Source organism: Cervus elaphus, chromosome 13 (genome assembly GCF_910594005.1).
Source record: "Cervus elaphus chromosome 13, mCerEla1.1, whole genome shotgun sequence".
Classification (NCBI taxonomy): Eukaryota; Metazoa; Chordata; class Mammalia; order Artiodactyla; family Cervidae; genus Cervus; species Cervus elaphus.
The window spans coordinates 47148332-47436689 of NC_057827.1; the positions used below are offsets into that span (position 1 = coordinate 47148332).

At 41.5% G+C, this 288358-nt stretch overlaps 2 protein-coding genes across 2 annotated transcripts; both read right to left on the reverse strand.

Annotated features, from left to right (window-relative positions):
- Positions 1-37341: 37341 nt before the first annotated feature.
- On the reverse strand, positions 37342-66245 carry EGLN3 (egl-9 family hypoxia inducible factor 3). The gene is made up of 5 exons (XM_043922080.1): positions 65570-66245; positions 44138-44257; positions 42362-42498; positions 39926-39999; positions 37342-39025 (listed from the first exon to the last, which is right to left on the reverse strand). The coding sequence occupies exons 1-5, from the start codon at positions 65924-65926 to the stop codon at positions 38994-38996; spliced, it is 720 nt and encodes a 239-aa protein (XP_043778015.1). The 5' UTR covers positions 65927-66245; the 3' UTR covers positions 37342-38993.
- Positions 66246-79176: 12931 nt separating this feature from the next.
- LOC122706419 lies at positions 79177-229154 on the reverse strand. Its single transcript, XM_043921559.1, has 9 exons — positions 229047-229154; positions 226343-226421; positions 222278-222376; positions 221488-221591; positions 221302-221374; positions 220554-220734; positions 214651-214749; positions 133843-133900; positions 79177-79595 (listed from the first exon to the last, which is right to left on the reverse strand). Exons 1-9 carry the CDS (start codon positions 229152-229154, stop codon positions 79389-79391), a joined length of 1008 nt encoding a protein of 335 aa, XP_043777494.1. The 3' UTR covers positions 79177-79388.
- Between the last annotated feature and the right edge of the window lie 59204 nt (positions 229155-288358).

Genomic DNA, 288358 nt, shown 5'->3' on the forward strand with positions numbered 1-288358 from the left:
CGTTCAGCTTAATATTTTGTCATGAAAGAGATCTACACTTCAGTTAGGAGATCCAAGGCCTCCATGCATAACACTGTTAGAAAACTCTAAGAGTATTTGAATAAATGCAAAATTAATGAGCACAGACTGTAAGTGCTCTGAGAATTTAGAAAATAGACTAATCCATGCTGGAATGTCTAGGAAAAGTCAGTATATCATTTTTTTAGGTTGTGTCATGTGAACTCTTAGTTGCAGTATGTGGGAATTAGTTCCTTGACCATGGATTGAACCCAGGCTCTCTGCAATAGGAGAACAGAGTCTTAACTACTGGACTACCAGAGAAGTATATATTTCAAAGGCAAGAGATTAATGGGGGGAAATGACCATTCAATATAAGAGATCTAAGAATACTCACAGTCAAAGAGCACAGCCTACAAACAGGCCTCTGGTCAGACCTAATAGACTCTACTCTTACATTGGAAGGAGTAGCCCAAGAATCACCAGATACTTCAGGGCAGCTTCTAAAATGAAAGAAAGATAATGAATCAAGCCAAGAGATTCTGAAGAATAAGAAACAGTACAAGGAGTTAGGGGGGGAAAATGACCAAAATAGTACACTTAATGTCTTAACACAGATAACTTAGAAAATATTTCACATTCATTATGCTATGAAGAAGATGCTATAAAAAAATTCAGAGAAAAAGAAGGGAAATTAAGTGACAGGAGAAATTTTATAAATTCAAAGTTTGGAAGACTAAGTAGAAACAATGTCCCAGAAAACAGAACAATATTAAATGAGATGGAGAGTGAGAAAAACAAAACTAAAATGGGTATCAGAAGCTAATCATCAAAATAAAAAGAGTTAGAGAAAAAGGGGAGGAAGTGATAAAAGGAATAAGAAAATGTTCAATAAATAAAGGAGTTTCCAGACTGTAAGCACACATCAAGTTGCAACAGAATGAATGGGAAAAGACACAATGTGAAAACTTAGAAAAATGTTGGACAGGAAGCTCCAGCTTAGAACTCTATACCCAGACCAATGATCAAGTCTGAGGGCAGAATGAAAGTTTCTTCAGATAGGTGAGGTCTCAAAAAGTTGAATTCCCTTGAATTTTCCTCATGAAGCTACTAGAGTCTGTGCTCCAGCTAAACGAAGGAACAAACCAAAAAGAGGAAGATGTAACCCAGGAATCAAGGGATGCAGCTCACGGGGAGACGTGCTGGGAATGGCCAGATTAATGGTGAAAGGAGATTCACCCACCCAAGGATGACCACTGTGCTGCTGCCCTGTCCAGATGGGAGCCCAGGGAAAATGACTTTCGGGAGGTCTGCCTCCAAGGAAAAAGTGATTATTTAAATATCTTCAGACACATTGAGAAGAGATTCTTTAGAGACTCATAGAAAATTAAAATAATTATTCACTAAAGGGAAAACAAACTTATACAAGCATGAAAATGCAATCAGAGAATACAGCATGGCTTGGCTTGATTAACATTTCCATAGGCTTAATAATAACTGATCCTTGGGGTAAACAAAAGACATGATATAAATTTGTTGAAAGGATGTTTAAGGATAAGTATGGGGTATAATGGCTACAGCTAGGAAAGAGGGTACGTGGTATAAAATCATTTTTAAAGTGTGAAGCCAAAAATTTTCCAAACTTAAATCAGATAGGCAATAGCAGTATAAACATGCCATGTAGAAATATGGGAGTAAACATACAAAGAAATAGCTTTAAAGTAAAAAAATAAATAAATAATTACCTTTTGTAAGCACAAATGTAATTTTAGAGACTGTCTGACTAAAATTATATCCATAGAATGGATTAAATATAGTTCTATTAAAAAAAAAACTTTAAAGAGAAACTGAGCAAGCTAGCATCTAGCTAGAAGAAAGGAAGACAGTTCCGTCCAATCCTGTTATAAGTCAAATGCTTGCCCACAGAGCTCATCATGCAGTGGGAGAGATGTAGCCCAGCTTGTGCCTGTGAAAAAGCAGAGGTCCATTTTTTTTTCAGCTGTAAACAAGAATTTGAATTTTTAGAATGCTGGCAGTGGAGAAAAAAGGAAGAAGCAAGCAAGCAAGCAAGCAACTCTGGAGAGAAAGAAGAGCGTGAAAGAAGGAATGGCTTGGCAATGAGCCGGCTTGTGGCCAGACCCTAAGGACTTCAGCCTTACTGGAAGAATGCTGAGCTGTGGAGTAACATTAGAAAGTGGGGGTGGGAGAGTGGAGCCAGATTCCAGTCTAAGGAGCTTGTCAATCCTGGGTCTGTCAGTGAATATCTCATCTGGGGCTCCTGGATCCTGGTATCTCAGAGCCATGCACTGACCAGAAGCCTAATCATTAAGCCTCTGAAATTAGACCTTTGTGATACCTGACCAGCTTCAATCACCCTTACATTTTTCATCATGTCCTTACCCCCAACATGAGGAATTAATTACAAGGCTATCAAAATTCCAGCAGGGTGAATTATCAGCTCTCAAAAGTCTTCTGTACCCAAGTCAGGGCCCTGATAGGGAAGGCGTAGACTTGGAATAGGGCTATCCAGGTAGACAGGCTTGACAAGTTTGAACTCCCAAATTTTCCAGAATCCTTTGGCCCATGAAAGTAGCTCATTTCCTCTATTAGAGAATAACAATTGTCCTTTGTTTGAAGACAATGCAGGATCTTCAGAGGAAGCAAGAACCTTATAGGACAATGCTTGCCCTCCTCAGGATCTGCCCCCACATTCCATCTTGGACCCAGAACTAGGGTCAAGTGAGAGCATGACCCAACTGGAGAAGTCCAGGCCTGTTGAGGGAGGGGGAGGATTATACACTGAAGGAGCTTCAGGAGCTAACGAAGCCATACCAACTGGAAGGGGTAAAGTTTGCCTGGACACAGATCTTGAAGATCTTGAAAATAAAGAGGAGAAAATAAAGCTAGATAAAGGGACTTCATCAGTTTGGGGGAACTTGCCCATGACACAAGACTTAACGTTCTGATAAGGCCCAGGGGCTTTCCCTACTTCCCTGTCGGACAGTTCTTAGAAGCCTGGGCCACTTAAATGAAGAAGAGATACAAGAACTACTGTGGCAGGATGTGAAGGGAGGATTGAAAGACTCAGAGGAATGCACAAACTGGAATGGATTTATTATAATCCATATTCTAGAAAACACACAGCTATACTCCTTGGGACAGCCCAGAGGTCATGCTGGTTATCACAACAATATGAAGTGTGCTAAGGAGAGAATGTCACTGGCATCATTAAGAAACTTCCTGTGCTCTGTAAACTGTCCTCTATAGGTAGAGGGTGCTATTTCAATACTGGGCTCCTTACTAGCTATGGGGATCATAGAATCCCCAAAGAGCAGAGGCCTGGTAGCAGTACTTAACTGCCAGAAACTAGGTGGTCATGGTTATCCTCATGAGCAACAAAGTCAGAATGGTATCCAGTGGCGACTGACCTTCAGGGCTATAAGGGATACAGTGTCCACAGAGGCAAGATGTATAGCAAAAGGATTATTGTTTAATAATATTCAACAATACCGAGAACATGTGAGCAGAAGGTTGAAATCAGCTGTCCCTAGAAGGTCATGATCGTTTGCCCAATTTCCAAACTCAAGTCAGTTCCTCAATTCAGAATCCAATGATTGAAAGAGAGGAGACAGAAAAATTGAGGACAATTTGAGCATGAAAATAATGATGATAAGGGATTATAACACTAAATAAAACAGACTACAATGATATAAATAAATAAGAGAGAAGGGAAAACTCTTGCAGTAGAAAACCAACTAATAAATGTAGAAGGAATAATGAAATCAGAAACCACCATTTAACAAGTCCCTTGAACTGTGGGGTTGGAGAAGACTCTTGAGAGCCCCTTGGACTGCAAGGAGAGCCAACCAGTTCATCCTAAAGGAAATCAACTCTGAATATTCATTGGAAGGACTGATGCTGAAGCTGAAACTCCAATACTTTGGCCACATGATACAAAGAACTGACTCCTTGAAAAATACCCCGATGCTGGGAAAGCCTGAAGACAGGAGGAGAAGGGGATGGCAGAGGATGAGATGGTTGGATGGCATCACTGACTCAATGGACATGGGTTTGAGCAAACTCCGAAAGTTGGTGATGGACAGGGAAGCCTGGTGTGCTGCAGTCCAAAGAGTTGGACATGACTGAGTGACTGAACTGAACTGACTCAGGCAAGAATCACCAAAAATTGCTAAATAGTGAATGAAAGTTTTAATAAGAAATAGGAGATAAGCATAGTTCCAGTGGCATAACTGGTTAGCATGCAGTACTTAAATAGGAGATAATATTCATGTAGTCTCAAGTACCCCACAGGATAATGATTACTCACAAAATATAAAATAGTAATAATAGAAACCTGGTAGGTACCATTTCAGTCAAATCAAATTTAATATATACATAAGATGTTCAGTGGTAGTTCTGCCAAAAATGCATAACTTGAATCTGATCATTAGCAAACAAACCCAAGTTGAAGGACATTCTACAACGTAATTAGGCTTTACTCTCCAAAATTGTCAGTTGCATAAAATTCAAAGACAGATTTGGGAACTGTTGTAGATCAGAGGAAGCCAAAGAAATACGACAACTAAAAGCAATGCATGACCCTGGATATTGTTGTACTATAAAGGATGTTATTGAGACAACTGGTAAAATCTGAGTAAGGCTTATAGTTTATATAACAACATATCAATGTTTAGTTTTGGATTTTGATTATTATACTAGGGCTGTATAAGAGAATTCCTTGTTTTTAGAAAATACACATTGAAGTATTAGAAATAAAAGGAATCACGCTTCAAATTAATCTTAAACAGTTTGGAGAAAAGTGTGCATATATATGTACATACTATATACATATACATCCAGCCATCAATCTATTCATCTACAGAGAAAAAGATACAGCAAATGTGGTTAACATATATAGCAAAAACTGTTAACATATTGGAGATCTGGAAAAAAGGTATCCAGGAATTCTTTATACTATCCTTGCAACTTTTCTGTATGTTTTAAATAATATAAAAATTAACTATACAGAGAGAAAAGGAAGCTTCAATACCACAAGTACATATAGCAGTGATTCCCAGAGTCCTCCCTGCTTATGATCATCTACTCAAATAACCATATATTGGGAGGAAATAGAGGACGCAGAGGCAGCTATACACAGGGTCCAAGGTCTACTGCTAACCAGAAAACTAAAGCACCACTCTGAGCTCCTGCTAGAAGAGAGGGATTTGGGACCAGGTAATAAGTGGATTTCTGAAACAATCCTAATCATCTCCTTGTGGGTCTAATGGGTCCATGGAGCTGGCTAGTGGTCATTTCTCCATTTCTTGAATGTATAAATGGAATGGACATACTTATTTATCAAACTCTCACATGAGGACATCAGTTCCTCAAAACAGCAGAGTAAAAAGATTGTAGTAGGAAAGGTCAAATGAGAGTCCATGAAACTACCCCTAACTTTAGTCTAAATAATAAAAACCAACATTGCTTCCCAAGGGAATGACAGAAATTAGGGCTACTCTTGGACTTAAATAATGCAGTAATGATGGTCTGTCTCCCCATTAACATTCTCGTTTAACTTACCTTGATGGCCCCTTACAAAAACCTGATGAATCATGGTGGACAGCAATGAACTAGCAAAAACTTAAATGAAGTAGAAGCCTCAATTGTACTCACGGTGCCAAATGTGGTTATCTTTACCAGAGGAAATTAAATACAGGCTCTACAATACAATGTGGTCTGCAGCTCTTGATCTGACTAAGGCATTCTCTCCCATGCCCATCAGGAGGCAAGATCAGAAGCATATCAGTTGCACTGCCACGTGATGGACAACAATGTACACTCATGATTGTGTCCCAGATTATTACTTCCCTGTCACATCACAGTCCCCAAAGCAACCAATAACATCCAGACATTCTTCAGACTACCACTTTGATCTACTGTACTAATGATACCGTGTTATCAGGTATGTGTGATGTCTTTGTAAGATATGCAGGTTCCACAGAGTAGGAAATAAATCCTACAAAGATCCAGAGTCCTCCTGGCAGTTTTTGGGTCCAATTCTCTGGAGCCTTCCAGGATATTACCTCCAAAGTAAAGGGCAACTTGTACCTCCTACTACTGAAAGGGAAAAACACGATGTTTGATGGGCCCCTTTGAACTTTGTGGGGAGCATCGTTCATACTTGGGATTACTGCTGACTGATTTATCATATGATTTTGAAGGCTTTCATTTCCAAATTGTGCCTGGAGTAAGGAAGGGATTGGTAGCAGGTTTAAATCATAGCATAAGTAATCTGACACTTGGACCACACCATAAAGCCAGATTCAGAGGTCTGAGAGGTAGGAAAAGGTGTCTTGTGAAATTCCAGGCAAGCTCTGAGAATCACAGCACAGTTCATTAGGGTTCTGCACGTATAGTACATCCTTTGAGAAAGAACTCCTGGCATGCTGGAGATGGAGCGTCTTATTATGGGGTAGCAAGTGTACCATAAATGACCATCATGATCCATACAAACTCATCAACAATCCACCATATGAATAAAGTGGCACGTCTGAGATCAGGCTCAAGCAGGTGCAGAGGTCACCAATAAACTGCAAGAATGGGTAGCCCAGGTTCCCAGCACACCCATCCTTATTGCACTGATGCTTTTCCCTTGGTTCACACTTGTGACCTTATGGGGGTGTTCCCTGTGGATCAGCTGACAAAAGAGAAGGAAAGCATGAGCTTCATTTTTGGACTCAGATCCCTCAGGGATAAGAGTTTGAGTCATCTCATCAAATAACCCCCGCACCTGTCCCTGCCCAGTCAAGCAGAAATGATAGTTGAGGGCAAGAAGAATCTAGGTTGAATGGGAAAGGTTGGAGATGAAAATCAGTTGTGTCTTCAGGACCAGCTTCCCACTAACTTACCTCTTGTATGTTTTCTGTGATCAACCTGAATTCAGGGAAACTTGTGCTTCAGTTAAATGAGCTTAGTGTGAAAAGCAAAGACTCTGAATAGGACAGATTGTGGTTGATGCTGTTGGTGGCCCACTCAAATCTTCCCCCCACCCCAGATTGTAATAACATCTTACAGGAAAACCCAAATGAAATTTGTGGCCAACACAACACATATTCTCCCAGCTACTATGAGTGTTGGCTATGAAAGCTCACAGGCATCCTGCTATGAAAACTTACCCTCAGCCAAGAGAATCTATCTTGCCCAGAAGGCTACAAATCCCACCTCCATACCCATCAGCATCGCCAAAGAATAAGAGGGTACCGGATACAAAACACGGCATGATTTACTCTCTAGGCCATCCCTCTTAACATCCCCAGGGGTGGGCTACTCTTTATCAGAAACTACAAGCCTTACTTTTCCCTATCTTATCCCATACTCCCCTGCTCTTCTACAGATTTTTCTCCCCCCAAAATCACTCCTTAAATAAGATACATGCACCTGAATTCTTATCTCAGGATCTGCTTCTAGGGTAGCCAACTGAAGGTATCTGTGACACTGATAAGACTCAAATTTGAACATCTATAGACAGAGGGAATTTTTGCTACCAATTTTTCCTAAGGTTTTACCTTAGTTAAGAAGTTAATTGTTAAACAGCATTAGCTCATAGTTTCTCCCAGGGCTACTGCATGTTTTAAATGAGCTTAAAAACAAAAGAAGCCAAAGATGAGGTTGAATTCAACTAACATGCCAGGATTGTCATCAAAGTCACATTCTCTTGTATATATCTGTGAGGTGATGCTGAGCAAAGGACAGGAGAAGAGGGTGGGAGAGATAGCATGCCCCCTCCATCCCCATCCACCTGCCTCACCCTCCACACTTCTAACCTGAAGCTCCAGTGAGTGTGTCCCTCTCCTTATATTCAATAGTTTCTCATAATATGACAAAGACAGAATTTTAGATCAATTTGGCAATGGACCAAAATGGATTGGGGCTGACCAAGATGAGGAAAAGAAGACCTATGGAGAAGCCCATTACAGAGATAGAGAGTTAGATACGAGATGGTGAACACCTACATTTTTATGGTGTCAACATGAATGAAAAGGAAGGAATAGAGATGAGATTTCACCTTGCAAGTTCTCCAAGGCTCATCCTGTGGACTCAGTTAACATTGAAGAAACACTAACACCCCAAGTTCCCTGGATTATAACTACCATCCACTGGTGTAAATCTCATCTCTCCCATTCATTCCTACACCACCCAAAGGGACCTGAGGTGCTTCAGCCTAGATGTTGGCTTCCTACACACCACAGGAGTATCATGCCTCAACACCATCGACCTGAGTGCTGAGGCTCCCTGAGTGCTGACTGCTGTTCCCGAGGTTTCAGAACTCTTGAAGTGGCTGAGTGCTCTTGGATTTCCAGCTGAAATCATACCCGAGCCGCCCAGTGCTTGAGCAGCGCTGAGGAGACACACACTCTCCCCACCCGTCTGTTTGTCCTTCATGAAGACAGATCACAGAGAGCACTGACGAAGAGTTTCTTCAGAGTAGCTGATAATGCTGATTATATGCCACCGTCTCATTCACTGTTTCACATGGGAATATGCTGACTAATCAACTAGATTAGACAGCCCTCCAGGGAACCTACTTCTTCCGTGTATTCAATAGTGTCTAGAGTGGTACAATGTATATTGGTCATGCTCAAAAAATTCTGGTTGAATGATTAACCACTAAGGATGTGGCAAGAGTTCCAAGTCATTGCTTCAAGACAGGAAACTCTTTCATTCTATATGTGATAGGAGTGACTGTAAGTGAAAGTGAAATCGATAAATGTGATTATACAATCATCCGTTATTATTGGGGGCAATAGCATGCTGGCACCCAAGACCTTTGACAGAGTTAAACTAGAAATAAAAACTGAGACAGATGGTCTTGGCAACCGAGTGACCCTTGGACCTGTAAGACTATACACTGTGGTCAGATATTTATAACCTAAGACGAAGATGAAACCAGGTCCCCCTAAAATTGAGTTCCTCTGCCAAGTTTATAATAAAATTTTCTATCCAAAATGTTATCCCTCAAAACATTAGTCCCCTTCTTGTCTAACAGCTCTTAAGATTGAGAAGTATCAAAGAAAAGGGGGAACTGTAACCAACGGGACCTTATGAGGTCTTCCCAGGACAGACCTCCTCTCCCGTATCCTCTGCTTTAGCTCCTCTCTGGAGCACCCGAATAACAATATTTGATGCACATTTCTTGAGTTGCTTTACAGGTGCTGAAACTTCCCCAAAAGGGAAGCACTATAGCCCCCAGACCTTCTAGAGCCTAAGGATTGAGGTCAACCCCTGTGACACTGCCCTGTAACCTCACCATCAACCAATCAGGTAAGTGTGCATGAGCTGATCACACACCCTTTGATCCTCCTTCCTCACCTGGCCTTCAAAAAAGCTTTCCTTTTAAAAAAAGCTTTTCTGAAACCCACTGGGGAGTTCAGGGTTTTGAGCACTCGCTATCCCAGACTACTTGTGTGGCGCCTCACAGTAAAGGCTGTGCTTTCCTCACCGCAATTCAATGTCAGTGGGTTGGCTTTACCGAGTGCTAGAGCAGAGCCAAGTCTGGTTCAGAAACAAAAATAATCCATCAAGAGAGAGTAGGTCGTGGGAAATGGAAAAGGGAAAGTTGCAGAGAGGAATGTTGGCAGCATATACTCCAAGCCCTCAGATACCAGGGAAAGGTACCCCAAACCACTTTTTAAAACAAAAGAAAATTTCTGTGCACACGCACACACACACACGCACAGGCCGTAAGAGGGAAGTTAATGGAAATGTGCTATTTTTTCCAGTGGCTGGTCCAGTAGTTCTGATGGTGACAGCACATTGCTAACTAGTAACAACACTTCAGATTTCGTCACTGGGATACTGTGATTTATAACAGGAAATTTCTATTTTGTTTTCCTTTTGTTCCTGGCACAGAGCTCCTAAAACTCTTAGCATTTCCAGTGAGGAGAGCAATAAAGGCGCTGTTGTTGTGAGAAGGAGGTAGGTGACTCTCAGAAAGCACCTAAGGAGGAGGGCTGGTGGCCAGGAGAACCAACCACGTGATCAGAGGGTTGAACTTTCAGTCCTACTATTTTCCCCCGCCCCTAATTTCCTGGGAAGAGGGGGGTTAGAGACTGAGTTCAATCATCAATAGCCAGTGATTTAATCAATGGTGCCTAAGCAACGAAGGCTCCATAAAAACCCAAAGGGGGTTCAAAGAGCTTCTCGGGTGGGTGCACATATGGAGGGCTGGGAAACTCAGCAGCCCTTTCCTCACACCTCATCCTATGCATCTCTTCCATCTGACTCTTTCTGAGTTATATCTGTTTATAATAAACCAGTAATCCAGTAAGTAAACTGTTTCTCTTCCATGAACTATTCAAGCCAACTAATCAAATCCAAGGAGACTGTTGTTGCAACTTCCCACCTATAGCTGGTGGGTCAGAAGCCCAAATGAAGACCCAAATTAATGGTTGGCAACTGCCTTGAGAGATGAGAGAAGAGAGTCATATAAGACTGAGCCCTTGACCTGTGGAATTTGACACTACCCTCAAGTCAAGTGTCAGAATTAAGTTGTAACACACCCAGCTAATATCAGAGAATTGCTTGGTGGTATGTTTAAAGAATACACACACATTGGAAAACTGGTGTCATAACTGATGTCACAGAATCATTGTTGATGATGAAACCAAGCAGGATCCTGTGGAGATCCTGGGTCCAAAACCTTTCTGTGTCCCCTGTTTATTGTTTCTAGGAAATAGGCTTCATCCAGCCTCCCTGACCTTTCTTGAGTTCCAAAGGACAGGTTCAAAAGGTTGCTAATCAGGGAAGGGAGGGGATGCAGAGACAAGGGATAATGCACCTTGGGGCAGGATCCCGGTTTCTCCTCAGTCAGTTTAGTTCAGTTGCTCAGTCATGTCCAGCTCTTTGCAACCCCATGGACTGCAGCACCCCAGGACTCCCTGTCCATCACCAACTCCTGGAGTTTACTCAAACTCATGTCCATTGAGTCAGTGATGCCATCCAACCATCTCAACCTCTGTCATCCCCTTCTCCTCCTGGAATATACATAACAATGTTGGTTTCTCCTCAAGGACCATACATAACAATACCTTTGAATTTTTCTGAAGAATTAAGGCCCTCACCCAGGTGGTGGATGGCAACTTCCAGGTGAGCCCAAGATTCCTGGAACACCACCCTAATACATTACCAACCAATCAGAAGAAAGTCACACAACCTGCAGCCCTCACCCCAAATTTTTCCTATAAAACATTTCTACAAAAACCATTGGAGAGTTTGAGGTTTTCGAACATTCCTCTTTATTGGCACTGCAATAAACCTTTCTCTGCTCCAAACTCTGATGTACTGGTTTACTTTGCCCCACTGTTTGTCAGGAATACAAACTTTGTTTGATAACAGTGATCAGAATTGGGACCAGAATCAGAATTGTAAGCACTCGCTTATGCACCTGAAACAGGAGGGAAGGCAGCAGGGCACAACATTTAAAAGAATGGCATAGCCATGTGTGTGCATGCTAAGTTGATTCAGTTGTGTCTAACTCTTTGTGACCCCATGGACTGTAGCCTGCCAGATTCCTCTGTCCATGGGATTCTCCATACAAGAATACTGGAATGGGTTGCCATGCCCTCCCTCCAGGGGATGTTCCCAACCCAGGGATCAAACCCTTGTCTCCTACAGCTCCTGAATTGTAGGCAAATTCTTTATGGCTGAGATACCAGGGAAGCATGGCATAGATATCTGTTCAGTTCAGTTACTCAGTCATGTCTAACTCTTTGCAATCCCATGGACTGCAGCATGCCAGGCTTCTTTGTCCATCACCTACACCCAGAACTTACTCAAACTCATGTCCATCAAGTCAGTGATGCAACCATCTCATTCTCTGTTGTCCCCTTCTACTCCTGCCTTCAATCTTTCCCAGCATCAGGGTCTTTTCCAAGGAGTCAGTTCTTTGGCCACCATCAGGTAGCCAAACTATTGGAGTTTAAGCTTCAGCATCAGTCCTTCCAATGAACACCCAGGACTGATTTCCTTTAGGAAGGACTGGTTGGATCTCCTTGCAGTCCAAGAGACTCTCAAGAGTCTTCTCCAATACCACAGTTCAAAAGCATAAATTCTTTGGTGCTCAGCTTTCTTTATAGTTCAACTCTCACATCCATACATGGCCACTGGAAAAAACACAGCCTTGACTAGACAGACCTTTGTTGGCAAAGTAATGTCTCTGCTTTTTAATATGCTGTCTAGGTTGGTCATAGCATTTCTTCCAAGGAGTAGGTGTCTTTTAATTTCATGACTGCAGTCACCATCTGCAGTGATTTTGGAACCCCCCAAAATAAAGTCTGTCACTGTTTCCATTGTTTCCCCATCTATTTGCCATGAAGTGATCAGATCGGATGCCATGATCTTCGTTTTCTGAAAGTTGAGTTTTAAGCCAACTTTTTCACTCTCTTCTTTCACTTTTATCAAGAAGCTCTTTAGTTCTTCTTTGCTTTATGCCATAAGGGTGCTGTTATCTGCATATCTGAGGTTATTAATATTTCTCCCAGCAATCTTGATTCCAGTTTGTGCTTCAACCAGCCTGGCATTTTGCATGATGTACTCTGCATATAAGTTAAATAAACAGGTGAAAATATACATCTTTGACATTTTCCTTTTCCTATTTGGAACCAGTCTGTTGTTCCATGTCCAGTTCTAACTGTTGCTTCTTGACCTGTGTACAGATTTCTCAGGAGGCAGGTGAGGTGGTCTGGTATTCCCATCTCTTGAAGAATTTTCCACAGTTTGTTGTGATCTACACAAAGTCTTTGGCATAATCAATAAAGCAGAAGTAGATGTTTTTCTGCTATTCTCTTGCTTTTTTGATGATCCAACAGATGTTGGCAATTTGATCTCTGGTTTCTCTGCCTTTTCTAAATCCATGCCTATAGCTACAGCACATGGCAAAAAAACTGATTAGAGTCAAATAGCTCTAAGATGAATGAGTCAACTTCCACGAGACCTTGAGTCTCAATATACATTCACTGTAACACATCAGCAAGCTAAATGATACACGCACAGGGACTATGAGAGTTCCAAAGTTGACCATAAAGGTAAAAAAGTGGGCGGTGGCCCAATTCCTGTAAATCGCCTCCCTTTCCCCAAAATAGTTGTTATAATCCTCCCAACTCAATATCCTATAAAATTACCCATCCCTATAAAAACTGACAGGGGCTCCTCTTGGGACTCAGTGGTAAAAACCCACCTGCCAATGCAGGATACATGAGTTCAATCCCTGGGTTGGTTGGGAAAATCCACTGGAGAAGGAAATGGCAACCCACTCCAGTATTCTTGCCTGGAGAATTCCATGGATAGAGGAGCCTGGTGGACTACAGTCCATGAGGTCGTAAAAGAGTCAGACATGCCTTAGCACTAAACAACAACATTTAAAAACTGACAACCCCGTACCCTGGGGCCTCTCTTGCCTTCTGAGTTGGCCCACACTCTGTCTATGGAGTGTGTTTCTCTCTAAATAAATCCTACCACTTTGTCTCTCACTGAATTCTTTCTGCAATAAGACATTAAGAACCTGAGCTTCATTAAGTCCTAAGACTAGGTGTGTGATCTAGAAGATGAAGAGTTCAAGTCTCAGTCTGGACTGCACAGTTTCACAACTGCTATTAAGTGAGTACTTTATAAAAGGTATTCAGCCATGTTCTTTGTTTCCCCAAAGAAATATATAAAACCAAGAATAAAACATGCTCAGTAATTGCTACACAGGCAGTTTGTGATGAATTCCTTGAAGAAATTAAGACAAAGGATAAAATTGACATTACACTGGATTTTGTCTTGAACAGGTAAGGTTTTGGTACCATAAAGGACAGGAGAGTCAAAGCTTTTCCCCCTGAGCCAGTTATATCTGTTTTTCAGATATAATGTAGTTGCTAGATCAAGAGTACATAATAGTGAATCCATCATCACTATGGGACTGACCATTCAAAGAAACAAAATTCAGCTGATGGTGTACCAAGGATACCATTGTGATACCAAAAAAAAGTTGTACAAAAGAAAGCAAAAAAAAAAAAAAAGTGAGAATAAAAGTTTAGAGCTACTCAAGACAAAGCCTGGTAGCAAATCAACTCTTTCCACTACAGTAACACCAAACCCTGCCCTGAGCCACCTTGGAAGTCCTTCAATTAAAGGGGAAGGCATTCTAGGCAGGAGGTTCACCCAGGCAGTTAAATGAAGAGGTTGTGCTCTCCTTATTTTGCAGCCTTAGAAAACTGGGCCATCCCATCACTACTAACAATGTGGGCAGAGCAGCAAAGACAAGAACACTTTGCTTTTGAAGATAAATCCCCACAGGAATTTGCTCTGTGTGGGTAGAAACAGACAAAGACTTGCAAGAAAATGGTCACATCCTCTAGCACTTTTATCTCCTGGCTGCCTAGCAACTTTCATAGGTGAGTGCAGAGAGGGGAAATTCTCATGGAAGCCCGAGAGTAAGCAGGCACCATGTCTTATGAGCTTTAATAACACTACCTCTGTGAGGTTTAGTAACATGACCTCTGAAGAGCTGCCCCCAACCGAGAAGGTCTGGAAAGTATTCTTACCTCTTGATGTCTCTTCATGTCAAATCATATTTCTGGTTGGTTCTTGGGGCTTTCTCCTCAGGCTGCCAGGAGGAAGAGGAAAGTTGTTGTATTATTTGTATTATTTGAAGCCAAAGGAATATTGTGGTTTAAAAATAAGCAAGAGTAAGCTTAATAGCACCAGTTTCCACCACCTTCTCACTCCAGCATCTCGACAGGACAATTGAGCAGCAGGTGTTTCTGCTGGTGCCAGTCTAGGGCCAAGGAGTACAGCTGACTCCCTCCAGCTCCCAGAAACAGCTTCCTAAACTACTTTTTAAAAGATCCGATATGGACCATTTTCAATGTCTTTATTGAATTTACCATAATATTGTTTCTGTTTTATGTTTTTCATTTTTTTTGGCCACGAGGCATGTGGGATTTTAACTCCCTGACCAGGGATCAAACTCACACCCCCTGCATTGGAAGGTAAAGTCTTAACCACTGGACCACCAGGGAAGTCCTGAGAGCTTCCTAACCTTAAGCCAAAATTTGACTCTCAGGAATTCTGGGAGGGGGTGGCGGGGGTGGGGAAGTTATAAGAGAAAAAAAAGGAAAGGAGACAATTGAATAGAAAAATATTCCACTGAGCAGAAATGAGAAGTCATTAACTACCTGACTTCAGAGCAGTACTTTAAAAAAAGAAAACAAAACAAATATATATCTGGAGATATTGTGGAGAATTTCTGCTTCCCTGGTGGCTCAGACGGTAAAGAATCTGCCTGCAATGCAGGAGACCTGGGTTCAATCCCTGGGTTGGGAAGATCCCCTGGAGAAGGAAATAGCAACACACTCCAGTATTCTTGCCTGGAGAAACCCCATGGACAGAGGAGCCTCATGGACTACAGTCCAGGGGTCACAAAGAGGCAGACACGGCAGAGTGGCTAACAGACTTAAAACCAAACAGGAACCTGTGGGGATCCTGGACCCGGAAGCCTTTCCAGGTCCCCCATTCCTTGTTCGTAGGGAGCAGACTCCAGCCTACACGACCCTCCCTGAGTCTCAAAGAGGAGATTCAAACACTGCTAATCAGAGAAGGGAGAGAATGCAGGGAAAAGGGAGGAGCAGCCAAGAAACCATAGTTTAGCCTTGAGGCAGGGTCCTGGTTCCTTCTTAAGGAATGCATATGACAATATCTTTGAGCTCTTTACAGAACTAAAGCCCTCAAGAACTGGAGTGAGCATTCTTCACTCCAGAGAAGATCATCTGAGGCCAGATTAAACCAGAGAAACTCATCAAGAGACTAACTGAGCCCTAATCTTATCAGCAACCCACCCTTGAACCATTGCCATAAAAACTCTTCACCAAATCCTCCCAGGATATGGTTTAACAGACAAACTAACAAGACATCTATAGGAACACAAAAACTTTGCATTCTTTAGAAAAACAGAATTTCTCAAACAACTCTAGGGTGAAATTTGTCTAGGCATTAGATTGCTGAAATACTTTTAAGATTTACAATATGCAATAAAACTGAAAATAAGTGAAAAACAAAAACAGTTCATGCACACACACTAACAACTTGAAATTTTTAACAAATCTTCAAAAAAAAAAAAGTTAGAGGTTATTCAGAAATACTGAAAAAAATTACTAAGCAAAAATGTTTAATTGTAACTGGTACATCAAACACTAACCACTTTACACTTAAACCTCACAACAACACTAAGAGGTAGATGCCTTGATCTCCAGTTTTCAGGTGAGAAAACAGAGACACACAAAAGTCAAAAAGCTTGCCTAAGATTATATAGATAGTAAGTTGCAGAAGCAGAATTTGATCCCAGGCAGCCTGGGTCTTCCTGATTCACCAGGGCTTCCCAGGCGGTGCTAGAGGTAGAGAACCCACCTGCCAATGCAGGAGACATAAGAGACATGGGTTCAGTCCCTGAGCCAGGAAGATCCCCTGGAGAAGGACATGGCAAGCCACTCCAATATTCTTCCCTGGAGAATCCCATGGACAGAGGAGCCTGGCAGTCTACAGTCCATAGGGGTGCAAAAAGTCAAGACAGATTGAAACGACTTAGCACATAGCCTGGTTCTAAGGCATACATCCTTAACCACTACACTGTGTAATTTCATACAAAAACCCATGAGAATGGCCAATACCATAAACAGGAAAATTCATAGCCTTAATATCTTTTTATATTAAAACAAAATAGGCTAGTTAACACAAGACGGCAACATGACAGCGGACTTCAGTAAATGAGCCTGTTCCCTCCTTCTGCGCTAAAAACTGGGGCAGGGAGTAGGGGGAAGGGAGAAAAATAAAAGAAATGGTATTACCCTGGCCAAGGATTATCAGGGTCTATGTGGATGATATTAGGCAAGACAAGTAGACTCACATATATATTTTTTAATATATTTATTTTATTGATCTATTTGGCTGCACCGGGTCTTAGTCGTGACACATAGGATCTTTAGCTGTGGCATGTGGGATCTAGTTCCCTAATCAGGGATCAGGTCCAGGCCTCCTGCATTGGGAGCGTGGAATCTTAGCCACTAGACCCCCTGGGAAGTACCTCTTGTATATACATCAACACAGGCTAAAGATTGGTGTGAATCATGGATCTAACAATGCCACAAATATTAGAGCATCTGTGCATATTGAGTTAAAATTAGGTTTGTGCATATGGAGTCAAAATTGGGCTCTAAGTGATTACGTCTCTAATGACTTTGATTACAGTAGCTCGCTAAATTGCTATAAATGGGGGCCTCCAGGAAAACGCGTTTAAGAGCCCACACTGTGTTGTCAAATCTCGACTTGAGGCCACGGCTTGGGCACCAGATAGTTTTATGATCTTGATGCAGTTATTTAACCTCATTTTCCTCTTACATAAAGTGGGAAAACAATAGCCACCACAGGTTCTACCATTTCCTGGGGTTGTGGGAAGAATTAATTATAAGGCGCTTGAGATGGTGTCTGGCACAGAATGGCTTTGTTCTTTCATTTTATATGTGTTCTATGCACACAGCATAGGAAAATAAGAAAATGATTATTTGCAGACCAAAAGCTGACAAATACCCAGCTCTCAAAAGTTAAAGTAAGCAGAAGTACCTTCTCAGAAGAAATTGTAAGACTTCAGGTTCTCTGTAATAATGGGTTTTTCTGTAATAATGGGTTTCTCTGTAATAATGGGATATTTGGACAAGCCCTCTTAAAAACAAAACACGCACATGAACACTATAAAGGAATTCCCTAGAGGTCCTGAGAATTCCCTAGAGGACTTGGCACTTTTACTGCTGAGGGCCTGGGTTTCCATCCGTGGTTGGGGAACTAGGATCCCAACAGTGGCACAGCATAGCCAAACACACACACGCACACACCCAAACCAAAAACAAACACTAAAATTTCTGGGTAAGTGTTAAAAAATAAATGAAAAGCAGATATCTTTCTTAAAAGTAAGAGAAGCTAACACCATAGTTAGAAATAACCAGAACCAAAGGAACTCCAGAGATAAATAAGCAGAGAAGCCACTTCGGTCCCGAGGGCTCTGTTGCTCCCACTAGACTTGAACTTGCATGTGAATGACTTTTGGCTGCAAATGGTACACAAATCAAAGCTCAGACTCAAACCAGGTGGATGTCGAGAGGGAGCTTCTCCCCTCAACAAGCCTGAGGCCCAAAGGTGAGGACAAACTAAAGGAATCCATTCGTCTTCTATAAGATCTTGCATTCTAAATGGATTCAGACCTCAAGCCTTGAACTAAGAGTGTTGCTGAGTCTAAACTCACCCATCTCGCTGCACAAGAGGACCAAGAATCCAAGAGACAAGGTGTTGTTGAGGCAAGGAAAATTACTTTATTCTGAAAGCAACTGACCAAGAAGACGGCAGGAGAGTGCCTCAAAATAACCATCTTATCACGGTCTGGATGCCAGGTTCTTTTGTAGATCAGAGATGGTGGGGAGGTGAGGAGGCAAAGTAAAAAAGCCATTAATCTTGCGAACCTCTGCTAGAATGGCAAGCCTCAGACAGGGGATGTGTTAATTTCTTCCTTCCTGCCATCTATAGGTGGACCGGGTTCTGGAACAGAGGCACTTTTTTTTTTCAGTTTTATTTCTTTATTTTCTTTACAATATTGTATTGGTTTTGTCATACATTGACTTGAATCCACCATGGGTGTACATGTGTTCCCCATCCTGAACCCCCCTCCCACCTCCCTCCCCATCCCATCCCTCAGGGTCATCCCAGTGCACCAGCCACGAGCACCCTGTATCAAGCATCAAATCTGGCCTGGCGATTCGTTTCACATGATAATTTACATCTTTCAATGCCATTCTCCCATATCATCCCACCCTCGCCCTCTCCCACAGAGTCCAAAAGACTGTTCTATACATCTGTGTCTCTTTTGCTATCTCGCATATAGGGTTATTGTTACCATCTTTCTAAATTCCATATTTTTGCGTTAGTATACTGTATTGGTGTTTTTCTTTCTGGCTTACTTCACTCTGTATAATGGGCTCCAGTTTCATCCACCTCATTAGAACTGATTCAAATGTATTCTTTTTAATGGCTAATATTCCACTGTGTATGTGTACCACACCTTTCTTATCCATTCATCTGCTGATGGGTATCTAGGTTGCTTCCATTTCCTGGCTATTATAAACAGTGCTGCGATGAACATTGGGGTGCACGTGTCTCTTTCAGATCTGGTTTCCTTGGTGTGTATGCCCAGCAGTGGGATTGCTGGGTCATATGGCAGTTCTATTTCCAGTTTTTTAAGGAATCTCCACACTGTTCTCCATAGCGGCTGCACTAGTTAGCATTCCCACCAACAGTGTAACAGGGTTCCCTTTTTTCCACACCCTCTCCAGCATTTATTGCTTGCAGACTTTTGGATAGCAGCCATTCTGACCGGTGTGAGATGGTACCTCATTGTGGTTTTGATTTGCATTTCTCTGATAATGAGTGATGTTGAGCATCTTTTCATGTGTTTGTTAGCCATCTGTATGTCTTCTTTGCAGAAATGTCTGTTTAGTTCTTTGGCCCATTTTTTTATTGGGTCGTTTATTTTTCTGGAATTGAGCTGCAGGCGTTGCTTGTGTATTTTTGAGATTAATTCTTTGTCTGTTGCTTCGTTTGCTATTATTTTATCCCATTCTGAAGGCTGTCTTTTCACCTTGCTTATAGTTTCCTTTGTTGTGCAAAAGCTTTTAAGTTTCATTAGGTCCCATTTGTTTATTTTTGCTTTTATTTCCAATATTCTTGGAGGTGGGTCATAGAGGATCCTGCTGTGGTTTATGTCGGAGAGTGTTTTGCCTATGCTTTCCTCTAGGAGTTTTATAGTTTCTGGTCTTACATTTAGATCTTTAATCCATTTTGAGTTTATTTTTGTGCATGGTTTTAGAAAGTGTTCTAGTTTCATTCTTTTACAAGTGGTTGACCAGTTTTCCCAGCACCACTTGTTAAAGAGATTATCTTTTCTCCATTGTATATTCTTGCCTCCTTTGTCAAAGATAAGGTGTCCATAGGTGCATGGATTTATCTCTGGGCTTTCTATTTTTGGAACAGAGGCACTTTAACAGTTGGGGGGGCAGGATTCTCTGAGGCAGGCCATTCTGTATGATTATAATAACAAAAGCAATGAAAAGCAAGTCAAAGAAACAGTTCCAACATGGAGTCAGAATTGTCTTCTTCTCTGCAACTAGAGTAGGGTAGTCCTGGATTAGAACTGCTCGCCTGTGCCATGCAGAAGCAAACTCAAATGTTTCCTGCAAGACTATAGCTGTGTTCTAGTTCTCCACTTTTTTCTAGAGATAGCTCCAAGTACAGTAGTCCAGAATTAATGATGAAGATGGACACTAAAGTTGTTACCATGAAGAAGAAAAGCAGAATCAAGCATGTGTGCTCATGTGCACACTGACACATTCGGATCCACAAGGGTGGATGTCGTTTATTATATTTAGTGAAATGCAAGATATGCTCCATCTACAGGGAAAGGAGACTTTTACCAAATAAGAAAGAGAATCAAACAGAACTTCTAGAATTTAAAAATATGTTAACCAAAGTTATAAACTCAGTGGATAAGTTAATAGCAGATCGGGTACATTCATGAATAGGGATAAAAACCAAAAGAAGTCATCCAGAATGTAGCCTGAAGAGACAAACAGCAAATGCAAAAGAACTGGTAAGAAATAGGAGGTACAGAAGTGAGATCAAGGGCATTCAGTTGGGATCCCCAAGGAAGAAGAGAGTGGCAAAGAGAATACATTTGAAGAGATAACGGCTGAGGATTTTTCAAATGAATTCTGATTTAAGTTCAGTTCACTTCAGTTGCTCAGTCGTGTCCAACTCTTTGTGACCCCATGGACTGTAGCATACCAGGCTTCCCTGTCCATCACCAATTCCTGGAGCTTACTCAAACTCATTTCCATTAAGTCAGTGATGCCATCCAAACATCTCATCCTCTGTTGTCCCCTTCTCCTGCCATCAATCTTTCCCAGCATCAGGGTCTTTTCAAAAGTGTCAGTTCTTTGCAGCAGGCGGCCAAAGTATTGGAGTTTCAACTTCAACATCAGTCCTTCCAATGAATATTCAGGGTTGATTTACTTTAGGATGTACTAGTTGGATCTTCTTGCAGTCCAAGGGACTCTAAAGAGTCTTCTGCAACACCACAGTTCAAAAGCATCAACCCTTCAGCACTCAGTTTTCTTTATAGTACAACTCTCACATCCATACAGGACTACTGGAAAAAACACAGCCTTGACTAGACGGACCTTTGTTGGCAAAGTCATGTCTCTGCTTTTTAAAATGCTGTCTAGGTTGGTCACAGCTTTTCTTCCAAGGAGTAAGCGTCTTAATTTCATGACTGCAGTCACCACCTACAGTGATTTTGGAGCCCAAGAAAATAAAGTTTCTCACTGTTTCCATTGTTTCTCCATCTATTTGCCATGAAGCGATGGGACCAGATGCCATGATCTTTGTTTTCTGAATGTTGAGCTTTAAGCCAAGTTTTTCACTCTCTTCTTTCACTTTCATCAAGAGGCTCTTTATTTCTTCCTTGCTTTCTGCCATAATGGTGGTGTCATCTGCATATCTGAGGTTATTGATATTTCTCCTGGCAATCTTGATTCCAGCTTGGGCTTCATCCAGCCTAGCATCTCGCATGATGTACTCTGCATATAAGTTAAATAAACAGGGCGATAATATACAGCCTTGACGTATTCCTTTTCCTATTTGGAACCAGTCTGTTGTTTCATGTCCAGTTCTAACTGTTGCTTCTTGACCTGCATACAGATTTCTCAGGAAGCAGGTGAGGTGTCTGGTATTCCCATCACTTGAAGAATTTTCCACAGTTTGTTGTGATCCACACAGTCAAAGGCTTTGGCGTAGTCACTCAAGCAGACATAGATGCTTCAAGAGGTTCTATGAATTCCAGTCAGAATGAATAAAAATACGTCCACACTTAGAACACATCATTGTAAAACTGCTGATAGTCAACGACAAAGGAGCTACTCATCAAAGAAGTTTAAGAAAAACCAGATTTTTTTTCTTTTCTGTTTTTAATTAAATAATTTAAAATCAGTCATTCTAGTAGATGTGAAGTGGTGTCTCATTGTGGTTTTAATTCGCATTTCCTTAATGAAGTAACCCAACCTCTTGAAAAGTCAGGATTACCATTTACAAAATGGGTAGAGTGCTTATTTTACAGGTTTTCTGTGTAGAATAAATAAGACTGAATTATCTGAAGCACAGAAAAATCCAATAGAGAGCAGATGATGACACTGATGCTCCAACAGACTTTCCTAAAAGGAGTGTCAGATTAACAGTAACAAGACTGAAGACAGTAGAAAGGATCTTTTCTTTTCGTATGTTGAAGATTGCTGTTAACCCAGAATTCCATTTCCAGTGAAAATATTTCTAGAATGAAGGTGAAATAAAGGTAATTGTAGAAAACAAAAACAGAATTTATCACCCAAATAAAAGAAAATCTAATATACTCTTTAGATGGCAAATATGACCCAAACTGAAGATCAGAGATGTGAGAAGGATTTATGAATTCATCTAAATAAACACTGCAAGCATAAACTAGATCTTGCAGGTTTTAAATATAAAAAGGTCATTGCATTTTCCAGAAGGAGGGTAGTTACCAATTAACTTAACATGTTGCAATTTTTAGGATAACATCTAAAAGGAACAGAAGAAGAATGTATAATGTCTAAGCTAGTAGAGGAAAAATGGAATTCTAAAATAATTTAAGATATACATGAAAGAAAAGGGTGCAACAAAACAGGGTAAGTATGAGCACAAAATAAGATGTCAGAGTTAAGCCCAAATAAAACAATTAAATTCATATTTAATTGAACTGAAACATGTATAAAAGAATACAGAAATTCCCTGTGAGCTGATATAGGGTGATTTTCAGGATATATTCTTAAATGAAAAAGATGCAAAAATTATGTCACCTTTTGTGTGAGAAGGATAAAAGGAATATACATATTTTTGCAAAATCAATCAAAAAGAACTAAAATCTATGGCCTACAGGGGTGGCGAGGCTCGTATCCCCGGAATGGAAGGGATAGAGAAGGGAATGAGACTTAGCAGACTTTTAATAGAATTTTGCCTTGAACCATGTCTATTTTTTATACATTCAAAAATAGATTGAAACAAGAATGGGGAAAACTTTAACACTGAATTCAGACACAAACAAACCCATATGTCACGTTAATATATAATTACCCAGAAGGAAAAAAAAAAAAATTCTGAACACAGTACACTGACAATACAACCTCAAAGGAAGAGTTCAGTCTTAGGACAAAAACAAATCTTAAACGAGACAAAGTAAGTTTTCTGTTGATGAAGCAATTATGAAATATTTTTCATTTCCTGCAGGACTGAACAAGCATACTGTTGGAAAACCAAGTTCTCATTGAGGGAGCAAAGACGTACAAATAGCCAATGTAGGCAGAACAGGAAAACACCCCCATGGAATTAGAATGAAGTTGGAGGCACTGTCAGTATAAACTTGAGATTTCTTAGCTCTTTCCACAGAAGGGCCTGGAAGCAATCACATCTCTGCACCAAGGAGCACATCTAGGGGTTGGATCTTAGTTTTGAATACTATTCCCCACTACGGAGGAACAGCAGGATGGCTCAGAGAAATGCCTGCTTTCTGCAAAGTGAAAAAAGGAAGCCCAGAAGATTTTCTGGTACCAAAGAACTTAAAAGTGCTCAAAACTGATGGAATCCAGGGTCTTAAAGGAGGTCACTATGATCAAATCTGGGAGAATCTAAACTTCAAAACAATTAGGGGCAGGACTAGATTATACCTCTGAATAAACAAAATGATTCATAAATCCACTGATTCTAAAATTTCCTTTAACATTTTAGATGGGGCAAAGAGGAGTGAAAGGGAAGTTTTCCTTAGGGTAGGTGCCAACTAACAGGTGTAGGAAGAATGACAGAAATAGAAAAATATCATTATTTTACATGAGTAGAATCACCAATGAATGATAAAATATGGGCTAAGAGATAGTTGGGGGGCAGAATGTGGAGAAATCTGACAGACATCCACCTTAACCTACTTAGCATCAGTAATAATGGGACGAACTGCATTGTGCACCCCTCACACATCACACTGAGGGGAACACAGCGGGGGACACCTCTGACAAAAACGTTTACCTGGCCCTGATCATGAACATCGAGTCAGACAGATGCAAATATGCAGAGGGATGTCCTGCAAAATAAGTGAGGTAGACCCTTTAAAAAGGAGAAAAGAGAGAAGAAAAGGGAAAAGGAAAAAAAGAGAGGAAAAAACAGAAAAACAACAACAACAACAAAAAAGGCTGGGGAACTGTTCTACCTATAGAGAAAACTAAACGTGGTTCTTGACCCTTAATTGGGTCCTGGATGGGAGAAAAACATTTGAAGACTTTATTGGGACAACTGGGCATATCCAAATGCAGTGGTGGTTTAATCACTAAGTCGTGTCTGACTCTTGCAAACCAATGGAATGTAGCCTGCTAGGCTCCTTTGTCCATGGGATTCTCCAGGCAAGAATACTGGAGTGGGTTGCCATTTCCTTCTCCAGGGGATCTTCCCAAACCAGGACTGTATATTAAATGATAATATTATATAAATGTTAAATTTTTAGAGGATAATTATCTTATGGTAGGACAATGTCCATATTCTTAAGAGATAAAGGCTCAGTTCTCATCCACTTCAAAGAAGCACATATGTGTCTGTATACAACATAAATAAATACACATAAAAATTATATACATATTCATTTGTATATACACATTCAAAGAATGCAGCAAAGTGTTAATAACTGGTGAATCAAATTGATGTTTATTACTCTTGTGAATGTTCTGCAGACTTAAAGTTTTGAAAAATAAAAAATTGGGGAAATTTTAACTAAGGTTTATTCTTTGAAAAGACAAATATTGTTATACTAGGTAAAGCGAGAAAATCCAACTAGATACGGAGTGCAGAAAAGCTACATTTAAACCTAAGGATATTAAAAGATTGAAAATAAAGAAGATTAAAAAAAGAAAGCTCAGATGGCTCCATCAGACAAGACCAATTTAAAACAAGAAGCATTAGCAGAAAGAAGAGTTGTCTCAGTAATTTTTCAAAAATTCAGTTTACAAAGATGAGATTTAAAAATACTCAAAATGTTTATGTCAAATAAGAGAGCTTCAATATATAAACCAAAATTGATACAACTACAAGAATAAATAGAAAAATCTACATTCATAGTGAAAGATTTTAACCTATATCTCTGTTATCGATAGACCAAGCAGCCAAAATAGCATTCAAATGAGAGGAGGAAGAAATTGAGACATTCAAGGACCCAAAGTTTAGCAGCCACAAACACCTCCTGAAATACTAAAGGATAACTCTTGCTAAAGGAAAAAAAAAAAAAAAAAGAGTCCAAAAGAGAGAGAGTACAAAAAGAACAATGGCCATCAAGAAAGCAATTAAAAAAGAAAAAATCTCCAAAAGCTCTTTATTATAGGGCAAAATAGTAATCCTAGAAATAATACCTGAGATTAGGAAGGAGGGAGTGAAAACATGCAAACATTATTTTGTACAAGAGGAAGTGACAGATTCTGGCTACAGCATAGAATATTTAGATACACATCAAAAATTTAAGGTTAGCTAGTAGAAAAACAGTTTATTGTTTCTGAACCACTAGAGTAAAAAAACAAGAACAAAAGCAAACACGCAAGAAATTGATCAAAAACAGGAAAGGAACAAACAAGAAAACAAGAAGCATGGTAAAACATAACATGTCAATCCAACACGTGACAGTAACAGATGGCTTGTATGAGGGGAAGCAAAGTTATGAGCTATTTACAAGAGACACTCCTAAAACAACAGCAAAAAAAAAAAAAAATTGGACATAAAGCGATGGAAAAAACATCAGAAAATGCTAACTAAAAGAAAATGGGTAGGATAATATTAATCTCTGACAAAATTGTGTACAATCACTAAGAGAAAACAATGAGAAATGTTATTTTTTTAAAAAAATTACAATCCACAGAAATCCCAAGAGTCACAGTTGTCCATTATCCCCAGAATTTCAAAGTACATAAAGCAAAAAAAACCTTGTAAAATATTAGAGGAAAATCCATAACCACATTATGTTTAATACCCTTAAAGTCCACTCCTATATATTCTGCAGGTTTCTCCTGATAGATTAGCAAAGTCTTACAGTCTTTTTAGTGTGTAAGTTGGGTCTTCCCAGATGTTGGTATATCCTGTCCCTGGAACAAGCAGAGAATTGACTCTAGTTACAGGCTAATAGTGGGCCTCCCAGGAGGCGCTAGCGGTAAAGAATCCGCCTGCCAATGCAATAGACACAAGAGATGCAGGTTCAATCCCTGGGTCAGGAAGACCCCCTGAAGGAAGGCACGGCAACCCACTCCAGTATTCTGTCCATGAGATTCTCCAGGCAAGAGGAGCCTGGCAGGCTGCAGTCCATAGGTTTGCAAAAAGTCGGACAGGACTGAAGCGACTTGGCATGCACACACAGGCTAATGGTAACAAGGGCTGGTTGTGGTGGGTCTTGAGAAGAGCATCCCCTTTCAAGGCATCTGTCCCAGACAAGGTGAGCATGGAGTTTTCCAGCAAAGAAAAGCTCGTTTCTTCAGATATCAGAGGGCAAGATACTTCTACTGGCAAAGGAACAAGGGTGACTTGTGGTTTTACCAGAATATAACCAGCTGTTCCTATTCCAAGTTTCAGAATCCCATTCTTTCCCAGTCAATGCCCTAATCTGTAACATAAGATACTTGGCATCACTGTGAGTTTAGCAATCATAATTCAACCACCCACACAATTAAATTTTGTATTATCTTTCAGTGATATCAGCCCTCTGGCAACAAGAAATAATTCTTGTAAGGGCTTAATAGAAGCTCTGCGACATTCTGTAGTCAGACCATGACTTAAAAGTTGAAGGACCTGAGCATGTCATTTTCTCTCTGTAAACACTCTAGAACCCTCAGCGCAATCCACCCCACGTCACAATCCTCATCGTCATCATGACCGCCATTAACAGTCCAGCAGTTTGAGATTCCAAGGCATTTGCTTCCATTGACATTGCATCACAGTTAACCACTGGTGAGAGCTTAATTAACCACGATGCCACTGCATTACCAGCATCCCATTTCCCATGGGCAAGGAGCTGAGAACCGTACTCAAGCCCAGACAAATCCCCAAATACCATTTGTGTGTATGGTTGGAGAAGGGAGGGGGACATCCATCTACTGGGACCGCTCCCGGTATCAATTCTATCACAGTCAGACTCCAGGCAGAGACAGAAACTATACGGGAATTTGAACATTTGAAACCATATATGGATGCTTAGCACGAAGAACTATTTACAGGGAGTACACACTAAAAAAGAAAGAATACCCTAGGGCTGAGGAAGAATAGCCAAGCAAAGAACAAACTTTCCCAGGCTGAGATTCAGATCTCCTGCCAGAGGACAAGACTGCAGCCCATGGGTGGCAGAGAAGCTCGAGATGGCCGGGGCCAGAGCTGGTCCGCAGTAGGTGAGCTGAGGCTGGTGTGGTGGTCAGGTATCGCGGGCAGGGGACCAGCGATGCAACTGGCTGGAGTGCAAGGACCCCTGAGTGTCCTCCACTTAACACTGGCAACCACGGGGCGAGCAGAATTAGGAGCACCCTGCAAAGTGGCAGGGCCGTGTCCCTCCAGCACCTCTACTGACAAAGTTAGCATTGCTCCAGACGGCGAGGAGTCTGGCTCCATCATCGAGGCAGTGAAGGGCGGGATGGAACACACAGGCAGTTCATTGGTCACTGTCTTACTTGCTGTCCACCGCGCCCCCTTTCCCTTCAGCCAGTGCCACAGCTGCAGGGGCCCTTTACCTGGCCCTGAACCCTCATTCTCAATGGGGCTGAGTCCCAGTCGCGCTGCCTGGGGTCTGCTGTGGGAGCTGTCTGTCCATCTTCATTACAGGCACAGGAAACCAAGGACGCAGCCCAGGGGAAGGCCCAGACATCCGCCATGCGCATGCCTCTGAGACCTCCTCCGGCAGCGTTGACCCTAACCCTCCCTTGAGAGAGTGTCAACCACTCGAGTCCACTCTGGGTTGTGTTGTGGTTTGTTTTTGTGGCCTATTTCCCTAGTAGTTACCCCTGAAGGAGTGCCTCCGGGTGGGTCTCTCAACATCCAAATTCAACAGAAATTTCCCTGTGCCTCCTGAAGGAAGCATTTGTCCTCTGGGCACAGAAACCTCTCTGACAGGAAGAGCCCAGCTCCACAGGGACAGGAAGCACTGTGGAAGTAGGTTAGAGGGAATGGAGGTGGGCTTACAGAGGAGGAAACTGAGGCACACAGAGGGTGGATAACTTACAGAGGTTGTACAGGTAGAAACAGCCGAACTGGGGCTCCAAGCCAGGCCTGACTCCAAAGTCCATGCTGTTTACACCACACCATATTGCCCCCGGCTGTCTGCCAGGCCGCTGTGAAATACTGGGGATGAATACACCGGCAGACCCCAACCCACCAGGGCCCTCGGCTTCTGAGTCACCTTCAACTCACAGACACACAAGGCCCGTGGTTAAGCTGGGCTACTTACAGTACTCCCTGCCCATCTGTGCTGTTTTTTCACCCAAAAATCAGCCCCATTTCCCCAAGAATGTCAAAACCAAGAGGCTCACCTCTGGAGCTAGACTCTCCTCTGATCTCAGAGCCGTGTGTTTCCGAGAATGGAAACACTACAGCAAGGACCAGAAATGGGTCCTGACCTCGGGCAGTTAGATGACCACACTTCCTACCCTGTGGGTAGCAGACACTGCTGAGTCTGGCTGAAATGTGGTGACGGTGGTTTGGCAGGGGGAAGAAAGGCAGAACTGGTGACGAGTGGGGAGAAATCCGAGCTTCTCAGAGAGGATCCGCTGACCTTTCAGGACGCCTCCAAGCCCGAGTTCAGCTGTTTGTTCAGAAAAGGAGCAACATCTGTGAAGGACTCAGGGCTTACAGGTGTTTATGGGTCATTAACGCCGCTCCCTCTAGAGATGGTGGGTGTGGCTAAGGCAGCCTCCAAAGACCTGTTGATGATGCCCTCCCGGCAGTGCAAGCTAATAGGAGCCAGAGAAACACATGGCTGGGACCCACGGTAAAGGCAAGGGGATTCTTTGTGTGTGTGTGTTTTTAAGAAGCAGAATCTAATAGGAAAAGAAATGGTTGTGCTGTGGCTCTTCTCCTTGAAGATGAAACTTCATAATAATGTGACTTTCTTTTGTCCAGGTCATCCCCAAGACCAGGCTCCTTTGTGAGTTTAGAGACATGATCTGATTGGCCCAGCTCTATGTGCTAGGACAGGGTCAGCCCTTACTCATCCACTGCTTACCTCTTACCAATGAGGCAAGTGAGCTGGGAACCTGGCCCACCTCCGGGAACGTGGTAAAATGAGAAGTACCTTCAGCTGCTCACCCAGAAGGATATGCTTCCACAGGCCTCCTCCAAGCTCTTGGAGCCTGGCCTCGCCTCCTTCTCCCCTGACTTCTCCCCTCCCAGTGCTTTCCCCCCGACTGATCCTAGGTCTTCCAACCCCTGCTCTCAGAGCCCTGTGACTCTGATTCACAAGTCGGGACACACGTAAAGAGACCAGTCAACAGCCTATCACCATTTTGGTATATTTTTTAAAGAGCAGGGCTTTCACCTTTTAGTGTCAATTGGAATTACTTCACTTGTCTTCCACAGAACCCGAAAGAGCGCATATGACCGCTATGTGATCTGGAGGGGCCTGCCCTGCCCACACGCCCTTCTAAGAAGAACAGCTGGAAGCAGCCTGTAGGAACTGAAGGATTCTACCCTAGTTCCCCCAACCATCAACAACGCTAGTGAGCACCTGCCCCCAGAGCAATCAATCCAGATTGCTGATCTGGCCCCACAAGATGAGCTTTGCAAATCATATTCTCTCCTTGGGAACCGGAAAACTGAAAGCAGCTGGAAGGTTCCATAGGTGGGAAGTCATATGCAGGAAAGCTGTGTAGCTAGGGCGTCAAGGAGCTCTTTAGTAGAGAGAAAGAGCAGAAAAGTTTCCTCAATCCTGGCTGCTCTCATGGCTTCTATGCTAGTCCAGTGAGCCTGCACCATTCGTGGCCTGCTCTTGGACGCCCATGACATTTCCTCTGGAACTCAGACCCCATCAGAGCACTACCTGGAGGATAAGCATGGGGGCCCTCGATCAGCAGCAGACCTTGGAACAAAATCCCAGCCTCCAAACCAAAACTGACAGATCTATCCTCAAAAGCATGGGTGGTTCTGAAAATTCTTGACAGTTATGTGGCTGAGGCCCCACTCGTCAGAAGGGAGGTCGGCCCCATCAGACACCAGCAGGCATGGGCTGGTTACCAGCTTAAGTCAGGGGAGTTGTGGCAATTGGAGGAAGGCCATGGAGAATGGCTTCACACCCTTCCCTAAATGAAATGATGCCTTAAAAGCTCACTATAAATTATCAGGGTGGCATAGTTTTCAAATTGCTCCCATCCAGACTTGGCTCTGCAAGCCTCACTCCCTGCTCGATGGGGCCCGAGAAGAGTGGGGTGTGGCCCTTCAGAAAGACAAGGGAATCGCCCCTGGTCTGGCACGCAAACCAAGTCCATAGGTGGAGCCAAAGTAGTCTCTTCAGATTCGGGGTTGCTGTGTATCGATTTGAGTTAGCATGAGTCAGGATGTAGCCAGCAGAGAAGGAAGAAAATCTCTCTCTGAAGCTCTTGGGGGAGACTTTGTAGGTCCCTGTAAATAAAGAAATATAGTGCTGCTGGCTACCTCCTGACTCGTGCTAATTCACATTCTCTCTCTAAAGGCTCAGACGGTAGAGTCTGCTTGCAATGCAGGAGACTGGAGTTCAATCCCTGGGTCAGGAAGATTCCCCCGGAGAAGGGAATGGCAACCCCACTCCGTTATTCTTGCCTGGAGAATTCCATGGACAGAGGAGCCTGGCAAGCTACAGTCCGTGGGGTCGCAAAGAGTCAGATTCAACTTAACGACTAACACACACACAGTGTGGTAGCTGTGATAAAAGGCACAGGCACACAGCCTCCAGTAGAGGAAAAGGGCCGCTCACTCCTTCAAACAGCCCCCGAGAGCATTCAGGCTCTCTCAGTGATGTCCAAACATTTTTCCACACCTTCAGGCAACTTTCGTAAAAATAAGTACCCCCTGGGTATTTGAAAGTTGATATCTGGTTTTCATCTTAAGCTTAAATCATTGCAAAGAAAAAAATTTCCAGTAAGTATTGACATTTTAAGTTAAAACTGTTCCACTACTCTCTTCCATGTAAAAATAAAACTAGACTGTGAAATAGCATGACTGGAAGGTGAGGTGGGGGAATACTAAGAGTGGAGATGCTCTTCAGGAAGCCAGGATCTAAATGACCCACCATTATCCACACAGATGGGTGGGAGCAGACCACTCTAGGCAGAAGGAAAAAGTGCAAAGGCCCTGAGGCAGAGGCAGACTTGACTTGTTTCAAAAACAGAAAAGTCCTGGTGTAGTGAGGGATAGGCTACGACGGGGAGATGGGGCTGGACCGTGAAGAACTCTGGATGCTGTTGTGTTGATCTGTTTTACCCCACCCCCCGGCATTCCCTAGGTTATGCCCCTCTTTTGAGCCCCAGAAGCCTGACCAGACCTATGTCCCTCTATCAGTGGGCAGTTGACTGGTGACTTACAGATGTGCTTAGCCCAGGGTACATTTCAGCAGCTCTGACGAGGGAAAAGCCAGAGGTGGGGTGTTAACTACCCAGATCCCTTCTTGCAAGGTCCCATGGGCTGGCTGGGTTCCTGCAGTGAAGGTCCTAGCTCCTGTCAGGAAGCCTCTCTGTTAGGGTTACTGTTTCCTCCCCTTTCCCGCCTACAAGTCTTAGAGTCTGGAGTGGTACCCCCTGCTTTGGAAGGCTGGGTACTGCACTCTCTCTTGTGGCTTCCCTACTTGCTCCCCACCTTGGTGAAAAGTCTTTTTACTTAACTCTCCTACAATTATCCTAATTGTAAATGTCATCCATTTCCTTCCGGGACCCTGGTTGGTACTCCATGATTAAGTGGTTTTATTTTATTTGTTGTTTCTTAAATCCTCTGATAACTGTCTTTCTATCCTGCGAAGCTACATCACAGATCTTTTCTTTTTTTTTTTTTAGCTTAGTTTCTAAGCGCCTATTACAGGGTTAGAAGAAAGGCATAGTGACTGTATACACAATGCACGGTAGAGCCAAGAGATGCTTGAGAGACAACCGGTCCATGGAGAACAAACTGCAGTTGGAGGCCATGAAGTTCAAGTCTGGGACAGCATTCCCATGCACAACCCTCTCTGGGGAACGCAAACTCCATCGCCCTCCCCAGGTTCAAAACTTCCACTTCCCCTTAGTGTTAGTTGGAAAACTTTTAGCCATAACCATATTTAGTCATATCTGGGGAGGGGTCGGGTCAAAAGTCAAAAAGAAGAAAAAGAATGTATATATGCTTACGTAGCTAAGGTCACAGTTACTGCTAACATACTTGTCTGGGAAAGCCTGGGCCAGAGGGCTCAGGACAGAAAAACAAACCAAGCCAAATAAACCTTTCCCTTCGATTGGGTGGATCCTGGCTGCTTTCATTCATCTCAATCCAAGAGTCATCCTGTCAAGTCATGACGTGGTCACACTGTGGGAGCCTTAAGTGGCCACAAGGCCATTGGCGACTCAGTCCATGTTAATCACCGCAAGTCACAGCTGTCTAGTTTTCTAAAGCATGTTTCCTTCCTCAAGATCATGTTAATTTACTGACAGAAGGAAATCTACAGACAGCCCAGAAGGAGGTGTGAGAACAGGACTTGGTGCAGAGGGAAGTCTCCCTGCCATTAGAAAGTGAGCCAGGTGCCCAGCACCCCGAGTGGCAGCTCCAGGATGAGATGGGAGAAACCCTGGCACCCTACACGGTACCCTGATGTTCTGCTGTCCCCTTCTGAGGAAGTCAGAAAAGGCCGAGAAGTGCAGGGGGCCCATGAAAATAAGAAGAAAGGATTAGAAGTCGGTTAAAAATAAAACTTATCAGATGAGAATTAGGTCCTGAGAATGTTATCTCTTCCCCCAGGAGGATGGAGAAAAAAACTGCATGTTAAGGAGAACACAGGCCACATGATGAATAAGCATAAAAATAGGAGGAAATGACCCAGCAAACGTGCCAGTCCTGCGGGAGGAGGGCTTTCCAGGAGGTGCTGACCTTCCAGGAGAGGCAGCCACCCTCCGGGGACACAGAAGAAACTGGCCAAGGGGCTGACTCGGGTGGAGAGAGACTTTTTTTTCCCTCTGTACTTTTTAAAAACTGATTGCTTCCTTTCCCCAGCCCTGCCCCCGTCCCACATGCATTTGTTACCTTTTCAGAAAAATATCGGTGTTTGGAAAACACTCTAGGGCAATTCCTACTTTTCAGCATTTTTATGGCAGGTAACCCTGTCCTCAGAGAATTTTTCAAAATCCAGTTAGTAAATACTTAAACTGGGTGAGGATGAAGGAAGCTGGCAGCAAGCAGCCAGACCTTGGCTGCTAGGAACCCACCTCCTCATGCCACCCCCAACCCTTCACCCCCCACAGCACCCCCTATCCTCAACAGCTTTTCTGAGATTTGCCACCAAATTGGGCTGCTCCACAGCTCTTTTCAAAACTGGCCTACCACACACCCACTGAAGTCCCATTACAAATGATACATGAAGTCCCGACTCTTCTACCGCTATGTCCGCCAGGCATTCATCATAAGGGATGTGCCGTTTTCCCTCAAGAAATAGGCACAAAACAAAGACTGCCTGTGAAATTAATTTTTAATAACCTAGTGCAAATAATGAATTTCATTCCACAGCTGCTCTTAAAATCTGTATGCAAAACTGTGACAATAAAGCACAACAGCCATCCTATCTGAGATGTTCCTCTAACTTTAAAAAAAGAATCACAAAATGGTCTTTATAAAATTTCTGAAAAATCTCAGCACTCAGGAGCACAAGCAGCAACTACTTCAAGGAAAGCTTTTCTAAGTACAATACTAAGTTTACCAAAGGTCAAACAAACAGGATTCAAGAAAGAAATCTGGTGCTTTTTTCAACACTCACAGTCTTTCAGGGTATTTAAATAGGCAAAAGAGCTGTGTTTTAAAGAAATGAAAATGACATCCTTCTACAAGCACCTCAAAAAGATTAGATAAGAGACTATCCAAGAGCTTCGGAGAATTAAAAATGTTTCTGAATTTCCACTCAATGTCACTTAGAGGGGATGATGAGAATTCCCTACGATGACAGAGCCTAGCCTAGCTTCCTCTCTTGATTTCCACGTATCAGACAGAGAACTGTCAGTAATAGAACCACGCTGACATCTCAGCCTTAAGCCTAAACTGGAAAGTTAGGTATGTTAAAAAAAAAAAAAAAAAAGGTTTCCTTTCCTCCCCTCAGAGGGTATCAACCTAGGGCCATGAGGATAGCAGCCTGGCACTGTCCAAATGTCCCCACGCACTGCATGCACTGTGGCCTGCTGGGAGGCTTCCAAATTGTACCCGGGAAGTCCCAGTCTGTTTTCTCTTCCAGAAGATCCACACTGCTTAACTCTGCCCTGTAGGGGATGGTATGCCCCACACAACTCATACCCAGGGTTAGCCCGAGAGACCAATGTTGCCCATATTCCCAACTTCCCCCATGATCCTGGGAGGCATGCAGCGAAGATCCCATTGCAAAGACAAGGGAGAATTCATCATCTATGCCGTTGATGTTTTCTGCTCATGTGGCTTCTTCTGAATAACTGACATTCCTTTAGGATGCTGGGCATGAGAACCTTGTGGATAACCTGAGCCTCACGTGAAGCTATCAAGCAGCGGACATTTAAAGCTCCCTCTCCCCCAACTCCGCTCATTCCTGCTCTTTTGTCTGGCATCTCCTCTGCAGGGAGGAGACACCGAAGACAGCGAATCCTGAGGAGCTAGAAGCTTTGAGTGCAGTACTCCTTCACCCCATGTCATGTCACGTCATGTGTTAGGCGCTCAGTCGTGTCCTACTCTTGGCAACCCCTGGACTGCAGCCCCTGACAAACCACCCGACTGCTCTGAGACCGCTTTCTCATCTGAAGAGAGCAAGAGCCGACAGAGGCTGCAGAGAACAGACGTGTGAGCGCGCGGAGCTCAGGCCTGGAGCAGAGCCGTTGGCGTAGGAGGCGTCACCCTACCAGCTGCACTACAGCGTGACTTGGACCTCTTTGACGTTGGCCTTGCAAACGTAAGAAAGATAAGCCATAGTAGGTCCGGGATCTCAAAGGACCTAACCTATCAACACAGAGATAGTAACATATTAAAAATCACTTTTGGACAGGAATAGACTGATCTGAAAGCAGATTGGATCTTAAATATACACTAGCATGTATCATTCAAGAGTTCAACTATAACCAGCTTCATCATGAAAAGAGCTATTTCCACTGTTTCTACAATAGTTTCCAACTGTCAGGCGAGTGTATGCTCCTCGGTTCTTTGTCTTGTCACAACAAAAATTTGGAGTGACGGACATTGAAGCCCCCTCGGCGGGTCACAGCCCTTGGGTCTTGGACAGACCAGTGTTATAGCTCTTAAATAAATCAGTGTTACAGCTCTATTTTATTTAGATGATAGCAGGAAAATCCATCTTCGAGGTGTGAGGGCACGTCGACCCAAAGACGGGAAGAGAAGAGCGCCCCATGGTTCAGGAGAGAGAGGGAGAAGAGGGCTTTGGCTCCTCTTTTTATATGTTTCTCTGTCCCTGAGCCTGTCTTCTGTAAATTGGGCCAGCCAGGAGCGTTGTTTGTTTTACCTGAGGTTCTCACTCCGGTCCTCGGACCTTCCTTTGTTCTATTTTCACGGGCTTTTCCCTTCCAGGTCTTTTAGCCATCACCACTCTGGACTCCTTTTCCCTATTCTAACTACCTTACACAACCACCTCACTGCTGCTGCTGCTGCTAAATCACTTCAGTCGTGTCTGACTCTGTGCGACCCCATAGACGGCAGCCCACCAGGCTCCCCCGTCCCTGGGGTTCTCCAGGCAAGAACACTGGAGTGGGTTGCCATTTCCTTCTCCACCTCAGTAACCAGTATTCTTTTCATGCCCTTCAAAAGATTCAAGACTGAAGCTAAGTCAATTTTGTATTATTTTTATTTAAAATAACTTTACCAGGAACGTTCCTTGGGCTTGTCCTCATAGTTGATCAAATATAAAAGTACCTGTCATGTCCCAACCCCTATTTTATACAAACTGCTGACTCAGCATGGCACTTCCCATCACTGCTTCCTAAATCACAGGAAATTTCAAGACCGAGGGACTGAAAGAAAGTAGAAATGACCCAGCCTCTAAAAATCCTGAGTTATGTAAAGAAGAAAAATAAAATCATATCTGAGTAGATAATTCATGATTCAGACAGCCCAGCAGCTAATTGGTATTAACTACTCTACTGAAGATCTACTTAATGCACTTAGGTAAGACTTTTTATTTCCATGAAATTGGATCTTTGGTTCAAAATTTAATCTCCTGCCAAAGACTCTGCACTATGTAGGTGACGTAACATGTCATTGCCAGGAATATAAAGAAATTGATCCGATTATTTGCTAAATAATGTTTCTTTATCAGGGCTAAGTCCTCCTCTAAGTGGGCTGTCAAAGAGAGGAGCAAAAAGCAGTCACTATTAGTTGTATTATCCAGGACTCCAATTCAGCCATGAAAAAAAATCAGTGCACTAAAAATTGATTGGATATACAGATTATTAGGTTATAGGACCTTTGTCTGGAAGGAACAAGCAAGGCCTATGAGGTCTGATCTTTTGGCAAGTAAAAATATTAACTAAAATGAAAGATATAAGACATAGTATTGGAATGATATGATATTCTTTCAGAATATTATCATTCTCATGACATTAATAATCATGGAAGAAAATTTATCTACCATTATAGGGAACATAAAATTCCTAATAAACAACTTTGTTTCTTTCTCTCTTGCTAAAATTTTTCAAAACTGTTCTGAAGGAGGAATGTAGTCTGTCCTGTCTAAAGCTATTCTTACATTACTCCCATGGTCCCTGGACATAGAAGGGCAGAATCTTCCTCAGTCTTCAGATTCACTGTGGTCAATGACCTCTTCAAACAGGTAAACAGATAAGAAAGGACACTATGACCAAAGCTTTCTATAACCTTTAGCCTAAATTTACATGTCAACAACAAGAGAAAGGTGTGTGCACAAAAATGCTAGTGAGCCCTTCCTGCCCAAGATGGAGGAAATGAATCAAACCATTAAAACACTAAGGCAGGAGAATGAGTTTATTCAACAAGTATTTACTGAGCCCTTACTATATGCCAAGCACTATTTTATGTGCTACGAATACATTCCATTGATTAAAAAATACAAAATCCCTGTCTTCATTGTGCTTATACTCTAGAGGAAGGATACCAGACAATGAATATAATAAATAATTTACATAGTAAGTAGAAGGTAATGAGTACTACAGGGGGGAAAAAAAAAAATAGAGCAATTGTGAGAATGAAAACAAGTCTTATTTGGAAAATTTCCCAAACCGGACACACACAAAAATATGCTTCTTTCTTGGAAAGTCTATGTGCCTGTCAGTGACAAAAGAAAATATTTCTGGCCCCTTAATGTTCATGGGATTTTCAAGCAAGAAATTACAGGGGTTTTAAAAATATGAAAGTGGAATTGAAAACTATGCAGATTAACTTTCATAAAAGAGGAGCTCCATACAGAATTTGTGAGGCATTGGAATCTGTGTTTACTGCTGGAGGATGTCCCACAATTCTAGCAAATTCCATGATTCTGGCCACACTGCCAACCACAGTAGATCTGGAGAGTCAAGTGTCGAAGAGGCTACCAGGGTCAGAAAATGTGGAAGAACTCAAGTAGCTTTCCAGGATTTTTTGTTTTATTTTCCATTACCTTTTTTAGAATACAGCCTAATTTTTGTGATTTTCTTGTTTCATTAGAGAAGAGTGAGCTCACTAAAAAGGAAAACTGAAAAACAGGAATGCCTACATTTCCAACTCCATCTCCAATCTCAAATTGTTTAAAATGCACACGTTTATTGTATATCAGCAGACCCAGGTTTTTTGACACCATTAGCAGAGGTTGTTGACTCTAAACTACCAGGAAGATTTTTTTCCCCTTTGATTTAAATTCAAATTTCATTTCAACAAAGCAACCAAAATAATTAATGAATTAGGTTCTCTATCTAAGAAGTGAAAATAGAAAATAAATGGTGTCATCTTTGATCAGAAAGTTGTATTTCAGCAAGATGGGGCAGAGGCAGCAAGTTCAGGTTACAGGACCAGGAAAAGGGAGTGTCTACCCACAGGATACTTAGAAATTGATTACTATAACGGCAGCCTGTTCTAGAGGTAATAATGACATTAGGTTGTGATAATTCTCCAGAAACCCCAATATCCCAGGATTAGGAACATCTGGAAATTGTTCAGATGACACACATTTCTGTTTCCTGTGTTAAGGCTTCAGTGATGCCTCTCTGTGGCACCTGTCACCATTTTATTTCTTTGCAAACCACCTCCTTTCAAATTAGAAAGTATACATAAAGTGCAAGTAAGATTCAGTCCCTTGCCTGTGCTTTCAGGTTCTTGCTCTGATAGCCAGGATTACCAAATCTAACAATTAAACCGCTGGCCAACTAGGTTGTCTGCATGTATTTCTGGAGTTAGCAAATGAGCTCATCTGGCAAAAAGAGTGTCTGAAGGTAGGTGCAGTCTTGGTAGGGAAACACACAGTACCATACACGAGACAGGGATCTGAATGATGCAAGCAGTGGGGTTGGGGTGGGGGGGTCCTTGTCACGGAGTCACTGAAGAAGAGGCCTTCTTTGGATCTCAACTCTTAAAGCAAATTCAGAAACTGTTACTAAAAGTGAATGAGGCCAGCGGATTTCAGAGCAGGGTCAGTCCTCAGTGAGGGCAGGTTCGGTTTTCCCTGGGTTGGGAACAGAAAAGAAAACAAAGAGGTTAAGGAGCCAGATCTGATGAACTTCATGTCACAAATGTCACCCCTAAAACCTCCAGCAAATGCTTCCCATCTCATAGAACAAAGCTGAACAAAGGACCTCCTGATGGGGCTTAGAACAATGTATTTTCTTTGGTATTTGCTAGGGAGACTGTTCAAATAGGTCATGATGTTACATACATGTTACATACATGTTTACTGTAGGATTTCTTAGGTTAATTTTTCTTGATTAACATGCCCATAAACACAGTGACTCTTCAAGAAAGAGATACTGTATGTAACAATTCCCACATTTGGGGACCAGGAATTTACCTTCTCACAAACTATTCATAACATGTCTTTCAATATAATGTATTTTGGGAAAATATGCCTTATAATACTGGTTGGAGGGGACAGGAAAGACATTAAGTCATATTCAGTTTATATTACATGAGCCTGGTTTTTATACTGAGAATCACATTCCCACACCAATATAATAAATGAAGTGTGGTGGTTGCATTGTATTTCCTTTGTAATGTGCCAAAACCATGGGCAAAATTTAATGTTATATTTGAGGGGTGGGTGAATATTAATGATCAGACGTTAACCATATCCCATCTATTACAAACTGTCCCACAGTCAGTGGGCATTCACAAGGGATGTTCTTTGCATTTTTTTTTCTGATTTTTTTCAGCAGAGCTAAGGCCAGGGTTTCAGAACTAAGTCTGTCATGATGTCATTTATATATATATGTGTGTGTGTGTGTGTGTGTGTATAGAGATAGATAGATAGCTGAGACTGAATAGAGTACATTAGCATATACATAAAAAACTTAACTAAAAGTCATGGATTGACTTAAGCAAAAGTCACAGAAAATTATCAAATACATACTAGTTAAATTCCTGAATTTCTTTTTGGCTTCTGCCCTTTCTTCAGCATCAAAGTACCAAACAGTCATGGCGTATCTGTGAAAGATAAGCAGATATTAGAAAAGAGGTTTAAAAATATGACCAAAAAAAAAAAATACTAAAAATTTCACATAACAGACATTTGTAAAGCCAACATTTAAAATTTTTCCTATTATCAGAAGTCCACCCCAATTTTAATTTAAAATAAACGTCTCTGGTTTCAAGTCTATTTAAATGTAATAAAACATGTAAGGAATTCCAAGTATGCACCACCCATTATCCTGGGCGGTGGGAATTCAAACCACCCTGTGAATACAGCAGCCTCTTTCTCAAGGAGCTCAGGCTTTAGCAGGGAGGGGAAAGGCAATTGAACAAATAATATAACAGGTCCAGATGAACTACACAAGAAAGGGCTAGAAGCGAACCATTCATCGAGTCATTCAGCTAAAGCCTGAGGGACCTAAGCTGGTGGGGAGAGCACAGAGACGAGGACTTTGAAGAATAACATATTGAACGACAGGACAGTTAAAGCCTTGACTTTTTTCTTTAGTTTTGGACATTGAGGCAAAGAAGCAATGGGATATTGGTACCGTCAAGTTTTCTACTATGTCCCATTTATTGGATAGACTATACAAGAGTAATTTTATGCATGAGTTTCCAAAATGCTTTGTTTCATTATTAGTAGTAGTTACTGGAATTGCTATAGGACTTGAATTTTTCCAAAAGCTTCCCGTCAACACGTGGTGCTAAGGTTTCCCCTGTGACCCTAGTCATAGAGGAACTGGGGAAGAACGAGGAAATTCTGCACAAATGACAAGGACCGATTACTGTACCCCATTAATAAGCCACAAACAGGCTTTGGTGGGAGAAGTAGTTATCTGCTCACCTAGGGCACATCCCAATTTGACATTTCATAGGCAACTCTGTGTGGGGCTCAGATCTGTCACTTCTGGAGGGGGACACATAAACCTTAAGCACTTAACACCTGTGATTTTAATTTAATTAGTCTTGTTAAGGTTCAGTCATTATCTTTTCTACCCAACCTTGCTCCTCCTTGCCCCCAACTGTTATTCCCAATTCAGGCTGCACCCCACAGTGCTCCAATACCACGTGGTTTTCAGCTTTGGCTATAAAACAGACGCAAATTAGATAGAATCTGAAATTAAGATTATATCAAGAGTTTCTGGGCATCCCAGGTGGCATAGCGGGAAAGAATCCGCCTGGCAGTGCAGGAGATGTAAGAGATGCAGGTTCCATCCCTGGGTCGGGTGGATCTCCTGGAGAAGGATATGGCAACCTATACCAGTACTCTTGCCTGGAAAATTCCATGGACAGAGGACCCTGGAGGGCTACAGTCCATGGTGGCATCAGTTCAGTTCAGTCGCTCAGTCGTGTCTGACTCTTTGCGACCCCATGAATTGCAGCATGCCAGGCCTCCCTGTCCATCACCAACTCCCAGACTTTACTCAAACTCATGCCCATCGAGTCGGTGATGCCATCCAGCCATCGCATCCTTTGTCCTCCCCTTCTCCTCCTGCCCCCAACCCCTCCCAGCATCAGGGTCTTTTCCAAAGAGGCAACTCTTCTCATGAGGTGGCATAGTTGGACATAAATGACTAAGCAAGCACACACAAGAATTTCTATATTAATAGTAAACAATACTAAATTGTTCAGTTACTCTGAAAAATCTTCCCATGCGTGATCTAATGAAAGGAGTCTGAAAAATCCAATTGTTGGGACATGTTGGATACAGTAAACCCAATACAATTTTAAGCTAAGAAAAGGGGCAAAAGAAAAAGAAGTCAGAACAAATTCCTCTTTTTTTTTAAATTATTTTTTAATTGAAGAATAATTGCTTTACAGAATTTTGTTGTTTTCTATCAAACCTCAACACGAATCAGCCATAAGGATAAATATATCCCCTCCCTTTTGAACCTCCTTTTTTTGAACCCCTTTTTAAAATTTTATTAGAGTATCACTGATTTACAATGTTGTGTTACAAATTCCTCTTTCTATTCTCAAGGTTTTTTCTCTGCTTGCAACTGGCAGCTTTTAAACTCATCCAGAGTTGACCAGATAGGATTCCTGACATGTGGCAGCCAACAACATCAGGCTTTTTTTTAAAGGGAGGGTGGTGAGCAAGAAAGGCAAGAAGAGAAAAGAACACTCTGGGAAATTTGGAATCTGAGACTCTCACTTAATGGAAAACGACTTGTTAACAGTTGAAACCAATGTTAGACTTTATATGTTAAAGAAGCCACAGTTTCTCCCTTAATTTTTATTGACTTCAAACAGGTTTGCTCTCTGCTTAGGGGGATGGTTGGTCCCTCGTCCGTAAACAACACACATTTGAGAATTCTCTGGGAACTGGGGTTTGTCCAAGAAGCTTCTCAAGAGCAGTCGTGGCCCTGGCTGTTACCTGGTCGCATAGGAGGGCTGGACTTCATGTGGGTTCCTGCGGTCTGACCAGAAGAACAACAGTCTGTCAAAAATGGGCTCCACGTCCGCTATGAATGATTTCCCTTCTGGAAATATCCGCAGGACCCCACCATGTCGCTGAGGGCCACAAAGAAGGTAGATTACTTCGTGGCCTCAAACACAGTTCATTAACAATGATACTTCAGTCTCATCTAGAAACAAAGCTATCTTCCAACTGCCACTCCAAGCATATATTAATCCCAAATTTTAACTTCAGTGCCATTCTTTGTAGTAAATGTTATTTTAAACTTGGCTAGACATATCTCCTTATTCACCTCATACCAAACGAAGTCTTCTTACCCCCACAGTCACAAAGCCCGAGGACACAAAGTGGAGTTCTACTAGGTCAGTTATACAGACTTGCCAATATCTGACTGACCCATAACCCTCTTCCCGCCCCAGCCATTTCATGTAATTCAATCTAATATTAACAGCTCCAGAGGACAGTGACCACATATAACCTCCCATTCAATTAGAATTTACAGTTTTCTTTTGAGTTCCCCTATCTCCTACCTGATTTCATCAGCTGGAAGTTATACGCTATTTTTTTCTGAATGCTCAGACCACCTTATCTCTATCTCTCATGACATATACCACTCTCTCCCTCGAACTACATTTTTTTACATGTACATCCAATCTGTCCTACTAGAATAATCTTGTCAAGGTAGAATTCTGGTCTTACATGTTGATGGTTCCCCACAGCACGATGCCTGGCACTAGCAGGCACTCAAATATTTTTTTTTTTTTTTTAATTTTTTTATTAGTTGGAGGCTCAAATATTTTTTGAATGATTTCATCCTTTGTGATTTATCATCACCGATCTGACAACTTGACTCTCTTGCCTGTAACACTAACTTTCAAGATTTCAAAGGATAACTAAGGGATATATTTCAGTCATGTTACCAAATAGGGAACTGACACAAACCTTGTCACTAATTCACTGGTTTCCCAGGTTTACTTTTTCTGACCTCAGATAAAATATCCTTGCTTTATGACAGCTAGTATCTGGCCTAACGAATAGGAAATGGAGATGCAGAAGGTTCAAAAGCCAGATAAGCTTGAAAAGTTCTCCAGTTTCTCAGACTCCTAAATCATCCTTAACTTTTAAAAAACATACAAATTCCAGACACATGTCTGCTAGCATGGCACCAGACTTCATATCTCTATCTATATATATGTTCAAAAATACGAAAATAAGCTACAAAACCTTTGGCATTCACGATCACAGTAAACCATGGCAAGAGGCCACCAAGGAGACATTTCACCCAGAGAGAGAGGGCTGTGTGGGAAACGTCACTTGGGGATGTTTTAACATCCTACGGTTCTATTTTTATGAAATCTTCTCAGTGTTGCTCCTGGCAGGGAAAAGTATGTGTCTTATTCCACAATGAGAATCAAGAATCCTATCAGCTCTGGATTAGACTAAAAACACTGATCCCCATTTTTAAAATAATAAAGTACCTTCTCCTCATCAATCACCAAATTATAACCTATAACCTAATAATGGCCCTACTCATCCACCTCTATCAAATTAACTTTGCATCTATTATTTTCATCTCATCAACTCTAGTACTAAAACCATAGCAGAAAAAAAATGATAATATGAAAGAGAAAAGATTCATCAGTGGGAATTATGAACTCCAAACTCTCCTCTAAGTCATCCGAATTCTTTTCCTATGGTTTTAACCCCTCCCTCTACTTGCATTACTTCAAGTACCTTGGCATCCCAGTTCTTGTTCAGATAGTAGATGCAGGTGATGCAGCGGCCGTCACCGTTGGGGTTGTCCACATGTCGAACATAACCTGTTCCATTTCCTGGGTAGCAAGCCACCATCGCCTATAGAGAAAGTCAAAGGAAGCTGGTTAACAAAGCTGAGCCAAGCATCTCCCACCAGTGAACAGCTGAATAACACAGTCTCCTCAGCGGCTATGGGACACAGGTATCTGCTGGCCTCTTCAGTTTTTGTACAGTGCATAAATTTGGACTCTTCAGCATATAACATTAACAACCAAGTTATATCTTACGGCTTAGCCCAGTGGAAAGCAGTTCAACAATAATCACACAATTCTAAAACATTTTAGATAACATCTATGTTGCTATTAGAATGCCCCGCCCCTCTTAAATTTTTCTTTTTGAAAAGGCAGGTTCTGGGTTCCACCCTAGACCCACAAGATCAGAATCACTAGATTTGAAGTTTAGAGATTATGCCTTACTAGCAAATGTCCCAGAATCACCAAATCAACCACTATCTTAGACCAATAGCTAAGATACTTGCATTTACAAAGACATGGGAACCAATCACGAAGGAGAAAAAGGTTAGGCTTGCTCAATAAAATGCTCAGGACAAGAAAGAAAAGGGAAGGGTCAATGGAAACTGTGGCCCAACTTGTCAGCATAAATGACAGTCAAATCCAGCTCAGAGAAAAAAAACCCACAGAAATCTTAATGCATTTTTCAATGCTTGTCTTTTTCCTATTGACAATTATCAAATTAAATGATTCTCTTCCTTTTGTCCAAACACTACCTGTATCATTCAAGTGAAGAAATACAGAAAGAAGCCAAACTAAAAATCCTACCAAAAATTAGTATTAGGGAATTGCTACGAAGAAAGTAACAAACCTCTAAATGTTCCCTGGAAAATTTATAGGAAGGGATAGAAAAAATAAGACAAAGTGTAAAAAGCCAGTTATTTTCACAGGACATTGCCTTGTTTCTAAAATATCTTTATAGGGATGAGACACTTGCAGGGAAGATATTGGTAACACAAGATGAGAAAGGGGATTTTTTTCCTTTTTGTTTGCTGGTATATTCTTAAGTGCCTAGAACAATTCCTAAAACATGGAATGTATCTGTTTAAAGTTTACTTTGGAGGGGAGGACGCACACCACAGTGCTTGTAGGATCTTAGTTCCCCAACCAGGGGTTAAACCTGCAGCCTTGGCAGCGAGAGCTCGGAATCCTAACCACTGGACCATCAGAGAATTTCCTTTCTCTGTTTTGCTTTTGTTTTAAAATTTGATAAGTAAATGAATGATTAACAAGCAGGTCTTTCTGCTAAAGAGTAAGTTTATTTTCTACCTAGATCAGTAGGGATTTTGTCATTTTAAAAGCACATCTTCAAACATACATGTAGCAATTCAGTTCACAATTTCCTTCACAAATGGCAAGACTGTTTCATTGGTGAAATAACCAGTCAAGTAGAGCCCACGCTAATGCACTAGTGGCTCAAGAATTAGCTTCAATGCCATGAGTGCCAAGTCACTCCCAGTGGTAACATGAAGACATGAACTAGGCATGCACTGGCATGTACTCACACATACTGCATACTAGAACAAAAATAAGGCTGAATAGTAACTCAGTTTTACAATGATCTTAAGGCTTAAATTACCATCTCTCAAACTCTATATCCCCATGCAGCTAGCAATCCCCATATCCTCTTTGAATGTCAATGCAATGCCATCTTAAATCTAAAGTTAGGTTGTTAGCTTGAACATCTTTCAGAGATGGAATTCTGAGGTTACTGCAATTGAGATTTAACAAATGATACCACCAAGCAAAGGATGGCTTGGGGAAAGGTGATTGGTAGCAGATAGAAATGATGGGCCTAGCTAGGGAAGAAGAGATGAATGAAGTCGACTATAATGACTAGGGAATTACCCATCCCTGGAAGCAGCTATTAGGATTATAAGAGCCACCACTGAGCCAATAATGAACGTCACTTAAGCCACAAATAATTAGAGGCTGGATTCCCTACCAACTCAGCTTCTCCCCACTGTGAAGCTCTGAAAAGAAGAAAAAGTACTCCATCAATGCTACATCATCTTATGTTCTTAAATAGCTCTACTCTAAGGAAAAGGTCAGTGGTCTGGATGCCTGCCATCTAATTCACCCTGCAACTAATTATGTGATCCCAGGCTTGGTTTCTTTCCTTTAAAGGGCTTACATTACCTGGCCTCTGATGGTTCAAGAAGGTCTAGCACTCTATCTAGGCATCACCCCTACAAGCAGCAACAGAGTTCTTTGGGGCGTTAGGAAGTGCTTATCTGCCTCAGGACTCAGATTAAAAACTGAAGGAAAAAAAAAAATTAGATACAAACTCACAAAAGTACCTCCTTGACGAACTGCTGCATCTATAAAACACACCCAGAGTGAAGGAGCTGGCACATTCCAGGGGATTTATTTTTAGAACAAAACTCCTAATGTCAGCAAAGTATCTGATTGATTAAGGGAGAGAAACAGAATTTTTCTGGCCAGAGTGAATCTTCACCTTCTCTTCTGATTCCTGAAACCACAGCATCAACTTCAAAACAATGGAAGGAAATCATTGTGAGCCTCAGTGGCCCTGTTGAAACTACACAGGCCAGTTTATCAGTGTTTTCTGGACAAGAGCCACACGAGATGGGTCTTGGCTTGGGCACATTCCCAATATTTGTTGGGTTTTGACACAGTTCGAAACCACAGAGGCTAAGGATGCATTGAGAAGCAAGGTTCACTTCAATAACAAGTCACACATTTCTGTGCCAAATCGTGCACGGGGCAGAAACAAACCCCGGAAACTGATCAGGTCAACGGAGCTGCTATCCAAACCTCATCAAGCAGGGAAGGGCTTTAGACTGTAGAGAGGAGAACGCTCCAGAACAATAAGAACATCACCAGAGTATTTCAGGATCAAGTGACAAACGTGCTGTGCAGTTAACACTGAAACTCATCAGCAGGAAGTCTCACTTATTACTCATCAAAACTTCCGGACTAGATTAATACTTGAAATTTATAAAAGTTTAATAAGATGTTAGTGTGACCAGCACTACACATACAATTTAGTCCTATAGTTCTAGCCTTGGATGTACCGATAAATCCACATGTCTCCTTATGCATTCACCATCCCTTCCTCTGGCCCCACTGTGGACTCCTCTACCCGCTCCCTATCCCCGCTCCCTCCCCAGAAGCTTCTCTACAACTTTTAACAGAAGAAAATGAGTGGAGAGGGGTGAACCCCTCCCAGGCTTCCAGACTGGCTCCAGACCAGAGACAGGCGCTCTGGATACCTAGGCGGCCACATTCTGGCAGGAAATGTGTAAGGATGCTTTGAACACGTACACAGACATAGAACTTTAACAGCCAAACCCAAGTAACAAAATATGCTCCCCAAATGCTGCAGGGGGAAAAGAAAACAAGGTTTTTGTTAAGAGTTCTTACTAAGTCGGCTTTGTGAAAAGCCATATCTCATCAATCCCAAAGGTAAAGTTGAAAAAGGAAAGTGCAGGATTTCCATCCCAGCGCCTAAACAGAATGCTCTTAATTGAAATCGATCACAGCTCAATCACATGTATACACCACTTCAAAAACCTGGTGTTGGCAACCTCCACTGTCCATTCAGCAATGAGGATCATTTTAAATCCACAGGTGGGAAGGGGGTATGTCTGTCCCATCCCCTCTTCCACTCAGACTCACCACTTCGTTAAAAACAGTCAGCAACATAGATCTTCTACAAAAATGTACTGTACATCATGACTTCAGCATCAGTCACAAGTATAACTTGATCTTAAGGTAGAGAGTGACTTTTTATAGAAATTTTAACTTAGCACATTAAAACAGTAATCATCTCATTTTATTTGCCAAATTTATAATAAATATGAATCCATTTTGAAAAATTTGCTAAAAAAGAGCATAACTTTCAAGCTGCTAGGTTGAGTAACTTTAAACTGGTATTTTGGTCCACTGCCAAATACTAAGCCCCTCCAACTGTGAAACAGAAATACCAGCCAATTTGCTTTGAATTATGGAAGGTCCCTAAGCAGAACATACCTTTAATAAAATGCAACCTAAATACAGAATAACCTGTATTTAACCTGCTCACATCCCAGTTTTCTCATCTATAAAATGGGTTTATGAAGATTGAAGGTGATAGTCCAGGTAAAACACTCAGTGTAAGGCCCGGCACATACCAAACACCACTTTGCTGTTGTTGTTTCCAACTCTCTGCGATCCCATGGACGGCAGCACACCAGGCTTCCCTGTCCTTCACCATTTCCTAGAGTTTGCTCATGCTCATGTCCATGGAGTCAGTGATACCATCCAACCATCTCATCCTCTGTCATCACCTTTTCCTTCTGCCTTCTGTCTTTTCCAGCATCAGGGTCTTTTCCAATGAGTCGCATCAGGTGGCCAAAGTAATGGAGCTTCAGCTTCAGCATCAGTCCTTCCAATGAATATTCAGGGTTGATTTCCTTTAGGATTGACTGACTTGATCTCCTTATTGTCTAAGGGACTCTCAAGAGTCTTCTTCAGCACCACAGTTCAAAAGCATCAATTCTTTGGCACTCAGCCTTTTTTTTTTTTTACTGTCCAGCTCTCACATCCATATGTGACTACTGGAAAAACCATAGCTTTGACTACATGGACCTTTGTAGGCAAAGAAATGTCTCTGCTTTTTAATACTCTGTCTAGGTTTGTCATTGCTTTTCTTCTAAGGAGCAAGCAACTTTTAATTTCATGGCTGCAATCACCATCCATGTGATTTTGAAGACCAAGAAAATAAAGTCTGTCACTGCTTACTGTCAGCTATTTTTAAAACATGCACTGATGATAGGCATGTTTGTGTTCCCCTCAACTGAGGCTTCAAAATGTCTCTACTTAGGGGATCTGATCCTACCTAAGTGTTTTTGCAGCTTCAAAAGCAGGGGTGAGTAACTCACATAGCCTGTGGCATTTGCAAGTAACAAAATATTGGGGGGTTCCCTGGTAGCTCAGCTGGCAAAGAATCTGCCTGCAATGCAGGAGACCTGGGTTTGATCCCTGGGATGGGAAGATTCCCTGGAGGAGGGCATGGCAGCCCACTCCAGTGTTCTTGCCTAGAGAATCCCATGGACAGAGGAGCCTGGCAGGCTATTATTCATGGGGTCACAAAGAGTCAAGACACAACTGAGCAACTTTCACTTACTTAAAATATTGAAGCCAATCAGGTATGTGTCAGAACTTTGGAATGTGAGCTATGCTACCTACAACTAGGGAATTTTCTATCCGTGGCAATGAGGGGCAGATGTTAAAAATCTTCAGGTTTTAGGACAGTAGCAGGTAACTGAACCAGATTTGTATATAAACTCTCCTGAATATTTTTAACCCTAATTGTTAAATCAGAGCCACAAAAAAAAACAAAAAAACCATCAGACTGGATTTTGAGATCACTGTCTATAGCCCAGGAACTGTCTGTAACACTTCCTGAGCTACACAGGGGCGCTTTCCCTGTCTCTCTTTACCAGGCTCAGCTGTATCCTTCAGTGCCATCCACACTGCCTTCACCAAACCTCTCTCCTCTCTAGTCCTTCCCCAACATCTGCTCCGGACACAGCAAAGGGGGCCCAGGATCATTTCCTCACTATACCATAAGACACCAACCACACAGAATGTTAGATGAGTAAAGACTTGAGAAAAAATACACAAGACCATAAACCTTGTTTAGCTTGGAAAAACAGCCAAGCAGTCATAGTGGAGAATGTAATAGCTGAAGTTTACTGGCCAGAAATGGGTCCAATTTATACTACCTAAATCAGACAAATATCATATGACATCACTTATACATGGAATCTTAAAAATAAATGATACAAATGAATTTATTTACTAAACAGAACTCACAGACCCAGAAAACAAACTTATGCTTACCAAAGGGGAAGGGAGGGGGATAAATTAGCAGTTTGGGATTAAAATATATACAGTACTACACATAAAACAGATAACCAACAAGGACCTACTCCATAGCACAGGAAACTCTACTCATTATCTTGTAATAAACTATAATGGGAAAGAATCTTAAAAAGACTATATGTGTGTGTGTAGATATGTATGTATAACTGAATCATGCTGCTGCACACCCAAAACTCACATGACATTATAAATTAACTATATTTCAAGAATATTAAAAATATATATATTACCTAAGTCACTTAAATTTATACAATACTCACAAGGCATGTTTACAAAATAATTGCAACTACGCAAAGCCTTCTCCAAGAGTTTCAAGAAAATGTCATTGAACAGTTCACATTGCTGCCAGTTTTAGAAAAAAGTAAGCTCTCAATGTGTTGCTGAACAGCTCAGAAGCAGAAAAAGTGCTTTAGAGTCTTCATATTCATTCTAACTTCAGAAAAAAGTATGCAAACTGTCACTAGTTATCTTGGCATCTTGCTTGTTATCTATCTGGTTAGTTAAAAGCAAGTCTAGGTACTTGCTTCCTCCTACTGCCCAAGTAAAAGACTGATGTAAGGGAATGAAGAAATGGGGAATATGCTTCTGGTGGGTAACAACAAGAGCTGGATCCAGCTACCACGCTCCCATTCCCAAAGTTTCAGCATCTGACCATACAGTTCAGAAGATTCAGAACATCAGGCAGTCAATGTCCAAGAGGCAAGTAATTCTTCTGACAAACCCCAAGTTATTCCCTCAAATATCTTCTACTAATTCTATTTCTATACTGAGAACTTCTACCTTCCTCACATGCCCTAAATCCACACAAAAAATTCTTCTCCCTGAACCCACATACCTAGAACTCTGCTACATATAACCTTATCTCCAATTTAGAACAATAATCGTTATGCCCCATACCTAAATTTTGTTAAAATGCAGGAGCTTCAGTAATTCTGAAAATGAAAAATCAGAAGTTATAAGCCACTCTCAGTGGCTCTGGTGAAATGGGCCTGTGGTTCCTTCCTACCAGGCAAGAGCAGGCTGCCTAGAAAGGCAGGGAATTTACCATATTCACTTGAAAACCTGTCCTCAGGTAGACCTCTTTCATCAGCGTCCCTCTTCATTACGAACTTGGTCCTAACTTTGGGATCATTCAACAAACCATTAGCAACTATCAAGACTCTGAAACCTTCTAGTCATTTCTCTTAGCTCAGTGATAATAGCTCCTTGAGATTCTTACATTCAAGAGCTGGCTCCCACCCCACCCTCAGAAATATGCATATGTAATACACACACAGAAGCATGCCTAAGCTTACAGAGGAGTCACAGGCCTGTGAGGTTCTGACTGAACTAGATCAAAATTCTCTTGAGGGGATCCTGCACTTCGTGCATGAACCTGAGTGAATCACCCTGCACTTGAGGGAATCACCCTTCCCCCAGAAGCCACTGAAACTCTCAGAGGCCAGGAATTTAAGAGACTATTGTCACTCCGTTTTGAATTGTGCTTAATTCCTCTCCTTGGAGGGGATTCAAGCAGAGCCCCGCAATTAAGCCCAGTAAACAGGCCCGGGAACATCGGCACAGCAGTACAGGCTGTTTGGGTTTGGGAAGGCAGCCCTTCCCGCGGAGGCCTGGCTCCGGGCCAGCGGGGTGACGGCTGAGTGACAGGGCTACGTGCGCTGCGTGAGGGTGGCAGCCAGCCCACACCCGAGCACAGAGCCCGGCACGGGAGCGCCCTCCCCCAACCCCACCCGAGTCACCAGAGAAATGTTCTCAGTAAGGGCTTCCTTGCAGTTATGAAATCCCCGAAAGTCAGCCAGGCCCTGGGTTAAGGCCATTTAACCCCCTCCATTCCGAGACCTTTCCCCAAATCGTATCAACTGTTATTTCCTGAAGACCCATGTAGCCAAGGAGCACTGGAGGGTGGCAATTTACACACATTCTCTCATTTGATCTCCAGGTTAAGGGGAAGGTGAACTAGTGGCCATCTGTCCTGAGTCACCCTGCCCACAAGTTTTCAGTAGAAGTCGTTAACTCTGGAAGCTATCATAGGGATCTAGAAGTTATCCCATTCCTACAGAAAAGGAAATTCATGAGTAATCCTTAAGGCAGTATGGGTGTAGGAACTCCCCCATTTAACTTCCTTTGATGTGAGAAACAGACCTATCAGTAAATAAAACTTTACATGTGGCTTTCTAAGGCTTTGAGCTGAAAAGGAAAAAAAAAGAATGTTTATGACCACAGGATTGTCAGAGAATTAAGCATGGTTGGCTTTAAATTTTCATCTGGAATGAATCCTAAAACACTTGAGGGAATCCATGATAACTTAAATACAGTTGGTAAAACAAGATTTTATTGAGTAATATACAAAAATATAGAGTTACTAATCAAAACATGTCAAGAAAAATGCCTTGAAGCAACGTTCTTAAGAGAAACAGGAAACACTTTATTTGCAATTCCCAATGAATTTGAAGAGACTTGGGACAGTGCAACTATGTTGGAAAAAGTGAAGTTAAAGAACTTTCTAGGAAACCAGATCTTATATTCACATTTGAATTTCAGCACTTGGAAATATATCTGCTGAACGAAAGGAATGACACAACAAGTCAGAACCAGAATTCATGTAACTCAGGAGGCACATTTATTTACTGAACAAACATTTGTACGTGCCTGACACTGTTCTATGTGTTTCACAAATACTACCTCATTCGCTAGTCATAATAGCTCCATAAGGTGGGGACCATTATCACCTCCGTTTTACAGATGAGGAACTGAGGCACAAGGAGTTTAAGTAACTGGCTTTTCGGAACCCAGTTAGAGAATGACGTCATGCTTTACCAGTGCAGCTTATCTAATGTCTTATATCTTATATCTAATGTCTTACAGATCTTCAGTTCTTCTTGAGGTGTCTACTTACTCTCACCCTTGCCTGTCACCCTTTGCCTAATGATAGAAAATCATAAAATGCAAAAGAAAGAAAAATGAGTGTGCTCGGTGTTGAGTCTGTGAACTAAAAGCTCCAGGGCAGAGGTGGGAAAGTGGGGGCTGGGGATTGGGGTGGGGGGGCTGTATTTCAACAAAAGCAAAGAGCAAAGGAAACACTCAGTCCCGCAGCAGAACATTAGTGGTCTCTGATGGGTTATTCACACTGCAGAGCTCAATCCCGCTCTAAACTGTAGCCCCATATCTGCTTGGGATGCAGGTGGTCAACCATCAGTCTCATCCCCAGGTCCTACCCCAAGGTCTGCGGGAGGAAGTCAGCCTCTCCAAGATCTTGCTTTTTAGCTCGGGTCAATACCAGCTAAGGTCTTCAGACTATTTCAAAGTCAGAAGGTAAACGACCAATCAAGAAAAAACTTTAAAGGAAATACAAAGTGTATTTCCCTTGGGAAGACAAAGGGCAACACTTAGTAAACTCCCAGGAATCCGAGGGATGAGACAAAATTTCCTTCCTGGAGTGCAAAGCTTATTCAGGAGATTCCTGACTACCACTACACAATTAATTAGAATTCACCAAGTACAGAACTTTCTAATATCATATCATAGAACACACTGGATATAAACCCACTGTGGCTTACAACAGGGGTGAGATCCAGAGGGCCACTCAGATGGGTGGAAAACAAAAGGCTCTTCTGAGAGAAATGTATAAAGTACCCTGGTGAGCAGCAAGGGGACTAGAAATAAAGGAGTGCCTGACTCTGAGTCTAGGGGGCAGTGATGGTTAATTTAATTGTCCCCAAGTCCCTTCACATGCTGTAGTCCATAGGGTTGCAAAGAGTCAGACACGACTTAGCAACTGAACAACAACAGCAATGTCTCTTCAAGATGGGGCTCTGAAAAAAAGCCCCATTTTAAAAATGTGGAAACTGAGAGAGACAAAAAGTAACTTGCAGGACATTATAGAACTAAACATGGTCTTTCCACCACTAAACAGTGCTTCAGAAATACCAGGAAAAAGTTGTTCACTGAAAACATGTGCAATTATTTCCAGAGTGACCATGAGTGAAATTGTCTTCCTTCAATTCCAAGATAACACAACAAAGGATTCTCAGAGGATTCTCGTGACTTACCAAATATGGGCTCACACTGCATTACTGAGAACTCAAAGCTCTCCATGCAGAAAAGGCAAGTGCCAGCTACTCTCAGATTTCTAGTGAGTCAGACCTTTGATTATGATCAAGTTGGATTCCTTTCCTGGTTTCCCCTCCCTTAGAATCCCACACCTCAGCCATCTTACCCCAGAGGGTCAGACAACATAACCTTAGGTTTCTGTGTGGTGTTCAGTTAGCGCATAACAGATGCTCAATACAGAGAATCATCTGCTCTTTTCCAGTTTGTTCCCAAATTATTACGGTTCTTTCCTGTTCTCCCTCATGCCTTCAGCTTGCACTCCTTGCTGGGCTGTAGGATACAGATAGGGGAACAGTACTCTACACACACTAATATTAACGAAGATTGCTCCCCTTCATTCAACATAACAGGAGAGACTCGGTTCCAAATTCCACTCCAATCCTGGTTCTGAAAACTTAACTTTATTGAAACAAATAACAGATAAATCATGGGTGTGTTTTGTGTGTGTGTGTGTGTGTACTTAACATGCTAAAGTGCTTTTCTAAAAAATTTCCCAAATGAGCCAAAAACACTTGTACTTTTTAGTTTTCACTGTGAATAAGTGCAGATTGAATCAACTGATGGAACTGATTTTCTCATGGATGGAGAAACTACAGAAAAATAGAACAACATCCCCATTTAGCTTCCTCATATTTGTTTCACTCAGTGGTTCTCCAGCTTCAGCCTGTATGAGAAATGCCTGGAGGACAGTGAGCTTCTGGTTCACTAGGTTTGGGGAGAAGCTCAAGACTATGCATTACCAAGAGGTTTCTGGATGAGGCTGCTGCTGCTGCTCCAACAACCACACTCTGAGAAATCATGGCTATTTTGTGACAAACCAAGAGTTTCTGTGCAGTGCCTCAGCCTAAATGATAAAAAGTCAAGGGGAATTAGAATTAGTCATCTGCTCTAGTTAACTCACAAGCTGGAATCAAGATTGCTGGGAGAAATATGAACAACCTCAGATATGCTGATGATATCACTCTAATGGCAGAAAGTGAAGAGGAACTAAAAAGCCTCTTGATGAAGGTAAAAGAGAAGAGTGGAAAAGCTGGCTTAAAACTTAACATTCAAAAAACTAAGATTATGGTATCCAGTCCCATCACTTCATGGCAAATAGATGGAGGAAAAGTAGAAACAGTGTCAGATTTCATTTTCTTGGGCTCCAAAATAACCATGGACAGTGAGTAAAAGACACTTGCTCCTTGGAAGAAAAGTTATGACAAATCTAGACAGTATATTAAAAAGCAGAGACATCACTTTGCCAAGAAAGGTCTATATAGTCAAAGCTATGGTTTTTCATATGGAAGTGAGAGTTGGACCATGAAGAAGACTGAGTGCTGAAGAATTGATGCTTTTGAACTGTGGTGCTGGAGAAAACTCTTGAGAGTCCCTTGGACTGCAAGGATATCAAACCAGTCAATCCTAAAGGACATCAACCCTGAATATTCATTGGAAGGACTGATGCTGAAGCTGAAGCTCCAATACTTTGGCCACCTGATGTGAAGAGCCAACTCACTGGAAAAGACCCTGATGCTGGGAGAGGAGAAGGGAGTGACAGAGAATGATATGGTTGGATGGCTTCATTGACTCAGTGGACATGAGTGGGAGCAAACTCAGGAAGATAGTAAAGGACAGGGAAGCCAGGCGTGTTGCAGTTCATGGGGTCACAAAGAGTGGGACATGACTTAGCTGAACAACAAACAACAACTAGTTAACTCAGAGAACAGGAGGTGATGGGTAGAGCAGGAAGTAAGAGGAATTCCTACAGGGCAGCTTCTGGCACAGGCTTTACAGCATGATTCTTGAAATTAGCAGGAAACATTCCAACTGCAACTCTGTAGCATTGCTGAGGATTATTGTCATGTCAGCATTGAGGTGTGACGCTGATAGAGTTAGATCTCTTCTTCAGGAATGCAATCAGAGGCACTGAAAATACTCATCTGCTCTCTCAAATGAAATCTCAGTCTCAGTTTTCATTTAATTCCTTATCATCTGGATGTAGATATTTATTATTGTACCCGTGTTATAGATGAGGAAAGTGAGGCTCAGAGAACTGAACATAGTGAGACAAAATAGAATATAAAATGTCCATCCCAGTCTCTAGTAAGGTGCTGACTAAAATTAAGTTCGAATATAAAAATAAAAATTGACTTCCTTCCTAGGGAAGTGGAAATTGAGGTCCTGAGATGCTACTTGTAAGGGACCGAGTGAGGACCAGAAGCTGGGGTCCTAGCCTCGTGGTCCCAGGCTTCTCTGAGTCTGACCACTAAGTATGAGCTGCCAGGATCTGAGTGCAACTTGGTACTTTCTAGGGCAAAGCATAGACTTTCAGAATTGAGAAAAAAAAAACTTACATAGCCAAAGTCTCTCCTATCAGATGGTCCCTCACAGCCTGTCAATGTAATAAAATAGTTAAACCCTTTAGCATCAAATTAGGGACCAAGTTGAAAATCTTTCTTTTTGGCCTAACAAAATATTTATCTTTTCTTTTTGATACTCTGACATCCTTAAAATCGAAGTTCCTTTTAAAGATGAAATTAAGTCAACAGTAAAGGACTGTGGGGAGGCACTAAAAGTATATATCAAGCTTAATAGTCTCTGCCGTCAAAGAATTTAGAAGTAAATGAGGGGCAGGGTAAGCAGCCAAAGAAATAAGCCTACTGGGGCGGCCCAGGCTGAGCCACCCACAGCGTTCTAGGGAGCAGGAGGGAATTTCACGCAAAGGCACTAAGATGGATTTTGAGGACAAGACAATGGAGACGCCTGGTTTGCCTGGCAAATCAGTTTCTAGCACTTCAGGGATCCGGAGGGAAGGAAGGCTGTCAGTGGGAGATTACATGTAGAAAGGTCAGATGAGGTCAGAAGCGGAGAAACTTAAATAGCACACTAAGTTCACAGCGTAAACGGTGGACAATGGGGAGAAAGCACTCTTGGGTTTTTTAATTTTTTTGTTGAGCATGGAGACTGCATGATTAGTGTTGGGTTGTACATTACTTAACACTCTAGCGAAACACATTAAAATGGATCACAAGGAGGACAAGAACCAAAGGCAGATGATTTCTTTCTGCTTAAAGTAGGTATCTTTAAAAGACTTCCCTCCTCAAGGATTTCTACAATACCATGAAAGACAAAATTTAGATTTTTTTTTTTAAAAAGACAAAACTTAAGTATCTACAGTGAGCCTTCAAAAGCTAAAACAGCACCAAATAGCCAGATTTTAACCAAGACTACTACATGTTCCTGACTGAGCCTTCAATGTTTAAAAGTTGTGTTTATCTACTCCAAAACAATCAAATTAACCTGCAAGACAAAATCAATAGGAAAGTCATCAAAAAAAAAAAAAAAAGACTGACTGCCAACTTTGTGTTGGGTATTGAGATTTCTGAGTAATAGTCCCTCAGGTTTGACTAGACAGATGAGTAGGACTGAGAGGGGACATGGAGGGAACGTGGAGGGAGGGGCACGGGAAGAATGTTCTCTGTGTCTTTGAGAACACAAGCAAGCTCCCCGCAAATGTCCAGGCTGTTTCAAACAGTATAGTACATCTTTACTATTTCCAAGCAATGCTCAAAAAGGAGAGTATTATCTTGAATACTTCAAAACAATTTCAATTTGCCGGAAGAAAACCAAAAATAGATGTCACTGACACCCGGAATCAAATTTTTCAATTTGTCTTCTTCCCACTGGCAGATAATCAAGGCTACTTTCATGTTGTTTGAATCTTTGTATTTGGGGATTATTTCTATATCCTAAAGGAGATCAGTCCTGGGTGTTTATTGGAAGGATTGATGCTGAAGCTGAAACTCCAGTACTTTGGCCACCTCATGCGAAGAGTTGACCCATTGGAAAAGATCCTGATGCTGGGAGGGATTGGAGGGCAGGAGGAGAAGGGGACGACAGAGGATGAGATGGCTGGATGGCATCACCAGCTCGATGGGCATGAGTTTGAGTAAACTCCGGGAGTTGGTGATGGACAGAGAGGCCTGGTGTGCTGATTCATGGGGTTGCAAAGAGTCGGACACGACTGAGTGACTGAACTGAACTGAACTGAACTGAATAGCATTTGAGTTTCATTTTGGAAACAAAAATATGAGATAGGTATATTTACTCCAGAGTTTGAGAAACTGTGATCATTGCATCCTCTAAAGAATGAAAATTGATTTGACTAAAAATAAAACTATCATATGACCCAGCAATCCCCATCCTGAGTATATGTCCAAAGAAAATGGAAACACTAATTTAAAAAGATACATTAACCTCAATGTGTATAGCAGCATTATTTACAATAGCCAAAATATGGAAGCAACCCAAGTGTCTACGAAAGATGAATGGATAAAGAAGATGTGGTATATATACAATGGAATACCACTCAGCAATAAAAAAGAATGAAATTCTGCCATTTGCAGCAACATGAATGGACTTGGAGGGCATTATGCTAAGTGAGATAAATCAGATGGAAAAAGACAAATACTGTATGATATCATTTGTATGTGGAATCTGAAAAGTACAACAAATGAAGAGATATAACAAAAAAGTAGATTACAAGACCAAACTGCTTGTGAGACCAAGTGGTTACTAGTGAGGAAGAGGGCAGAGACAGATAGGGGTGAGAGAGTGGGAGGTACAAGCTCTTGGTTGTAAGACAGGCTCAAGGATGTATGTGCAACACAGGGAATATAGCCAATCTGCAGTAACTGTAAATGGAAAGTAACCTTTAAAAATCTTATAAAGATAAAAATTTAAAGTTAAGTTGGTTTGACTTAAGGAGGTATTATTAACATTGTACTGAGCCTGGAGAACACTCAGTAAGTAGGAACAAAATGAATCCAGAACAAAATCTGAAAGCTTGCAATCAACAACTGCAAACTCATATATCTGTAAGGCTGGGGTTGGGTGGGGCAGGGGGTAAAAAATATGACACTCCATCACTACCAGTTCGCCAAAAACAAGAATAGGAACTTGCCTACAAATCAATATCAAAAGATGATACAAAATTAAGGTAAGAGCCTCATTGGTTTAAGATCAAAATAATCAAGAGAAAGAAGGTACAAATTCTATGTATAATGAACCAAGCTAACTAATCTTGCTTGGCAAACAGACACATAGCTCTGAATCTGAGCCAAAATAACGGCTCCTGGCAATCTGCCAAAGTCAAATTCGTTAGTCTGGCATCATAAAATGATTTGTCTGTCGAATTTACAATTCTAGTGTCTTTGGATTCAGCTACCCACTGGGCACCCCTGGCAGTTGCCCAGCAGAATACATCTGAACTATCATTACTGTCAGAACATGCACATTTGACAAACACTAGAGAAAAATGACACTCGTTTCTTAGAGCAATATTAGTTAACAGCTACAATACTGCTATAAAGGAATTATCAAGTCTAGACCTATAATAATTAATGAAAAATTAATAACCTCTGTTGCGCTAACCTGCAAGCTGCTCCTTGGTGTTCAATAGACACAGGTCAAACTGTCATTTAATTTATTGGAGGCCACAAAGGTGAGTCAGAAGCAGAGGTCTTGCCAAACATGGTCCATAGGTGAGATGTCCTCAGAACTTTAACCTCCAATGCCAGGATGCTGGGGTGCTTGGAGATGCTTCTCCAATGTGCTCTGCTCATTATGGGTTAAACTCCATTCCCAATTTTAAGCTCATCAGAGAAGTCTCCCAGACACAGAGCCTTTTCAGGATAGAGTTGTAATAATATGCATCTGAATAATATCTGAAATTCTTCTAGCCAGAGTCTAGAATCAGGAAGGAAGTGAAGTTGCTCAGTCGTGTCCGACTCTTTGTGACCCCATGGACTGTAGTCTGTCAGCTTCCTCTGTCCATGGGATTTTGCAGGCAAGAATCCTGGAGTGGGTTGCCATTTCCTTCACCAGGGGATGTTCCCGACCTAAGGATTGAACCTGGGTCTCCCGCACTGCAGGCAGATTCTTTACCGTTTGAGCTACCAGGGAAGCCCAGAATCAGGAGAGTATTTACAAATTTTGCTTGAGCTAAGTAAGGTCAGAAAGGGAAATAGTTCATGACATCCAAAAGTTGAATGCACAGACAGACAATGTAATTCCCACCTAAGTGTTATTCACTCAGTCGTGTCCAACTCTTTGCAACCCCATGGACTGTAGCCTGACAGGCTCCTCTGTGCATGGAATTTCCCAGGCAAGAATACTGGAGTGGGTTGCCATTTCCTCCTCCAGGGGATCTTCCTAGATCAGAGATAAAACCCATATCTTCTGCATTGGCAGGTCGATTCTTTACCACTGAGCCAGCTGGGCTCCTTCTGATACTTCCCTAGGTGCAAAAAACTTTAACATTAAAATCCTAATAGTTTTGGTCACTTCATGTTTAGTAAATAGAGAAACTGGAGAAAGCTCAAAGAAGAGAAACAAAAATGACCCATCAGTGTAAAAGTGGCCTGTTAAACCAGAAAAAGACAGCAAAGTTGGTAACAACTATTTTACACCACTCAACTTTCAGCTTACTTCTTTAGGTGCTTTTATCATCCCTTTCCATCTCCTTTCTCCCATCCACATACAGATGGACTGCAGTGTAAGACATTTAATGATTTGTGAATGAATAAATTAAATTGATACCTCCTGATTTCCCGCTTCACTGCAAGCAGACAAGGCTGCGGTGGCCACTGGCCCAAAACTGAACAATAGAAATGATAAAGGAAACATACATGCACACCTTTTCTGTGTTCCCAAGTGTCATTCAACAAAATGCACAAAGAACTCTATGAAAACACACCCTGTGGAGAAATTTGCTTCACTAAGGTTGTATTCTGTAAATTATTTTCTTCCGCCAAGAGCTAAGTGACTTTCAAATACAAAACCTTTTATAAGAATCCTCACATCCTTATAGAAAGGTGTTCCCATGCTTTAAAATTTAGTGTCTCATTCCCCTGAAATAACTCATTGACAGACAAATTTGTAAGATTTTAGTTGCAGAGACACCATGTATGATGTCTAGTCCCCAAACCCTTTACTCTAAGAACTGCACCTCTCACAGGCCCTGGTAACCTGTATTTGTTATGTATGATTCCACATGCCCCCCTCAACCATCGCCACCCAAGGCTGATGGATCCTCTGAGCCACAGTGAGACCATAATACTTTCTCTCAGGAAATGAAAAAGCATTCCTACAATGTTAGTCAAGTCTCTGTTGAAGTCAAACTGAGGCTGAAATGAGCATTGTGAGGCAGCCATCTTGAGCCAACTGCAGAGGAATCAGTAAGAGCTGCATGGAAGGTAGAGACGGCAATAAACAGCGTGCAAGCAGAGAAGCAAATACGAAGGCCATAGAGTGCCAGAGACAAGAACCAACACACCTGCTCTCCTGGATGTTAAGGCCTTTCTCGTTCTCAGTTCATGGCTCCAGGCTTCTGTGAACCCCAACTGCATTTCCTGCACTTGGGTCCTGAGAGAGGTTCTATTCTTTGAAATTCATTATCCCAGGTTTGCTTAAGGCAGTTTGCAACCATAATAAGCTCTATCAAGTCATGAATATTCCTGCCATCACAGAAGGAAGGGCCAAAACTGTCAGTGCTCTAGCAGCAAAGTAACAAACCCACCATTTGTGATATATTTTTTGTTATCCACAACTTATGGTTGTTTCATTATTTCTTTGTACAGTTTCCAGGGGAGGACGGACCTGTTGATTCACAATACAAATCCCATAACCCTATCATCCAGAGTTAGTCCAGTCAGGAACCCTAACAACCAATTTTGTTAATAAATGCGTTTCCTGCAAATAACAGTAGGAAAACATTAGCACGGCATTCCATTCTCTTCTTCCAATGTACTTAACAGACCCACTTCAATGTTTGGGTTTTTTCTTTTTTAAGCTGGAGAATTGATCAAGTGTAAGCCGAGGGTCCTACAACTCAAAAGTACATGTGAATGTAAGCTCTAGTGGGGCAGGCATGATGTCTGTCCACCTTAGTCTCCCTACTCCAGAAAAATTCCCCACGCTGAGGGAATGAAAGGAGGGAATGTAAGAGCCTAAGAGTCAAAAGCAAACTCTAGGTTCAATCAGAACTGGGTCAGAATCCCAAATCTCCCCTTGTAACATTTATGAAGGCTCAGAATTCTGCTAAGAATTTTATGTTCATTATCTTATTTCATGCTTCTTCACCAATCCCCCCACCCTCCAAGCTGTAAGGTAGTATCTTTCACTTTACACTTGGTGAAAACTGAAACTTACCTACGGCCACAAGCTTAGTGAAGGTTAAGTCCAAATCCCTAACCCTTGTGACAAACTGCATTCACTGCTGACTTCATCACCTTGGGCAGATGATTTAATCACTCAATTTGCCAAAGATTATGGTTCTGAAGACTAAGTCAGACAGATAGTGTCTGAAAAGTGCTTAGCACAGTGCCAGATGGAACCAACTGCTCATTAAAAGGTAGCTATTATTATTAGAGTTATTAACTAGTGAGTCTACAGTGAGATACTTCAAACAGAAGGATTCTGGGTTCTATAAACTACAGGTCCTCTGGAAAACAGCCACGTCCAAGATCTAGGCAGCCAAAGCAAGAGAAGCAAATTAAAACCAATATTTATCTTGGATATGGTCAAAATTATCCAAAAGGGAGTAACAGATAAGAAATCTTTTCATAGCCTGAAAGCAATGATAGTACTTGAAGTTAGGGGGCACCATTCTGCTGTGTATCATGGAAACGTCTTCCCTGGAGTCTTCAGCACCCCTGGATTTTTTTCTAACAAAGCGGAGGTAGATAAATTTTGATCAGTAACAACTTTTGTGGCAGGGAGGGGAAGGAACCCTTTAATGTTTCTTTCCATACGCTTCCACAATTTCAATTTTAGGATTAGTATATATTCCTATCCTATTCCCAATGCCTCTAGTAATTCTTTCATCAAGATAAAAAGCATTATTACACTGTTCAATGACCTTTAAAAGTTCAGGGGGAAAAGTGCTTAATCAGGATTGATAAGCATAACACAAACAAATTTCAAGTATCTAAAAAACAACTGGTCTAAAATACATAAATGTATCTATTGGCAGTTGTTGAAAACGGGTGGTGGGAGCTCATTACACTAGCCTCTCTACACATATATGTTTGAAAATTTCCGTAATAAAAAATTACAAATAAATGTTTAAAATAAATGTACAAATTCTTCCTTTTAAAAATTTAGTTTTTATTAAAAACCTGCTTTGAGGATGGAGCAGGAAACTGGGTTTGTATCACTACCCTGGGAAGCAGTAGAGTAAGGCATTCAGTTGAGGGAAGAGAAGTAAATAAGGTTAAATTAAGGTAGAACTATTATAAATCATGTAAAATTGAAATGTGTTTCTATAATGCTTCAATAATGAACTTCAAGTAAGAGACTGAGGGGCCACAAGACATTACCAAGGAGACTTCTTTATACAAACAATAATAATGGTTTGCTCAAGTTTGGTCTACATTTGGTTCTAGCTGACCAGGGAATATCCAAGTTTACAGGTGATTATTCTAAAGACCAGAAATAAAGAGCTTTGTGCCAAACAGCTAAAGCAAAGCTGAAAATCAAGGTATGGATAGAGGTCTCTTCATTGGCCAAAAGATGAATTTTCTCTTTTCAATTCAGTCACCTTCTGAAAGGGTTAACTGAAGTTTTGTTATACCCATATGATAATCCATAATTGAAGAATCACATCCAGAGATCTTTTTTCCCCCCTTACTCAGAGGTACACAATGCTTTTCATTCAATTTGTGGAGTTAAATTCTAGCCTAAAACCCAACAACTGTCTGTTAAGTCAAATCTACAATAAAAACAAAAACAAAAAATTTAACTTTTAAATATGTTAGTGACCTCTTTCTATCAATGAATTCTGATCTCTTGCTGAGCAAATTCCATTCCTATAATGCTGGGAGTGAATTTCATAACAACAAAATTTGAAAGAAACTTTGAAAAACTGAAGAGAAGCCATCTGCTGTTTTCAGGTTGAAACCACAAGCACCTCCACAGCACAGAGGCTAGCCAGAGCCCTCCCCCATCCGAAAGGCGCAGTCATTTACAAAACAAGTGCAGAAACACAACTAATCAAGACCAACGGTTCTCTAGTTCATCACCAAAATGATGGGACAGGCGTAAAGAGGCACTTTACCCTAAATGTTCTACAGAGACCAGCTAACTGAGCTTTCCCTCAATCAAAGGTTAGGAAGCAGCATTTCCTTCTAAGATTTACTTTATTTGCATTCTATGAAAAATAGTGTTTCCAGCCCTGTCCTCCTGGCTGGAAAGGTAACTGCAATCTCTTTCTCCCCTGTTCTACTTGATCAAGCCAACCCCTTCCTTTCTATGCACTTTCAGTCTTAGCCATTTTTCCTTTATAAAAAGTGTTCCTCTCAGCTTATGGGACAAATGAGACAACAACGGTGTGTTTTATTAATATCACAGGTGCAGTCTTAAGTTGAAGAATACTACATGCAGTGTGACAGAGTGGTACATAGGTGAATGTTCACCTTCCTTCTCACACTAGTATGTTTTGCCTCACTGTGTTAAAGTAAAACTTCTCTACAGCTCTAAGTGCCCCTTGACAGGGTCTACAATAAAAGGAGTATAAATCACTCTCAGAAATACCCTGGAAAACTGGTTGGATTATCATTTGTAGAAAACACTTGAGTAGCAGGACTATCCCAGCATAATGTACATGCCCAACATTATGGTACCCCACGTTCCCATAGTTCTGCCAATCTACCTGTAAACGTTTCCAAGAAAAATTACCACCTAAGGAGAGACTGCTGGGATGTGAACAAAAACATGGTTTCTTTCCAGAGGTACTTGACTACCCTCTCCTGATCACTCAACTGGTTGTTCTGAGTGGATTTCCCCAGAAATTGACAAGAAAGGTAAGTGGTGGCTGGGGCTCAGCACCAGGAGAGAATTTTCACATCAACTGGATGATCAATGTCCTGGATGCAACAAGCCAAGGGCAGCACCCAAAAGTGAGGATGAACCTTACTCTTTCACAGATCAAATTCTCCTCACACCTGCCAGACTCCACAAACCAAATGCCACACTGTGAAATCACACTGTCCCTAGAATTCTCTAAAAGCGCTTTTGTTGTAATCCCCTCTGAACACAGTGAAGGGCTGAAGGGCACTATTAAGTGACTTGAAAGCAGACATTTAAGATCTCGAGTTCGAGTGTGTCTCAGATCATACATAACGTTTCTAACAACCTATGGAAATGTGAGGGGCGGGGGTGGGGGGCAGGCGGACTTCTTGCTTCTTGTTTAAAAACTAAAGTTCGACTGCAGCCCTGCCAAGGGGACAGACAACGGACTTCGAACGTCCCCGCTCTCCGGGCTGCAGCAGCGGCCGGGCGCCCGCGCGCGTCCTACCTTGGACCTTTCTTTGACGTAGTATTTGCCCAGCCGGCTCCCGCAGTACAAGACCAGCCTGTCGATGAGGGACAGGAGGTAACTGATGGCCTCACAGCCTTCCTCGTTGCCCCCGATCCACGTGATCTGATCACCCCGCAGGTGCCGCTTGGAGACGCCGGCTCGGGGCCCGGCCAGCTGGCCGTCCCGCAGGGCCCCGTTGCAGTGCAGCTGCTTCACGCGCTCCAGGACGCAGTCGCCCACCACCTCGCCCAGGAAGTTATCCAGGTAGCAGAAGCCGACCTCGTGCAGACAGGGCACTATGTACTCCAGGGCGATTTTCTCTAGATCCAGCCTCATGATATGTCCTAGGGGCATCCCGCCCGCCAAGCCGAGCTTGGGGATCCCCAGCGTGCAGAGAGCGACCTGCGTGTGCGCTCAGCCGAGGCGCGGGGAGAGTGGCTCGGAGTTCAGCTACCTGCGGCGGCCACGGTCCCCAAGCCACCGCGGCGCCAGGGAGAGGGGAAAGTTGCCCGCAACTCTGGGGAGGAGGGATCCCGTTTAGAGACCAGCGGGAGTTGTGCGGAGCTCCGCGAGTCAGCGCCAGACTGGCCCAGTGAAGAGTCGGAGGGCCCCTTTGGGAAATGTGGAGCCACCACTGGTGCGGCGGCGGCGGCCCCAGGCGGGGAGAGGCTGAGGTCCAGCCACTGAGCCGGCCCGACTCCACGCGTCACGGGCCCCGCCCAGGCTCCGCCCCGGGACCGCCCCCGGGACAGCCCTTCTCCCCAGTCCACCACCCAGCCGGGTTTACCCCTCGCTCTAGGAGCCGGGCGAGCCGGGCGCCATCCTCGCTTGTTTGTGACCAGGAGAGGAGTTGGAGAACAGACGGCATTTTTAGAATGCTGTCGATTTGCCCAGTTTTGCATAAAATCCCTTAACAAACTTGAAAACCTGGATCCCAACTCTGAAAATGTAAATGGGATTAACAGCAGTTTGCTGCCACATTCTAGACCGGTCACTTCCTAGACTTTTGAATAAAATAATAAACCCAGAAACAAATATTTTAGCAATGAATTCCTTCTAGCTTTTCTTGGTACTTTATTCTCCTTTCCTCAGCTGTTTGACCCAGGTCGGGAGGTTCAAGACTTTGAGAGGCTGGGAGGAATCCAATTTTAATTAAAATTAACAAGCATCTCCCAGACCCCTACTATGTTCAAGGCCCCGTGCTCTCAATGAAGGGAGGGTGTGAACAATGAAGAAATACTGGGTCATATTTCATACTGAAAATAATGTATTTTGCTTTGCTGCATGTTTTGATCAATTTATCTTTCAAGCTTCTTACTAAAATATAAAATATGATGTTCTGAAAGTCTGCCTTCAAAATTCACCACATGCTCATTCATGTAACAGCCAACATAGGTTATGTCCTTCAAGACTTTTTAGTTATCCAAAGGTAAGCTGATTACTTAATGGATTTTTAAAGTTCCCTTTCCTACTGAACACCAAAGAACAGACTCAAGAGAAAAAGACTCATAAATTGCACGCAAAGCCATTTCTGTATTTTAAATTTTACATCAGTTTGCACTTGGGTTCTTCATTTAAGTTGAACAAAAGAACGTACAGTTCTCACATTAAGTTGAAAGTTACAATAAATTTGTTGTTGTTGTTTAGTCACTAAGTCACATCTGACTCTACAACCCACCAGGCTCCTCTGTCCATGGGATTTCCCAGGCAAGAATACTGGAGTGGGTTGCCATTTCCTTCTCTAGGGTATCTTCCCAATCTACAAATCGAGCACTGCCCCACCCTCCCTTATGTACCACTGAGCCATCAGGGAAGTCCTACAATACCTGTAAAACATGTACATTCTTCTTCTCTCTCTCTCTCTTTTTTTTTTTTTTCTTTTTACAAATGTTAACTGTATTTTTATCTTTTATTCAGTTTATTTAAACAGAAAAAGAAAAAACAGTTCACTCATAAACATAAAAGTACAATTAACATTTGTGAAAAGAAAAAGAGTGTACAGGTTTTATAGGTATTGTTTATTTCGTATACAATTCCATATAGATCTGACACTTTTATTCTCCTGCCCACAGCTCTCTCTTTTCTTCATCTGAGAGGAGAAATGGAGCGAAGTCTGGGCCAGGAACTAAGAGCAGAATAGGAAAGGGATGCTGTTGCTGCCGATGGAAAGCAGCAGACAGAAATACATGGTCAAGTAAGAACCAAAGAATGTTCCAGAGGAGCGGTCAGCGAGAAACCCAGTGAAACTCCTACTTATACAGGGAGGAGGCTCTCTGCCAGGGCAGCACTAAGTTGACACCATTGGTATGAGCTTCCAGCAGGAGGTGCACCAACTGAGGTAATGGCTTGACTGGCCAGCCTCAAGGAGCTGCTGTCTAAATTCCCACAGTAGCTCCTGGATGACAAGAGCCTATAATTCTTGGACCCCCAGCACCGAGCACACAGTAGGGGCCTAATAAGTAGGTACTGGGAAACTGGTGTCTCACCCTGAGCCATGGCAACCTCCACGTGGGCTTTGGGCAAGTCTGGGCTGGTTGGAAACTGGCCCTATTTGCATCAAGGACGGAGATGCCTCCCCAGAGAGAGATCACTGGGAGAGTGTCAGGCAGAGCAGCCTGGCCCAGAGCAAAACCCCAGGGGCCAGTGGAGGGGCAGTTAGGCATTCTGCAGGATACTTGTCTCCTGGCTTCACCTCTCTATCCAGCCATGGAGGACGTTCAGTTCTGGGAGCAGGAGACCTAAAGAGAAATCTGGGGCTGCTCATTTGCGGCAGGGACTAAGATGAAGATGCAATACCAAAAGAGAGGAAGGCCCTTTCCTCCACTGTGCTTAAACCCTGCCTAACCAGGATACCTTGGGCCCTCCAGTGAGCTCCTTCAGGGGCATGATGGATAACAAGTGATCAGTAGAGTGATCTGAAGCTGCCTGGACATGGGCCCTGGTAAGCAGTGGCTGGAGGTTTTTTGCAGCTTTGGGGTTTGTTGTAGCCTCAGAAGTAGATATATTTGAATTTGAAGGTGGGGGGGAATGACAGATTTGGTAGCTGGCTGAAAATTTGCTACCTGAAGTTTCTTTGAAGATATACCTGACACTTCTAGGAATAATTAGGACATGGTAGTCAGTGAAATACAGAAAAATACATCCGTACCTCCCAGAATCAACTTGTTGACCCAGGGCTTTAAATCCCTGGACTAGGTAAATTCGGCTCACTATTCAAATCATATTTCTGTAATTTTAGAATAAATTTGTAACTAGTCCAGCTGTGACCAAAATAGCCCATGAGCAAGTTCTAGTGACTAAAATCTTTAAGTTGTTCTAGATTACTTTGGTTGTAAAGCATAGGCAGTTTAGAAAGGTATTCAATCCCTTGCCCCCATTCCTACTTGGCAAGGGCACCTATCAATCAATCCGAGGCCTCCTAATCAACTTGGGGCTGCCGGCACTGCATTTGGCAGAGGAGCCTGAGATACTGTGACTGGCCAAAAGCACAGTGTGTGATTACAACGAGGGGTGCAGACAGGCTGGAGCCGTGCGCGGGCTCAGAGGAGTCTGAACAACAGAATGGCAAACACCAAGATAATGGCTAAAGTGCATTTGTTTTACTTATTTGTCCATTAATTTATGTCATTATCATCATAAATATTAAAACACTTTTCCTATTAATAACTAAAACAAATTAGTTTCCCTATAATTTAATTTCAACAACGTGGTCTTCCAGTATATATCTGCAGTACACAGGCAGGTATTTTTTAAGCATGTAGATGAGAGAGGGTAAAAGGAGGAAGATGAATTTCTTGGCTTTGGAATTTGAACTGGAAGGGATCCGAGTGGTCCAACCAAAGTGGAAACCAGGGTCCAGAGGGCCTGGACATTAAGGGACTCTCCTAAGGAAGGAATCTCTGGTCAGTGGAAGAGGAAGCCTGGAATGTTTCTGTGTTCTCAACTCCAAGAGAGCAATCTCTCTTATTCTATTTATGTATGTATGTGGGATTTGTTTTTGGGGGGGGAGAGGGGATTAGGTAAATTTCACCAAAAACAGTGTACAATTCATTGGCATTTAGTATATTCACAATATTATGCAACCACCACCTCTCTAGTTCCAAAACACTTTCACCACTCCAAAAGAAAACCTTGCATCCATTAAGCAATTACTCCCTGATTTGCTAGCGCCTGACAACCACCCATCTCCTTTTAGAATTTCTATGAATTCGCCTTTTCTGGATATTCCCTACAAGTGGAATCACAAGATATGTGGCCTTGTATGTCTGGCTTCTTTCACTTAGTATGTTTTCTAGGTCCATCCAGGTTGTGCCATGGATCATTCCTTTTTATGGCTAATATTCCATTGTATGACTATATGATGTTTATTTATCTATCATAAACTGATGGGCATTGGGGTTGTTTTCACCTTTTGGTTATTGTGAGCAATGCTGTTATAAACATGTGTGTGTAAGTATCTGAGTACTTGCTTTCAATTTTTTTGGGCATACACCTAGGAGTGGAATTACTGGGTCATATGGGGCTTTCCTGGATGGTAAAGAATCTGCCTGCAATGCAGAAGACCTGGGTTCCATCCCTGAGTTGGGAAGATTCCAACTCCTTGAGTGGAGAAGGGAATGGTTACCCATTCTAGTATTCTTGCCAGGAGAATCCCGTGGACAGAGGAGCCTGATGGGCTACAGTCCAAGGAGTGGCAAAGAATTGGACACGACTGAGCAGCTAACTTTTTTTTCCTCCCACTTTCATGGTAATCCTACATTTAACTGTTTTGTGGAACTGCCATACTGTTTTTCACAGCAGCTGTGCCATTTTACATTTCTGCTGATAATTTGGGAGGGTTCCATCACATCCTCTTTTATTTCTGATGAAAACCATCTACATTTCTTTCACTCCTTCAATGTCTTACTGTGCCAGAGTTTCCCTCCTTCCAAGATGGTATCTGAATATGCTTTTCGTGTTTTTGCAATGCCATATCATCAAGAGGTTTATCATTAAACGGAATGGATTTAATGTGGGCAAGGATGATTTTATTTATTGATTTAGCAAACAAACACTTTTTAACACCATATTCCAGGCACTGTGCTAAAAGTGTTACAAGTATTATTTCTATCAATTCTTCTAACACTGCCAAGGAATTATTATTTTTGCCACTGTGAAGATGACAAAAATGAGGCATAGAGAGGCTAAGGAATTTGTCCAAGACCACACAATGAGATATATAGCAATGCCAGCTTTCAAATGTGACAAGATCAGGGGTGGGGTGGGGGGGGGCAGTATTTTGAGCCACTTGCTTGGCATAGCAATGCTTTTGCCCTTTGTTGTTCAGTTGCTAAGTCATGTCCAACTCTTTCATGACCCCTTGGACTATAGCATACCAGGCTCCTCTATAAGTACTCTTTTTTGTTGTAAGTCTTAATTATAGCATTTTCACCTGCAATGACAGTTTTAACTCTTGGTTTCCTTACTGATACTTGGTATAGAGGAAGATAAGCAAAAATCTTACCATGAATTATTTAGCCGACTACATTGAGAGGAATCTTCCAAGCTACGAATCAGGATTTGCTCTTTGCATGAGTGCTAAGTCACTTCAGTCGTGTCCAATTCTGTGCAACCCTATGGACTGCAGCCTGCCAGGCTCCTCTGTCCATGGGATTCTCCAGAAAAGAATGCTGGAGTCAGTTGCCTTGCCTTCCTCCAGGGGATCTTCCTGACCCAGGGATTGAACCTACATCTCTTACATCTAACCTGCATTTGCAGGCGGGTTCTTTCCAACTAGGACCACCTGGGAAGCCCTTGTTCCATTCCAATTATAGCCCAGTGTTTCCAAGAATCCCGTATAAATTTAGTGATGTACAGTCTGCTGAGAGTAGTCGTGGGATGTGAGCCACACCTCAGTCCACTGGGTTGTGTGACACGCCCCTCAGGACACAGGATGTACATTTAATTTAAATGGAGCTGGTAAAATAAGAAGAGAGTGCCTGAAGGGAACTTGTGCTTGAACTCACTGCTATGAATTGGGTTGAGAAAGAGATGCATCTGATCATGTCCCAATCCCTGTGGAGTCCACCCATCCTACTCCTTTCCAGGTCTAAGGGGATGGCAAAGAATGCAACTTTCTATATTGGTTCTTAAAAATTTCTAAGCATATGGACAAGTTTAAGTCTCTCTCATTTGCTCTTTGATAATTCTGCTGTGTGCAGGTTCTGGGACGTGCGATGTATTTGGAATATTCATTAGTATTTTCCAATTCAACTCTTGTTTAAGTTAAAAATGTCTAAAAAGCATTTGCTCTGGCTAAAAACATGGCATCAATCATAAAAATACAGCAGTGTGAAATTTATATTAGCATGGAATATTTTAAAGAATTTAACTTTACTTAATTTTATAAAGCTTTTCCAAAGGTGCTTCCATTCATTAGAATTTCACACCTTAATGTGTTGATTTAAAATAACCTTATTTTAGAATGGGCTTCCCTGGTGGCTCAGAGGTAAAGATCTGCCTGCCAATACAAGAGACATGTGTTTGATCCCTGAGTTGGGAAGATTCCCCTGGAGAAGGGAATGGCAACCCACTCCAGTATTCTTGCCTGGAGGATTCCATGGACAGAGGAGCCTGGTGGGCTACAGTCCATGGGGCCACACAAAGAATAGTTTTAGATTCACAGGTAAGTTGTGAAGATTTACACACAGTTCCCATAGGCTCACACCCAGTTTCCCCACAGACATCAGATATTAGTATGGTACACTGGTCACAATTTATGAATCTATACTGAGACATTGTTATTAACCAAAGTCCTTATCATGTTCAGATTTCTTCTGTTTTTACCACATGGCCTTTTTCTTTTCCAGGATGCTGTTGCAATTATACAGTAGTTGAAACTAGTTCAGAGTGATTTCAGGAAAGTATATGTGCCAGATTTGTCTTTTCAGTTCTTTAGCACCTGCAGAAACTTGCAGTCTCCCCAGGGTAGGAAGGAATGGGTACCCACAGAAGATGGCTTCCTCCCATCTTGGGTTGGCCCACTGTTGAGCCCGTTGCAGTGGCTGAGGTTTGGTGGGACAATCGGGAGCCCTCCCTGTACAGCCAGGAGTCTGGGGGTTCAGGAGGCTGATCCCCTGCCCTCTTCTGACCTGGCAGTGGGAGGAAGGAGCATTAAAAGGCTCAGTGTCCTGGGGTTCACCGGTAAAACGTATTTACCCTCCCCAGCTTCAGAGGCGAGCCTGATTGAGCTAAGGCAGTAGGTCTCAGACATAAGTAATCCACCAGAACCAGCGACAAACTTGTTAAAACACAAACTTTTGGCCCTCTAGAGTTTCAAATTCAGTTGGCATGGGTGAGGCCCAAGAATCTGCGTCTCTAACAGGTCCCAGGAGCTATTTCTGTTGGTTGGTCAGGGTAAGGGTGTGTGGATCACACTTTGAGGCCCTTTCCTAAGCCAGTCAGTTCATGGCATTACCCTGGTGACTGCTAGTCTAGGAGTGGGCAGGTGACCTAACCCAGTGGTTCTCTGCCCTGGCTATCCATTAGAATCAGCTGGGAGCTTCTAAAAATGACCTCCAGCTGGGCCCCACCCCCAACTAATAAACATTTCTAGTGAAAAGGCCTAGGTATTGCAGTTTCAAAGATAAAATAGCAAATAAATAATATATCATCACCATCAATTAATAAATAAGTGACACAGCACTCTTGGTGATTTTAACTTGCAGCAGTACTGAGAACCACTGATCTGCTTGAAAGGAATTCATATTCCTTCCAGGGAATATGAAGGGAGGGATCTCATTTTCTTGCTGAACATGGGAAAGGAAACAGGCAGCCCCGTGGCCTCTTACGGCTGTCTCGTCACCATGAAGGGAGCCAGGCTCGGGAGGAAGCCAACACAGAGGAAGGCAGAATAGAGTGTGGAAAGAACTTGGGACCTTGGTGACATCACAGAGCAGTTTATCTTACTATTCCGGGAGCCTGTCCTACCTCTGGACTTCCAGTTATTTGAGATAATGCATTTCCTCATGTCTAAAGCCAACTTAAAGTCATGGTTTTCAGCTACTCGCTATCAAAAAGATAACACCAGAGAAATGGTCACCTTGTAGCCATAATAAATAGTGCACACTTTTTTTTTTTTACTTACTTTAGGCCATGCTAGGTCTTCATTGTTGTATGGGCTTTTCTCTAGTGGCACTGGGCAGGGGCTACTCTCCAGTTGCAGTGTGCGGGCTTCTCACTGCAGTTGCAGAGCACGTGTCTAGGGCACTCGGCCTTCAGTAGTTTCAGCTCCTTGGTTGCAGAGCACAGACTCAGCCACTGTGGCACACAGGCTTAGTTGTTCTGTGGCATGTAGGGTCTTTCCAGAGCTGGGATCGAACCTGTACTAGTTCCCTGACCAGGGATTGAACCTGGGCCCCCTCTGTTGGGAGTGTTGAGAGCGCTGAGTCTTAGCCACTGGGCCACCAAGGAAGTCCTAAAATATATACATTTTTAAAAACTATAGATTGTTTTTCCTACTTAAAACAAATCTTTAGTTCTTCCATGTGCCGGTCATTGGCTTGCTGGTGTTAAATACAGTCCCTGCCATCCTGTGTGCTGGTCAGTTGGAGGTGGCTGGGATCCTGTGCCTGGCATCTCCCAGACTCCCTTGCCAGCTGGCCCAGTTAAATGTTGCCGTTGGGAAGCACTGGTGGGAAACCAGATGAAATGAGGGAAGGAGAGACCCTCCATTTAAAAAAAAGGTCCTGAGAGTGGCTGGCACTGCCCTCAGTAGGTCCAGCAATAGCATCGCTGGTTGGGACAGTGGCCAGTGCCCACAGCATCAGCAGCTTTCTGCAGTGTTGAATGCCAGATACTCCTGGGCTCTGAAAACATTGCCATCTCTGTTTCATCTTCAGCCTTTGGAGCGGTCCAAGACTTCTCACAGATGCTCATCTCTAGGTTACCACATCTTCCCCTTTGGCTGCTCCAACCTTGCCACACTTTTGTAACTCATTCCTTAGGTTAAATTCCCTCCACATGAAATACCTAGCGTGGTTTCTGTTTTCCCAGCTGGACACTGACTGATATGGGTAATCTCAGTTCCCACGCTGGGTTCACAACACCCCCCTTAATCTGACTGCCAAGCTGCAACTCCGAACCCTCCTCTTCTCCCTGCCTCACTGCCACAACTGGTCCAGACTGCCATCATTTCCCAAGTGGATTACTGCAACAGCCTTCTCTCGGGGCTTCCACTTGCCACTTGCCCCACATCAATCCATTCTCTACACAGAAGCTGGAGCAATTTTCCTGCCTAAATAAGGTGGCATCACTCTGCTTTGTAAAATCTCTGCACTTAAAATCCAAACTCATTAACATGGCCCAGGAACCCCCAGGAACCAGTTCGTTGTTCCTCATCTTCTTCACCCACCGTGATCTAGTCCCACAACTTTTTTTGCTGTTCTTGAAACAAGCCAAGCTCTCTTTTCTACCTTAGCAATGCTGCATATGCAGTATCTTCACCTTGGAATACACTTTTCCCTAGCCTCCATAAAGGAAGCTTCTCATCACTTCCTCCGTGTTATTTCTTCCAAAAGGCCTTCTTTATCACCCAAACAAGAGGAGGCATCGCCCATCTCAGCTTCCTGTTTATTTCCTTTTTGGTGCCTATAAAAATTTTACTCTTATTTTTTTTGGTTTGAATCTGTTTTATATCTATTCCTCCCAGGAGTCTAAGGGCAGGAATGGATTCACCACAGCAACCCTAATTGCCTAAATCTACGCCTGACACAAGTTAGACGTTCACCATACCCTGAATGAATGCACTGCATACTTAACTGTTTCTATATTCATGCACAGAACTCAAGGAAATCTGATTTTCTCAATATATGTGGTTATATATTGTGTATATATGTATATACATATATAACCACACATATTTAAACCTAACTTCATTGCTTGATTTATGTGATTGGAATCTTTCCTGTCAGGGCTGGTTTACTCCCCAGCTTCCTCAAAATTTCTCCAAACTCCCCCAGCAGCAGCAGGTGTTTGACAACTGGCAAAGAAGAGATGAACTGAAAGTGAATACCCAGGCAATTTATGTAAGATAAGAACTGTTTAGAGGCTTCTTGACTCTAGAACACTGATAGGCTTTGAGAATGACCCAGGAATTCCCGGTGGCATATTGCCATCTTCCCATTAAACATGAGGTGAATAGTAGCTGTGTGGCATGTCACATCAGAGGCCAGAAGAGCCAGGGAGAGGAAACAACTCTGGAGTTAGGATGGCTGGTCCCAGCATCTGAGAGGTGCCTCAAGGGCCGAGGTAACTAGACTGATGAGGACAGGGAGATGGACGAGATGGATGGAGGCACCAGGACATTAGCTGCAGGGGTCGGCCTCCAGCTGACAGCGAGAGTGGTTCTGAAGTCATAAGGAGAAGTTGGGGCGTGTGTGGGAAGGGTTGTACAGCACTGGGGACTTGCAGCTGAACACATAGTAGTAGTGAATCTCAAAGGAGTGAGCATATCAGAATCAGCGGCGGAACTTTGTTTTCATTGAAACATACTTGATTTACAATGTTGCTTTGGTTGTTGGCATACAGCAAAGTGATTTAGACATATATCTATATCTATCCATTCTTTTTCCAGATTCTTTGCATTATACATTATCACAAAATATTGAATATAGTTCCCCTGTGCTATACAGTAGATCCTTGTTTATTTATTTTTTATATAGTAGACACCTGTGGAACTTTTTCACACTCTCAACCTTGATCCATGCCCATATTACTGCAACATATTAATGTTGGTTGCTCAGTCATGTCTGACTCTTTGCAACCCCCATGGACTGTACCCCGTCAGGCTCCTCTGTCCATGGAATTCTCCAGGCAAGAATACTAGAGTGGGTAGCCATTCCCTTCTTCAGGGGATCTTCCTGACCCAGGGATCAAACCTGGGTCTCCTGCAATGCAGGCAGATTCCCCACCCAACCCTATATCCCTCCATATCCCTCTCCCACTCGCATCATCGTGGAGCAAACCTGTATCACTGCAGGAGTGTGTCTTGTTTCCTCACTGAGTTGCAGGGGGAATACCCTGGTTTTGTTAGGCCTGAAGCTGATACAATTTTAGGGGCCCTCTTTAATAAAAAATAAATTTAAAATATCTGCAAGCCAATACAAAATACACTCAATGCACCCCAGTGCCACAGATCTGCCTCTTTCTTGTTAATAACCACATATTATTTCACTGTATGAATGCACTGTAATTGATTTATCCATTTCCCACCTGACTGATCCATAGGTATTTTCCAGCCTCTTGCTATTACGTGCAGCACAGTCATGAGGACCTTTGTACCCAAATCTATTCCCACACTCAAGAGCATATCTGTGGGGCAAATTACTAGGAGTAAAAATCACTGGGTGAAAGGGTTTGCACATTTGTAATTTTGATAAATATTATCAAATCACCCTCTATAAAAATTGCTCCAGTTTACACTCTTACCAGCAGGATATGAGGGTTACTGTTTGTGTAACTGTTTGCATAACTGCCAATATTATTTTTGTTTAATCTTTGCCAATCTGATAGATACAAAAGTATCTCTTTCACTCTTCTTTTTAACCAAAGGTGAGTTTGAGTACTTTTTTACATGTTTGAGCAACATATGTGGGTGGCTTGCTTGGTGAACTATTCATATCTTTTGCCCATTTTTTTTTTTTCCACATTAGACCAATAGCCCCATTGATTTTTTTTTTTTAGGAAAAGCCTTTATATTTTCAGGAAATCAGTCATGTCATAGCTAATATGCAAATACTTTCCCAGGTTTTTTCTACTTTTGACTTGGCTTATGGGTGCTTGGTCATCAGAGGTGTTTTTTCTTTTGTTTCAGTGTCATCAAATTTAACCTCCCAAGAGGGAGCTATATTAGCTATTCTGGTAGGGAAGGCTACTCTAGCAAGGTGGCACTTGAGCTGAAACCTAAATTTCATGCAGAGAGCAGGAGACAGAGCCCTGGTCAGAAGGCTGTCAGGCAGGAACATGCCTGGTGTATTAGCAATGAAAGGAGTCAGCAAACTGAGCTGAAGAAGGAAATAGCACACAGTGAAGTTCAAGAACAAGACAGGCCCAGACAGTGGTGGCTGTGAAGGCCAGGGAAGGAAGTGTGGCTTAGCTTTAAGGCCCAGAAGGGAACCGAAACCAATGGAAAAAATGATAGGAAGGCAATTTTAAATTCTATGTTATTAGATGAACATTCTAATAATTATCACTGTCCAGCATGGAATCGGCTCCAGGAATATTTATGGGTGAGTTTCCTGTCCCTGGAATTTTTCAGGCATAAGTGTAACATACCTAGATGCAAACACTACAGAGGAAATTTAAGTATTGGGAGTCTGACTGGGTGACATTCAGTATAGACCCTTGCTTTATTTTTTTAAATTAATTTATTTTAATTGGAGGCTAATTACTTTACAATATTGTGCTGGTTTTTGTCATACATTGACATGAATCAGCCACGGGTATATGTGGTCCCCCATCCCCAACCCCCCCAACCTCCCTCCCCATCCCATCCCTCTGGGGTGTCCCAGTGCACCGGCTTTGAGTGTCCTGTTTCACACATTGAACTTGGACTGGTCATCTGTTTCACATGTGGTAATATACATGTTTCAATGCTATTCTCTCAAATCACCCCACCTTCGCCTTCTCCCACAGAGTCCAAAAGTCTGTTCTTTATATCTGTGTCTCTTTTGCTGTCTCGCATATAGGGTTGTCATTACCATCTTTCCAAATTCCATATATATATGTGTGTTAATATACTGTGTTGGTGTTTTTCTTTCTGACTTCTTTTGACTTTTCTCATGACTTCTCTCTCTGCCTGTTTTCTTAAATCCCCCTTCCTTCCTTCCTCCTTTCCTCCCTTTTTCTTTCTTCCTTCCTTTCTCTTTCTCCTTTTCTTCTTTCTTTTCTTTCTCTTCTACTTCCTTTCCTTCCTCCCTTCTTTCTTTCCATTATCTTCTCCCATGTGACAGTACTGGCAATGGCTTATTCTTGGCTCCACTGATAGCATTAAAGGCCACAATGACAAATAACTTTCTATTTCCAGTGACACCTGTTTACAGTTATGCCTCACGTGCACCTGGCACTGGAACTCTCTCTGACCCAGGAGCCCCTGAGGACAAGAAACACATCTTTTCCCTCCTGTATTGTATCCTGGTGCAGAGACATGGACCTACTCGGTGCTCGATAAACAGGTGATGTTACTATGCCTTCATAGGCTACGTCTGCAAAATGACTAAGTGCAGATTGTACACTTTCCCCCTGACGGTTGAGATCGGGGGACAAGGAGGACAGAGATGGGCTTGGAAGTCAAGGCATGAAACAGATTTGACAGCCTTCCCTATAAATGAGGTAAAGCCACAATTATGGATGGAATCGCTAAGTCAGAATGCCAGGGAGAAGGTATGGAGGGGTAAGGAAAGAGAGAAGACACCCCTGAGATTTCTAGCCTAGGAACACCTTCAAAGTTTTAGGCAGACGATTTCATGTAACACCAGATTTGGAGAGGGGCCAGGATAGGAGGTAACACTGGGATGAGAAGGAAGAAAAGAAAAAGAGGGCGGAGCAGGCTGTTCTCAGAACCTGGCACCAGAACTGAGGCAACCCAGTGGTGGACCTACAGGAAGAGGGGTCAGAGGTGTTTACACTAGGCCAGTGCCTCCACTAAGAAGGCCAGAAACCACTAAGGCCTTTACATATTTTGCTTTGTTTAATTTCACAGCAGCTCTGCAAATTACAAATTATTATTCTTGTTTTATAGTTGTGGAAACTGAGGTTCAGAAAAGTGACTTCCCCAAAGTCACACAGTTGGTGAGTGATGGAGCTGGGATTTATGCCCAGTTTGATTACCAGGCCTCACTCCTTCCATACCATCAAAATAGAAGTGAGTTTTCCCTACTACTGCAAGCCATTGGCTGGAAAGTCCAAGAAGAGTCCAGGAGGTCTCCAAGTGAGGGTCAGAGGTGCGCTCCGCCAGGGGGAACTGGGCTGGCAGCTGTGCTCTGCTCTTGGCGAAAGGAAAAGAAGAATGCAGTTACCACCACGTTCTCAGCTTCTCTCTACAACCAGGTCAACAATATGTTTGTTCTAGAGCTGTGTTTAATCCAAGGAAGAGCTCAGTGTTTCCTCAAAGGAAGACAGCAACATGCTTCGTTTAGAGGCACTGATTTCTTTCCAATTTCTTATTCCCCTGACGTCACATCTTCTCAAAACATCTCTCATCCATACACAGCAACCAATGCAAATTTGGAATTGGGATCCTACACAGAGGGAGAACACCCACTAGGAAAATAAACCCCCAAATCCTTTTTTATTACATGGATTTAGTTGGAGGTGGGAGTGGTCCTGCTTCCAAGACACTGCAGTACAATTAGGCACACTGGCATAAAGCATCCTAAATTATATGATTTACTCACTAACTTACTTTATAAAATCTAGTTTAGCCTGGTCATAAGACAATCACCTCATGTATAAAATTACCTAGAATTTAGTACATTTTTTGAGTTGCTCCAGTTTTTTTAGCTCACAATTATTATTATCTGTACTTGGACACTAAGTTTAATAATAGACAGTTCACTGAACTCAGGTGTTTGGAACTTTGGTGGTACAAGTCCTTTCAATGAGCCTTGATACTTGGTTAAGGAATGTGTGATATCTCATGCAAGCAGGTTTCCTTAAGACAAACCACTCTTGAAAACAAGTCAGAAGTTTTTGTCTTTAATTTCTGTTTTAGACATGTTATAAACATGCAAATTTATTTCCCAGTTGATTCAATCTGCCATCTCTAAATCTTTAGGGAGAATTACAGAAATGGAGATAAAATCTTGGTAATTTATTCAATTTTATCACTTCTACTGATCCCATAAAAAGACTCCATCTGTCAAATTATCCTTTCTTAAAAAAAAAAACACAAAAATCCTTTTATAATTTTCTTTATATGGGTATGTTGAAAACGAGTAGTTTAAGTATCTGTGTCATGAAAACTATTGACGTTCCAATAAAATCTGTTCTTTCTAAATTATCTGTTCTTTAGCCTGTTTTGAGAGGAAACTTCAGCTTCTATCATTTGTTTATAATTTGCTTGTGCAGCTTGGGATTTATTGCTTCGGGTGAATATATTATGGCATGTTTGGGAAGCATAGAATAAAATATTCTTATGTTAACACATTCTGTGATTTGGATGCCAATCTATAATCAGTACATCTTTCTTTTTAAAATTTCTGCTGCCTTGGTTTTATTGAAAGCACAAATAGTGAGCATAAAAAAAAAGAGAGAAACCTAGCTGAATTCCATCTTTTACCATATATTTTAAACCTTGTTTCTGTAATCACAGGCTGTGTGCATACCAATGTACCTGAACATCTGAGCCCCACTAGAGAAACACCCCAACACCACTGGCAGGAATTTTCTGATTTCTAATCTCAATTGGACCTTCCTCATATTAATCTTTGGTCAGCTTTCTCATCCTCTCAATGACTGTTCCAGAGCTTCACTTTTCTCTTAAGGCCCCACCTAGGACTGTGAGACAAAATACAGAATACCCAATTAAAATGGAATTTTAGATAAACAATGAATACATTTTAGTGTTAAGTGTGTTCCATGCAATATTTACTATGTCCTCATTTTTATTTGCTAAACCTGACAACCCGACAACCCTACTACTCCTAAAATCTCTTCCTCCCTCTCATAGCCAACTCTGTCTCATGGTAAAATCTGAAGTCATTAGCAGGAACTCCCTCAACTTCCTATCATCTCCTCTTTGGATTCACCTACTTTAAGATACACCTTCACCTCTCTCTCTCCCACCCTGGTGAATTGCTATTCAAGATCACCCTCCTGGGAACTCCCTGGTGGTCCAGGGGTTTAGGACTCAGTGCGTCTATTTCTGGGGGTCCAGGTTCGATCTCTGGTTGGGGAACTAAGATCCTGCAAGCTGCACAACACAAACAACAACAAAAATGACCCCCCTCCCTCCCCAGCCATCTCCCATCTCCCATCTCCCATCTCCCCATCTCCAGTGTGAGCGGTCCTGGCCCTAAAGCGCTGAGCCAGCAGCTGTCCTACAGGACAAAAGCATCTTACAGAGCCCAGCACTGGATGCCTCTGTGTAAGGAGAAGCAGGTTTGAAATGCTGAGGGCCAGAAGCTAGTCTGGCTGAAATGTATAGCTCACATAGAGAAGAAATCTGATGGTTTCCCTACATTCAATATCAACCTTAAACACTTAGATGGCATTATCAATAATCTTTGTGATTCTGGAAAAAGACTTTCTGAACTATCAATTTTTGAAAGTTTAAACAACTATACTAGAGGAAAGAGTGAATTACCTATTTACGGAAAACAATTACAAAACCATTGTCACATTCAGTTCAGTCCAGTCACTCAGTCATGTCCGACTCTTTGCGACCCCATGGACTGAAGCAAGCCAGACCTCCCTGTCCATCACCAACTCCCAGAGTTTACTCAAACTCACGTCTATTGAGTTGGTGATGCCATCCAACCATCTCATCCTCTGTCATCCCCTTCTCCTCCCGCCTTCAATCTTTCCCAGCATCAGGATCTTTTCCAGTGAGTCAGTTCTTGGCATCAAGTGGCCAAAGTTGGAGTTTCAACTTCAGCATCAATCCTTCCAATGAATATTCAGGAGTGATTAAAATCTATGATATCAAAAATTTAGAGGAAAGTATTCTAGAGGTATTTAAAAGAATTAATTAATTTTTTAAATTATATGACCTTCTAGATTTTGTGATATCTGTGGTATTTAACCTAATAATATTGTAATTATTGTCAATTCTTTTCTCATTCTAAATAAATAAATTTATTCTTGTAACTTATATTCATAACTTCATACTTCCAACAAAATTTATGATTTTGTAAAGATGGTCCCCACTATTCTGTGGACTTCAAGGTTCCATCTAAACCTGGATCCATCCCTGTGTGGAGGAGCCCCAGGCGAGGAAGTGTAACTGAGTCATCATCAATCAAGGTGAAAAATTCACAGTGTCCACAGGTGGGAAGGGGAACAGACAAAGGATCTAGAAAATCCCTTGAGAGAAATAAGCAGTGGACCTGATAAATTCCAGAAAGGAAAGGCAGCCAGAAACTGCCTTTGCTGGTTCTTGACATATTCCTGGAGTTCTCCTCCCTGACAAGTCAGGGTCAGTCTGAGAGAAATGGTTCCTCTTCCTTGACTCAGCCTTCAAGTCACATTCTTCAGGATTCCTTCCCTCCTTGCCTGGTCTCATCTATTCCCATGGGTCTAATCAACACCTAGACTCTCATGGCTGTCAACTTTCTCTCTCAGTCTCGCCTCTCTCAAGCTTCATTCTCACAAGGAACTCTTCCAAGCATGTTCCCAGCTCACAGAGGCCCCCTGAGCCCCCATCTTGAGCAGTGTGCTCCTGATTTCTGGCCATGGTCAGTTGGGTCACGGCAGTCATCTGACCCAGGCTGGGCCAGTCAGAATCTCCTTTTCTAACAACTGGGAGAAAGACAGCAAAGAGCCACTAACTTTCTTCTCCAGAGAGCTGCTGAAAAGGGAAAGGGCAAGCCTCTCCCACAGCAGAGAACCAGGAGACCAGCACACAGGGGAAGAAAGAGCTGATGCTCAAGAAGAAGCAGAGAGCATCCCCAGTGACAGTGGTCGCCCAGCCTTCTAGGTCTTTGTGTCAAGAACCCCAGGACGCCATTGACAAGACACCTCTGTATTCCCATAACACATTTCCCATTTTAGCTTCAGAGTGTGAACTGATTTCTGATACTTTTAACAAGAAAGCTATTTATAACTAGCTGCTACGTTGGAGCTGTTACAGCCTCTAGGTCATTCCACAAACTCAGATTAATCAACTCAAATGCATTAACATGGAGGATTCTCCTTTCCAAACAGAGGAAATCTTGGAGGACTCATTTCAGGACATTTGCAAATTTTTTTTCCAAGGAGAATTTTTGAAGATCACTTCAATATGATTTGAGAAAACTTTATTGTTAAATATCATATCAGCTTTACTACAGTCATTTGGATCACAGGCCAGCTGTTTCCTTGTAGACATATAACTTCATGTAAATTGGATTTCCCTATGGGAGAGTAAGCTTATTCCAACTTCTCTAGCATGGTAGAATGAGCTTCAAATTAGTAAAAAATTATCCTTGTGAGTTTTACCAATAATAACTATAGGGAATACTTTTTAACAGGGTATAATATATGGAATATATGCAAAAAAGCCTATATTTGAATTTTTAAAGAACTGCCATTACCTCACAATGCAGTAACATGGTATTGTGATCACCATCATTTTCTAAAATGACAGCACAAGTACATCTTAAAGAACTTAAGAATGTGCAGGAAAACAGATTCCCATAAGTGTAAAATGTGTAGTAAAATTGTTACTCTCAAAAATTTTCAGGGAAGAGAAACATTTCAAATATTTGTTACAAGATATCTATGCTAGAATAGTTAATTGCAGCATTGTCTACAAACTGGAAACAATCTCAATGTCCAAAAACAGTATGTTGGTTAAGTTACAGGATTCTATGTAGCTATTAAAAATATGATGATGCAGGTTTATAATTGTAACGGAAGGGACAAGTGCCAGTTAGATGGAACCCCCATCTCTGGTGTAAATGTGTCAGCCAAGAGGTACCACTGTACAAAGTTCATAAATTGGCTGAAGATTCTTTCAGATGTTCCTGACTTTCCCAGCCCTTTGGTTCTCAGGGGTTTGCCCCAATTATTGTTTGAGTCAGTTTTCTGTCTATGTAGGCATGTTCCAAAGTTTAGATGCATTTTTTTTTACTCTTGGACAAAAATTTAGAAGATGCCATGAACATCATTTTAAACTTGTATAAATATATGAAAGAGGGAAAAAAAGGAAGATTTTTTTCTAATCTCACTTTTTTTAAAATTGAAGTATAGTTGATTTACAATATTGTCTTAGTTTCTGGCACAAAGCAAAGTGTCAATCCCATGTTTGTAACATAAGTATGAAAATAAATAAATTCTGTGTGAATCTGAAAATTCAAATGATGATTGTCAAAATACAAATGGCAAAGCTTTCCTTTGGGTGATGGAAATATGGGTGAATTATTTGAATTTCTATACTTTTGTATTATCTCATTTTGTCTTGTTTTTCACAATGCATACATGGTTCCCTTCGCATTTAGAACCAACAGTAGTAGTGTTTTCATTTTGAAAAATCTCTTTACTTCTGATTGGTAGAATCAAAGAATTTTGATGTAGAAGGGACAGTAGAGGCTTCCCTAATCTAACTCTCACTGGTACCCACTCCTACCACCAGGGCCGGGATCTTTTCTGGAGGTTTCTAACAGCCAATGATCCATTTCCTCTGTTTAGAAAGTGAATAGAATTTAGAGAAAGATGGACCCCTTTGGGGCACTAGGGTATGGTGAGATTCGAAGAACATGGCTGTATCCTCATGCTAAAGTGCTCTGCATGAGGCAGGGAGAATACCATGTGTCCTCCCTAAAAGGAGTAAGGAGAAGTTTACAGAGAAAAGTGAGGAGAGGGGGCACTTGAAAAGATGGAGAGAGGTTGGGACCACCAGCACCATCTCGAGAGGGGCTGGCTGGAGGTCCTTCTACCTAGTACACCATGGGACCCTTTATTGGGTTGTTTTCCTGTGATGTCAACAGCTCCTTCCTTGTCTCTTCTGTTTTGCCTTCTCTCACTCTAATTTGTTTGTGAAAATCAAAGAGTGAGTTAGGTATCTGAATTGACATGCTGCAAAACAGACAGCAGAACTGAAAGCAGGCACAGAGAGTCAGCAATAACCATGAGAAACGAACTTGGTGAACTCTTGGGCGCACCTTGGGACACGAACATGGTGGAAATGGAGAGATGAGGACAAGCCAACCTCACTTCCATTCCCACAGGCAGAGTCTCTGAGACATCTGGGTCACATGAGGCGTGATTTCTCAGCTCTCTTTCTGCCTCCTAGCAACTCAAAATCTGCTCCTGTATGTCACATTCCTTTGATCCTACTCTGTACCAAGGCAGAGTCAGTTTCACCCGTGTTCCAAATGAAAGATAAAGGAAAGATAATACTCTTGAAATATTAAACCGAAGTAATTTTCATTTCTCATAAGTCATGTTGTCCTACGACCCCTCACTCATTGAATCAATGGATTTGAGTACTTCTGGGAAAGGCTGAATATTCAACCCAAACAAAGTCATTACTCAGCTTAGACTGTCAAACCAAACTTCTTAAGTGCACAGCAAGATAATTCCAGGTTTTATTAAGAGGAAAAAAAGATCTTGCCTAAATTCTAAAACTTTCCTTTTTCAACACCCATGTAAGGGCAAAGCCGCGGGTCTGAGCACAGAGCTTTACTGGAAAGCTGTGGTCTTTACACTGACCTGTGTGCACTCCTGGAGTGGGGGGCCGTGGAGACTGAGGGAAGAATTTTAAGGGAACAGTTTTGGAAACTGTCAACTTCCAAGTGAATTCTTTCCTAAAATGAACCTGTCTTTAGAATTGGCAGATAAACCTGCCTTTTCAAATTGTTCTCCTCCTTTACAAAAGAAAATCATACCTTTCACCATCTAGAATCCTAAAAGAGTTTATTGCCTCAAGATGCAAAACTCTCTAGGTCAACAAATGACTGGACAGTTGGAGAATGCATGCCTCAAAGGAGAATTCTTTGAGAGTAGCGTCAGGTGAGTTCACAGTAAAATCCTGAGGGTCACTGAGTCCTATTTCATCCAGACTGTAGAGTCACAGACTGCTCACTGCCTCATCTATTTGCATCTATGTATGAGAATTCAGAAGTGATAAGGTTGCCATGAGGACGTATACTGAAACACTGACTTAAATTGAGAAATAAAATCAAGACTTGTTCTGACAGAAAGTATGGATGATCTGGTTTATTGGCTAGACAACAAAAACTGACCAGTTAGGTTCTGCATAAATGTCTTCCAGATAGTAAATGAGCAAAATCTAGTGTTCTAAGGTTTTGACATAAAGGTACATTTAGAGTATGTAAGTAAAGTACACCAGAGATTACACCTTTTGCTATTATTAAACTTACAATAAAAGGAATTTAGGTATCAAGCTAAAAATGTTCAAGTTTCTCAGAACTCTTTTCAAAGTATTAGAGGAAAAGCTTTGCTAAAAGCCAGTGTAGAGAGGCAGGATAGGACGGACAGGCACTTTGGGTTAGACAAAAAGATAAAGGAAAGAAGTGGTGAGGTCAGGAGGTCAGATGGGAATGTGAGGTAAAGGGTAAGAGGTCAGCTGTGAATGTGGGAGGTCCCCTCCACCCCTACCCTGGGGCAGACATACAGATCCCAAAGCCAATGGGTATAGGAAGGACTAGGCGTGAGCAGACAAATTTGGGAGAATCCAGTGTTCTCCAGAAAACAGTAGGTCAGGGAGTTATCAAGCATCTTAGCTCCACAATAACATGAAATAACCACAGGGTAGTGGAAATGGTGGCAAAATGCTGGTAGGTTGAGATCTCTCTGAAAGACCACCAAACGGGACTCCCTGCAGTGGCGGTGTGGTGTGGAAGAAAGCCCACAGTTCCATACGGCCCATAACAGACGTACAAGGACTGTATGTACTTAGCCACTCAGTTGTGTCCGACTCTTTTCAACTCCATGAACTGTATGTAGCCTGTCAGGCTCCTCTGTCCCTGGGGATTCTCCAGACAAGAATATTGGAGTGGGTTGCCATGCCCTCCGCCAGGCAATCTTCCCAACCCAGGGATCCAACTCAGGTCTCCTGCATTGTAGGCAGATTCTTTATCAGCTGAGCTACCAGGGAACTGGATGTTAGGAATGGCCTGGTCTTCAGGGGAAGATGGCAGAAGTCCCCAGGTTCAGTCCTCCTCCCTTCCTCCAGCCCCTTCCTGTGTCCTGACACCATCTAGGGAGAAGAAAGGAGACCCACACTGAAGGAAACCCTGCAGGAGATGGCTTTAAACCAGTCACGGGACATCCATCCAGCATCTACGAGTCAATAATTCAGACAAGCAATTGTTGTTTCATCAGAGTAATACACAGAGTCATTCAGTCTAGAGCCTGATGGAGCTTAAAAAGGTTGCTTGGCCCTCTGCTCTCATTTGACAATAGGGAAGCTGCAGCCCAGGGTGATGAAGGGAGCTAAGTCTGGGAGTCCACATCAGAAGTGGTGGTTCTCATGGCTCATCTTAAGACAGGGTCTTTGTAGTGATTTTTTGGTACTGGCCTTCTAACACTTTCCAGAACATGGATTTTCCCCGTTGGGTTTTGGTGCTCTGCAACGTGTCCAGAAAACCTTTAGGTTGACCCCTTGGGGATATCCAAGGGGTCAGGACTTATGAGAACACTTTACAACCGCACTGTCCAATGGAAGCTTTGGCAACATTGGAAATGTTCTTACCAGCACCACCCAGTACTGTGGGCACTGGCTCTGAGGCTACTGAGTGCCAGAAATGTGGCCAGTGAGAGTGTATTTAATCTTAATTGTATTTAATCTTAATTACTCTTAATTTATATTTAAGTAATCACAAGTGACTAGTGAATACAGTACTAGACAGCACAGCTTTATAACATTCATAAAAATAAGGTTCCTTTTCTTTTTCATCACAATTATCAGGAAATTGGTTGAAACTGGTCATTTCTGGTCTATATAAGAATGTTTTCTTCAGATCTGTTATCCCCAACTCATGAAAAACACAGACCTTTACATTGTGCCAAAACAGTAGTCATTCTCTGGAAGACCAAGCACAGTCCTCTGAATGCTTAAGGGTAATAATTAATCTTAGTCTCTGGACCAACACTTACTGGTATTTTTATTTCTTCAGTTTTTATTTACTTGGTGCATCTGTGAGTAAATGAATAATTTCAAACTTTCAAAGTTACAGTTTCATAGTCACACTGTCAACTTTAATAGCTTTAACTTCTAAGTAATTTGCCCCTAATTTCCCTCCCTTTTCAAATGACACAAGGTCTCTCAAAGTGTTAGTTGCTCAGTCATGTCCGATCCTTTGCAACTCCGTGGACTGTAGCCCACCTCTGTCCATGGGATTCTCCAGGCAAGAATATTGGAATGGATTTGCCATTCCCTTCTCCAGACGATCTTCCCGACCCAGGGAACAAACCTGGTTCTCCTACATTGCAGGCAGATTCCTTTGCCCTTTGAGCCACCAGCTGTATTATCTATCTCTGTATAACAAATTATTCTAGCACTTAGCAGCTTTAAACATCAACGTTTTCATTCCTACACAGTCTCTAGAGGTTGAGAACCAGGACACAGCTTAGTGGTGTCCCCTGGCTCAGAGTGTCTCATGAAGATGCAATTGAGGTGTGAACTGGGACTCTAGACACCTCAAGGCTCAAATGGGAGAGGATCTGCTTCCAGGCTCTCTCCTACAGAGCCTGACAGGCCTCAGATCCCACTGACGATTGACTAGAGGTATCAGTTCTTTGTCAAGGAGGCCTTTTTATGGGGCTACTCAGAAGCTGATACCTGCCCAGTGGCTGCCTCAGCTCCTTACCACATGAGGCCTCTTCACACTGTTTCGCCCAATATGACTCCTTGCTTCATCAGACAGAAAGCAAGGAAAACCAGAGAGAGAATATGAGCAAGCAATCAGTCTTTAGTAATCTAATCTAAGAAATGACATCCCTTCACTGTTGCTGTATTTTTTTTTTCTTTTTTGTTAGAAGCAAGTCCGTAGATGCAGCCTGTACTCAAGGGGAGGGGATTAGACAAGGGGTGTATACCAGAAGGTAGAAATCATTGAGAATCATTTGAGAAGCTGCTCTCCACAACTGCTTTAAAGAGAGCTCTTTTCCTAGTTAGTCTAATCTATCCTTTATCTTAGCTTCGAGGTCAGCTCTACCCAGAGTGAGACTGTGGGTGAGTCCAATGACACCCAACTAGAAAGTAGAAGAACTAGAATCCAAGTCTCCTAAGTTTCTGATTAGTCTTCTGTTTGCCTTCACTAGGAGTTAGGACTCCAGCAAACACACATAGATGCCAAGCAAAATCATTTTGACTTCAAAAAACAGGTAATAGCAAGAGAGTGCTATGACACAGGTGATTTTAAAGAAAGATTAGTGAGAAGAGCCAAAAGAATCTTGAAAAGGAAGAATAAACCTGGAGGTCTCACATTGCCTGATTTCAAGTTATATTATTAATACAAAGTTGTAGTAAGCAAAACACAATAACAGACACAAAGATACTAGTCATTAGCATAATAACAGACACAGAGACCAATGGAGGTGGCTCAGACGTAAAAAAGGAGACAGCAAAGCAGGAGAATCAGGTCAATGGAACAAATTTGGGAGCTCAGATATTAACCCCCTCACATATGGACAATTAATCTATGACAAAGGAATAAAGGATATACAATGGAGAAAGGACAATTTCTTCAGTAAACAGTGTTGGAAAAACTGGACAGCTACATGTAAAAGAACAAACATTTAACTCATAATGGATTAAAGATCTGAATGTAGGCCCTGAAGCCATAAAATTCCTAGAAGAAAATATGGGCAGTGAGAAAATGTCAGCCTTAGTGATGTTTCTGTGGATCTGATTCCCAAGGCAAGGGAAACAAAAGCAAAAATAAACAGATTAAATTACATTGAACTAAAAAGCCTCTGCACAGTAAAGAAAACCATCACCAAAAGGAAAAGATAACCTACTGAATGGAAGAAGATATTTACAAATCACATATTCATTGAGGGCTTAATATCCAAAATATATAAAGAGCTCATACAACTCAATAACAACAACAACAAATAAACTCAATTAAACAACCCAGTTAAAAAACAGGCAGAGATTCTGAATAGACATTTTCCAAAGAAGACATACAGATGTCCAACAGACACATAGAAAGATCTTCAATTTCATTGGTCAACAGGAAAATGGTCATTTCTGTTGGTTATTTGCATCAAACCACAATGAGATACCACTTCACACCTGTCAGTGGCTATGATAAAAAAGACAGCAAATAACAAGTGTTGGCATGGATCTGCACTGTTGGTTGGAAGGTGAATTGGTATAGCCACCATGGAAAACAGTATGGATGTTCCTCAAAAAATTAAAACTAGAACTACCATATGATCCAGCAGCTTTCCTCCTGTGTATTTATCTGAAGAAAAGGAAAACACTAATTTGAAAAGACATAATGCACCCTGATGTTCACTGCCACATTATTTACAATAGCCAAGATATTGAAACAACCTAAATACCCACTGATAGATGAATGGATAAAGAGGATAAATAGAAAAGAATATTAGTCATTAAAAAAAAAAGGGACATCTTGCCATTCATGACAACATAGATGGATTTTGAGGGTATTATAGTAAGTGAAATAAGTCAAACAGGGAAAGACAAATACTGTATGAATTCACTTATATGGAAATGTAAAAAAATAAAGTAAATGAACAAACATAACTAACCAGAAACAGAGTCATAGATATAGAGAACAAACAGGTGGTTGCCCTAGGGCGGGAAGAGGAGAGAAACAGGTGGGGGAGATTAAGAGACAAATTTTCAGTTATAAGTCACAGGGATATATTATATAGCTTAAGGGATATGGTCATTAATGCCATAATAATTTTTTATGAGGACAGATGGTTACCAGACAATGTGGTGATCATTTCATAGTATATTTAAATGTGGAATCACTATGTTGTACACCTGAAACTAATATAATAATATACATAAGGTATTTTTCAATAAAAAAGGAAAGATTAGTGTGATGAGTGTAAAATAGATTGCAGAAGGAAAGACTGTAAATTATAATAATTACTATTTATTTACAGTTAGTGATGTTAATGGTCTACAGTTTTATACTTTGCTATTGTGAAAACACTCCATGTGTTTTCATACGTCCTAATAAGATAGTCTTTATTATTTAGGCCAAAAATATATCAAGCAAAATACTACATTAGAAGGTCTATCACCAAATTTTATAACAAATGTTTTCACATTTGTTCATTGTTATTTCCAGTGAATTTTCTGAGATAATATTTTCTAAGAAAGGAAACTCCTGGGAAAGTCAGGACTTGAAAACTGAGAAGAAACTGTAGTCAATAAAGAGTATTGCCCTGTTAAGCCTCCACCTCCAGCCATGACAACATACACATTTGCATTTAAATGAGTAGTATGGGGTGGCAAAGTCCATCAATATCCATCAATATTCCCTCTTGCCTTCTTCTTTCAGTAGTCAATTTTGTGCTGGGCACACAGCCTAGTTAAGACTAATTTCAGCCTCTGGAACAGTCAGATGCACCATTAAGACTAAGTTCGGCCCAGTGGGATACGAGTGGTAATGACGTAAGTCGTTCCTAGCTGTGTCCTTAATGGGAAAGGCATGTGCTCTCCTCCTCCACTGTATCCCCCCTTCCGAGTGTTTGGTATGCACATGTGGTGACAGGAGCTGGGAGCAGTCAGAGATGAAAGCTCCCATAACAGCCTTGGATCCTCTACCTTTGGAAACTTCCATGATCAAGTTCTTTCTTGCGTAAGCCACTAAGCTCTGAAGTCCCTGTATTAGAACAGTTTATACTACAACTTAGCCACTGCAAGAACATTCCCATCTTTCCTTTAACTTGGTTCTCTACCCAAAGAAACAACAGACAGGTGCCTAGGCAATAGTGATAAGGAAAAGGGATGTTAAGTCCATATTAAATTCTTTTCATCATCTCCTATTACCTGTGAAGCTGCCAGAATTCAAATGACAACAAACACCCAATTTTTTTGCTATGTGACTTAACTCGCCCTCCTTATTTACCAGGAGTTAGACAAACAATAGTATATAAGCTCAACTTTGCTAATGAACCAAGGGTGAGTTTAAGTTTCCCTCTTTCAAGTTTGACCAGGTTCAGGGACTAAAGATCCATTCAGCTTTGCTGATAAATTTAACCACAGACTCTCTAGGGGATAACAAGCCATGATTAGTAAGGTTTACCGACTTCCATGGTATAAATACTCCCACCATGGCTGACTTCAAGCTAGCAATATGATGTCACTAAATGTAAAATCAAGAAGAAAAGTTGACAATTGCACAATTCAACCTTGTATACCACCTGACCTGCCTCCTGAGAAACCTGTATGCAGGTCAGGAAGCAACAGTTAGAACTGGACAGGGAACAACAGACTGGTTCCAAATAGGAAAAGGAGTACGTCAAGGCTGTATATTGTCACCCTGCTTATTTAACTTCTATGCAGAGTACATCATGAGAAACGCTGGGCTGGATGAAGCACAAGTTGGAATCAAGATTGCCAGGAGAAATATCAATAACCTCAGATATGCAGATGACACCACCCTTATGGCAGAAAGTGAAGAGGAACTAAAGAGCCTCTTGATGAAAGTGAAAGAGGAGAGTGAAAAAGTTGGCTTAAAGCTCAACATTCAGAAAACTAAGCTCATGGCATCCGGTCCCATCACTTAATGGTGAATAGATGGGGAAACAGTGGAAACAGTGGCTGACTGTATTTTTCTGGGCTCCAGAATCACTGCAGGTGGTGACTGCAACTACGAAATTAAAAGGTGCTTACTCCTTGAAAGAAAAGTTGTGGCCAACCTAGACAGCATATTAAAAAGCAGAGACATTACTTTGCCAACAAAGGTCCGTCTAGTCAAGGCTATGGTTTTTCCAGTGGTCATGTATGGATGTGAGAGTTGGACTATAAAGAAAGTTGAGTGCCGAAGAATTGATGCTTTCGAACTGTGGTGTTGGAGAAGACTCTTGAGAGTCCCTTGGACTGCAAGGAGATCCAACCAGTCCATCTTAAAGGAGATCAGTCCTGGGTGTTCATTGAAAGGACTGATGTTGAAGCAGAAACTCCAATACTTTGGCCACCTGATGGGAAGAGTTGACTCATTTGAAAAGACCCTGATGCTGGGAAAGATTGAGGGCAGGAGGAGAAGGGGACGACAGAGGATGAGATGGTTGGATGGCATCACCGACTTGATGAACACGGGTTTGGGTGGACTCCGGGAGTTGGTGATGGACAGGGAGGCCTGGCGTTCATGGGATCTCAGAGAGTCAGACATGACTGAGTCACTGAACTGAATTGAATTTTGCAAGCTAATACGAGCCAGTTTCAGAACTTCAGGATCTATCCATCTACGACCCCAGCCCGTGACTGCTTATGATTTCCTTTCCTGGTTACACTCCAAAGAAGGATGCTACATTTACAGTGATGTGCAACAGAAACAGTAAAAACACTGTTGGGGTTGTTCTGAGGATCTCTGAACTGCAACTGGGGGCTCTCCTTCATTGGATCTATGATGCTCCTGCAGTAACACTTCATCCTTTTGGTTCAAGGCAGTGGTTGGCAAACATGAGTTCACAATGGAAACACAAGGCAGTTCTAGAAACTAGCAATGCCTGGGTTCCAGCCTCAGAGATTCTGATTCAGCTGATCTGGACTGGAAACATTAAAAGCAGATGATTTTAACCACAGTTAAGCCACAGTTGAGAACCACTGGTTTAAAGTAACTGACCTCTTATGTATGTGACATAGGGTTAGTACTATTTTTACTTTTCACATAAAGAGGAAAAGTCAACTTACATGACTCACAAAAAGTGAAGAAGACAAAGGTGAGGCCAGGGCCATTTCCTTAGTGAAATGAAGGCTGAGGAGAAGAGGTCTGTGTTCTGCTTCCTAGTAGGTCCTGGAAAGAACCTTAAATACTACTTTTCTGAACCCTTAAAAAAATACTAGTGAGCCTTCCTTTTTAGTTAGGAATTTAAGAAAGCACAGGAAATGCTGAAATCCTAGGAAACTGTCATAAATCATTTAATCAACTCTTCTGTATTTTGAATCTATACCAACTGGTATTAGTTGTGAAATCCGATTCAATTTCTTTCCATCCGTTTTAGATTTGCATTTACTCTTAGAAGCAAATGAGACATTTATTCAAAAATTAGCAATTAGGTCATGTATGTTTTGACCGTTGACATCTGAAGTTGTGATTAGAATTTTATAGATTGATAAAATAGCTAGTTTAGTAGTGAGTCATTTTCACACAGTACTATTTTATGGTTAATAATCCATTTATGTCTGTATATAAACACATAGATTACACAACTGAGACAATGAAGATGTGCTGAGCCCAGCATATGGTCACTGGAGGGGCAGCACGAGAGGGAGGATGAACAGAGAGGAAGGAAGCTTGAGCGCTAAGCTTGATGTGGCTCAAGCCTGATGCAGTTTCCTAATCCATCAACATGAAGGCAGGGTGAATTTAGCTCTTCACCTTTAATATTTTGATAAGGCATCCGGAGACTGAAACCATCAATGGTGTCAGTGAACCAAATAGGTTTGAAGAACCAAGAGGGTTTTTTACCCCCAAGTTTCACAGACATTGACAAACTCTGAGAATGAAATGTATATTTCCAGATTCTTTTTTTTTTCTGAGTTTATTTTCCTTTTAAATCATATGTTGCAAATATATTTCATCTCGAGGTCCAGTCCCACTTGACCAATAGTGGCCACCCGAAGCACCAAGATGAGGTTTCTGAAGCCAGGTTCAAGGCTGGTGGAGTTAAGAGTGCCATGACTGATAAGTGGTGATTGCCTTGGGTCTGAAATGGGTGAAACAGCAATCGCTGTGCTCCATGTCCCATCCCTGTTCCTGGTCTTTTCATTAACACCAGTGTGTCCTTCATCTCCCATTAGGTACTTCTGAAGTGAACTGAATGCTGGGATTCTATATTCCCCCACTTTTCACCAAGAACATTTAGTTCATTGTTAAAGTGGTAATAGCTCTGAAGGTAATTCAACCAAAATATTTAGCTTTTGAGTCTTTGATAAGAAGCTTCAATTTCAGTTATATCTTTTTTTTTTAATTGAAGTGTATTTGATTTACAATGTCTCAGGTATATGCAGTGATTCACCATTATAGATATATATTCTTTTCAGACTCTTTTCCACTATAGGTTATTACGAGATATTCAATACAGTTGCCTGTGCTATACAGTAGGTCCTTGTTGTTTATGTATTTTACATATAATAGTGTATATCTGTTAATTCCAGATCTTTATAATGATCTAACAATCATCAGTTGACTCACTTAAACAACTAATCTATTTGAAGGGGAAAAATTTTTGTGTTCAACATTGTTTTGGCAAAACAAAAAATGCTTTTTGATTCTGTGGCTTTTAAGCCAGTTCCATTAGACACAGTCTAAAAGATGAAAGAAATCGTGACCTTCCTGCTATTCCACCTCCTTAGGTTTGCATGGCTGTGCTTTTCTCTTCAGGTCATGTGACACCACAGCATGATCTGAGAAGTAATTAACCACTTTAGAAGTTGCTCCAGAATATACTTTGAAGCAGAAGCAATTCTTTCCCTAATAGTTGCCTGGCAGACTGATTCTTCCTTCTGGCTCTTAAAACTCTATGTAGTAATTGCCCCAGAATTTAAAAATTATCTGGGGAATTCCTTGTTTCACATTTAGGGTACAAACAGCTAGTGACATTCTGTAAACGTGTCTGTGAAGGGGTGGAGAATCACTGTATGGATAAGAAAGCTGTCTCTACTGTAAAGACCTGGAAAACCCTTATTTGACCAGACTGTAGAACTGAGTTTCAAAATTAGTAGATTGGTAACGTGTCCGAATATGTGTTTGTCAAGAGCTGTCTCTACAGGACACATCTTCTCAGAGTGAATGCTCTCACACTCAGGCACTCTGGGTATGGATTTGCCTCCTTTAATGTTGGTTTTGACGGTGCTGTTAACTGTTTGCAAAACAGTGCCATGACAACTCTCTTCAGAGTAACAATTTGGCTTATAAACTATCCACTTATTTTCTTGATCAAAAGATTGTCCTTTTACACTGCTCTCCTATTCCTCCCTTTTATGCTTATCTTTATTTGATCATTAGACCATGTTCTACATGCCAAGTTGCTAAATTCCCTGAGATTGAAGTAGGGGGCAGGTTCCAGGTCCTCTTTCAATTTCTTCTATCTTCTCTAACTTTATATAGTCTCATTCTGCACTTGATATACAAAGAAACCCTCACTGAATAGTCTGTGAATGATCATGATAGCTTTGTGTAGTTTGCACCGGTTATTTACACTCTGTCCCTTTTAAGAAACTGGGGATGATTCAACTGGGATTTTCCACTATTATCATTTTCCCATCAATCAATATAAACCCCCAAATTCTCAAGGCGGGTTCAGTATCTTAATGGCTTGAAATAACTGAAAGTCACTGAACTAAGTTATTCTCAGATCAGAGATGTATCTCCAGTTTGGGGGTAATTAAAGGAACCAGTCGAAAAGAATGTATTATTAACTTATAGCAAAAAGAAAATAGAAAACTTAAACCTTGCCCTCAGGTTGGTTGCAGGCTGTTTGGAGGAGATGAGAGGAATGTGAGAGAGAAGACATGCACGTGAGGCTTTTGGTTGCTCGGTCCTCACAGACTATATAAGTTAGAGGATTATGATTCCTGAGGATTGGTTATGAGTGAAGGCATTAGGTGTGAAGCGAATTAAGTCAGGTGTTAAGGAGAACAAGTTTTGGAAAGGCAGGAGGGAGAAGGGCAGGCTGTTCCAGTGAGATGTCACACACTAAGAGAGTAACCAGTGTGGTCCACGAAGCGGACAGCCATAGGAATTACACAAACTTGACACGCAGGGGTCCAGTGATGGCAGACCTATGAAGCTACATTGAGAGGCTTGTGGTTAATTTGATGGAAAATAAGGAGCTACTGAAGAATTTTGACCTGAGGAGTGCAGGTACTTCCTGGTGGTTACAGGTACTTCCCTGGTGGTTCACTGTAAAGAATCTGCCTGCCAATGCAGGAGATGTGAGTTCGACCCCTGGGTTGGGAAGATCCCTTGAAGAAGGGAAATGGCAACCCACTCTAGTAGTCTTACCTGGGAAATCCCATGGACAGAGAAGCCTGGGGGGCTACAGTCCATGGGGCAGCATAAGAGTCAGAAACTACTTAGCGACTAAACAAAAACAACAAAAATTGACATTACAAAATGATGTTTTCAGACTCTATTTCTGCAGAGATACATAGGATGAAGACTAGCAACAGGGCAGCTGAAATGGCTTAACAGGAAGGCAAAACAGGACCTTCTGGCTATGGTGGGGGCTGTGGGAACCGAGGCCAGATATATTTTGAAAGAAAATACAACCTATCTTGGTGTCTGGCTAGATGGAGGATGGAGGAAGTCAAAGGTAAATTTGCAGGTGGGTAGATGAGAAGGGAGGGGGCTCCATGACAGAACCAGGGGAGTCAGAGGAGGAATTGTCTTTTAACAATTTGAGATGACACTGAGCAGGATAAGGAGGCAACAGAAGGAGGAGACTTGTTTCAAAACCTGAGTCTAAGTCATTTAACTTCACTAACAAGAACAGTCCCTGACTCACACGGCTATGAAGCTGATTAACCATGGTGAGACTCTGAAAGTGTTCTGTGAAGCACTATCCAATGTATGCCTTTGGCATTTTATTGTATGTGAGTCTACTTTCCAGCTACATACGATACTGAAGAGGATGTAAAACTTCTGCTCATGAATTTCACTCCAGTATGTTTTTATATCACTTCTGGTGGGAGGGAGACTGACTGGGAGGCCTGAGCAGTGAAATGGGTAAGAAACTGTAATGAGGATCTCGTCCAGGGTACTTGATAGCATAAGAGGAACCAAGCAGACTTACACACTTTTTAGGGGGAAGAGATGACAGAACTTATTGACTGGATGTGGGAAATGAGTAAGAGGGGGTATTATAGGATGATGTCTAGGCTTTCAGTAGAGGCACCAGTATAGACTAAGGTTCAAATCGTTGAGATGGAAAAGCCGGGAGAAGGAAAGAGGTGACCAGGGAGGAATATCACAAATTTAGTTTTGGACATTGTAGTAGGCAAAATAGTACCCCCAAAGATGTCCACACCCTAATTCCTTGTGGATATGTTACCTTCCATGCAAAAGGGACTTTGCAAACGTGATTTTGGTTTTTGAGATGAAATTATCCTGGACTGTCTGGGTGGGTCCAAGGTAATCACAGATCTCCTTTTAGGTGAAAGATAGAGGCAGGAAAGTAAGAGTTGCAGTAATATGATGTTAGAAAGATGGGAGCTCACTTTTAAGATGGAACAGGCTATAAGCCAAGGGATGCAGTTGGCCTCCACAAGCTGGAAAAGGCAAGAAATGGATTCTCCTCTAGAGCTTCCAGAGTGAATGCAGCCCTGCTGAAACACTGATTTTAGCCCAGTGAAACAAGTATTGGACTCCAGACCTCCAGAACTATAAAATAATACATTTCTGTTGTTTGAAGCCACTAAGTTTGCAGAAGTTTTTTACAGCAGCAGTGGGAAACCAATACAGACACATTTGAATCTGAGATACATAAGAATCATCCAAGCAGAGATCTGAGACAGTTTTATAGAGGGGTCTGGGATGGAATTATACATTTGGGAGTCATTAGCATATATATATGTATGGCATATATACTATATATATAATATTTTAACATCTCTGAAATCAGGGTATGTCTTACAACCGATCACATAATTGTTATTGTCAAGCAATATGCCCATGCATGTCCAGGTGCCCAGACTGGACAAATGTGACCCCTGAATATTTCAGTCAACAAAACACAAGAACTATTTGAGAAAGGTCTGAATCCTAGTTGTTGTCTGGGTGCTTTCTGTTAACACATTTTGATAAGATCAAGAAAGAGCCAACATCAAAACTTTCAGAATCTTACACTAGAATCCTTCTCCTATACCAGTAGAGAATTCTCTTAAGTAATGCTGATTCTCTTAAGGAACAATCTTGATGGATAGTCAACAAAGAAAAACATGAATTTGAGTCAAAAAGTAGTTCCAAAGAATTGGCCTCCAAAAAATCCAAGTATTTCATACATTAAGCAATACACTATGCTTTTAATATTTCCTTTTAATACATGCACAAAGGTCTAGGGGAGATTTTTCAAAAGTTATGAAATAAAAATTTTAAGTGATAAGAAAGTATCATGTCAACATAATTAACATGTTTTACTTCCACCACTCATAAAATAACGGTGAACCTTACAATTGAGTGGTGCCTTAAACTTGACAGTCTTCATTACCATGGAGATGAGTGCGATGATAGAAGATTCAAAGAGAGAATATAGAACAAGAAGAGAAGATCCAGGGAAAATCTCTCAGAAATATTAATGCTAAGTAATGTGACATTATATAGAGTCATAAAAATATTTATATTCCTGGGCTTCCCTTGTAGCTCAGTTGGTAAAGAATCTGCCTATAATGCAGGAGACCTGCGTTCGATTCCCGGGTCAGGAAGATCCCCTGGAGAAGGAAATGGCAACCCACTCCAGTAATCTTGCCTGAAGAATCCCATGGACTGTAGCCTGCCAGGCTCCTCTGTCTATGGGGTCACAAGAGTCGGTCACAACTTAGCGACTAGACCACCACCATCACCACCAATCACACTTGGGGCAATTCCTCCCAAGAAAGTCATCCAAAAGAAGAAAAAGATAATTACACTACGCAGTGGGAGTTTACTTCCATGAGGAAGCGAGGTGGGCCTGAATGACAGTTTCAGAAGCCGGACTGTGACCCTGAGTCCCAGCCCTCTGACACTGGCAAGCTCCCCATGCCTCATGCCAAGTGAGAAACAGTCCATCATTACTTGGATCATAATAGGCTTGATGAACCAATGACTTTTGCGTCCTGGAAATCTCTTTTCCCTCTCCAAACAGGTACACAGGCCATCCTGACTTCTCTGTGTAATCTCACATTTAGACTTACCAAAAGAGAGAAGACAATTAGATCACTTTGATCTTTTCCAATATGGTGCCCAGACATTGGGCAGAGTCTCTTGTGGAGCTGCTTTGTGGGCCTTTCTGACATGATATGCCTGCCTTCTGGCAGATCCCTGGCCCGTTAGTATCTATAGGGATGGCAGAGTCACCTGGCTTAGAGTGTGACAACTTATGAGGACAGACTTGTGCACAGTTACTTGCCTCACAGGCGGGCTTGTGGCCACAACAGGCACCCAGATTTTCATGGACTATCCAGAACTACACAGGTAGGAAAGGAAGGAATAGGTGTGCTTTTTATTACAGAAAAGAGAGAGGGATGGCAATCTAAATATCCAAAAGTAATGAGATGATTATTCAATTACTTTAGTACATTCACTCAACAGAGTTTTCTTCATATTTAGAAATATCAATTATGAATAACAAGAATAACAAGTAGCAATATGGAAAAGGAAAAATACAACACTAAACAAAACTATCAGTGAAACTCCATAAAAACATCTATTTATATGGAAAATTATCCTAGTTGTTTAGGGAGTGGGATTGTAAGTGACCATTTTCTCTGTAATTTGATTTGTGAGGCATTATTATTTTATAACCAGAAGTAGAAAACACTATTTGAACAGTTACAGTTTATGGAATAAAGCCATAAATCCAGCATCATAAAAGATACACAATCTAGAGTTGCAAACTACTAAAAAATGAAATTAATAGAAACTATATGACAAGTGACCAATAAAAGTCTGATCTAAATAAATGATGCTTTAAAATGAACTCATAAAGACCCAAAGCAGAATGATCTATTTCCTTTCATATTTATTTCATCAGAAATAAATTTATTATCAATACAATGGTTCTTGCAAAAAAGCAGAATAGGTTTTTATGTAACTTCTACTTAATAACATTTTGACTTCTTCAAAGATCTCAAAGGATTTTCACATATAATAAGCTTTCCTACACTGACAATTGAATAGTACGTATCAGTCCCATTTTTACAGAGGAGGAATTGGTAAAGACATGTTCAAGATAATCCACTGCTCAAATATTCAAGTGAAAAAGTTGCTAATTTTTGGCCTACTTAATTGATGATATCAAATACCCAGCATTCTGTACTCCCCTGACATTGCTGAATAATAATTTTTTAGCTAACTGAAGCCCATGTCTTTAGATATCAAGGACACTTACTGCCGTATTTAGTATTATTCCCTCTCATCAATGCATTACAATTTTCCCTGCCTCCTTAAACAGGATACACTGAACATAATTTAGCCTTTTAAAATCAAAGATTCTATTTATTAAAATGAATATCAAGAATTATATACTAATTTTTTTTGAAATGGCTTTTTGGGTTTTTTAAATGCATAACAATTTTTATGAAAAAATGGCCCCAGATATAATTTTACCCTTTGAATTACTGAATCATTATTCCTGAATATTTCTATGTGTACACACATACACACACATACATATTCATATTCCATCCTGGTGAACCTGCCTATTTTCTCACTGCCCCATTTTTTCTTTTTGAAATATATATATTTTATTTAATTATAATTGACAGTGTTTCAGGTGCACAGCAAGTTGATTCAGTTATACAAATACACATATACTATGCTTGAAATTATTTTCCATCATAGGTTATTACAAGGTACTGACTGTAGTTCCCTATGTTACACAGTAAAACTTGTTGCTTGTTGCATATCTAGAAATCTAGCATTCTATTCCTACTAAGTCAAATAAGTGGAATCAAAATGTCATAGATTTTTTAGTTAGGCAAAAATTCATAAGCTTTCTAAAATATATATATTATACATATTTATAAATATGTATACAAAAGCTTTTCTACTATACTCGATAAAGGCTTGAGAAAGAATATCAAAAAAAAAAAAGAGAAGAGATTAAGAAATTGGAGAACTTACACTGTATAGAATGGGAGCACTGAATATGAAATAGAAAAAGTGAAACAAACTAGGTAAAGGTAAAAAGGTCATCATATAGAACAGTTGTTTTCAAACTTGACTGCTCATTAGAAACATATCTGGAGCTCTGGGGGAAAAAAGCAATACCTGAGCATTTGCATTTCAAAAATTTCAAGATAATTCTGACATGGGTCAGATTTTAAAAAGTGATTACAGGTTTTTCTATTAGATCCTAGTGTGGGTGATATCCTGGTAGCTCAGACCATAAAGAATCTGCCTGCAATGCAGGAGACCTGGTTTTGATCCCTGGGTCAGGAAGATCCACTGGAGAAGGGAATGAAACCCACTCCAGTATTCTTGCCTGGAGAATTCCATGGACAGAGGAGCCTGGTGGGCTACAGTTCATGGGTTGCAAAGAGTTGGACATGACTGAGAAACTCATACTGGATACTTTGGTGATATAGAGTTCTATTATTTTTCTGTTGACCAATCATGATACAATGGTATTAAGTGAGTAACAGTTACATAATCACAAGAGTAAAAGATATTTATCAGTTTTCACAATCAATAGCCAGATAAAAAATAAAAGATAATTATAATTACAAGCCATAATGGGAATATGATTAACTTAACAATATAAAATAATTACAATTTGGAGGGGTGTCAAGCAGAGTGCTGTGGTAAGTGGAAGTGCATACATGCACATGTTTTCATCCACCCGGCCAGTCTATGTCTTTTGGTTGGTGCGTTTAATGCACTTACATTTAAGGTAATTATCAATATGTATGATCCTATCACCACTTTCTTAATTTATTATTTATTCAGGTTTATTTTCTGTAGGTCTTTTCCTTCTCTTGTATTTCCTATCTAGAGAAGTTCCTTTAGCATTTGTTGTAAAGCTGATTTCGTGGTATTGAATTCTCTTAACTTTAGCTTATCTGGAAAGCTTTTGATTTCTCCATCAAATCTGAAGGAGAGTCTTGCTGGGTATTCTTGGTTGTAGCTTCTTCCCTTTCATCATTTTAAATATATCATGCCATACCCTTCTGGCTTGTGGCATTTCTGTTGAGAAATCAGCTGATAGCCTGATGCAAGTTCCCTTGTATGTTACTTGTCGTTTTTCCCTCGTTGCTTTTAATATTTTATCTCTGTCTTTAATTTTTGTCAGTTTGATTACTATGTGTCTCAATATGTTCCTTCTTGGATTTATCCTTCCTGGGATTCTGTGCTTTCTGGACTTGGTTGACTATTTCTTTTCCCATGCTCCAGAAGTTTTCAGCTATTGTCTCTTCAAATATTTTCTCAGGCCCTTTCTCTCTCTCTTCTCCTTCTGGAACCCCTATAATGTGAATGTTGGTGCATTTAATGTTGTCCCAGAGGTCTTGTAGGCTGTCTTCATTTCTTTTCCTTGTTTCCTCTATATTCTGTTCTGTGGCAGTGATTTCCACCATTCTGTCCTCTAGGTCATTCATCTGCTCTTCTGCCTCAGTTATTCTGCTATTGATTCCTTCTAGTGTATTATCCATCTCTGTTTGTTTATTCTTTAATTCTTCTAGGTCTTTGGTAAACATTTCTTGCATCTTCTCAATCTCTGCCTCCATTCTTTTCCTGAGATCCTGGATCATCTTTACTATCATTATTCTACTTTTTCTGGAAGGTTGCCTATCTCCATGTCATTTAGTTGTTTTTCTGGGGTTTTATCTCGTCCTTTCATCTGGAACATAACTTTCTGCTTTTTTATCATGATTAACTTTCTGAAATATGGTTTTTGTTTTAGCTGCTGTGAGACTGTGCTTCTTCTTGCTTCTTGTCTGCCCTCTGATGGAGGAGGCTAAGAGGCTCATGTAAGTTTCTTGATGGGAGGGACTGGTGATTGGAAAAACTGGGTTTTGCTCTGGTGTGCAGGGCCTTGCTCATAAAAGCTTTAATCCAAGTATCTGCTAGTGGGTGTGGCTTCCCTGGTGGCTCAGAGGTTAAAGTGTCTGCCTGCAATGCGGGAGACCTGGGTTCAGTCCCTGGGTTGGGAAGATCCCCTGGAGAAGGAAATGGCAACCCACTCCAGTATTCTTGCCTGGAGAATCCCATGGACAGAGGAGCCTGGTGGGCTACAGTGCACCGGGTCGCAAAGAGTCTGACACGACTGAGCAACTTCACTCACTCACTCACTCGATAATCTGTGGGGTTGTATTCCCTCCCTGGTAGTTGTTTGGCCTCAGGTGACCCAGCCCTGGGTCTATGGTAGGGTTAATGGTGAACTCCCTCTATGGTAAAGTTAATGGCGAACTCCAAGAGGGTTTACGCCAAAGGGGACCTTCCAGCGCCCCTGTCCCTGAGGTAAGCCCCTGCACCCCACGCCTCCACAGGAGGGCCTCCAACACTAGCAGGTGGTTTTGGTTCAGTCTCTTGAGAGTCACTGCTTCTCTCCTCTGGGTCTTGGTGCATGCAAAATTTTATTTGTGCCCTCCAAGACCAGAGTCTCTGGTTTTTCCCAGTTGTCTGGAAGGCTTGTTATCAAATCCCGCTGGCCCTTAAGGCCAAATTCCCTGGGGATTCCCAGTCCTTTTGTCAGATCCCCAGGCTGGGAAGCCTGATGTGGGGCTCAGAACCTTCTCAACAGTGCAAGAACTTCTTTGGTGTTATTGTTCTCCAGTCTGCGGGTTCTCCCGGCAGGTATGGGATTTGATTTTGTTGTGATTGCCCCCCTCCTACTGTCTTGCTGGGGCTTCTTCTTTGTCTTTGGATGTGGGATATCTTTTTTTGGTGGGTTCCAGTGTCCTCCGATCAGTGGTCCTCCTGGTTCAATAGTGAGTTGCAATTCTGGGGCTCTCACAGGAGGAGTTAAGCACACAGCCCTTTACTCTGCCATCTTGAAGCCCCTCCAGGTGGTTTTAATGGGAAAGCTGTGGTTTGTCATTCTGATTCCCTCCCCACCTAGGGCTGTAAACGTTTGGCACAGGGGTGGGCACATGACTAGAGACTGGTCATTCAGTTCCTTCCTTGGACATTTAAAATTGAAAGAAAAGGAGGGAGGGTGGGAGAAAGATCAGTCTCTTATCAAGTGACCAGACTATCAAATGAAAATTCCGAGATCTGTTAAAGATGATACATCTGACACAAGAACCTAAAGGCTGAGAAGGTTTAAGAAAGAATGTGGAGAGGCACAGATGAAACGTGGAGAGCCCTGATGGCTTCCAAGAGCCTGGGTCTAGTGCCTTCCTGAGGCCCAGCTAAATCTCTGTCCCTGGGTTCTGTGAGGCACCCACGTATTCCAGGGTGACCTTCAGAATATTTAACAATGGCACAGGAAAACAAAAATCAGGACAGGGGCAAAGGCCAGTACACAATCCCGGAAGTCAGCTGTCATCCCAGGCATCACCCCTTTTGTTACGGAGCATAAAGTCCTGAGACAATCCCCTGGTGTCTGAGGCTGTGAGGAGACATGTGAGGGTCTCAAGGCATTTTACAACATAACAACTGGCATCTCCATGCAAGTACAACCAGATGACTATCAACTCTGTCTGTATCCTTATAGGAAATGCTGCTTTTGCACTACAGTGGTTTCTGTCACTCACAACTTTGACTCTGAAAAAATATGATTTGTGCTGTGTCATGATTTGTCATCTATTTTGCTGACATAATTCGATGGTAACTTCAGAAAGTCTTAGGGGCTTGAACAAACTTTGAAGTCATTTTGTCCAATTTCCCACCTAATGGGAAAATTCACTTTTCATCTAAATAATTCAGTACATGGTAGAAGAAATGTTATGCCTTTCAACTGAATAAAAGCATAAGAAATATAACCCACAAATTAAATTTTTATATTGCAAAGTAATAGCTGTTTACTGTAGAAAACTTTTTTTAAATCTAGATGAAAAAAGCATAAGATGGAACCCATCCAATCATTAATTTTTAAAAAATCCCTGTTAATACCTTTGTTTGTATATATCTTGATTTTATGCATTTATAGAATTTCTAGTTTTTTGCAAGACAAGTTTTACCTGGAAATTATCTTTTAGTTAATATAGTACGCTCCTTCTTTCCATAAAACCCAGATTTTTAGCCTCTTGTCTTGTGTTTCATTCCTTGGGTGTGTGGGCAATGGGAGAAGGAAGGAGGGCAGAGTGTCAGAGTTCTCTGAGGTACGAGGTTTACGTAGCTCTGTGCTCCCGGCGCAGCTCTCAGGAGAACAAGGTTGACCTTATTTCCAGGCAGAATTATTCATGTCACCACTTTTACTTTGGAAGCTGTTTAGCAAGTCATGTCTGACTGTATGAGAAAGGATGAATTTACACGTTCAGCAGCAGGTGCACCAAAGTCAACAAAGTCCATTATTTAATCTCCAATATTAGCTCCCACGTTGAAAAATGGGAGGAAGACAAATGAGTTCTAGAACCTCATATATCATTGAGCTTCCTTTCATCCAGTGGGAAGTAAAGTCTTTCCAAGTAAGAAAAGCTGTTTGCATTTAATCACTTAGACTTATATCCTGAGTATTTTTAAGGTGATGCAAATTGTTCGTATAAAAGAGGACCTGCCAGACCAAGGGGAGAGGCTGGCCACCACGTGGGGACAAATCATCCACCGTGGATCTGAAATGGAGATACCTGAGAATCCAAGTGAAGGGGGCACAAAGGAAGAGAAGGAACAGAGGAACAGAAGTTAAGTCTCATCAGGCTGGACAGATCTGTGCTCCAAGATGCCAAATTAAAGGCCACAAGAAGAAAAACTATTGCCATTTTGGTCTACATAAACAAAAGTGCAATGTTCAAAAAAACATAATGGTCCACCTGAACTCCATATTCATCGTCCTCTGTTCGGATCAGGTGCTCAGATCTGGAAACTCACTGGAAGAGAGAGACTGGCAAACGAGGACATATCCAACAACAAAACAAGCCAGAGGTCAAGGGGCACCTAAGGAGGTTTTAAGGTAACAGGTAAGGGTTACTTGGAGAAAAGGCTGAAAGAAATGAGTTACCCTCCTTAAAATTTGAAAGCACTTATGGTTATCATAAAGAAAATATTTAGGAGTTTAAAGGGTCCACCTATACACACTACTGGGCTTCCCTGGTAGCTCAGTGGTGAAGAATCCACCTGCCAATGCAGAAGATGTTGATTTGATCCCAAGTCGGGAAGATCCCCTGAAGAAGGGAATGCCAACCCACTCCAGTATTCTTGCCTAGAGAAGCCCATGGACAGAGGAGCCTGGCAAGAAACAGTCCAGCCATAGGGTCACAAAGACTCAGACACGACTGAGCAACTAAATACACACACACTACTATACCCAATTTTTCTTCTTTAATGTTTATGAATTTTTTTACAATAAACATATCACTTCTGTAGTCATATTAAAACCAGTAAATATATAGAAAGAGGAAGAAGAAACAAAAGTCCAGATGATGGGAGTAGAGTGTGTGTGTGTATTTGTATACAGAAAGAATAGTTTTCCTTCACTCTTCATTTTTATCTTAAATTATAAAAGCAATACATGAACACATAACAAGTAATTCAGATATAATTTCAATCATTCAACAGATATCCACTGAATACCTATTATGCACTCTTACTCTTCATGGTTCTAGAGGACAGAACAAGTAGTAGCAGGTAGAAGAGACATGGAGGTAGACGGTGGCTCAGAATAAAAAAGAGGAGATGTGTGTGTGTGTATAACTGATTCACTTTCCTGCACAGCAGGAATACAACATCGTGAAATGACTGTATGCAAATAAAAAGTTTTTTAAAATATATTATCAGAACTGCCAACAACAGAATGGGTGGTTTTATACAAGCAAGAGCTTCCATGTCATTGTAAGTATTCAATCACGTATATCATTGTGGAAATTCTTCAACTGATAGATGCATGCATACATGCATGCTAAGCCGCTTCAGTCGTGTCCGACTCTCTGCGACCCCACGGACAGCAGCCCACCACGCTCCTCTGTCCACGGGATTCTCCAGACAAGAGTACTGGAGTGGGTTGCCATGTCCTTCTCCATACTGATAGATACTTGATAGATAATATATACATGACTTCCAAGATCCCTTCTGAGAATATATGACTTTCTAAATTAACATTAAGGATCAGGAGATAAGTCCTCACCAGTCATCAGCCATACAATATTGGGAAACTCGATTCCCTCCTGATAGTCCTTTCTAAAATAAGAGAAATAGCACTGACTTAAACCAATGTAAACTTGACAGATGATATTTAGAGAATATTTCAGAATGCTTCATGTTTAGTAGGTAAATATAGTCATTTGTTGTAAATTATCTACTGTAATTCTCAGGGCTATATCATCATCTATAATATTAAAATCCTTAATGAATGTCTGAAACTCAAACCTGAAATGCAAGTACTACTTAAAAAAAAAACTCTGGCTCTACACATGGGGCTCACTGTTCATCCATTATTTCCACACTTTCACAATACAGTTATGTCACCATATGACCTTCCATACACTGGTACTATTCATACCACAATGATTCAGAAATAACTTTGGAGATTTAGGCATTTTTTTTTACAGTAAAAGAGAATTAAAAAAGCCAAAATAAGATATCACCTTATATCCCCTAAGATGACTATAATCAAAAGGACACAATAAGAAATATTGGTGAGGATATGGAGAAACTGGAACCCTCATGCACTGCTTGTGGGAATGTACAAAAATACAACCATTCTGAAAAACGTTGGCAGTCCATCAAATGCTAAACATGGAGACTTATCATATAACCCAGCAACTCCACTTGTAGGTACACACCCAAGATAAATGAAAACTTATACCGGCATAAAAACTTGTCCATGAAAAAAAAGAAAACTTGTCCATAAACATTCATAGCAGCATTATTCATATAGCCAAGAAGTAGAAATAAATCAGATACCCATCAACAAATAAACAAAAATGTAGCATTCATACAGTAGAATATAGTTCAGCAACAAAAAGGAATGAAGTATTAACATGTGCTACAATGTAGATGAACTTCAAAAACATAATGCTAAGTGAAGGAAGTTAACCCCAAGAGAGTATTTATTGCATGATTCCATTTATGTGGCATGTTCAGAATAGGTAAATTCATGGAAACAGAAAACAGATTAATGGTTGCCTAGGGCTGGGAGACGGTGGGAGGGGACATAAGAGGGACTGCTAGTGGGAAAAGGGTTTCTTTGGGGGATTGTGAAATGTTCTAAAATTAATTGTGGTGATGGTTACACAACTCTAAACATACTAAAATCCACTGCACTGTACACTTTAAATGGGTGAATTATATGTTACGTAAATTACATTTCAACAATGCTATTTTTAAAAAAAGAAATAAAGTTAAACTTTCACAACTCCATTTCAGCTTCCCAAATTTCTCTGACCGATATCTAACCTGTTGTAATATTTCCTAGATATAGCTTCATAACTAAGACACCACTACAGAAATGGGATGTGGTCTTCCAGTACAATGTTCAGCTGTGTGTCAGAGCTTTGAAACAAAGGCCAGAGGGTAGAACAACCTAGCAAACCAAATTTAGACCTTGTGAAAAAATATTGCATAAGTGAAATATTAGCTTCAGGGCCTCATGAGCTGATGGGACCCAGTTAAACTTACTGGAGATCAGAGTTCAGTGACACAGATAAAAAACTAACTAGAAAATAAAGCAGAAGTTCCAGTGTTTCAAGGTATGCATAGATGAAAAGCCTCTGCAATTTGAGTCAAAGTCTTAGAAAGATCAGAAGAGAATACGAGAGTAAAGAAATCACCAAATAACAAAAAGAGAAACAAGACCACAAATTAAGACGTTCACCAAAGAAAAAGGTGGAGTGAATGAAAAACAAGTTTTCCTTTTTTTTCCTTGCTTGCCTTGTCTTCTCAACAGGAATGAAAAATCCACAGGGCGAGGTCCTTTTGAGTCCCTTCACGGCACTTACATAGAATTCCTCCTGCCAGAGGGAATTCTAGTGACAGAAGGACCCATGTTACCCAAGTTGTGGCCACCCTCACAGCATCTCATCCCACAGCCCCTGTGTTCATCTGCTTCACACACCTGGCTCCTCCATTTGTCAGACCTGCCAGGCTCTCTCCCACCTTATGGTCCCCCGCCATGCTGGTCCTTCTACCTGAACACTCTGCCATGTTCTTTTCATAACCTTTTTTCATCCTTCAGGTCTCAGCTAAAATGTTATCTCCTCAAGGAGGCTCTCACCACCCCATATTAATTAAGTGGGTTCCCATGAGTCTGTCATCCCATCCAAGTTGTTTACCTCATAGTAAACAGCACTTCACAAATATTTATTCCATCCCTAGTTTTATACAAAGGTACTCTTTGAGCTGCTGAAGATATAGAATGTACTAAACAAATAGCCACTCAGTCATGTCCTACTCTTTGTGACCCCACGGACTGTATGTAGCCCACCAGGATCCTTGGTCCGTGGATTTTCCAGGCAAGAATACTGGAGAGGGTAGCCATTCCCTTCTCCAGGGGCTCTTCCTGACCCAGGAATCAAATGGGTCTCCTGCATTGCAGGCAGATTCTTTAATGTCTGAGCCACCAGGGAAGCCCCAAAACAAATAGTAATTCAGTTCATATCTGTTGTTTCTTACACATTCTTTGCAAGCAAACTGTAACCTTCTTGTAAGCAGGGACTGGCTAAAATGGCAGCATTTAGACACAGCATGATGTAGTGATCAAGTGCCTGAGAATTACAAGAGAATCCTGGCTCTCCTGCTTAACCAAATTATTTAACTTCTCTGAGCCTCAGTGCCTTCATCTGTAAAGAAGGCATAATAATAGTTGCTACAAAACTAAATACTTAGTAGAATTTAGTTACTTTGATAACTATTGGAAAAATACTTGACCCATACCATGCTCCAAAAAAAATGTTTATCAAAGAAAAGTTTTTTGATTATTGGGCCAATACTGTACATGAAAAACCAGTGGTTTTAGTTAAATGAATTAAACTATGGTGCCTTTGGTTAAAATTATTTTTGTAACTGGGCTAATACATAACGAGAGAGTAGATCAGCAACAACAAAATGCCTCCTTTCATGTTTGAACTCTTTGTTAAAAGAAATTCTTTGGTCTTAGATCCAATGTGACATTCTTGATCAATTCCAAGCCAGTGGAAGAATTCTCTTTTGAATTTGCTAGAAATATTGTGGTTGTTTTCTACCACAGAGGAGGTTCTGGAACTTTCCATGAAGAAAGAACTATCAACTTCCGCCTTTGTCTATAATCTGACTTCCAATGTCCTGAAAGAAACCACGTGTCTCTAGGAGCTGTTGGAAGGGTTGCAGAGATACCTCTGTACTGTCATCTGCTGCTCCTATCCTCTTCTCCTTCATATAGCCACAATTTTTATTAACAATTTGAAGTTTCCATCCATATAAAACCAAAATAGAGTTATGAAGAGGCTAACTACTAACCATTCTGGATGGCAATAACTCCTTTCTGTAAACATCAGCCAAACAAAAGTAAAAATGCAGAGCATCAGCCCCTGTATTCTATATGTACATACTTCTAGGAAAGACATAATAAAATGGAAGGAGGTGGACTAAAGTAATCAAAGCAACTGGGAGCTGCCGGCTGGTATTTACAATGATCTCGCTAAGTTCTGGCACTTTTGAAGGTTACAGAAAAGCAAAGTATTTTGTCATAGATTTGTCTTCAAGAAGTCTATAGTCTCTTTAGACCATAATCTCCATATGTGAAAACAGGAAAGCCTTTATAAAGGAGTACAATATACGGTAGGCAGAAGAATTAGCGCCACCGCCAAAGATGTCCACATCCTAATTTCAGGATCTGTGAATATATTAGGTTATGTAGCAAAAGGGAATTTAAAGTTGCAGATATAATTAAGTTGCAGATATAATTAAAATTGCTAATCCTCTGACCTTAAAATAGGGAGATTATTCTAGATTATTCAGGTGGGTCCAATGTAATCACAAGGGTACTTTAAAGTGGAAGAAGGAGGTGGAAGAGTGTTAGAGAAAGATACATGATGACGAAAGTAGGGTCAGAGAGAAGCTGTTTTGCTCCTGGATTTGAAAACGAAGGGAAGAGAACATGAGTCAAGGAACGCAGGCAGCCTCTAGCTTTGAAAAGTACAGAAACAGATTCTCCTTGATAGAAGAAAATTTCACATATTAAGATGTGGGGAAGTCATTCTGGCTTATACATAATTTCACTCGAACTTTGTGCTAACTAGAACAATTTGTCTTATGGCCTGTCAAACATGCATTGTACATCCATTTCAATCATTAAAGAAAAGAATGCATTTAAAAATCAAAATGAAGTAAGTGTGATTCAGGCTTCAAAATGGGAGGTGGGTGGCCACTGTGGATGTGGCTTCAGACATGTTGTTCCTGCATCATTGAGAATTTGAAATTTCTGAACTGTATCAGCCTCGAGGACAGACTCGAAACAACATCTGCTAGTAGCATCCAGCCACACCTTATGGTCTCAAGGTCTTCCATCGTAACTATGCAACCATTCTCGACACCAACCAGTCTTGCTTAACAAGCCCTCTTACTTGCCAGCTTCAACTCTTAATTCTTGACAAATAGCTTATGCAACTTTGTGGGTTTTGCCTAAATCAGCCTTCACCACTTTGGAGTCCAGCAGAATATAATTCAAGTGTTTTTGAATCTGTGTCTCCTAGGCTATAGTCCTCAGTTTGACTCAAATAAAACTTTCTTTTCTATTCCTATTAATAGATTGTTTATTGATTATTTCCATCTACATCCTTCAGAGCTTTCAGGAGGAATGAAGCCCTGCCAACATCTTAGTTTTAGCCCAATAAGATCTTGTTGAACTTCTAACCTACAGAACTGCCAGATAATAAATGTGTGTTGTTTTAAGTCACAAAGTTGTTTAAGCAACTAATTTGTTACAGCAGCAACCAGAAACTAGTACAACACATAATACTACTCTAAACTACTATTATTAGAAAATAATTTAGAAAGTGGAGAGAGAGCAATGCTGATTAAAGTTATTAGGAAAAATGACTGAGTAAATGCGATTTGAGAATACTCTTTTCAGAATTTATAGGATGAAATGTAAAAGACAAAATCTGAAAAGGGATCTATGTTAGATCTATAAAATCAAAACAGGAGCATTGGTTTGTACACTAAATCCCAGATTACCAGAACCAGAAAGTAATTCCTTGAAACTTGAAAGAGGTAGCTTTAAGATGGATGGACAGATATATGGATGAATGGAGACAGAGACGAAGAGAGAAAAGCAGAAAGAGAAAGGGGAACTGCTGCTTTATGCAATGTGAGACTCTTTCATCTTTAGAGGAAGCAGAAGCTGAAAGTATAAAAAGCTTTAAAACTTTCAGATAAATTCAGGGATACCAGATCCAAAATGAGGTCAGGGAAACCAAGATGTTGGGGTGAAAATCAAGCCTTTGTCATGTAGATAACTTGCTTCCCCCACCACCACCACCTCAGTTACCAAAGCCTGTCAGAGACAGTTCCAGCTTCCAGCAACTTGGAGCTCACACATGTGGCAACTTCTGTTCTTATCTCAGGTTTGAAGATTCCTTGGAAAATAACAAAGTTGGCTTAAGTGTTCCTCTCCCTCCCCACTATCATGTGTCTGTTTTTCTGGTCTAAAAACAGCAAAGAAGAAAGGGCCTCCTCTGCTCTTTCAGGGACATACTTGAAAGCTTAGGTCTTGAGCAGCTGGAAGCATCCTTCCTAACTATGGGGGCGTTCACAGTTGCCCTCCTGCTTCACAGACACACAATTACTCTCCTTCTACAGGAATTCTTCTCCCCTTTTCAGATTCTATTCCCTATTTCTTACTAGAGGGCCTTTCTCTGAGCTATTGAGTAACATTCCACTCCCTGGGAGATACCAGACAATGAGGAGTGAGGGGACACCTAAGAAATATGTGAGGTCTAGCTGGCTTTTGCCTCCTCCAGAACTACAGTCCACATTTGCATGGACAGAGTACATGGGATCAGTGGGGACCCACTGCAGCAGGAAAATGACCCTACCAGTCATGAGGCCTGACAGTGGGGCATTGAGGAAGACAGGCTTGGTGAGGTCATCACTGCATCTGCTCTTACACTTAAGGGATGAGACTCAGAGGCCAGATGCTGAGCATTCCTCACCCGTTAGGACTCCTGGGGGAATATGTGATCATCTACTAAAAGCCTGCAAGTTCACTTAGGTCTTTAGACCAGTAAGGTTTGAGAACTGCATACGGTGGATGCCTTCCGTCAAGACTCAAAGGAAAAAAGAGCTTAAGCTATCAACCTCATCTATTTGCCTTCTTGTAAAATTGTCAGAGTGACTCCAAAACAGTTGTAACTCATTTCAAACCCAGGCGTGTACATGTCATGCTTCCTTTCAAAGAATGACAGACTTCGAAATATTTTAGGTTCCCAGCAGTTGTTCAAAAGCTGATAAATAATACAACCAACATACATGGCACTGAAATAAAACAACTTGATCATTACATGACTGTCTTATAAGGCAAATGTGCCTTTTTTTTCCCCTTAAAGATATCCCTGGAGGTTTATAAAATTGGGGAGTGGGGGGCTTCTCTGCCCAACACAATGGGTTGTCACTCTTTCAGGAGGTAGACCTTAGCAGCAGCAGAGGAAAATGTTGGAGCTGATTCAGGAGACATTTTAAGTAGACTATTTTACCAGCTGAAGGCCAAAAGGGAAATAGGAAACAAATAATCATAAAATGAACTTTCTGCTGCTGGAATATAAGAGCTCCCTGGAAATTAACGTCTCTGCTCTGCTGTTCCACCGGTAGGGATTTCCAGTGCTATTCCAAGAACTTTGCTCTTTCATCCCTGTCACACTTCTTGTTCTTTCCAATGTTTACTTCTATTATCACCCACCAATATATGAGGCAATTTTGTGCATTAAGACCTTTCCTAAAGCTTGGCTCAGTTCTATTAACCTTTATGCGTAATTTATAGTTAAGGTCTAAATGGCACTGGGGCATGTAAATAGTGTCTTGTGGGCTCTGCCATCATGAGGAAAGTACTGTGCTTAAGTGGCTCCAACACATTTGCTCAGAACATTATGAAAGGAACTGCTGAGATCTCTGCAGGAGTTATTTAGTGAAATTCTACAGAAGATTAACATTGCTTTGTAACAGACTTTTCTCTGTGTTAAGCCTGGAAGCCTTCAAGGAAATCTGTGGAATCCAAGGCTTTGTCTTTCTTTCACATCAGTTTCTGAGCTGCTCATCTAAAAAGAAAAAAAGTCTGGAAGCCAGAAATCTCAGAGACTTCCTAATTTCCTTGGGATCTCTCATCAAAGATGAGTAGATTTGAGAAGTCTCTCTACATCTCAGGAGTGAGCGCAAAGAAAGGAAAGCACCCTTGGCCAAGGTGATGCCATGGAACAGATTTCTCACATTCTTCTTCAACCTTCCTTTCACTTTCATCCCAAAGCAGTTGGTATATCTCTGACCATTCCCAGGATACCCATCCAGACTCACAGGAAGCCCCAGAGTGTCCAACTGGCCCAGCCAATCTGCTGCTAAGGACCCCAGAAACTCGAGCAATTTCCTATCTGCTTCCTTCCTTTCATCCATCCATCCATTGATTCATTTACATCCTATTGATCACCTATATTTGTGAGGTCCTCCTAGATTCTGGGCAAGATGAATACAACTCTTTTTCTCATGAAGTTTTAAATTCAGGCTGGAAAGAGACACATTCAAAAGATAATTTCACAAATAATTAATTGTAATTGGATAAGGACTTTAGAAGAAAAGTATGGTGCAATGAGAGAATATGACAGAGGTTTCTGGCCTAGTCTGGATGTGGAGGTGGGAGAGGCCAAGAAGAGCTTCTCTGAGGCAGTAACATTTGTGCAGATTCTTAAAGGATGAGCAGGAATTCATCAGGCAGATGGTGAGGGGTCGAGGGCTGGCAGGAGGGCTGGGCGGGTGGGTGGGGGTAGAACCTAGGCATCCAGATAAGCATTTAGGAGCACCCTGATGTATGAATGACTGCAGTGGGCAGGGAGTGTATTTGCAGCATGGCCAGCAGGGAAAACAGAGCAGATGATCAGGCCAGATCTACCCTTGGAAGGGCTTAGGAAGACACAGTTGTCAGCTTAGCTTGTCTTCGAGCAGTCAAAATTCTGAACTCACACCTTCTTGGGGTTCTCAAGCTGGGTGAACCCTAAACTCATCAGACCAGTATTCCTGAGGCCAGACACTAGGCCAAAGCCACAGGAGATAAGCAGCCGACCAAGGGCATAAACCAAATGCGATGTGTGGACCTGGTTTGAATTCTGATTCAACTGAGTCACCTGCAAATAGACATCTGGGGATGATGAGGAGACAGACAGTTGACCCTTGGCTAACACAGCCTTCAATCGTACCAGTCTGGTTATATGCAGCTTTTTTTCAATAAATATTCCAAAAAAAAGTGTGAAACATCATGTCCTGGGCTTGTAGTGAGGTCGTTAGCCTATTCTTACCTAAGCATAATGTGAGTGATATTTAACAAAATTAACAATGTGGGTTTTTTTTTTTTTTTTTTTTGCTGTTTCATAACTTTGCTTCCAAAGAACTGCATCACCAAACAGTGTGCCTCCCTCTCTCTCTTCCCCTCTCTCTCTCTTAGGTTATTAGGGAAATTTGGTATCAGCCTATCATTATTGGTACGTATTTTGGGTTTTTTTTAAGTTTGTGATACTGTATTATGCCTATGACTGTAATACTGTATGTCATAAAAATTTTTAAATAATTCATTCTTAGTGTAAAGGCTAGGCTACAGTGAAGCAATCATAGCTAGTTTGAGCAATCAGACTGCTGCATCTTCATAATCAATGTATGTGAATAAATATGAATTTCTTGTTCACATTATCTTTTTACCTTTAATATCTAGTGTTGGTAATACATATAACACCCACAGTGTTTTGTATCATATAAGACATTGCTGATGTAGGTACTTACAGATGATTCATCTTGTAAACAGACAATGTAAACTCAGGGTATCAATAAATTCAGTACTTTACTATAAGTGTATTTCCTATTCCTTTCCTTAATGACATTTTCTTTAGCTTACTATACTATATACAGTATATAATACCTATAACATGAAAAATATGTGTTAATTGATTCTTGGTAAGGCTTCCAGTTAATAGTGGGTTACTAGAAATTAAGCTTAGGAGGAGTTAAAACTTATACGTGAATTTTCCACTGCAGGAAGGGGAGGGCAATGCCCCTAACCCCTGCTTTATTCAAGGGTCAATTTCAATATTAGATGATATAAAGAAATTACTGTTAATTTGAAGATACAAAAATGGTATTATAGTTGAGTAAGAAAATGCCCCCTTTTCCCTAGTATATTTAAGAGTGAAATGTCATGATGCCTATGATGTAAATTAATTTAGCAAAATTTTCAGGAGGTATATATGGAAAAATATCAGTAGTTATTCTGCTAGGTGATGTGTATATGGGAGCTGATATTATTTTGTTTGAAAATGTTCATCATAAGAAGTTAAAAATATGAAAAAGGAAAAAATACCATTAGTCATCAAGCTGGCTCAGTTGTACTGTTCTGGGGAAAAGCCAACCTCAAACTAACCATCTTACCTAAGGCATGAATAAAGAACAAGCATTTTCCTTTCAAATTTCTTTTTTATGTTTGTTTATCAGTCTGTGAAAATTCAGTTTACACTAATAAGCTCTTGAAAGTGAGAATAAGTACATATTTATTCAACCACAAAATTGATCACCTACATTGTAACTGTGATGACCTCCTGCTTCCTTGTACAACCTGCCTGTGCTGGGTAAAGGATTCATTACCTAGAGTCTCTATCCAGCACAGAGCATTCAAAAGGTGATTTGCACTAATTACTATATTAGAGAAATGCAAATCAAAACTAGAATGAGGTATCACCTCACACCAGTCAGAATGACTAGCATTAAAAAGCCTACAAGTAACAAATGCTAGAGGGTGTGGAGAAAAGAGAACCCTCCTACACTGTTGGTGGGAATATAAATTGGTGCAGCCATCATGGAATACATTATGGAGGTTCCTCAGAAAACAATATGCCGTATGATCCAGAAACCCTACTCCTGGATATACCCAGACAAAATGATAATTCAAAAAGATACATGGACCCTTATATTCACAGCAGCACTCTTCACAACAGCCAAGACTTGGAAGCAACCTAAATGTCCATCGACAGATGAATGCGATGAATGGATAAAGGAGATATGGTATAATATACATAGGAATATTATTTAGTAATTAAAAAGAATGAAATAATGCCATTTGCAGCAACATGGATGGATCTAGAGATTATCATACTAAGCAAAGTCAGTCAGAGAAAGACAAATACCATATGATATCACTTACATGTGGAATCTAAAATATGATACAAATGAACCCATCTATGAATCAGAAACAGACTCACAGACATAGAGAACAGACTTACCAAGGAGGGTAGCCAAGGGGGAGTAGGGTGGAGCTGGGGTGGACTGGAAGTTTGGGGTTAGCAGATGCAAACTATTATAAGAAGAATGCATAAACAAATAAGGTCCTACTGTACAGCACAGGGAACTATATTCAATATTTTGTGATAAACCATAATGGAAAAGAATATGAAAAAGAATATATATGTGTGTGTGTGTATACCTGAATCACTTTGCTATACAGCAGAAATTAATACAACATTGCAAATCAACTATACACGAAGAAACAGTTGATTGGTTTCAACTCTTGAAGACTAGTATTTTTTCTCCATGTTAGTAGTTGCATCAATTTTACTGGGGCATTCCCACGCCTTAGAGAACTAAAGCTAGGGGAGAGGATATTTGATTTGTACTCTTTTGTGATCTGATGTCAACTGATTCTTTATTCCAAGACTGGCAAACAATTCGCTCACAGTGGAAAAGGCTTGGATGGGGCAGAACAATAATGAAGCATGAAGTGCCCACAGGCTCTAAAGATGAGGTCACCAACCTGCAAACGCAGACAGGGGAGCCTGAGAGCCCCAGGACCTTCAGGCCACAGGAAGAGGGCTGCCAGATAAAATACAATTTCAAATAAATAACTTTTTTTTTTAGTCGAAGCTCCAATACTTTGGCCACCTGATGTGAAGAGCCGACTCATTGGAAAAGACTGATGCTGGGAAAAGTGAAAGTTAGTCATACAGTCATGTCCAACTCTTTGTCATCCCACAGACTGTCGCCTGCCAGGTCCTCTGTCCATGGAACTCCCCGGGCAAGAGTGCTGGAGTGGGTTGCCATTTCCTTCTCCAGGGGATCTTCCCGACCCAGGGATTGAACCTGTGTCTCCTGCATTGCAGGCAGATTCTTTACCAACTGAGCTACTAGGGAAGATGTTGGGAAAGAACAAAGACAAAAGGAGAAGGGGGCAGAGAGGACAAGATGATTAGATAGCATTACTGACTCAATGGACATAAGTTTGAGCAAACTCCTGGAGATAGTGAAGGACATGGAAGCCTGGCATGCTGCTCTTCATGGGATCACAAAAAGTCCCACACGACTTAGCCAGCCACTGAACGACAGCAATGTCCTAAGTATTGGATGGGGCATACTTATACTAAAAAATTATTATTGATCTGACATTCAAATTTACTGGGCATCCATATTTTTCTTCTTTCTTTCCTTCCTTTTTTTTTTTCTTATTTTTTTCTTTCCTTCCTCTCTCCTCCCTTTCTTCCCCACCCCCTCACATCCCCACTCCCATTTTCAAAATCTAAAAACCCTACACAGGAATGGATGAAGGACAAATAAATGCACAGATAGGAAAAGCCAGATTGTAGGGAAGGAGAGGACAGTGCACCCAAATTATTCATTTCCCAAATGTTTCTGATCCATAAGGCAGGACACTGGGTTAAGGAATTCAGATGTAAGCCTTTGGGCCAGGGAGGAATGACTGAGGAATTGTGAGCAAAGAAGTGAGAACATGAGATTGTTATCTGTGGATAGTTCTCAAAGGAGACACTTTTCTTTATCACTTTCTGCCTGAACCTCTGGCTCTCTTCGTTAATATTTTAAGCATTAGTCAGAACCCACTGCGTACCAGGCCCTATGGGAGACACAAAGATAAAAAAGACACTTCAGCTGCCCTCAAAGAGTAACACTCGAGTAGCAGAAAGTACGGGAGAAGGCAATGGCAAACCACTCCGGTAATCTTGCCTGGAAAATCCCATGGACAGAGGAGCCTGGTAGGCTGCAGTCCACGGGGTCACTAAGAGTTGGACACGACTGAGTGACTTCACTTTCACTTTTCACTTTCATGCATTGGAGAAGGAAATGGCAACCCACTCCAGTATTCTTGCCTGGAGAATCCCAGGGACAGGGGAGCCTGGGGGGCTGCCGTCTATGGGGTCGCACAGCAGCAGCAGAAAGTACGAAGGCTCTGGAGTTGCCTTCTGGAAACAGACAACTGGGTTCAAACTCAAGCTTTGACAAGTACTAGGTATTTCTTTGCACCAATTACTTGAGCTTTCCCCTATCTGGGAATGGTAAGTGGATTTGTCTTAAAGACATGTCATTTCATAATCATGAAATGAATTTAAAAGTTCTTAGACTAGTGTCTAGCACCTACAAAGTATATGTAAGTATTTGGTTTTAGAAACAAGCAACCCACAAGATACCAACTAAAAGGTTTCCTAAGAGACTGCAATGCGATCGCAGCAAAGAGAATACATGCCAGTATATAGGGAACAATAGGAGCAAAGATGCAGAGAATAAAGCATAAAGTGAGTTTTAGGAATAGCAAGTAATTCACTGTGCTTAGAATTTTGGACTTTGTTAAAAGGAGTCCTGAGAAACAAAACAGAAAGAAGAGATGGGTCTCCGTTACAAAGGGCCTTGAATGACAGTCTAAAGAGTGGTGACTGTCCTGCAGGCACCTGAAGACCACTGAAAGTGAGCAAGGGAGAAGCATGATATTGGGAAAGGACTGTGCCACTGTGTGTACTACAGAGGAGCCTGAGGGCTAGGGACTTGATAAAATAAAGAATGCCTGTTTCTGAAGCAAGTATCAGACATTGTGAGCAAAATGGTCCCTGTGCTCATGAGGCTACAGCCCGGCAGAGGACCAAGATGTTACACAGATAGCCATACAAATAAGAGTTAAAAAGGAAAAGTACAGGGTTTTCAGCTCATAAGGATCTAAGGTACATGGAGGGGCGAGAACACGGACCTGAAGAAGGAACATCCAGCCAAGATGTAAAGATGCACAGGAGTCGGCCAACTGGGAGTGCTGGAGAGAAGAGCTTGCCAGGCAGAGGAACAGGACAAGCCCAGGCTCTGTGAGGAGGTGGATGGGTCCTCCAGACATTCTGAAAAGGCCAACAGGGGCAGAGCATCGTGGAGCAGGGAGAATGGGGCTTGAGATATGGGAGCATTAGGCAAGGTCAAGACACCCTCCACCTTGGCTACAATTGGCTGAGTTAGAAATCAACACTTGACCAAAAGAAAGCCTCCACTAGGTTCTCTGGGCCCCTGTGAGGTTGGCCTGGAGAGAGACCAGACATCAAGTGCCTGAGTCAATCAGAGGTCCTCTCTGGCAGAGTCTGAACTTGGGACAGAGAGTGAGAAAAAGACTCGGAAAGAGAGAAAAGGTAACTGACAGATAAATACAATGCAGTTAAGTGACAGCGCAGAAATGAAGACATGGGCCATGGGCCAGATCCTTATTAAGGATCTTGGTCTTCCTCTCAAGAATAAACACTGGTGAGAAGTGATGGAAACCCGACCTAGGACCACAAAAGAGATGAATTTGGGGGTGGGGGTGACTTTAGAAATATAGCCACAAATCCTTTGGCATTCTCTCCTCAATTCAGTTCCTGCTGAGTGTGGGTTGTACTTAGCAATTTGCTTCTATTAATAACATATAGAATAGGGCAAAACAAACACGTATGACTTACCAGACTGGGTTATAGAGAGTCTTTCAGCTTCCATCCCAAGTCTCCCTTCTCCCCCACCACTACCATCACCCTTCCCCATCCCTCTCCCTGCCTGTGGGGAGAAGCAACTTGTTGTTTTAAGCACACCTATGGAAAGACTTACACAGTGAGGAACAGAAGCCTTCAGTCAACAGCCAGCAAGGAATGAAGACCTGCTGACCACCACATGAGTGCTCTTGGACACAGACTCTGCAGCCCTCATTCAGCTTTGCAGTGATGGTAGCCCTGGCCAACAGCTGCCAAAACCTCAAGAGAGACCAGTTTAGCTAAGCCACCTAATCCTCAAAAACTCTGAAAAATAATAAATGTGCTGTTTTAAGCTAAACTTTGGCATAACACGCTCAGTGGCATTAGAAAATAAACACAGAAAGCAATGGATAAGATTGTGTCACATGGGCAGAACTGCTAAGACTTTACAAGGATTACTGTTGGGCACCAGAGAAAAGAAATAAAAGAGACTCTGAGCTCTGAGCCTGGCTCACTGAGGTTCCGCTTTAGACAAGGGGAAGAACCATGGAAAGATGAACTCTGAAGGAGAAAGAAAACAATTTCCATTTTGAACTCAGTGAATCCAGATGCTGGTGAGCTTTACAGATGCTGCAGAGACGTGGAAATATAGGCAGGTGGGAGAGTGGTTAGGGCTTCATTGATGGGTGTCACCTGGGCAGAGGAGGTGCTCGGTGGTGGAATGCATTTCCATGGAGGGCAAAAAGAGAAGATGAAAAGAGATGAAAGGCAAACCACCAGAAGCACACACATTTATGGACCCAAAAGAGGAAAAAGAGATATAATGCTCAAAAGAAAAGGTGAAGACCCTAAAGAGAGATTTGGTAAGAAGACATTCAACAGTGTCCAAAAACCAGAAAAATCAAACGTAATCTCTGGAAGTTGTACCTCACAATGTACCTCTGTCTTTGGTTCACAATATAAACCTGCTCAATCCTTGTTGGTGCAAGTCAACACTGGCTGCACAGATGAAATCAAATGTCTACATCTACTGTACGGAAAATAAGATCTTGTGGTGACCTAGCAAAGCATTTTCCACCATATAAAGAAGAGGTGGCAAGAATACACAGAAGAGCCATTCAAAAAAGGTCTTAATGACCCAGATAACCATGATGGTGTGGTCACTCACCTGGAGCCAGACATCCTGGAGTGTGAAGTCAAGTGGCACTTAGGAAGCAGCACTACAAACAAAGATAGTGGAGATGATGCAATTCCAGTTGAGCTATTTCAAATCCTAAAAGAAGATGCCATTAAAGTGCTGCGCTTAATATGTCAGCAAATTTGGAAAACACGGCAGTTACCACAGGATTGGAAAAGGCAAGTTTTCATTCCAGTCCCAAAAAGAGCAATGCCAAAGAACATTCAAACTACTGTACAGTTGTACTCATTTCACATGTTAACAAGGTTATGCTCAAGATCTTTCAAACTAGTAAACGTTTCAGCCGTCTGTGACCTGAAAAATTCTAGATGTACAAGTTGGGTTTAGAAAGGGCAGAGGAACAAGAGATCAAATTTCTAACGTTCATTGGATCACAGAGGAAGCAAGAGAGTTCCAGAAAAACATCTACTTCTGCTTCATTGACTATATGCTAAAGCCTTTGACTGTGTGGATCACAACAAACCGTGGAAAATTCTTAAGGAGATGGGAGTACCAGACCACCTTCCCTGTCTCCTGATAAGTCTGTATGTGGGTCAAGAAGCAACAGTCAGAACTGGACATGGAAGAACTGGCTGGTTCAAAACTGGGAAAGGAGTATGTCAAGGCTGTATATTGTCACCCTGCTTATTTAACTTCTATGCAGAGTATATCATGTGAAATGCCAGGCTGGATGGATCACAAGCTGGAATCAAAATTCCCAGGAGAAATATCAACAACCTCAGATATGCAGATGATACCACTCTAATGGCAGGAAGTGAAGAGGAACTAAAGAAGCTCTTGATGAGAGTGAAAGACAAGAGTGAAAAAGTTGGCTTAAAATTGAATATTCAAAAAACTATGGTCATGGCATCCAGCCCCATCACTACATGGCAAATAGAAGGGGAAAGAGTGGACTTTATGACAGACGTTATTTCTTGGGCTCCAAAATCACTGCAGCCATGAAATTAAAAGATGCTTGCTCCTTGGAAGGAAAGCCATGACAAACCTAGTCAGTGTTCTAAAAAGCAGAGACATCACTTTGCCGACAAAGGTCTGTATAGTCAAAGCTATGGTTTTTCCAGTAGTCATGTATGGATGTGAGAGTTGGACCATAAAGAAGACTGAGTGCCAAAAAATTGATGCTTTCAAAATGTGGTGCTGGAGAAGTCTCTTGGAAGTCCCTTAGACAACAAGGAGATCAAACCTGTCAATCCTAAAGGAAATCAACCCTGAATATTCATTGGAAGGACTGATACTAAAGCTGAAGCTCCAATACTTTGACTACCTGATGCAAAGAGCCAACTCATTGGAAAAGACCCTGATTGTGGGAAAGATTGAGGGCAGGAGGAGAAGGAGGAGACCAAGAATGAGATGGTTGGATGGCATCACCGACTTAATGGACATGAGTTTGAGCAAACTTCAGGCGATACTGGAGGACAGAGGCACCTGGAGTGCTGCAATCCATAGGGTGCAAAGAGTAGGACGCAACTTAGCAATTGAACAACAACAACAGCAAAAGTTTTCCCCAGGGCATCTATATCTCTCTCTCAAACTGCAGCAGAAGAATGTCCATGATTAGAATGTCCTGCTCTTTTCACAAGTGGGAATTTTTCAAGTTGCACAACCCAGAGGCCTGCTCATTTCCCTCAGGGTTTCCACTGCAGGGATACTTGGGAGGGTTGAAGAAGCAAAGGAAATGGTTTCCAGAACACATACCAGGCCTGCTGGAGAGAACTACTGGGTTGGCAAAAAGGTTCATTCAGGTTCTTCTGTAACATCTTACGGAAAAACCCAAATGAACCTTTTGGCCAACCCAATAAACATCACTCACAACAAAACAGCAGTTTCTCTAGCAGCCTTTTACTTCTGAAGCATCTCATGCATGTTCTGCCTTTCTCTATGTGCTGCTTCTTGTTAATCCACTAACTGATGACCTTCTCCACCTTCTTTTATAGCCTCGATTTACTAAAGTGATCTATTGCCTCATAGTTTCTGCTTATTGCCTTCTCTTTCCACATCTCTGGCTTGCTTTCTGAGAATGGGCTACCTTGTTTGCTGGTTAGTCTCTCTTCTCTCTTTTCTTTCTGGGTCTTTCTCTCCCCCTATCTCAAGTTCAAACTTCCCAAGAGAGAGGCTTTGGTTCAGACAGTCACAATCTGGTGCCACTTCAGGCCACCTCATGGGTGCTGGAAAGCCTCAATTACATTGTCTTTTGATCAGGTGTTGGTTCCTGGCTCAACCAGTTGTGGCCAAGGTTGTGGGGGAGATGGGCATTGAGCATGGAGAATTCCCTGTCGTCTCTTTTTCCAAAAGGAGGCAGTGGACCCAGAAACTTCTTTGAGTCTTAATGACCTCTGGCATACAAATGCCTGAAAGAGTTAATGATAAAAATGGTTTGGTAAATGCATTACTATTTAAAGAAGAGTTTTGCACAGTGTAACTTCTCCCATGATTGATATTGTGTTAAATATTTGAACTTTATTCAGATTTTATAAGGAATTTCTCAGGCAATCAGAAATTTAAGTAAACAGTTGTTCTATTAATAAAACTTGGGTTTTTAAAAAGCACTTTTAAATAAAATCTTTATATTTAGAGTTTTTGAAAAAATGGTTCAAAAACTTCCTCTTCTGTATATAGATTTGTTCTATAAAGGTTTTTTCTTTTACTATTAGCTCAATTTAGCAGCAACTACCTGTAGTACTAAACCTCAAAGTAGCACATGCTGGTGGCTTACAGATGAAAAATCCAAGGTAGAGATGTAAAATTCAAGCAAGAAAGCCTTTGCTAAACCGAAAAGACCTAAGTTATTTCAATAAACTCTGCTTAATCTTAGCTGGTTAGTTCCTCCTCTTTGTGCTTGTTCATTCATTGAGCACCACTACCTGGAAGGCATTTTCCTAGTCTGATAAGTTTATAAAGATGGTCAAGACAGAAACACTGCCCTCAAGGAGCTGCCTCCCAAGAGGGGAGAAAGGGGCTGCCTCTTTCTTCTCATCTCTCTTTGGTCTAGTTCATGCTCTCTTTCCTCCCTTCCCCATTACTTTGTGCAGCTTTGGGAAACAGGTTTGTTGATATTCAGTTTCTTCTTTTTCTGTGTTTCTTTACTGCCCTTGTCAAGGGTTCACAGAAACCCTGACTCTGGCTCCATGAACAGGTACAAACTGAATGTAACTGGAAGAAATGGGACTGGGGAGGGAGCATGTGTTTTCATTTATGTGCCTTAACGTTGTTCAAATTATCCTACACTTTTATTATAAATTGCTTTGTATAATAGAAAAGCAAATCAAAGAAGTTCAAAAAGAAGTTTTTATATATAAAGAAGGAAAAGAAATGAGAAGGGATGGGCAAGTGTGAACAAATGGAGTGGGTAAAATTTTCCATGACCCTACTGGCAAGATTATTTTGTTTTCATTGTTTTAAAAAAGCCATCTCAAAGGAAGTATTGTGGAGTGAAGGAGGAACATACTATAATCTGCAAATGACTGGGGAAAAAAAAATCTCTTTTGTCCTTTAGATTTGGTTGATTCCGGCAGATTGCTTTCTTATTCTTGAAATTGAAGGGACCTATTCCTCCTTCACTATAGAAAAGTAACTGACGTGATAAAATAAGCAAGCATTTGGGAAGCTGAGATTTTAGAGGCAGGGAATGGAAAATTTGGTGGTGAGGGGCCAACAGGGCATGGTCTCTTAGATGTGTGAGCTTCCTGTAATGTGGAATGCGTACGTGTAAAATCACCAGTCACTACATTTGCAATAACTTAATAACATGACCGTTCCTCCACCCTATCCTCCTTCCCCACACCAAGTTCTAGTTTCACTCTGGGCTACTTACTGCAAAGCTTCACAAAGAAAGAAGGAAGTAAACCTACAAAGGAGGCAGCAACGTGCTCCTCAAACCACATTCTTAACCTGATGAAAGCTTCTTTTATCATCTTTATTAGTAGTTGCTACATGGTTCAGAGTGGATGGTCCAGATCTTACATTGAATCATCTCCTTGTGCCCTGGATCTTCCAAAGTTATTAATAATTATTCAGAATCTCACTGGGGTAGAGTTAGCAGGCAAAAACAACCCTAACCAGGGTCAGTTGCATTCTGCCCCAAGACTGTATCTGGTCCCTCACCTGAACTAAAAAGGAAGTAAAATATGTGATATTTAAATCACCAGGTCCTTTCTAACGTCAGGGAAGCAACGAGAGCTCCTGTTTATGCTATTCCTGCTAAAAGGTCCCGCGCGTGTAACACCCAGTGGAATCAGTTCCCTGCTCCCTAAAAGCAACTACAGCTGCAGGGGAGAGGCAGCAGCTGGCCAGGGGTGAGGTGGGGGGAGGGATGGGGGTGGGGGGTGTGGCGGAGAGACACCGCAATCCCCAGCAGAGCACCAGGGGCTAACAGGGGAGATAATCATGTTTGAGGAAACTGACAGGATCTGGAGAAAAACCAAAGCTTAATACCTTGTCTGTCATTCCTCTGAAAAATTAGGAAATAGCAAAAGTAAGCAAATTGCTGTTTGAGTAGTGACTAAGGGAAGAAGGAAACTCAGGGCCCATAGCATTGTTCTAAGGCAGCCCTTGGATCCCAAACTGGGCTTGGAACCAAGCCAGTTAGAGGCAGACAGGTCTGTGCCAATGGTTAAGTTAGTAATAATTCAGAATAATGTTATACCCTTAGACAGATTCAAAGTGGCATTTTAAATAGCTATTCAGTTAGCAGAGCCTGCCAGCTGACAAATGTAACCCCTAAGAGAAGGCAAACCATGAGCATGTAAATATTTTAATTAAAGCTGAATATGAAACTCACTGTGCTTAATATTGATCCTGAGACTATTATCACCCACTGCTTTAATCTTAAGTTCTGACAATGGTAAACATGAGTAGCTAGTGAGAATGTGATGGTCTGCTTAACAAAAAAAAGCATTTTTGAAATCACCTGAGGCTAAGATTATTAACAATTCTAAGAGCAATAACAAAAGTTATGAATGTTGGTTTACAAATTCTAGAAAAATGTTGTTTGTCTGTCCTTTGATTTTATGAGGCAATTTTAAAAAACATCAATCAAAGACCTGCACTGAATCACCAGGTGTGAAGACAGGGTATGATGGGAAATCCAGATGGTCAAACCATCAGCAGAGTTTTTATATTTGTGATTGGTAGAGAGGAGGAGGCCTATGTTTGAAGTACAACAGATGGGAAATGCCAACTTCATCACTTAAAGTATTATCCTCGCTCCCTCCCCACAATCTGGAAATGAATGATGATGCTGCTCTGTTTAAAGACTGCAGTCCTTTTCCAGATGAGGGGCGACTTAACAGGCCCCTTTAAGTACCCTTACACACCTCTTTGGGTTAAGATGTCACCATCACTATCTCCATTAGTTAATAATAAGAGGAGTGACTGCCAGTCATTAAAAAATAACAATCTTAGTAGAAATTTGAAAATTATGTACACATTTTACAATTCTGAAAGGCAAAATGAAAAAATATTTTTAATGATGAATGATCAGGTAACAAAATGTGTAAATTAACATACACACATGTGTGAGTACAGCCATACTTGAGCAATATTTACATTTTTAAGTAGCAGGGGAAAAATGATACTTTGAAATGATTAGGCATCTTAATTTTGGAAAATACTACAAGCTTGAAAGTGAAAGTGAAGTCACTCAGTCACATCCAACTCTTTGCAACCCCAGGCTCCTCCATCCAAGGGACTTTCCAGGCAAGAGTACTGGAGTGGGTTGCCATTTCCTTCTCCAGAGGATATTCCTGACCCAGGGATCAAACTCAGGTCTCCCACATTGTAGGCAGACACTTTACTGTCTGAGCTACCAGGGAACTTCCCACTATAAGCTTAAAGAGATCTAATTGGTGTGTCAAACAGCTCCCTCCACCCTCTTGCCTCAGGCAGGTAGCAGCAAAGAGAGTTATTTAAGGTCATGTAAATGATAATGATCATAGCAAACACGCTCTTCTGACAACACAGGAGAAGACTCTACACATGGACATCACCATATGGTCAATACCGAAATCATATTGATTATATTCTTTGCAGCCAAAGATGGAGAAGCTCTATATAGTCAGCAAAAATAGGACCGGGAGCTGACTGTGGCTCAGATTATGAACTCCTTATTGCCAAATTCAGACTTAAATTGGAGAAAGTAGAGAAAACCACTAGACCATTCCAGTATGACCTAAATCAAATCCCTTATGATTATACAGTAGAAGTGACAGATTCAAGGGATTAGATCTGATAGACACAGTGCCTGAAGAACTATGGACTGAGATTCGTGACACTGTACAGGAGGCACGGATCAAGACCATCCCCAAGAAAAATAAATGCAAAAAAGGCAAAATGGTTGTCTGAGGAGGCCTTACAAATAGCTGAGAAAATACGAGAAGCAAAAAGTAAAGGAGAAAAGGAAAGATATTCCCATTTGAATGCAGAGTTCCAAAGAATACCAAGGAGAGATAAGAAAGCCTTCCTCAGTGATCAATGCAAAGAAGTAGAGGAAAACAACAGAATGGGAAAGACTAGAGATCTCTTCAGAAAATTAGAGATATGAAGGGAATATTTCATGCAAAGATGGGCACAATAAAGGACAGAAATGATATGGGCCTAACAGAAGCAGAAGATATTAAGAAGAGGTGGCAAGAATACACAGAAGAACTACCCAAAAAAGATCTTCATGACCCAGATAACCATAATGGTGTGATCACTCACCTAGAGCCAGACATCCCGGAATGTGAAGTCAAGTGGGCCTTAGGAAGCATCACTACAAACAAAGCTAGTGGAGGTGCTGGAATTCCAGTTGAGCTATTTCAAATTCTAAAAGATGATGCTGTGAAAGTGTTGCACTCAATATGCCAGCAAATTTGGAAAACTCAGCAGTGGTCACAGGACTGGAAAAGGTCAGTTTGCATTTCAATCCCAAAGAAAGACAATGCCAAAGAAAGCTCAAACTACCACACAATTGCACTCATCTCACATGCTAGCAAAGTAATCCTCAAAATTCTCCAAACCATGCTTCAACAGCATGTGAACCGTGAAATTCCAGATGTTCAAGCTGGATTTAGAAAAGGCAGAGGAATCAGACATCAAATTGCCAACATCTGCTGGATCATTGAGAAAGCAAGAGAGTTCCAGAAAAACATCTCTTCTGCTTCATTGACTATGCCAAAGCCTTTGACTGTGGATTACAACAGACTGTGGAAAATTCTTCAAGGCATGGGAATTCCAGACCACCTTACTGGTGAGAAATCTGTATGCCTCCTGAGAAATCTATATGCAGGTCAAGAAGCAACAGTTAGAACTGGACATGGAACAACAGACTGGTTCCAAATAGGGAAAGGCTGTATATTGTCACCCTGCTTATTTAACTTACATGCAGAGTATATCATGAGAAACACTGGGCTGGATGGAGCACAAGCTGGAATCAAGATTGCTGGGAGAAATATCAATAACCTCAGATATGCAGATGACACCACTCTTATGGCAGAAAGTGAAGAAGAACTAAAGAGCCTCTTGATGAAAGTGAAAGAACATTCAGAAAACTAAGATCATGGTATCTGGTCCCATTACTTCATGGCAAATAGATGGGGAAACAACAGAAAAAGTGACAGACTTTATTTTTTTGGTCTCCAAAATCACTGCAGATGTTGATTGCAGCCATGAAATTAAAAGACACTTGCTCCTTGGAAGAAAAGTTGTGACCAACCTAGACAGCATACTAAAAAGCAGAGACATTACTTTGCCAACAAATGACCATCTAGTCAAAACTATGGTTTTTCCAGTAGTCACGTATGGATGTGAGAGTTGGACTATAAAGAAAGCTGAGTGCTAAAGAACAGATGCTTTTGAACTGTGGTGTTGGAGAAGACTCTTGAGAGTCCCTTGGACTGCAAGGAGATCCAACCAGTCCATCCTAAAGGAAATCAGTCCTGAATATTCATTGGAAGGACTGATGTTGATGCTAAAACTCCAATACTTTGGCCACCTGATGAGAAGAGGTGAATCATTGTAAAAGACTCTGATGCTGAAAAAATTGAAGGCAGGAGGAGAAGGGGACAACAGAGGATGAGATGGTTGGATGGCATCACCAACTCAATGAACATGAGTTTGAGTAAGCTCCAGAAGCTGGTGATGGACAGGGAGGCCTGGCGTGCTGCAGTCCATGGGATCACAAAGAGCCAGACACGACTGAGCAACTGAACTGAACTGAACCAATAATGGAGAAAGAGAAAGGAACACAGTGTCATCAAAAGTCACATTCTTAGGAGTTCCTTTTGTCTGTCTTTAAGTTCTGACCCCACTTAGATTACCCCTAAAATAGAGGAACAGTATGTCCATGCAGTCCATGGGGTCACAAAGAGTCAGATACTATTGAGCAACTGAACTGAACTTTTGAGGAAAATAGAGGAAAAAACCCCCACCCATGAAGCAGCTGAATGAAAAGAAAATATAAATTGACCTTTAAAAGTATTTTGAATTAAAATTCTTTGGAAATGGATGATATAAATATAAGATTGGCCAATGTTCAAAACTGTTTATAATTTTTCTTTATTTTGCTGCAAGTAATTATTTATCTCAAAATGAAACCACAGTTATTTGTAAAGATGATGCTTTCTGGCTCTCAACTTGGGAATATTTGCCAGAAAACAACTGAGGTATACACTCAGTCAACAAATACATCCACACACTGGGGGAAAGCAGCCAGAAGCAGGCTTTGTCTCTGTAACCAATCTCAGCTGAACTGCTCTTCCTCTAAGGAAAAATCTGCCTCACTTTCATTTCAGTAGAGTCTTATCATGTTGTTTGAAAAATCTTACAAATTAACCAAAAGATAAACAACATATAACATAAATGATCAAAAAAATTATAAGTAATTTTTAAATGGCAATGATTATTTGAAAGAATGTTTAGCTTCATTAAGAAGTTAACTCAAAGGAGTTAAAATAATAAGAAATATGAGATACTATTTTTCACTTGTCAAATTGGCAAAAATCTTTAAATAATATCTAATGGTGGGAAATTATATAAAAATATGTACAATGGTGTATATACACTGCTAGTATAAATTGAGCCAATCTTTCTGAAGGAGTATATGTATATGTGTAGGTTTTAAAGCCTTTAAAAGAGTACATATTCTTAGAGCAACTAGATATCTAGAAATGTATCTAAGAAGTCATCATGCTGCTGCTGCTGCTGCTGCTGCTAAGTCGCTTCAGTCGTGTCCAACTCTGTGCAACCCCAGAGACAGCAGCCCACCAGGCTCCCCTGTCCCTGGGATTCTCCAGGCAAGAACACTGGAGTGGGTTGCCATTTCCTTTTCCAATGCATGAAAGTGAAAAGTGAAAGCGAAGCCGCTTAGTCGTGTCCGACTTGCAGCGACCCCAGGGACTGCAGCCTACCAGGCTCCTCCGTCCATGGGATTTTCCAGGCAAGAGTACTGGAGTGGGGTGCCATTTCCTTCTCCCAAGAAATCATCATAGATGTTGATATAGCTTCAAGTATGGTCATTACAGAGCTATATACATTGTCCAGAACTTGGAGGCAGCCTAGATGTCCAACAATAAAGAATTGTTTCAATTTTTATAAAACAATCATATCACAGAACATTATGTAGAGGGAGAAGAATATGAATGTTCACAATGCATGAAAAGATTTCAACGCTACTTATTACACTATTTCAGTTTTGTATTCATGTACCCAAGATAATAGAAAACAAATCATGCTATCTGTGGTTATCTCTGGAAACTGGAATTATTTTGGTTTTTATTTGTTTCTCATTGTTTACCTGTCTCTTCTATAATGCTCTTGTTACTAGTCTCTAAAAACAGTTAAGATATAATTCATATATCTAACAATTATGATTTACTTCTACAATTAAGAAAAAACCCATAAAATTATTCTTACCAATTAAGTTAAAGCTTTGGGAGCCAAACATTTCAATTAATATTTCATTTTGACTACTTTGACATTGAGTTGCTATCCCATTTTGTACAACACGTTGCATATCAGAGCACCTTACACAGGGTCTTCTAGCCAAGTGGACCTCACTACAGATGGAGAACGAATGACATGTTCCTACCAGAGTGCAAGTAATTAAATCTTGTTGGGGTCTTTGCTCCCTCTTACCAGAAATTACACTATGAATAAGACAGCAGAATAGCCTTATTCTAAAGTCCTAAATATACATCATGTCCTCTTTCTGACACCCTGTGGGTCTTCATAGAATCCCCAGCATGACTCATACCAAGAGAGATGGCGTCCATTACATCAAGGATTTACAACCATGAAGAGGTGCAAAACTTGGGCAGCTACAGACACAACTGAATAATTCAATTTCTAATGCTTATTTCATCTTCCATTAACACAAAAAACCTAACTTCAATCTTAAATGTGAATAAAATTTGCATTCGGAGACATCTAAAATACTGGCCAATTCCTCACTGAAAAGACCTCAGTGACGCTGGGAACACTGAAGAGGGGAGTTGGGAGCAGTTTGCAAGCTTTTGGTTGCCAGGGGACACTTACCATCTGTGGGTCGAGGAAACTGAATGCTCTCAAACGGATGGTGGAAAGAGCCAAAGTGCTGAAAAACAAGGGTCAGTACAAGGGTTAAGTGAAAGTGAAATTACGCTGACCCAGAAATGCAAATCAATGTGCCTTAGCTCTCTGTAGAACTCGAGGTGCCCAAACACTCCATTGTTTCTTCGGATTACCTAGTGTCCCAAGAGAGGCTTCAGCGATTCAGAGAAAAGAGATGAAATGCAGAGGGAAACAGCAGGCAGTGGCAGAATCTAATTTTATTTGAGAAGCATCTCCACAGCGTATAGTGGCCTTCTCATAGGGGGAAAAAATGCAGTTTTGGAGTTTTTTTTTCCCTTTCTTTGCATTGCTTTTTACTACCTTTAGTAGTCCAAATTCAAGCTCAAAATCAGAGGTGATTTTAAAACTGGAAGCTAACCAGTCATAAGAGTTAAGAGGACACAAGCTTAGACATTTATAATTCTCATCTCCATTTTGTTCTACCAAGTTGCCTAGTGTACAGGACTTGCGGCTGCAGGTACAAAGATTCCTGAAATATAAATTTCAGGTAAGTAACGTCATGGTTCTCATCTCTAATGGAATTAAGAGAGAGGGAAGAAGGGAAGATGGAGGAATGGAGAAAAGGAGTCAGGGAAGGGTCAAGAGAGACAGGTGATAAGTTGTAATAAGAGACAGGTGATTAAAAAAAAGAAATGAGTACAAATTTACAAGAAAAAGAACAGAAACAAAGGTCAGATAGGGACTCACAGTGAGGGGTGAACCAAGGAATAGGTAAGGCAAGGCGAGTTAGCAAAGGGTTACAAACATGGGTGGGGGGACAAAGAGCCCAGGCTTGAATCTAGGCTTCCAACTTGACTTCTGGGTGACTTGGCAAGTTACTTAACCTCCTGAGGGACTGTTAAGAAAGATTACATTTGAGAATGAACAAAGTACCTGGAATGGGGCGGGAGCCCAGTGAATCTTCAGTGACCACAAGCCCAACTGTCAGCCCCTTGGGTCCCAGAGGGAAGAGTGAGCCAGACTCCCAACATTGACCCTCCTCTGTCCCCACACCTGACTGTTTAGAGTTCTAGCCACACACTAAAGACAGGAGACACGGAGCTTTTGAGTTGAAATCCTCGTTCTGTCACTTGCTGGCTGTTAGTGCATTAATTCATGCAACAAATACTCATCAACTGTTTGCGGTCTTCAGGTTCGGAACTAAGATTTGGTGAATGAAAACAGACATGGCCCTCGCCGTCATGCACCTTACAGACTTGTGAGACAACCAGATAGTAATCCAATAATAAAGCAAATAAATATAAGATGAACACTATGGAGGAGAAGCACACAATGCCAAAAAAAGTACACACAAGTCCCTTGAAGAAGACACTATTGAGCTGAGCTTTGGCAGCTGAGTGGGTATCAACATAGGCTCTGAAAGGGATGGTAAGAACATTCCAGGCTGAGGGAACAGCTGGCTAGCTCAAGGCCCAGAAAATGAGAAGACTGGGTTGCCCCACGGGGCCAGGCCAGGAGGGCATGGTAAGCCTGGCTAAGGACCCTGGTCTCTAACAGTGAACAAAAGTAGCACTGGAGGATTTTTCATCAAAAAAATCACACGATAATATATGACTTTTGAGAAAACCACTTAAGCTTGGTATTGGGACTAGACTTGAGGAGATCTACTATAGACCACTGGGGAGGCCCGTGAGCTGTCCCCGGAGGGCAGATGGAGGCTGGGCTGGAATGGAAGTCAACAGGGAGTCTACGGGTGGCCACTGTCTCCACAGGGCTTAGAAGCTGGGTGTCGAGAGAGGACTTCTCACTGGAGGAACTGGATGCTAAAATTTTCACTCACCAAGACAGGGAGTACTGGGAGAATGCCAACCTGGGGGAACCTTGCTCATAGGTTTGGTTTTTGACATGTTTACCTAGGGGTCCATGGGGAAGCCATTTAACCCCTCTAAGCCTTGGAATCCTTGTGAGGATTAAGTGAGATCATATGCTTGAATGTTTGGCACAGGGCAGATGCTAAGGAAATGGTAGCTAGTGTCTTATTGGGACCTTGGACAGGAAACATGAAGCAGCTTTGCCTCGGCCCTTCCACAGAGGGAAGCCTTCCACTTCACAGCTCACACGGCATCTTTCTTGGTACGATATATGATCCACACATACATGATCCTAAAGCAGAAAGTCCCATCTGAGCACAAAGTGAATCAGGATCCTTGGATCACGCTGGGGAGGTACTCACATTTATTTATCAGGAGATTCCTTTATCTGCCCCCTTTTTAAAGTTATTAGGAAAAGTCAGGTTCTGAGACTTGTATATAGAGTACTTTCTTTTTCACCTCTTGCCTACAGGGGATGGTTCGATTGATGAACTTTTAGGATAAATACATCTGTTTGACAAATACTTCTTAAGCACCACCTTTATGTATGAACTATGGACTATAAAGATAAATGAAACTCATTCCTGTTCTTAACTCATTGGAAAAAAAACCCTGATGCTAGGAAAGATTGAGGGCAGGAGGAGAAAAGGGCAGCAGAGGATGAGATGGTTGGATGGCATCACTGACTCAATGGACATGTTATTGTTTAGTCGCTCATTCATGTCTAACTCTCTGCAATCCCATGGACTGCAACACGCCAGGCTTCCCTGTCCATCACCAACTCCCGGAGTCTACCCAAACCCATGTCCATTGAGTCAGTGATGCCATCCAACCATCTCATCCTCTGTCATCCCCTTCTCTTCCTGCCCTCAATCTTTCCCAGCATCAGGGTCTTTTCTAATGAGTTGACTCTTCACATCAGGTGGCCAAAGTATTGGAGCTTCCACATCAGTCCTTCCAATGAATATTCAGGATTGATTTCCTTTAGGATTGACTGGTTTGATCTCCTTGCAATCCTAGGGACTCTCAAGAGTCTTCTCCAACAGACATGAGTTTGAGCAAACTCTGGGAGATAGTGAAGGACAGGGAAGCCTGCCGTGCTGCAGACTTTTTGCATGGGTTTGCAAAAAGTCAGACACAACTGAGTGACTGAACAACAACAACAAATTCCTTGTTCTTAAGGAGTTTGAGGCCGGTAGGAGTTACAGGTACCCAATGAAATGCCAAGAGGAAGTGTATGATAACAAATAGTGAGAAGCAAGGCTCTCAAGTCTAGAAATAGCACATCTTAAGTTTCAAATTAAAACCTGAAACATAAGTGCTGCTTTCAAATGCTAAGCCAGTCCCATGTGGTGAAAGGTACCATTTAAGTTTGGAGTTTGGAAAGCAAGCTGGATGAATATTGTCTCAACCCGTAGCAGAAGAGAAGACAAAGATACTATCTGGTGTAAATATAATAAACATAGACAGTCAAAATTCACAATGAGAATGAATTTTGGGGAGAGGGGGTTGGGGGATATTTTAAGTGCTAAATCTAAAGAAAAGGAGGATTTTTACAGTGAAAGATTTTCTACTAACATCAACTTAGAGAACTATCTGTACAGCCAGGGAAGTGATGGATATTATGCCACATGGTTGATACCCATGGTTTTTCCTCATAAAGGTAACTTGAAAAAGATCCACAAAATTCTGCCCAGCGCTGGATCTGCTACCCACCTTACAGTGTCAGTTGTCTAAAGAACAGCAAACTCAAGGAACCAGCTTACCTGTTAAGTTCATGTACTTTGTAAAATGTCCCCTGAAATTTAAATTAAAACCCGTTCTTCAGTAGTGGTCTTTTTTTTTCACATACATAGCAATTTAAACATGCCATTTATTTTCTGTCTGCCATGAGACTGGGAAACTAGGTATGATTAAACATAAAGCAAAGTTAATTCCAGGAGTTCCACAAATCAAAACTATCCCTAGAACATTTTTACAACAGGAAACTTGAGAGTGAGTTCCAGAGAGTCCACTTTCCAGATGGTCTCTTCCTCCAATAACCAAAATGCTTAAAGCCTGAATATTCACTGAATTGCTTGAAGTCAGAGTCTAGACTTTGCCTAATAGGTTTAGTCAGCTAGTCTACTGAGTGAATCCAAAACAAGTTCTTAGTTTACACTTCCCCCTTTAGCAGGCTCGTTGCCATTACTCAGAAAAAGTAATTCCATTAGTGGCAAAATCAAGTGTCCAACACATTTTCTAAGACCTGACTCACATGTCACCTCCATCACTTTCTCATTGGTCTTTATACACAACTCATTTGGAGTCTCTGTCACATTGGATGAAAATATTTTCCTGGTGCCATCTGCTCCTCAACACTATGAGTTCCTCAAGGGAAAGAACAAGGGGATATGTGTTATTGTGACATAATACCTGACACATAGTAGGCATAGTCAAGCAGGAGAAAAACTCAGAAATACATTCAGAGGGACAAGTGGTCCAGAGAAATAATGAAATCACACCCTTCCGTAGGCATACACAGAGAGGAGGGCAATGAAAGCCACGGGGGTTATGGTGCCAGATCCAGGACCACACTGCTTGAGAAAGCTGGACGCCAAGCTGAGCCCCAGGCTTGAGGACCCGTCCTTGCTGCCCGCAGTCCATCGCCTCTCTTTGAAGGTGATTTTGCCTTGCTATTTCCCCTTGGGCCTGGCTCAGTTGTCAAGGGGATGGAACAATTCCAGGAGCTAGGTGTGTTGTCTAAGGCAAGTCTAGGCTCCCACCCAAGTAATATAAACATGGCAGGGGCTTGAGGACCTTGCTGTTGGCTTCTGTTTGTTGAGTTTTAACGGGGAGTGTGGAGGGGAAGGGTCTTAATGCCAAAAGTGCCTCGTAAATTAACAACACAGTCTCTGAATGGGCTACGTGCTTCAAGAGTAAATCTAGTTGCACAACCCCCTGGAGATACACCATGAAGCTGCATCAACCCCATTGGGAAAAAGCCTTTATCAAAGCAGGAAGCAGGTTGTAAATTCTATACCCAAACAGGAGAGTTCAAATGAAAATCCTACATCTTTCGACTCGGAGGCTTTTCAAAGGAAATGTGTATCTTTGTAAACTCTCCTGGGAGCTGTTTTTATAAACATGATTTTTAAAGCAATCTTTTAGATTAGACATGAATAAACAGCACCAGAAATGTTACACACACTATTTTGATTACTAATTTTAGTCTTCACATTCATAAAGTTAAATTCTTAATTCTATGCGCAGATACTGAGACACTTTTCTTCATTTTTAAAATCAAGAATCAACAAACCTGACAGCTCAAAGGGACTTCATCGGTCATGTGGTCCAATATACACAACTGGACTCTCTGCTTTGCAGAAGTAGAAAGAATCAGGTTTTGCCCTGTCAAGAGACAATTTGTGTACTGACATGAATCCAATTAATAGGATTCAATTACAGATTACTGAAGACAGTATTCCCCCAAAAGTGTTTCCTATAAAATTAGAGACTTCTGAGGTAATATTTTTAAAGATTCTGTGATCAAATAAGTTTTATAAGTATAGGACTAAACAAAGCTTTAAAAAGTTCTTTTTGTTTTGATTCTAAATTGTCAGACTTATCAGAACTTATCAGATACCAATATATACATCATGAATATCCAAGAAGGTGATAAAGTATGTGACACGAAGGACCCCAAAACTCCTCTTCCCTCCAGGAAATATCCATAGTGTCAGAGAATGTCAGTGAGCAGTGGAACACTGCTTAGAAAAGTTACCTACAAAGTTTTCAGCTATAATGAACATCTGTAATTTGTAGTAGCTACTGGTTCTATTCACAGAGATAGAATGTAAATTTGTTCCTGAGCATTCCTAGTCAATGCAAAAAGCACTGATCACAAGAGAATAATCACATAAAAAGTTCTGGGCATTCATCAGATGAAAACAATTGTCCCAGGAGCACCAGCTATTCCTGGTACTTGAAAGATATGACCCCTCAGGTATCTTCATAAACAGGATCAGGATGACGTCCTCAGCGATACCCCCTTCAGTGCATAGAGTTTATAGGCAATCTGATAAGACCCTTTTCTGGACACGGATGGCATGCTGCCACAGGGCAGTTCAGTAGAGGCAGCTTTATAAGAAGTCACACCATGTTTCACATGTTCATAGTATTCAATGACTAACTTGACCCAAGACTCTAGCCACGCTCTGCCAATAACCAACCACGCCTGTCTCCAAGGGTGAATCATTTGCCTACTCAGGTCTTGAACTTGATGGCCCCTGCAGTCTAACTTTAAAGTTCTAGAAGTCTATAGGGTTTATTACTTCATCTTTCAGAAAAGTGTCAAGTTTCCAGTCTTCTTTGAAAGCATGAATTCATCCTGGTAGGTATGTGTACCTTAAGTAGCTTACACTCATGAAAGAAAGGAAGTGAAAGTGAAGTCGCTCAGTCGTGTTGGACTCTTTGCAACCCCGTGGACTGTAGCCTGCCAGGCTCCTCCCTTCGTGGAGTTCTCCAGGCAAGAATACTGGAGTGGATTGCCATTTCCTTCTCCAGGGATCTTCCCGACCCAGGGATCAAACCTGGTCTCCCACATTGCAGGCAGACTCTTTACCATCCAAGCCACCTGGGAAGCCCAGCTTACGCTCACAGGGGATATATTTAACACATCACTAAAACCTTAAGTCATGATAATGATCAGACACATGGCAATGTATCAGAAATCTGAAAGAGCCAGAAGAAAAGAAGAGGGAGAATACCAAAAATAATTTAATCTACCTGAGCATTTCACTTTAAATCCTTAGTTTCTTTCGGAGACTGTAATAATGATGGAAGTAATACTCTCAATAATTTTCTCTAAACCAGTCTATAAATTCTCAGGAAATAATAACAGTAGTAGTACCAGTGGAAGCAGCAGCAGCGAACACTTATTTGGTGCTTCCTATCTACTAGGCCTATTATGTGCCACACATAACTATTCTTTAAATGCTCACAATAACCCCAAAAGGTAGATCTTTCTTATTCTATTTCACAAATGAGGAAATTGTCATTCCAAGGGGTTGGATAACTTGCCTAAAATCCTGTGAATAGGGGCAGCAGATCCAGAACTGGAGCTCCTTCTGGAGCTGAGGTTTGACCAGCCCACACAGCTGCCTCTGGCACCTGCGGTCAGAGATGCCCCGTCTGCCAGGAGGCCTCACTCTAGCTAGATCCTAGATGGTAGACAGAGCACCTTCCTCTTAAGTCTTTGCTGAAGAAAAGATGTTCTAAGAAAAGCAGATTTGTAAATGCAGAGAATAATAAAGGTTTTAATGACAGATGACTGTCCCCCAAATATTAACACAACAGAAAACAATGCTGTAGCTCTCTTGAAAAGCAAAAGGTGGTTTTCACTGTGACAAGACAGCAGACATTACACCATCTGGGAAAACTTGACCAAACAGACCACCCTAAAAGGCAACAGAGTTCAGACTGCAAGAAGGCAAACTCCCCTAGGGAATGAAGGCAGGCCCTGGTGCCTCCCGGGTCCCCAGGCTGTCTTCCTCTTAACATAAAATACTGCGGATTTTGCCCAACGTCGCCTCTTCCTTCCAGCACTGCTCCTTCCTCTCCCAATACCCGTTTTATTGTTTGTTGCAGAGGTGGGAGAGGAACATATTCTGGATAGTCTAGCACCACTCCAACATATAATCACATGCTGTCATCACACATCAAGACTGATATCTCTGACTTCTCATTACCTATCATCAGAGGATCTCAAATCACTTTTCAAACAGTTATGAATTTCTTATGTACTTTCCTAAGAGCTGAAAGTAGAAACACAATGATTCTTTGTCTTATTCCCTAAACTACCACCACGTCTCTTAAAATTCTCAATCCAAACACATACACACATATGCACGTGCAGACAGAATTTTTCTAAATGGGGACAAAGCTATGGAATTATTCACATCCTGTCCTCTGCTCACAATAGGGTGGGCCCCTGTCATCTGTATACTATAAGCGTTAATAATGACGTCAAGTTTTCTGCACATCATTAATCAAGGGAGAATTCATTTCCTTTTGTGAAGTTCCCTGTCTCCTTTTATTAATATGTCTCCTCTGAGTCACCCCATATCCTGACTTCACAAAATCCTGACTTCACTTCATCCTTTCCTCATCTCCCAGCTGACTGTGTGGTCCTGAAGTATGGTGCTGCCTCCATAAAGAAAACTGTGCATTTCAGAATTGGGTGAATTGGTTCTTCAAAGTTGGCTACTTTCAAAGTGAATGCAATTTGCTTGGCTCTTGAGAATGAATTACAAACTCATCATGGTCATTGTCCTAGTGGATATGGACAACCAAGAGGCTGAGTTTTCTTAGCTCCTGCTACTTCTCCAGTTTCTCCCCTACCTGGTGTGTTAAGGCCTTGGAGTAACCTGAGACTGCTGCTGTCTCAACAGTCACTGTGGCTTCCTTCTAGAGCCCCACTCCCAAATCCAACATCCAGTCCCAGAGGCTCCACCTGGCCTAAGGGGCAGCTCCAGGCCATTTCAAGGTGGTCCCTGAAAGATGGAGCTGTGCTTCTTGTGTGGCAGGCCGCAGGGTCAAGAAAGCCCCTTGAGGCCCACAACTTAATATCACCTTTCTTAAGAAGCCATTATATAGCTTATTGTTCTCTACAGTGAGCAGAATAATCTGGAAAGCAGATTTTTATTTCTTCAGCTGTGATCTATAACATTTAAGGTTTCATCATCTGTTATTTCCCAGTTCTCTTTCTAGGAAAGTCATGATTTAAAGTTATTTCCACCCTGCTTTAGGCATCATATTATACTCCCTGCCCTCTGACTTCCCTGGTGGTGCAGTGGGTAAGAATCTGCCTGCCAGTGCAGGGGACATGGGTTCAATCCCTGGACTGGGAAGGTTCCACATCCTGTGGAGCAGCTAAGCCCATGTGCCACAACCACTGAACCCATGCTCTAGAGCCCGGGAGCTGCAGCTACTAAAGGCCCTGGGCCCTAGAGCCACACGCTGCAACTACTGAGACCAAGTGCTGCAAATACTGAAGCTCGAGTGCCTACAGCCTACACCCTGCAACGAGAGAAGCCACGAGAAGGCAGCACACACAACCAAGAGTAGCCCCCACTCGCCACAACTAGAGAAAACCGTTGCAGCAATAAAGACCCAGTGCGAACAAAAATAAAAATAATAAATAAACTAAAAAAAGAAAAAAGAGAATCCCTACCCTCAACTTTTCAGGGAAGGGGAGTGGGACTCTGATGAGACCTTGCCAGGCCTGACTCAAGTTCTTCTGGATGTCCCTCCACCCATCTGGATATACATTATGTCTCATTGTTTTTCTTCCATTCATTCATCCTACTAACACACTATTAACCTAGCAGGCTTCATGCTGGAGACAAAGTAACGAACAAAGCAAATGAGGGCCCCGCTCTCTTGAAGTTACAGTCTGGAGGGCAAATGGCAAACAATCAGGCAAAAAGCTGCATTTTTACAGAGTTGTGATTTCTAGAAAAGTATAGGAAGTCACGAAGGAGCATAACAGGCAGATCTAGTGGAGAATATCATGCAAGAGCATTTGTCAGCCCACCTGTCATGAACAACAGCCCCCATGGGTGTGGGCCACAGTCAGGGTGTGCTTCTCCTTGCCTTCCCAGTCTGGTGAGGATTCCCTAAACGAAAAGCAATATCATTCAGGGTTTGCATCAGAGAGAAATCTAACTCAGCATCCTTGTTTGCTCTGAGACCCAGAGGGCTTCAGGAGACTGCAAGAAGCAGGATCACCTGTCACAACTCCAGGGCTGTCCGTGCAGCGACTTAATGACAGATCTCACATCTTCTAAGATCTTTAATTTGGTGGAAGAATATTTGAGCAACTGTGGATCTTCCAGAGCCTCTCTCACCACTTCTCTCCCATTTCTGCAATATAGAGGTGGGGGAGTGGGAGGTGCAGACTACTGGTTGTAAGACATGTTCACGGATGGATTATACAACAATGGGGCAATGTAGCCAATATTTTGTAATAACTGTGAATGAAGTATAACCTTTAAAAACTATACAAAAATAGAATTTTAAAAAAGAAAAAAAAGGCAGGCAGATTTCATCTCTCCTCAACAACTCTCCTCAGGAAGCATAAATTCCCCTAATTAATCCCAGATTTTTCTAGCTTGGCCTTGTGATAGTGGGCGCCAGCCTGGATTGGAACCCTAGGCCTGGGTGTGATGCCTGGGTGTGGCTCATAGGAGTTCACTAGAGGATCCTTGAGACCTTCACATGGACCGGAACCCTAAAGCAGACCAGTCACACTGTCCATGAGAAAGTTGTGCATGGACTTGACCCCCCAAACGTGTACAGCATAGGCATAAGGGGCAGGATCGAGAGTCAGACAAGCCTGAGTATGTATTCCAGCCCTACTACTGGTTAGCTACAGGACTTAGAGCATATCATTTAACCTCTTTGGGCCTCAGTTTCCTCACTCAAAAACCTCATGTTCTCTGTGCACACGCATGTGTATAGGTTAAATTAGATAATGTATATAAAATGATTAGCAAAGTACCCAACACAAAGTCCTCAAATATATATGTATGCAGGTCAAAAACCAACAGTTAGAACTGGCCATGGAACAACAAACTGGATCCAAATTGGGAAAGGAGTACGTCAAAGCTGTATCTTGCCACCCACATATAAGTAAGTTCAACTTATATGTGGAGTACATCACGCGAAATGCCAGGCTGGATGACTCACAAGCTGGAATCAAGACTGTCAGGAGAAATATCAACAACCTCAGATATGCAGATGATACCACTCCAGTGGCAGAAACTGAAGAGGAACTAAAGAAAGAGCCTCTTGATCAGGGTAAAAGAGGAGAGTGAAAAAGTTGGCTTAAAGCTCAACATTCAGAAAACTAAGATCATAGTATCGGTCCCATCACTTCATGGCAAGTAGACTGGGAAACAGCGGCAGACTATTTTTCTGGGCTCCAAAATCACTGCAGATGGTGATTGCAGCCATGAAATTAAAAGACCCTTACTCCTTGGAAAGAAAGTTATGACCAACCTAGACAGTATATTAAAAAGCAGAGACATTACTTTGTCAACAAAGGTCCATCTAGTCAAGGCTATGGTTTTTCCAGTGGTCATGTATGGATGTGAGAGTTGGACTATAAAGAAAGCTGAGTGCCAAAGAACAGATGCTTTTGAACTGTGGTGTTGGAGAAGACTCTTGAGAGTCCCTTGGACTGCAAGGAGATCCAACCAGTCCATCCTAAAGGAAACCAGTCCTGAATATTCACTGGAAGGACTGATGTTGAATCTGAAACTCCAACACTTTGGCCACCTGATGCAAAGAGTTGACTCATTTGAAAAGACCCTGATGCTGGGAAAGATTGAAGGCAGGAGGAGAAAGGGATGACAGAGAATGAGATGGTTGGTTGGCATCACCGACTCAATGGATATGAGTTTGGGTAAACTCCAGGAGTTGGTGACGGACAGGGAGGCCTGTTTGTGCTGCAGTCCATGGGTTTGCAAAGAGTCAGACACAACTGAGCGACTGAACTGAACTGAACTGGTGGCTCAGATGGTAGAGTCTGCCTGCAATGGGGCAGACCCATGCTTGATTCCTGGGTTGGGATGATCCCCTCGAGAAGAAACTGGCAACCCACTCCAGTATTCTTGCCGGCAAAATCCCATGGAAAGAGGAGCCTGGTGGACCATGGGGTTGCAAAGAGCCGGACATGGCTGAGCAACTAGATGATGATGAAGTCTCCAATATGGTTCAGCATAACTCTGAAAGCAACACTCTCTCTCAGGAAAGGGTACTGGTTTGCTTGTTCCTCCTGAGGTTTGAGAATCAATGGACCCAAGTGAGTGAATGGAGCTGGCTTGCAGTGGCTGGTGAGAGCCAGTTCTATGCACCTCTTCCCAACTCCATGTTAAGGACATCACCATGGTAGCTTGATATCAAATATGGTGAGAATATTTACAGCAAGGAAATTGGCAAAGGAGATACTGGTTTACTGGCATCTACCTATTAGAAGGCTTGTTAAGTCTGGAAACAAACGTCACTGGGGAGGGCACAGTTTTAGAGCTGGCTATCCTGCAGGGCACAACTGAAACTTGTGCTTGAGATGACCCTTAGCTGTCACATGCATTATGGGATGTTTAGCACCATCACTGACCTTAGATGCCATTAGCACCAACTTTCGGGTGGGGACAACCCAAAGTGACCAAACATTGTCCAGTGTCCTGGGGGTGGGGAGGAGTTGCTTTTTAGAGAACAAACAGTGACCAAAGGAAACAGCCACAGGCTAAAGAAGCCCAGATACTAGGAAGAGTTCCTTCCAGCCCTTTCCCAGCAGGGAGAGGCAGCAGTTAGAAAGAGCCTACTTAGCCAGGGGTTTCCTGACTCTTGGGTGGAGGTTTGTCATGCTCTCTGGGGCCTGAGGATTGGTCTCCTCAAGCAAACATTTGGTTAGTATGAGGGGTAGTCCAAATTATGATTAGAAACAGATATCCAGCTCAAGACTTTTGTTTGGCCCAGAACAAAACCACACACCGAAATCCCTAATCACTTTCCAGGAAAAGGCCTCTCTTCCACTGGGACCGGGGACATCAGCCTCCTCTTGAACTTTTAATCCATGCACGTATTTCTAGGTTCCTGTGCTTCTCCCTGGGGCAGCAGCCTGGAGGCAGTTTCCAGCAGAGCCTAGACTCTCCAAACACCCTCCGTTGCCACCGTGGCCCCGGTGTGCCCGCAACTGGGTCACTTGCAAGTGGGGAACCCTGAAGGTTCTAGTCACCAGGATTTGGAATAAAGTGAAGTCATCTTTTGGTACAGCATTAAAACTTTTAAAATAATATTTAATTTACTTTAAAAAGTCAGCCAGCACTTCTTCTAGAAAACATCAAATGATGGATGATGCTGTGGGAGGGCCTGGAGAACCCCAGGGCCCTTGAAAGGGCGACTGGGGCAGCTGCCAGCTCCAAGACCCACAGCTGTCTCACCCTTGACCTCTGGAAAGAGATAGCATTCACCAAGTTTCCCTGTCAGGAATTCACTGACCATCTTGTAAAGACTCACACTAGCGCTTCTGTGCAGACTCCACAGAGTTTAACACAAGAAAACTAAAGTGAATTAAGTCTGTTTAAAAAAGAGAGAGACAGCCAGCAATTTTTACCCGTACCCTGCTATGAGTGTCTCTCTCTCTCTCTCCCTCACACACACACACACACACACACACACACACACACACACGTGTGCGCGCTCATCTCCGCAGCAGCTGTGGCCCGATAGTGTCTTCATCCTGGACTCCTTCTTGGTTTCCAGCACACAGCTGTTGAATTGACCCTCACTCACCCTCTCCAGCTGTTGTTTGCAGATTGAGAAGCTGGACAACTGAGGGAGAAGAAGCAAAACTATGCTAAGTAGAGGAGGACAAGATTAGCCTACTCCTTTCTTGGAATTTCAGGGATCCAAGGACTGTGTTGTGTGGATCAGGATCAGCCATTCAGGCCCCAGAAAATACCCATCCACCTGTCTTCACCCACACAGCCGGAAACCCAAGCCCTTGTTTAGGTAGCTGAAGAAGCTAAACAATGTGCTATATCAACTATGACCACTGTGAGGACAACTCCCAAATCTTCCTCTTGGGCCCTGACTACATTCTTGAGCTCCAGATCTGCCTTTCCAGTGTCAGGTCCCAAGGAACATCCTGCCAGCCCCTCAAATGCAGTGTGAGCTCATGAAGATCCCCATTCCCAGCCTAGCAGACTCTCCTCCTGGGTTCTTCCTCTCAGCAGCATCCTTCGCCCAGCCCCCTGCCTGCAGTACGCAGAGGCTGGAAACCTCAGGTCACTTTCAAAGCCCTCTTCTCCTCCACTCCACACCCCTTCTATCTCATAGATCTGCCCCTTACATTCATTTCTACAGAAACGATTCTCTCTGACCTAAATCACTATACCACTCTGGCAACTGCTCACCCTGTCTCATTTCTGTCCTTCCTTAGACACTTTTTCCTAACCAGCTCAAATTCTGTCCCCTGCTTATAAAACAACAATGGCTTTTCTTGACCTATGACGCTCCTGAACAAGGTTTTCAAGGACCGCCATAGTTATCTACCATTCCACTTTTCTCATCTGTCCTTGTGTAATAGGCAATAACCTTTGTATTCAATTCAGTATTACAAGTTAATCACTAAAGGGATTTTGCCTATAAGCTTAAATGATACATAATGGGGAGGGGGGGGGCTTCCCTGGTGGCTCAGTGGAATCTGCCTGCCAATGCAAGAGACACAAGAGAGACACGTGTTTGACCCATGGGTCAGGTCAAACTGATCCTCTGGAGAAGGAAATGACAACCCATTCCAGTATTCTTGCCTGGACAATAGAGAAGCCCGGTGGGCTACAGTCCATTGGGATCCCCAAAGAGTCAGACATACTTAGTGACTAAACAGTAGTACATAAAGGCTCATCTCTGGGAACCCTTCTTCCCAGGAAATAAGCATTAAACTAAAATACATTTGTTTAGCTTAGAGGAAACATCCTGACCAGGCCTACCTCTGAATGACTGCAGGGAGGAAGAAATTAACACATCCCTTCCAGAGGGTGACCGGAACCAGGAAGTATTTTAATTTACTCCCTCTTCCCACCCTTTTTTTGTCCTTTTTTGTCTGCATTCTTTCACTCAACCTAATTATTCTGAAGTTCACCCATCTTGTTGCATAATATCAATAGTACATAAACAGTATTCTATTGTTTATCCAGTCACCTATTGATAGACATATAGATTGTTTCCAGTTTTTCTTGCTTGTTCAAACTTTTTATTTTTTTTTAAATTTTTTAATTGGAGGATAATTGCTTTACAATATTCAAATTCTAACTCAGGCAAGATAGTTCTTTGGGGCACAAGCCCACTATCTCCTTGCTTTGCTGGCCTTCCAAACAAAGTCATTATTCCTAGCCCCAAAAACTGGTCTCTCAATTACTGGCCTGTTGTGTGGTGAAATGCTACTGAACTTAGAATCAGTAATGCTTGGATCCCTCTCAATCTTCCAGCCATTACAAACTCCTTGTCTCCCTAAAACATGGCAAACACACCCCACTGTTTCTCATACTACTTCCTCAATATGGAATCTCTTTCATCCCTTTCTTTGATGACTAACCTTGAGTCTTGGATCAAAGGCTGCCTCCTCACCTCCTCCTTGGAAAATCTGTTTCCTCTTCATTCCCATGATTCTCTGAGATATAGGTTATTTTTTAAGTGTAGTTTATGTTTCATGTCATCTTATGCCTTAGCCAGTTCACCTCCATCATTTTATACTTTAAAATACTGAGGCACAATATCCACATTTACTAGTAAATTACTTAGCGAATAGTGGTTGAATTAAAACCAGTCTCTGGAAAGAATAGGCCAACTCACCAGGTAAAACTAGGATAAGATTAGCCTCACAAGGCAGCATGGGGTTGAGGGTATATTCAAAGAGTAATACCAGAGTTGAGGGTGGAGGGCAAAGACAGATCACCCCCTTACTTTGGCACTGAGGAAAAGGGAAGACGCCCAACCCACTCCAAATCCCCAGTTCTCTCAGGTATTCACAATCTTTATCTACAGAAATAAAAAACACTGACCAGTGTCCCAATACCTGTGCTGTAACACAGAACAAGCTGAACATGGCCTTGGGGTTAACAGTTAAGAAGCCAACCCCAGCAGTGAGCTCACTGGGCCAAGCACACATCACTGAGCCTTTCCCCTGGGATTTCTTTAAATGTGGTAACTGAATAGTAAATCTTCCCTTGGTGCTGATTGGATATTTAAACTGTGGTTCTTTTTACTTGAAATATTTTTAAAGAACGAGCCTCAGGGGACTGTTGATGAGAGTAATTACAAGCGAAGCACACATCCTCAGCCAAAAGTTTCTTCGAAAACTTAAACATCAGCTCAACTTAAGCAACTAGGAAAGCTGAAAAATTGGGGAATACACAAACGGTTACTTTTTAAACTCATACTCGAATCTTATTGTTGAGCACCTACCCTGTTCATAGAAGCCACTGAGTCTGTTACATGTCACACAGATAGGAGCTATTTTCATTTTAAAAACAAGGGCACTGAGGTTCAAAAGAATGCATGTGAGTTTACTCATCTCTCAGCGAGCTGATAAGCATCTAGTGCAAGTCACTCAGTCGTGTCCGACTCTGCGACCCAGTCCATGGGATTTGCGACCCAGTCCTGTACACTCCATGGGATTCTCTAGGCTAGAATACTGGAGTGGGTAGCCTTTCCCTTCTCCAGGGGATCTTCCCAACCCAGGGATCGAACCCAGGTCTCCCTCATTGCAGGCGGATTCTTTACCAGCTGAGCCACAAGCATCTAGAGGAGAAGTCATGTACGGTTAACCCTACAGTGTCTTCCATGGCATCAAAGAATAGTATGAGTTCAATAAATACTTGCTGAGCCTCAAAATTAAGATTTCCCACCCTTCTGAGCAAGTCCTACCTTTGGTAATTAATCTCCTGTCTGTAAGCTACCAACTGCACGTGGGCAGCTGCCCGGCCACGCCTCCAGTGCTAGGCCACGCCCCCCATGGTGTTCCCAGCCAATGAGTCAGTGCACTGTCCTGAGAGATGGGGCATTCCTCTGACCACTGATTCCCTCCATGGCCTCGCTGAACTTCCCTTGCACTGGAACATACAGTATGGTCCTCCCCATCCTCTTTACATCCCTTCTGTCTAGGATCAGACTTGCATCACAGTCTGATGAGGTTCTAGACTCCCTCCCATTCCCCCCCCACCCCCGCCCCATATTCCTTCCCCCAGTAAAATCCTGGCACATTTAATCCTGTCTTGATGTCTGCTTCTGACAGGACTGGAGACTAACATGCCCCAGTTTTTGCTTTAGTAAATAACTGATAACCTTCATTCATTTCTGAATATTTGTGTGCTCAGTCGCTAAGTCGTGTTCAGCTCTTTGAGAGCCCATTGACTGTAGTCCACCCAGGCTTCTCTATCCGTGGGATTTCCCAGACAAGAGAACTGGAGCGGGTTGCCATTTCCTTCTCCAGGGGACCTTCCCAACTGAGAGACCAAACCTGCGACTTCTGCATCTCCTGAATTAGCAGGCAGATTCTTTACCACTGAGCCACTGCTGCTGCTAAGTCGCTTCAGTCGTGTCCGACTCTGTGCGACCCCATAGACAGCAGCCCACCAGGCTCCCCCGTCCCTGGGATTCTCCAGGCAAGAACACTGGAGTGGGTTGCCATTTCCTTCTCCAATGCATGAAAGTGAAAAGTGAAAGTGAAGTCGCTCAGTCGTGTCTGACTCTTAGTGACCCCATGGACTGCAGCCTACCAGGCTCCACCATCCATGAGATTTTCCAGGCAAGAGTACTGGAGTGGGTTGCCATTGCCTTCTCCAGCTGAGCCACTAGTGAGCACTTATTATATGTATGCCATGAATACAGTGGTGAGCAAGAACAGCATTATTGATGCCCTTAAGAAACTGGTGTGAATCAAATAATTACAAAAATTTAAAGCACAGGAAGCTATGATGAGATGTAACAGGAAGAACCTGACTTAATCTATGGGCTTGAGAACTGCGCTGTGTTTAGTCGCTCAGTTGTGTCTCTTTGCAACCCCATGGACTATAGCCCACCAGGCTCCTCTGTCCATGAGGATTCTTCAGGCAAGAATCCTGGAATGGGTAGCCATGCCCTCCTCCAGGGAATCTTCCCAACCCAAGGATCAAACCCAGTTCTCCCGCATTGCAGGTGGATTCTTTACCGTCTGAACCACCAGGGAAGCCCAGGCTTGAAAGAGAATCCCCTAAAGGCGAATGATTTAAGATGAGACATGATGGATGAGGAAGAGTTAATCAGGCCAAGATGCAGAGCATTTCAGGCTGATGGAATAGAAGGGACAAAGGCTCTGAGGCGGCAGGAAGCTCAACAAACCAAAGGCCACAGTGGCAGGGAATGGAGAACAATGAGACTGAAGAGGAAGGCAGCGCCCATCTCAGAAGGCCTTGTGGGAGATCTGGGAAATTTGGGAAGATTATTTATCTTTCTAGAGTGAAAATTCTTTAAAAGCAAGTAGCCCATACGGGCCCTCTTTGCCAGATCTAGTATAACACCTGGCACAAAGTAGATTTCACTAAATGTTTATTGAATCAAAGTAGTAGAAATCAATGAAGAAATATACTGTTTGCATTATTATCCCTAACATCAAGGATGCAGCAAATTAGCCAAAAGCATCAACCAGGAGAGGTTTCTGTGCCCCAGGAGCTGGTAAGACTGATGATAACAATGAGGATGATCCTTCTCAGGCACTGGTCTCATCACTGTTGAGGCAGAAGCAGAGAGACACCAAAGCAGCAGCCACCAGAGTAGGTAGATCAGGCTGCTTGATTCAAATACTGGCATTACCACCTCCTCCCTGGGTGACCTTGAGCAACTTACCTAATGTCAGTGCATCTCAGGGGCTAAGCAAAGATGATTATACTACTCCATTGGAGCGCTGGTGGGGGGACTGAGAGAAATCACTATGTAAAGCCCATAGAAGGCGACCTGGGGCATAGCATATGTTCAATTAATGATACCAATTGTTAAAAATCAAACATGTTTCTCTCTGCTGAGATAAGAAAACATTAGCAGGGAGATTTCCCAAATGGGGGTGAGTCGTCATAAATCATCAGTCATCAGAACTGCGTGGGATCACTTCTGACGCAAGAGGCCAGCTTTGAGGACCAGCTGGGTGGGCTGAAGACCCTGGGGCCTGGCCAAGAAACAGGCCCAGACATGCATTTTACTCAAACTCTGAATCCCACACTGATATCTAAATCGAGATCTGAACATCAGACCAGACAGTTCACCACTCACACGTAGGTATATGCCATAAACTCACAGGGCAGGCAGCGCTGGAGAAAGGACACGCTCTTTCAGCAGCTTCCTGTTCTGGAGGGCAGGGGCTGTGCCTTTTGGCTTCATTTCAGAAGAGCAAAAGGCAGCACTAGAGCAGATGCAGCTCAGTTCCTGACTTTCGGGTTTGTTTTCCCACGTTGGACACTGCAGTTAGAGCCCAAGCTTAGAAGAAAACACTGATGGAATCAACAGATGAATGGAGGAAAAATACCTGGCTCCTACCCCAAGCTCGGTGTCCCAGCTGGCTCTGGTTGCCTTGGAATGGGGCAGGGTGGTTGGGATGTAATTGCCTGGGCAGAGATATGAGGTATGCGGGCCTACGTGCGCTGAAGCACACACCACCGGGCCAGGAGTGACTCTATTTAGTGAGTGTCCATCTGATAACAGCCTGGATCCTTAAGATGCCAGCTGCCTGCCAAGCTGGACATGTCCAAACAGTGGCACCCAGAGGTCCAGGAGACAGAACAAAGGACCTGTTATTGGCTAGACCTGCGTTAGCATGTTATCTCCACCAAAACAAGTCTTCAGCCAGGCTGGCAGAGAGGCTATATCGAGGCATCCCAGAGTCCAGAAGGGAGACTATCAAATTCTATAAGGGCTCTCTGATGGCCGTTTCAATGTCAATGGTTGAACCTGGGCCATCCCCTTGGGATTTAGCACTTGGGCTTATATCTTCCTAAGAGTACTCTTTTCTATGCTGCCCATTGTCACCAACCCCTAGAGTGCTGGCTCTCTTGGTACCCTCTTCTTTAGGGCACAGGTCTGAAACCTGCCCTCTCCCCACTTCACTAGGACATAATATTAGTTATGACCAACATATATTTACTGCTTACACCCGCCACTTACTGCTTTACATACATTTTTAATTCATTTATTCACGGCAGCAGCCCTATGAAATGTGTACAGCTGTTTCTCCATTTAACTTTCAAGAAAACTAAGGCACAGTGGTAAAATAATTTACCCAAAGTCAAATAACTAGTAAAGCAGCAGAGCAGGGAAGCAAGTTCAGGTTGTTTGGATACAGAATCCCTGCTCCTATCCATTAGGCTGTATTTTCTCTCTCTCCATAATCGATTTCTTACTGATGTAAAAATTTTTAAAGGCCTCCCATTTCTAAGCCTGTTTTTCCAGAATGAACTGCAATCCAGTGAAGAGCTAGGATTTTATAACTTCCTATTTTGTGTATAGGAAAATGGGGGAAGCTGACAAATTAGGAGCAACTAGGAAGGAAAGCTGAATGGCTCAAGAACTTGAGAGTAGCACTAATATTGAGAACTCTGGTGTTTTAGCCAAGTGAGTACTTGGGCAAAGTATCTCTCTTGGTACAAGCTATGTCTTGGAGCGTCTGGTTCAGGAGAGACATAACTTAGCCCAGTCAAGGAAACTGGGTGCCTAGTTAGGAAAAGCAGCTACTAACTCATTTTGTAGCACTGCCTCCTCACAGAGAGAAAAAGCAGCACATCTAAGCTCTGCATTCATATTGGTGAGCCATTCCCAGGAATTCACCCCAGAAGGAACTCCTGGCTGTCATGGAAATGCAGGAAAGGACCAAATACTACTTACTCAGAGCTTCCACTGAACACTTACTCAGAGCTCCCAGAAAGCTTATGTTCTCCACCTTGTAAATGAGGATCCTGGGGCCCAGAGACCTTACATTCATGTCCATCACAAGTCCTAGAAAATCTAGGACTCAAACCATATCTGATTCCAAAGGAGGGAAGGACTCAGCGTCAGTGCCAGCCCAGTTTTCCCAGGAGTCTTCCCTGATTCCTCAGACTCACATCAGTCCCTCTTTCTGGAATACCTGTACTACTTGTGATCTTTGCCATCATCTAGTACTAACCCTGTTTCATACTGGGCTAATTTTGTTAGCCAACCAGGCTATAAATTTTTGGGGGTGGGTATAATAACTGGGGGTTCAAGTTTATTTCAAGCTATTTCTGGGTATTTCAGGGCAGGAAAATTAGGAGAGGTAAAGATCTAGAATCACAGCCTGGTGTCCTGAGTAAGGAGAGTCAGTCACTTCAGCCCCAGAAGGTGCACTTTATGAAAAGTGTTAGTCGCTCAGTCATGTCTGACTCTTTGTAACCCCAGGCTCCTCTGTCCATGTGATTTCCCAGGCAAGAATACTGGAGTAGGCAACCATTCCCTTCCCAGGGGATCTTCCCAACCCAGGAATTGAACCTGGGTCTCCCACATTGCAGGCAGATTCTTTACTGTCTGAGTCACCAGGGCACGGCTTTACGAGTCTCTAAAGCATAAGCTGGGAATGGCATTTGTGATACTCTTGCCCTCCTTTGTCAGTCTCTCTAAAACTCCTAGAAATTAGGTCCAAACTTTGCAAAGCATCCCCCAAAGCAGACGACTATGAGGGTATTGTCACTAACTTGGGTTTGGTCCAAGGGGAAAGGAAGCTGCCCTTTTGTTAATAACCCTGCTTCTGCTTTACTCTAGCCCACCCTGCTGCAGGCCCACCTCCTGGTGTGGTGCCCACCAACAGAAGACCCAAGGTCTAACTGCAACCCTTCCTGAACCCCCAGCACATCAGACGAGAAATAATGCCACATGGCAGGTGCACTTGGACATGCATGCGTCATTACCAGTCAAAGCCAAGATGTATTTCAGGAGAATTTATAAGGCAGAAAGCACCCTCTAATTTAAAAAAAAAAAATGCATGAGGGCTGGGTGTTCCTTTCTTTTCCAAAGCCAAGACACAAAAGCTCTTCTCATATTAAAGAGCCTTGAACCCACCCAACCTGATTTTCTCTTATTCAACAAGTATTTCAATGTCAACGACAGTGACCAGGGTGTACTGAGTCACATCAGAAAGAGGCCACAAGAGGAAGGTGTCTTCCTGTCCTGCCACCTATCCAGAATATGGGACAGCGAGGGAGCTGACTGCTCCAAAGGCGAGCAGAGCAGAAGGCTCTTCCTGCTCTAGGAACCACAAGATCACCTCACATCATGATTTACGACAAAAGCAGAGCTGGGACGGCAGAGCCGGGTCTGAAATAGGGTAGTGAAGACCTCATTACAGGTCCTCCCTGATGCCTCTCAGCTATTTGATCACCCTGTTTTAAGACAGATAATGAGGTTGTCTTATGTTCAGCCCTTTTCTCCCTACTTTCTAGAGGGACAATTCCTCCAGTCAGTGGTTTCATAGAGATATGTGGTGTATTCTCACATATTACAGAGCAATGACTGCCAGCCTCTCCCCTCCTGCTCCTAGGTTAGATGAACATCTTATAAATAGGTGACTCTCTTCAGTGGGACTCACAGATCTGGCTTCACTCCAGCTATGGCTCCCCTCAAAGCCTTATTTGTCACCTGCTTCCCCAACCTGTTCCTGAGGTCCACTGTGAAGAACATCTGCAAGAGTCAGGAGTTCTGTGTGATAACCCAGGTCTCTCCTGCCACTCCTGCCCTTCTCAACTTCTTTCTACTCTAACTGCAGTCCCCTCCGATTTTGTCTAAACCCTGGTTTCTCTTGGTGTTTGCTTCCTTGGGGCTGTGTGTGTTCTTGGGTCAAAAAGGTAAAAGGAACTACAGGCAAAGGGGAAGCCCCTTGTCCTCCCCCTCCCTGGCTCTGTCCCCATCTCCCCAAAGATCACCTGCCATCTCTGTGAGAAGGAACATGACCCCTCAGAACTGCCCATAGAGGCCATGGAAAGAACTCAGTGCTTCTCAAATGATCTGAGATGAAAAATCACTTTATTTATTTAATTTTTAATAATTTCCAATCCATTATGAATCAAACCACTTGTAAAATAAAAATGAATTACTAAAAAAGAATTTTAAGTGAAAAGAATATAAAATACAAACCTAACTTTTCTTGTTATTAGATTCAACAGTCCTAACATGAGTCTAGCATTTTGTTATTAAAGTTTCTAAATACTTGCTCTCAATTTCTTACTTGGTTTCCAGGCCAGCACAGGTTGGAGAAGCCCTGCTCTAACTTAGCTATTTATTTACTTAATCACTTAGAGCCTGGATCTCTTATAAGATGGGAGAACAGGCAACCTCTAGGTAGGTCCCACATCTGCACATTCCAGCGACTCATTCCTGATGCTTCCTTAGGTTTTACAAATATTTCTGACATTAGAATAATGCTGACTTCCCGAGCAGGGGATTAGTCTGCACTTTGTACTGCTGATTGAGAGCTACCCAAGTCTAAAGCTCCTTGGAGAACAATGAAAGAAATGTCTGACTGAGGACCAGGCAAACACTGGCAGCTCACTGTCTTGGCCTTTCCTGTGTGGAACCAATGGGTGTTTTGAAAAGCATCCTGAAAACATGTCAAAGGTCTAAGAACTGTGATCACTGGAGCTGGTGAGTCATGGCCCGGGCTGGCAGTAATTGCAAATGCCAGCGACACAATGGGTGGCTGTCTATTCAAAAACCTGCCCCTGGAACCATGAGGGGGGCATCCCCATAAATGAGTACAGACAGGAAAAGAGGGTGAGCTTGTCAATTAACTGAGAGGGAATGGTGGCCCAGTTAAAATAATTTCTCTGCTTCCAGAAGAAGCAAAGAATTCTCAGGATCTACCCTAATAAAGGACGGACTGCACTGCAGGAACAAGATTGGGTGTGATCATCCTTTACTACAAGAAGTTGGTAAGGGAGGCAGGACACAGAGCGGGGGCAGATGGGACATGGTTTCCTAGAGACAATTTCGAAAACAGCTTTATTGGTATCCAATCACTTCACAATACACTTCACATACTTACAGTGCACTGTAACAAGCTGTAACAATTTGACAAGCTCTGACACACATATAAACCTGTGAAACCACCACCAAATTCACAAGAAGTAGCGTACCCATCACGACCCAAAGTTTCTTGATGCCCTTTTTTAATCCCTGCCTCTCACTTCTTCCCACCCCACCAACCAGGTTAACACTTTCTTTCACTAAAGACTAGTTTGCATTTTTCTAGAATTTTATATAAATGAAAGCCTGCGGGATATACTCATGTTTGATCTGACTTCATTCACGCAGCAAAATTATCTTGAAAAACAAATTTGAGATTCATTCACATTTTTCTGTCGATCGTTGTTCATTACTTTTACAGCTAAGTAGTCTTCTAGTTAGAAATGATCTTACATCTCAAACAACGTTGTCTTGGGACTAAGATTTTGAGGTGTTAAGGAAAGTTTATGAAGATTTAGACCTTCTTTACCCTGGAATCGTGCAGCTCCTATCTTAGGAGAGAAACTGTTTTTATCTTAGGAGGTAAACTGTTTTTGCTTCAAAATTAAGGAGAGAACAAAGAAACATCAGCCGATCAAGATTCTTAAATGACAAAGAGGATTGTGCATTATCCAAGGTCTGGGGGCTGTGAGGAATAAGAAGAAAGAGACCCAAGAGACCCAAGGACATTGTTCTTACTCAAGATAATGCTCAAACTACCTAACTCTTAGTTTTCTATTTGGTGTGCTTCTTGTCTTATGGTAGGAAATGCTCCAAAGGGAATGTTCCCACCACAGTTATGATTTTGCATTTGGAACTGCTATAAAGGAAGACTACTCTGCAACCACAATTAGAGTTATTGGCTTATTTGTTTATTCATTCACTGGGTTACACGTGTGAGGTGTCATCTATAAGCTGGGCATCATGCTGGGGGTATAGAGACATACCAAAGATGTAGAGATGTTGGTTCCTGCTTTCACAGAGTTATAGAGTGTGCAGGCTTCATGGCTAGTTAGTTTTACAATGAACTCCTTCTCAATAAATGAGTATCAGAGATGGCTGACAGGTCAACATGTTGGCAGGGGCCAGGCTGATAGCATCATAGAGATTAGAAGCCAGGACTGAAGGTAAATATGATGGCAGAAGCAGAGCTCTGGTTCAAACTATCAGAAAGCACAGTGCCCCACTGACAGTGACAGAGAAGGCAACCCCGACTCCCCAACACGGGGCAGTGGGTGAGACATGGCATGTCTGTCTCTAAAAATTAGCTCTGGAAGTGCACATTGTTGTTTGCACCAAAAAGTAGAGAAACCTATTTTTCTAACTAGATTACAGTGTTCTAACAGATTTCTGTAGAAAGCAGACCAGTACTTACTCGTAATCCTTCTGTAATAAAGTTACACTACAAGAGCACAAGTGGAAAATAGCAGGATACACAACAGAATGAGTCAGATGATGATTACAATAAATCAAACAAGCAACCAAGCCCTTGGAAAGGAAGCATAGTAGAGAAATGTCCAAACAAAATACCAAAATATGTGAAAAAGAAAAAAAAAAAAAGCATTTGCTTGTGTCTTCATCAAATTTCCTTTAATGAGTATTTTGCTATTCAGGTTTTGAAGAATTACTCTGAAACACACTCTTCATGGAAAGTCATGGATTCTCAGCCAAAGGAAACCAAAGTTAACAATATGAGTTTGTCTGCAGTCTGGGGAGGAACCTGCAACCAAGGAGGGACTTTGGGAAAACCAGTGACAGAGGAAGAGTGAAGCCTTGCAAAGGGGCTTTGCCAACTTGATAAGTTCACCTGAGGTACAGACAGTGACAGAGGGATGCAGATGGAAGTGGGAACTGGAGTCCAGCTGAAGAGCAGAGCAGAACCAGGCCTAGGCAGCCTTCGAAGGTCTAGGACCTGACTGAGGGACCACAAGAAACTTATTTTCTCTGGGCCTCTAGGATCCTTGTCTGTAAATGGAAAAACAAGACTGGATGAGCTTTACAGTCCCCTATAACTCTAAATGTGTAGGAATCTGAATTGTTTGATTCATTTCAGTGTCTACCACTGAAGACCTTCTATGTATGAAGAACCACAAACATCTCTTTAATTTAACTCACATCAATGCTCACATCAGTCAAAAACAAGTTTTTTTGATTGCACATTGATTGGACACCTATTAATAAATGTATAGTGTTGCATATTTTCTAGAAAAAGAGCTCTGCAAAGCAGTCTCTGAGCAAATCTTAGAGCAAAGGCTAAGAGAGCAAATCTAGCTCTTGTATAATGTGATAATTCATTCTGATTAGAGACGTGGGAAAAAGGATTTTGCAGAAGTCATGGAATAGAAATTGACACATATCTCAGCAGGAAGATGCCAAGGCATTGAGCAAAGGCCTGCTGCCCTCATGGGCATTGTTGTGGGAAGAGGTATCCCATTCTCTCTCCCAGAACCATCTCTACTCCCAGCTGTTGACTGAAGTCAGAAGTAAGCTGCTGTCTGTTGATGAGGAATGTGAGAACAAATGCACAGATGGGTGGAGCAGGAAGCTTGAGGGAAGGCCAGAGAGAAAACAAACGGAGTTTCCTGTGATGAGTCACGGCCTTCTGAGAAATAATTTCAGAGGCCACCACAAAGTCCCCGGCACCTGTCTGTCCAAGGCTTGCACTTTGTACAGAAGAAAATGTAGCAAATGAAGTACCAAGCCACATCTGACAGCCCACAAGCCATGTGCAGGGAAGAGGCCTGAGAAGGAGTCAGGCTGAGCCAAGGACATGTGACAACTTGCACACTGTCTGCTGGTGTCTCCAAGGCACACTTATGGGTGGGCTGAAGATTCTGGGTTCAACTTCCCCTTTGGGCTGTTGCTTTCTTCAATAGCCATAGCTTGAATTTTCAGATAAAGGTTTTTTTTTTCTTTTTTTTTTCCTATTGTTCTGTGATGAAGGTCAATGTAAATCAGATAAAGTTTTTAAGTGTAAAAAACTTACTGAATCTAGAAAGAAAACAAATGTGACCATCCTTGGTTCCCCTTTTGGTTTCCAGAGTTTCCTCTTACTCTATTCTTACGTTTTGCTTCCTCCACCATCTTTGAAGCTCTCAGTTTTATACCCAGTCTCCTGGGCACAGGATCAACATGCCCTTGAGCAAAAAGAAAGTCCAACTGTCTCTGTCTCCTCAGCTCCCAGACACCAAGGCTCTCCTCTTGCCTCACAAAGGCCTCCAGGAGCTGTCCTCCAAGAGGACAATGTCCTCCAAGCCACCTGGAGGTGGGAGTCACTGAACACCCAGAGGGACTAGAAGCCCAGGGGCTACCACAGGGCCCTTGATAGAGTAATGGGATTTTTGGTCATCTTAAGGACCCACTCTTTGCACAAAAATGATTATACAGAAAGTTTTGAGTTTTAAAACTCAGTCCTCAATCAGTCAAAGTTACAGACTTAAAAATCTATGTCTTCCTTCAACTTTTAAGTTCAATGTAGAGAGATTATTCCTCTTTTTCAATATAGCAAATTTTAATCACCTTTAAGGGAGCTTTTAATCAATGCTTAACTCCAGTCACAAATTTAGTTTATGAAACTCAAACATTTTAAACCATGTTTAGTTAGCATTTTTAATCTCTCTTATATCAACTGACTAAAAATAACCTATTATAGATGCAGTAAATTTAGTTTTAATGTATGAAAAATCTTTGATTCTCTCAAGTATTCCAATATTTATTGATTGGAATTTTAGAATATCTTTTAATTTAAAATCACAAACCTCAATCAATTTCTTGATTGCATATTTCAAATCGGTATCAAATGGGTGGGTGATCATTACTCTAATAGGCCAATTTCTCTTAACTACTGCAAATGTGTACAAATTAACAAAAATATTATGAGTCTAGTATTTCTCTTAAACATTTCAACATGTATTTATAAATCCTTACAGGATGAAAAATGCTTACCCAATTCCAGAGTTTACATTACAACTCACTCTTGTGTTGTACATTCTACAGGTTTGGATAAATGGATGGTGACACTGTAATGTAAACATGAACTTTGGATGATTGTGATGAGTCAATGCAGGTTTATCAATTGTAACAAATGTACCCCTGTAATGGGGGATGTTGATAATGGGAGGCTATGAGGCTACAGGGACAGGGGGTAGATGGGAAATCGCCTCCCTCTTTGGTTTTGTTGCTCTAAAATTAAACCTAACACTGCTCTAAAAGTATAAAGTCACAATTTTAAAAATGTTTACTCTCCATGGAGATGACACCATCTTAAATAGTCTTGCATTTCCCTCCAAGGCCATTTCAAGGTGCTGTCTCAGCTGGGTTAAGTTTGTTAACAACCCCAGGGCCTGGTAGCAACACCACAGACCCCTGCATCCACCCCACTTGTCATGTCGAGGTCCGGTTCTGAGTTGCCTTGTCTCACAGCCTGCCTCCCAAAGATTCCAGACAGTCCTTACCTGAGACTTTTCTTTCCCAGTTCACTACTTGGTTAGTTTCAACCAATCTATCTGCTGCTCTATTCCAGTCTGAATTTTTTCTTAGTCATCCTTTGAGCACCACAGTTCCGACAGATATTTGTTTCTACACCATGGACTCCCTGACAGGCTTGTCCAACTGTTTCACAGTTCCAAGTTGATGCCATTGATAAGTAGAAGATGGTAGGGAGAAAAGATGGAGAAGGTAACGCATATTTAGATTTCTAGTTGACTTCCTGTAGGGCACCCTCTTCTCTATGAGGACCAGGGAACAAGCAGGGGATATATCATTAAGGCTGCATTCTTTCACCCTAGTGGGGTCATCTCAGTCATTGCTCACTTGCCAGACCTCAGGATCCTCCCTGAGGAGTCCATAAGGTCTACCAGGGTCCAGGCATCTCAGGTCAGTGCACAGAGCCAAAGGGCTATCAGATTGACAAGTGATTTTGCTCCTATCTCTGTCTCTATTTCTCTTTCTCTTCTCTCTCTTACACACACACACACACACCTCTCTATTCAAGTGATCTTCTGCTGCTTGGATTTCAGACTCAAAAGCATTCTCTATTTAAATATCATAAGGTCAGGTACTTCCAAACTGAAAACCCTAAGCAGGGATTACACTAATTCTATAATTCCTTCAACTATTGACCATGGTGCTGCCTAATCTATTTCCTTTTTTTGTTTTCTTTACAGCACTCTCACCTAAATATCAATAGGTTTTTGTACTGAGGCAGACAAGTTGAACAATTAGTTGGAAACAGATCATTTTGGGGAGAGGGGAGTAACTGAACAAAATAGACATGACAGATCTCCCTTTTTACCCAGGCAGTGAAAGAGTACTGGGTACAGCGTTGGAGGGCTTGGTCTCCACGCCAATTTCTCCTACAAACTGCACCGTGGACCCAACATCTGTGAGCTTTAATGAACGTGATAAGGGTGTTTCCAAGATTAAATGTAAAAGATGGGAAACACTTTAAGTCTTTTCTTTAATTGGGTACCAGGATCTGACATGTTCCTTGCTCTCCTCCTGCCTCACTGACAGGCCTTAATATCTTTACTGGTTCCTCTTCATCTCCCAACCTCTATTGATTGGGTTCAATATTTGGACTTCTGCTTTCTATCTCTTCTTACTTACTCAGTGATATTATCCAGTCACATGGCCTTTAATACCATCCATAGGCTGATGATTTCTACACTCCGCTCTGTAGCCCAGAACTCTCCCCTGATGTCCAGACTTGTATTTCCACCTGCCTACCCATCAACTCACTTGGGCGACAAATAGGCATCTCAAATGATCCATTCCAACCCTACTCTCCTGCTGTCTTTCCTTATTCAGTAGATGGCAATTCCATCCTTCTAGTTGATTGGATCCCAAATCGTCCATTCATCCATGACTCCTATCTTTCATGCCTCCTGTCTACTCCATCAGCAAATCCTTTGAGTCCTATCCAAAAGCTATCCTGAATCCGATGGTTTTTTACCACCTCCATTGCCACCTTGAGGCAATTGAACATTATATCCCACCTGGATTCTTGCTCTAGTTTCCTAAGTGGTCTTCCTAATTCTGTCCTTGCTTCCTTCCACCCTCCTTGGTCTGTTTTCAACATGGCTGATATCTTGATCTTGTTAAAATATAAATTAGATCATGGCATTCCTCTCCAAGAAACCTTCCACTTTCTCCCCCATCACATTCAGAGAAATTATCATTATATGTTAGTTACTATAAAATAGGGGTCATAACAGTATCTACTTCATAGGGCTGTTGTGGGGATTAAAAATGTCAATATAGGATCTTCCCTAGTTACCCAGTGGTTAAGAATCTGCCTTCCAATGCAGGGGACTCAGGTTCAATCGCTGGTTGGGGAACTAAGATCCCACATCCCACAGGGCAACTAAGCCTATGTGCTACAACTAGAGAAGCCCCCACCCACCTCAACAAAGATCCAGCACAGCCAAAATAAAAGAGTCAATATATATAAAACACTTAAACTAATATTCACTTAGTGTCTGCTGTGTATCAAGTGCTGTCTTACTTACATATATTACCTCATTATGCATTAACTCATATTCCAAATATTCCAAGATATGTACTGTTATTAGGCCCATTTTACAGTTGAGGAAACTGCATTACAGAAAGGTTCAATAATTCCTCCAAGGACACACAGCCAATGAGTGACATCTGGCCTCCACAGCCTGTGCTTTCACTATCCTGCCTAGTCAGTAAGGCTTCTTCTGTGACATACTCTGTAGATGCTGAATAACAGCCCAGCATATGGAGGGGCTACTCCTTCACTTAACCAATTTCTCACTAAGCCATCTGATCATTCCAGAGGTTCTCACTTAAGCCAGAAAGTCCATTTATTCAATAAATATTATTGAGTGACAATACCCTAGGCACTGGGGACATGGCAGTGAACAATCAAAAAATGGACACAAAACTCTGTCTTCACAGAGCTTACATTCTTTTAGAAGTATCACTAGAGGCTTGACTTGCATGTTGCCTAATGGTTCCTTCTCTCAGGCGATCAGGTCAGCTTCATTGGGCACATCTCTTAGGCAAGGCACTTGGCTAACTCCTATGGGAGGAACATGCATGATTCAGATGCGAACCTTGCTCTCAGGGAAGTTGTACATTAACATGGGCCTGGGTATCTCTAGGAAGCAGTTCTTGTCTAACTTGTTTCTGGGTTGGTCCCATGCTTTTTCATTTGCATACTTCTCATCAAACATCAAAGGTGCCTAAGGGGAAAGAACATTCGTGTGGTTTCCTATTTTTCCTCCCACAGAAAAAATAGTGCTTTGAATACAGTGGCTTCTCACTTTTATGTTCTCTATGATGGATCAGTTCTAGGAGTCCTCAAAAAACTACTTAGCCACAAATTTTATTCCCCATTTTTCTGCCCTTATTAAGGCCACAGGAATTTAGTTCATCTGCAGATAGGAAGAGGAAAGAACTAAGGCTATGAGCTAATTTTATAATTATGAATATTTTAATAGTCCACTCCCTGATTATTTTTAACCATTTGACCACCAAGATTGAGGAACCCTGATAATCTAACAAATCTGCACTTAAAAATACATTAAGACTAAATGTCTCACACACACAAGTATACACACACACACACACACACACACACACACACACACACACCCTTCTTTAAGTCCCTCAATGATTCCCCATTTTAGGGGAAAAAAATAGCAGCCATGTATCCAACTGCCAAAAGCCATGAGTGTCCTGGGTGCTCCTGCCTCTCCAGTCTGGCCTCACAGAGTACCATGAGTCCCCTTGCTTTCTGCACTCCAGTCACAGGGCCTGATGGTGGTTCTCCAAACAAACCCACTCCATTCTGCCACATGGCTTTAGGACGTGGAGTTCCCTCTTCCTAGGCTGCATTTCTTTTCTCCAACCTTCAGATTCAACTCAGTCATCACTTCTTTGAGCCAGTCTTCACTGGCCCTGGGCCCCAGACTCCTCCACCCAACGCTGCACATTCCCAAAACTTCAGTACCTCTCCTTTAGGCTCCTACTCATCTGTGCACTCATACCAGTTTTAATTTTACTTGTTTAAGTGAAAATATGTCATTAATATCTCTCTTTTCCACTAAATATGCATCGTGAGTCCAAGGGCCATTTCTGCTTTTACTCACTGGTATATATCCAAAGCTCAGCACAGCACTGGAAACAAACAAATAAAAAGTGCTTATTCATCCAGTGAATGTTTAATGAGTCCCTTCTTGTGCCCAGTCTTGTTCTATGTGCTAGGAATACAACAGTATACAGGCCAAAGTCCCTGTCTTCCTGGAGGTTACATTCTAGTTTTGGAGAAGAGTTAATAAACAAATAAGCAAAATGATTTCAAGGAATGAGTCTTCTCAGGGTAACAGGGTAGGATGTGACCACTGGGGATGGGATGGGATGCTACTTTAGAAAACAGGGAAGGCCTCTCTCGGGAGGTGGCATGGGAGCAGTGTCCAGAGCCTTCTGAAAGAGAGACTGAATTTTCAGTACAAAAATTGGGACAGTCCAAGGCAAGCCAGAACAGTTGATCACCCAACACCAAATGCTGCTGGGAGCCTGGCAGCCTGCCTTCAGCCACTTACCCAGGAAATGCTGCTCCTATACCTTCTAAATCTCTTTTCCAGAAATACTTACTTTGGGAGAAATTAATACAACTTAGAACTTAATAAACGCTTTGTAATGATGAGGAGGCTTCCTAGGCATCCACACCCACTCGGCTCAGAACGAGGCTGGCTTGGGGATTCCCACTCACACCAGGCCCTCTGTGTGACCCTCAGGCTCTGAGAGGTCCATATTTGGATTTCCATTTGGGTGGAATCCACCCACCAGGAAAAGCTCATTTCCTCTCCTTCTCTGGCTCACACTCCCAGCCGGGAAGCTTCCCCCACATTATCCCTTGGCAAACTCCTTCTGTGCTCCCTCCTGGCTGGTTATGTTCCCAGTGAGTTCCACCCAACAATAAACTATCTGTAATCAACTACAGAGTGGTGGATCCCTGGCCCATGGTATTCCCACTCTTTGGGGAACATGTTCAAGCAGACCCTGCCTGAACAATGGGTGGAGGCCCCTTGGCACAAGTGCTAATTCTTCCCACTCTAATTGCTCTAAATCCCCTCTTTAATAAATTTCGAAACAGTTCAGTTCGAGAGCTAAACTTATTTTCTGTTTCATCTTCAGTCAAATTCCTAAGGCACTGTCAAATCTTTCTTTCAAATAGATGTGTGTGTGTGTGTGTGTATAAATCACTTTGCCGTACACCTGAAACTAACACAACATTATAAATCAACTATACTTCAGTGAAAAAAAATAATATAAGACAACATCCAGACTGGGAGAAAATACTTGTAAATGATGTCAACAACAAGGGCCTAATTTTCAAAATATACAAACAGCTCACACAACTCAACAACAACAAAAAACCCCAATTAAAAAACGGGAAGAAGACCCAAAGAGACATTTCTCCAAAGAAGACATACAGATGGCCAATAGGCAAATGAAAAGATGCCCAACACCACTAACTATTAGAGAAATGCAAATCAAAAAAACAATGAGATACCACCTCACACCAGTCAGAACAGCCATCATTAACAGCAACAAATGCTGGAAGTGGTGTGGAGAAAAGGGAACCCTCTTACGCTGTTGGTGGGAATGTAAATTGGGGCAGCCACTATGAAGTACGGAATGAAGGTTCCTCAGAAAACTAAAAACAGAGTTGCCACATGCTCCATCAGTTCCATTCTTGGGCATATATAAGGACAAAACTATAATTCAAAAAGATACATGCACCCCTATGTTCATAGCAGAACTATTCAAAATAGCCAAGACACAGAAACAACCTAAAAGTCCATCAAAAGATGAATGGATAAGGATGTGGCACATATATACAATGGAATACTACTCAGCCGTGAAAAAGAATGAAATACTGCCACTGGCAGCAATATGGATGGACCTGGAGATTATCATTCTACGTGAAAAAGTCAGAGATGGAGCAAGAGAAATATCATATGATTTCACATATACAAAGGAACTTATTTATAAAACAGAAACAGACTCACAGAGAATGAACTTCTGGTTAACAGGGGGAAATGGTGGGAGGGGAGGGATAAATTGGGGGTTTGAGATTGACCTATACACTCTGCTATATTTAAAACAGAAACCAACAAGGACCTACTGTATAGCAAAGGGAACCCTGTTGAATATTCTGCGATAACCTAAATCAGAAAAGAATTTGAAGAATAGATACATGTATAACTGAATCACTTTGCTGTACATATGAAGCTAACACAACACTGTTAATCAACTATACTCCAATGTGAATTTTTTAGCAAGGGAAACAAGTATAAATATATAAAAATAAAATAAAATCTGACACAACCTATCTATGAAACAGAAACAAACTCAGACACAGAGAACAGACTTGTGTTTGCAAAGAGGTAGGAGGGGTAGGAGAGTGATGGATTGAAATTGGAGGATTAGCAGAAGAAAACTATTATATATGGGATGGGTAAATAGCAAAGTCCTACTGTATAGCACAGAGAATTATAGTCAAGATGCTGTGACAAGCCATAATGGTAAAGAATCTAAGAAAAGAACGTGTTTGTGTGTGTGCGTGTGTGTGTACAACTGAATCACTTTGCCATACAGCAGAAATTAATACAATATTATAGATCAACTGTACTTCACTTTGAAAAGCTGGCCCACAATGCAGAAATTAATTAATGAAAAGCATACTAAATAGAAACAATGTATGTTCTCTTAAAAAAAAAAAAAAGCCTCTCTTTTTCTCTTACTCTCTTTCCCACCTTCCCCTCTCCCTTGCCTTCTCCCCTTCCTCCCTACCTCCCCCTGCTGCTCTGAGGGTCCTGGCCCACCACAGTCAAACATGCAGAGTTCTACTCCCAGCTCTCCTCTCACCAACTCTCTGGGCAATACTAGCACTTAGCTCACTGAGATGTTAGGAGGAGGAAGAGAGCTAATACATATTAAGCACCAAGAACTACACATAGGCCTTCACATGGATTTATCAAACAAATGTTACTTCTTGTTGTCTCTGAGATCTGAGGGACTTTTGTGCCCTGCTCAGACAGTAAGTTGACTGCCACCCATGGTTTTACTTGAAGAGACAAAATATCCTTTTGTCCATATGCCTTCCTGCCAACTTTAATATCCCTACAACTAGCATCTGTATGTAACAGAGGACATGAGGTAGGAAGAGAAATCACATAACAACTCTTCCCCATCCTTTTTCCAGAGGTATTTATCCCATTAAATGAATGGGAAATACTAGAGCCAGACAGCCAGACGTGGCTTATTTACAAGAAAAGGTCAGAAGCTGGGGGTAGACATCAGGAAGGCACTGGGCTCTTGGTCAGGTGAGAGCTGGAGAAAAAGGCATGGAGAAATAGAAAGAAAGCGTGTGGAGAGGAGAGACTCAGAGAAAAAACTCATCGAGGATTCTGGAACCAAGTCCTTTCAAAATCAGCACACCTTTCCCCGCCATGCTCCCACACTACCCAGATCCAACTGCGCCGCTTACTGCAGTCAACCTGGTCAAGAGAAAAGAACCTGGATTTTCAAGCCAGCATGAACTCGGAGCAAATTCCAGTTCTGCCATTTACTCATTGACAAAGTAAACCAACCTCTTTAAACCATAGAATCCTCCTCTGTAAAAATAAAAACCAAAGCATTCTGGAAGAGTAGTTGTGAGGATTCAATAAGGTAACACATGCGACAGGCCAGCTTAGTGCCCACTAACTAGTAGGTGCACAAATCATTTCACTTCTTCCTAACGATGATCCCATGTATGCCCAGAGGTTACCCAGCCAGCTTTCTCAATGCACACCAAATGCATAAACCTCTTGCACATGTTCACATCTAGTTTTTACATATAATTTATTACATGTAATGCAATTCAACAAATACACCAACATTTTAGAGATTTCATAGAATATAAACCAAGTACTAGAGATATAACAGGATCAAGTCCTACTTGCTCCTTTCCCCTTTCCCAAAATTTATAATCTATAAGGAAGATTGGCAACCGTAATATGCAGTTACAATGGTAATGAGCATTCCTGTAAGGGAAATACAAGAGCTGTCAGAACACACAGCTTTCACATAATAAATGCATTTATGAGACCTATGTCATTTATGCTGTGTCAAGATTCAGCAATCAAGTACAACCACAATAGAAACCCACACAGACATCACAGTGAAGCTGATTTCTATGTTCAAGGAAGTTCCAAAGTAGGCACATAACTGAAGACTACATAAGCAATCACCTTTTTAAAAAAAATTCCCTAAAATACCCATCAAATACAGTATACATGGTTTTTATGCAAAATCATGCATAGCTATGTGTATGTAAACATGCAATAGCATATAATAATACAGAAAATTTATTGAATAAATATGCAAAATATAAGTTTATAGTTTTTTTATTACATAGAAGAGAACAAAAGCTGAATTAGAAAAAGTTTGCAAAATCAATCTTCTTCATGTAAAAACTTCCTGTAGAAATGCATGTTTATTTCTGATAAAGTCTGGAAACGCCCAGGAAACAGCAGCAATGCAAAGCACATTCACATTCTTTTATCACTCTGACTTTTTCTCAAAAAATGGTAATAGACTCAGGAAATCATTCTTACAGGATCCAGTTAATCTAACAGTAATAGAAAGAAAACTGGCCCCCAAAACCATGCTAGCCTTGTATCCTTGAAAAAATCTTAAGGTTTTGGGAAAACTTAAAGGTCACTAGCCCAACCTCTCATTCAATGTTTCAGTCCCTCCCAAGGGACCAAACAGCCTTTATAGATCATCCCAGTGGTTGGAAGCCATCCACTCCACCTAAGAACACCTCCAGCAATAAGTGATTTAAACAATCAGTTACTTCAAAAACTTAATACATCAAAATCATGTGTTGCACATAAAAAAGAGTGAAATAGTGCTATTTGTGACAACATGGATGAACCTAGAGATTATCATACTAAGTGAAGTAAGTCAGAGAAACACAAGTCCTATGCCCATATACAGTACATGTCTAAGTATAAAATCCATATTATATGTGGAATCTTAAAAAGTGATACAAATGAACTTATTTTCAAAACAGATATATACTGACAGACATAGAAAACAAACTTATGGTTACCATGGAAGATAGCAAGGGGCAGGGAGTAGGGAGAAAAATTAGGAGTTTGGGATTAACATATATATGTGCGCGTGTACTCAGTCATGTCCATGGACTGTAGCCCACAAGGATCCTTTGTCCATGGAATTTTCCAGGCAAGAATACTAGAGTGGGTTGCCATTTCCTACTCCAGGGAATCTTTCTGACTTAGGGATTGAACCCACATGTCCTCCATCAGCAGGAAGATTCTTTACCACTGAGCCACCCAGGAAGCCTTCACACACACACACACACACACACTGCTATATATAAACAACAAGGACCCGTATGGCACAGGGAACTATAGGCAATATCTTGTATAACCTATAATGGAAAAAATCTGAAAAACAATATATGTATAACTGAAGCACTTTGCCATACAACTGAAACTAACACAGTATTGTAAATTAACTACAATTAAAAAAAACAAAGGGAAAAAAATAATGTGTTGCATCAGGACCCTCCTGGCATTGCTTCACTTTAAAACTATGAGGAATTTACCCTGTAATATCCTCAGGTGTATAAAAGATTCACACAAATTGAGTTTTTAAACCACTAAGCTCTCAAATGATAAACAAGTAACAATGTAGATAATCACAACATCTGTATTAAAAAGTTCAGTCTAGCTCATTTAATAGGCAAAACAGATCTCACATTGCACTCCATTAAATAACAAAGGTTATGAAAATGATAATATGTAATGTTAGCAAAGGAGCAATGAAGCATGCTTAGGAACTGGTGGTAGAATGTAGATTGCCAAACACTTTATGTATCTCAGTTTGGCAATACTCATCTGTCAAAGAATAAAGACTAAGATCACCAGCAGTTCATCTGTCTGTCTGCTTGCTTTCAATCACAGTTGAGTCAAGCGAACGCATACCAGTGTCGATGTTAGCAGAGTACTTAGTTCCCTGGGGAGGAAAAAGCTGAGAAGGCGGAGTGTGGGGAGGAGGTTTGTTTCTCTTTTTGTTTTTGAATTGCTAGGGAGGAATGCCTGGTTATTTTAACTAAGCACTGAAAACTAGCGTTCTGGGTAGGCACTTGGTTTTAACAAGTCCCATTATTCACCAGTGAGAAAAGTCTTTTGTCAACTCTGGGGGTTGGGGGTAGGGAGAGTCCCTTAAAGTTCATAGTCCTTTATTAGTCTGAGCACATTAGAACCAGTTGGGATGAAACACAATCTTTAGTTTTGATATTTCCTAGGCAAGTTCTGCTGCAAGTGACAATTTTTCATTCATTGATTTAACAATGAGCATTAAGAACCAATTCCATGCTGGATGCTGGCAATGCAGCAGTAAGGAAGACAGATAAAGTCCCTACACTCATGGAAACTGCTACTTAGCAATGTGATCTTGTCACGAAAATGTTTATATTATTTGACCTAAAAATTCCACTTCAGGAAGCCCATGCTAAGGAGATAGTAAATAAAGTGGTCAAATATTTATACACAAAGATATTCACTGAAGTACTGCTCAGCAAAAAAAAAGAAAAAGAAAAAATGGAAACAACCTAAACTTCCAACAATAGGGAAACTGTTGAAAAAAATACATTCATACAATTGGCTACAAAAGGCTTAACAACATGGGGGAACACGCTAAAACTTTAAACAAGGCAAACAATATAAAATAACATAGACTGTGGTCTCAATTATATTAAATGAATTTTTAAATACCTAGACAAAAATATACCTGAAATGCTAACATTATTGGTATATGAATGTCAGATTATAAAGATTTTTCTCTTTATATTTTCATTTGCTTTTATGAAAGCATGTGTTAGTTTTATAATCTAGAGTTTGGCAAGACCCCTGCCCCTTCAAAAAAAAAAAACCAGCAGACAAAAAGAAATCATAACACACACACACACACACCCCGCCCCGCCCAAAATAGGCAAAACTGAAAAGTTCTCCACAAATGGCTTAGCTGTATGTTTGCAGTGTAACCTAGGACTCGGTATCTAAACGCAGAATTTCCATGAGAATGAATCTCAATTTTGCTCCTACTGACTCCATAGAAACTATGCTCTCCATGGTTTATCCCAAGAGGAGCAAACAAGAGCGATACACACTTTGGGAGGTAGACAGTGTCTCTCACTCCCCATCTTTGGTATTGTATGACCAAGGAAAAAACCCCATGTCTCATTTCTGTGAACCATGATAGTTAAGGAGACGCCCTCCACATACATTCTCATCTTGAGCCTCACAGCAAGGCGAAGACGTGAAAATAAACTCAGAGATGTCAGCGGCCCTGTGCCGAGTCTCTCAATGGCCTAACCAGGGTGTCATGACCCAGATGCAGGCGTAGGGGCTCCAGGCCCTGACGCGTGCGTGGCAGACATCCAAGGACTCGCTTGGTGGAGTTAAGAATTGGCCAGTTACTCCACAAACACTGGTTTTACTGTAAGCTCAGCTGTTTCTACTTAAATCTACCAAAAGTCACCAGAGCTGTAGATAGTGAGATTTCACACCTACTAATACAAACTCTCCATCTTCCCCCACCCCTCTTTTTCCCATTTTCATTTGTCTTTCCATTGAACACAGGAGAATAGGAGATGTTGCAAAAACAGGCTACGCCAACACTAACACTTATTATCCAAGAGCTAAGTATTTATAAAAGTTATAGTAAATCGTTCTCCTGTCAACAGATAAAACACCTAAACACAAGCTCTGGTTTCCTCATCTGTCAACAGGATTGACAAGCGCTTGCCCTGCCTATCATTTCCATGTCACAGGGTTGTTTAGAGATTAACTGAGATGAAAACGTGCAAGAGAGCACGTGGACTAAGAGATGGATGGCTCTTTCCTTAAGTAAAATGCAAACCCAGAGGCCGAGGCCCCGTGGAGTCCCCCAAGAGCAAGGAAAGGCTAGCCCAGAGCGCCCCTGCGCCAGGGCAGACCTAACGTGACCCTGGTTGCCCCTTCCTAGCAGAAATCCCCGGGGATCAAAGATTACAGCCCCGGAGCAGCCATCAAGTCATAAAGATGCTCAATCTCCGCAGCAAGCGGGCCGGAGGGGGATGAAGTCCTCCGCAGGCAGGCGGCGGCCGGGACGGTCGCGGCGCACAGCGCCTGCGCGCGCAGCTGCCCCCGAATAAATAAATAACCGCGCGGGCGGGCGGCGGCCCCAGCTTGGCGCCCTGCCGGGCCCGGGCCGGCTCGCAGCTCACGTAGCGAGAGCGTGAGTCAGCGCGTTCGACCGCAGCCCAAACCCGGGTGGGTGCCCTCGACCGCGCCGGCCGCCTGCACGTACCGCCGGCTCTCCTGTGCGCCCGGGGCTCCTGGCTGAGGGCTCCCTTTGTGGCCCGGCGGGAGGGGCGCCTGGGCTTGAAAGCCACGTGGGGTGAGCTCGCCTTTCCCCTACCGGATCCTCCGCGGGAACTCGACCTTGCCCTCGTCCCTGTGTGCCTTCCCACTTGGAGCCTCAGTTGGCCCGCCCTGGTGACCGCCCCCACCCCCACCCCTCTCCGAGAGGTCGGGAGGTAGATGGAGAAGGGGGCTCTGGGCTCCAGCTGCAGGGGTCGAGTCCAGGGCAGACTGGGGAGGCTGAAGCCAATAAATTAAGGGAAGAAAGTCCCTTATCAATTTAATCTCACACGCAGCCGGGACTTCACTCGAGTTGGCCTGCATTTCCTCAGATCTGCACCTGTTTAGTTGCTACAACCGACTTTATAAGAGGAAGTTGCCTACGTGCCTGCCGGCTGAAGGACGGAATTAGAAGTACTGTCCCCTGAACGTGTGAGCAGAGCAGAGCCTCCTGTTCCCCTGTGGATCTACAGAGTTGCAGGACTGGGTCTCCTGAGGCCCAGCAAAAATTCCGAGTCCTCCTTTGCCCTTTGATACAACAGCCTTTCCCGCATTGGGGCGCGTTAAAAAGCTTTCCTCTTCGTGCATCTGGGATGTGCCTGTGTCACTTTTCAAAGCCTGTGCGAGGGGGTAGGCTTGTTATGGGGAAGGAGACAGGAGAAGATGCTTGTGAAGGGAAAGAGATGAGAAAGGGAAGAGGAAAAGTCAATTAGGAGAGGAGCTCTGAACAACGAGTAAAGTGAGTCACGGAACATTACTGTCGCCATAATGGAGGTCCGCACATCTGGGCACTGGAGATACAAAATAAGTGGCTCTCATGGTCCCTGCAGTTAAGGGTTCACAGTCGAGAAAGGGACACCCACCAAGTAGAGAGTTAAACATAGGGGAGACTTTAATGGAATGTTCAGCACAGAGGCTCAGGATTCAAGCTGTTCAAGCCATCATGCCAGTTTTGCAGCTTACAGCTTACATATGACCTTAGCTAACCCACTGACTGTCCCCAACTCCCCTCATTTTCCTCGTTTGAAAAATAAGAATGGTAAAAACACAACATTTTAGGACTTTTCAGAGAAAGAAATACATTAATACAAGCAAAGTCCTTGAACAATGCCCTATATTCACTTGGCACTCAATAAATATTGTCAACAGAATGAATAAAGGAGACCCTGGCACAGCCAAGTTCAGCAAGGCAGGCTGTGTTCTGCACAGCTCTGGGAAGTCACATACTCAGAGATGTAAATGGAACTTTCCAGAACTGTGCAGCATGGTATTCCTGAGGACAAGTACATTTATTTTTAAATCATTCATAATAAAAAATTGAAAATTCAAGAGCAATTTATTCATAAATAAAATGTGGCCTATTCATAAAATAGAGTACTATTAAAACCATGAAAAGGAATAAATTACATCTATGTGTATCAAAATGAATGTATCCAAAATATATTGAATGAAGAACAGAAAGTTGCAAAATGATATAGACTCTGCCATTTATATAGAGAAAACATGCATGCAAAAAATTCTTTATATTTTATATATGTATTTTTTTTAATGCTGTGAGAATACACACAAACTTAAAAGTATCTCTAGATGGAGGAAGAGGAATTAAGATTTGAAATAATGGTCATTAGGAATTTAGCTTATTCCAGATTCTACTAATTGTTTCAAAGAACAATGTAGTTACCTATCCTGACAATGTAGTTACCTATCCTGTAGTTTTGTGTATTTTTAAGGTATGGATATGTAAAATAAAACCAGAAACAAATATGTCAACATGGGCTAATTTGGGGTTGCAGAAATATGAGTGATTATTGGTTTTTCATTTGTACTTTTCTGCATATTCAAATTAAAAATAATTGCAACCTTGTAGTGGAAATGTTATGTAAGGGGTGGGCCTGAAACCTAGGCTAGCTTGCCCAGAACCTTTGGTAACAACAGAGGACAGAGCTGGCTTCCCGAGCCCCACTCTGTTCTAACTGCACCCTACGGTAGAAGTGGGTGCGTCTGGCAAACCAGGGCTGCCAGCGGTCTGGGCCAGGACTTCCCTGAGTGTGGTGATGCTGGGGCCTACACTTTGTAAATTCCTCTTTCAATCTTTAGGTAAGTAAAGTCACTCAGTTGTGTCAGACTCTTTGCAACCCCATGGACTGTAGCCTACCAGGCTCCTCTGTCCATGGGATTTTAGCATCCCTAAAATATGGCATGCTGGTGCTTGCTGGGGAAATACCATATGACAGTAGAATCCCGGAGAGGGTACCATGCTCCACAGCATGTCATCTATGATACTGAACACTTCAGTAAGCTGTTGAATGTCACACAACAAGTGAATAGTACAGGTGGCCATGGAAAGCATATCCAGCTCCCATCACTGAGGTCCCGCTCTCCCCAGCCTCTGCTAAGATCACTTTTATGGATGTTGCCCTCTTTGGTAGCAGCTCAATGCAGTGGTGAAGATTCCAGGCTTGGCAATCACTGAGACCTAGGCTCAAGTTGCCAAGGACTATGATTTGGGACAAGTTACTCAACTTCCCTGAGCCTCTGTTTCCTCTTTTATCAAGTGGGGATAACTGCCTGCTGGGAAAACGGGACAGGAGCCCTGGGTCAAGGTGGCTAAGTGTGTAGCATCAGGAAGAAAAGTCTTTTGATAACTGAGCCTGTTTGAAAGAGGAGATTATTTCTTATCCTGTGGCTCTCCTTTACCCTAATAAAGGGTTAAATAGCTGTGTAGAAAGGATGAAAGCCCTTGCCTTCATCACGTGACACTGAACTTGATATTGACATTCTGAGAGAGTTTTAGGCCTAGGAACAGTTGTTTAAAGAATGCCATCCCTCCACCCCTTAAAGAAGCAATTGTGTTTTTGTTTCTTAATAGCCAGAATGAGCCACTGAATGCCCTCATCTCCAAACAGGATGCTCTCACATTAAAAAAAAAAAAAAAAATCACTGGGACACCAGTGACTTCTGAAGGAAGCAGACGGAACTTCTGATTTAAGTGAAACACACTAACACACTTTCTCCTCTTTTCGTTGCGTGTCCTCCCTGGCACCCATAAACGAAAGTGTCTAAGGCATTTTTAACTTAGTCGTGCTGAAAATCCACAATTTAAACCCGATTCCCAGCTGTTCCTTTAGAACGAGTTGCACGAGATGTTGTTCAGTCCAACCAGCCCTGGGGAGGGTAAACACTTACAGCTGAATGGTAGGACGTGCAGAACATCAGGGGAACATAACCAAGCAGAGGGAAGCATGTGCTGTGACTAATAAAGAACAACCTGGGGTGTGGCTGTCATGAGAGAAATCACCTCCCCACAGGCCCTGGCACCTAAGAAAGCTGGGGAAAACAATGTCTGACTCCCAGGCAGTGTTTACCCGGCCAAGGTGAACAGAGCTTCAGTCATCACATTCGTGCTTTTCCAAGCTACCCTCCTGTGTTTGTTCAGGAAGGGGATGCTGCTTGCTGCAGGGAGTGTAAATGATCGCCTTGGATAAGCCCCATGTCTATGAAGACAGCAGCTCAGCCCACAGCAAAACAGAAAAGCCCCCACCCTCGGCTCAGCCTGAGCAGAGATGCCCAAACATTTTCCCTGAGCCTCCCTGGCCCGACACTCCACCCTATTCTCTCACCAGGGTTTGGCTGGGTATGCAGGGAGGCTTCTGGCACAGAGCACCACCATCAGCTCCTCCCTCTCCTTTTCCTTCTACTCCAGCCATCCTCCCCAAATCTACGTAAATGTCAAGTTCTGAAAACCCTCCCTGTGTAACATTCATAAATTCATCCTCCTTCTCCAGCTATCCTAGCTGAGGCTCCAGATCCAGGTCAACATCAGCAGAGATAAATCATGTTGATACTATCTGCCCTTGATCTGACATGATGAAAATGAGTTAACCTCTGTGATCTTCTTCCTCAAAACCATAACCCCAGTCTACTTGTGAGGAAAACATCAGACAGATCCAAATTGAGAGACATTATACAAAATACCCAACCAGCACTCCTTGAAACTGTCAAGGTCATCAAAACCAAGAGAAGTCTGAGAAACTGTCACAGCCAAAGGGAGTCTAAGGAGATGTGATGACTAATTGTAATGTAGTATCCTGGATAGGATCCTGGAACAGAAGAAAGGACATTATATAAACACTAATGAAAGCTAAATAAAGTATGGTCTTTAGTTAATAACAGTGTATAAATATTGGCTTATTAATTTTGACAAATGTGCCATACAAATATAAGATGTTAATAACAGGGGAAACTGGGTGTGGTGATATACATGTGAAATCTCTGTACTTTCTTTGCAGTCTTTCTGAAACTTCTGAAACTATGCTGTCAATGATGAAATCAAATAATAAATTTAAAAATATCTTCAGGCAAATGACAATGAAAAATACAACCACACAAGATCTATGGGATGCAGTGAAAGCAGTTCTTACAGAGAAGTTTATACCAATATGGGCCTTCTTTAAGAAACAAACAAAAAATCTCAAATAAGCAACCTAACCCACCACCTAGAAAAGAACAAACAAAACCTCAAGTCATTAGAAGGAAGGAGATAATAAATATCAGAGAGGAAATAAATAGTAATCAAAAACAATAGAAAAAAAATCACTAAAACCAAGAGCTTGTTCTTTGAAAGGGTAAACAAAATTGACAAACCTCCGGCCAGGCTCACCAAGAAGAAAAGAGAAAAAACCCAAATAAACAATATAAGAAATGAAAGAGGAGAAATCACAACTGATACTGCAGAAATTTAAAAAAAAATAAGAAAATATTATGAACAATTACATACCAACAAATTTCACAACCTAGCCTAGAAGAAATGGATAACTTTCTAGAAACATATAACCCGCCAAAGCTGAACCAAGAAGAAATAGGTAACTTGAACAGACCAATCACTAAAAGTGAAATAGATTCTATAATAGTAATTTTTAAAAACTCCCTACAAACAAAAATCCAGGGCCAGGTGGTTTCACAGGTGAATTCTACCAAACATACAAAGAAAACTTACACCAATCCTTCTCAAACTCTTCCAAAAGATTGAAGAAGAAAGAATACTCCCAAAGACACTCTATGAAGCTTCCATCACCCCAATACCAAAACCAAAGTCACTACCAAGAAAGAAAATTACAGGCCAATATCCTTGAGCAATATAGATGCAAAAATTCTCAACAAAATATTAGCAAACCAAATTCAACAACACATAAGAAAAGATTATATACCACAACCAAGATGGATTCATCCCAGGGTCATAAAGATGGTTAAACATACACAAATAAATGTAACATACCACATCAACAAAAGTAAAGACAAAAACCACATGATCACCTCAGTAGATGCAGAAAAGGCATTTGATAAAGGTCAACATCCATTCATAGTAACTTTTATCAAAGTGGGTATAGAGGGAACATATCTCAACATAATAAAAGCTATTTATGACAAACTCACAGCCAGTATAATACTCAATGGTGAAAAACTGAAAGCCTTCCTGCTAAAATCTGAAACAAGACAAGGATGTCCACTCTCACTACTTCTCTTTAACATAGCACTGGAAGTCCTAGCCACAGAAATTAGACAAAAAAGAAAAGAAACAAAAAACGCATTCAAATTAGTAAAAGGTATTCAAAGAGGTAAAATTTTCATTATATGAAGATGACATGACACTATAAATAGAAAACTCCAAAGACTCCCCACAAAAATTACTAGAACTGATAAATGAATTTAGCAAGGTAGCAGGAAACAAGATTAACATAAAATTGGCTGCATTTTTTACACTAACAATGAAATATCAGGAAGGGAATGTAAATAAACAATTCCTTTGTTGCAGCAAAAACAAAATAAAATATTTAGGAATGAGCCTCACCAAGGTGAAAGACTTACATGTTGAGAATTATAAAACATTAATAAAGGAAACTGAAGATGATCCAAAGAAATGGAAAGATATCCCATGCTCTTGTACTGGAAGAATTAACATTGTTAAAATGGTCATACTAACTAGAACCCTCTTATACTATTGGTGGGAAATACACACACACACACAATGGAATGTTACTTAGCCATGAAATAGAATAAAATAGTGCCATTTGCAGCCATGTGGCTGAACCTAGAGATTACGAAGTAAAGTCAGTCAGAAAGAAAAAGACAAATACCATATGATATCACTTATATATGGAATCTAAAATATGACACAAATTAACCTATCTGCAGAACAGAAACAGACCCACAGACAAAGAGAATAGGCTTGTGGTTGTTATGGAGGAGAAGGGGGTGGGGTGGAAAGTATTGGAAATTTGGAATTAACAAATGCAAACTAGTATATATATAGGATGGATAAACAACAAGGTCCTACTGTTTCATACAGGGAACTATATTCAATATCCATATCCCATTATGGAAAAGAATATGACAAAGAATATATATAGATACACACACACATATAACTGAATCACTTTGCTCTACAGCAGAAATTAACACAACCCTATAAATGAACTATATTCAGTAAGATGTTTAAAAATTAAAAATTAAAACCATGCCAAAAAACAAGATTATTAAAAATAATAATGGGAATTTCCTGGCAGTCCCATGGTTAGAACTTGGAGCTTTCACTGCCATGACCTGGGTTTAATCCCTGGTTGGGGAACTAAGATCCTGTAAGCCATGAGGCACAGTCAGAACTGAAAAATAAAAAAATAAATAACTCCGCATGTATAGGGCAAGGAGCTGGCTGTGGATGAGGGGAAGGATATGAATAATCAGGACTGTCCTTAGGGTAGCACATCCCCTCTTGGCCTGAAAAATCCTAATACCATTAGCTCATCCACTCCTACCTCCCAACCACCAACAAAGGTGTCTCTTCAAATGTCTCTTAAAACAAGAGATGAAGACAGTTTCTTTCTTTTCTTGATTACATTTCAGAGAAGTAAAAAGAAACTAATAGCATATAGGTTACTCACTATGTTAAAATTTAGTATATTGCCCTAGCATGGTAATGAGGTCCTAAATTATTGTAAATCCCATGTTTTAGGTCAAATTGTTCTAGAGCAGTGGTTCTCAAGCTTTGTTGTACTTCAAAATCACCTAGCAGGTTTGGTAAACAGATTTCTGAGTTCTCTCATTAGGTCTGGAGCAGGGCCTGAGTATTTGCATTTCTAACTAGTTCCCAGGTGATGTTGTTGTTGTTGTTGTTGTTGTTGTTTCCATTTATTTTTATTAGTTGGAGGCTAATTACTTTACAATATTGTAGTGGTTTTTGCCATACATTGACATGAATCAGCCATGGATTTACATGTATTCCCCATCCCGATCCCCGCTCCCGCCTCCTTTTCCACCCGATCCCTCTGGGTCTTCCCAGTGCACCAGGCCTGAGCACTTGTCTCATGCATCCAACCTGGGCTGGTGATCTGTTTCACCCTTGATACTATACTTGTTTCGATGCTGTTCTCTCTGAATATCCCACCCTCGCCTTCTCCCACAGAGTCCCAAAGTCTGTTCTGTACATCTGTGTCTCTTTTTCTGGTTTGCATATAGGGTTATCGTTACCATCTTTCTAAATTCCATATGTATGCGTTAGTATACTGTATTGGTCTTTATCTTTCTGGCTTACTTCACTCTGTATAATGGGCTCCAGTTTCATCCATCTCATTAGATCTGATTCAAATGAATTCTTTTTAATGGCTGAGTAATATTCCATGGTGTATATGTACCACAGCTTCCTTATCCATTCATCTGCTGATGGGCATCTAGGTTGCTTCCATGTCCTGGCTATTATAAACAGTGCTGCGATGAACATTGGGGTGCACGTGTCTCTTTCAGATCTAGTTTCCTCAGTGTGTATGCCCAGGAGTGGTATTGCTATGCCGCTGGCCGGCGGGACTATAATTGGAGAGTGACAGGTCTAGGACGTTCTTCCTTACCTACTCACTTTTTTCCTTCCTAGCCCTGTGCCTTTGCACATTGAGAGTTCCATCTGGAGCGTAGTCAACATATTTCATACCAAACCTGCCAATACATTCTCAGGTTATAACAGTGAACAAAAGAAATAAGGTTCCAATCCTCATGGAACTTACATTCCAGTAGTTCAACAATAAATAAATAAATATACAAGAGAATTACAGATGATGGAAAGTGCTCTGAAGGAAATAAACAGGATGATGTAACAATAACTAAGAGTAGGACATATGAATGTCTTCCCATTTATTTGTGCCTTCTTCAATTTCTTTCATCAACATTTTATAGTTTTCAATGTACAGATCTTTCTCCTTGTTGGTTACACTTATTCCTAAGTATTTTTTTATACTATTATAAATAGGATTGCTTTCTTAATTCTTTTTTGGATAGCATATTGTTAGTGTATAAAAATGAAACTGATTTTTGTATGTTGATTTTGTACCCTGAAACTTTACTGAATTTGCTTCTTATTAGTCTTTAGAGTTTTCTATATAAAAGATCATGTCATCTTCAAAGAGATAATTTTACTTCTTCCCATCTGATTTGGATGCTTTTTACTTCTTTTTCTTGTCTAAGTGCTCTGACCAGGACTTCCAGTACCATGTTAAATAGAAGTGATGAGAGTGAGCGTCCTTCTCTTCCTAATTTTAGAGGAAAAGCTTTCAGCATTTCACTGCTAAGTATGATGTTAGCTGTTGACTTGCATACATGACAAGTCTATATAGCCTTTATTTCGTTCAGGTACACTCCTTTATACCTAATTTATCAAGATTTTTATCATGAAAAGATGTTGAATTTTATCAAATGCTTTGCCTGCCTCTATTGAGATGATTATATGATTTTTATCTTTCATTCTGTTAATGTGATGCATCACATTTATTGATTTGCATATGTTGAATCACCCCTGCATCTCAGGGATAAATCCCACTTGATCATGGTGTATGACCCCTTTAATGTGCTACTGATTAGGTTTGCTAGTATTTTGTTAAGGATTTTTACATCTATGATCATCAGGGATAGTTGCCTGTAGTTTTCTTCTCTCGTAGCATCCTTGTCTGGCTTTGGTACCAGGGTAACACTATTCTTGTAAAATATCTGGGAATGCTTGCTGCTATTGCTGTTTAGTCCCTCAGTTGTGTCTGACTCTTTTGTGACCCCATGGACTGTAGCCTTCCAGGCTCCTCTACCCATGGAATTTTCCAGGCAAGAATACTGGAGTGGGTTGCCATTTCCTTCTCCAGGGGATCTTCCTGACCCAGGGATCAAACCTGTGTCTCCTGCCTGGCAGGTGAATTCTTTATCACTGAGCCACCCTGGAAGCAGAAAAATTCCATTATTTCCTCTTGGAAATGTTCCCTCCTCTTCAGTTTTTTTGGAAGAGTCTGAGAAGGAGTGATATTAATTCCTCTTTAACTATTTCACAGAATTCATGAGTAAAGCCATGTGATCTACAGTTTTTCTTTGTTGGGGAATTTTTGATTACTGATTCAATCTCTTTCATGTTATTGGTCTGTTCAGATTTTCTGTTTCTTAATGAGTCAGTCTTGGTAGGTTGTATGTTTTTAGGAATGTATCCATCTTTTCTAGGTTGTCCAATTTTTTTGGTATATAATTATCCATTGCCGACAAAGATCCATCTAGTCAAAGCTATGGTTTTTCCAGTAGTCACGTATGGATGTTAGAGTTGGACCATAAAGAAACATGAGTGCTGAAAAATTGATACTTTTGAACTGTGGTGTTGTAGAAGACTCTTGAGAGTCCCTTGGACTGCAAGGAGATCCAACCAGTCCATCCTAAAGGAGATCAGTCCTGAGTGTTCATTGGAAAGACTGATGTTGAAGCTAAAACTCCAATACTTTTTGGCCACCTGATGTGAAGAGTTGACTCATTTGAAAAGACCCTGATTCTGGGAAAGATTGAAGGCAGGAGGATAAGGGGACGACAGAGGATGGGATGGTTAGATGGCATCACCAACCTGATCGACATGAGTTTGAGCAAGCTCTGGGAGTTGGTGATGGACAAGGAAGCCTGGCACGCTGCAGTCCATGGGACTGCAAAGAGTCGGACATGACTGAGTGACTGAACTGAACTGAATTGTTCATAGTAGTCTCTAATGAGCCTTTGTATTTCTGTGGCATCAGTTGTAATGATTTTGAGTCTTTTCTGATTCTGAGTCTTTTTTTTTCTTTTATAGTCTACCTAAAGGTTTGTCTATTTTTTGAGAAAAACAGCTCTAGTTTTGCCAATTTTTCTAGTCACCATTTCATTTATTTCTAGTCTGATCTTTGTTATTTCTTAGCTTCTGTTAACTTTGGGCTTAGTTTGTTCTTCTTCTCCCAGCTTCTTGAGGTATAATGTTAGATTTTTTACTTAAGATCTTTCTTTTTTCTTAATGTAAGTGTTTATCACTATAAACTCACATCTTAGAATTTTGCTTCATCCTATAAGTTGTGGTATACTGTGTTTCCAATCTCCTTTGGTTCAAGATACTTTAAAATTTTTTTCCTGTTGATTTCTCCTTTGACTCATTGGTTGTTTAAGAATGTGTTGTTTAATTTCCACACATTTTCCAGTGTTTTCCCTGTTACTTATTTCTAGTTTTATACTACTGTAGTTAGAAAGGTACTTGATATCTCACAGGTATTTCTCAAAGAGCTCTTACCTCCTGAATCACTAACTTGGATTCTATTTCTGCAAAAATGACCTAAGATAAATAAGACCCATATCAGGATTATTGGGTCAATGTGTATTTTTGACTCAATTTCCAGACTCTGGATGAGTTGTTGACAGTCTCTGGGAAGAAGAGAAGAATCATGCTGACTTTAAGGAAATAGAGTAAAAAATGGAAAACAGATCTTCATCATTTTGCTTGAATTGTGGCCAGATCTATGACACATCATTTAGTTATGTGAGACAACAAACCTCCTTTTTATAACATAAGTCAATTCAAACTAAAATCTCTGTTACTCGCAAGGAAAATTATCCTAACTGCAATTTAGGAGGGTCATCAGAGAAGCTGACCTTGAAGTGACATTTAGATTGAAATTGAAAATATGAAGAAGAGCCATCCATTATATATCTGGGGGAAAAAACAAAAACACTAATGTGAAAAGATAAATGTACTTCATTCATAGCAGCCTTATTTACAATTACCAAGATATGGAAGTAAAGTTAAGTGTCCATTGACAGATAAATGGATAAAAAAAGATGTGGTACATAATGTACAATGGAATACTACTCAGTCATAAAAAAGGATGGAATTTTGCCTTTTGCAACAACATGGATGGACTTGGAGGGTTTTAAGTAAAAAGCACTGTAAGTCAGACAGAGAAAGACAAATACAGTATGATATCACTTATATGTGGAATCCAAAAAAATACAGCAAACTAGTGGATATAACAAAAAAGAAATAGACTCACAGATATAGAGAACAAACTAGTAGTTAGCAGTGGGGAGAGGGAAGTGGGGAAGCAAAATATAGGGTAGGGGATTAAGAGGTGCAAATCATTAAGTATAAAATAAACTATAAGGATGTATTGTACAACAAAATATATATTTTATAATATACTCTATATTAAAATAATATATAAAATGTAATCAATATTTTATAATAACTGTTTAAGAAGTTTGATCTTTAAAAATTGTGAATCATTCTATTGTACACCTATAATTTATATAACATTATGCATCAACTCTACTTTAATAAAAAACAAATTAACTAATTAATTTTTAGAAAAGATAAACAACCACTGATGCAAAGAGGCAGGAAAAGGAAAGAAGAGAGAATAACTAGTACAGAGGCTGTGCAATGGGAAAAAGTTTACCACCTGGAGTGACAGAGAAGAGGCCAGTTTAAGTGAGGTGGAAGAAGACAAAATTGGGCCAGTGAACAGAGACATCGTAGGTGTAGCTTATGCAAGCAAGGTGAACAGAACTCTACTCAGCAAAAACCCTTATTCAAAGAAACCTTGTCTTAGCAAAAGAGTAATGAATAATTCAAATTTAGATAGTTTTAGTGAAAATTTTGCTTAAGGTATGTATCAGTTTTTATGATTTTTTCCATTGAAAAAATTTCAATTAAGCAAATACCCATCACAGTTCACATCAGATCAGAGCATCCTATCATATGAATATACTATACTCTATTTAACCTTATTGACTTTTGCCAGCATTTCATATAGTAATTAATAGTTCTGCAGTGAATGGCCTTGTACACCTTTTCACAGTTATTTAAGTAAAACCTGTAATTTTGTAAACATAGACTTTTTGAATCACAGAAAATCCACACTTCCATTTTAAACAGATGTTGCCAAGCTGTTCCTGAAAGTATGTACCAATTTATACTCCATTTAGAGCAAATCTTACTGGGCATTTTACCAATTAAAAATACATTTTTCAACCACATAGGCAAAAAGAAAACTTTAGTTCGCATTTCTTTTATTATTGAACTATATTTTTTATTTGCCTATTGGCCACTTATAATTCTATTATGAATTCCAAATTAATGTCTCTTTTTAATTTGATGTAAGGTGTCCTGACAGAAGTCTTGACAGGTGTCCCACTATAGTTTATTGATTAATCAATATTTTCCATACCAAATTTGAAATGAGATTATTATCAAATATTAACTATTTTTATATGCTTGGGACTATTTCTACACCCACTATTCAAATTCATTAATATATCTATTCCTACATCAGTACCAAACTGTGTTAATTTCTGCAACAAAAATGCTTGCTTTATACCTGCCTTTTCTTGGCTATTCACATTGCCAAGTTTTAAGGGTTATTTATTTGTCTTATCCCCCTAGTGAACTTAAGTTCCTTTAGAGCAGGAACTGTTGCTTAAGCATTTTTATAGTCTCGACAACTTGGCTGAGTAAGTATTTATTTTTCTTAGTAGATTTCCATCCTGCTTCACCACCCCACAGTGTGCCTTGCTGAGAGTAATCATTCACTTTAATAATCATGTTCGTTAAGTTTTAAGTGTTAAAGAAGGAAGGGCAAGATGTTCCAAGATAAGAGATGGAAATCAAAACAGTAAATTCATGAGAAGCTGAAGCAGACAGTCCTCATGGTAAGAATGAAAGGCAAACAGGATGATAAGCAGTCCCAATAGGGAGGACAGTCTGTTCAGAGCAACACCGAACTACTGGTGTCATTGAATCAGCCTTGGTGTTTGATTAAGTGCTCTGGTCAACAGATCTTGATGACCAAAGGACTGACTGCTTTTGTCATCCAACTCTGGAATGGCAGCAGGGAGAACTGACCACCCATCTCCTCCTGCATTTCATGAAGAATGACTGGCACTATAAAGTACTGTGACTTGGCATACACATACCTAATCTTCTTAAGGAGCCCTCTCCCCTTCAGAGTAGACACCCGCATGTTGATGAATTGCCTGTGTTAGGAAGCTGTATATTTATTCCAATGATTTGGCTGTAGACCAAGAAGTTGTGTTGGCATTGCTCTCAGAGTCTAGGGATAATCCACGTGTAAGAGGATTTGGGATGAAGATGCCAGCAGAGAGTTAAACTCCCAAAACTAACACAGAATCATCATTTTCCAAAATTTGCATCCATGTAAAATTGTTAAAATTTTGGCTTTTCAGTCATGTGGAGAGTCTCGTTTTTGAGGCCAGGGTGTGTTTGAATATGTATAACAAGTGCCCTTGGTGATTATTTATCAGTTTGGGAAATATTAACATAATAGATTGGATTAATCTGGGTAGAAATGGGTGCTCTAGGAGGCTTACAAAACATGGGAGTCCAATTAAGTTAATTAGGGTTCATCCTTCAAACTAAAATGTAACCAAAGAAAACCCAGCCTAATTATTTACACAGAAACCTTTTTTTTTTTTTTTTTCCTAAAAAAAGGCAACCTGTGCTGGTAAAAGAGTATGTATAAGATTCAAGTCTAAAAAAAAAAAATCAGAAAATATGTATTATTAAAATGAAAAAATGAATGATTACACAAACCAGCAAAAGCAAATTTTCAGCTCCCCTTTGATAAAAGAATTTCAGAAAAGTTCTAGCCATGGCACTTGCTAAAATTAGGTAGACAGGTGGCCAGGATGACACCCACCTGAATGTAGAAGTTTCAATATGGATTACTTCTGAAGAGTTTTTTACTTTTAAGTCACATTATATAGAACTGATGGACACAAAGTTTGTGACCTTGGGCAAGCTACTTAACTCTGTGGGCCTATTTCCTGCCTATAAAATGAAGTTACACTTCTTTCTTAGTCTAGGTAATCTGTAAGCTCTCCCACAGGCCTTCGAGTCTTTGGTTGGTTCCAAGACATAACAATCTCTCCTGTGATACACACCAAGAGGTCCCTGATGCTGACAGTGGCCTGGAATCTCATGGCCTCACTTTCTAAGGTCCTTCTCTAAGACAAGACCTGTGACTCAACCTTAGGATGTAGACAGAGAAGGCAACCACTTCAGAGAACATAGACTCCTCTACTCATTATTTTCTGCTCTCTGAAAGGGGTCCTGAAAGTCTATAGATTAGATAAGAGCATTATGTCTGTTTCAAATTTTTCTGCTTTGATAATCAAACCATGGTAGAATGAAAAGACAGAAAGAGGGAGAGAGGGAAGGAGGGAGAATGGAAGGAAGGAAAGAAGAAATCACCTGGGCATTCCCGTAGCCAAATCAAAATTATCAGGTATTGTTCTTGGCTTTTGTGTAGAGCTTGAGAATTACCAGCTGGGTAACAGGAAAGCCCTGAAACTTAAAGACAACCTCAGACAAGAACTTGTCCTAAAGAATTCTAGTCTCCTACCTTGAAGCCCTCAGACCACTGTCTATGAGGTAACTAGCTGGCCCACTAACATATGATCCTTATAGAAGGGAAGAGCAAGTATCAAATGCCTAACTCATAGCCATAACCCCAAACTGTTCATGACTGCTTTGTTACAAAAAGTAGGAAAAATACCTTTTTAAAAAGACAACGCCAAATTAAAAAAAAAAAAAAACTAATCCAAAAAGATGCATGCACCTTAAGGTTTATAGCAGCATTATTTACAATTGCCAAGACATGGAAACAACCTAAGTGTCCATCAAAAGATGAATGGATAAAGAAGATGTGGTATTTATGTGCAATGGAATACTACTCAACTATAAAAAAGAATAAAATGTTGCCATTTGCAGTAACATGGATGGACTTGGAGGGCATTATGCTTAAGTGAAGTAAGTCAGACAAAGAAAGAAAAATACTGTATGATATCACTTATATGTGGAATCTAAAAAATTAAATAGTGAAATAACAGAAAAAGAAATAGACTCACAGATGTAGAGAACAAACCAGTGGTTATCAGTGAGGAGAGAGGAGGGAAGAAAGTCAATACGGGGATAGGGGAGTGGAAGGTACAAACTATTAGGTATAAAATAGACTTGAGGATATATTGTACAACACAGAATATTTTGTAATAACTGTAAATGAAAAGTAAACTTTAAAATTGTATAAAAATTGTTAACAATTTTTTTAAAGAACCCACCAAATAGGGAGCATTCCTAAATTAACTTCACTCCAACATACTTTGATGATTCTTTCACTCTGTTTTCCATTAAAATTAGACGTTCTACTTATACTATGACAAAAAATAAGAATAAAAAGACAACCCCAAGAGGCTTCTGCAAATGTGACCAAGCTTCTTTTCTAGCTAGAAATCTCAGGAGGCTTACACAAAATTCCATAGAGAATATGGCCTGCGGGTTACAGAGTCACGATTCAGTTTGCATCCTTGTTCTGAAACTTAAAAATTACTCCCTAATTTTCTAAGCCTCGGTTTCCTTATCTGTCAAATGAACATCATTATGCCTACATCATATAATTGTGAAAAAGAGTATATAGTCACATATATCTATATATATATAGTTATATATATTTATATAGACACACATAATATACTGACGTGTATAGAACATAAATTATGCTCAGTAATTTTTTTTCTTCCTCTTTCCCACAAATGATGAGAATGTGCCTGATAGTATGAGTATCTTTAGGATTGTGGCCAATATTCAAACATGAGAGTAAATGGGAAAAAAATTCAAATTAACAAGTGGTAAACAGATTAATTAATTCCAATCAGGAGGTAAACTAGCCAGAGCTGCAGGCCTAAATCAGAAGAAAGAATTCAATAAGGGTCTAATTTGAAACCAGAAGGTCAGCTGTGAAAATAGCCCTGTTTGTAGAACATATATAAGGAGTCACTTGTCATCACTGTGACTATTTAAAAGGTGCTCAGCATCTCTTTCGGTGCATAGGCAGAGCATCCTGGCATTCAGAACTTACAACTGTTTCCCAGCCAAAACGCTCAGTCAAAAGCAACCCCAACTTGCTTGAGACAGTAAAAACTGTCAACTCTGGAATGTTTAAAATTATAGAGAAGATGAAATAAACCAAACCATGCTGTTAATGTTTTTTTTTTCAGACAGTTAGGAATGATCTCTGTATATTTTATATTTTAAGTATTTGGTACTTTTAAGAAATTTTAGGAAATTTGATAGATTTGGACTTTCATTCTAACTTAAAATGTATTTGTTTTTCAGTCACTCAGTCGTATCTAACTCTTTGCAATCCCATGGACTTAAAACATATAACTGAGTTAATTTTAGACTTAGATTTTTAATTGAAAGATAAAGAGAATTATGCAAAGTTTGTAAACAAAATTGGAGCATAGATGATTAACTTGAGAGCACCATATTCATTAATTTAATTAGATTTATTAGAATGGGAAGGTTTGGATAGGTAGGTTAAGCAGTCAAAGTGCTTTAAAAAACATGAGATTTAGTCAATTATAAATGCAGCCTAAGATGTTCAAGGGAATTTCATAAATTAAGATATAAACAAGACAATCAGTTTAAGGCAATTTGGCCTGTTCAGCTACTCAATCAAATAATCATATAACCCCCTGGATTTATTATGTTTATTAATAAAATAAGAAATGTAATTTGAACTTGAACGCTTCAGGAAAAGTAGATTTATTCTTATTTTTTAACTTTTCTAAATTGAAGAATAATTTTTAAATCTCAAGGTTTAAGTTCTCTTTTGTATCCACAAAAATATATTGCTCAAATACTAAATAACTCTTTCAACAGTACCAGTTTTTAGGTTGATGACCACTTAAGATTTCTATTGTATTTGGAGAAACAAAATATATACAGAAAATGGAATTTATTCAATTTTGAATGAAATATTTTTAAGCTATCTTAACCCTCAGAAGAAGAGGGAAAGGAAATAGAAAAAAATTCAAGAGCGGATAATAATGAGGATGATATGATATGATATGATGATATGATAGCTGAAACTTATTTTGTGCTTAATATGTTCCTAAGTACAGCTCAAAGATCTTCACATGCATACTCACTGAAGCCTCCTAAGAACTCATGAAATTGTGGAAGGACAAGCATAGAGGAAGAAAGGAAGTGTGTGGGCTACCACAAGCTACGAAAAACTCTTCCTAACATACATCAGTGTTTTCTTTTCTAAGGTAGCCCAGTTCCAATAGCAGCATCCTGTGATACACCTGTTCAGTCATTCCTTCACTCTTGCCACCAACATTTATTAAGTTCTTACTACGTGTCAGGCTACTGAGCGGTGCATAGTGTGTAGGAAAGCATGCCTAGGAACAATCAGGAGGCTGATGTCATGATCCAGGCGGACTTCACAGTGCCTGATCTAGGGCAGTGGCGACAGAGGTGCTGAAGAAAGGACAGACTGAAGAGTTACTCAGAAGTGAGAATTAATATGACCACTGGAAATAGGACATTAGGGGAAAGGTGGTATCTTTTCCCAGCTCCTCAAAATGCAAGGCCTGAGACCAGAGTTAAGGTCACAGCAATTGACTTGCTAGATGCAAGCCCAAAGAATTGAGGATGAGGAAAAAGGGAAGCGAACCAAGACAGCTATGCAATGACAGTGTGTTGAATGGCCACCCTGGCTCCTGGTTCATGACAGAACATAGAAAGAGAGATAGTGGGTCACTCAGTAGTACTTTTTTTTTTTTTTTTAGCACACAGGACTCCCTACAAGAGCTACAAAGAACAAACGTAACCTGAAGCAATCCACAGAAAGAAAAAGAGGGACTTCATCTCACAAGTTATCTCCTGCCTTCTGTTTACCAAAACAAACAAACCCTAAGGAAGGAATGTGTGGAGAGGTAGGAGGTGAGAATTCCATTTTGAATAGTTTCACTGGCTCTTAAGAGATGTCCATATGGAAATCTCCAACAGGCAGTTGAATGTTGACAGAGTCTAGAGCTCAAGAGAGAGAAAAGCCAGGTTGGAGAAGACCAGGTAATGAGCACACAGTGTGTTCTAGGCTGTGCCCCCCAGAAGCCCTCTCTGGGAATGAAGCACTCACTCCCCCAGCCATCAGAATTGCTGCCTGCTGGTGGCCATGGCCAAATTCCTCTCCAAGAATGACCTTCTATCAGAGGAAACTAACTTACCCAAGTCTATGCACCTATCATCTGCATGCAGTGACAGATTGATGTGTGATTGCAAAGGCCTGTCCTCTTTGCCTCAGTTCAGGTCATTTCTGCAAGGTCATCACAGTTCAGAGTTTCCTAGAACTGGATGATGTCAATATGAAGCCACACTGCCAGTCCTGTCTCCTTCATCCCACTCCCAGGGTGGTTTCTAAGAGTGGCCACCTGCATGCAAATCTGTGTGTCAAAGTCTCCCAGAGAACATTACGCAACATAGAGTAGAAGCTGAGAAGCTTCTTTTTTTTTTTTTTTCTCAATTACAGTCCTTTCTTTTATCGGAGTTCCAAATTTTAAAAACTGAAAGTAAAGCAATCATTCAGTGGTTCAGATAAAAGAAAAGCCTCTTTACCTGAGTTACCCATCAGGCCTACTCTGACCTGCCCTAGCTCTTCCCAGAACAAGTTTCTGGGTATCTAAACAAAACTGTTTGCATGTCAACTCCATTAAGTCATCTCTACTACAGGGGTCAACTATGAGAACAGTTCTTCTCCTACCTGTTAAATGCACACAGTTCACAGTTAGACCTCTAGAGAGGTCTACAAAATGCTCTCCAGAGTAGTTTCTTTGGGGCCCAATGGTAGAGATTTCCCGCAAGGAATTTTTTTTCTCCCCCAGACTTAGGGTTATTTATAGGGTCTTTCACTTATACAAGTTCCCTGGTGTACAAGAACTGATCATTGACAGAAGTTTTCTCATTCAGAGAACTCATAAAGTCCTTCATCAGATTTTCTTTTTTGGAGGGAGGGGGGTTGCAAACCCAAGAAGGCTCCCCACTTAATGCTTTTGCCACATTCAAGGCAAATACACAAATTTTCACCTGTATGGCTTCTCTGATAGGTAATAAAGTCACAGTTATGTTAAGAGGCTTTTTTCCCAACTGTTGGGGTTTCTTTCCAGTGGGGCTTTCTGATGTCCAATGAGGCGTGCATACTGTCTGAAGCACTGTTTCACAGGGCATTAAAAAAATATCGTCCTCTGATCTGAATTCTCTTGGAATGAGCAGAGGTGAGCATTGCTAAAGAGCTTTCTCACATTCACCGAACTTGTAAGTTTTCCACCTGTATAATTCCTCTTGTGGATGATCAGACACGAGCTTGGACTGAAGGTTTTCAAAAAACTCAGGGCATTTGTAAGGTTTCTCACTGGAGTGATTGATACGGTTCTCTAAAGACTGCTCTCTGGTCAAACCATTTCTCAAGTTCCTACAACTGCAGATTTTCTGGTCCCCAATAAAGTCTGAGCTCTGAGGAAAATCTGAGATTTGCTTTGAGTTCTCCATCTTAAATGAGTTTTCTTACATTGTAAATACATCTTTTTTTGTTTGTTTGTTTATGGTATAATAACTTCTTGTCTGGTCAAGACATCTGTGAGGCTTCTGATACATGCGGAGGGCTGAGCTCAAGACCTTTCTCAGCCACATTACAGATATATGGTTTTTCACTGATGTGGATTGTCTGATGTTGAAGAAGGGCTGAGCTCTGGTGAAAGCTTTTATCACAGACACTGTATTTATAATGCAGCTCCTCTGTCTGAGTTCTCGTTTTCTGTTGGGCAACAAAGTTCATGCCTAGGAGGAAGCCACTCTCACATGCAGACCACTGACGTGGTTTCTCTTCCATGTGAATTCTTTAATGTACAATAAGGTCTGAACTACAGCTGAAGCTCTTCTCATATTCAAGGCATTTAAAAGTGTGAGTGTGAGTTGCCTGGTGCCTGGTGAGGTTGGCACTCCAGGTAAAACTTCTCATACATTCCAAGCATTTATACGGCTTCTCACCTGTGTGGACTCTCTGGTGGACAATAAGGTCTGATTTCTGGCCAAAGCATTTCTCACAGGCACCACACTTATAGGGCTTCTCCCCAGTATGTACTCTTTTATGAACAATGAAGGCTGACCGGTGTCTGTAACTTTTCTCACACTTATTACATTTGTAGGGTCTTTCACCAGTATGAGTTCTCTGGTGGCTAATAAGATTGGATTTCCCACTAAAAGCTTTTTCACACTCCAGACACTCAAATGGTTTCTCACCCATGTGAGTTCTTCAGTGCCTTATGAGGTATGTACTTCAGCTGAAGCATTTATCACACTCACTACACAGATATGGTTTCTCGCCTGTATGGCTTCGCTGGTGGACAAGCAGATCAGAGCTCTAACCAAAATTCTTGCCACAGATATCACATGTATAGAATTTTTTACCTGCATGCATTCTCTGGTATCCTGAAAGGGCTAAGTGGTGCCAAAAGCTCTTCTCACATTTGCTACATTTATAAGGTTTCTCATAACTGTCTTTGGGACTCCCATGGACTGCAGCATGCCAGGCTTCCCTGTCCTTCACTATCTCCTGGAGTCTGCCCAGATTATATATATTCATATTTTAAAGATCGTTTTCTATTATAGGTTATTACAAGACATTGAATATAGTCCCCTGTGCCTCCAGCAAATCCTTGTTTTTTAATCTATTTTATGTATGGTAGTTTGTATCTGTTAATCCCATATTTCTAATATATCCTTTTTCCCCCTCCTTGCCCCTTTGGTAATTATAAGTTTGTTTTCTATGAGACTGTTGCTGTTTTGCATATAGATTCATTTGTACTATTGTTTATATTTCACATATAAGTGATATTTTATAATATTTGTCTGTGTGACTTACTTCACTAAGAATAATATTCCCTAGGTTTATCCATGTTGCTACAAATGACATTTCATTCTTCTGAGAAATATTTCATTTCATACCACATCTTCTTAAGCCAATTGTCTATTGAAGGGCACTTGGGTTGTTTCCATATCTTGGCTATTGTAAAATAGTGTGGCTATGAACATTAGAGTGCATGTCTCCTTTCAAATTAGAGTTTTTGTCCTTTCTGGATATATAATAAGGAATGGGATTGCTGGATGATAAGGTAGCTCTATTTTTAGCTTTTTTAGAAAACGCTATACTGCTTCACATAGTGGCTGCACCAATATACATTCCCACCACAGTGGAGGAGGGTTTCCGTTCCTCCACACCCTCTCTAGAATTTACTATTTGTAGACTTTTGATGATAGCTATTCTGACTAGTGTGAGGTGATACCTCATTGTGGGTTTTGAGTTGCATTTCTCTAATAATTAGTGATGTTGAGCATCTTTTCATATTACTGTTGGCCATATGTATATCTTCTTTGGAGAAATATCTTTTCAGACCTTCTGTCCATTTATTGATTGGGTTGTTTATTTTTTCAACATTGAGTTGTATGAGCTGTTTGTATAATTGTGGTATTAACCCCTTATTGGCCACACTGCTTGCAAATATTCTCTCTTATTCCATACCTTGTCTTTTCATTTTGCTAGTGGCTTCCTTTGCTATGCAAAACCCTTTATGTCCCATTTGTTTATTTTTGCTTTTATTTCTATTGCCTTGGGAGATGGATCTAAGAAAATATTGCTATAATTAATGTCTGAGAATGTTTTGATTATCATGTCTTTTTGGTGTCATGTCTCATTTTTGTTATTTTATTAAAGTATAATTGATTTACAATGTTGTATTGGCATGTCTTATATTTAGGCCTTTAAACCACTTTGAATTTATTTTTGTATATGCTGTAAGGGAGTGTTCTATTTGATTTACATGTAGTTGTTTAGCTTTCCCAGCGCTTGTTGAAAAGACTCTTTTCTCCATTGTATATTCTTACCTCCTTTGTTAGAGATTAATTGACCATTAAGTGTGGGTTTATTTCTGGGATCTCTATTCTGTTTCATTGATCTGTATGTCTGTTTTTGTGTCAATAGCACACTGTTTTGATTCCTGTAGCTTTGTAGTATAATCTGAAGTCTGGGAGGGTTATGCCTCTGGTTTTGTTCTTTTAACTTGAGACTACCTTGGCAATTCTAGGTCTTTTGTTGTTCCAGTCTGTTGACTGCTTTGAGTAATATAACCATTTTAACAATATGAATTCTTCCTATCAAAGAGTATGGCATTATCTTTCCATTTCTTTGAATCATCTTCAATTTATCAGTGTTTTACAGTTTTCAGTGTATAGGTCTTTTACCTTCTTGGATAAGTTTATTCGTAGATATTTTCTTTTTTTGATGTGATTTTAAATCAGGCTGTTTTACTTCCTGATATTACATCATTAGTGTAAAGAAATGCAACAGCTTTCTGTGTCTTAATCTTGTATCTTGCTACCTTGTTGAATTCATTAGTTCAAATAGTTTTGGGGTGGAAACTTTAAGGTTTTTTATAGAGAGTATCATGTCACTTTCAAAAAGTGATAGTTTTACCTCTTCTCTTCCACTTTGTATACTTTTCTTTCTCTTATCTGATTGCTGTGGCTAGGACTTCCATCACTATGTTGAATAGAAGTGGTGGGAGTGGGTATCCTTGTTTTGTTCCCAAATACAGCAGGAACGCTTTCAGTTTTTCACCACTGAGTATTAAGTTGGCTATAAGTATGTCATAAATGCCTTTTATTATGTTGAACTATTTTCTCGCTGTACCCATTTTGGTAAATTTTTAATAAGAATGGATGTTGAATTTTGTCAGATCCTTTTTCTGCATCTGTTGAGATGATCATGTGTTTTTTGTCTTTCCTTTTGTTCATATGGTGTATCACATGATTGATTTGCAAATCTTGAACTATCCTTGTGACCCTAGATGAATCCAACTTTATCATGGTGTATGATCCTTTTTATGTGCTGTTGGACTTGGTTTCCAAATATTTTTTGAGGATTTTTGCATCTGTACTCATGAAAGATATTGGCCTATAATTTTTTTTCTTTTTTAAAAATTTTTTTTCTTAATTTTGTAATGTCTTTGTTTGGTTTTAGTATCAGGGTGGGTGATGGTGGCTTCACAGAATAAATTTGGGAGTGTTCCCTCTTTTTTGATTGTTTGGAAGAATTTAAGAAGGATAAGTATACGTTCTTTGTATGTTTGGTAGAATTCCCCAATGAACCTATTCAGTTGGTCTGGGACTCTTGTCTGCAGGGAGTTTTCTATTTTAATTATTACTACAGATTAAGTTTCACTTCTAGTAGTTGGTCTATTCAAATGATTCACTTCTTATTATCTGTTTTGGCAGGCTGTATGTTTCCAGAAACTTGTCTGATTCTTCTAGGTTGTCCAGTTTCTTGGCATACAACTGTTCAGAGTATTCTCTTATGATTTTTTGTAATTCTGCAGTGTCAGATGTTATTTCTTCTCTTTCATTTCTTATTTTATGTATGTCCTCTCTCTTTTCTTCTTGGTGAGCCTGACTAGAGGTTTGTCAAATTGTTTAACTTTTTAAAAAACCAATTCTTGGTTTTATTGATCTTTTTAATTGTTTTTTTTCTGGTCTCTATATAATTTTTTTCCTCTCTGATCTTTATTATTTTTTCCTTCTCCTGAATTTGCGTTTTATTTGTTCTTCTATTTTGAATTCTTTTTGGTGGTAGACTAGGTAGCTTACTTGAGATTTTTCTTGTTTCTTGAAGAAGGTCTGTATCACTATGAACTTCCCTCTTAGATCTGCTTTTGCTGCATTCCGTAGATTTTGTAAGGTTGTATTTTCACTGTCATTTGTCTTGAGGTATTCTCTGATTTCTTCTGTTATTGCTGACCCACTGGTATTTAAGTAGCATGTGACTTAGTCTCCATGTATTTGTTCTCTTTCTGTTTTTCCTTCTGTGGTTGACTTCTAATTTCATACTGTTGTGGTCAGAAAAGATGTTTGAAATAATTTCTGTCCTCTTAAATTTATTGAGACTTGTTTTTGTAACCTAGTATGTGGTCTATCCTAAAGAACATTCCATCCAAACTTGAAAAGAATGTGTATTCTGGGTTTTTTTGTATGTAGTATCTTATATAGACACCAATTAAGTTTAATTGTTCTATTGTGTCATTTAGGAGCTCTGTTGCCTTATTGATTTACTGTCTGGAAGATCTGTCCATTGATGTCAGTGAGGTGTTAAAATCTACCACTGTTGTTATATTCCTGTCAATTTCTTCCTTTATGTCTGTTAATATGTTTTATATATTTAGGTGCTCCTGTATTGGGTGCATAGATGTTAACAAGTATAAGATCCTCTTCTTGTATTGGTTCTTTTATCATTATATACTGTCCTTCTTTATCTTTCTTTATGGGTTTTATTTAAAGTCTATTTTTCTGCTATGAGTATTGCTACCCCCACTTTCTTGTTGTTTCCATTTGCATCAAATATCTTTTTCCATCCCCTCACTTTCAGTTTCATTTTCACCTTAAAGTGAGTCTCTTGTAGGCAGCAGATTGTAGTTTCTTGTCTTTTAATCCCATCTGCCACTTGATGGGGCTTCCCAGGTAGCCTAATGGTGAAGAACCTGCTTGCCCATTGCAGGAGACCCAGGAGACGCAAGTTCATTCCCTGGGTTGGGAAGATCCCCTGGAGGAGGGCATGGCAACTCACTCCAGTATTCTTGCCTAGAGAATCCTATGGACAGAGGAGTTTGGGGGGCTACAGTTCATAGGGTCACAAAGAGTCAGACACAACTGAAGCAACTTAGCACTCATGCACACCATCCTATGGCTTTTGATCACAAAATTAGTCTATTGACATTTAAAGTAATTATTGACATATATGTACTCATTGCCATTTTAAACCTTGTTTTCTAGTTGGTTCTGTAATTCTTCAAAGGAGGATTTTCTAAATTTAGAAAGACTAAGCATTTTTATCTGCTTATGAGAAAGAGCTAGTTGAGAGGAAAGAATGGAAGATTCTGGATGAAGAAAAGACTGAAAAGAAATGGCATCCAAATCAGAGGTATAACAATTGTCTAAGAGGAAAGACATTCCCTGTGATGAGAATGAAGGAGACGGAGAATATAAGTGTGAATGTAGGTAAAATTTATTTTCACCGTAGGGAAGGTCAGATCATCTACTGAGAGTAAGAGGAACTGGAAGCTGAGAGTCAGAAGCTTGATGAGAGTGGGGAATGTTAGAAATAGGCAGTGGGGACATTGGCTGGGAGAACCACTCAGTAGAATGCTATAGAACTGCTGAGCAGTGATGAAATCCAGGCTGAGAATGAGGTCGCCAGGAATTTATGGTGGCAGTCATCATAGTACTAAACATCGTATGTTATAATTATTCACAGGCCTCTCTCAGCACATGTGCCTGACAAGCTGGTGTACCCACTCAATGCTGGACAAATGGATAGACCCAGTTTGAGTAAGCCCTCTAGTTGAAGGACCATATCTCCTCCACCAACAGAGTTTCATCAACTAAAACCATCTGAAAGCTATCTTGGGTCAATCTCTCTCTGATATTTTTAGTCTAAAGACACGCTTAATCTAAAGACATATATATGTTATATGTGTCTGTGTATATATGCTAAGTTGCTTCAGTCATGTCTGATTCTTTGCAACCCCATGGACAGTAGCCTGCCAGACTCCTCTGTCCAAGGGATTCTCCAGGCAAAAATACTAGACTGGGTTGCCATGCCCTCCTGCAGGGGATCTTCTCAACCCAGAGATTGAACCCACATCTCTCTATGTCTCCTGCATTGGCAAGTGGGTTGTGTACATATACAAATATATATGTATATGTATTACGTTATGTATGTATGCTTTGTAATTCATGTATGCTATGCATTATGTGTATGCATTAAGTAGTTTTCCAAAGATCAGTGGGCAGGGCAGAGCTCAGGTTAATTCGGTTCATCTGACTTGCATTCCATATACTGGGATATATGATATGCTACGTGAAGCTGCCAAGGAGTTCCAGATGATTTACTACGCTTCCAACGTTTCCTTCCTTCCTCCCTCCCTCTCTCACTCCCTCCATCTTTCGTCTCTGAGCATGGTACACCTCTTGGAATCCTTTCTGATCTCCCTACCAAGCTGTCCCCCAGCTTCATTATGTTCAGCCCTCATTTGCACATGCTCTTGACACCTGGTGTTTGGTGGCAGAAATGGCTGATAAAATTCCACACTGATTAATTTCATGTTTAATCTAACTGATACTTCTGTAGCCTTTGCAAATAACCTTTTTGAACAAAAACTGCAACAGCTCATTCCAAACCCGATCAAAGAGGTATGCATGACTCACAGCCACTAAATAAACATTGATGCCTGATGGCAGTAATATAGCTATTTATATTCAGAGCCTGATTTAACCAGTGGCATTCCTGTAATAAGATAATAAGCATGAGCTGTTTACTAGAAAAAAAGGAGAGACTGTGGTGCTGGTGTTCAATAAAATCTCTTAACAGGCAAATGAGTCTCTGAAATTGGTTGGCAAATACATCCAGAATGAGATGTGCTAATTAGTTGCTGTTACTGATTTTCTAAAATAAAGAGTTTAGACTTAAATTAGCCCTGAAATTTAGTACAATAAAAATATTGGATATAGGATATCATGTTGAGAGTCTTATAGATTATATTTAATATATGTCCAGCAATACAATTAAGAAAAAAAGAACTCTGCATATAAATCACTGGATTTTAAACAGAAACTGTCTAAGAAGAGGTTTTAAATGTAAGGGATTAGATATTTGTATCTCAGGTTCAAGTTTTTTTTCTATTCAGAAAGCATTTGTAGGTGAACCTCTTGGCTATGCGAGCAAAGATGTCTATGACTATAAGCGCTTCAATGATTAAACAGGAAGAGCGAAAGAATATAAGAATTATCTTGATCACATCTGGATACCCTTTAAAATAGATTAAGCCATTCAAAACCCAGATCACAGAGGTTCTAGGTGAACATATAAGAGATAATTGTCGGGATTCAGAAATACACGATGGAAGTATCAAGCTTACGAAGCCTCTCCCCGCACCACCCACTGCTGTCTTCCCTCTGTTGCAGTAACAGCAGCAGGCATGCTGTGTCTGCTCCCTTTCTCCTTCTGCCAGCACTCCAGGCAGCCCCTTCCAGCTGCTAAAGATGCATGTTCAAACTTCCATTTTTCACTGCTGCTTTCACCAACCCAGAAGGAGCTGCCTCTAATAGGACTTGCAATTTCAAATAGTGAGATGATCTCAGAAGATATCCAAATATTATTTTTTAATCAAATATTATATCTAAAAAGATATGGCCAGCTTGTGTATCCATCATATTTTTTCCCCAAACCAACTGAATTCAGGAACCTGTTGTTTGAACTAAGCTGGTTGAGATGATGCTTGTTATCCCAGAACAAACAGTCATTCTTCTTTTAAAGCCAGCTAGATGGCTGATGTCAGTGCTATAGCCCCAAAGTAGTCATGTTTCTAATGTTAGCAATGAGTCAGTTCATTCATTTAGGTTCTATTTATCTATAGCTAAACTAACAAAGGTTGATTATTTATTTACTTTAATTTAGATGTTCAGTCTGTATCAGTCTTTAGTTACCAAGGGTAATTGATGACGTACATCTTTGTTTCCATGTCACAGCCATGCCCCAGCTCAGATAGCAACATTTTCAGCTAATACTGAAACCTAGAATTGTTAGGGACACTCTCTGATACTGAAACCTAGAATTGTTAGGGACACTCTCATATAGTCTAGCAAATAACTGAAATTACAAACAGAATCCTAAATCATGAACATGTGGTCTTCCCTATATTTTTCAACAATATAACTTAAGGTTCTTTTGAAACTAATTCTAGCTAGCTTAAGACGAAAGGTAATTTACTTGAAAGGATATTAGCAATCTTATAAAAGGTAAGGAAAACTTGACAAGATACACCTCAGAAGTGCAAGAACCACAGCCAGAGACATGAAAACACAAATTTCTAGACTTATTCTCCTGTTTTTGGTAGCTCAAAGACTTAACATCTCTTGGTTCCATTCTTTTTTAAGATTCCATACTGTTAGACCAAAAAAATCCAGTTGGTCTAACTGGGCTCAAACAAATGACCTGAGCAAATCCCTTATGACTAACAAAGAGAGGGTCAGGATCACATGGCATGGATGTGGCTTCTGTGCAGGTCCCAAGAGACTGGAGGATGGTTGTCCGCTGGGCAACAAACCCAAGGGTCCTCTACACCAGCGCTCCTCCAACTGCTGGTCCCCAGAACAGTCTGAGGCCAGTCCATGAGGGTACTGTTTAAGGAGCAGGCACCAGAATCCAAATCAACACATTGCTTACTTCCCTGAGAAAATCTTGCTATTGAAAATTGTCAGTGGAACTAAAGAGTGTGCTAGTGACACGCTGGGCCACCTCCTGGCACAGCACGTCTTACCTCCTCGAGAACCCGCAGTACAGTCTGCAGACCATCCTTGAGTAGCAGTCTCTTCTCTTTAGCCCTTGTCTGACTTCATGGGACTCAGACCAGGGCAATTGAGAACATAGACTTAGAAGTCACCGGGATTCAGTTCTCACTATGCTGAGTCGCTGAATGACCTTGGGCTAATTCATACTCTGAGCCTCAATTTCCTCATCTAAGCTGGAGGTAATGATACTACCATATTTGTCAGGATTCCTTCAATTGCAGGCAGCAGAAAATCAAGTCATTAAGGTAAATCAGATGAAATTGTTGATATCCAGTCTGCAAAAATGGCAATTTTATGTGGTTCAAGCTAATAGCTTAAGCTGAAAACGATTTTATTTGCTTATGAAACTGGCAAGTATAACAGTATAAAGAGAACTAAGGCTCAAATCTGAATCTAAGGCTCAAATGAATAAAGAGAAGCTCTCTTTTTCAGCAACCAGAACTGGATCATGTGACACAGTATAAGGCTAACCAGCCCTACTTGGGTCATGCTCCCAGTCCCTGGCCCAATCGGGGGGGGGGGGGGGGTGGTGGTGTGTGTGTGTGTGTGTGTGTGTGTGTGTGTGTGTGTGTGTGTGTGTGTGTGTGTGTGTGTGTGTGTGTGTGTGTGTGTGTGTGTGTGTGTGTGTGTGTGTGTGTGTGTGTGTGTGTATCAGGCACTTTGATTAACAGATTGATGGGGGTGTGTGTGTGTGTGTGTGTGTGTGTGTGTGTGTGTGTGTATCAGGCACTTTGATTAACAGATTGATGGGGGGGGTGTGTGTGTGTGTGTATCAGGCACTATGATTAACAGATTGATGGGGGTGTGTGTGTGTGTGTATCAGGCACTATGATTAACAGATTGATGGGTCTGTCAGATAAATCCTTTGTTTTGTTCAGTCATATCCCTGATGCCTAGCACATAATAGATGTCCCCAAAATTAAGTAAATAAATGATTGGGGAGGGGGGATTGTGCAGCCTCTCCAGCCAAAAGGAGGCAGACAAAAGCAACAGAATCCCATGATAAATGCCTACATCATATGGTTGTTGTGAAGATCAGATGAGAATGTGATGCACATGGGACAGAGAGAGGCACACAAGAGCACTTTTATCAGCCACATTGATCAGGTCAGAGTGGAAGCCCATCTCTTCCATGCAGTGATTTGCACATAGTGAACACCCAGGTTTTTTAATTGACTGGATGAGCTAATAAGTAAACTCATGGACAGACAATGCGCAATCTGGATCCCACATCTTCCTTTGGAAAATGTTCTCTATCCTATGGCAATTCTGATTTTGTCTGAGGTGTTCCTATAAACAACAGACACAAATCACATGATCAATAAAGCAAGAGCAAACAGGAGATAAATTACAGCTGGAGGCATTTTAGGTGAAGACCTACATTAGGACAACTTTCTAGGGTCTAGAAAACAAACCTTCTTCAGCGATACTTAAAACAGGCTGGTTTATAATATGATTCTTTCTGGTAGAAGAAAAGGGACAGATGACTTCTATGAGTTCTCGCCCAGCATCTGGCAGCACTGGTTGGTCACATTCCAATCCAAGTGAGGACGGAGGAAAGGGGACAGAAGCAGCAGACATAGTATCATAGCAGAACGCTTGACTTGGAAGTGTTCACAGTGCTTGTCGGTCTAATTTCCTCTTTTTATTGAAGGGGAAACAGCCTGGAGAATGAAGGGGCCTGTCTAAGGGGTGGAGCTGAATCCGGTTCTTCTTAGTTCATGTCAAGTATCTCCCCCACGTCAGGTCACAGGCAATGATGGCTTCCCATCAAATTAGGTTATTTTATTTATTAGGGTATTTCATTTTCTAAATTAAAAATGTGAACTTAACAAAGGATAATCGAGCCTTTTCTGAACAGAAAAAGCATACATTTAGATGCTAAAATATTAACTTTGTCAGCAGACTGTCTGCAAGCAGGATGAACCAGGATATGTGCTCACTTAGAGGGTTTGGGCATCATATTTGTGCAGACTATTAGTTCCCTGCCCGGTGTAGACTCTCCCCTTCATCACTGGCAGAGCCCCTTCATTGCTGGCAATGACAGGATTCCCAGCCTAAAATTTTTTATGACTTGCTTGAAATGTAACTAACAGTGACAGAGGCTTTCCAGAAAGCCCCCATTACAGGGACTGTCTTTCCTCTTTCTACATCTTCCAGATGCTAATCAGATGGCTGGAGGTCCGGAAGCCATACTATAAACAAGAGATGAGGGTCTATGCTAGGGACTGTGGATGGCAAGCTGCCAGGAGTTTGGGCCCCCCTAAACCTCATGGCACCACCACATCAGCCCTATACTGACTACTTGTTAGATGAGAAGAAAAGAAAGCCTTATTTAGACCAATCTTCAGATCAGCTGAGTACAGTTTCTGACTGATTCAAGCTTATAGCATGATCTTGGCAAAGTTCTTTAGTCCCTTCATGCCTTAGTTTCTTTCCCCTTAAAACTGAGTAAGAGTAATAACCAGCTTTAAAAACACATAATACAGTGTTTTAAAATTCTAGACAAATTTTGGATGTAATTCAACAGAGTGAGGGGGTGAATATATAAGTATCTGAACTTGACCACTTAGTCAATTCGAACAGTTCCTATTCTATTTAATTTTTACATGGAATTTCCAAGTAAGATTTCATTTGGAGGCAAGAAGAAAAGAATGTAAAGGCTAAAATAATTTGAAAATCACTGGCATAGAAAAATTTTTAATTCTTCACAAGTGAAAAGGACAGATGGGGCACACCGCTGCTCCTGAGATGACAGTTTTCTAACACTGCCAATGGATCTGCTGATGCTCTTTGGGGTCCTTCTTGGAAACAACAGCCCAAACTTACAGACACTTATCTACCTATCAAGCAGTGAAAGTGCCCTGACCCCTGCAGGAAAAAAAAAACAGCCACCCAGCTTGTTTAACCCCCTGGAGAATAACTAGTGAAGACTTTCCTGGTGGCTCAGTGGTTAAGAACCTGCCTGCCAATGCAGGGGACACAGGTTCCATCTCTGCTCCAGGGAGATTTCACATGCCGCAGGGCAACTAAGCCTGTCCCCCACAACTACTGAGAACACAGACCACAACTGCTGAGACGGAGTTTGAGAGCCCATGCTTTACAATAAGAGGAGGCACCGCCATGAGAAGCTCACACTGCACAACTGGAGCGTAGCCCCCACATCCCACAACTAGAGAAACCCGTGCACAGTATTGAAGACCCAGCATAGCCACAAAAATTTTAAATTATAAAAGACTTGAAAAGAAAAGAATAACTAAGGAGCCTGAGGGCCCTGCGGCGGCTGCTCTCTGGGGTGTAATGGAGACTGAAGGAAGCCGAGGAGCTGTCCCCATTAAGAAGTCTCGTCACTCAGTGCCTCCTCCTACAGCCCTGACCTCTCTGACCTGTCAGGCTCCGCGCACCATGTCCCCAAGGATTCAATAGCCTTCCACGTGGGAAAGAGAGCCCTTCCAAAGGGAGGAAGGAAGGAAGAAATGGAGAGGGAGGGAGGGAGACAATGGAGGCAGAGAGGAAGGATGGAGGGGAGAGAGAATGAGGGGAAGGGAGAGAAAGGGAAAAAAAACTCCTGAGCTGTTCCCACAACTTGGATTCCTAATCAATCTGTCTCTCAGCAGAATATCTCACTTGAGCCCTGGAGAAAGAGCTAAACCACAAGGTTCTTGAGACCTTGGAAATCAGCCTTTGTCTGACAAAATTCCACATCCATCCACAGAAGTAGCTTTGAAACCCCATAAAATGATCCTAGCAGGGCCCTCTGGTTATAGAAGGCTCCCCTCAACACTGCTGCTGCTGCTGCTAAGTTGCTTCAGTCATGTCCGACTCTTTGGAACGCTATGGACAGCAGCCCACCAGGTTCCTTTGTCCACAGGATTCTCCAGGCAAGAATACTGGAGTGGGTTGCCATTTCCTTCTCCTCTACACTAAGCCACCTCAAATCAGAACAGCTGAGGCTTACATGGTCAGAGTCCCTGGAGCAATCTCAGACACTGACTCCAAGTTCTCTTTCCCAACAGACTTGATATCAACTTTGACTTGACAATCAGGTTGCAGCTTGTTCTGCTGAAATCCTCCAGCTGTTTCTCTGAGTGTGGTCACTGCCTGTCTTCCTCTCACTGTGTAGGGTCATGTCCCATCCCTGAGCCGCAGATCCCCGGTGAGGCCTTGTCTTTAACCCTTGCTCACTCTGTACCCAATCTCCAATCCACAGGTGCCCATCCAACCACTCCCAGCTGCCAAAATTCAGACTCTTCTGGAGACAGTCAGGCTCTATCTGCCTTCCTTTCTCACATTCTCAAATATCTCTCCATGAATACAACTCACTCAAATACATCACTGAAACAGAATATATTTGATTTGCATTGCATCTTGCCTCTTTCTTTTTCCACTCTACTTTCCCACCCCAATTAGACTTCTGCAAATACATCCCTCTGAATGGGTTTTTGAATGGGGATAGGAGAAATAAAACAGAAAAGATGGCATTAAAAATTAAGAGACTTAAGAGAGAGTAATTGTGAAAAGACAATGGAAGGTCCCTGATTTCTGTAAATTCCATCAAGGTAGAAAAGAGTGCTAGATACTACCCCTTAGTCCTCAGCTTCTATTTCCATCCTTTTCTCTGCTCTCCTCTGGATCACAGGGGCTGGGAAGGCATAAAACCATATTTTCCCAACTTCCTTTCTGCTAGGGATCTAGATGGAATTTAGCTTCTGCTAATAAAATACACGCATGTGCTATCTGGAATGCAGAAGTGGAGTGAGTCTCTCTGAGAAGTGGTGACTGGTGAGTGTGCTCCCATAAACACAAGTTTCACAGTGGCCACACTCCATGGTATACTGTCTGATGACCAGTCTCAAGGGGATTAGGCAGTTGTCAAGCTAGCAGCATTTTCCTGACCTCTGGATTTAGTAGAGAGTAGGTGGAAGGGAGAAAAAAGGAACTGCATTCAGTGAGGTGGACTGAGCTACATGCTCTTTGCTAGAAGAACTCCAGCTTCTTATCCACATTCTCTCCCCACAAAATAGGGTCATATGATTAAGATACTATTCCTTATAAACGAACTTTAAAATGAGATAGTATCAGAATGCCTGCTGTTCACAAATCAACCAATGTAACCCATCACATTAATAAACTCAAGAGGAAAAGTCACAAGTGTGTATCAACTGCTACAGAAAAAGCATTTGATCAAAATTCAATACCCATTCATGATAAAAACTCAGAAAAGTAGGATAGCAGGAAATTTTCTCAATTTGATTTAAAAAAATTTATGAAAAAACTAACCTTATATTTAACTCTAGAGGACTGAAAGCTTTCCCCCTATGACCAGGTCCAAGGTAAGGACGCCTATGAGGATGTCTGCTACCACCACTATTACTCAGCCATGATCTAGCCAGCTCAATATGGCAAGAAAATGAAATAAAAGGCATACAGATACGAAATGAAGAACTAAAACTGCCTCTACTTGCAGATGCCATTATGGTCTACATAGAAATCCCAAGGAATCTCAAAAAAAAAAGAAAAAAAAATCTTTTGAACTAATAAGTGCATTCAGCAAGATCACTGATAACAAGATCAACATATAAAAATCAATTGCAACAATGGAAAAATTAATTGTATTTCTACATCCTAACAGTGGATACATGGGAACAAATTAAAAATACAAAACCATTTATTATCACTCAAAAACTACAGCCACAGAGTGACTGCTGTTCACGGGTCTCTCAGCTACTAGAGAGCCCCGTTCTGAGAGAAGATACCCCTCCACCCTGACTCTAGTAAAGAGGTCAGGAAACCTTGAGTAAGGTTGCAGGTATTAATTTCGAGCAGTTAATTACATTCTTTCAGCATCCATCTCCCTGAAGTTTTCACTGGGCAAATCCTTCAGGAGGACATTCGCATTAGCTATTCATTTCCTTCCGCACTGACTGGAGAATGAAGTGACTATTGGCTATGTCACACAACTCGTCGAAATTCACCCCTGGGTGAAGTGATCCTCAAATAATTACCAAATGTAGGTAACTGAATTAGTGAATTACCTTGGCTCCTTTGAGATGAAAGACTCTTTAGGAATGTGAAATACTTTGGCTCTTTGTTATTAATAACCTGAACAATGAAAGAACCCAAAGTAGTATTCAATATGCTCCAAGAATAGGATGACTAAAATTAAAGAATGCAATTGGTTTTCATTTTCCATACTTTTCATTTTCTATCCTTTTCATTTCAATAGTCAGGACTGAATATGACAAGTCATCAAATCTCCTCTGATGTTAATAAGGCATCAACTAAGGAGCTCTGGGAAGAGAAAAATTCAGCCGAAGTGTGACAAGTACGTGGTTCTCCTTCCTTCTGTGATATATTATTATACCACTTCCTCTCACACCCTACTAGACTACTCTACAGGTGAAAACCTCCTACATTGCTTTGTTTTCTTCTGTCCTAGTCTAATTTTCCAAAATTAAGAGTCTTAACTACTCTTTCACTTTCCAAACAGTTGCTCCTATCACCGATGCCCACCAGAGAAATACAGGATGCCCTCGGCTTAGTGCTCTCCCCTGGGTGTGAAGAATACAGAAGCCTAGAGGAGAATCTCAGGCAGATAGCTTGGCTTGGGGCTGGAAGAGTGGAAAGTGGTGGGGAGGGAGTTGAGGGCAGGCAAATCAAGGCCCAGTCTACCTGAGTTGGGGGGCAGAGGGCTGAAAATGGTGCAAGAGATGCTAGCTCCACTCATGATGGATATGGGTGTGCTGCATTTACTGAATCCAATTTATAGTTAAACATTTTTAGTTTTCATGTTTTGAAGCACTGAGAGTTTTCTATTTCTCTCCCTTTCCAAATATCTTTTTAAGTGTAATTTATTTATTTTGGAGCTGGAATGGGTAATACCTTCACATAGTTCACAACTCAAAAACCATTCAGTGATATACAGTGAAGACTCCCTCCCACCTACATGCTCCAGACACCCAATTCTCCCTCCAGACTCATCAGCATCATCACCTTCCTACTTTTTCTTGCAGAAATATATAAGTGAATTTGTATAAGGCATACATTCACCATCTTTTATTTACACAAATGATAACTCACTATTCTGTTCTGTACCTGGCATTTCTCACTTAATATATCTTAAAAATCATTCCACACCAGTACACAAAGACCACCTCAAACTTTTCTTGATGATGAATAGTAATCCATTACACTAACATTTCTTCATTTGTCTACCTACTCTCCCATTGATGAACATTTCCATTACATTCAATTTTTTGATACTACAAATAGTGCTGCAATGATTAATCTGTGAATAAGTGATCTCCGGTGAGCAGCTAAGAGGAGATACCCCACATCCAAGGTAAGGAGCAGCAGCTGCACTTTGCTGGAGCAGCCGGGAAGAGATACGCCACGTCCAAGGTAAGAGAAACCCCAGTAAGATGCTAGGTGCTGAGAGAGGGCATCAGAGGGCAGACAGGCTGAAACCACAATCACAGAAAACTAACCAATCTAATCACATGGACCACAGCCTTGTCTAAGTGAAACTAAGCCAAGCCGTGCAGGGCCACCCAAGATGGACGGGTCTTGGTGGAGAGGCCTGACAGAATATGGTCTACTAGAGAAGGGAATGGCAAACCACTTCAGTATTCTTGCCTTGAGAACCCCATGAACAGTATGAAAAGGCAAAAAGATAGGATACTGACAGATGAACTCCCCAGGTTGGTAGGTGGCCAATATGCTACTGGAGATCAGATGAGAAATAACTCCAGAAAGAGTGAAGGGATGGAGCCAAAGCAAAAACACCACCCAGTTGTGGATGCGAATGGTGATAGAAGCAAGGTCCGATGCTGTAAAGAGCAATATTGTATAGGAACCTGGAATGTTAGGTCCATGAATCAAGGCAAATTGGAAGTGGTCAAACAGGAAATGGCAGAGTGAAAGTCAACATTCTAGGAATCAGTGAACTAAAATGGACTGGAATGGGTGAATTTAAGTCAGATGACCATTATATCTCCTACTGTGGGCAGGAATCCCTTAGAAGAAATGGAGTAGCCATCATGGTCAACAAAAGAGTCCGAAATGCAGTACTTGGATGCAATCTCAAAAACGACAGAATGATCTCTGTTCATTTCCAAGACAAACCATTCAATATCACGGTAATCCAAGTCTATGACCCAATCAGTAATGCTGAAGAAGCTAACGTTGAACGGTTCTACGATGACCTACAAGAACTTCTAGAACTAACACCCAAAAAAGATGTCCTTTTCATTATAGGGGACTAGAATGCAAAAGTAGGAAGTCAAGAAACACCTGGAGTAACAGGCAAATTTGACCTTGAAGTACAGAATGAAGCAGGGCAAAGGTTATAGAGTTTTGCCAAGAGAACACACTGGTCATAGCAAACACCCTCTTCCAACAACATAAGAGAAGACTCTACACGTGGACATCACCAGATGGCCAACACCAAAATAAATTGATTATACTCTTTGCAGCGAAGATGGAGAAGCTCTATACAGTCAGCAAAAACAAGACCGGGAGCTGACTGTGGTTCATGAACTTCTTATTGCCAAATTCAGACTTAAATTGAAGAAAGGAGGGAAAACCACTAGACCATTCACATATGACCTAAATCAAATCCCTTATGATTATACAGTGGAAGTGAGAAATAGATTTAAGGGACTAGATCTGATAGACAAAGTACCTGATAAACTATGGACAGAGGTTCGTGACATTATACAGGAGACAGGCAACAAGACCATCTCCAAGAAAAAGAAATGCAAAAAAGCAAAATGGCTGTCTGAGGAGGCCTTACACATAGCTGTGAAAAGAAGAGAACTGAAAAGCAAAGGAGAAAAGGAAAGATATTCCCATTTAAATGCAGAGTTCCAAAGAATACCAAGGAGAGATAAGAAAGCCTTCCTCAGTGAACAGTGCAAAGAAGTAGAGGAAAACAAGAGAATGGGAAAGACTAGAGATCTCTTTGAGAAAATTAGAGATATCAAGGGAACATTTCATGCAAAGATGAGCTCAATAAGGACAGAAATGGTATGGACCTAACAGAAGCAGAAGATAGTAAGAGGTGGCAAGAATACACAGAAGAACTATACAAAAAAAGATCTTCATGAGCCAGATAATCACAATAGTGTGATCTATCTATAGTGCGATAGTGTGATAGTGTGATAGTATGACCTAGAGCCAGACATCCTGGAATGTGAAGTCAAGTGGGCCTTAGGAAGCATCACTACAAACAAAGCTAGTGGAGGTGATGGAATTCCAGTTGAGCTATTTCAAATCCTAAAAGATGATGCTGTGAAAGTGCTGTACTGTATATGCCAGCAAATTTGGAAAACTCAGCAGTGGCAAGAGGACTGGAAAAGGTCAGTTTTCATTCCAATCCCAAAGAAAGGCAATGCCAAAGAATGCTCAGACTACCACACAATTGCACTCATCTCACACACTTGTAAAGTAATGCTCAAAATTATCCAAGCCAGGCTTCAGCAATTCGTGAACCATGAACTTCCAGATGTTCAAGCTGGATTTAGAAAAGGCAGAGGAACCAGAAATCAAATTGCCAACATCCTCTGGATCATCGAAAAAGCAAGAGAGTTCCAGAAAAACATCTATTTCTGCTTTATTGACTATGCCAAAGCCTTTGACTGTGTGGATCACAATAAACTGTGGAAGATTCTGAAAGAGATGGGAATACCAGGCCACCGGACCTGCCTCTTGAGAAATCTGTATGCAGGTCAGGAAGCAACAGTTAGAACTGGACATGGAACAACAGACTGGTTCCAAATAGGAAAAGGAGTACGTCAAGGCTGTATATTGTCACCCTGCTTATTTAACTTATATGCAGAGCACATCATGACAAATGCTGGGCTGGATGAAGCACAGGCTGGAATCAAGATTGCCGGGAGAAATATCAGTAACCTCAGGTATGCAGATGACACCACCCTTATGGCAAAAAGTGAAGAAGAACTAAAAAGCCTCTCGATGAAAGTGAAAGAGGAGAGTGAAAAAGTTGGCTTAAAGCTCAACATTCAGAAAACTAAGATCATAGCATCCCATCACTTCATGGCAAATAGATGTGGAAACAGTGGAAATAGTGTCAGACTTTATTTTCTTGGGCTCCAAAATCACTGCAGATGGTGATTGCAGCCATGAAATTAAAAGACGCTTATTCCTTGGAAGGAAAGTTATGACCAAGTTAGACAGCATATTAAAAAGCAGAGACATTACTTTGCCAACAAAGGTCCATCTAGTCAAGGCTATGGTTTTTCCAGTAGTCCTATATGGACAGGAAAGTTGGACTGTTGAGTGCCGAAGAATTGATGCTTTTGAACTGTGGTGTTGGAGAAGACTCTTGAGAGTCCCTTGGACTTCATGGAGATCCAACCAGTCCATCCTAAAGGAGACTGTTCATTGGAAGGACTGATGTTGAGGCTGAAACTCCAAACTCTGGCCACCTGATGTGAAGAACTCACTCATTTGAAAAGACCCTGATGCTGGGAAAGATTGAAGGTGGGAGGAGAAAGGGACGATAGAGGATGAGATGGTTGGATGGCATCACCGACTCAATGGAGATGAGTTTGAGTAGACTCTGGGAGTTGGTGATGCACAGGGAGGCCTGGCATGCTGTGGTCAATGGGGTTGCAAAGAGTTGGACACTGAGCGACTGTACTGAACTACTGAAGTGATCTCCACATATAGGAGTATGTCTGTAATTTAATAGAATTAGGGCTTCCCTTGTGGCTCAGCTGGTAAAGAATCCACCTACAATGCAGGAGACCTGGGTTCGATCCCGAGGTTGGGAAGATCCCCTGGAGAAGGGAACCCACTCCATTATTCTGGTCTGGAGAATTCCATAGACTGTATCATCCATGGGGTCTCAAAGAGTCAGACAAGACTGAGCAACTTTCACTAATAGAATCATTATAAATAATTCCTGTAGCTAGAATTACTGAATCAAAGATTTAGTATTTGTAATTTTGATGCTGCCAAATTGCAAATTCATGTCACCTGACACAATATCCTTTGCCATTTTTCTACTGCTTTTTTTTCCTTACTGATTGTGTCATGATGACATAAAAATATTCCCTAATTTGTCCATTGACTTTTAACCCAGCTATGATTGTTTTTGCATGGATTCATTTTTTAAAACCTGGTTAAATTTTTCAATCTTTTACTTTATGACTGCTATACTTGTCGTATATTTACAGATTCTCTTCAGTCATAAGTTACAAGAAAATTGTTTATTTTTTTTCCTATTTTATGGTTTCATATTTTTCTATTTAAAAATCTGTAACCCATCTGGAATTTATTTGGTAACATTTGAGGTATGGCTCCAATTTTAATTATGTATTTATTGTTATAGCTAACTACTCTGTTGTCCAAACATTGATAAAAACCCAATGTTTCCAATGATTTGAAATGGGACCTTTTGTGTGTTGTTTAGTCGCTAAGTCACGTCTAATTCTTTGTGACCCCACGGACTGTAGCCTGCCAGGCTCCTCTATCCATGGCATTTCCCAGGCAAGTAGGTTGTCATTTCCTTCTCCAGGGGTTTTTCCCAACCAAGGGATCAAACCCTCATCTCCTGCATTGGCAGATGGATTTTTTTTACCACTGAGCCACCAAGGGAGCAAAATGGGACCTTTAGCATGTGCTAAATCCCTATATATATTTGGATCTACTTCTTAATTTTCTATCTATTTATGTACCAGTGGCACCCTGGTTTGATTTTTTTTTAATGTAACTAAAAGCAACTGTACCTTCAATTTTTAAAAATTTATTTATGTATCTCCTTAAGTAACTCTTTCCTTGGGTCAGTGATCCATGGAAACAAGGTTTCCTGTCTGTGTCTTACAACTTTGTTTACTTTCTCTCAGATAGCTCAGGACTAGATTTTTCTTAGTCTTCCAGGAAAAGAAATTTAGCCTTTACAATCTGAGTGCCATAGTCAAATGAATGGCATAATCTAGGGCTTATGAAATGACCATAGGAGTATCATGTTTTACTTTTCCAAATCCTGATGCATAACACAGTCACAAGCAACAGGCTCTTTGATTTCTATAGCCACTTTAAAATAAAAGTTGTATAATTAATGAATATTTACTCTATAGCAAGTTGTTTAGTTGGGATGCCTTTGATTTCAAGTCATAGCAACAGATTCAAACAGCCTTCCAGAATAAGGAAATGCATGAACTGCAATAAGTAGTTCTCAAAGAGCAGGGAGATGGATAGGCAGTGTCAGTATCCTGGCCGTGTCATTACAGATCCAGGCTCTTACCATTTTATGTTCCTCCATCCTCGGTCGTTGGCTTCATTCTCAGGCTGATGGAAAAATGTCTTCGGCATTTCCAAGTATCCTCTCCAGACATGACAACACCTTGAGAAAGAAGAGATAGCATCTCTTTTTGTTCTTTTAGGCAAGGAAACATTTCCCAGAAGTCTCCCATGTATGACTGGTCAGAATTTGGTGACTTTCCCATTTCCAAATCAATTACTGACAACAGGAATGTGATCACCTTAAGGTCAATCAGACCCATCCCTGAGGTGGGTGAAGGTGAGTTCCCACCAAGACACATGGCTGCTTGCAAGAAGGTGAACATCTGCACAAAACCTGGATTCTGGTAGTTACAGGAGTGGGCAATGGAAGCTGATAATGATTCTGCCCCAAGCCCCTCTCTTTTTCTCTCTCCTGACCGGTTCCCTTTGCAAGACATCCAACAATGTCCCCCTTAACATATACTTAGTGTTTGGTCATGTATTAACTGCAAATTACAAAATTCAGTCAACACTCATGGAACTCATATTACATGCCCAATACTATGTGAGGATCTGAGGACTAGAAGAAGGAAGGACAGGGATCCCGATCTCAATGATTTAATGGAGAGGCAGAAAATTAATGAATTTCATAGTGCAGTGATAAGTGCTCTATGTACATAATCTAATGGTGCTATGGGAGTTCTAAAGAATGAATAACTTCATAAGGAACTTCACAGTAAAGCAAATGGAATATTCTAGCTGAGCTTTGAAAGGTAAGTAGGTAATCAAGGAAGAAGGACATTCAGGCAGGGAAATTAGTACCAAGGACCAAGAGGGCATTGGCCTGGCATGCTCAGGTCACTACAAATGTAAGATGGCAGTGAGGCGCTGCTTTAAACAAAGAATGAAGGCACCTGGGGAAGTTTTGGGTCCTGATTAACAACTTGTCTTATGCTGTTTAAGAGACATCATCAGTGGATATCATCCCTAAGAAGCTCTGAGAGAGGTCAAAGCTAATCGTAGCATTCAAACACAAATAGCATCTTATGAATCAACTCTACAGTGACACTAGTGGTGAAGAACCCGCCTGTCAATGCAGGGGACATATGAAATGCAGGTTTGATCCCTGGGTGGGGAAGATCCCCTGGAGGAGGGCATGGCTACCCACTCCAGTATTCTTGCCTGGAGAATCCCCATGGACAGAGGAGCCTGGTGGGCTACAGTCCATGGGGTCGCAAAGAGTCAGACACGACTGAGGTGACTTAGCACACAGCACATTAGAGGTGACAGACCACCTCTCAGAGACCCCCAAATCTTCGTTTCACTTCACAATCACACTTCTTGCAAGTGATATCCATACCAACAATCTTCTTACTTCCATTCAATCCTTAATCCCAACCCTCTAAGTTTAGCGATATGGTGGTTATTCCTGCAAAGCTCACCAGTGGCCTCAAAAACTATAAAAATATAATAAAACCAATGACAACAAAATAACTCCTCTTACATCCCACCTTCCAATCACATGAACTATATATAATTCACAAATTACATTGATTAATACATTTAGAGACCACAGGCACTAAAAGTATGAATTCTTTCTCCCCTCAATATAAAATTAAAATTAAAAGCATTCCTAAGTCATAATCTTTTCCATAGGGACTTCATTTTTTATCATATTCCGTCCAAAAAAATTCCCTTTCTCTGTACCTCTGTGTTATTGCTTATTTAAACACATGCCCACCAGTTGAGTAATCCAGCAATAAACACCCTCATACCTTGTTTGTAGTAGGTAAATGGTGTCCCCCCAAAAGATATATTCCCCCAGAACCTCAGAATACAATCTTATTTGAAAGAAGAGCCTTTGTAGATGTAATGATTCTTAGAGATGGAAATACCAGACCACGTTACCTGTATCCTGAGAAACCTGTATTCAGGACAAGAAGCAACAGTTAGAACAGGACATGGAACAATGGGATGGTTCAAAATTGGGAAAAGAGTATATCAAGGCTATATATTGTCACCCTGCTTATTTAACTTATTTGCAGAGTACATCATGCAAAATCCTGGGCTGGATGAAGCACTAGCTGGAATCAAGATTACCTGGAGAAATATCAATAACCTCAGATACATAAATGATACCATCCTAGTGGCAGAAAGCAAAGAGGAACTAAAGAGCCTCTTGATGAAGGTGAAAGAGGAGAGTGGAAAAACCTGGCTTAAAACTCAACATTCAAAAAACTAAGATCATGGCAACCAGTCCCATCACTTCAGAACAGAATACAATAGAAGTGGGGGGGAGTGGAAACAGTGACAGATTTTCTTTTCTTGGGCTCCAAAATCACTGCGGCCAGTAACAGCAATCACAAAATTAAAAGACACTTGCTCCTTGGAAGAAAAGCTATGACAAACCTAGAAAGCATATTAAAAAGCAGAGACATCACTTTTCCAACAAAGGTCCATATGGCTATGGTTTTTCCAGTAGTCATGTATAGATGTGAGTTGGACCATCAAAGGCTGAGCACTGAAGAACTGATCCTTTGGTGCTGGGAGTCCCTTGGACAGCAAGCAGATCAAGCCAGTCAATCCTAATGGAAATCAACCCTGAATATTCATTGGAAGGACTGATGCTGAAGCTCCAATATTTTGGCCACATGATGCAAAGAGCCAACCCATTGGAAAAGACCCTGATGCTTGGGAAAAACTGAGGACAGGAGGAGAAGGGGTGACAGAGGATAAGATGGTTGGATGGCATCACTGACTCAGTGGACATGAGTTTGAGCAAACTCTGGGAGATAGTGAAGGACAGGGAAACCTGGTGTGCTGCAGTTCACAGGGTCTCAAAGAGTCAGACACGACTTAGCTACTGAACAATAACAACAAGATGTAATGAAGGTAAAGATCTCCAGATGACATGATTCTCGATTAGGGTAGGCCCTAAATCAAACTGATGAGCTTCCCTGTAAGAGAGAAAAACAGAGAATCACAGAGACACGTGGGGAGAACACCACATGAAGATTAAGACAGAGATTGGAGCAATGCTTCTACAAGTCAAGGAATATCAAGAATTATTGAAACCCCCAAAGCTAGGGGAAAACATGGAAACAGATTCTTCCTCAGAGCCTCCAGAAGGAACCAACCCTGCTTGATGGGGACTTCTGGCCTCCAGAACTGTGAGTGAACACTTTTCTGTTGCTTTAAGTCATCCAGTTACAATAATCTGCTATAACCATCCTAGGCAACCAATATATTATTAGGTAACATTTTTGAATTAAAACCAGGGAATTTTTTTATTATAAGAAGACAAAACTCACTCCAATTAGCTCAGGAAGAGAGGAATTTATTTTTAAGAACTGCAATCTCACAGGACACAAAGATGAAAAATCAAGCCTGCTGCTTTTGGATCTGGAAACCAGGGCTGGGATGAAAAGTGACTCTCCATCTCCCAGAGACATCTAATAAGCTCTCTCACATTGCTCCCTCTGTGAGTCATCCCATGCTGTCCCCTGGCTGACTTCCTTTGCTTCATCAGTCTCTGGATATGTGTGGTTCATTAAGGTGTCTTCAGCCCCAAGTCTCTGTAAATTTCAGCTTTGTTCTCCACATCTGACTTTGTCTCTCCAGCATCCTAATTACAAATTGTCAAGTAAGGGACTGGGTTGGCCCGACTTCGTTGTTAGTTGACCCTGACCAGCCATCAGGTGCCCGTCTCTGACCTACTTGCAGCACTTGAGAGGTGGGGCACCACGGCATGAGTGCTGTGCCTCCCAGGCTCTGGGCAAGAACTCCCCCTGCAGAGGTCACAGGAGTGCAGGTGAAGCTTGGCCTCTCTGGTACAATCTGGTCATTTTTCTGCTTCCGTTGCTAGACTGAAAACCCCTCGAGGACAAGAACGTAGGTCTCAGTGACTGAGACATGGTAGATATTCCAGATGAGTTTATTAAATACAAAGGAATTAGTTGAGCTTTGTAGAATTGTATCTATTCAGTAGACAAAAAAAAAGGTAAATGTTTATGCCACTTTCTCTGTTCACTGTTTATGTAACTTTCCTGAAAAAGTGGTCATTTTAAAGCTGACTTCCTTCCCTTAGGTCATTCTTGGAAATAGTAGAGAGACTATCTCTGTTTATTTCATAAAATGACACTCACAAAGCCACACAACTTCATCAGGTCCCTGATGAGTGGATATAAGGTAAACAGTTGTCTGACCTCTTTCTCTCTATCAGTATCTAAACTCCCTAGTCTTTTGGCCCATGCTATGATCTTTCTTGACAGAGAGCTCAGGCAAAGAGGTTGTTTGAGTCATTCTTTGCCTCTCTTTCCTTTTCTTCCCTTTAAAAAAATGGATTTTCCCCTCAAGAGAAGGTCTCTTTTTCCCAACTTATTTTTTTTTAAGTATAGTTGATTTACAATGTTGAATTCTTTTGCATACAGCAAAGTGATTCAGTTCTATATATATATATGTATGTATAGAGACAGAGAGAGAGAGATCTTATTTTAACAATACAATCTGATGGAACATTCTTTCAGGAGCCTGCTTAGGTTTCTAGAAATTTTTCCTTTGCTTTGACTACCACTAGTTTGTTGAGACCATTTCCTAGTAGCCTCTCCCTTGGGTCTAACCTTCTCTAAGTAGACAGTGCTGTGCCAGGGCCTGGTGAAGATAAGAAATAACTAACGGTCCAGAAGACATAAGCTCAGTCACTGCAGAGTTCATGCAGTGTGGAGCACCCAGCAAGGCCAACACTGAGAGGGCCCAGGAATCTTCAGGGCCTCATCTGCATGAGATTTGCAAGTTAAAAGGATCCTGGTCAGGAACCCATTCTTCTCAGGCTGGTGGTTTTCTGATCATTGTTGTACTAATCAGGTGGACAGATTCAGCCTAGGCAGGGGAGGAGGAAGAAAGGTTAATTCCCAAAACCATTCTCTTTCTCCAAGCCCAGCAGCCCTCCTGGCTCATCTGAAGGCCTCCCAAATTGTCATTAGAGCTGCCCCAAAGGAGAAATATTGGAAAAGGAACATATGTAGGAATCTTTTAAAACCCTGCAAGACCTTCACACCACGATTCCTCCTGTGATGAATTACATGTACCGAAACCTAAGTAAAATAACTTGTCCCTAAATTTCTAAATTTAAATATCAATACATATCTTCTCTTCTATGTATGTATCAGCAAGAGGTAGCCATAGGTAGTGTCAAAGAGCTGTGTAGATGGCAGACCCCACACACAAGGGATTATGGGAACACACATACACCACACACAAGGGATTATGGGAACACACATACACCACACACAAGGGATTATGGGAACACACACACATACACCCCACACAAGGCATTATGGGAACACACATACACCACACACAAGGGATTATGGGAACACACACACATACACCACATACAAGGTATTATGCGAACACACACACACCCCACAGAAGGGGTTATGGGAACACACACACACACACACACACACAAGGCATATTATAGCAACACACACACACCAGAGAGATAAATGTCCCAACTGTCCTGCAAGCAGTTCCCAGCTGGCCAAATTTCCAGAGAGCCAAAGCTGGGGGAGGCTGGTGTCCCCAGTATGGGGATAACTGCCAGGGTCCCCATCAGGTAACCAGTAACTGTGATTGACTGTTTCTTATGAGTGAATGGGACCACTGGGCAGTTTGACCAACATTAAGACAAAGCATCACATCTGGAGTCTTGGACATCCACAGGAAAGGCCTTACCCAGAGGAAGCTAACATCAAACACGGGACCTCTCCTCCCTGGAAAATTACCCTTCCATCCCAGCCATCCCTTTCCCAATTCTCCCCTCACCCTGGTGAAAGCTCCCAGGCAGTGTCCTACCCACCCAGCTCACTTCCCGTTCATTCATTCATTCATTCACTCATTCACCAAACATTAACAGGCACCTACTGTGTGTCAGCCACTGTGTCAGGCCCTGGAAAGACAGGAGGCCAGACACAGCCTGCTGGCCAGCCCTGGTGGGGACAGGGAGGCAGGCATTTTCCTGCTCCTCTCATCCCAGGCAGGCACCACGCAAGGCCAGCTCTTCGGAGAACCACGGCTTCTCCATTTCTTCTTCCCAGCGCCTCGCCTCGTGCAGGAGCAGCAGCTCAGAAAATCTTTCTTTTCACTCGCATTATAGGATTTTTTTTTTAAAGCAGCAGCAGCCTTACCTTCCAAGAAGCCTGTGGCTTAGGCTAATATTTACATGTATTTGCATTTCCTTTGTACACACGGATGGGGAAAGAAAGGGTGGGGAAGGGAGTTTGGCTGGGAATGAAAATTCGCCCTGAGCCAATCCTCAAAGTGCTATTGCAATTGCCAATTTAAAATCAAGATGCAACTTGTTTAGCTAAAATTCAGATAATTTCCATCGCTCCCACCCTGACTCTTCATCCCCTGCAAACTTGCAGCTCCTTAGCTGGCCTGTGCATCACTCCCAGTCATATGTGAGGGAGCTATCTTTGGTATTAGTTTTAGATACACTGGAAATTTTCTAATTCTGCAGGATTTGGTCATTTTCAGAGAGCTCTGTGGGCACCCTCTGGTGGCTGACTGAAAATTTTACCTGCAAAAATTGCAGTGGAACTGAGATGGCTCTATTGGGCAGTCGGGCTTTGCGGTCGGACGGGAAACATGGTAAGTTTATTTGCTGTACCTTGTACCACCTCTTTCGTCACACGATGCATGGCTGGAACCGCGGCTCTGTGGCCTGTCAAGAGCATTGGCACCTGATAGAAAGGGCAGAGCTAAGGCACGGGGCCTACTTGTGGGGCAGTTTTTTCAGGACAGCCCGAGTGAGGAGGGTAAGGGTAGCCCTTCCTTGGGCTCTCAGAGGACTCACCCAGGAGGAGAAGCCGCTGCAGGCCAGGCTTGAAGGGCTTTCTTCCCAGACTTCCCGCTTCTCTGCTGCTCCTAGGAGCAGCCATTCCTGAGAATCATCCTGACCTGCGGGAAGGAGCGCCGATGGGAGAGCGGAGGAGAGCAGAGGAGAGGCAGGAAAAAAAAGAAAAACTCTCTCCACCTGAGGATGCCCCCCCAGGCCCTACAATCAGGGATTCTGATGCGCATAGCTTCTCTGTCAACACCGTAAATACCCACACCTGATTTTCCTTGGCTCTTTCTCCAGGGATTTTATTAGTCTCAGGATACCCCCTCAAAGTCAGCTCAGGTGGCCTATATTTTGCAAGAAGAACTGTGATGTCACCCAACCTGCTGGGGGCAAGATTCAAGACTGGAGTTTTCTTACCTGCCCATTGATGCTGGGGAATATTTACCTGCAGCCCCTGTGGTCTCTCTCAGTCACCCCCACCCCGCACTCTATCAGAGGAAACTACTCTTGACCAGCAAATCATGATGAGACCTCTAAAGAGCAAGGTCTTAAGGAAGGGTACGCTTGAGGGTCAGGAGAGTAGCCCCCGTCACAAGTGGGTTCCAGAAGCTGGCAAGAGAACCCAGTGCTCAGATTCCAGTTTCCCTCCACAGGCTTCATTCGGCCCCAATACTACCATTTACCTGGAAACAAAGAGGCGCTGTCTACTGGGAGCAGCGTTCTTTATTGCTACCATTTTTCATTTGCTTTCTTTCACAACCAGGCCCCAGGGCAGAAGGGAAGGCTGGTGAGCGTCAGTCACCCCACACTGACGGGGCGGCCCCGTCCTGCCCCGCTGGGTCTGACAGCACCACTGCAGCAGACAGTGTCTTTGGTGGGCGGCCCAGAAGCTTAGATGTGACTGGAGCAGAGCAAGAAAAAAAACTTTAAAAACCAGTGTGGCCACACCTGTGGGAATAGACAGTTCAACTCTGCTCAGAGCCATCAGCCTGGAGGCAGGGCAGTCTGGGAGCTCCTGCTGAATGTGAGCTGAGCTCATGGGTTTCTCCCTCTAGTCTGTGCTTCCAGCAGAATGCAAATACTATGGCAAGGTTACTGTGTGCCAAGCCCGCGGGATGGAGTGGACAGCGTGCTCACTGCATCAAAAGGCGCAGTGCAGCCACCACCTACCCTAAATCCTTCATGCAGATGAACTCATCAGCCCTGGTGATAACCAAATGAAGGAGGTACTGCTATTCCTCCAGAAAGGAGGACACTGAGACAGAGAAACTAAATAACCTGCCCACATCATGGGTATCATCCATGGAGTCAGGATTCAAGCCCTGGCCATGTGGTTTCAGAGCTGGTGCTTTTAACCACTTCATCCTGTGGGTTCCTTCAGTACATGCTAAGAGCTCATTTATCCTCCACAAAGGCTGCACACAGTATATGACAGCAGTCCCATTTTACTGTTGAGGAAACAGAGTCATAAGTAAGTAAAGTAAGTGTTAGTCGCTCAGTCGTGTCCGACTCTTTGCAATCCCATGGACTGCAGCCCACCAGGCTCCTCTGTTCATGAGATTTTCCAGGCAGATACTGGAGTGGGTTGCCATTTCCCTTTCCAGGGGATCTTCCCAACCCAGGGATCGAACCCAGGTCTCCTGCACTGCACGCAGATTCTTTTACCAACTGAGCTACAAGGGAAGTCCTTGTAGGGTCATAGAGGAGTTAAATAAGGTTGCACAGCTAGCAAGAGGCAGAACCTGAATTCGAATCCAGGCAGCTAGACTCCCGAATCCCAGCTCTAACTGTCACACTCTACCACCTGTCTCCCAGGGCAGTGTTTCAAAGTTCCCACTCGTTAGGTGTTGCAAAATTCCTGCTAGATGTTGGTGAGCATCCCTCTGGCTTTGTGGCCGGACCCAGAGCCCAGGGAGTGGCCCTCCTGCCCCCCTCCACCCCAGCCCCAGAGCTCATGTGAAGAGGTTTCTGGCTCTGAGCACACTGCCCCAGGGATCTCTTCCAGGAGCTTGGGGTTCACTGCCACTTCTGACTAGCAGAGTAACATGAATCTTGACTCTGCCCAGGTAGCCTGGGTCTGTCTATCTGGGGCTTCAGACCTGGGCTGGTGTCCCTCTTTCCCTTTGCCAGATTATTCCAATTACCCTGGAAGCACAGATGTTTAGTTTATGGGCCATAAAGACAGAGCCAGTTCCTTCACTGAGCATCAGGCTCCCCAGGGCTCTGCTTAGACAGTCACTCAGGAAATTGGGGAGAGGGGCTCAACCCCAGAGCTGCTCTGAGGGGGCAACATCCACAGGGTGTTACTGCACTTTCCATTTGCATTAACATTGATTAAATCCAACATTTAGCTATTTGATTAAGAAATGTCTCAGAGAGATTTTCCTCCTTCCTCACTTACTGATCACATTACTGGCCACCTTCCAAAAGAGATCTGGTCTTTGTCTTTTAAGATTTGTATTCTGGCGGGTTGAGTTTTATCAAATGGGATCAACACCCTGACACCAACGTTAAAGTGCCTGGTGCCTGTGCTGGCTGTTGCCCATCTGTCCCTCCAGATCTCACTTCACACTTCTCCGACTGCTCTGTGCGCCCCAGGGAACTGACCTACATAGGGCCATCAACGGGCTCCTGTTCTTCTGGCTTTTGTTGGGCCCACCCAGTGGTCACTGGCAGTAAATAAGTAGGCAGGAGATGGGAAAAGTCAGTGGGGTTTTCTCCCCGCTCCCTTCCTGCTAGGCTACCATGGCTTATCTGTGTCCCTCTACTGAGGCCACAACTCACATAGCCCAGTAACCACTGATAGTTATAAGCTACCCCCAACACTTAATAGCTTAGCTCTGTGGGTAATTCATCTCCGTCCCACGTGGCATAAGCCAGAGCAGCGTGCCTAGGGTTGGAGAATCCACTTCCAAGATGGCTAACAAGTTGGTGCTGGTTATGGTCTGGGCGAGCTTAGTCAGGGCTGTTAGCAGAGTTAACAGTTTCCCAGGTGGGCCTCCACTTGGGGTTGTTAAACTTGCTCCCAGCAAGGGTCTGTGTTCCAAGAGCTAGTGTCCAAGGGAAAGAAATGGAAGCTTCTAGTGTCTTTAAGACCTGGGCCTGGAAACAGCTATACAAACTTCTGCAAGGTTCTACTGGTCAAAGCAATTGCAGAGGCCCCTCTGATTCAAGGTGAAAGACCACAGACCGCACTCTTGATGAAAGGAGTATCAGAGAATTTTATCCGTCTTTAACCTACCACATGATGTTATTGTAAGTGCCCCTCCTATGGCTACCCACTCCAGGATCCACGGCCAGTTTCCTCCCTTTCTCCATCAGAGTGTGGAGCAGCTAGCTCCCCATTAGTGTTCATCCCAGGGTTCTACAGTATCCCTGGTTTGATTTAACTCTGATCACACATTTTTAACAGTCTCTTTATTAAACTCCTCCTCAAAACATCCAGTTGCAGTGTACCCAGGTATTTGGTGGGACCCTGGCAACATTCTTCTGCAAAGTTCCTACTTACCCCCCACAGGAATATCCCCTGAAACCACGTCCTCAAGACCTTTCCTCCGAACTCCCACTAGCCCCCAAACTCCCCACACTCCAGTCTCCTTCCTGCTTTACCCAGTGCTTTCCTTCTGGCCCTTGGGAGACCTCTGCTCAGTCATTAACTGCACAGACTTATCAAAATAATTACTGCCTTCCTGCTTCCAGGGTGCTCCTGGCTTCCTATCCACCTCACCCAGAAAAATGTTAGCACTTTTATAGAAGTCTATAGTCAAATCTAAATCCAAAGAGAAATCCCTAGAGACAGAAATTTGTGACCCTCGAGTTAGGCCAATAAAGGACTCCTTCTGGTCAAGCTAGGCTTTCAGATCACACTTTGATTTTTTTTTGAAAGTCGCTCAGTCATGTCGAACTCCCCATGGACTGTCCATAGAATTCTCCAGGCCAGAATACTGGAATGGGTAGCCTTTCCCTTCTCCAGGGGATCTTCCCAACCCAGGGATCGAACCCAGGTCTCCTGCATTGCAGGCAGATTCTTTACCAACTGAGCTATCAGGGAAGCCCTCAGACCACACTGGCAACCTCCAAACCTTCCTACTTTCAGCCTCCCCGAGACGTTTACCTTGACCTAGGGTCTCCATGCAGAGCTTGAAGATCTATTTTCCTTTCTCTGACTTTTTCATGATGACTCTCATGCTTTCAGTGTGGGAACTATAACTGATAAATTCAGAGCCAAGGCCAAAGGGCATATTTATTGCTCCAATGCCTCATTTCATTCAAAGACAAGTATATTTCCAGCAACTGAGAAGGAACAAAGGTTATATTTCTATGATACTGTAAAAGATAGCATTTTCTGGATTCTTATCTGGAACTCTGATAGTCATGGCATCTGTTATGTACTTAATCAGCAGAGCCAAGAAAGGCAGCACTAAACTATTCCTAAAGCACTTTCTCATCTTCTATTACTTCCAGAACATCTTTTCAATAATTAATTCGTTGAAGAAATATTTTTTGAACACTTGCTGTATGTGGCAGTACTGGGAATAATGATGAACAAAAACAGATTGACGAGAAGACACATGACTCAAAGAATTCCACAAATAAATCTGAGATAACACATTGCAGTATCAGTTTCCTTGTAATATGAGGGTGTAGAGCAGGGAGACAGTGATAATCAGTGAGGTCAGGGATAGGTATCTGTCAGCCTTAAGTTCCACCAATGCTCTTGCCCTCTACCAAACTCAACACTGCCCAGGGATAAAGTGAAACAGCTAAAATGAAAGTGCTAGCCCTGCTGCTTGTAGCCCTGAGCCGCTAAGCGCTTAAGACCTCCACCTACAGCAGCCCTGTCAGGTCCCTAGTCCAACACACCCACCCTTTGAGATCTCGGGCACCCTGGGCACCACTCCTGTCAGTGGCAGGCACATGGAGTCCGTCTTGGTAAGAGGCTTCTTCTGAAGCACAGTGAAAGTTGCACCTTGTCCGGGTCTGCCTCATGATGTCTACCTGTTGCCATGTGAAGCTACCCAAGGCCTCTCATCCAAGCAGCCTCTACCCCATTAACTGGGATGCCTCAGGGTAACGTTGCCAGAGATGTCGGTGGCATATCTGGCTCAACTCTTTGCCCAAGTCTTTTTTTTTTTTTTTAATTTTTTTTAAATTGAAGTGTAACTGACTTATAATGTTACATTAGTTTCAGGTATATAGAAAAGAGATTCAGTTATACATACATATATGTTCTTTTTCAGATTCTTTTCCCATATTGCTGTTGCTGTTTGGTCACTAAGTCATATTCAACTCTTTGTGACCCCACAGACTGCTGCCTGCCAGGCTCCTCTATCATGGAATGTCCCAGGGAAGAATACTGGAGTCTTTTCCCATCTAGGTTATCATAAAATATTGAATAGAATTTCCTATGCTATACAATAGATCCTTATTAGTTACCTATCTTATATATAGTAATAGGTATATGTCACTCCCAAGCTCTCAACTTATCCCTCCCTGCCTCTTTCCCCCCAGGTATCATAAGTTTGCTGCTTACATCTATGACTCTATTTCCGTTTTGTAAGTAAGTCCATTTGTATCAACTTTTACATTATACATATGTGATATCATATGATATTTACTTAATAATATGACAATATCTAGGTTCATCTGTGTTGCTATAAATGGCATTATTTCATTCTTTTTCATGGCTGAGCAATATTCCATTGTGTGTGTGTGTGTGTGTACACACATATACACTACATCTACATCCATCCATCTGTCAATGGACAATTAGGGTATTTCTAAGTCTTGGCTATTGTTAATGAACGTTGGGGTGAACGTGTCTCTGAATTAGAGTTTTCTCTGGATATATGCACAAGTCCAAGTCTTTAAAGAACTGGGCTTTAGCCTTCCCTTAGTTCATGTGCAAATAGAAGTCTTTCTACCATGAGTCTGGGCATTACTATCCTGATATTTAGTTTTAGTTGCTCCTCTCCTTAAAGCTAATTATGCGTAAAAGTATACATTTAGGCAGTATCCAAGGTTCTCTGGGCCCATGTTCACTCTTTCTCCTAAGGAGAACCAGGTGCAGTGGGCAGCCCCCAGGGATTCTATGTTCCCTAGACACTGCCCATGTTACTACAGCACATACTCCACTAAATCCTGCCCTTCCCTGCTCCTCCCTGCTTGTGTGTGCAGGATGTGTGTCTGCCTCACAGCTGAGGCCTACGTGTTAGGATGAATGTTCCCATCTGAGGATGCTAGTCTAGTCAGGCAACAAACAGTCACCTGTTTGTTGAGTGAGAAACATGTGTCATGAGTGAGAAACATGAGTCAAAGTTGGATTTAAATGCTGGTGCTGCCACTTAACCAGGTATGTGCTTTGGGGCACCATCCTGAAACAGCCTTGGTTTCTTCATCAACCAAAAAAAAAAAAGAGATAATCATTTCCACCTTCCAAGAATAAATAAAATAACCACCGCCCTAGGACACTGCTGGGAGCCCAGAAGGTATTTGACAAATATCACTTCCGCTTCTGTTCTGACAAATCTGCTACAGCCGAAGACCCTTCAGCTAAGGCGATACTCAGCCATCTGCCTTAAGACTAAAGCAAAGGTGCCAATCATGAAAAACACACTACATTTGCTGAAGTAAAACACACTTCCCCAGAGTGAAGGATGGCATCCTGAACACTTTGGAGGAAAAGAAGTCAGATCCCACAAAGAACACCAGGGTGTGGGCTGAGTTAGGATTTCAGGTGCAGTTGGATGGTGGAGGGGGAGGCCTGCCAGATCAAAATTGTTTTTGTTGTTCAGCTGCTAAGCTGTCCGACTCTTTGTGACCCCATGGACTGCAGCACGCCAGGTTTCCCTGTCCTTCACCAGCTCCCAGAGCTTGCTCAAACTCAAGTCCATTGAGTCAGTGATGCCATCCAACCATCTCATCTTCTGCCACCCCCTTCTCCTTCTGCCCTCAATCTTTCCCAGCAACAGGATCTTTTCCAATGCCAGATCTAAGAGATTCTGTTAATCCTGAGGGAGCAAGTGTGGATATGGGAAAAGTTTTGGATAGAGTGGGCCCACCACCCTAAAATGCTGCAGTGACCTTGACTCAAGTCAGCCAGGCCATGCCCGCCCCCATTCTGTGAGGAAAAGGATGGAGCAGCACAGACAAGGACCCGACATTCCTAAAATGAGTGAGCTAGTGCCACGCCACTTCTGCGACCAGAACAGGATCTGTGAAAGAGTCTGACATCACTAACAACACTGACAAATGGGCCTTCATGACTCTCCAAGCTGAGTCCAGAGGCAAAGAGCCTCCTCCCCCTGCCTGGCTTGGAAAGAGGCGGCGAGAGGCAGCATCCTCAGGGGCTCAGCACAGCGGGCTGGCCTCCGGAGCATCTGAATACATATGTGTTGTTCTGTGCACCCAGATGACAAGACTGCCTCTCCTTGGGTGACCTTGCTGCCAGCAGCGTCTTTGTTAGCGCATGGACTTTCATCATATTCAAAAGAGTCTACATTTGAAAGAAGTTAAGCTGAAGGAAGCTGGGAAAAAAGGATTCAGAGAAGGCCTGCTGGGGTAGCACAAACCTTCAGCCAGGTTGTCACCTGGGACCCGAGTGGATAGTACACAGAGGAGGCTTTTTCTCTGACACACACTTTTCCAAAAGCAAGGCTCACCTGAATCACCATGATCATCGTCACCATTATTGAAAGTTGACCATCTGCCCAGAACTCTCCAGAGCATATCACATCTCTTGCGGAATTTGACTCTCACAACCACTCTGTGAGGTAAGTGTATCTCTATTATCACCAGCCCCGGGTCATCCTTGTTAATAACTGATAAAGCTACAATTCTCCATTTATGAAGAGTAATGAAGAAAAGGGCTTCCCTGGTGCTTAGTGATAAAAAATCCATCTACCAATGCAGGAGATGATGGTTTGATCCCTAGATCAGGAAGATCTCCTGGAGAAGGAAACAGCAACCCACTCCAGTATTCTTGCCTGGGAAATTCCACGGACAGAGCCTAGCAGGTTACAGTCCATGAGGTTGCAAAGAGTGGGACACAACTCAGCAACTAAACCAACCAACCAACAACGAAGAAAAGTACAGCATCTTCGAATCAGAGTCCCCTCAGGATAAGGACTTCAAAGTTATAGACTCTGAAGGGATCTTCAAGCCACCCCAGTCACTCACTCCAGGTTCCTCTCTCTCCAAGGACAGGAAGGATGGGTCCCTAGGCCCTCAGTGAAATATCACCTCTATACTGTGCTCTTCCCTGTCGGCACACACTGTAAATTATATTCGGGAGGTTTCCAGTACTGCCTTCTTATCCTATCTTCTTTTATATATATATAATTTAATTATTTACTTAATTTTGGTTGCACTAAGTCTTTGCTGCTGCATGTGGACTTTTTCTTTGTTGAGGTTCATAAGTTTCTCACTGTGGTGCCTTCTCTTGTTGCACAGTATGGGCTCTAGTCCCACAGGCTTCAATAGTTGTGGCATGCTGGCTTAGTTGCTCTGCGGCATGTGGAATCTTCCCGGACCAGGGACGAAACCCGTATCCACTGCAGTGGCAGCCTAGACTCTTATCCACTGTACCACCAGGGAAGTTCCTTAATCTCGTCTTCTTATTTAGGAAGATCAGAGCAAGATCCAGCCCCTTGTATAACCTGTGATTCACATGTGCCCCGTGCTCAGAAGAAAACCACACTGGATTTACTGTTCTGCTGTCACTGCCTTGAAATTCTTACTAAAATTTTTAACAAGGGATCCTGTATTTTCATTTTGCAAGGAGCCCCACAAATGTCATAGCTGGCCCTGGACAGAGTTTTAGGGTTAGGGCAGGGAGAGGCAGCCATACAAACCACAGTATCGTGCCTGCTCCCTCTTCCGTAAGTGGGCTGCCTGGTTAGAATACTGCATGTGATGAAGTGCACTGATGTGACCCCCTTCCAACAAATGCAGATGAAATAGTTACTTGAAATGTGTCACTATGACAGAAGTTCACTGGTAAATCTGTTTTTTCAAAAATTTAACTGTATGGTACCTGGTTCCAATTGCTAAAGCCAGCCACCATCTCTCCCAGGTTTTACTGGATTTCATAAAAACCACAAAGAGCTTGCCACCTTTTCCTCATCACTGCTGAGTTCAGGAATTTCAAGTGTACAATCATAGCAATTATCACAATTTTGTACAGATTTCCACAGCAAGACAGAGGGTCATAAGGAAGAAAATGAACACTGTTTGCTGTCCAATTATGAGGAGCATGTACGAACAGGACTAGAAGCCCTGATGTCAAGAACTCTTGTGTTGATCCTACCCTACACTTCTGGACATGCTTTAACAGATAAAGAGACAACAAGCCTTATTCATTTTCCTAGGGCTGTGATCCCCTGAGATAGTCCTTGTTTTTACCCAAAAACAAACAGGAAAATATGAATAGGGAATCTGTGTTTGTGGAGACTTCAGTTCAGTTCAGTTCAGTCGCTCAGTCGTGTCCGACTCTGCGACCCCACGAATCCCAGCACGCCAGGCCTCTCTGTCCATCACCAACTCCCGGAGTTTACTCAAACTCATGCCCATCGAGTCAGTGATGCCATCCAGCCATCTCATCCTCTGTCGTCCCCTTCTCCTCCTGCCCCCAGTCCCTCCCAGCATCAGGGTCTTTTCCAATGAGTCAACTCTTCACATGAGGTGGCCAAAGTACTGCAGTTTCAGCTTCAGCATCAGTCCTTCCAATGAACACCCAGGACTGATCTCCTTTAGGATGGACTGCTTGGATCTCCTTGCAGTCCAAGGAACTCTCAAGAGTCTTTGGAAGAGGACTCCACAGTTCAAAAGCATCAATTTTTTGGTGCTCAGCTTTCTTCACAGTCCAACTCTCACATCCATACATGACCACTGGAAAAACCATTGCTTTGACCAGACGGACCTTTGTTGGCAAAGTAATGTCTCTGCTTTTTAATGTGCTATCTAGGTTGGTCATAACTTTCCTTCCAAGGAGTAAGCGTCTTTTAATTTATGGCTGCAGTCACCATCTGCAGTGATTTTGGAGCCCCAAAAAATAAAGTCTGACGCTGTTTCTAGTGTCTCCCCATCTATTTCCCATGAGGTGATGGGACCAGATGCCATGATCTTAGTTTTCTGAATGTTAAGCTTTAAGCCAACTTTTCACTCTTCTCTTTCACTTTCATCAAGAGGCTTTTCAGTTCCTCTTCACTCTCTCATAAGGGTGGGGTCATCTGCATATCTGAGGTTATTGTTGTGAATGGGACTGGTGATAGAAGCAAGCTCTGATGCTGTAAAGAGCAATATTGCATAGGAACCTGGAATGTTAGGTCCATGAATCAAGGCAAATTGGAAGTGGTCAAACAGGAGATGGCAAGAGTGAATGTCAACATTCTAGGAATCAGCGAACTAAAATGGACTGGAATGGGTGAATTTAACTCAGATGACCATTATATCTCCTACTGTGGGCAGGAATCCCTTAGAAGAAATGGAGTAGCCATCATGGTCAACAAAAGAGTCCGAAATGCAGTACCTGGATGCAATCTCAAAAACGACAGAATGATCTCTGTTCATTTCCAAGACAAACTATTCAATATCACAGTAATCCAAGCCTATGCCCCAACTAGTAATGCTGAAGAAGCTGAAGTTGAACAGTTCTATGAAGACCTACAAGACCTTTTAGAACTAACACCCAAAAAAGATGTCCCTTTCATTATAGGGGACTGGAATGCAAAAATAGGAAGTCAAGAGATATCTGGAGTAACAGGCAAATTTGGCCTTGGAGTATGGAATGAAGCAGGCCAAGGCTAATAGAGTTTTGCCAAGAGAACACACTGGTCAGAGCAAACACCCTCTTCCAACAACACAAGAGAAGACTCTACACATGGACATCACCAGATGGTCAACACCAAAATCAGATTGATTATATTCTTTGCAGCCAAAGATGGAGAAGCTCTATACAGTCAGCAAAAACAAGACCAGGAGCTGACTGTGGCTCAGATCATGAACTCCTTATTGCCAAATTCAGACTTAAACTGGAGAAAGTAGAGAAAACCACTAGACCATTCAGGTATGACCTAAATGAAATCCCTTATGACTATACAGTGGAAGTGAGAAATAGATTTAAGGGACTAGATCTGATAGACAGAGAGCCTGATGAACTATGGACAGAGGTCCATGACACTGTACAGGAGACAGGGATCAAGACCATCCCCATGGAAAAGAAATGCAAAAAGGCAAAACGGTTTTCTGAGGAGGCCTTACAAATAGCTGTGAAAAGAAGAGAAGCAAAAAGCAAAGGAGAAAAGGAAAGATATTCCCATTTGAATGCAGAGTTCCAAAGAATAGCCAGGAGAGATAAGAAAGCCTTCCTCAGTGATCAGTGCAAAGAAGGAGAGGAAAACAACAGAATGGGAAAGACTAGAGATCTCTTCAAGAAAATTAGAGATACCAAGGGAACATTTCAGGCAAAGATGGGTTTGATAAAGGACAGAAATGTTATGGACCTAACAGAAGCAGAAGATATTAAGAGCTGGCAAGAATACACAGAAGAACTGTACAAAAAAGATCTTCACGACCCAGATAATCACAATGGTGTGATCACTCACCTAGAGCCAGACATCCTGGAATGTGAAGTCAAGTGGGCCTTAGAAAGCATCACTACGAACAAAGCTAGTGGATGTAATGGAATTCCAGTTGAGCTATTTCAAATCCTGAAAGATGATGCTGTGAAAGTGCTGCACTCAATATGCCAGCAAATTTGGAAAACTCAGCAGTGGCCACAGGACTGGAAAAGGTCCGTTTTCATTCCAATACCTAAGAAAGGCAATCCCAAAGAATGCTCAAACTACCGCACAATTGCACTCATCTCACACGCTAGTAAAGTAATGCTCAAAATTATCCAAGCCAGGCTTCAGCAATACTTGAACCGAGAACTTCCAGATGTTCAAGCTGGATTTAGAAAAGGCAGAGGAACCAGAGATCAAATTGCCAATATCCGCTGGATCATCGAAAAAGCAAGAGAGTTCCAGAAAAACCTCTATTTCTGCTTTACTGACTATGCCAAAGCCTTTGACTGTGTGGATCACAATAAACTGTGGAAAATTCTGAAAGAGATGGGAATACCAGACCACCTGACCTGCCTCTTGAGAAACCTGTATGCAGGTCAGGAAGCAATAGTTAGAACTGGACATGGAACAACAGACTGGTTCCAAATAGGAAAAGGAGTACGTCAAGGCTGTATATTATGGAGACTTAGGTTCCTCCAAATCTTAATTTCATGGCACTTAAAAATATGTCAGCAGCATTACAGGCTTACATCAAGAAACAAGAAAAAAGCCAAATAAATAACCTAACTCTACACCTAAAGCAATTAGAGAAGGAAGAAATGAAGAACCCCAGGGTTAGCAGAAGGAAAGAAATCTTAAAAATCAGGGCAGAAATAAATGCAAAAGAAACTAAAGAGACCATAGCAAAAATCAACAAAGCTAAAAGCTGGTTTTTTGAAAAAATAAGCAAAATTGACAAACCATTAGCAAGACTCATTAAGAAACAAAGAGAGAAGAACCAAATTAACAAAATTAGAAATGAAAATGGAGAGATCACAACAGACAACACTGAAATACAAAGGATCATAAGAGACTACTACCAGCAGCTCTATGCCAATAAAATGGACAACTTGGATGAAATGGACAAATTCTTAGAAAAGTATAACTTTCCAAAACTGAACCAGGAAGAAATAGAAGATCTTAACAGACCCATCACAAGCAAGGAAATCGAAACTGTAATCAGAAATCTTCCAGCAAACAAAAGCCCAGGACCAGACAGCTTCACAGCTGAATTCTACCCAAAATTTAGAGAAGAGCTAACACCTATCTTACTCAAACTCTTCCAGAAAATTGCAGAAGAAGATAAACTTCCAAACTCATTCTATGAGGCCACCATCACCCTAATTTCAAAACCAGACAAAGATGCCACAAAAAAAGAAAACTACAGGCCAATATCACTGATGAACATAGATGCAAAAATCCTTAACAAAATTCTAGCAAACAGAATCCAACAACATATTAAAAAAATCATACACCATGACCAAGTGGGCTTTATCCCAGGAATGCAAGGATTCTTTAATATCCACAAATCAATCAATGTAATACACCACATTAACAAATTGAAAGATAAAAACCATATGATTATCTCAATAGATGCAGAGAAAGCCTTTGACAAAATTCAACACTCATTTATGATTAAAACTCTCCAGAAAGCAGGAATAGAAGGAACATACCTCAACATAATAAAAGCTATATATGACAAACCCACAGCAAGCATCACCCTCAATGGTGAAAAATTGAAAGCATTTCCCCTGAAATCAGGAACAAGACAAGGGTGCCCACTCTCACCACTACTATTCAACATAGTGTTGGAAGTCTTGGCCACAGCAATCAGAGCAGAAAAAGAAGTAAAAGGAATCCAGATAGGAAAAGAAGAAGTGAAACTCTCGCTGTTTGCAGATGACATGATCCTCTACATAGAAAACCCTAAAGACTCTTCCAGAAAATTACTAGAGCTAATCAATGAATATAGTAAAGTTGCAGGATATAAAATTAACACACAGAAATCCCTTGCATTCCTATATACTAACAATGAAAAAACAGAAAGAGAAATTAAGGAAACAATACCATTCACCATTGCAACAAAAAGAATAAAATACTTAGGAGTATATCTACCTAAAGAAACAAAAGACCTATACATAGAAAACTATAAAACACTGATGAAAGAAATCAAAGAGGACACAAACAGATGGAGAAACATACCGTGTTCATGGATTGGAAGAATCAATATTGTCAAAATGGCTATTCTACCCAAAGCAATCTATAGATTCAATGCAATCCCTGTCAAGCTACCAACGGTATTTTTCACAGAACTAGAACAAATAATTTCACAATTTGTATGGAAATACAAAAAACCTCAAATAGCCAAAGTAATCTTGAGAAAGAAGAATGGAACTGGAGGAATCAACCTGCCTGACTTCAGACTCTACTACAAAGCCACAGTCATCAAGACAGTATGGTACTGGCACAAAGACAGAAATATAGATCAATGGAACAGAAGAGAAAGCCCAGAGATAAATCCACAAACCTATGGACACCTTATCTTTGACAAAGGAGGCAAGGATATACAATGGAAAAAAGACAACCTCTTTAACAAGTGGTGCTGGGAAAACTGGTCAACCACTTGTAAAAGAATGAAACTAGAACACTTTCTAACACCATACACAAAAATAAACTCAAAATGGATTAAAGATCTAAATGTAAGACCAGAAACTATAAAACTCCTAGAGGAGAACATAGGCAAAACACTCTCTGACATAAATCACAGCAAGATCCTCTATGACCCACCTCCCAGAATATTGGAAATAAAAGCAAAAATAAACAAATGGGACCTAATTAAACTTAAAAGCCTTTGCACTACAAAGGAAACTATAAGCAAGGTGAAAAGACAGCCCTCAGATTGGGAGAAAATAATAGCAAATGAAGAAACAGACAAAGGATTAATCTCAAAAATATACAAGCAACTCCTGCAGCTCAATTCCAGAAAAATAAATGACCCAATCAAAAAATGGGCCAAAGAACTAAACAGACATTTCTCCAAAGAAGACATACAGATGGCTAACAAACACATGAAAAGATGCTCAACATCACTCATTATTAGAGAAATGCAAATCAAAACCACAATGAGGTACCATTACACGCCAGTCAGGATGGCTGCTATCCAAAAGTCTACAAGCAATAAATGCTGGAGAGGGTATGGAGAAAAGGGAACCCTCTTACACTGTTGGTGGGAATGCAGACTAGTACAGCCACTATGGAGAACAGTGTGGAGATTTCTTAAAAAACTGGAAGTAGAACTGCCATATGACCCAGCAATACCACTTCTGGGCATACACACTGAGGAAACCAGATCTGAAAGAGACACGTGCACCCCAATGTTCATCACAGCACTGTTTATAATAGCCAGGACATGGAAGCAACCTAGATGCCCATCAGCAGATGAATGGATAAGGAAGCTGTGGTACATATACACCATGGAATATTACTCAGCCATTAAAAAGAATTCATTTGAATCAGTTCTAATGAGATGGATGAAACTGGAGCCCATTATACAGAGTGAAGTAAGCCAGAAAGATAAAGAACATTATAGCATACTAACACATATATATGGAATTTAGAAAGATGGTAACAATAACCCTATATGCAAAACAGAAAAAGAGACACAGAAATACAGAACAGACTTTTGAACTCTGTGGGAGAATGTGAGGGTGGGATGTTTCGAAAGAACAGCATGTATATTATCTGTAGTGAAACAGATCACCAGCCCAGGTGGGATGCATGAGACAAGTGCTCCGGCCTGGTGCACTGGGAAGACCCAGAGGAATCGGGTGGAGAGGGAGGTGGGAGGGGGGATCGGGATGGGGAATACGTGTAAATCTATGGCTGATTCATATCAATGTATGACAAAACCCACTGAAATGTTGTGAAGTAATTAGCCTCCAACTAATAAAAAAAAAAAAAAAAATGTCAGCAATATGAACCAAAGTAGATGTAAAAGACTAAGTAAAAAATTAAGCAGAGTTTCCAAGATTTTTAAAATGAGGAACCACAGGACTTCCCTGGTGGTCTAGTGGTTAAGAATTCATCTTCCAATGCAGGGGCCGTGGGTTTGATCCCTGATTGGGGAACTAAGATCTCACATGCTGCAGAACAACTAAGCCTGCATGCCGCAACTACTGAGCCCCTGCATCTCAACTAGAGAGAAGCCCACACTCTGTAACAAAAGATCCTGCATGCTGCAACTAAGAGCAACACAGCCGATAAATAAATATTAAAAAAAAATAATTATAAAAAGAAGCCACTATTTTGACAGGTCTATTAATCCCTCCCCCCAAAACATACAATTTTACCTCATTAATTCAAAACCCAGGGATTTTTCTTCTCTAGGTTTGGTGCTAGAATAGCTGACACTTAGTGATATTTATTCCAAGGCAGCATTCATTCATTCATTCCTTCATTTACTTACAAGGTCAAGTCAAAACATGTGGGTCTCCTGAGTAGGCTAATAGTTTAGCATCCTTTCCACCAGTGTGCTTTTTACTGTTTATTCAGTGTCTGCTTAGTGGAGGGTGGGGAAAGCTGGTTTTATGTTAATAAAAAATGAAAATATCTTTGTTTATAACCCACATGTCAGCTATTCTCTCATCCTCTGAGTATTTTCAAAGCAAAACTCCATTTGCAGAAGAGCATTGGTAAGCGATGTAATTTACTGACACATTTGAAAAGGTGATATAGAAAGGCATTTACATTGTACAGGAGACAGAATTATGCTTGAAAAACCCCAATACCACAGGTGTAGGATGATATATGTTCCACGTAGACAAAAGAAAAATGTGTTTAAAATAAACCTGCTCCTTTGTCCTCAACTTTTTATTCTAACTCTTGCCCTCACTCACCTTCCTGTCTTCAAAGAATCTTTGATATGTCAATAGAATTAGTGGATCCTTGGTTAATCCAGCCAGTATGACCAGGAAGCCGAACAAAAGCAGGAAAGTCTTTCAGCTCTAGTGAGTGAAGACCAGCATCTCAAGGTGGCTACTGAGCCTGTATTCCCCTGCACTCTCCCAAACATCTCCATGACTCCTGTGCCTAGCTACACAGACACGCTCACACCTACCTTCAAGAAAACTTACCTCCCCAATGGCCCACATCCCCCCAGAAAAGCCAGACACTGGCACACTCTCTTAGTGTAACTCTAAGGGGATGCTACCCATCTCATACTTGCCTGGATCTCCTCCATCAGGGTTCAAGGCCCCAGGGCCCACTCTGAAATTGCTTCTGTAAACTAGATGGATGATTCTCTGATGGGTCACCCTTATCTGGGATCTCTTCAATAGAAGGCCTCCTGGCAAAAAAGATCATAAGTTCTGGAAACAGAAGATAGGGAGTTAGAAGCCCTTAGGACTCTGGGTACCAGGGAGAAAAGGTCCCCGATGTGGCCTGCAGAGAGGGGAGGGGCATATAAGAAGCCAAGGAGAAAGCTTCCTGCTAATAGACCCACAGCAGAAGCTGTTCTCCCTCTTCCTTTCCATTCCAGAACTCTTCCTAAGGCCCTCCTGGCATGTGCAGAAGTGCATAATGACAGCTTCTTGCTCACCTTTACTTCTTGCACAGTCTTCTCTCCTACCCATAGAGAAGGCTACTCCTTGAGCAGTTTTGATAGGGAACCAACAGTGATGACTTAAAAACAAAAATCATTAACTGAGCCTCAGAATGATGGAACATCTCCAGAATGAGACTCACAAAATCCTCCCCTCAGGTCATTCATATTGAATGGGTGTTACTCCCAGGCCTTAAATTATTTTAATATGCCTTTCAGGTCACTTTCCTCTCTGTATAAGCCCCATATTGAACCATTCCTCTCTGTCATTGTTACCACCATTGCTGGTGCCCCTAAACAGCACTTAGGAGCTGCTCTCTCTGCCCAATCTCACATTCTGGGTGGAGAAACAGGGAACACGGTAAAACAGCAACAACAAACCCAAACAGGATAAAGGGTGCAAGTGTCCAGAGGGTGTTGCAAAAAGAAAGAAATAGAGAAATCAAGAGGAGAGAGAGATTTAACCAGAGGCCCACAGAATAGGAGAAGCATTAGAAGCAGAAGTTAGTGGTGCTGATTGTAGACAAAAGGCAGTTCTACTCAGGTGAAAGTGAATTCCTCAGTCCCAATTAGTCCATTCATTCCAAGTGAAAGGGCTCAAGACAGTGGTCTCCCAGACATGCTGGGCAACTAGCTCTGATTTGCAGACTTTGCCAGTTTCCATGGTGCCAATACTCCTTCTGTGGCCTGTTTCATGCTACCAACTTATGACTTACCACAGAGTTGTAAAGACACATACAAAGCTGACTGTCGCCAAGCACGTGTAAGTGGGTTCAAGCACACCATTGGGACAAGACCTCTGATACCTACTGCTTAAATTTAGTCAAGTTCCACCAGCCCCCAAACACCACTTGTCAAGATGGAGATGTACTTACACAAAGTACAAAGCAGCTGCATCAAAACCTGATGTGCTGCCCTCATACATAGAATAGAGAACATGACCGATCTGTAGCGCTGCAATTCCCTGAAGAGTGTTTGTAATTCTCTGGTCCACCTCTAGTCTTAGTAAGTATTCCCTTCTGTAAAGGACAGGACATATTATCAGCCTCTGCTCAACCTTTTGGGCTAGAGAGAATGCGTACCAGCCCAATCTGTACTGTAACCACCATTGCAGTGCCCCCTGATAGCACCTCCCCAACTTCTGTTTGGATGAGCCTAACACCAAGGTGATTACATACTAACTATATCCATTCACAGTGTTAAAATGGTGACTTTGAGCCTCCAGTCTGGTAACCTGGACTAATATAACTCCTAGAAGTAAATATACTTCAAGACCCTCTGAACTCAAAGCTGCTTTTTTGCTGCAAAGAGAAACTGGAAACATCAGAAAGCAAGAGTGAGGGCTCCTCACAGACCTCTAATAGGAATCTCAGCTTTCCCTGGGGCCTTTCAGCATTACCCCTCTACCGTTTTACAGCCACTCAACAAAACAAACTCTACTATAGGGGTCAGGCCATAGCAATACTTTAGGACCTACTGCCAGCGCAAGTACAGTAGGGTGGTGGGAAGCAATTGGCTGAGGGTAAGAGGGAGCCTGTGAGAGACAGCTGAGGCAGCGTCTAGTCTGAGTCTATACAAAGGACTTTTCTTCCATCCTATAAATGTGTCAAAGGCAGAGCAGTTTCAAATGTAAGGATTAAAAAAAAAAAAACAAACTCCCAAGTTCTCCCTCATCCTCTGTTCCAGTTGGAAATAAATGCAGTCTTTCTCAGAGAACAAGACAGAAATAAGAGACAAAAAAGATGTCCTGAAAAATAAATATAAATATATATGTGAGAGGCTTTTTTTCTTTTACACCCAAATACTCCTGCCAATTATTTTTGAAGAACTTGGTTATGGTTCATTTGGAAAGAACTATTCTAGGTAGCTGTTCTGAAAAGTAGTCAATAAGTCCATTTATCATTTCTTGGAGCCATCTGAGCTTTACAGCCATTCTTTCTTTCTCTTGGCCTCTACCCTTTTGCTTTCCAGGTGAATTGCGCTAAATTCGTTATGAGAGATTTTATTGTCTCATATTCCCCCTTGCTAAATACCTGACTGATTTCATTGTTTTCACGAACCTAAAAACCTAATTGACAGAGGGATGTGTGTTCCCTTCAAATTGTACATTCACCCACTGGAGGGGAGTCTGAGTGTAAATGAGCATTCCAGAGTCCCTGGGTATTGATCCTGATATTGCACAATTTTCCAATAAAGATGTGAATCACACAGACATAAGTTAGCAGAAGTATTGAAAATCTTGGGCTTTCCAGGTGGCTCAGTGATTTAAAAATTTGCCTGCCAATGCAGGAGACGCAGGAGACATGGGTTTGCCCTGGGTCAGGTAGATCACTTGGAGGAGGAAATGGCAACCCAATCCAGTATTCTTGCCTGGGAAATCCCGTGGACAGAGGAGCCTGGCAGGCTGCATTCCATGGGGTCACAAAGAGTCACAACTGAGCACACACACCCGCATGCACTGAAAATCTTATGCACTGGATAAGAGATGCAGGTGGCTTCTTTGACTTAAAAAGCCTGCAGGCAATTGTGTGCCATGTTGAGAAGAGGAAGAGATTGCCACTGAGAAAGTTTATCATTCCTTAAATGTTTATGTTTGTTTTTTCAGTTATAAAATTACCACATCCCTTTCAAGAACTCCACCAAATATCTCTATTGTCTGAAGAAACTGAGTTTTTTCTTTTACTACAGCCTTCAAGATAGTCCGGGTTTCCCTTGTAGCTCAGCTGGTAAAGAACCTACCTGCAATGCCGGAGACCAGGGTTCGACCCCTGAGTTGGGAAGATCCCCTGGAGAAGGGAAAGGTTCGATTCCTGGGCCCTTCCACTGGAGAAGGGATAAGCTACCCACTCCAGTATTCTTCGGCTTCCCTGGTGGCTCAGCTGGTAAAGAATCCGTCTGCAATGCGGGAGACCTCGGTTCAATCCCTTGGTTTGGAAGATCCCCTGAAGAAGGGAAAGGTTCCCACTCCGCTATTCTGGCATAGAAAATTCCATGGACGTCCATGGGGTCGCAGAGTCGGATACTTCTGAGCAACTTTCACATTCAAGATAGTCCATGCACAGCTTTTTAAAACACAGTTCAATAAGTCTGGGGGCTCTCTTTTGTCACAGGAGAGATGTGTGGGCTCACCAATTTCTTTAACATTTCTTTTCCCTAACTGCAGTGAAACACCATTCTGCACATTTGCAACACTCTCTCAGGAAGCATTGTTGATGACAAGAGAGAACCTAATATGGAACACACCTTGCACCTGACATTTTATAAACCTTTTCCTTCCTGCAGCAAAATCTTAAAATTTCAGAGTCAGATGAATTTATCTGCAGTGACCTTTACATTTTAATTAACTTCACTTTTGCTATCAGCAAAATGGGGAGAAACATATCTGCTGCTACCCTACAATGAAAAAAAGAATGGATAGCTTGACTTCCTCGGGAAAAAGGCATTCCAAAGAGCACAGAGGTAAGTGCTGGACATAGAAGAAAAGCTTCCCAAGTAACTTACAATCCAAGAGACTAAGATGAGCCAAAGTCTACAACACAAGCCCAGAGACAACTCTATTCATTTATACTCAAGGATAAGACCTCCGTCTTCCTTTCCTAATTTCCCAAGGTGCTTAGCACATTTTTATGTCCAATAAATGTGGCTATGTAACTAAATGAAGAATGAATAGTCAACTGAATTAGTGTCTTATCTTTGGTTAACAGGTATACAATATTTGTTGTTTCAAAACTGGAAATGGACAGATTGATAACTCTTGCTTTGAACTATAACCAAATATACAAATGAAAAATGTCTTTTTGTTATCATTAGTGTAATTTTGTTATCATATCTTAATTTTATCCCATTTATCAGCTTTCTAAGATACAAAGTAAAATGGTAGAGTCTTATAGACATCTCCTGAAAAATCCAAGAGATGATCTCATCCCATATTTTACTTCTCAAATTCCTTTGGCATTCTTCTGTTCGACACCAGTCAAAACATCATCAGTATGTTTTAATGTGATTTGCTAATTTGCAGAGAGGACTGTATGAATTTTAGTCTGAATTCAATGGTCAGAGAATGTCTTAGCTGGATAAAGAGGAGTGGTTTTAATCTGTGGTAAAGCTTATCTCTACTTGATTTCTCTGAAATATTACCTGGGAAGTTAACTGTTGATAGTCTTCTAGTGTAAATTATACTGTTATTCTTGAAATTTTTATTTTTACCCACTAAATGGACTGCCATATTTAGAGGAAAGCCATCAGAGCTGATGAGCTTATTTTACAAGTGGGTCCTTAATAAGTATCTCTCAGTGATAACCAAGACAATGATAGCAAAGATAAGCTTTGGGGGAGGGAGATGGGAGAGAGGTTCAAGAGGGAGGGGACATATGTACACCTATGGCTGATTCATGTTGATGTTTGACAGAAAACAATAAAATTCTGTAAAGCAATTATCCTTCAATTAAAAAATAAATATTTTTTAAAAAGGTTAGCTTTTAATGGATGCAGAAAACCTTTAAGCATCATGGTGTCAGATTTCTTATATTGCCACTTTCCTGAAAATTACTTTTTAATAATGCTTAAAGTTAAAATGTTCCCAGTTCTTGAATGGCTATCATCAAAAAGAACACAAATAAGAAGAGCTGACAAAGACAGAAAAAAGGGAACCCTCGTGCACTGTTACTAGGAATGTAAGTTGGTGCAACTACTATGGAAAATAGTATGGAGGCAACTCAAAAAACTAAAGAAGGAACTACAATATGACCCCACAATTCCACTCCTGGGTATATGTAAAAAAAAACACCACAAAACCAAAAAAACACTAATTTGAAAACATACAAGCACCCCAATGTTCAGAGCAGCAATATATACAGTCACCAAGATTTGGAAGCAACCTAAGTGTCCATCAACAGATGGAAGGATAAAGAAGAGGTAAGACAGATAGATAGATACACACACACACACACACACACACACACACACATATACACAGTGGAATACTACTCAGCCAGAAAAAAAGCATGAAATTTTATCATTTGCAGGAACATTAGTAGACTTGGAGGGCATTATTCTAAGTGAAATAAATCAGAGAAAGACAAATACTGCATAATATCACTTATATGTGGAATCTAAAAAATACAAAAACTAGTGAATATAACAAGAAGCAGACTCACAGATAAAGAGAACAAAGCAGTGGTCACAGTAGGGAGACAGAAGAGGGGAGGGCCCATATAGGAGTACAGGAGATAGCTAACAGAAAACATTACAAGCTAGTGCATGGTGCTACTGCAAATCCATCAGTGGTTGGTTTACTTTTAGCACCATTACCTTCTTTGTTTATACAACATTAATTTGAATAGTTTATTACATTATAATCTTAAATTTTTTTGAGAAGAAAACCAAACTACATGTGCCAGTGATGTAACAGACAGATTTTATAAACTTATTCCAATTGAGTTCAGCAAAGAAATCATTAGTAGTGCCAAGAAACTCATTTAACATTAACGTAAAAGAGACTCCTGAGCACTTGAGAAAACCTTGTTTCTAATTCCCAGCATTCTAGCCAGAAGCCATAGCCAGCCAAGTTCAGGTCAATCAAATTCACCTCAGCAACATTCACAGCCTTTCTGAGGAAGGACCCTAACTCCAGAAATTGGAGAGATGGCAAAGGGACCCTGAGGCATCTGTGTAAACAGCCAAATAACTCCAATATTTTCTTTGAGCCAAATTTTCTGGATTGTCCTCCTTCAAAACCTAAATTAACTGCAGGAATTGCCATACCTTCCCTCTGCAGACATAGGCTTTTTGAACTCTTTGGAGGCAGAGCATCTGATAAATAAACCACTGCACAATAAATTAAATTTGTATCACTGCATCTCTCTCCTAGTAGGAAAGAAGCTCTTGGTCTTATTCTTTCAAGGTTTATATTTCAAGGCAAAACTTCAGCATAATTTAGAAAGTTTCCTTTTCTATTGAGTCAATTTGCTGTTTTTGAAATATTGCACAAATAACTCACATACACTGAGTTAGATGGGTGAATCATCTATCTTTTGATGAAAAGCATAAGTTCTCTTTAGAAGGAATCATTTATTTCTTAACATCCCCAAGGCAAAAACTTCCCAAGATAAAGCTAGGACTCTTACCCTCTCTGGCTTGACAACATATTTATAAAATAAATTCCCTAAATCAAATGATCTTCAACATATGACTTTGAAAGAAGAAGGCTATTCAGAAATGTTCATTTATTCATTCAATCCTTCATTCTATAGACATTCATTGAGTGCATAGGGTTTGCAGGGCACTGAACTAGGTATTAACACTAAGGATGGGGGTGGATAAAAAGACTAAGAAGGAATCCCTGTGCATTGGGAGCTCAAAACTTTACAATGAATGAGCCAGGCACTAAATACAAGGAGAAATTAGGAGGAACCAGTATACTTCCTAAATCTGGTTGCAGACCAAGATCACTTGAAAAATTAAAATTAAATTAAAAATAAAGATTCTGGGGCCCTAACTACTGGGCCCATATCTACTGAAATCAGAGGGACCTGGAAGAACCTGACAACTAGTTTTTTTTATAAATAGCCCAGGCAATTCCAAAATTTCAGTCAGATACCAGGAATCACTAAAACTTAGAAAATATTCTAGTGGCTAGAAAAATCCCACACAGCCCCTACTACAGCCACTGAAGGTGTTTTGCTTTATGCCATGATCAAGGTCAGGGTCATCAATACCCTCACTAACAAAGCCAGGAAGCTAGACTGTGAAGAAATGGCCTGACTTGCTCAAAGAGCATTTTCAGGAGGAGATGCATTTTTGACTAGGAAGTCAAAGCTTTCTGGATGCCATGACGTCATTAGGAATTTGAATACCCATTTCAGCAGTATGCACAATGATTCACACAGAATCATAGCTCAGCAGAGCTGGGCAGAACCTCAGAGATCAGGGTTCACAAACTCAAATGATGACAGAGCTCTGGGAGTGACAAATGACAGAAGCAGGCAGGAGGTGCACAGAGTTTAAAGGGGACCTCTGCTACTGTGTTCCAGCTGGAACTTGCCATGAAGAGTGTGGGTCCTACGTGCCAGGTCCTCCAAATTTTCAAGAAAAGCCAGAAATCTGGATTTGAAAAACTAGCCATGAAAATAAAAGACTTTTCAATCAGATTTGACATGTGGGCCACCAGATATATGAGAAAATAGCCTTGTCCCATTCCTTGTGTCTTTTCATTTGGCCTACCACAGTGAGGAGAGAGAGCTGTTGTTGAATTTAGTCTTGCTTTTTTTCCCTAGGTTTGAATTTTTCAATTTTCTCTATTGGTCCAGATGTTCAAAGGCAAGTATGCTGACAGCCACAAAGCATCCACTGTGCTGCTCCACCCAGATCCCAGTTGGCCAGCCTCAGCTCCAAGCCTTCTCTTGCAGTTGCCTTCAGTTGCCTCACTCAAGTGTGTGTTCCTTCCCTGGGCATCCGGCATCCGGTGACTAGAGGATACTCATGTATGAAGCCCCAGCCCCCAGCACCAACTCAGCACGGCTCTGCAGGGCCACCCCAGTTTCAGAGCTCCCATGGAATCAGCTCAAGCTTTGCTGCAGCTGCATCTCAGCTCGGCTTCTCCCTCTGCTCAGCCCTGCCTCCCCTACAGATGTGGGTTCCAGAGTGGTCCCCCGTCCACTGCCTGCGCTGTATCTCTGCCTTTGAGCCTTCTTCCCAAGAATCTGGACTGCAGCACCAAAGATCTCAAGATCTCGTGAAAATAACCTCACCTATTAAAGTCCAAATTGACGAAGTCAAATCAGAGAACAATTTTTTGCTTTGTGAAGAGGTCTTGTTTTTTTCTCGTGGTTTTATTAGTGTTGGAAAACCCATACCATAGTAGATGTCTCCTGTTTCTCCTGTCCCCACCTCTGATCTGAGCTCAGATTTGGCAGGCAGTCTAGAAGCTCAGACTCACCTAGTGCTCACAGAGCCCGCCTCAAGTGTGGGCCACGCCTCTTTCAGCCTTCAAACGCAGGGCCTTTTCTGATGTTGCAGAGGTTCACAGGGCCCTTGAAAGCAGAGTTTGCAAAGGAGGAGAACTTGACAATGAGGACTAGGAGACTACTGCTCCTGTTACCTGGCCTTCAAGCAAGTCCCCATGGCAAGGCGCTCCCCCTGCTCACCTCCACAGCCCTGAGACACCTGGCATGAGTTTCCCTCCTCCACTCCATCTCCTTGCTCCATCATCCCTCATTTGGGGATCATGTCCCAGATCAACACACCAAGTGCTCTCCATGAGGCTCTGCTTCAAGTGGGACCCAGACTAAGACCAATGCAGGCTCAATTTCTGAAATCTTAACTATAAAGAAAAGTACAAGAAGAAAATGAAAGCTCATTTTTTGAAACATCCCTCCAGTCTTATTTCTGTACATTAACAGGCTTTGGGCTTCTCAGTGGTAAAGAATCCATCTACCAGTGCAGGAGACAGGAGTTCAATCCCTGGGTCAGGAAGATACCTAGTAGAAGGAAAGGACAACCCACTCCAGTATTTCTGCCTGGAGAATCCCATGGACAGAGGAGCCTGGTGGGCTACAGTCCATGGAGTTCCCAAAGAGTCAGGCACAACTTAGCAACTAAACAACAACAACATAGTGGGCTTTAGAAACTTTAATACACCTGATCAATCTAGATATTCTGTTCTGTAACCCTGCAGGTCCCTTCAAACTGGTCTTACTTTATACACTTCGTGCTTCGTGCTCAGTCACTTTAGTCCTGACCAACTCTGTGCTACCCCACTGACTGTAGCCCCCCAGGCATCTCTGTCCATGGGATTCTCCAGGTAAGAATACTGGAATGGGTTGCCATGCCCTTCTCCAGGGGATCCTCCCAACCCAGGGATCAAACCTGTGGCATCTCCCGAGTCTTCTGCATCGCAGATGGATTCTTTACTGCTGAGCCACCCAAGAAGCCCCACTAAGTACACTGACTTCAGCAAATTAAATTCTACAATTGTTTCATTCATTCACCTATTCATTTAACAAATGACCATTTTACGTCTTATCTATGCAAGGCACAATGCTAAATATTGTAGATGTTACAAAGATACGTCCCATACCCTTAGGATGTTTTTAATATTTTTCTTTTCAATTTTTTAGGGGCATATGGATTGAACAAATTAAGGCATATTCATTTTCAAAAACCATATTAGGGTTCTTGAAATCTAATGCCATAAACTTTAATTAAATAGAGTTTTCACCCAGATGGTATATACAAGATGAATGGATTCATGGGTTCAAATCTTGGCTCTGCTACCAAGCAGAAGTGTGACTTGAGCCACATTTTTCTTATTTGTAAAATGGGGGATTAAAAAAAATAACAACTATAAGCAGTTGTGGAAAAAAAGAAAGAATCAATATAAAGAACTTGGCACAGTACCTGACACAAAGTACTGCATATATTTTCTCTGTAATAACAATTATTATTTTCATCTAACCTCGGGCCCATTATGTGTGTAGCATGGATCCAGGCACCATAGGAATTGAGCAGAACAGAGTGAATCTGAAAATACAGACACTGTCCAACACTGTTCTGCCCGTCACAGTTTCACCAGTTTGGGAACCTAAAGCACCAGGAAAGTATTATGCTCATCTGGTCAGTCCCTGGAACCTCGGAGGGATTGGGCTCACCCGTCAAGGTGATGCCAGGGCACAGGCGCAGGTGGGGATTTGGCCACAACTGAATTCACCTCAACCCCTCAGAGTCCTGTATGTTGTGTTTACCAGTCCTACAGGGTAAATACAAACCAAATGAATGCAAAGGGGATGTAAATACCAGATTTGCTCAGCTGTCTAGGCAAATATCTTGCTGGCTGGAGATTCACACTATGTCTCAACTCCCAAGGAAGTATTAGATCAGGCAGTCACTGCCTAGGACATGCTGTCCCCACAGTAGGAGGGGCGTGTTCTCAAGGAGCTACTGTCTTCTATCATGTGTGGTCCTCCTACCACCCCACATAGCCTCTTTCTTCAAGATGCTCGGTAAGTATTTGTCAACTAGTAGATTGAGTGCTTACAGAGTTCCTTGAATATTGTCCTGGTATAGAAAAAATGTATGAAGTGTGGGCAATGTCATAGTCAGTGCATCATTTTTAAAAATCTGACTTTCCAAAGATTTCCAGCTTATGCTTGTAAAGTGCTAAAAGAGAGAGCAGATGAAATTTTACCATCCTCCTCATGCTATCGTGTGTGTCAGGTAGAAGTAGAACAAGGGTGGACGTAAGCACAGAACATCTGCCCCCTGCATGCCCAAAAGACTGCAAAACCAGAGGAAAGAAAAACATGGATTGGGAAAAAATGTCTAAGACAGTGACAAGAACAGGTGAGAAATGAGATTGTTATGTCAACACTGAAATCTCTTTCCACATCTGGAGAATTCGCACCTCGTGAGTTTTGGGTGAGTATGAAGACAACTTCCCATCATAGGGTACAGATATGCTGGATACTGGCGTCTACATCCCCAGGCTGAGGAACTGGCTGCACAATCAGACAGAGCCTCATGGGCTTGAAATAGGGAATTGGTGGCATAGAAAGTAAAGGTTAACCTCATGAAGGTTCAATGTAATAGCAATAGCACTGACGCTAACTCCTCAGCATGTGGGCATTATTAAGGGATAACACACAGCAAGGCCTTAGCCCAGTATTTAGTAAGGGTGATGACTCAGTCAATGGCAGCTATTATTAATTTTTAAAACTTTGAATTAACAATCAGCAGGGAATGTTATTGTCCTCAATATTCATTCTCCTCTTTTTCTTTAGTAACAGAATTCCCAGTTTTCAGCCAGGCACAGGCTGCAGGGTTATACCCTGCATTTCATTATTATTATTTTAGGCTCCCCAAAGCTCAATGTTCCTGTGTGACCACATTCTGGCCAATGGTGTATAAACAGAACAAACAACATCCAGGAAGTACCCTTAAAGGGAACAGGCATGCTCTAATTTGTCTGTTCCTACTAACTGGAGTACAAATGTGATGGCCCTGGTGGCTCAGATGGTAAAGAGTCTCTCTGCAATGCAGGAGACCTGGGTTCAATCCCTGCATTGGGAAGACTCCCTGGAGAAGGAAATGGCAATCCACCCCAGTATTCTTGCCTGTAAAATCCTATGGATGGAGGAGCCTGGCAGGCTACAGTCCAAATCGGACATGAATGAGCAACTAACACTGGACACTGGACTGCACTGAAAGCTTGAGCGGCTTTATTAGACCATGAGGTGGAAACCAAGTGCTAAGTAAAGTGTAGGAACAAGATTGAAAAAAATCTCTGAGTATCATGACACACTCTCACACCCAGTACTGGTTACTTTTACTTCAGAGAGAAATAAACTTCCATGTTGTCCCAAGTCTGTGTTTTTTGGGGTTGCCATGATTCACAGCTGAATCTAATCCTAACTGATCCAGAAGGGAGCTTCTAGTTTACCATTCAATATAAGAATCCCTTACAGTATCCCTAATGTCAAACCACTCAACTTTGGTTCAAACGCTTCCAGTTATGAAAGCTTCACTACCTAACAGGGAGCCCATTTCTAATTTTTAAAGACTTTTTTTTTTTTTTTGGTATTATGTAGCTGATACATGAATCCATTGTCATAGAAAATACGTTAAAAGTAAATAATAAAACATTTTAAAGTATGAAACCCCCATGATTCACCCTCCCTCCACTGGATTTCCTTCCCAGAACTAACCATGGTCAACAGTCCGCTGTGTGTCTTTCTAGCCCCCAACTCAATGCAATTACACACATACCAGTAGTGTAAGAGTAGTGGGAATAAAGGAGGGACCAGCACCCAATAGTTGATTACATAGGGGAATGGCGGAAAAGAGAAGAGACAAGGGTCAAAAGCAAAGTCCAGGGGTCAAGCATGGGTGAAATTGGGTAGAAAGAGGTGGCACAGAAGGAAGAGGAGTAAGGTCGATAATAAGTCCAGTTCTGGACAGTTTCATCTGCTAAAGTTGGCTGAAGCCCCAGGCAGGCGTCAAGAGAGGCTGGAAACATTGGCCTGGAGTTGACATTGAGGAATGCAGTCTCACACAAATAGCTAGAGCATGTATGAGAATATCAAGGGCATGAGGGAGATGTGGGGATAGGAGAGGGTAAGGAGGGGTGAGGCAAGGAGAAGTGGGCCAGAGGCAGATGCAGGAGGAGCGGGGGACATTTGCCTTTACAAGAATAAGAGACAAAGCAACCAGAATAGAAAATAGGAAACTGGAAAGTAAGGGAAGATTTCCTAAAATAAGAATGTATTACTTTTTTCATTTAAAATAATGACGCAAAATGGACTTCCCTAGTAGTCCAGTGGCTGAAAGTCTGCCTGCCAACACAGAGGACACAAGTTCAATCCCTCGTCCAGGAAGATCCCACAAGTCACAGAGCAACTAAGCCCTGCACCACAACTACTAAAGTCCATGCACCCTACAGCCCGTGCTCCACAATGAGAGAAGCCACCACAATGAGAAGTCCGTGCACGGCGGCTAGACAGAACCCCCTGCTCACCGCAACTAGAGAAAGCCCAAGCACAGCAAAGACACAGCACGGCCAAAAATAAACAAAAATAAAATAATGCAAATATTTAAGTGAGAAAGAACGGTTTCAAGCACATGAGGCAATTCAGCAGTATGTAGGTGATTAGTAATTGTGGATGAGGTCATTGGTAAATCTTGAGAATGGCTATTCCCCTGAGCAGTGAGTGGACACAGGATTACACAGAAACGAGGGGCAGGTAAGTGGTGAAGGAGCAAAGCAGTGAGCACATCCACTGCACTGATTAGGATAGGCTGCCATCCACGCTGCCATCCAGACTAAACTCCCACATCCCAGTGGTCAACAGAATAAATATGTGATTTCTTAGTTACATGAAGCCCAATGAAGGTCAAACCCCCATCTTGAAGCTGTAGTTGTGCTTTCCTCGACACAGAGCAGATGCAGGGAGAAATGGAAGTAAAACACTAGCTCTTTTTTCCCCTCCAGCTTTATTCAGTTAAAACTGACATATAAAATTCTATATATTTAAAGTGTATAATGTGACAATTTTTAATATATATATATGGATATATCACTGCAGATGGTGATTGCTGCCATGAAATTAAAAGACGCTTACTCTTTGGAAGGAAAGTTATGACCAACCTAGATAGCACATTAAAAAGCAGAGACATTATTTTGCCAACAAAGGTCCATCTAGTCAAGGCTATGGTTTTTCCAGTGGTCATGTATGGATGTGAGACTTGGACTGTGAAGAAAGCTGAGTGCCGAAAAATTGATGCTTTTGAACTGTGGTGTTGGAGAAGACTCTTGAGAGTCCCTTGGACTGCAAGGAGATCCAACCAGTCCATCCTGAAGGAGATCAGTCCTGGGTGTTCATTGGAAGGACTGATGCTGAAGCTAAAACTCCAATACCTTGGCCACCTCATGCAAAGAGTTGACTCATTGGAAAAGACCCTGATGCTGGGAGGGATTGGGGGCAGGAGGAGAAGGGGACGACAGAGGATGAGCTGGCTGGATCGCATCACCGACTCGATAGACATGAGTTTGAGTAAACTCCAGGAGTTGGTGATGGAGAGGGAAGCCTGGTGTGCTGAGATTCATGGGGTTGCAAAGAGCCAGACACGACTGAGTGACTGAACTGAACTGGACTGAACTGATACATACGTATGTGTATGTATGTACACACACACACACACACATTGTGAAATGATTACCACAACCAGGTTAATTAACACATCTATCACCTCACACAATTAGCTTTTGTGTAATTATAGATATAGATAAAGATAGTGTCTTTATCTATTCATCTATTGGCAAGCACTTGGGTTATTTCCATGTCTTGGTTGTTATGAGTAATGCTGCAATGAACAAGGGAGGGCAGATATCCCTCTGAGATACTGATTTGTTTCCTTCAGCTACATACCCAGAAGTAGGATTTCTGGATTATATGGGACTTCTATTTTTCACTTTTTGAAGAATTTCCAAACTGTTTTCCTGAGTAGGTACACCAATTTACATTCCTTCCATCAGACACTGGCTCTTTATTACCTCAATTTGGAAGCCACCTGGTGGCTCAGACAGTAAAGAGTCTGCCTGCAGTGCAGAAGACCTGGGTTCGATCCCTGGGTCGGGAAGATCCCCTGGAGAAGGAAATGGCAACCCACTCCAGTGTTCGTGCCTGGAAAACCCCACAGACAGAGGAGCCTGGCAGACTACAGTCCATGGGGTTGCAAAGAGTCGGACACGACTGAGCGACTTCACCTGCTGCTCTTGTGTCACTCCTGCTCAGACTGCCTTGGCCTCGACCCAACAAGACAATACGTAGGACATACAGTGAGCACCAACTGTCTGCCACAGCAGCTTGTTCAGGAGAAAGAGAAGAAGGGCTGGAAAGGTAGCAAAAAGGAGGAGAGCCTGTGCTTACATGGGATTCAGAGGGAGAAGAGGACCAAGTTTCAGGGGAAAGAGGACAAAAGCGGGGAGGATTTCAGTTCTCAAGGCCCAAAGGAAACCTGAGCCCATCCCTGATGAAGTAGTTAGTCCTCACAGCCTTTCATCTTCTGCCCCTTGAAAAACCTCAGTCCTGTGCCCACCTCCAAGGCTTGGATTTATTATTTGATTTATGTGCTGTACAAATCAACACCAGAAACCTGCTAATCCAACAAAGGCTATTAGAATAGATTCAAGACCTTCCTGCAAAGTGAGACAACCATGCCTCACACTTGCACTTTGCAAAAGGCCTTAAATTGCACAATTTCAATTGATTTTTATTATAATATTGTGAGAGCGATGTGACCTGCAGAACCAGCAATCTCATCAGTATCCTTACTGATTAGAGGAGGGAATTAAAGTGCAGAGAACAAAAAAGACCTACCCCAGGTCACCTGCTAAGGCTTAAGTCTGAGCCTCCAGGCTCCTGGTCAGTCTCTTTTCCATGAGATGCCATCTGCTTCTTTCTGTACCTTTGGGGGAAGATGTAAAATGGCTGATCCTCCCTGCAAACAGAATGGACCATTAGCTTGTCAGGTCTTTGGAATAGTTGGTTAAGTTTATTTTATTTACAATACTTGGGATAAACACAGAAATTGTTTCAGCAACTTCCACCCCAACTTTGGACTCTAGCAATCCCAGTTCTGTCTGGGAGCAGATGTCAGTTGGCCTAAGAAATAAATGTCCTGCCACATCCCAGCTCCCTCCTCCGTGTACCTTGCTGTGAAGACACTTTGCTAGTGACCCAAGGTCAAATCGGTGGGGCGCCACGTGCTGCTAGTCTGTCCTGTGCTGGGGCAAGTCATTCCCCTGCACCTCCACAGCGTCTGCTTTTTGTCAGGAGTCTCAGAAATGCTGCATGATCACTTAGTGAACACAATCACCGTTCACTGGGTGCTAACAGCTTCCTGGGGCTTTGAATAGACTGTTCTACTGAATGCTCACAGAAGCCCTACAAAGTATTACTAAGTATTATTCTCAGTTTGTAGAGACCAGAGAATTATCCAAGGAACATTATCCAAGGTTCTATAGCTGCAAATAGCAGTACTGGGATTCAAAGCTAAGACCATCTCTCTCCAAGGCCTGAGCACTTTCTACTGGTTCACTAAGCCTCCTGGCTGAGAGACATGATGGGAACAAAGGAAAATAGATCAACAACAATCTAAGAGCATTGCACAGTGACCTTTCTAGTAGAGTATATTTTCTCAAGGAAAGAAAATAAGAAGGAAGGAAGAGAAAGAAGAGACTATAGATGTTGTCTAGAACACTCTATACATAGCTTGGGTGTCTGAAGATATGTTGTCCTCGGTTTTAAGAGCTACTGGTGAGTACCCAGGCTGAGCAGAGGACAGGGCCCTGGGAAACAGCAGGAGAGAAATGAGAGGAAAACTAGGAGCAAGGGCCCGTGGGCACCATGGGCAGAGAGAAGACCCCATACCTTTCTATGCCAACATCACCAGTCCAGTTAAGGGATTGCTTTCAGCTTTTTCTTTTTCTATAATGCCAAGCGAGGCTTCACAGTATGTGAACTGAGAACTTCCAGATGTTCAAGCTGGATTTAGAAAAGGCAGAGGAACCAGAGATCAAATTTCCAACATCCGCTGGGTCATAGAGAAAGCACAAGAGTTCCAGAAAAACATCTACTTCTGGGCAAACAATGGAAACAGTGACAGACTTTATTTTCTTGGGCTCCAAAATCACTGCAGATGATGACTGCAGAAACTGAAAGACACTTGCTCCTTGGAAGAAAAGCTATGACCAAACTAGACAGCATATTAAAAATCAGAGACATTACTTTGCCAACAAAGGTCCATCTAGTCAAAGCTATGGTTTTTCCAGTAGTCATGTATGGATGTGAGTGTTGGACCATAAAGAAAGTTGCACACCAAAGAACTGATGCTCTTGAACTGTGATGTTGGAGAAGACTCTTAAGAGTCCCTGGGACTGCAAGGAGATCAAACCAGTCAATCCTAAAGGAAATCAGTCCTGAATATTCATTGGAAGGACTGATGCTGAAGCTGAAGCTCCAATACTTTGGCTACCTGATGTGAAGAACTAGCTCATTGGAAAAGACCCTGATGCTGGGAAAGCATGAAGGCAGGAGGAGAAGGGGAGGACAGAGAATAAGATGGTTGGAAGGCATCACCGACTCGAGGGATATGAATTTGAGTGGGCTCCGGGAGCTGGTGATGGACAGGGAAGCCTGGAGTGCTGCAGTCCATGGGGTGGCAAAGAGTCAGACCAGCGATTGAACTGAACTGAACTGATATTTAAACACTTTAAAGATTAGCGTTTGAAGTTAAAGAGAGAACACTAAATGTTGTGCTGAAAACAAAAAACAATACATGCTTTTTCCTCTTCCTCCTAAAGCTGCTCCCAGGCTGCAAGTGCAGAGACAGACGCTTGATCACTGAGGCTCAGGTAGCTCCTTTCACCCACCACTTGCAGGAAGGAAGTGACAGCCCCACATCACAGTTCCACCTGATGCGTTCCACCTCACAGTCACTTGCAAATTCAGCCCTGATGCCCGGAACTGCCTCTGAGCCCACATTTGCACATCAGGGTGTGTGTACGTGAGTCTCTTCTCGTGCTGCAATTAAAACCTGAAGCAACTACTATTTTCAGCCCAAGCATCTGCCCCGTCTCCACAGCCAGGATGGGGGAAACAGCTCTTCATGCCTAAGCTACCCAGTTGTGCAACATGAAGAAAGCATCTGAGGAGGTAAAAACCCTCAAGCTTTCTGGAAATGTGAGTTTCAGACACTCATTTCAGCAATATCCCTACATAGACAGACACTTTTCCTTATTGCCAAAGCCCACTAGAAGGAGCCATAATGGCAGGTTGCATCTTGCATGGGTTTCCTGAAGTACCAGTGAGATGGAGGGGCAGGGGTTAGGGTGTCCCCATCCCAGGACCCTAAAGTATACAGGATGCTAAGGGTTCTAAGATTTCAGCATGCAGAACAGGGTGGGCAGGAGCCCAGAGCCCCAGTCTAGACAACAACTGTGGCTCCCAGAGCAGGACTCAAGAGACAGGAGAGCTCTGATTTTTAAGATACACCTCAAATATTGAAGGACCAGGCCTTATTTTTCCCTTTGCCCTAAAATGACCACAAAGTAAAGAGTGAAGGTCATCAAGTTCAAAGAGATTCCTCAGAAACAAATATGGGCTCAACTATAAGGCACAGGCCAATGGGTTCCCAACTGACCCTATGAATAGGGTCAACTGCCTCAAATGCTTCTCCTGGGCCAGGCTGATCCAGTCCACACTTAAGAGTAGATGGACCGTTGTGTGTGTCCCATCAAAGGGCATGAAGTACAGCATTTAAGGGAGAGGATGGCCTAAGTCAAGCCATAATGTACCCACAGAAGGCACTCAAGTTCCACCCAAAACCAAAGATGAATTTATGATACTCCCAGGGGTGTTCGCCTTCCAGCGAACTCCAGACACCTGGAGTTATTCTAACAAAACAGAAACCCAGTCTGGACCAAGGCCAAGCTGGTCCAGGAAGGCAAGCCATGGGTGTGGAGAGGCAGGAGAGGGGAAGGAGGGTTTATTTGGGGCTCCCACAGAAGAGAAAGCTGTCTCCTTGTGTCTTGGTCATGCCCTCCATACTGCCCCCAGTATATTCTGTTACCCCAGCCTGGCCCCTGTGGTTGCCCAGTGTCCTTTCTTGGGCTACAGGCCTTAGTCTTGCTCAACTGAGGGAAATCATGAGCAGTTCAGAAACAAAAGCAACCTGCCAGCTGGCTCAGAGCCCAGTTGTCTGACTTCTAGCTCAGTGGTCACTCCCACCAGAACAGGGGTGACGCACCCTGTCTCTTCAGCCACAGATAGCAATCTTCACAAAACTATCCCCAAGGCCTCTGCAGTTACATCCAGTCATATGGTCATTCTTTGAGTAGCTTGGGATCCAACTCCCAGGACACTTGGTGAGGGATAGCCATCTGACTCCTTTCCTCTTTTTAAGTGAAATCGGGGGAAAGAGCACTTTTCCACTTTGGCAAAGAAGGCTAGAACAGGAGGTCTGAAGTGACGGAGCCAAAGGTCACACAGGCAGTCGGTGCTGGAGGTGAAAGCAGACGGATGACAACTGCACCACCCAGATCGCAACAAGGCTCGCCTCTTACCCAGTCTCTGCACACAGTGGACCCATATCTGCAGCCCCTCTTCCCTGATGCTCTGAGCCCCTAGCCGAATTGTCTTTCCTCCCATTCACCCAGTGTACAAAAATACCATCCCACCCACAGAAGGGGACTAGATGGCCAATGCATTAAGTTGATTCTAAGGGAGGGAGTCAGATTTTTATCTTCTTGTCTCAGGTAACATTGCCAACACCAGTGCCATTGTGTTCAGTTGTTTCTGATTCTTTGCAACCCTGTGGACTATAGTCAGCCAGGCTCCTCTGTCCATGGAATTTTCCAGGCAAGAATACTAGACTGGGTTGCCATTTCCTCTTCCAGGGGATTTTCCCAACCCAGGGATCAAACCCACATCTCCTGTGTCTCCTGCATTGCAGGCGGATTCTTGATCCCCTGAACCACTGGGGATTATGTAACCTCAAAGGTTTAACCCAAATAAATATCTCCTGGGCTGAGGAATTTCAGGGTAGGTAGGATATTCAGACAGGAGGGTTTAGCCCCAGGGACTCACAGCTGCCCAGGGGACTCTGTCCACAGGCCAGGTCTCCCCTGGGAGCCTCTGAGCAACAGTAAGCACCTCTGAGCCTAACTGTGGGAGGTCACTGGAAGCCTCTTGAAGTGCAGAGTGAAATCTGCCGCCTGACACGTTCACCCTAGCTGTTTGGCTGCTTTGCATGCCTATGGGGCAAGCAGGCTATTTTGAGCAGATTTCATAACCCTCTTTGTAGCTGCTGATTGCACATGTGTTTCCAGCTCCGTTCTTGTGGCGAGAATGTTTACAGAGACGGTGCATTGTCAGAGAATGAAGAAAAAGCAAGATTGGGAGATTAGGAGGACAATTTCCATGTCTAGACAGAGTTCGCACAGCCGGCGTCTGCTCCAATCAGGGTCCCTGGAATTCGGCACCCTGTGCGGATCACCTTCTGAACCCTTTATCCCATCCAGAGGACTTTACTCTGAAATCTCCCAGGTGGCGGCAAGGGGAGAGGAGAGCTCTCGGGCATCCTTTCTGAGAATAAATCCAGGGGGGATTTCTGAGTGTTGTCCTAGGAAATCAAAATATTGGAAAAATCTGTGAATGCCTGCATACAATTTTCTTAAAAATCTCAAATCTCAAGCCTGATTCTAGCCTTGGTGCATGCTGCCTTTCAATGTCTTGGCCAGCAGGATTGTCTTCATCATTGTGTTGCTTGCTTATTTATTTATCCCCGTCTGTTTACCTCCTGTCAGCCTGATGACACGCCTGCTCACCTGTTTTTTTGTTTTTTTTTTTTTAAACATTTATTTTTATTCATTTGGCTGCATAGAGTCTTAGTTGTGGCATGTGGGATCTAGTTCCCCGACCAGGGATCGAACCCAGCCCCCCTGTATCAGGAGCGCAGAGTCTCAGCCACTGGACCACCAGGGAATTCCCACCTGTTTTGTTTTTAATTTATCCCTTTGCTTCTGTTTTCCACCTTGGCCCACTGCGTTCAGGCTCTGTCCGAAAGCACTGCTACTCAGTTGTATTCAGCTTTCATTTTTGAGCCCCACCATGTGTGAATAACGGCTCCATCGATCCCCTTCTTGAACCTTTGATTCCATTTGTTATGTGTCCCTTTTGCCCTATTCTTTCCTCCTGACTCCTGTCACATCCTGTGTCATGATTGCCCATCATAAGCTACCTCAGGGCAGGATTTGTGCCAATTTACTCTTATTACCACCATCACAGCCGTCTGAGATGGTATTTACAAGAAAAGTAATACCAGCCCACACTGAGACCACGTAACAGGCACTGCACTGGTGCTTCACATGCATTCTTTTATTTTCGCTTAATCCTCTTAACAATCTTCCAAAGAGGTTGCTGTTATTTTCTCAACTTTACACATTAAAGAATCTGGGGCTTTGAGAGGTAAAGCCATTTGCCCAAGCACATGAAGCCAACTAGTGGCAGAAACAAGCTTCAAATTTAGATCTGCTGAGCTCTGGAGCCAGAATGCTTAAGATTCTTTAAGAATTTGGGGATGAACAAATGCATACTCAAGATGTAAAACTTTCTGGTCCTTTTGCTTCTCATATTTGCTTCTGACTCCTTTCTGACTCTAAAGACAATAGAAGAGTCTGCAGAGAGTTCTATGATTGACACCCAGAAAGTAACCCCCATTCTCCCAACAGCTGCTAGGAACTATGCACCTTTCCTTGTGCAGCCTGTCAGAGTGAGGACAGTGGCCTCATCCTTCGTGTGGTCCCGGGATCCACACCACTGCCCTCTGCATGGATCCCCTGGCCCAGAGTGCGCTCAGGGTGGGCCAGCCTCCACTTCAGAGAACATGCAAGTCAGCCCACAGCTGACTGGATAAACCATAGCAAGACCATGATTTCCCCCCAAAATCAGAAGGGAGAACAAGGAAACCACCAAAGCAAAATAAACAAAAGTCCTAACAGAGACAAAATAATAAGCCAATTTTCTGGCAAAGTGACAGCAGAAATCTAAGTTTCTCTGAAACTCTTTCATACATCTGACTTCCTGAGGTAAAAGAGCCAAAGGAAAGCAACTTCTTAAGGTCAAGGTACTAGCCTGAGAGGACAAGAGCTTAAGTCCTAACTTTACCACAAGTTCTCCTGCGGATTCATACTCCTGGAACCGGTTTCCCAAGATGGCAGAGTTTTCTTGTTTGACAGGGAAATGTCATGTTACTCCTTCTTTGGAGGCCACCACTGGAGAGAGGAGAGGGTGATATGAAAAGGCATCAGCGGCAACTCAGGGAGCATCACTACCATATCCTTCCGCCCCTCCTGCCGGCTAGAGCCAGAACCTGTGTGTGAAACATGCCTTGCTGGCCCTGACTCTGCTTGGTGCCTGGTTCCTCAGAGTCAACTCCACTCAACAAGAGTTACAGCAGCTTCTCCCAGGTACTGGTACCAGTCACTACAGTGGACTGAGAGTTAGGACACCGGAAGGGCTCAAAAGATCAAGCAGCCAGTGCTCGCCTGTTGTTCAAAGAGAATCCTGAAGTCCTATAGGTTTCCCTCCCTTCCTCCTCTTAAAGAGGAAGGAGTCTTACTTTCCAGAACAGAGGTTAAGTGATCAACAAAAGGAAGGAGAGAGGGGGAAGGAAGACAAAGAATACAACTACGGGGTTGATGCGTGAGATGGTCCAGAGCGCCCTCTAGCGGCTGGAGGACTGGAATGAGGCAACAATTAAGTTAGATCCATGGTTTATGAACTGGATCTTGTTTAGATTCTTAGAGTTGTTATTCTTGTTCAATCCCTAAGTCATGTCTGGCTCTGTGACCCCACGGACTGCTGCACGCCAGGCTTCCCTGTCCTTCACTGTCTCCCAGAGTTTGCTCAAATTCATGTCCATTGAGTCAGTGATGCTATCTAACCATCTCATACTCTGCTGCACCCTTCTCCTTTGGCCTTCAGTCTTTCCCAGCATTCGGTTCTTTCCTGATACCTCAGTCCTTCACATCAAGCGGCCAAAGTGTTGATGCTTCAGCTTCAGCATCAGTCCTTCCAATGAATATTGAGGGTTGATGTCCTTTAGGATTGACTGGTTTGATCTCCTTGCAGTCCAAGGAACTCTCAAGAGTCTTCTCCAGCACCACAATTTTAAAGCATCAACTCTTCAGTGGTCAGCCTTCTTTATAATTCAACTCTCACATCCATACCCAACTACTGGAAAAGTCATAACTTTGACTATATGGACCTTTGTTGGCAAAGTGATATCTCTGCTTTTCAATAAGCTATCTAGTTCTGTCATACACTCTTAGAGAGACCCTGTAAAATAATGAATTCTTTAAAATATATATATATATATTTTTTCCCAGTGGCATTTCTTCAGAACTGTGTTACTTTAGATGTGCTTTCATGCAAAAACTAAGCAATGTGCCTCTACTTTTAAAAACTGTGAAAGGAAGCATTTTGAATCCCTTCAATCCTGGCGTGCTGCGATTCATGGAGTCGCAAAGAGTCGGACATGACTGAGAGACTGAACTGAACTGAACTGAATCTCTTTACTACAGAAAGATGATATTAGTTTTAAGTCTTTGTGCCCAGGGTTACTCTCTTCATTCTTTGACTCCTGGTTTCTTCCATTTCTTCCCTGCTAAATAGATGAAAAGTGGAGGAGGAGATGGCTCCTTGAGAGGGAAGTTTTCTGATCCACAGTAGAAAGCCCAAAATAGGTGTACAATAAATGCTTATTAAGAATTCAAATGCCAAAAATTTCATGTCATGAAAAGATACCATAAGATTACATCATGTGATCAAAGAATTTATATCATATAATCTCAATATATACCATATTGATATAATCTCAACTTATAGCTCATATCATGAAAGTGAAAATGAAAGTCACTCAGTAGTGCCTGACTCTTTGCGACCCCATGGACTATACAGTCCATGGAATTCTCCAGGCCAGAATACTGGAGTGGGTAGCCTTTCCCTTCTCCAGGGGATCTTCCCAACCCAGGGATTGAACCCAGGTCTCGCACATTGCAGGCAGATTCTCTCCCAGCTGAGCCACAAGGGAAGCCCAAGAACACTGAAGTGGGTAGCCTATCCCTTCTCCAGTGGATCTTCCCAACCATGGAATCGAACTGGGGTCTTCTGCACTGCAGGTGGTTTCTTTATCAACTGAGCTATCAGGGAAGCCCAGGAAGCTCATATCATATTTATATCATATAATTTCAATTTTCAAACAAATGTATATACCTATGCATACATATAAAAAATAAAATTACCAAAATATTAACAGTAGAGCTCTGAGTGGGGTTTTTAAGTTGTGTGTTGGGGGGAGGGGTCTATGTATTATCCAAATTTTCTGTAATAAACATGCAGTTCTCCCCATCCCCAAAATATATACTTTTTTAAAAGGCAAGAAAATTAAGGTTGGTGCATTTGGCTGGTGGGATAGGTCTTTTGAGGAAAGGGAAATAGTCCAAACACAGACATGAGATTCCGAGAAGGTCTCAACCAGGAAGAAAATGAAGAAACCATTCCCCAGTTTACCATGGCAACCTTCCTGACAACAATTCTGTGCTCATGGGTTGGCTTACAAGTTTGACTTTCAAAAGAGAAGAGATGCAGTTGTCCTTCAGTTAGGAAAATGTATTTGTTGTCAATCCCATGGACCTATAAACTTCTGGAAACATGGAGAAATATTTCCTTTCAAAGCAACCATACCATTTTTATTTACCTTTCTTGATATTTATCACTCTCCACTTTGTTGTTGTTTAGTCACTAAGTCATGCCTGAGTTTTTGCCACCCCATAGACTGTAGTCCACCAGTCTCCTCTTTCCAAGGGATTTCCCAGGCAAGAGTACTGGAGTGGGTTGCCATTTCCTTCTCCAGGGCAACTTCCCAACCCAGGGATAGAACTCAGGTCTCCTGCATTGGCAGGCGGATTTTTTATCACTGAGCCACAAGGGAAGCCCCTACTCTCCACTTTGCATTGCATCAATTTATGGGAAAGACAAGAGGGTAGAAACTTAAATCAAAAGTTACAAATTCAGGACCTGACTGTATCACTTACTAGCTCAGGGACATCGAGCAAGTCATTTATCCTTTTCAAATCTCACTTCACTTGACGTTCAAGGAATGTTGTACCATAAGAATAATAAAAGGGAAAAGAAGGACACAAAAGTCAGAACCAAGAAAAGACAAGAAATACAAGTTCCCTATAAGGGTTGATAGGGCTTCTGTTTCGGTCTGTTTTTCCTGACATCCGTTTTTGTGGCTATCCAGCAGGCACCATTCTTTCCATCAGTCTTCTAACCTTCCTTTTGGAGACTACATCATTAATCTTTTTTTAAAATTGAAGTGTAGTTGATTCACAATATCGTGTTAGTTTTAAGTGTATAGCACGATTCAATTATATATAATTTTATATATACACATATATTCTTTCCTCAGATTCTTTTCCCTCATAGGTTATTACAAAATATTGAATCTAGTTCCATGTGCTATTCAGTAGGTGCTTGTTGGTTATCTATTCTATATATGGAAGTGTGTATATGTTAGTCCCAACCTCCTAATTTATCCCTCCCCCACTTTCCCCTTTGATAGCTAGAAGTTTGTTTTCTGTGACTGTGCTTCTCTGTTTTGTAATAAGTTCATTTGTACCATTTTCTTAGATTAAACGTGTAAGTGATATCATGATATTTGTCTTTGTCTGGCTTATTTCACTTAATATGATAATCTCTTGGTCTATCCAAATGGTATTATTTCATTCTTTTTAATGGCTGAGTAATATTCTATGTGTTCTTTATCCATTCATCTGTTAATGGACATTTAGTTTGCTTTCATGTCTTGGTTACTGTAAATAGTCTGCTATGAACATTGGGGTGCATGTGTCCTTTCAAATTAGAGTTTTCTCCCGATATATGCCCAGGGATGGGATTGCTGAAACATGTGGCAACTTTATTTTTAGTTTTTTAAGGAACTATATTATCCATAGTGATTACCAATTTACATTCCTATCAACAGTGTAGGAGCATTCCTTTTCTCCACACCCTTTCCAGTGTTTAACATTTGTAGACTTCCTAATGATGACAATTCTGACTAGACTGAAGTGTATATACCTCATTGTTGTTTTAATTTGCTTTTCTCTAATAATTAGCGGTGCTGGGCATCTTTTCATGTGCCTTTTGGCCATCTGTATGTCTTCTTTGGAGACTGCTTCATTAATTGTGAGAGTGGGTGTCCCTCCCACTGTCGACATCAAAGGGGCTAGATCCCCAAACTGAAGCTGAGCCAGTCAGAAGGTTCTCTCAGGACTTGATCTTGACTGAGTGACCCAGTCACGGAGAGAGTTGGCTGTCTTCCTCACTTTGGCCCAGCAGCATGACAATTGGCTTCTGTGGCCTCATTTTCCAGATCTCCTTTGGTTCATATCTGTATTCCAAACTTGGTCTTGGAGTATCCCATCTATTTTGGGAGTTCCACTCTGATTGTACAACATTCTTTCAATGGCAAGTTAAGTGAAATCTGTAAAGGATAAATGACTTGCCTGGTACCCCTGAGTGAATCAGTGGGATAGCCAGGTCCTGAATGTATATGTTGATTTAAATATCCTTTCAACAAATTCTTCTTTTTTGCCTAAGTCAGCTAGAAATAATTTTTGTGATTTGAAACCTAGAATCCTAGCTTATTCACAGAACAGAAATAGAAACATATTAAGTTACAAAATTCTCCTATCTAAAAAGAAGATGTTCACTCATTATCAGAGAAATGCAAATCAAAACCTCAATGAGGTACCATTACATGCCAGTCAGAATGGCTGCTATCCAAAAGTCTACAAGCAATAAATGCTGGAGAGGGTGTGGAGAAAAGGGAACCCTCTTACACTGTTGGTGGGAATGCAAACTAGCACAGCCACTATGGAGAACAGTGTGGAGATTCCTTAAAAAACTGGAAATAGAACTGCCATGTGACCCAGCAATCCCACTTCTGGGCATACACACTGAGGAAACCAGATCTGAAAGAGACACATTCACCCCAATGTTCATCACAGCACTGTTTATAATAGCCAGGACATGGAAGCAACCTAGATGCCCATCAACAGACGAATGGATAAAGAAGCTGTGGTACATATACACCATGGAATATTACTCAGCCATTAAAAAGAATACATTTGAATCAGTTCTAATGAGATGGATGAAACTGGAGCCCATTATACAGAGTGAAGTAAGCCAGAAAGATAAAGACCATTACAGTATACTAACACATATATATGGAATTTAGAAAGATGGTAGCGATAACCCTATATGCAAAACAGAAAAAGAGACACAGATGTACAGAACAGACTTTTGGACTCTGTGGGAGAAGGCGAGGGTGGGATGTTTCAAGAGAACAGCATCGAAACATGTATATTATCTATAGTGAAACAGATCACCAGCCCAGGTTGGATGCATGAGACAAGTGCTCAGACCTGGTGCACTGGGAAGACCCAGAGGGATCGGGTAGAGAGGGAGGTGGGAGGGGGGAGCAGGATGGGGAATACATGTAAATCCATGGCTAATTCATGTCAATGTATGACAAAAACCACTACAATATTGTAAAGTAATTAGCCTCCAACTAATAAAAATAAATGAAAAAAAAAATAAAAATAAATAAAAAGAAGATGTTGACCATTTCCTCATTTAGTTCCAGAGACTACATTCAAAAAGTAATTTCCCAAGGGGCAATACAACTGGAGAGGGTGACGTCATTAAGTAACATTAAAAGAATTATGTCCCTCTGAGACTAGATACTCTGTGAGAGCCAAGAATCTGTGTTTTATATCTTGTTCACCTACGTGCACCCACAGCATTTGCAGATCCTACGTGATTGCCTATATGATGGGTATTTTCCATATCGCCTGACTCTTCACTCTCCCTCTTTACCAGCAAGAATACAACCTGTCAAAATTTATTCCTTGTGCTTCTGTCCTTTCTGTCTATCTAATCCAAAGCCACAGGTGGAGGGCAACCTGGGAGAGCAGAAGATCATGGACCTCAACCCTGAAGACTGCATTGACTGCATGTTAGGGACATGGAGCAAAAGAGACAGTGGGCCAGGCCCTCTGCTCCCACAGCCCCAGAGCCCTTCCCCTACATCTCTGGCTGGTTTAATAACATGATAAAACAGGGCTTTAAATGCCACTCATACAACTTCACATAGTTAGAACGACAAGCCAGATCTCAGGTACAGAAACTACTACTCAGTGGGACCTGTTGGCTCCATCTGCAGGAGGCACACACCCAGGGTACCATTCTGCTAAGAACTTGCCTTTTCCAACCCCTTTGTTTAAGGACATTTTCTGCTTCTATATCGAATCATGTTGATAATAAGATACTCATTTTCTTAAACTTCTCACTTAAAGTATAGACATGTGAATGTTAAAAAGTGGACCAAGAGAAGAAAAAAAAAAAAAGTGGACCAAGAATCCAGTAATATTTTCCAGAAGAGTATTTTCCTCTGGAAGGTTGGGAATGTCCGTGAATAGTAGCTTCCATTCACCCTAGAGAAGCCTTTGCCTGGAGTCCCCCTGACATAAGTTGTGTTTCCTCAGATACCAGGAAACATCAGAGTGTGGAATAGGACTCTAGAAGACAGACGCTTTTCCACTATCTCCCCTCTTGCTCTCAGTTTCCTGGGCAAGATGTGTGCAAGCCAGGACAATAACTTCCTCCAATACAGAACCAGAGTAAGGAAAATGGTATCCTAAGAGGGCTGCAACTTGCAACGCCACAGTGCCTGTTTTGAGTTGAAAATGGGCAAAACAGCAACTCCTACTCTGTCCTGAAGTCAGTCCCCATAATAGAGTCAAACTGTTTCCATCACCCTTGATGAAAAACATTGCAGTTCCTGCAAAGTGCCTAGAGAAGCAGTGGAAGCTATTCAGCTTGGTGTGATCTGCTTTTCACTGTCTCCCTAGCATGGAGTCATGTAAAGTTATGTTCCAACAGCATCAGGAAAGCAAAGTATTATAGATCTGAATTAAAAAGCCCAGGGCCACCTCAACTCATTAGCATTTCCATGGATGGCTGGGCAGCTTCCTTCCCCGCTCCCACTGCAAAGAGACTCCTTGCCAGTGCTTGAGCCTTGTTCACCAAGTCAAGGCAATTCTCCAGGAAAACAGCTCAGCTGATGCAAAAAGGGAGGCAGCAAACCAGAGCTGAGGCCACCAGTGGCCTTTAGCAGGGCCTCAAGGGTTACTCCCTTTGCTTTTCCTATTAAGCACTTATTTAAACTGAAATTTACATGTTTGACTTCAGTCCAAGGACTAGTATTTTGAGCCCATCCTATTTTAAGCGTATAATAATGAAAATCAGACCTGGTTTTTGTCTAGCATCTCTCAATTTCCCAAGAAGGGAGAAAACATATTCAACCTATTTGTGCTTTGTAGCCTGAGGATGCAAACTTACCTGCTTTCCCCCCTAAATTATTACTTTCACAGATTTCCAGGCTTCCCTCTCAGTAACATTTTTCAGAAAGCAAAGCTTTGAACAAGTGAGGGGGAAAAAACTTGTCTGAACACGTGGCAATTTTATAAATGTGGAGTTCTGTTAAGCTCTCAGGTGTCTGGGAAGTTGTGTAAACATGGACCGGTGCTTGACAATCTTGTAGCTGTGGTTTTCTGTTTGAGCCAGAAGATGACAGATGTCTCTGGGCAGCATTTATGTGGTCACTCCGATTGCTTCTCACAAAGCAATCAATGAAGCGGCAAAATGGCATTTTAAGTGCAGTGTTGGGGGAGATGGAGTGGGAGTAGGAGGGTAGGGAAGAGGAAGAAAGAGAACTGTATACCTGAACGCAAAGTCAGGAAGCCCTTGTCACCGAGGCCACACTTTCACATGCCCACATGTGTAGCTATAATAACCACTCAGTGAGTCAGGACTAAAGACAAACAAGAAAGTGGTGTCCAAAGTAAATTTTGGTCTGAAATACTTCACATACAAATCTACTTTTTTAAAAGCTTTATCAGGTTGCTGCCATCTTCAAAGAACATCAGTATTATTGTCACAATCCTAAAATCAATTCACAACAGGAACTTGAAGCTTTCCCAGAGATAAGAAGTGCATGGTTTGCTTGTCCATTTCTATTAACCAGGTCTTAACTTTCTAAAATACCCTCCCCTACCTTTAAGGTGGGTTTCAAACAATGCTCACCTGCAATTCTTTTCAATTCTGATTCTCTCCCAGATATATAAATGAATATACAGCATCCTGTTCAAATGGAAAAATGGTGGGGGGGTGTGGTGACTAGGATGCTCCACAGGATCATGGCCTGAAATCACGGGCAGGGAGGGAGAGTCTCTCTTTGGGGACCTCTTTGCGATCCCCTAACCTGTGTCCATGACTCCTCAAAGTCACATCAGATTCACTGCTGCTTTTCCCCTAAACTGACACTTTAATACAAAGATTTCAAATCATTTTGAGGAATATCCTGTAGAACCAATGCTCTATACATTCATATCTCAGATTGAGTATATACTTTCAAAATTAAACATTAATAATGCAGGTGGTAAACATCCATTGACAGATGAATGGATTAAGAAGATGTGCATATATACGATGGAATACTAGTCAGTCATAAAAAAGAATGAAATAACGGTATTCTTCACAGAACTAGAACAAATAATTTCACAATTTGTATGGAAATACAAAAAACCTCAAATAGCCAAAGTAATCTTGAGAAAGAAAAATGGAACTGGAGGAATCAACCTGCCTGACTTCAGACTCTACTACAAAGCCACAGTCATCAAAACAGTATGGTACTGGCACAAAGACCGAAATAAAGATCAATGGAACAGAATAGAAAGCCCAGAGATAAATCCACGAACCTATGGACACCTTATCTTTGACAAAGGAGGCAAGGATATACAATGGAAAAAAGACAACCTCTTTAACAAGTGGTGCTGGGAAAACTGGTCAGCCACTTGTAAAAGAATGAAACTAGAACACTTTCTAACACCATACACAAAAATAAACTCAAAATGGATTAAAGATCTAAATGTAAGACCAGAAACTATAAAACTCCTAGAGGAGAACATAGGCAAAACACTCTCCAACATAAATCACAGCAGGATCCTCTATGACCCACCTCCAAGAATATTGGAAATAAAAGCAAAAATAAACAAATGGGACCTAATTAAACTTAAAAGCCTTTGCACTACAAAGGAAACTATAAGCAAGGTGAAAAGACAGTCTTCAGAATGGGATAAAATAATAGCAAACGAAGCAACAGACAAAGGATTAATCTCAAAAATACACAAGCAACTCCTGCAGCTCAATTCCAGAAAAATAAATGACCCAATCAAAAAATGGGCCAAAGAACTAAACAGACATTTCTCCAAAGAAGACATACAGATGGCTAACAAACACATGAAAAGAGGCTCAACATCACTCATTATCAGAGAAATATAAATCAAAACCACAATGAAGTACCATTACATGCCAGTCAGGATGGCTGCTATCCAAAAGTCTACAAGCAATAAATGCTGGAGAGGGTGTGGAGAAAAGGGAACCCTCTTACACTGTTGGTGGGAATGCAAACTAGCACAGCCACTATGGAGAACAGTGTGGAGATTCCTTAAAAAACTGGAAATAGAACTGCCATATGACCCAGCAATCCCACTTCTGGGCATACACACCGAGGAAACCAGAACTGAAAGAGACACATGTACCCCAATGTTCATCACAGCACTGTTTATAATAGCCAGGACATGGAAGCAACCTAGATGCCCATCAGCAGATGAATGGATAAGAAAGCTGTGGTACATATACACAATGGAATATTACTCAGCCATTAAAAAGAATACATTTGAATCAGTTCTAATGAGATGGATAAAACTGGAGCCCATTATACAGAGTGAAGTAAGCCAGAAAGATAAACACCAATACAATATACTAACACATATATATGGAATTTAGAAAGATGGTAACGATAACCCTATATGCAAGACAGAAAAACAGACACAGACGTATAGAACAGACTTTTGGACTCTATGGGAGAAGGTGAGGGTGGGATGATCTGAGAGAACAGCATCGAAACATGTATATTATCTAGTGTAAAACAGATCACCAGTCCAGGTTGGATGCATGAGACAAGTGCTCGGGACTGGTGCACTGGGATGACCCAGAGGGATGGGATGGGGAGGGAGGTGGGAGGGGGGTTCAGGATGGGGAACACATGTAAATCCACGGCTGATTCATGTCAATGTATGGCAAAAACCACTACAATATTGTAAAGTAATTAGCCTCCAACTAACAAAAATAAATGGAAAAAAATAAAAATAAAAAGCAGCAGAAAAAAAAAGAATGAAATAAGGCCATTTGCAGCAACTAGATGGACCTACAGATTATCATACTAGGTGAATTAAGTCAAAAGAGAAAGATAAATATCATATGATATCACTTATATGTGGAATCTTAAAAAAAATGATACGAATGAACTTATTTACAAAACAGACACAGACTCATAGACATAGAAAGCAAACTTATGGTTACCAAAGAAGAAAGGCAGGGGGAGGGATAAACTAGGTGTTTGAGATTAACATATATACACTACTATGTGTGAAATGGATAACCAGCAAGGATGTACTATATAGCACAGGGAACTCTACTCCATATTCTCTAACAACTTAAATGGGAAAACAATTTGAAAAAGAAAAGGTATATGTATGTTTGAATCACTTGGCTGTATACCTAAAACTAATACAACATTGTAAATCAACTATAATATAAAGTAAGAATTTAAAAAAGAATACAGTTGGCACTTGCCCTTTTATTAACTCACAGAATTCTCATACCCACACTGCAAGTGGGTATCATCATACTCAATCGAAAGATCATGAAACTAAAGCTGGGAGAGATCAACTGTCTCAAGTGAGGTCCCACAACTAATGCATAGCAGAGCTGGGCTTGAATCCAGGCCTTCTGCCCTTTCCTACTGCATCATAAATGTCTCTCAAATTAGTAATAAAACACTCAAAGCTTAGAACTGGTGAAATACAAGTCCTCAAAAAAAGAGATTATTCGCAACATTTCCCAGTGTTGATGTTAGTTAGCACTTACCCAGTGTGATCTGCACCAAAAATATGCTGACTAAATTAAGAAGAGAATTTGCAGATTCTTAGATGGTCTGCATTCACATTTTGCCCCTTTCCAGTTCCAGAGAGGTAATTAGGTTTGTTAAGAGTAGAATGGTGGTTGGGGGTGACTTACAGGGAAACTGAAGCAAGTTTGATGCCGAGAAAACCACGAAAGAAAAGAAGTTCTCTGGGAAGTGACATCAAGAGACTAGCAAAAGGTGATGGAGACATAGAGATGAATAGGGATTTCTAGATCCAAATAAGCACAGGAAGGAATGAATGCCTTGTGTTTCTCCCCAGTCCTGCCCTCCCCTCCCACCATTTCCTCTCATAAAGCAAGAGAACAAAAACAAACCCACACTAAACCCAACCCAAAAACACAAACAAGAAGATTAAACAGGGAATTCTAGCCAGAAGCAAACTCAGGATAAAGGGAGGAGAAAAGGGTGGATCTTGACCTTCCTAGGTATCCTGGTGACTGGAAATCCTTTCACCTTCATTTTCAAAACCTGGGTTTTTCTAGTGTGCAGATGAGACAGCCCTGGTGTGTTAATACAATGCCCAGAGTGACATGGTAAAAAGAACATGAGCAACACACACACCCCCATGGTAACCATGACAGCCTTGGACGAGCATCAGTTCAAAGCATCTTCACACAAGTACAGTGACTACAACTTTAGATTACATGTCAGATAGGATTGGTACTGCTTCCTGTTCTAACTTTATGATCTGGATAATTACCAGAGCTCATTAAGTTCTTCCTTGTTGGCTGGAATCTAAGGCTTTCACAGCTGAATCTTAGTTTTACTGACAGTATTTTTAAAAAAAAAAAAAAAAAATCCTGATGAAGCTAAGAGTTTCAGGAGCTCAGTCATTCTTTCCCAACCTCAGGTTTGAGACCTGTTGAGTCTAACACTGCACCATGTACACCTCTTCCCCATCATCCTCTTAGGCAGCAGCTTGTTCCCTGTATACTTTAACTTTCATGCTTATCTCTCTTCCCTTGTCTAACACAGGAGATGTTGATCTGGGAATCTACAGTAGAAAATGTGATATTTCACTTGTCTGTGGCATAATATGGATAGGAAAACATTATTGTAAGGCTCTCCTTTTACAACTTAAATAAATAAACTACAAGGTCCAGTGAGAGTAAATGGTTTCTTCAGGTTACATGAGCTTGAATCCTGGGATTAAACTCATGTCTTCCAAATTCTAAGCCATTGAGCTTTCCCCCACTCCACACTGGACTCCTATAAAGTACCATCACATCCACTCATGTCAGGTCCACTCGGGACTGACCATCCCAACAGCAGTTCTGGAAGGAAAAGTGAACAAGGGGCTCCCAACACCCAGGAGCTGTTGTGCCCTTGTTTGGGCTGCCTGTTGGATATCCACCCATCCATCCTCCACCCCCCAGCAGCTCTTGACTCTTTGCAGTGGAGTTAGAGTGGCAGACCCAACACAGGAGAACAAGTGATGGCTGCTGCTTCATAAAAGGCAAGTGAATTTCAACAGGAGATTCATTCCCCACAAGGAAAATCAGAACCTCCTGGTCTTGGCCTGGGATCCTCCTTCCCAGCCCTACACACCCCTTCCCTCCTTTCTCAGTCAACTTTCTGGTCTTTCAGATTTTTGTTTTCATTTTATTTTAAGCATATTCTCTCTATTTTTACTTGTTATTGTTTTCATATTTTTAATGTTGACCTTTTTATTTCATATTTCCTATTTTTAATCTTTAATCTCTATCAATATTTTACCTTTCCATTTCATGGAATATTTGTATTTTCTCTTAGATCTTATCTTCTTCATTTTTTATGTTTTAATCTTTTATCTCACTGGTTTATAACCTGTTTGCTATTTTAAATATCATCCACTTTATCTTGTCATTTAAAAAACCTTAACTCTTTCCCTTTATTGGACTTGTGAGCTTATTTTTACCTTGTACTCTTTTTTCCCTCTTACCTTATACTCTTTTTTTATTTTAATGGCTTCCTAAGTTTCTACTCTACCTTCATTTAAAGATTTTCATTGATTTTTACTTATTTATTTAAAGTTTTAAACCAAGTCAAATTAAGTTATCATGAAAAAAATAAGAATAGTTGTTGCCACTGATGAGTGAGGGGTAAGGATATATCAGAAAGAGTATACAGGTTGTTTTCAGGATAATGGCCACATTCTGTATCCTGATGGTTGTGTTCTGTATCCTGATAAGGATTTGGATTATATGGGAGAATTGCACTTATTACAATCATCAATGGTACACTTAGAATTTGTGTATTTTATTATACACTTGATGTCAAAAGAAAAAAGAAATGCAAACATGCAACAAAAAGAAAAAACAAATATCCAGGAATAAACTTACCTAAGGAGACAAAAGAACTGTACACAAAAAATTATAAGACTAATGAAAGAAATCAAAGATGACATAAACAGATGGAGAGATATTCCATGTTCTTGGGTAGGAAGAATCAATATTGTGAAAATGACTATACTACAAAACACAATCTACAGATTCATGCAATCCCTATCAAATTACCAATGGCATTTTTCACAGAACTAGAACATAAAATTTCACAATTCATATGGAAACACAAAAGGCCACAAATGGCCAGAGCAGTCTTGAGAAAGAAGAATGGAGCTGGAGGAATCAACCTTCCTGGCTTCAGATTACACTACAAAGCTACAGTCATCAAGACAGTATGGTTACTGGCACAAAAACAGAAACATAGACCGATGGAACAAGAAAAAAAGCCCAGAAATAGACCCATGCACCTATGGGTACCTTATTTTTTAAAAAGGAGGCAAGAATATACAATGGGGCAAAGACAACCTCTTCAATAAATGGTGCTGGGAAAACTGGACAGCTACATGTAAAAGAATGAAATTAGAACACTTCCTAACACCATACACAAAGATAAACTCAAAATGGATTAAAGACCTAAATATAAGACCAGAAACTATAAAACTCTTAGAAGAAAACATAGGTAGAACACTCGATGACATAAATCAAAGCAAGTTCCTCTATGACCCATCCCCTAGAGTAACGGAAATAAAAACAAAAGTAAACAAGGGGGACATGATTAAACTTAAAAGTTTTCCACAGCAAAGGAAACTATAAGCAAACTGAAAAGACAACCCACAGAATGGGAGAAAATAATAGCAAATGAAACAACTGACAAAGGATTAATTTCCAAAAGATACAAGCAACTCATGCAGCTCATGTTTTTCTGCAACCAGAAAAACAAACAACCCAATCAAACAGTGGGAAAAAGACCTAAACAGACATTTCTCCAAAGAAGCCATACAAACAAGCACAGGAAAAGATGCTCAACATTGCTCATTACTAGAGAAATGCAAGTCAAAACTACAATGAGATATCACCTCACACCAGTCAGAATGGCCATCATCAAGAAGTCTTCAGACAATAAATGCTGGCGAGGATGTGGAGAAAAGGGAATGTCCTTGCACTGTTGGTGGAAATGTAAATTGATACAGCCACTATGGAAGACGGTATATAGATTCCTTAAAAAACTAGGAATAAGACCATCATATGACCCAGCAATCCCAATCCTAGACATATACCTTGAGGAAACCAAAACTGAAAAAGACACATGTATCCCATTGTTCATTGCACCACTATTTTCAATAGCTAGAACATGGAAGCAACCTAGATGTCCATCAATAGATGAATGAATAAAGAAATTGTAGTACATATACACAATGGAGTATTACTCAGCCATAAAAAAGAACACTTTTGAGTCAGTTCTGACGAGGAGGATGAACCTAGAACCTATTATACAGAGTGAAGTGAGTCAGAAAGATCCTAACGCATATATATGGAATCTAGAAAAATGGTACTGAAGAATTTATTTACAGAACAATGGAGAAACAGACATAGAGAACAGACTTATGGACATGGGGAGAGGGGAAGAGAGGGTGAGATGTATGGAAAGAGTAACATGGAAACTTACATTACCATATGTAAAATAGGTAGCCAACGGGAATTTGCTGTATGGCTCAGGAAACTCAAACAGCAGCTCTGTATCAACCTAGAGGGGTGGGATGGGGAGGGAGATGGGAGGGAGATTCAAAAGGGAGGGGATATATGTATGCCTATGGCTTATTCATTTTGAGGTTTTACAGAAAACAACAAAATTCTGTAAAGCAATTATCCTTCAATTAAAAATTAAATTAATTTTTTAAAAAAGAAATGCAAACAAACTAAGTTTTCACTGATTTTAATATTATTCAGCAAGAAATGTGGTAGGGAGAGCTCACATGATAAATACATTTTGAAGGCCCACCCTTTCCTTTGGCTTCCTACCACCACCCTTGATTTTCCCTTAAAATTATCCTAATTTTAGAAATGGCTTTTAAAACACAGCTCACAGAAAGAAACCCTCCTACATTGCCGGTGTAGATATAAATTGGTGCAGTCACTATGGCAAACAGTATGGAGGTTCCTTTAGAAACTAAAAAGAGAGTTACTATATGATCCTGCAATCCCACTCCTGAGTATATATCCAGGAAAAATTATAATTTGAAAGATACATGCATCCCAATGTTCACTGAAGCACTGTTTACAATAGCCAAGACAAGGAAGCAACATAAAATCCCATCAACAGATGTCTGGAAAAAGATGGAATGGGGGAAAGAGAGGGGCAGTAAAGGATCTATGCAGAATGCTATTAGGACAAGATACAAATTTTAACATAGGCTGTGAATTAGATAATAATAATGTATGAACATTAAATGTTCTGATTTTTACTACTATGCTGAGATTATAGGGCTTCCCAGGTGACTCAGTAGTAAAAAAATTTCCCTACCAATGCAGGAGACTCACATCCCATCCCTGGGTCAGGAAGAGGAAATGGCAATCCACTCCAGTATTCATGCTGGGATCATCCCATGTACAGAGGGGCCTGGTGGGCTACAGGGGGTCACATAATGTCAATACAACTGAGTGACTGAGCACACATGCATGGTGAGATTATGTAAAGGAATAACTTTGCTCCTAGGAAGTCACACTAAAGTATTTGGGGATAAAAGTCTATGATGTCTCACTAGCCAAATCTGGGTCATTTGGGGCATCAAAATAGATAATGATGGTAATGAATTATAACCCAAGGGAACAGAAAGAGGAATTTATGAATCCATATAGATATAAATACATATATGAAATGAAATGGAAAGCTCTTTCTTACAGAATTATTCTCAAATTAGGAAAGAGAGTATGTGTGAGAGAAAGCACAAACAAGTAGGGAAAACTATAACAACTGGTGAAACTCAGTAAGGGAGAGTTTGAATGCAGTATGCTAACAGCAGGCGCTCAGATGGGAAGGAAGGTAGACTGATGGTGGGAAGGTGCTAGATGAATTAGGTCTTCATTTCACATAACTCTTGTGGGAAAAAGACAGTGGAGGATTCTTTTTTGGGCTCCACACTCCAGCCACCCTCTAATACATTTCTTTCCAGACTGTTTTATGTCCCTCCTCAGTAAGGTCAAAGGACCAAAAGTCAAACTCTTGGAGAGTTCACTGCCTTCTTCATGACAGTTAGGCTGGCCAGACTGTGGACTATTTCAACTGCTTGAAAAGACATCAACACCTATGGACAATTAATCTTCGTCAAAGGAGGCAAGAATATACAATTGAGGAAAGACAGTCTCTCTAACAAGTAGTGTTGGGAAATTTAGACAATCACGTGTGAATCAGTGACGTTAGAGCACACCTTCACATCATCCACACAAAAAAATTCAAAATGGCTTAAAGACTTAAATATAAAACAAGATATCATAAACACCTAAAAAGGAACACAGGCACAATATTTTCTGATATAAATCATGTAAATGTTTTCTTAGGTTTTTTATTCCCAAGGCAATAGAAATAAAAACAAAAATAAACAAATGGGACCTAATCAAGCTTATAAGATTTTGTACAGCAAAGGAAACCATAAACAAAATGAAAAGACAACCTATGAATGGGGAGAAAATATTTGTTAAGTGATGCAATCAATAGGGTTTAATTTCCAAACTATACAAATAATCCATACAATTTACAACAAAAAAAAATCAGCAACCCAATCAAAAAATGGGCAGAAGATCTAAATAGACATTTCTCCAAAGAAGACACACAGATGGCCAACAGGCACACAAAAATATACTCATCATCGCTTATTATGGAGAAGGAAATGGCAACCCACTCCAGTATTCTTGCCTGGAGAATCCCAGGGACAGAGGAGTCTGGTGGGTTGCCGTCTGTGGGGCCACACAGAGTCGGACATGACTGACGTGACTTAGCAGCAGCAGCATCACTAATTATTAGAGAAATACAAATTAAAACTATAATGAGGTACCACCTCACAATGGTTAGAATGGCCATCTTTTGAAAGTCTACAAATAATGAATGCTGGAGAAAAGGAACCCTCTTACACTGTGGTAGGAATGTAAGTTGGTGGAAAACAGTAAACTAAAAGCAAAGTTGCCATATGATCCAGCAATTCCACTCCTGGGCATATACCCAGGCAAAACTATAATTAAAATAGATATATGCACCTCTGTGTTCATAGTAGCATTATTTATATTAGCCAAGGCATGGAAACAACCTAAATATCCATCAACAGATGAATGGATAAAGAAGATGTAAGATATATATATATGACTGAATATTACTCAGCCATTAAAAAGAATGAAATAATACTATTTGCAGCAACATGGATGGACCTAGAGATTACCATACTAAGCAAAATAAGTCAGAGGACAAATACCATGATATCACTTATATGTGAAATCTAAAAAATGATACAAATGAAACAGAAACAGACTCACAGTTATAGAGATGTAGTGTTGCCAAGGAAATGGCAACCCACTCCAGTACTCTTGCCTAGAAAATCCCATGGATGGAGGAGTCGCAAAGTCCATGGGGTCGCAAAGAGTCGGACACGACTGGGTGAATTCACTTTCACTTTTTTAAAGGGTAAGGGGCTGGGGGAGAAGTTTTAGGAGTTGGGGATTAGCATATGCAAATGACTATGTACAGAATGGATAAATAAAGCCCTACTGTATAGCACAGGAAGCTATATTCAATATTGTGATAAACCATAATGGAAAAGAATATATATATATATATATATATATATATATATGTATGTATAACTTAGTCACTTTGCTGTACAGCAGAAATTAACACAACATTGTCATCAACTATATTTCAATAAATTTTTTAAAAAAATTATCAAACCTGCCTTTTCTGGTCAGTTGCATTAGGCAACAAAGGTCTACACAGGAAATCAGGAAAGCCTGTTTTAATCCAGGTCACAGGCCAATGTAATCCCTTGGAATATGTCTCAGTGTGGCTGACACAGGCTATCTCAGATCCACTGTCTGGCTTCTTCAAGGAGAAGATATTATGGAGTGAATTGTCCTGAAGGACAAGTCAAAGTTGAGAATCTTGGTTTTAGTGACAGTGTACCTTTCTGCCCCACATCTCTTGTTAGATTCTCTTGTAGAATTCCACTGAGGGTCTTTGTACCAGTTTCAGGAAGTAATTTTCCCTGTAGAATGAAAAATGGGATTCTCAGGCCACTCAAGCCCACTGCTGTCAGACATCACCCACACTCTCTGGGGAAATTCTTGACTCCTTGTATAAATGAACCCACACTGAGCCCTACCCTAGTACCAGTGCCCTGACCCAGAAAATTCCAAGTGTTCCCTAGTTCCGGGAATTGGCTGATGCTCCACCTTGGACTGGACAAACTTGACTTGCCAGATGTGGGGAAAATCAGCTTACCTGAGAAAAGAGTTTAACTGGGTGATAGGCCTTAAGTCTTAAGTTGCTTCCCTTTGGGCTTGGTAAGTGTTTGCCCCTTAATGAATAAGTTATAGTAGTGTGGCAAAAATTTTAATTGAGTGTGTTGGTTTTTTAAATGGGTTCTAATATCTGCTTATAAGAAATCTCAATTAAAAAAAAAGAAATCTCAATTTTGAGATATTAATCTCTCCAAATTAGTAATGAAAAGTTGAATAGCTGTTAGAGGAGAAAAGAGGAACAAGATATATGTAGCCTCAAAATATTGCTCCACACATAATGCTCATTGATCACAAAGAGGGAAATAGTAAATTTACAATAAGACATCTGAATAACACCAACTCAAACCAAGTGCCTGCAGACATGATACACTAAGAATGCAATAACAATTGTTGAGAATAACTGAGAGACTCCTTCCTCTTTCTTCTGGACTGCTCCTAAGCTCCATCACTCATATGGCTGGAACCTCTTCTACCCAGCTCCCATTAACTCCCTTGGAAGCTGGATATTATTTGTTTTAGCACCTTTCCTACACTCACCCTACCAACCTCCAAAGTTCACAGTTTGCTCTCCATATGGTCTTTTATGATGCTGTTTAAATCTCAAATAACTCAGTGTCTTCCATGGCAGAGTTCAGTTCAGTTCAGTCGCTCAGTCATGTCCGACTCTTTGCGACCCCATGAACTGCAGTACGCCAGGCCTCCCTGTCCATCACCAACTCCCAGAGTTTACCCAAACTCACGTCCATTGAGTCGGTGATGCCATCCAACCATCTCATCCTCTGTCGTCCCCTTCTCCTCCTGCCCTCATCTCTAAGACTCTGAATACCAGACCTTGCAGTAAGACCAATGAGACTGCCAAGAATCATTTAGGAAAGAATGGGTTAATTTCCTATGAGGTTAAGGTGTTCTTTTAGAGACTTGCCAAAATTCATTATGAATAGAATCTAATGGTACTAAAAGGTAGCTCATGGGAAAAATTAAAGACAAATTTTATTATCTGTCTGCTCTCAAAGTTACTATATTAGAGTTAGGTCTTGTCTCATTACTATCCTTGGAGTTAATATTTAGGACCAAGTAGAAAGAGACATAAAGAACGCAATGGCAAGCCACTCTAGTACTCTTGCCTAGAAAATCCCATGGATGGAGGAGCCTGGTAGGCTGCAGTCCATGGGGTCGCTAAGAGTCGGACACGACTGAGTGACTTCACTTTCACGCATTGGAGAAGGAAATGGCAACCCACTCCAGTGTTCTCGCCTGGAGAATCCCAGGGACCGGGGAGACCGGTGGGCTGCCATCTATGGGATCGCACCGCATCAGACATGACTGAAGCGACTTAGCAGCAGCAGCAGCAGAAAGAGACAGCTTTCCCTAAGTTTTAAGTCTCTGTATCTCCAAGAAGGCAAAGTGGTTGTCTGAGGAGGCCTACATACAGCTGAGAAAAGAAGAGAGGCAAAAGGCAAAGGAGAAGGGGAAAAATACACCCAACTGAATGCAGAGTTCCAGAGAATAGCAAGGAGAGATAAGAAAGCCTTCTTAGGTGAACAATGAAAAGAAATAGAGGAAAACAATAGGATAGGAAAGACTAGAGATCACTTCAAGAAAATTGGAGATACCAAGGGAACATTTCAGGTAACAATGGGCACAATAAAGGGCAGAAACAGCAACGATCTAACAGAAGCAGAAGAGATTAAAAAGAGGTGGCAAGAATATACAGAACTATACAAAAAAGGGCTTAATGACCTGGATAACCACAATGGTGTGGTCGCTCACATAGAGCCAGACATCCTAGAGTATGAAATCAAGTGGGCCTTATGAAACATTACTACAAGCAAAGTTAGTGGAGATGATGGAATTCCAACTGAGCTATTTAAAATCCTAAAAGATGATGCTCAGCGAAAGTGCTGCACTAGATATGCAAAATTTGAAAAACTCAGAATGGCTGCAGGACTGGAAAAGACCAGTTTTCATTCCAGTTCCTAAGAACTGGAGGTTCTTAGGAATGTCAAAGACTGTTCAGACTAGCATACAATTGCATTCATTTCACATGCTAGCAAGGTAATGCTCAAAATCCTTCCAGCTAAGTCTCGGCAGTGTGTGATCCAAAAACTTCCAGACATACAAGCTGGATTTAGGAAAGGCAAAGGAACCAGAGATCAAATTGCCAACATCTATCGGATCATAGGAAAAACAAGGGAATTCCAGAAAAATATCTACGTCTGCTTCATTGACTACGTTAAAGCCTTTGACTGTGTGGATCACAACAAACTGTGGGAAATTCTTCAAAGGATGAGAATACCAGACCACCTTACCTGCCTCCTGAGAAACCTGTATGTAGGTCAAGAAGCAACAGCCAGAACTGGATATGGAACAACAGACTAGTTCCAAATTGGGAAAGGAGTATATCAAGGCTGTATATTGTCACCCTGCTTATTTAACTTATATCCAGAGTACATCATGCAAAATCCAGGCTGGATGAAGCAAAAGCCAGAATCAAGATTGCCAGGAGAAATATCAATAACCTCAGATATGCAGATGACACCACCCTTATGGCAGAAAGTGAAGAGGAACTAAAGAGCCTCTTGATGAGGGTGAAAGAGCTGGTTTAAAACTCAACATTCAAAAACTAAGATCATGACATCTGGTCCCATCGTTTCACGGTAAATAGATGGGGGAAAAAAGTGGAAACAGTACCAGACTTTCTTTTCTTGGGCTTCAAAATCACTGTGGATGGTGACTGCAGCCACAAAATTAAAGGATGCTTGCTTCTTGGAAGAAAAGCTATGACAAAACCTAGATAGCATACTAAAAAGCAGAGATATCACTTTGCCAGCAAAGGTCTACATAATCAATGCTATGGTTTTTCCAGTATTCGTGTACGAATGTGAAAGTTGGACCATAAAGAAGGCTGAGCACTAAAGAATTGACACCTTTGAAGTGTGGTGCTGGAGAATATTCTTGAGAGTCTCTTGGACAGCAAAGAGATCAAACCAGTCAATCCTAAAGGAAATCAACCCTGAATATTCACTGGAAGGGCTGATGCTGAAGCTAAAGCTCCAATACTTTGGCTACCTGATGCAAAGAACTGACTCATCAGAAAAAATCCTGATGATACGAAAGATTGAGGGCAAGAGGAGAAGGGGACATCAGAGAATGAGATGGTTGGATGGCATCACCAACTCAATGGATATGAATTTGAGTAAAGCGACCCCATGAACCGCAGCATGCCATGCCTCCCTGTCTATCACCAACTCCCGGAGTCCACCCAAACACATGTCTATCGAGTCGGTGATGCCATCCAACCATCTCATCCTCTGTTGTCCCCTTTTCCTCCTGCCCTCAATCCCTCCCAGCATCAGGGTCTTTTCAAATGAGTCAGCTCTTCACATCAAGTGGCCAAAGTATTGGAGTTTCAGCTTCAACATCAGTCCCTCCAATGAACACCCAGGACTGATCTCCTTCAGGATCGACTGGTTGGATCTCCTTGCAGTCCAAGGGACTCTCAAGAGTCTTCTCCAACACCACAGTTCAAAAGCATCAATTCTTTGGCGCTCAGCCTTCTTTATAGTCCAACTCTCACATCCATACATGACCACTGGAAAAACCATAGCCTTGACTAGACGGACCTTTGTTGGCAAAGTAATGTCTCTGCTTTTTAATATGCTATCTAGGTTGGTCATAACTTTCCTTCCAAGGAGCAAGCATCTTTTAATTTCATGGCTGCAATCACCATCTGCAGTGATTTTGGCACCCAGAAAAATAAAGTCTGACACTGTTTCCACTGTTTCCCCATCTATTTCCCATGAAGTGATGGGACCAGATGCCATGATCTTAGTTTTCTGAATGTTGAGCTTTAAGCCCACTTTTTCACTCTCCTCTTTCACTTTCATCAAGAGGCTCTTTAGTTCTTCCTCACTTTCTGCCATAAGGGTGGTGTCATCTGCATATCTGAGGTTATTGATATTTCTCCAGGCCATCTTGATTCCAGCTTGTGCTTCTTCCAGCCCAGCATTTCTCATGATGTACTCTGCATATAAGTTAAACAAGCAGGGTGACAATAGACAACCTTGATGTACTCCTTTTCCTATTTGGAACCAGTCTGTTGTTCCATGTCCAGTTCTAACTGTTGCTTCCTGACCTGCATACAGGTTTCTCAAGAGGCTGGTCAGGTGATCTGGTATTCCCATCTCTTTCAGAATTTTCCACAGTTTATTGTGATCCACACAGTCAAAGGCTTTGGCATAGTCAATAAAGCAGAAATCAATGTTTTTCTGGAACTCTCTTGCTTTTTCGATGATCCAGAAGATGTTGGCAATTTGATCTCTGGTTCCTCTGCTTTTTCTAAAACCAGCTTGAACATCTGGAAGTTCATGGTTCATGTGTTGCTGAAGCCTGGCTTGGAGAATTTTAAGCATTACTTTACTAGCTATGTGAGATGAGTGCAGTTGTGCGGAAGTTTGAGCATTCTTTGGGGTTGCCTTTCTTTGGCACTGAAATGAATACTGACCTTTTCCAGTCCTGTGGCCACTGATTTTTCCAAATTTGCTGGCATATTGAGTGCAGCACTTTCACAGCATCATCTATCAGCATTTGAAATAGCTCAAAAGTGCCTATTAGATACAAACTAAAGAGAATTAGGGATTGCAAGACAGGAAAAGCAAAACTAGAGGAAACAAACAAAACTGTAAAGCTTACATCATGATAATCAGACGTTTCTGGGAGTTTTCAAAACCTAAATATTACCATAAACTTCTTATCACATTAAAAAGTAATTTATAATCAGTCTATATTGTAAAATCTGTTTGACCATTAGATATGGAAATAGGGACAGATTCTGAGACATTGTTATCAGAGCTATGAATTAGATGAATGAGGTTGTAGAAGTCCAGGTCTCGGTTAACTGCTGAGAAGTTTGTTTTCCCAGCTCTATGAACCCAAGTATCCTTATGTACAGGCTGCTTCCTTGCTGAGTCTAGGTAGTGCTCCTATGTATTGAACAACTGATTTGTGAAAATAAATATAACCAAATAAATTACCTGGGGAGATTCCCAACCCCAGAACTATTAATGAATTGCTTGAAAGTGTGTCCCTCAGGTCCCTATTTGTATATATTTTTATTGTTTCTACTACTATACTACCAGATAAAACCATTTTGAACTTCATCACAGTTTTTAAAGGGTAAGTTTACTGTTCCCAAATTACAGAATCAGAGTGTTAGCAAAGTTAGTCCCCAAGAGCAGTCACCCAAAGGTGGTGGTATCCTGTAGGTCCACATGTCCCAGGACCAACCATTTTCTTGAGCATCATTGCTGAGACCCTGGAAAGCTTTATGGACAATCACCATGGAAGGGTGCCACTTCGCAACAAGTCTACCCCAACCCTGACAGACAAGAAACTGAAGAAAAGGAAGAAAGAGTTCTTCCCACCCAATCAAACTCTATAAGCTTCCTATTAGATAGTTGCAGCTAAATGTTATGCTTCTGCAGTAACAAAAGCTAATGTCACAGGGAACGTGCATGCTGAAAGAACCCAGCTAAAGAGAGCTGCAGCTTGTGATCACAGAAAAGGATGCTACTGACAGCAGTATCCTTATTTCCTTCCTGAAAAATTCCCAGAAAGCAAATACCTCATGCAGAAGGAGGTGATCTTCCGGCATAGTTAATCCACAACTGATCATTGACAAACCCTGTATTAACTTGTATGGAAATATCTTCAGAGTTACACAGGATTACATATGTTCCTTTTAGATTTTTTCTTTATATTTCAGTAGACAGGAATTGATTATAGATGGAGATCACAAGATAGATACACTATGGACCCTCGTTATTGACACTTAATGAGAACCTGATCCTTAACCCACTGTCAGAGATACGATCTATAACTGATCAGGTGGAAATTGCATGAAAGGTGCCACCACTACTTTTATCTTGTATATTCATACCACTCTCCACTGGGCTAGATATGTACCTTGTCATGGAATAGAAAAGAAAAAACATTCTCACATACAGACCCTATTCTTTCATCATTTGTAATATAGTGGCCTGCTATATAATTCCTACCACAGAGAAGGGCTACATACAAGTCAACTATTCAGAACTAAAGTCATTGTTTTGGGTAGGCATCTCCATAACATTTGGACTTAGGAGCCAGTTTATCTGGGTTTGAATCTCAGCTCTGCCACCAGTTGCAGTACCAGTTGCATGACTCATCTGTAACATGGCAGTAACAGCATCTGCCTCATGTGATTGTTCTGAAGGTTAAATAAGTTCACTTATGTGAAGTGCTTATGTAAGGTACATATAGCATATAGTAAACTCCATGTAAGCTTTAGTTGTGAACATTGTTACTTGACTGGAATACAGTACACTCATTTATTCACTACAGTAAGTTAACTCATTTAGGTGACTATACATAGACATCTTTTAATAACCAATTTATGGCCAAGGAGATAACTTACAATATCTGATTTAATTTCTCCAAAACTAAAATTGATGCAGCCATTGGGACTCCACCACCCTTTTGATTAGGCACTGATACACACCTAAGATTACTGAAGGGGAGAAACTTAGCCATGTCCTCAAGTACTTCTTGGCCCACGTGGAGGCAAAGTGCTCTTCTATTTATGGTTTCGTTTTAAAAATACTTAACTATGAGGCTGTATTCCAGTTACTGCTCATAGAGCATCATTTCCTATTCACTGCTCTCAAAATTTATCAAAAACTCAGCTGTAAAAGCATTACTTATAAAAGCTTGCCTGAGAGACTTTCCTAGTGGTGCAGTAGTTAAGAATCCACCTTGCAATGCAGGGGACATGGGTTCGATCCCTGGTTGGGGAGCTAAGATCCTACATGGCATGCAGCAACTAAGCCTGAGTGCCGCACTACTGAGTCCAGGCACCACAACGAGAGAGTCTGTGTACACGAAAGATCTCTCATGATACAATGAAGATCCTGTGTGCCACAAGTAAAACCTGATGCAGCCAAATAAGTAAATAAATAAATTTTTAAAAGTTTTCCTAAAAGGTACACATTCCTCAAAACTATTAAATCATCATCATCCTAAAAGAATTTTATTAGGATTATTGTTCTTTTCATTAAAGAGTATCCTCTCAAGAGGGATTCAAGGAGAAATTTCTTTCTGGTCTCACTATCAGAAATTGTAATAGAATGTTTATTGAGCATTACCAAGAACCTATTACTTGTCAAAGCACTTTGTGTGTATTAACTCGTTTAATCTGTGAAACATTTCTGTGAGTAGATACATAATAATCTTTGTTTTACAAGTGAGAACACTGAAAAACAAAGAGGTTAAGTAACTCATCCATATTCACATAGCTAGTAAATTGTAGAGTTTAGAACTCAGGTAGTCTATCTTCAAGGAATAGTTTCCAAACCACCATCCTATACTGACTCTTGGAAAATATACACTGACTCCTGAACAGCTTTTTGATCTCGTCTCATTGACTTTTATGAATCAAAAACTGATTTTAATTCATTACGAGGAAGTTCAGAGCCAAATTCCTAACCACAGAAGAGATCTTATGGCATAAATTTTATATCACAATCTAAATTCTAACTTTCATCTTTTCTTATTTACATTTTTCCCTTATCCCATCAGCCTTATTCATTTAAAAAATTATGTGTGCCTGATATCAAAACCTGTCCAGAACAGTAAGGAAAGAAATATTACAAGCCAGTCTTACTCATGAACATAGGTGCAAAAAATATTAAAAACATCAGCAAGCTGATTTAAGCAATATACTTAAGAAAAAAAAATATCATAACCAGATTAAATTTATCTAAGGAATGCAAGAGTAATTTATCATTAAAAAAATGTGAGTAATGAAATTCATCATACCAACAAAATTAATGAGAAAAATCACATGATTACCTGAATCCATGCAAGGAAAAATATATAATAAAATACAATATCCACTCATAATTTTCCAAAAATCTTAACAAGCTTGGATTAGAAGGGACCTTCTTTCCCTTCTATTAATAAAGGAATTTTAAATATAAACCTATAGTACACAACACATTAATGCTAAAATACTGAAAATATTTCCTTTAAGATGAGGAACCAGACAAGGGCTCCCATTATCTTACTATTCAACACTGTATTGTACCCAGTCAACAGAGAAATGCAGGATAGAGAAGAGGCAAAACAATTACTATCTGGTGATGATATGACTATGTATATAGAAAATAAAACTCTACAGGTAACTCACTAGAATTAATAAGAATCAATATGCAAAAATCAATTACATTATACATACAACAAAAATAAATAAGGATCAAAGTTTTTAATAGCTACCATTCTCAATAGCTTTTTTTTTAATTTATGGAGAAAAATTATAATCTATACTTCCCTGGTGGTCTAATTGTTAAGAATCTGCCTGCCAATAAAGGGGACACAGGTTCAAGCCCTAATCCAGGAAGATTCCACATGCTGAGGAACAGCTGAGCCCAGGTTTCATATCTACTGAAGCCCATGCACTTAGAGTCTGTGCTCTGCAACAAGAGAAGCCACTGCAATAAGTTCACTTACAACTAGAGAGTAGGCCCTGCTCACCACAGCTAGAGAAAGCACACGCATAGCAACAAAGATCCAGTGCAGCCAAAAATAAACAAATACATATTTTTAAAAACTAATAAAAAGTAGAAATATACCATGTTCATGGGTTGAAAAACTCAATAATTTAAAGATGTCAATTTTTCCCAAATTGAGGTCATCTCAATCAAAATCCCAGCATTCTGTGTATTTGTTTATGAAACTTTACAGGACAATTCTAAAATTCATATGGAAAAACAAAAGTCCTAGGAGAGATAAACTCCTACTAACAAAAGACATAGTAAGATAACCTGTTCTACTAGATATTAAGATGTTTTACAAACTATAGACTTGAGACAGTACAGTACTTGTGCAGAAACAGACAGGTCGGTAAAATTAAGTAATGATCCCAAAAACAGTCCTATACACATTTGGATGCTTGATGTTTGACAGAGGTGGTTCTGTAAACCAAATAAGGAAAAATACTTTCTAGTAATGGTGCTGAGACAATTACCCACATGGAAAAATGTAAAACTGGACTCTTACTACACACAAATATCAACTGCAGAATTAAAGTCCCAAAAGGAAATGGTAAAACAGAAAACTTTCAGAGACACGTGCACCCCAGTGTTCATCGCAGCACTGTTTATAATAGCCAGGACATGGAAGCAACCTAGATGCCCATCAGCAGATGAATGGATAAGGAAGCTGTGGTACATATACACCATGGAATTTTACTCAGCCATTAAAAAGAATTCATTTGAATCAGTCCTAATGAGATGGATGAAACTGGAGCCCCTTATACAGAGTGAAGTAAGCCAGAAAGATAAAGAACATTACAGCATACTAACACATATATATGGAATTTAGAAAGATGGTAACGACAACCCTATATGCAAAACAGAAAAAGAGACACAGAAATACAGAACAGACTTTTGAACTCTGTGGGAGAAGGTGAGGGTGGGATATTTCAAAAGAACAGCATGTATACTATCTATGGTGAAACAGATCACCAGCCCAGGTGGGATGCACGAGACAAGTGCTCAGGCCTGGTGCACTGGGAAGACCCAGAGGAATCGGGTGGAGAGGGAGGTGGGAGGGGGGATCGGGATGGGGAATACGTGTAAATCTATGGC

Bases quoted from the DNA above. Each gene is read 5' to 3' on its own strand.
- EGLN3 (XM_043922080.1), bottom strand. From the start codon at position 65,926: ATGCCCCTAGGACATATCATGAGGCTGGATCTAGAGAAAATCGCCCTG. The intron at 44,258-65,569 runs GTAGGACGCGCG...CTTTCTCTATAG, and splicing joins ACGTCAAAGAAAGGTCCAAG to GCGATGGTGGCTTGCTACCC. The intron at 42,499-44,137 runs GTACTTGAAGTA...TGTGGCCCTCAG, and splicing joins ACAAGAACTGGGATGCCAAG to CGACATGGTGGGGTCCTGCG.
- LOC122706419 (XM_043921559.1), bottom strand. From the start codon at position 229,154: ATGATCATGGTGATTCAGGTGAGCCTTGCTTTTGGAAAAGTGTGTGTC. The intron at 226,422-229,046 runs GTTTGTGCTACC...ACTGTGCTTCAG, and splicing joins AGGTGACAACCTGGCTGAAG to AAGAAGCCTCTTACCAAGAC. The intron at 222,377-226,342 runs GTGGGTGTGTTG...GCTCTGCTCCAG, and splicing joins GGTGCCCGAGATCTCAAAGG to TCACATCTAAGCTTCTGGGC.